The sequence below is a fragment of the Lissotriton vulgaris genome, chromosome 5 (genome assembly GCF_964263255.1).
Source record: "Lissotriton vulgaris chromosome 5, aLisVul1.2, whole genome shotgun sequence".
Classification (NCBI taxonomy): domain Eukaryota; kingdom Metazoa; phylum Chordata; class Amphibia; order Caudata; family Salamandridae; genus Lissotriton; species Lissotriton vulgaris.
The window spans coordinates 1617811543-1618070122 of NC_141693.1; the positions used below are offsets into that span (position 1 = coordinate 1617811543).

The 258580-nt window shown below is 45.9% G+C and overlaps 1 protein-coding gene and 1 non-coding gene across 5 annotated transcripts; both read left to right on the forward strand.

Annotated features, from left to right (window-relative positions):
• Nucleotides 1-27167: 27167 nt before the first annotated feature.
• METTL17 (methyltransferase like 17) lies at nt 27168-219966 on the forward strand. 4 transcript variants are annotated; one of them, XR_015296048.1, is made up of 15 exons: nt 27168-27360; nt 68601-68754; nt 87456-87608; nt 130583-130682; nt 146491-146572; nt 147785-147858; nt 164413-164507; nt 174731-174801; nt 175824-175931; nt 192751-192819; nt 193549-193602; nt 196835-196927; nt 199831-200015; nt 218716-219124; nt 219372-219966. XR_015296048.1 is itself a non-coding variant. In XM_086923766.1 (14 exons), the coding sequence occupies exons 1-14, from the start codon at nt 27286-27288 to the stop codon at nt 218870-218872; spliced, it is 1470 nt and encodes a 489-aa protein (XP_086779892.1). In that variant the 5' UTR covers nt 27168-27285; the 3' UTR covers nt 218873-219966. The 4 variants fall into 4 exon arrangements, 2 of the variants coding, with proteins under 2 accessions (XP_086779892.1, XP_086779893.1); XR_015296049.1 differs by lacking the exon at nt 27168-27360 and adding an exon at nt 28082-28340; XM_086923766.1 differs by having other exon boundaries at nt 218716-219966.
• LOC147716837 (Nuclear RNase P) lies at nt 28084-28389 on the forward strand. Its single transcript, XR_015296303.1, has one exon.
• Nucleotides 219967-258580: the final 38614 nt, after the last annotated feature.

The window sequence follows — 258580 nt, forward strand, 5'->3', positions numbered from 1 at the left end:
AAATGAGAGCAGAAGAAAAGACTTTCCTGAACATGGTTGAGGAGAGAAGGGCTGTTTACAAAAGAAATGAGATGTTAAAGCATGCCAAGTCTAAGTATTGGCAAATGGAGGATGCTAAATTAAATGGTGTTAACACAAATGCTGCTATACACATAGATGAACCGGTTAGTGGTAAATTTTGCATTAGAAGAGATAACACATTATATGATAATTATTTTGTGGGTGCTAGTCAATGTGAAGATACTTATCGTATTGTAGGGGGATGGGGATTTAAGGGTGGTAAGGATCCAATTTTTCCTGGGATTTATTTTATTTGTGGTAATAAAGCATATTTTAGCCCCCCAGACCATTGGTATGGGACATGCTATCATGGCTTAGTTTTTCCAAAACTTTTTCATGTTGACAGAAATGAAAAGGGTACCTTTGAATTTGGTGAACACCTGAATAGGTACAAAAGAGAAAGTTTTACAGAAATTCTGGGAGACCTCTTTGGTGCTGTCATTCCTATGGTGGGAATTACTATGAATTCAATCAAAATCAGAAAAGTTTCTACAATTGTAGATAGATTGTCAACGGATACTGCAAGTGGTTTCCAATTAGTTAGCACAGAACTTGTTGCTACCAGGAGTATGGTTATGCAGAATCGTCTTGCATTAGACATTCTGCTTGCAAAAGAGGGAGGAGTCTGTGGGGTCTTACATGTCCAGCATTGCTGTACTTATATACCTGACAAAAGTCGGGATATAGAGTTGCTTGTTAAAAACATTACACATTTTCATGAAGAGATAGAACCCCTGGAAGAAGAAAGTTTTACGGAACGAATAGGCAAAAGAATGGAGGCAATAAAAGAATGGTTTTCAGAAGTTGGAAGCTCCATCATTGGCAAAGTGCTCTATCCAGTAATTGTCATCATTATAGTGATAATGCTGCTAAAAATTAGTTGTATGATTCATAGGAGGAAAAAGCATCAGAAGGAAAAGAGGAGAATTTTCAAACTCAGAAAGGAACAGGAGAAGGAATATGAGTTAGAGGAAATGCGCAGGGCTCAGTTTGAAAGAGATGATCAGACAGCAGAAACAGGGGTTTATGGAAACTAATACAGAGAGAATTCATGATGTGATGTCTCTAAATTGGGTTTAAAATTTCCTGAAATTTTTGGGTGTTGTTTGGTGATTTTTAAATCACCAGATGAGGGAGTTGATGGAGCGAGTTTCAGAAATTATTTTATTCTGACTCGTGAAGTTTATTCCCTGTAACATGAATTAATCTATTAATGGATTATTGCATGATCTGTTTAACTAATCCAACTTAGAATAAGATTGCACCACACACTCGAACACGCGGGACTAATGACATGTGCTCTTGTTGCATTTGCGAGTTTGTCATGTAACACATGATTAATATTGTTTTGTTTGTCTTGTTTGTCCTATTGTCTTTGTCACTATTAATATGCGGCTGATCATTTTTATGGCATGTGCTTTTATTATATGTGCTTATATGTTTGTCCTATGTTGTGAGTGTCTGTCTGTGTATTATTTTATTATCTTTTTACTCTTTCAGAAACATAAAGACTTCAGCTGGACTATATGAAGAATGGTAGATATTTAATGTGCTGCTTTATTTGTTTGCTTCTGCTAGATGTCATTTATTAATGGGTTAATTATTAGCAATGGTTGGGTGGGTAACAGAAGGGTTTATTTTACTTGAATTAATCATTCTTTTGTGTTTGTTTAAATACTAGCCCGAGAGAAAGGCTTGATGCCTAGTACTGGAGAATGTTGGTTAGCCTGTACGTGAGCAGAGCCAAGCACAGTCGTATTGGAACTTTTCATGGAAAGTTATTCTTTTGAATGAACTCTGGCTTAAACAAAAGAGACTTGTGCGCTAATGTGCTCTGGATGTTATTTCTACAAGGCCAAGGAAGTGACAGAGATGATTTTGCCGAGCTCTGGAGGAAATCAGTAAAACAACTTTTAAAATTGTAACGAATCTTCGGAAGCCGGTGTCGCCTCATGTCAATGAACAATGATATTATGACGTTGTCACTCTGGAAGAGGTGGTTTTGGTGGTCTGACAGACAGCAACCATTCAGGGTGCTGCAGTGTATTAAAACATATCATTTAGTTAGATTAGCGAGCAAGAAAGGTATAAAAATTGGGCCTCTTGAGGGGAGCGGGGCTGACTGTTTCCTGAGGGCGAAGTGCTGTCCGTTTTCCTATGGACAGGTAAGGCATGCTTGTTTGATAATATTTGTTTTCTTTTTCAGGTCAGAAAGCTAACTTAGGGATTAGGGTTTGATGTTTTCCTAATTCATTATTCTATGCAATTGAAGTGTTGGACCTTTGAGCCAATTATTAAATGAATAAAACTGAATTAATAAATGAAATGCTTGGAATTAATAAATGAACTAATAAAGTTTATAAAATTTGAGAATTTTAAAATAAAAGACTTAAAACGTCGAGCTGGTCTTGATTTTTGAGTTGTTACCATTAGTTTAAATCCGTTGGCCTCAGTGGTCTAAATAAATGTTTCTTTGATAATTCATGAATAAAAATGTTATACTGCAGTTGTAAATATGTACACATGTGTTTAATAGTGTAGTGAATTAGGCCACATGATTCAGCTTCATGATTTTCTGTCATAGTACATGGGCCTGGTTATTGATTAGTTTAGTGAGTATTAGGTAGTGAATGGTGACGCATATGAGACAGAATTTTTATAGTGACGCTGGATCAATTCTTTTGGTAGCAGATTCCGGTTACTATGGTAACATACATGTTACATGTAAATTACATAGGATACATGTCTAATAAAAAATGCTGTTAGGTTTGTTCACTTGTTGTATGTAGTTGTAAGGATTTTTTCCAGCAGTGTGAAAAATTCCTGGTTATTTGCCGGCAAAGAGTAGTGTGACACATTTCTAAAAGGGATAACTGAACAAAACTCCAGCGTTTGAATTGTTAATTTTGTTTAGAGTTGACAGTTTTACAGAATAATTGTGACCAACATTCTCATTTCCCCCTCCATGGTTTTTGTGTGAAAACTTAAGCACAGCTGTCTGGTTTGCTAAGAACATCTTGGGGGACATTCTGAAAGCTTCCCTAGGAATGCATGCAGTCCATTGCTTACCATTGGCTCAGTGTTTTGTAACTCACATTTGCTTGATTTCTATTTGCTGCTTTATTTGTTTTAGGCTGTCTAGATTGAGTTTGTTCTGCCTGTGTAGCATAACCTATTTACTACATTCTCCTTCCACTGGTGCTTGCTTTCTGTAAACAGGCCTTAAACCTTGTCACATTTGCTGTGCATTCATGGACAGAGGTCAAATGTTTCTAAGCGCCCTGGCTTCAGAGAGAGGTTGTTGTTTACTTCTTTCCCTGACTTCAAAGTGAGAGGATTTATGTGACAATCTTGCTGTGAAAGCAAAGGCTTTTTTATAGCACACAACAAAACGTAAATGTCTGTAAATGACCTGTACACAAATTTCGGACTTCATCAGAATTAGGAAAGCTCAAACTAAGCACTTATTTGTAACCCTGAAGTGTGAAACAAAATTGTTTAATACAATCAAAACAATACACTAGGTGATGACATTTCCACATATTGTTTGTGGGTTGTATACTTTTATCAGTAAAACTGTATGTCTCTGCAAACATAACAGTCATTTCAATTGAAAAGGTGTTGTCTGTAATGGCAGTGTCAGGGGTGTGCAATTTAATAAAATATCTACTTATCCATGGGGCAGGTTGCTTCCTAAATCTACTTGACCTGTAACAAAATCCACGTGTCCCTTTGGTGCCATGTAGTGGGGCGACAAATTATGGCAGCAATGTATAAGAGTGCTGATATAGCCTCTCTGATTATGCCAGGGCTCATACCATAGTAGTTTGAACAGTTGTAATCCCCTTATGTTGCCATGTTTCCGCTGATCTACATACTGGGGCTGAAGGTAGTAGTAAGCAATAGTTCCAGGGTTAGAATGCCTTTTTGAGTCTGTACAAACCTACTAACATGCATGTTTTAAGGGTTTTCAACAACTCTTCTATAATATTTTGCCATACTGAGAAATGCTGGAAATTTTCTCCTAACTATGGTAGACATAAATCTTCGTCCAGAGTTGGGAAAAAGTGGTTGGAGGGAAAGTGAATTGCAAATACTCAGATTTTTGCATTAGCAAATCTACATATGCATATTTGCTCATCCTAAAATGCAGTTAACAAATATTTTCTAGGAGAACTATTTCTTCTCCTACTTCTGTAAATTCTTGGGAATTCACGAAAGCCATATAGCTGCACTTAATGCAAGGACATAAACCAAGGGTGCACTTTTAAGACTTTCTTTAATAATTGGGCCCCTAATTTGGTCTGGCGTGGACCATGACCTTTTTTGTGTTTATTAAAATTCTGTCTCTCTGTCTGTATCGGCTGGCCTTACTGTGGGTGACAGCATTCTGCTCTTTCACACGGACCATATCGACACACAAAGTAGTTTTGTTCAGTGCCAGTAACTACTGTGGCAGTGTGCGCTTTTTGAGACCAAAAACAATTTTTACTTTTATCAATGTTTGTTATAAGGGTGAGGGTGTGCCAAAACAATTCAGACATTGATAAAACTAAAAAGCTGACCACGAATGTCAGACCTACTGGCTTTGCCAATGCTTGTTTATTTTTGTTTCCCATAATCTTATTGAAACTAGTTACACTGATTTTCCATTATGAATATTTTTGGGAAATACTACCATGCATCAACACATGTTACTAAATGATGCTGCAAAGAAATGGTACCTGAAATTTTACAGTAGTTTAGCAAACTTTTTTTACCTGCTTTCATTTTTTTATTGAACACTAGCTTACCCGTCGCGCATTGCTGTGATCTCAGAAGAAAGGAAATTCAAGGAAACTCGTTATGATAACATTAAATTTACATTGTGTCATTGTTATTGAAACATATTCATTTTATTTTTGAAATATTTCTAAGTGTGGCTTGAGCAGTGCGTCCCCGATTGGCTTCCAATCTTGATTCTGGTTGCTTGTTCGTTTGAGAAGAACGGGCTTGAGCAGTGCATACTCGATCGGCTTCCAATCTTGATTCTCGTTGCTCGTTCGTTTGAGAATTACGGGCTTGAGCAGATTGTATTTGAACAGCTTCTAATCTTGCTTCCCGTTGCTAGTCTGTTTCTGAAGCTCGTAATGCCTTTTTCTTTCGTGTTTCTGATGTAGATTGACCAATCGATTTCCGTTTGGGGGGTCATAACTGTCGACGATGCTCGCAAATTTGCTGTCTATTTCAGTATTTGAAAGATTATGAAAGCCCTGGGGGCCGATTTTTTAAAACTTTTTTTGACAGAAACCTTTCTGGGAGTGTACTCAACAACTTCCCAAAGTTTCATGGCGATCGGATGAATGGTGTAGTAATGCATAAAGGACAAACAGACAGACAGACATACTTTCGTTTTTATATATACAGATTTTATTTTGAAAGTAAAGAATCATCAATCTTGCTATCAAGCTTCTGCAAAAATCTGCATCAGATCAGAAAGCATTCTGGGAGCATTAAACATAACCTCATATTGCTAAACTTTGGAAACTTTTGTACACATTTGTATACTGAAAACACTGTCAGTAGTGCAGTTAGCGCTTACAACATTTTACTAAGAGCGCTCACCCTAATAATAAAGGCTTTCAATTAATGAACCATAAATACAAGTTTGAACAGCAGTAACATATTTACAAAAATATTACCTTAACTGCAGACAGTGCTCTTCCCTGATCCATAATGTGGTACTGCAAACTGGCAGCCAAAGGGTTTGTGCTGCAGGGGGTTGGGCCTACTTGTCCCAAGGACAAAATACACATGAAAACGTGTTGCCCTTGACCCAAAACAATGTGTCCTGGGCGTTCGTTGGTCTATAGGAATTCTACATCCCTGCAGTGTACTGCTACCCCATGCATACTCGACTCAACAACAATCTATGCCCCTCCACTCTATTCTAAGACACTCCACTCTGCGCTGAAAGTCTATGTCACTCTTCTCTGACATTCAGCTACACTCTACAACAGGGGTACTCATGATACGGCCCGCGGGCCAGGGGTGGCCCGGCAAGCCTTCCCTGGCGGCCCGCAGACTTTGCAGACATCCTACCAATGTATTTTTTTTTCTTTTAAAGATTGTCTGCTGCATCGCGACTCTGAGAGTCTCTGCTGCTCTGTGGGGGCCAGGGGCAGGCGATTCTCACTTAGCCAGAGTGGAGCTGCAGGGCCCTAAGAAGAGGTGGAATACAACAAAGCCTCATTAGCATGCAAATGGCCTTTAACGACCTGTGAAGTGCTTGGGTGCGGCAGTGTGTGTCAGGAAGCTGTCTCACCCGGGGCCGATACACAGGCAGGGTGAGATGACAGAGGGTGACAGAGGGAGGTCGAGGGACAGACAGAGGGAGGGATGGAAAGAGAGGGAGACAGAGGGAGAGATGGAAAGGGAGGGAGAGAGAAGGGAGAGGGAAAGGGAGGGAGAGGGACACAGAGAAAGGGAGACATAAAGGGAGACAGAGGGAGGGCGGCGACAGAGGAGGACGATGGAGGGAGTGAGGGTAACGGAGGGAGTGAGGGTGACGGAGGGAGTGAGGGTGACGGAGGGAGTGAGGGTGGGTGAGGGAGTGTGGGTGAGGGAGTGTGGGTGAGGGAGGGAGTGTGGGTGAGGGAGGGAGTGTGGGTGAGGGCCAGGGAGTGTGGGTGAGGGCCAGGGAGTGTGGGTGAGGGCCAGGCAGTGTGGGTGAGGGCCAGGGAGTGTGGGTGTGGGCGGAGTGTGGGTGAGGGCCAGGGAGTGTGGGTGTGGGGCAGGGAGTGTGGGCCAGGGAGGTAGTGTGGGTGTGGGCCAGGGAGTGTGGGCCAGGGAGTGTGGGCCGGAGTGAGAGGGGAGGGAGTGTAGGGCGGGAGTGAGAGGGGGAGGGAGTGTAGGGTGGGAGTGAGAGGGGAAGGGAGTGTAGGGCGGGAGTGAGAGGGGGAGGGAGTGTAGGGCGGGAGTGAGAGGGGGAGGGAGTGTAGGGCGGGAGTGAGAGGGGGAGGGAGTGTAGGGCAGGAGTGAGTGTAGGGCGGGAGTGAGACGGGGAGGGAGTGTAGGGCGGGAGTGAGTGGGAGAGGGAGGGATACAGAGAGAGGGAGGGAGACAGATGTGATGGAGCAGATTTAATCTGCAGTCAGGCATTGTTTTATTTTTTGTGCTTCAGACAGACTGCATTTAAATTGCCACACACCTTTTGGTGCAAGTTAAAACCATGGCACATGAAAAACACGAAAGTGAGGCCATTTCAGTCTGTAATTCTTTTGCTGAATTAACATGTGTTTTTGCAATGTAGAGAAAAGTGGCCTTTTTAGCTTTGAAGATTTACATGAAATTAATATTATCTTTGTGTTTGTTTTATTTTGGGGCCTACCATTAAATGGCTGCCTGTGAAACCAGCAAGGCTATGGCTTGCTTTGAAAGAGAAGAGAGCATGCGCAGACTGTGGCAGCTTGACTCAAACTGCGGAAGGAGTCAAGGACAGCTTGAACTGTACATTCTTGTGACTGTGCCAATGTACCAGTTAGTTAAAAGTATCCATCTGACTGCTCTGTGGCAGGCAGGAAGGAAAACTATAGAAACATTTTCCCTAGTAAATGTTGCAAATGTTTATAAATGTATTATTCATGTATGCTTCTTTTGTTAAAACTGGTAAAGTCAGGTTTTTTAGAATGAGTCAGGGTTGTGAGAACTCATGCCATCATGACTGACCAATCACGTACAGGTTTTCCTGAAGTTGAAACATTTTGTGTAGTCTGCCAAAATTTTGTGTATAAATTCTGACCTCTCCGGAGGAGGGGCTGGCTTTCTTAGCTCAGCTGGCTTCTTGCTCATTTTGGCTTAGGCTTTGCTTCATTCTATGGGTTAGGTACGAGAAACGTCCCGGGAGATTGCTGAAGGGAGGAGTGGCGTCCGAGGAGTGTCAGGGGGAGGTTTCTTGCTTCCACGTCATATTTTTGCACTGCAGGCCACATTCCTTTGAGGTCTGGTGAAGGGCGGGCTGACTCCCTCCCTGCTTGCTCTTTAGACACAGACAGACAGAGAGTGCAGCTGATTAAATTGAATTAGATGCTAAACTTCAAGTTTATGCTTTGACTAATTAATTAGGTCTGAAAAGATGTATTTGTCTTATGCATTTATTTCTATTTATGAGAGATGTTTGCAAACTATTTGATTTTTGATTAGCCTTGCAAGACTATATTTTTCTTAGAAACTCTTTAAGAGTTTTGAATGACATTTTGCGCCACATTCCTATATTTAATGCTTATATGCAGACTGTAATATGTTCTGTATTAATGCTATTTTTCCTGTTTTCCAAATTCTGTAACCTGATTGATATTTTACTAATGAATAAACTGTCAGAGAAAAATTAACTTTTGACTAGAAAATAAAAACCTTTAAATACTCACCAACTCTCTTTATTGGCTTAAAATAATAATTGCATTTATGACTGTTCATGATTATTTAAAGTCTCTTGAAGGCAATACATGGTGTGAAGGGCCCAACACCTTTTGAGCGGTAAATTAGAGGTAGCATGAGGGTTTTGCATTGAGAAATTACCAGAAGAAATTACCGCTCCATCAGATGTGTGTATGCCGGGTGTGGTGGCGCAGTCGAAGAAGGCATCCGCTGCAGGGACCTGTGATAAACCTCATGGTCATAGTTTTTTTTGTTGATCTAGCCCCGCCCCCTCCCCCACTGACCCCGCCCCCATCGGTGCAGCTCTCGGAAACAAACCACACTGTAAATTTGGCCCCCGAGAGAAAGTTTGTGAGTACCCATGCTCTACAATATGGTTAAATCACATTGGCAAAGCGAATCGTTCTTGGATATGAGAGCTCTATTAGCTTTGCCAATGCTTGTTTTTTGGGGGGGGGTGAGCCCTGCAGGATGCTTTGTTTTTAATTCATGCGCCGCGACTCAAGCCCACGTCATTACGGCGGCGGCCGCCGGAGCCCAGAGCACACAGTGTGCCGCGCCCGCTGCTGAGTTGAGATTGCAGCCCGGGTGTTTGCTGAGGGGCCTTTCTTTGCAGCCAGGAGCACTCTAGGTGCTTCGAAGGGGCGCACAGAGAAGGTGAAGTAAAGTAGGCACCACGTGGGTGCTAGTGGGCAAGCGGGTAAGTAGCACGCTTTAAAGATGCATGTTTTTAATATGAGTGCATGGTAGAGGAAAAACGAGCCTTAGACTTAAACCTTCGCGGCCGAGGTTCGCCTTTATCTGTCTCTGATCACGAACTTTGAGGCATCTCTCTATAGGTATAATGATGTGTGTGTGCCGCTAGCACTTCATTGGGGACCAGTGCCCCGTCCTACGCCTGCGGAGCTGCTGAGGACAGGACCGTCAGTCACTGACAATGCTTAGACTCTTGGGTTCGTTTTCATGAAGGGGTGGCTGTCAGGCAGCTTTTCTAGGGGTCTGTTTTACTCTTGCTTTTTAATGTAGGGTTGAGGGGGGTTAGTCCTCCTACTCGCTTTCGAGGAGTGACTGGACCGGAGAAGATAACTTTTAGAGGAATGTGGAAAGGAGCAGCTCACTGCTGCTTTTCGAAATCAGTCTCTTCCTTTCTCATCTTACGGCATGAGGCCCTCCTGGGGGATACTACCTCCTATACCCCTCCACCAGGTACAAGATGCAAGAGTACCAACTCAAACTGGCCAGAGCAGGCCCTGCCTGCCCAGTAACACCTTCCCCCTCCCATGAGTTTGCACTTCAGTACTGACACACTAGGGCGTGCACGCTCTTCTGAGCGTCATATCCTGCTGATGGGACCGTCATAACACTTCCCTCCCCTCCACTTACTGGTGGATACAGCCCACCGTCGTCCTCAGACGAACCGCACATATACCCTCCCACCTGGACCTCGAGCAACATAATTCTATTTCAGGACAGGAGGCTCCGATTATGCTAGTCTCATTTCTTTATTTAGAAATGCCCAGCAGCCATGTAAAAAACCACATTACCCAGAAACACTTGGGTGATAACCATAGAGTCTGCACTATAAATAGATAAGTAGACAATCCCACTTCCTCTTTCTTTGCTGCTCCGCAGCCAGTTAAGTGCTCTCTTACATTACTATTTTTGTTATTGCTCTTGCATCTGTGCTTATATTGCTGCATTGTTTGTGCCTGGTATTGCGCTCTGCTTGCGCTTTTTGCCGCGTTTTGGTTTTATAGGCTCCGTTTTCCGTTAACGGCGTAACGCGGCTGGGAGCGAGTGTTCTCCTCCCAGGGGCCAGGCGCTTTTTGCCTGTGCTCTTAATAGCTTTTGTGGAGCGGAGTTGGGGGTCCCGACGGCCTCGCGCTGCTCGCGCAAGCTGTCCTGCTTCCTGGAAGGCAGCCGGTTACCGCGCATGCGCGTTCTTGTATTTCCGGCGCTCCGTGTTTTCCCTTCACCGGAGCTTCACAGAAGGACGTCCTTCGCGACGTTAACGCCCACAGCCTCCAGAATTGACCCCTTTGACGCTGGAGTCTAGCAAAAGTCTCCGGCTGTAATAATTTTGCATAGGCTTTGCCTAGAGTGATGTTTTTGTGTGGCAGCGAGTCCTCCCTCCACTCTTTACTGTCATTCACCAGTGGTTTATTCTACTGTTTTGGCTTGCTGTGAGGGTTTTTTCACTCCTCTGTGAATTTTGCCTTTGGCATTACTTGTTATTTTCCTTCCTCAATTTGTGGGCATATTTCACGATACTCGTGCATTATGAGTGAGTACTATCATGAGGAGGAAGGCGAGTTTGATGAAGAGGCTCCTGAATCCCTGGAGCAGGATCTTGTGGAGGCATTAGATAGAGGAGTCCAACACTCCATGAACAAAGCCCTGGTACGTGCTATTACGCCTCTGAAGCGGCACTTGACCAAATATGCCCAACAGCAGGGTTGGGTCCCTGCGGACAAAAAGTCCTCTTCTTCTTCTCCAAGTAATCCGCATGCTTCGGACTTCAGAAAGTTGGCGCAGTCTTTGTCTTCTGCCAAGCCTGCTCCTATTGTGGAGGATGAAGAGTGATGATCAGCAATCCTCTTCGTCTTCTGATCCCGCTCCTCCCCCTCCAAAGAAGAAAAAATGTAAGGAGCATTTTGTTGACGCACCATCTCACCCTCCAGTTCTCACTTTCGAGCCTGCCGACATTGTCCATCCCCAGTCCACTGCATGGCTACCGTCCCCGGCGGTGACGGAATACGTTCAACAACACATACGTCAGCCATTCGAGAAGGAGGTACGAGCCCGCCTCCGTTCTGAATGCCCCCGGCCCGACCTGGCAGATAACCTGGCTGAGACTCCTGAGGTGGATCCCACCATGATAACTTATTTACGCAAATTTGCGAAGGATCCAAAGAAGGGTCTCGACAGGTCCTGGCGTGCCTGCCAAGACAAGGTTCTAGATCTCTTGGGGCCACTCACCAAGATGTTAGATCTTGGCTTTCTGGCAAAGAGTACCTCCAGGATGGTTGACCCTGATGAACTCATTGAATGGGCTCAGCGCGCCATTTGCCAGTTGGGCAATGCCAACTGTGCGCTCTCTAGCGAGCGGCACCGTTCCATCCTGCTCAAGCTAGACCCTAAGCTAGCAGAACTGGCGACATCTGAGTCGGGCCCTGCTGCCCAGGGTCTGCTTTTCGGGCAACCCTTTTTAAAGCAATTGACCAATTTCGTCAACACTTTCAGTGGCCTGGATAAAGCCCAGGCATCTCTTCGCTGGACCTTTCGCCTGGTTTTCACCAGGGCCGGAAGAAATAGGGGACGTTCCTCCGGCCGTGGTCATCAGCAACCCTCCCAAAGGGGGGTATCAGTCCCAGCGAGGAATCCAACAGGATTCGGGCTACACCCAGCGTTCCAATTTCTATCCATCAAGGAAAGGCCGTGGCCAGTATAAAAAAGGACGTTCCGGTGGCTCCTCCGGAGGATATCACGATTCTATGTCAGGACCGGAGGCTTCTGATTATGCTTCTCAATCTTTACTAGAAGCTCACAGCAGCCAATGAAAATGCTTGCTTTTCATTCAAATATAACGTTAAACTACATATCCCATCATTTCTTACACATAGACACGCCCCCTTAGTCCATAAGAGGCCTCAGCCTGCCGCCATCTTCCTCTTTCTTTGCTGCTCACAGAGCTAAGTGCACCTTTGTTTACTCCCTCTGATGTTTATTTTCGCTAATATGTGCATGATTACTGTATGGTTGTTACCTTATTGAGCACTGTTTTCTGGATATTATATGCCTTAAGGTAGTTACCTGTTTAAGGGGAGTAGCGGTGCTTCTGCGGGCCGCTTCGGCGCCCGTTGTTCTGGTAATTCATTTTCCTCATTTGTGGCAGAGAGCGCGCCTCAGCGGCGCGAGGGTAGCGTCGGTCGCTGACCGGAGGCAGACGGACGCCTTTATTTTCTTTTTGAGCCAGTGTGTATTGGTCCCGGTGTTCCCCTTGACGAACGCGCGTCTAGCGCATGCGCAGCTGGCTTCCCTGATCGCCGCTGACGCGAGTACAGGCCGGGTGGCTCTCGGCCGCGACGGGCACCCAAAACGCGCTGAATTTGGGCTGCCTTTTGGTAGGATTCAGTCGCGTTTGGGCTGCACGTCGCGGCGCGACCCGCGAATTTAGTTTCACTTACGTTTTTACATCGGAGAAGTTAGGAAGGGTCCCTCTGCCTCGGATATCGCCTGGTGAGGTTGTAAAATACAAGAAAAGGCCGTTTTGGAGTGTGCACACGCTCAAGGAATTGCAGTGGCCTGGGTCCCTGGCCCATTTTGACTACAGCTTTGCTGAGGGGGTTGAAGGTGGTGTAAGGTTAAGTGTGCTGTGTGGGCTGACCCCCCCCCCCTGACCCTCCTTGTGCCCTACCCTGAGTGTCATCAGCCTATAGTGTGAATAGTTCCCAATTCATCAGGATGTCAGAAGAACAGTATAATGAGGGGTACAATGAGGAGGAGGACTTTGAGACTAGGCAGACGGCTGCCTTGGAGGACAACCTGGTTAGTGCCTTGGACGCATCGGTCCAGTCCTCAGTTAACAGGGCGATGGAGACTACAGTCCCACAGACGGTGCAACAGGCACTTGCTTCAGCCCTTCGTCCCATAAGACGACAACTAGAAGGTTTCGCCAAGAGACATGGCTTCATTAAACCTCAGAAAAAGAAAAGCGAGGCGACGGCCTCGGGTCAACCTTCAGGGGACACTGCCACTTGGCCTCACACACAGGCCTTAGCTACCTTGCCGGACATGGGGGACCGTCCATACGCAGGGGGCAAAGCCACAGCTAAGCGTAGGGTCTATGATACTGACACAGACACAGACACTGGTACCAACACGGATACGGACACGGACACCTCAGAGGATCTCAACCCTCCGAAGAAGGCAAAAGCGGCGCAGCCCAAGAGCCTTGCGCCGGCTCATACACCCTTCACATTTGACCCGTCAGAAATAGTACACCCCAGGTCACAGGACTGGGTGCCGCCTACGGCGGTGACGGCCTATATTCATGAGAACTTACGTAAGAGTTTCTCCAGGGAAGTAAGGAATCGTTTGCGGTCAGAATGCCCTAGACCCGACATCCCGAATCAGGTGGCGGAAACGCCAGAGATAGACCCCAACCTTCTCACCTTTTTAAAGAAGTTCACAAAGGATCCGAAGAGAGGCTTGGACAGGGCTTGGAAGGGGTGTCAGGACAAGATGCTGGATGCCATCGGCCCCTTGGCAAAAATCTTGGAGATTGCCTTAGTGGCCAAGGAAACCTCTGTCATTATAGATCCTGACGTGCTGGCTGGATGGACCCAAAGGGCCATCTGCTTTTTGGGCAACGCTAATTGTGCCGTCTCGGCGGAGAGGAGGAAATCTTTGCTCATGAAGATGGATTCCAATCTAACAGAGCTCGCTGACGCAGAGCCGGGCCCCTTGCAGAAGGCCTTCTGTTTGGTGACAAGTTCGTCAAGGACGTCTCCAAGTATGTAGGTACCTTTACGGCATTGGACAAAGCCAATCGGGCATCAAACGCGCACTGAACCAGGGTGTTTTTCACAGGGTCGGACGAGGCGGGGGTCGCTCGTCAGGCCGAGGAGGTCCTCCAGGCTCCCATAGAGGCGACTTCGGAAGGGGCAGAAATGACTTTGACTCCACCCGTGGAGGGACCTTCTACCTCTCCTGTAGGAGGTTCAGCAAGAACAGATACCAATCCGGAAATGGCAGGGGGAACTTCAAGCACCAGCAGAGTTCAGGTGAGACTTTCAGATATTTCCCTTCTTCCTTTGGGGGGTCAGACTCAGCACTGCCTGGGGCGGTGGAAAGAACTTACACAGGACGCCTGGGTCTTACAGACGGTTCAGGGTTTTCACTTGGAGTTTTATTCACGTCCTGTTCAGTCAAGCATACCCTCAGCTCTCCATTTTTCCCAACTAGAGGCCAGTTTTATAGACGAAGAGATTGCGACTTTGCTGCAGAAACACGCGATAGCACCGAGCCTTCAAGGCCCTCACGGTTTCTGCAGCAATATCTTTGTAATACAGAAAAAAGGGGGCGGAAACAGACTTGTGTTGAATCTCAGGTACTTCAATCAGTTTCTGACGTACAATCACTTCAAGATGGAGGGCATCCATCTCTTAACGGATCTTCTGCAGGTGGTGGATTGGATGGTCCGGCTGGACCTGAAAGACGCGTTTCTCTCTATTCCGATTTTTCCCCCGCATCGCAGGTTTCTGCAGTTCAGGTGGAGAGACCAATGGTACGAATATTTGGTTCTGCCTTTCGGGCTCTCCTCGGCTCCTTGGTGCTTCACCAAAGTGATGAAGCCGGTAGTGGCGTACCTCCGAGAGAGGGGTATTCGCCTTATCATATACCTCGACGATATACTGATAGTGGACCAGTGCCAGCAGACTCTTTTGCGGCACCTCCAGCTGACCACGACTATTTTGCAGGATCTGGGTTTTGTGATAAACGCCAAGAAGTCGGTCATGATTCCCTCGCAAGTTATAGATTTCCTAGGGTTCACGGTGAACTCGGTGATAGCCCAGTTGTGCCTTCCGAAGGACAAGCTAAGGGATCTAAAGAAAGAGATCAGGAAACTGCTAAGCAGCCAGAATGTCTCCCTAAGAGCGCTCGCAAGAATGGTAGGAATTCTAGCGTCTTCAGTCCAGGCGATATTCCCGGGCCCGCTACATTACAGGGCTCTGCAACAGTTGAAGATCAGACATCTTCAGAAGGGTCTCTCGTATTCAGACAGCATTCCCCTCACGCAGGAGGTGAGGACAGAGTTGCAATGGTGGTTGGGACACGTCGACGCTTGGAACGGCCGAGCGATCTTCGGTTCCCTCCCGGAAATCACGATAGAGTCCGACGCCAGCCGATGGGGCTGGGGCGCGCGTTGTGGAGACATCTCCACAGGAGGGAGATGGTCCCCGGAAGAGCTTTCTCTTCATATCAACTGTCTGGAGCTGCTTGCGGGGTCGTTCGCGGTGAGAACGTTGTCCCCGAAGCAGACATCATGTTGTATCCTCCTGAGACTAGACCATATTTCGGCAGTGGGGTACATCAACAAGTTGGGAGGCACGAGGTCGTCCATGCTTGTGCAGATAGCCAAGGATTTTTGGCATTACTGCCTTCGCAACCAGATATCGATCATTGCAGAATATCTCCCGGGTCAGTCCAATCAGGTAGCGGACTGGAACTCGAGGTACCTCAGGGACTTCAGCGACTGGAAGTAGCTCCCGAGGATGTTCGAGTGGTTGGAAGGGATTTGGGGTCCGTTCGAGACGGATTTATTTGCGTCGAGGCTGACCTTCCAAATCCCTCGCTTCTTCAGTTGGAGGCCGGATCCGATGGCTCAAGCGACGGACGCTTTTCTCCAAGACTGGTCGCAGGGGGTGCAGTATGCGTTTCCCCCCTTCTTGCTGATCTCCAGAGCGATGTCGCAGGTGATCAGGCAGAACGCGGAAGTGGTCATGGTGACCCCTTGGTGGACGTCGCAATCTTGGTTCCCCAAACTGATGCAGTGGAGCTGCGACCTACCCAGACTCCTCCCGGAGTCGACGATGCTGTTGCTGGGCCCTCATCAAGAGAGGCATCCTTTGATAACGGAGGGCAGACTTCGGCTGATGGCCTGGAGGCTTTCAGGCAACAGTGGCAAGTGCCAGGGATTTCGAGCAGGGCTGCAGATTTCATCAAGCAGGCATGGGCTCCTTCCACGAGGAAGCGATACTCCTCGGCCTGGAAAGGCTGAGTGGATTGGTGCTTGGAACGACGTTTGGATCCCGTGGGGGCCGACTTACCCCATGTGCTGAACTTCCTAACGGATAAGGCGTCACAGGGTTTGGCCTATCGGTCGGTCAACAACTTCAGATCTGCCATCTCAGCGGGCCATGTCCAGCTGGATGGTAGGCCAATTGGTATGCACCCTGTCGTGTGCAAATTGTTGAAGGGTATTAGAGTAGAAAATCCCCCTAAACCGAAGTATTCTGGTTTGTGGGACGTTACTCGGGTTTTGGACCTATTTGACAAATGGCCAGCGAACCCGCTCCTTTCCAGAAAGCAGTTGTCGGCCAAGCTGGCCATGTTACTTTTCCTGTCAGCTTGCAGGAGGTCGTCGGATGTGCGCGCGCTGGACATAACAGGTAGAGTATTTACTCCGGAAGGGGTTTCTTTTCAGATTGTTAGACGCACTAAAACATTATCTACACATGTTTCTTATAATGCATTTCAGGAGAATGAAAAATTATGTGTCGTACACTGTCTAAAGACTTATGAGGAATGTACAGCGGCTGTTAGGCCTCAGGGCTGTTCGCAGCTTTTGATAGCTCTACAAAAGCCGTTCAAAGCAGTGGCTGCAGCCACCATTGCCAGATGGCTTCGTTATGTTATGAAAGAAGCAGGCATTGACATCACCATGTTTGGTGAGCATTCTGTCAGGGGTGCTATGGCATCAAAATCGTTCATGTTGGGTTCCAGCATTCATGATATCATGCATTGTGCAGATTGGTCGTCAGAATCGACCTTCAAAATGTTTTATTATAAGCCGGTGGGGGATATTACCTCTGTTGTTTTCAATAAGCGTTAAACTAGCATAATCAGAAGCCTCCGGTCCTGACATAGAATCACAAATTTGCTAGCATTCGCGACAAGAATTTGCAATTTTATTAAGGACACGGAGGCGAGGATTATCCCACCCGGCATTGTATATGTATTTATAAATGCTTGCCCACCCAGATGGTTACGGTGGTTACGGTCTCTTATCCTTTCTTTCAGGTTCTGATAAAAAGAGCGACTGAGACTCAAAGAATGCCAGGATATTTCGCCTGAAGTTGTTATTCTTCCTGTTGGAAGTGTTATGAAGTTTTCCAAGTTTTTGTTGGAGCTGATCGCCGAAAGAAAGAGGAAGATGGCGGCAGGCTGAGGCCTCTTATGGACTAAGGGGGCGTGTCTATGTGTAAGACATGATGGGATATGTAGTTTAACGTTATATTTGAGTGAAAAGCAAGCATTTTCATTGGCTGCTGTGAGCTTCTAGTAAAGATTGAGGAGCATAATCCTCGCCTACGTGTCCTTAATAGAATTGCAAATTCTTGTCGCGAATGCTAGCAAATTTGTGATTCCGCCACTTCAGGTGAGGATTCTTCCTGCATGCAGTGTAGTTCTGGGGGGCAGGATTCGCCTTTTTCTAGACAATTGGCGATCAATCTCCAGCGATGCATGGGTGCTGGAGATGGTTCAGGGCTTCAAACTCGAGTTCTATCAGCCAGTCCATCAGTCCCATCCTCCTTTTCCCCTCTATTTCTCAAAGCAAAGTCAAGAGTTCATCACAGAGGAACTCAGGTCTCTGGAATTGAAGGGGGCAATTGTGCCGACAGTGCGCCACCCTCAGGGTTTTGCCAGCTCAGTCTTCCTGGTGGAGAAGAAGGGAGGGGGATCGAGGTTAGTTCTCAATCTGAAGGAGTTCAATGCGGGAGTAGTTTACTGTCACTTCAAGATGGAGGGCATCCATCTGTTGAGGGATCTCCTGCGGGAACGGGATTGGATGGTCCGACTGGACCTCAAAGATGCTTACCTCTCTGTTCCAATTTTCCCTCCCCACTGCCGCTTTCTGCAATTTCAGTGGCTAGGGACTTGGTACCAGTATCAGGTTCAACCCTTCGGCCTTTCGTCAGCACCATGGTGCTTCACGAAACTGTTACGTCCGGTTGTGGAGTCCCTCCGCAGTCGCGGAGTCCGCTTGATCATCTATTTGGACGACATCCTCCTTCTGGCGGATTGCCCTATCAAGCTGATGATTCATCTGGAGTGGACTGTCGATCTTCTTCAGTCTCTCTGGTTTTTGGTGAATGTTCCCAAATCTGTACTACATCCTACTCAAGTATTTCTTGGGGTTCCAGATCAACTCCCTCACTTGTCAACTTCTGTTGCCTCGTCAGAAGATTCAATACATCAAACGGGAATTGAATTCCGTTATCTCGAGTCCGACAGTGTCATTGAGATCGTTAGCACGAGTTGTCGGTCTTTTGGAGTCTTCCCTGCAGGCGATATTTCTTGCTCCACTGCACTACCGTGCTTTGCAGCATCTGAAGATTCAGCATCTTCAGCGGGGCCTTCGTTATTCCGACCACATTCCTCTCTCAGAGGAAGCGAAGTCGGAAATGCAGTGGTGGCTGGATCACATGGAGGCCTGGAACGGCAGGGCTCTTTTCGAATCCTCTACGGAGATTGTGATCGAGTCGGATGCCAGTCGTTGGGGCTGGGGGGCCCGCTGCGGCCCGACTCGACAGGGGGACGATGGTCTCCGCAGGAACTTTCACTCCACATAAATTGTTTGGAGTTACTGGCGGGATCGTTCGCGATCAAGTGTCTGTCTCCTCTTTAGTCCCGCTGCTGCATACTTCTCCAGATGGACAATGTATCAGCAGTCCGGTACAACAACAAGCTGGGAGGGACTCGGTCGAGGTTGTTGGCGGAGATTGCCAAGGAGTTTTGGCACTATTGTCTTCAAAACAAGATCACAGTTATTGCGGAATACCTTCCTGGTTGTCAAAATCTTGTGGCGGATTGGAACTCCAGGTATCTGAAGGACTTCAGCGACTGGAGACTCCATCCACATGTGTTCCGCCAGCTCCTCCGAGCTTGGGGCCCTTGTCTGATTGACCTCTTTGCGTCCCGTCTCAACACCCAACTTCCCCGGTTCTTCATTTGGAGACCGGATCCGGAGGCTCTGGCAACGGATGCTTTCCTTCAACCGTGGCCGTCCTCCCTATGTTATGTGCTTCCCCCGTTCATGATGATCCCCAGGGTTCTGGCCTATGCTACACGCTTTCGGGCGGAGTTAATTCTGATTGCTCCTCTGTGGAGGGCTCAACCGTGGTTCCCTGTTCTCCTGGAAATGGCATGCGCATTACCATTTCTTCTTCCTCGGAAGCGGAATCTCCTGTTAGATCCGCTTCAGAATCCGCATCCCCTGGTTCAGTCAGGCTCTCTCCTTCTCCTGGCGTGGCGGATTTCGGGGAACGTTGGGCGGTGTCAGGCCTTTCTGCGGACGCTACCAAATTCCTCAGCTACGCCTGGGCCCCAGGTACTCACAAACGTTACAGAGGTTCATGGAAACGTTGGAGTGATTGGTGTGCTCAACGGCAAGTTGATCTGACATCAGCTGATGTCTCTTTAATTGTCATTTTTTGGCTTCCCTGTCTTCTTCTTCTGGTTTAGTGTACCGTACAGTCAACAACTTCCGTTCCGCAATTTCGGCGGGCCATCTTCCTGTAGATGGGAAACCTGTGGGGGAACATCCTCTTGTGACTAAAGTCCTTAAAGGTATTCGAATGGCTACTCCTTCACGTCCCGAATATGTTTCTTTATGGGATGTCTTGGTTGTCTTACGTTTTTTGGAAGCTTGGCCGATCAATTCTTTGTTATCTCGAAAACAACTGTCGGCCAAACTTACTATGTTGCTGTGTTTGCTTTCCTGCAAACGGATTTCAGACGTTCGCGCGTTAGATCTTGCTGGACGCAGTTTCACACCTGAAGAGGTTACATTTCGCCTTTCCAGGCGCACTAAAACTAATACTGAGGTCATTTCTTACCCTTCTTTTCCTGCTCGACCTAACCTTTGTGTTGTTCAATGCCTTAAGGATTATGAGGGGAGTACTTCTCTTCTTCGCTCTGACATGCAAAGTCAATTGTTGATTGCATTGCAAAAGCCCTTCCGCCCCGTTACTCCTGCCACATTGGCTCGCTGGGTACGGTGGCTTATGGGGGAAGCGGGCATTGATGTTTCTGTGTTTGGTGCTCATTCTGCTCGTGGGGCCATGGCCTCTAAGGCTTTTTCATTGGGAGTCACTTTGTGGGACATTATGAAAGCTGCTGATTGGTCATCAGATTCTGTTTTTAAGACTTTTTACTTTAAGCCTATTGCTACTGTTGCTTCTGTGGTGTTGGATGAGCTTTGAACAAGCATAATCGGAGCCTCCTGTCCTGAAATAGAATTCAAAATTTGCAAACATTTGTGACAAGAATTTTTAATTCTATTAAGGACTAGGAGGCGAGGATTATCCCACCCGTTGTTTATACATTGTATTTACTGACAAATGTTTATGCATTATTCTGTTACAACAGTTTCTATTGCCTTGTCTTCTTTCCCACCCTTTTTTCAACATGTTCCTGTATATGCTGGACGTGCATTACGGCTTTGTGTCTCTTTTCAGGATCTATCCCAAATGACGTGCCTACAGTGCGACGTGGATGCTCCTGTTTTCTTCTTTGAAGATTGTTCCTGGTTTCTACCTTCAGCTGTTGCTGTTTTGGAACTTTCCGTCATTTTCCCTGGACTGGGGTTTGCTTTTGCATTGACTTTATTGAACTGTTTGCTGTTTCCTGGATTTACTCCTCACCAAAGAAAGAGGAAGTGGGATTGTCTACTTATCTATTTATAGTGCAGACTCTATGGTTATCACCCAAGTGTTTCTGGGTAATGTGTTTTTTTTACATGGTTGCTGGGCATTTCTAAATAAAGAAATGAGACTAGCATAATCCTCGCCTCCTAGTCCTTAATAGAATTGAAAATTCTTGTCACGAATGTTTGCAAATTTTGAACTCCTCCCTAGACCCCACTCTTGTTATTTGGAAAATGATTTTCTTTATTTTACATTTAGGTTCGATTACAATTATTTATCGTCCATCTGGGAGAGAAAACGAAATTAAAAAACACAGACACCAAGTGGTCCAACTGGCCTCTCTAAGGGGAACCCATTCAGTTAAACGATCTGAGTGGAGAAGGGGACTATAATGTTCCTCCTTTCGCCCCTACACACAGTACTCAGAGCCTCTGTATATGTGGAACTGGTTTATTCCGTAATTACAGCAACTGCAACAACTTAGAGCGCCGAGCATCTGTCTGGCAAGAGCTCCGGTCGCTAACTCCGACCGAGCGTTTCGCGCCCTTCTATTCCGCCTCCTGCGCATGCGCGCCAGTTCCCTCTCGCCTACAGCGTGACGCGTCATCGCGTTCACGCTCGTAGACTAGAGCGCAACTCCACATATCTCCCCCTTTTATATCAAAGAAGGATACACTTTTAGTCCATTAATTAATGTCCACTCATATCAAAGTCTCTATATCTTGAAGGCAAAGTGACTGTTCGGCCCATGCGGGTGCACCTTACCGGTATGCTCTCTTCTGCTTCTTTCTCTCCACGAAACCTCTCACTGTCTCTCTGGTCCACTCTCTGCCCCTCACTGGCAGGGGTATGGTCTCTGCTTGTTGATTCTGTGGTTTGTGTTTCTCCTTCTCCACCTTCTGCTCCATCTTCAAAGTGTGCACTCATGTTTTCCCTTTCGGGAGGCATGTCTTCTCCGGCCCCGATGGGCATCTCCTCCTCCTCTGACTTGGGCCACGTTACAATCTTGTTGACTCGAGCCATGCGGTCTTGGGACCACACCTTGCCGTCACTGAGGAGAGCAGCTCTGCCTCGCACTTCTTTGACCTGTAAGGGTTGGCTATACTTGCTCTCTCCTTTCTTTTGCAGTGTGGGCAGCCTGACCTTGACCCATTCCCCTTCTTCTAGCTCTGTGTCCTTAGTGTTGCGCCGTCGGTTGTAATGGGCTGCGTATATCCTTTGGGCCTTATCGAGGTTGTGCTGAACTACCGCCGGGGACCACTTGCTGGTTATGGTTTTTTCTCTCCATACAACGTTGTCCCGGGTGAACGGGAGTCGGCCTCTCAACACTTGGAAGGGGCTGTACCCCACCACCGTGGGGGTGATCCTATACGCCCATAGCATGCTTTGAACTTCGGTCTCCCAGTCTTTTCCCTGCGAGATTGCTGCCTGTATGGAGCCCATTAGCACACGGTTGAACCGCTCCACTTGGCCGTTACACGCCGGGTGGTAGATTGCCGTGTGTTTCGACTCAATCCCATTTCTCTTCATGAATCGTGCCCATTTGTCGGAGACAAACTGGGTACCGTTGTCACTAAGTATGGTTTTAGGAATTCCTTCCCTTAAGAACAACGATGTCAAGAATTTCAGCACCGTTTCCGTGTCCATCGATTCTTGTATGTCGACTTCCGGCCATTTCGAATATTTGTCCACGACTACACACAAGAATTTGTTTACTCCTCTATTATCAAGCACGGGTCCAAGTAGATCAATAGCTAGGTTTTCCCAAGGGTTTTGAGGGTTCTCGAACTTTCCTAACGCTGGTCTGAGAGGTCGGAGTATCTTGTCCGCTCCCTGGCATTGTTCACATTCTCTCACTTGCCTTTCTATTTGGACATCCATGCCGGGCCACCAATACATTAGTTTTACTCGCGCTTTGGTCTTTACAATGCCCAAATGTCCTTCATGCAGCTGTTTCAATAGCTTTGGTATCAGGGCTTCCGGTGGGACTACTCTTTCTCCTCTGTATAGAAAGACCCCTGAATCACTCAGGGACAGTTCTTCTCTTATTTCGTAGTACTTCCTCACTCCCACTGTGAGCCTCCTTTTGTCTGGCCATCCTGAAGTGAGGTGTTGTTTAACTTCCGATTTCTCCGCATCTTGTTCATAGGCAGCCGCCCATTCTTGTCTGCTAACGGTCATTTCATTGTCATCCATGCTTGCCACCATCTCCTCTTGGTCCTGGGCACTCTCCGGAGCCTCCTCCATGGCTGATGCCCTGCTGAGGTAATCGGCTACCCTGTTCTGAGTTCCTGGTAGGTATTCGACATCATACGTGTAGTCCAATAGCTTGAGTGTCATTTTTGCTATGCGTGGGGTCGCAGTGTCGTGACCCGACGACGTCAGGACTTTGACCAGGGGTCTGTGGTCAGTTTGGAGCTTGAACCTGGTGCCCCAGATGAACTGCCGGAACTTGCCCATTGCCCAGGTGACCGCCAACATTTCTTTTTCAATGACACTGTAACTTTGTTCTGTCGGGGAGAGAGCACGTGACGCGAAACTGATGGTTTCTACGGATCCATTCTCCCTCTCCTGTGCTAACACTGCACCTAAGCCTTTGTCGCTTGCGTCTGTCGTCAAGATGGTGATGCCTGAGGGGACATAACCTTGCAATGGGATCGCTTCGCTGATGCAGTTTTTTACTGTTTCAAATTCGCTTTGTGCTTCCTTGTCCCACTCAAACTTCGCCTTGTCTCTGATGAGCTGTCGCATCCTATATGTTTTGGTGGCAAAGTGTCTCACAAATTTACTGTAGTACTCGGCCATTCCAAGGAATGACCGTACCTCCTCCTTAGAACTCGGGGCCTTGGCTTCTTTGATAGCTCTCACGTTCTGTTCCTTTGGAGATATGCCATGTGTGCCGATCTCGTGTCCCAGGTACGTGACTGAGAACATCCCTATTTTGCATTTGCTCCATTCTGCCGTTAGACCTTTGTCTTGTAACACTTCGAGGACTCTGGTTAGCTTACTGTCATGGTCTCCCTTGGTGGAACCCATCACCAGTATGTCATCCTGGAAATACTGTACTCCTGGGATGTCCTTGAACAACCGATGCATCAACTTTTGAAAGACCGCCGCTGCTGATGCTAGACCAAAGGGCATGCAGCGGAATTGATAACACCCAAAGGGTGTGATGAAGGAAGTGTACTTTCTACTAGTCGGATGCAAATCGATTTGGTGGTACGCTGACGTGAGATCAATGGTGGAGAAATGACTGATACCTTTGGTTCTCGTAAGCATCTCCTCGATTCTAGGCAGGGGAAACTTCTCTACGATGAGGCATTTGTTGACTTCGCGGAGGTCCACGCAGAGACGAACCTTCCCGTTGGGTTTCTTGACTACAACTAGGGGGGACAACCACTCCGAGCTGTCCACCGGTTCTATGATGCCTTGTTTTTCCAATCTCTGAAGTTCCCGTTGCACTGCTTCGCTGGTGGATATCGGGATGTTCCTGACTTTGTGAGTCACTGGTATAGCCCCCTCCTTGAGTGCCATTTTGTGAACAAACTTGTCTAGTTTCCCTACTGTTCCTCCGAACACTTTGGGGTAGGCTGATTTCCATTCTTCACTGTTGGTAATGGGCCATTCGTCCGTTAACAGGATTTGTTCTTTACCCCCAGGATTTAGTACAATTCCTAGGTCTCCTGCGTCCCTCCATCCGAGTACCGAAGGACCTTTCTCTGCTACATACAATGTGCAGGTGGCTGATCTCCCTCTAAACTCGAACTTGAAGTCTCGACATCCCACCAAGGGAATGGCGTTCTCGGTGTATGAGACTGCCCGGATGTCCGGCGGCCGCAGATCAGGCCCTACCACGGGTGCGAAATCTTCGTCCCATATGGATCTTTGCACAATCGTCCAAGGGGAGCCTGAATCAACTGCTACATGTACTTTCACTCCTCCGATGAGCATGTCCGTGCGAGGCTTGTCCCTGCGTTTTCCTGCCACATCCAGTACTTGATCCTCAATACACAGTACCATTTCACCATCCTCCTGATCGTCTTCCTCGCTGAGTTCAGACGTGGCGGATTCCAAGCACTTGACCGTGGACTTCTTTCCCTTCTTGCGGCATACTTTTTCAAAATGGCCGACCAGGCCGCAGAACGCGCATCTGGCGCGAAACGCTGGGCATCGTTTGTCCTGAGCTGAGTGCGCTGCGCTGCCACATCTATAACATGAGAATTTGCTTTCCGCAGCGGGGCGCCCCGTTTGTTTACCTGTCCATTTAGTTTCCCGCCTCTGTTCTCCATATGAGCTTTTTTGTTTGTTGGCGGCTGAGGCCTCGTCGATCTTGCTAACCATTTGCTTCTGAGTGCTTTCTCGTTTGGCCGCATCTGCGCAGCGTTTCGACATCTCAGCCTTTTTTACCATGGCTATGACTTCCTTGAGTGATGTTTCATTTTGTGCCCATAGTTTGTCCTGGACCGATCTGTTGGTAGTGTGCATAACTATCTGGTCTTTTATGTACTCGTCCTGCAGTGCCCCATATTGACACGTGATGGCCAGGCGTCGCAGTGCGGCCACATAGTCGTCTATGGATTCACCCGTTTCCTGCTTCCTTTGCTGGAAATTGTAACGGTCAATGGAAACACACACTGCTGGGCGGTAGTGGTTGTCCAGGTCTTCTAATGCATTTTTGAAGACATCTGTCTCTGTTGCACCCCGTTCTTTGGGCACGATGTTTGCGAATACCCTCACCCCTTCAGGACCTAGATTGTGGAGCAACAATCTCTTTTTCCTTGCTGGGGTGTACTCTTCTCCATTTTCGTCCTCTAGAGCTTCTTTGTAGTTCCTGAAGTACTCCCTCCAATCCTCCCATTTCATCTGGGGTTCCCCTGGTCTGGGTAGGAATGGGATGGGGGCCATCAGGGCTGAGGACTGGTTTGCCATCTTGGCTTCGCCCCTGGGAGCTTCTGCTTGGGCTCTGGGGTTGTTGGACACACTGGACGCTCCTGCTCTCTCTGCCGTGTCTCCTTGACTTCTGGGACTCCCTGGAGTGTTATCCCCTATACCTTGTGTGGAGTTGGTGGATTGTATCCCCTCATCTGGCTGTGGGGTGGTGCCTTTGGTTGCCAGCGTGCTGGGTTTTAAGCTCCTTGTCCCTGGGACAGCACTGACCTGAGCTTTGCTTGAGGTGTGTCTCCTGCCGAGTGGTGAAGTTGCGCTGCTGCCACGCTCTAAGCTTCTGCTTCTTGCTGCTTGCTGCTCTGTTCTCAGGGCCTGTAGCCTTGCTGGTTCTAGGATCAGTGCCCGGTTCGACTGTGCCTGGACGATGGGTGCTTCCCAGCCTCGTCGCCAATATAATGTTCCTCCTTTCGCCCCTACACACAGTACTCAGAGCCTCTGTATATGTGGAACTGGTTTATTCCGTAATTACAGCAACTGCAACAACTTAGAGCGCCGAGCGTCTGTCTGGCAAGAGCTCCAGTCGCTAACTCCGACCGAGCGTTTCGCGCCCTTCTATTCCGCCTCCTGCGCATGCGCGCCAGTTCCCTCTCGCCTACAGCGTGACGCGTCATCGCGTTCACGCTCGTAGACTAGAGCGCAACTCCACAGGGACAAGTTTTTACTTTTGTACAAGCACTATGTAAGCACAGCCTGGTAGAGCCTTCGTGGTGCTTTATCAAGTGCAAGTATGGACGAGTGTATCAATTCGGAGCTGGAGAAGTGGACCAGTTGTAACACACATTTATCCCTCATCTTACCCAGAGATAATGTGTGCGATGACCAGAAACTGACAGGCTTTATGGCTGTTCTGAGTTCAGGCAGCTCTTAGCCACAAGTGCATACTCACCAGAAACCCACACTATCTTTTTTAACGGCATTACTGTAAGCAGATTATAGTGCAGAATGGAAAAATCAAAATAACCCTACACATGACCGGAGTCTGTGTGCCATGTCAGTTATACTAGTGCTCTTCCATTCCAGATGCTTTTCAGTCGTTTTAAAATATTATAGTTTCTTGTTGCTCAAATGGGTGTCATTTCTGATATTTATATATTTCCCTCGTCTTCATTCCTTTATTTTTGGTCACGAGAAAGTGTCACTCGTAGTCTTTGAAATGTCACTCAAATTACACTGAAGTTATGAAAATGACACACACAGCAATCTGAAAGCTTGGCAGCTATGACTGCCATCGTCAAGGTCTCGCAGGCATTCAAATATTAATATTCAGCGATCTACCCCCAGAATATAGCGCATGCTCAGTGCAACATACGTGAGTCACTACTATCCGCGATTCGCCACTACGCATGCGTCTGTGTATGCCGCTGGGGCTGGTGACATTGAAGTGCGCGTTCTCGGCAGAAGAACGGCCCCGTAGCTGGTGCTCGCAGTCATGTCACCACTGAGCGGCGGTGGAGCGCTGTTTTGCGCACTAAAATTGAGCTCCCGTAGCGCCTTCCTCAACCGGGTGAGTTATGTTCAGGCACAGCGTGTATAACTGACATAGAAGAAGGACTAGCGTGATACGACGCAGTGATAAAGCGACAGGCTCCAATAAGTTAAGGGAAAGAATAGGACGACCAATGATAGAATTTTTTTGTCAGCTATTGGCCATATAAATTCCTGCAAACGCCTGTTTTATAATGTCATCTGTAAACGGTGAATTAACACTTAAAGTCACATCTACAAAACGTGTAGTGTTGTATTCCTTGGAGGTAGGGAAAATTCTTGGTACGATCTTACCTTGGTAACTTACTGACTAACTGAGTGTGCATTTAAATCTGACTCTGCTCCGGTTCAGGGATTCATGTTTTTTTTTAAAGTTGAACTTTTGCTGTACAAAAGACACAGTGCTCTGGAAGCAATTGGCTCCTCTAAAATCCAACTTTTCTAAGATGGCCGTTCCATTGCGTGGTCCATGATTGGGTGTGAGGTTAGGCACAAGTGATAGGCCAAACGTCAGAGCATGATTTACATATTAGGAGTCCCGAGCTATTATCGTGTTTTGATTTTGAAACCTGGCTATTTACGAATTGGTATTGTGCATTGTATACATTGTATTTCACACCCATAGTGTTCTGTTTTTATATTTCCACTCAGTCACCTAAATTTAAAGTATGTAAACCACCCTCAGTTACCGAGTGCATGTGCTGGAGCGATATATAAAGCTGTGGGGGAGGCGTTATTGTGAAGCGGAGGAAGCTCATCACTGAGGTCACGTGCAGAGTGCGTCTGTCACTCAAGTACCTTGGGGAAGGTCTGAGACAAGAGCCGGTAATTGCCCCAGCAGGGCATCCCCTGAAAAGAGGAGCGAGCTCCCAGAGACCCGGGGCCCTAAAGGGGGCAGCAGGAGACGCGTGACCGTGTATCTGGTACTCGCTGATGCTTACCCCCTCCGGGCATTGGAAGTGGCTCGCGGCTGGCACTCCCCTGAGTGCAATGGCTGAGGTGAGGTAATGGCGCCTCATAACCCAATTCAGACTACTATCCTCCCGCTTTTTTTATTCATTTCACTTTTATTACATACTTCTCAAAGCGGAGTACGTGTCATATGTGAGGTTTGTTGATGATTTACATTCTAAATATTTTCCATATCGGATCATTCATAGCTGCCAAGGTTTCAGATTGCTATGTGTGAAAAAAGGCGTTCATGAAAGCAATCCTCACTGACAAGAGGCCACCATAACGGGCAGTCCGTGAAAATTATGGATGGTTGGTCACCTTAGCGTGCAGTGATGTAACATCACTCAATATCATGTTAAAATTATGGCCACTTTAGACATTTCCAAATAACAACTCTCACTTTTGCTCCTTCTCCTTCTAAGGGCCTCTCCTCCTTAGGGAGTGTTTGTTGTCATTTTGATGTTTTTCATTTATTCTGATGTGCACTATTGCATTTTAATACATCTGTAATTGGTGTGTGTAAAGTGGTTGGGGGCTCGCTGAACGAATGGCACAGCGAGAGTGTAGAATGGATCGGGTTGGCTTGTGAACTTGAAGGGCATCTCAGCTGGCAGTAATTTGAAGTCATATTGGCTGAAAGGCGTGACAGTCCGCGACGAGAGGGACTGAGTGCTAGGGAACATTCCACAATCAAGTGAGAATTGTCTCACTGGCATAGCAGGGATAAGGGAAGCTGAGCTGCCAGGCCTTTCAAACACCTTCCCTTTATTAAGAGATGCAATGCCAGGGGTGTGGAATTTAATAGAATATCTACTAGTCCATGGGACAGGTTACTTCATAAAACTACTTGTCCTGTAACAAAATCCACTTGTCCCCTTGGTGCCATGTAGTGCGGCAACAAATTAAGGCAGCAATCTCATTATATAAGAGCTCTCATAATAGCCTCTTGGATTAAGCCAGAGCTCATACCATCGTAAGGTTTAAATACTAGCAATTCCCTTATTTTGCCACCTTTCCTCAGATCCACATACTGGGGCTGAAGGTAGCGGTAAGCAATAATTCCCCATGGTCGGAATGCCCTTTTTGAGTCTGTGCGAACCTACTAAGTTGCATGTTTTATGGGTTTACATCACCTTGCCTCTAATATTTTCCCATATAGAGAAAGACTGGAACTTTGTACCTGACGAGTAAAAGTAAAACTTCTTCTGAGTTAGGAAAAAAAAATGCTTAGTGGGAAAGTGAACTTGTTGCAGTATAACAGATGTTCACGTGAGGAAATCTACACAATTATTTGCAAATGATAAAATGCAATTCTCAAATATTTTCTAGGAGTACAATTTCCTGACCTACTGCTGTAAATCCTTGTGAGTTCATGAAAACCGTAAATCTCCACTACTGCAAGGACATATACTATGGGTGCACTTTAGTGACTTTATTTAAGAATTGGGCCCCTATTTAGGTCTAGCATTATCTTTTATGAAAATGCTATCTCTCTATCTACTGTCTTGCTTCAATGTGAGATACAGCATTTTGCTCTTTCATAGGAGTATATTTGCACGTAAAGTAGTTTTGTTCAGTGCCAGGAACTACTGTGGCAATGTGTGGTTTTTGAGGCCAAAATATTTTTACTTTTGACAATGTTTGTTATAATAATGAGGACCCAACAGCTTCCACAACAATATCGTTTTACAAAACCCATGTAAAAATAAGACACGCATTGACATAACCAAAAGGCTCTTCACAAATGTCATCCCTATTGGCTTTGCCAATGCTTGTTTATTTTCATACTTTCTATAATTTAGTTGCAACTGGTTACACTGTTTTACCATAATGAACATTTTTTAGAACTACTAGCATGCATCAATAAGATTTTGCTAAACAAGCCTGCAAAGAAATAGACCTAAAACTTCACAGTAGTTTAGCAAAACGTTGTATCCTAGTTGCATTTTTTGATGAACATTTTATTTTGAAAGCATAGAATCATCAATCTTGCTTTCAAGCTTTTGCATCTATTTGCATCTAATCAGAGAAAATCCTGGAAGCATTATATCTAGCCTTATATTGTTCAACTTTGCAAATGAGTGTACACAATTTTATACTAGAACCAATGTCAGTAGTGCAGTCTGAACAACATTTCCTTAGAGTGCTCACCCTAATAGTAAAAGTTGTGCATTAATGAACCATAAATACAAGTTGTAACAGCATTAACCTTTAGACACAAATATTACCTTAACTGCAGACAATGCCCTTCCCTGATCTATAATTTGGTAGTGTAATGTGGCAGTCAAAGGATTTGTGTTTCAGGGTGTTGGGCCTACTGTCCCATGGACAAAATAAACATGAAAACTTCTAGTCCTTGACTCCAAACAACATCTAGTCCTTGACTCCAAACAACATGCCCTGGGCGTCGGGCTATAGGAATTCCAAGCACCTGCAATGCTCGAATTTACGAGAGTTTGAGCTACTGGCATTGGTAAATTCGAGGCCAATTGAATTGCAAAGAAGCGACTACGATTGACCGGCTACTTTAGAAGTGAAAGCGCGCATGGCACACTGAATGTTGCAGGGAAACATGTCATGCCTGCAGTACCAGAAACTCATTAAAGAAAATAGTGCTTACAGACTAAAATAAACATACCCTGTAACAACAGAAGTAAAAGGGCCAGTCCTTATGGGATGTTACAAATGAAGACAAGGTGATACTAGGGAGGGACTAACAAGCCCATTAATGAATCAGAAGCCAGCTTATAGGAAGGACAATGACACAAGCCAATGAAAAATATGTGCGGAGAGTAGGTTGTGCTTCAGGTACATACACTAATATAGCATGCCTCGCAGGGCAGCGCCTAGGTTCAACCGAAAAAGAAATAAGTGGGGGTACTCTGAAGTCCTTATGTAACATAACTAGTTCCCTTGTAAAGTTGTGGAAAAGGAGCCCAGATTACTATCGATGTCCAGGCCGCTGGCGCAAACCGCCTCTTAGTTCCCATGTTGAATAATTACCAAATAAAGAGACGGGCGCTGGAAGCAGGAATCAAGAACAGAGTTTAATACTCATGAGGAGAGCCAGTCATTTCGGACACAAAACACAGTGTCTTTCGGGAGGTGCTCTAACAAGTGAGCTGAGACTCTTGCTTTTATACCTTACAAAACACTTGATAGTACAATCAGGGCAGTATGACGCAAAAGAAAGACATCCCTATAATCCTCGTGTCAATCCTACCCCACATATGTTCACAATGGGGACCCTTGACCTGCTGATAAGAGGGGATGGCAATCACGCAGCTGAGTGTTCCGTGGGATGTGTACGCCTGATCATAGCCCCGGGGGTGGGGTGGCTAGGATCAATAGTGGATCCTTTGAAGAGGAGTGACTTCATACAATAAGGGCAGTAAATGGTATCTCCTGGCTTAGGCGATGGCCTCGGACATGTGTGGTCAGCCGGGCTCGGGGGAAGGGGTTATCAAAGAAGTGGTATTCATGCCGCGTGGACAATCGGGCGCGGAGGGAAGGCTCGTCAACAGAGGGGCATTCATGGAAGGAAAGGAGGTGTTGGTCAGGCGCGGCCGTGACTCTCAAGGACAGGGCCTTGCAGAAGAAGAAGGTTTATGACTTGCCCATGTGAGGAGAGGGGCGGGGTAGCCAGGGTGGACACAGGGACGGAGTCACACACAGAGAGAGAGAGAGAGATCTGATGACCCGTACATGAGAGAGCGGGGGCAGTCAGGTGCAGCTGGGGAGGGCTACGTCAGCCAGGGCGAAGGATGCCTCTTCAAGAGGGAGTGGGGGGGGGCGTTTTGTGCGAGTCAAGCAGGAGAGTTGCCTTTCACAGCAGGGTTGCGCAGAGGGAGGGGGGTTTAAGATACGCGCAGGAGGGAAGCCGGGGATTCCAATGAGTAAAAGGCCATGGTGCCTAGAATGGCTGTACATATGCATAGGGGTATGGGCTCTTACTGGCAGAGTGATACGGTCAATAGTTTACAGTGTTCATGGTGCTCACAGGGAGAGGAGTGGGGGAAGAAGGGAAATGAATGCTGTCTATGTACATCAATTTCTTCAACTTTCACAGTCGCCCCTTTTTACATAACAGCAGTCATTTTTGCAATTGATGGGTTTACAGGTAGACAGGCATCGTTGATGAATTAGCATTTTGTCGATACTAACATTTGGCGTACAATCATAGACAGTCGAGGTGATGGGCAGAATGCAGCACATAGAAAATTGCATTTTCGTTGTGTTCCTGACAATTAAACGCACTACATAGCAAAAATCTTTCTGACTTAAAATGTGACCAATGAACAGTTTTGACCAGGTAGTTGAGAGCGGAATTCAGTTCAATACACAAGATCTCTTCGCCACAGTGTCTTTTTATCATTGAGCCATCACTGGTAGGCTCTAGTCCGTGTACTCTCGTTGGCGCTGTTGAGCACCGGCGGGGGAGCTATAGGTCCAGCTCGGTTCTGTCCTTACACGTTGCAGGGTGCGGTCAGTCCTCCGCTGTTAGACCACAGTCCTGTTCCCTAAACAATCCGTTTGGCGGCGCCTTATGCTCGGCACCTATATTCCTGTGGCAACACCCTATTCCCATTTGAAGGCAGTTCTTCCCTTTGGCAAAAAGTCACGTGGAAAAGAGGGTGAGCATGGTTCAAATAGTCGATAGGAGAGAGAGCGGAGTTGGGTCAGAGTTCCTGGGACGCACAAAAGGGACCAAGGGAGCAAAGGATAACAAGCAGGCAGGCCCATCAATCGGGCCCAAAGAAGGGGGACGGAGACTCCAGGCACACGTGGGTCAGCAGACGGAGGGCTTCAAGGCGGTCCGTCATTTTTCATTTTCCACGTTGAAATTGCGGTCTCGTCCCGTATCTTGTTGCTCTGCGGCTCCACCTTTGGTCGAGGTCACACGTGTCCCAAGATCTGCAGTCAGGCTGTACGCCGCATCTGACCCATTTCCTTCGGTGATCGTGAATCTTTGAATAAGTACAAGACAAGGTTTTAGAGAAATGGCAAAAGAAGATATCTACGCATGTGAATTCCTCCTTCAATTCTACGCATTTGGGAGATACGCTCATTGGTCACAGTCAGAGGTCCATTACCAAGCAGTGCATGTGTCAGCATTCCTACTGAGTTTATGGCAGGTTTATTCATCGTCCTATTTATAACTCAAGTGAGGGTAAATGATATTCCCATCAACTGTGCATTTCATCATATTCAACATTACGGAGCATTTCACTTCAGTACTGGCTAATCCTTTCAAACAGGGCGGGGGTGCCATCATCGAGAGTCAGGCAGAACAAGGTGTTCTCGGGGGGTCAACAGTTACTCATGGTCATCATGTTTATATCCGGGACAGCAACTGGGGTCTATCAAAATGGGGCGGGGATGCTTCGGGTGCTCGCGCTTGGGTGCAAAAAAGGGGGGTGGGGCAATCTGGGCGTTGGGAGTCAATCTAGACGTTGGCGTTCGTCTCTGACCAACAGACATAAGATGCCATTGACGTACAGTTCCCCTATAAATGGCCAGATTTGGGGGACTTTAGTCGTCTTGCCTGTCCTTTCCTTTTCAGCCAATTCAAGTTCATTCATTTTGTAGAAAGGAGAGGCAGTAATATGGCGAGATACAGTTTAGTTTCGGTCAATTTCGTTGAACACCTTCGCGTTCAATATGTATCAAATCAGACTGGTGCCGGTGGGGCACAATTTTACCAAAAACAGGGAGAGAAAATAGGGAGACTCTCATAGAGAGTGAGAGTCGTCCGCAATCTAAACGAGCCATTCGGTACACGTATGACATGTAGAGAGAGAGAGAGAGAGAGAGAGAGATAAGAGGGTGGTGAGAGAGAGAGAGAGAGAGAGAGAGAGAGACGTGTACGAAAATAGGTCATTTAGTGCGCTCACAACACGGAACAGCAAAGGTCAGGTAACACGTAAACACAGGCAGAGGGAAGACATAAATCCGTACATTATATACACACAAAACTCGGACAGGGAAGACAACACATGTACTACACATATATAAGACATCCACGACAAACAGAAAACGACAGGTGGCCAACAAAATTCATATTATATCCTACGTATCTTTACTATCCTATTTATCTACGTGCTTAGCTCTTTCTACCCTTCCCTCCTTTTTCTTCTCGCTTGTTATCCCTGCGAGCGTTCTCAATTGCCAATACTTACACCTCGGTTAGTCGATCAGAAATTAACCTGGTCGCGCTATTTACCCATGGTTGGATCTTTAAACCATTTTTCAGTTCCTTCCTTTGGTGGGAAGTTCTCCAGGCTGAGGCAGCGGCAAGTATTGATCGGGAGAACAGTCGGACAGCTTGGCTATATCTATAAGAGTGTGAGAAAGGGGGCAGTGCATTTTGAACATCAGCAACATTTCTAACTTCCCAGACGGGTGGTGCCGTGGCAATCCTTACCCGTATATTTTTCTTTGTCCTTTCCCTACCTAGTCAAACGTCCAGTTACATTGTTTAACGCGTCATTTCTTAGTCAATTTTTCGTCATTCAGTACCTGTCCAGTTTCTATGTCAATCCATCCTCCCAGTCGCTATGTTCTAAGGAGGGACAGTCATGTTTAAGTCTACGTCTTTTAAAAACTTATCGTGATAACGACTACACACATATTCCCTCTTTCCCTTTTCGTCGGTGGTCCGACCATCGCTCTCCCACACTTCAGCCGACGTTCTGACGTGACCTGCAGAAGGGAGGAAAAAGAAGGGGTGGGGGGGGGCAGCATTCAAAGTACATCAGCATGCAGTAGTCTGAAAATGTGTTTACCTACCACATACTCGACCTATCTCCACGTACTGCATTTCGTTACCATTTCGGCGTTTAAGCCCAGAGGGACCAGCAATGTCAGATAGATAATCATTGACGATCTGCGTATCTACATGAGTTACCTTGGTCGTAACCCTCTTTGTCGGGTGCAAGGGTGACGGTCAGGTGGCATTTCGGTGGTGTCGTTTTAAGGGTGTCTAAAACGCTTTTCTGGCTGCCTGTGATACATAATGTAGCTGCTAAATATCTGATCCTTTTCAACCTTCAGTTTTCATCATACTTATTCTTTGCTCATAGTAGAAAAACATCCAAAATTCATTAATGCAACTGCTACAACCATGCTTTCTTTTTCAAAATACTTTTAATAAAAAGTGTTGAGGTACAAGTACAGGCCTACAACTCAGTGGGCCGGCTACGAAGCAGGTTGAAACTGTACATAAGAAGAACGAAGCTGGTGACAGTTCATTGCATAAAGTGCAGCAGTGCAATAAAATCGTATTAAAACTTCCCTACAGAGCAAGCATGATGCATGTCAGTAATTCATCTTTAATAAATTCATAACTTCATTATCCAATATTCATTCATTACCTAAATTACGCCAATTCATTTTCCAAATCATAATCAGTACCCACCCTAAGTCAGTTCATTGTCCAAGCACATACTCAATATCCTTCGTATCTACTTTCATTATCCAAGAAAACTACATACATATCTCGGGGCAAAAAGCTGCGTGGTCAGGGTGCAATAAAGTTTATTCAAAAGTCTCATTTTGTGCCGGCGCCATTTTGGGTGGGGCCAGGCGAGTTCCAGCGCAGTCAGAATATCTCTAGTCTCGCATGGTTGGCCCAGAACCTTCCGTTGGCAGTTCAAAAAGTTTTGTGCTATGTGGTTAACAGTCTAACAAATATGGACCATTAGTCAAAGAGTGGGGAGGGCGGCAACAATTTTCCTACCGGGTCATTCTGGTGTTCCACCGGAACTGAACAAGTCTGTGCCGTGGCTGCATTTTAGCCATTTCCTATCCGAGGCTGGCGCCGGCAGGAGTTGCACCGATGTCGTGGTTCCCAGTGAGGGGGCGGGGGCGCCCATGCGGAGGGATCGGGGTGCCCCCCGGCTCTTATAGAATCTTCAAGGTTGAGGAGAGAAGGCATGGAGCGTGTGCCCGTCCTGGGCAGAAGACCGCTTTTTGATGTTGACCCTCTTTAAGTAAGAGCATTGGGGTGTCGCTGGAAGCCTCCACCTGGAGGGAGGTGGGGGAGGCTCGTTCGCGCCGCCTCCCCCTTCCAGCGACCCCGCGCCGTTCCTCGGCTCCGTCGCTTCGACATTGGCCGTGCTGGCTATTGAAGATGGGGGGGTGGTCGGCGACTGAGGCAAGACAGCCCCCCCCCTTTTCTCTTGACATGTGGCGGGACTACCTGGAACTGTCCAGGCGTCGACATGTGGCGGGACTACCTGCAACTGTCAGGCGTTGGGTGTAGTTGCGGCCATTATTGCACAAAGAAATGCCGCCATCCTTGCCTTGGCTTCGCCCATCAACGAAAGCCGGATCGGGTGAGAGAGAGGGGTGGTCGGTGGCCGAGGCAAGACAGCCCCCTCTCTCCCCGCGGCCTGCTGGGCGGCAGAAGAGAAGAGATGGAGAGGTCCTTGCCATTCTTTGGACCGCCTGCCCAACATCATCTCCTCCCGACCGTGGCCAGGCGAGCCCCTCGTGCCTCGAGGCCTCGCCTTCCGGATGGGCGTAACCGTGGACCTGTTGCATTTCGGGAGCTTCCGGAATGGGGGTAGGTACCTATTGAATTGTTTCTATTTCATGTGACCGTTATTTGGGCGTGGCGGGCAATGAGGCAGACATGTTGGGAGCAGGAACAGGCAGTGGAGCCTAGCTACCTCGTGGCTATTTTTGTTGACAAACTTTTCGCCATTTTACATTTCTTATTACGAACTATTTTTAGTGAAGTCAAAAGCTCATCAGGGGTTTACTGACTTAGCCTGATTTCTTTTTATTTTTCTTTCTCTTCCTTAGCGTGTTTCGAGCTAAAGCTTTCTGTTTGTAGGGAACGGTGATCACTTCATATTTTTATGTGTCCTTTTCACTAGGGGGTACTTCTGGACGGACCAGACGAGTTCCCTCCAATAAAATGGTCCGGGGTGGAACGAGATTATCGATCAAAAAGGGGAACATATATTCCTTCATTAGGGTATCATCCTGGACAGACCGAGCGATGTACTTCCACTTACTAGGGTAGCCTCCTGGACGGACCAGATGGTCTACTTCCACTAAATGGCCCATGAGCGGGGAGCATATGTCCTCCATAAGGGTAGTCTCCTGGGCGGACCATGCGAGCTACCCCCCAAATAACCAAACAGTGGGGAGTGGGTAGGACTGACGAATTCACAAAGGGGCATAACCTACCCTTTACTACTTGCAAAGACTAGATAGAATATTTCTACTCCACGTTGTTTGCAGGCAGAAAATACCTCAAACGAAACAATTCCTGGAACAACAATGTCCAGGCAACCAACCAATCAGTGGGGAGAAAAACAGGCATGACGGATTACAACGGGGACAAACGTCTGCATTACCTGCCCTTCGCTATCCAGAAAGGAAGACAGAATATTTCTACTCGTCTCAGTTTGTAGACAGGGAAGATCTCAAAGAGCAACGATCGATTATTAATCGATTTCAAACAATCCAGTGGGGAGAAAAGTAGGCATGACGGATTACAACGGGGACAAAAGTCTGCATTACCTACCCTTCTCTATCTGCAAAGAGGGACGACGTTCCTATTCGCCGCTGTTTGCAAACAGAGAATGTCTCGTTCTCAAAAGAGAACCAATATGTCAAGTAGCATTCAAAGCTAAATGAACCAATACCAACAATATCAGTATACAAATACCGATTTCAATACAAACAATCAATCAATCAGGTGGATAGAACCACCCTACCAATCAGGCGTAAAAACACCCTATTTAATCTTACCCGGACCGGACCATACGGACAGTTCTTCATCTCCCTCCTCCAGCGCCCGATCGTTCTCTTACTCCATGTAGCATTCCTGTGGGATTCCAGTCAGGACAATAGGTCACTCAAGAGAGGTCCGTTCAGAATTGGTGAAGTTCTTTCGATCGGCAGCCGGGCGAGGGCCCTCTCAAGGCAGGCATACCCCGATCATTTAGATGTTCACTTCTTCGTCTGGATCTCTCTTACCGAACCTTATGTCACTGATGGGCCCCGCGTTGGGACGCCAATTGTGGAAAAGGAGCCCAGATTACTATCGATGTCCAGGCCGCTGGCACAAACCGCCTCTTAGTTCCCATGTTGAATAATTACCAAATAAAGAGACGGGCGCTGGAAGCAGGAATCAAGAACAGAGTTTAATACTCATGAGGAGAGCCAGTCATTTCGGACACAAAACACAGTGTCTTTCGGGAGGTGCTCTAACAAGTGAGCTGAGACTCTTGCTTTTATACCTTACAAAACACTTGATAGTACAATCAGGGCAGTATGACGCAAAAGAAAGACATCCCTATAATCCTCGTGTCAATCCTACCCCACATATGTTCACAATGGGGACCCTTGACCTGCTGATAAGAGGGGAGGGCAATCACGCAGCTGAGTGTTCCGTGGGATGTGTACGCCTGATCATAGCCCCGGGGGTGGGGTGGCTAGGATCAATAGTGGATCCTTTGAAGAGGAGTGACTTCATACAATAAGGGCAGTAAATGGTATCTCCTGGCTTAGGCGATGGCCTCGGACATGTGTGGTCAGCCGGGCTCGGGGGAAGGGGTTATCAAAGAAGTGGTATTCATGCCGCGTGGACAATCGGGCGCGGAGGGAAGGCTCGTCAACAGAGGGGCATTCATGGAAGGAAAGGAGGTGTTGGTCAGGCGCGGCCGTGACTCTCAAGGACAGGGCCTTGCAGAAGAAGAAGGTTTATGACTTGCCCATGTGAGGAGAGGGGAGGGGTAGCCAGGGTGGACACAGGGACGGAGTCACACAGAGAGAGAGAGAGAGAGATCTGATGACCCGTACATGAGAGAGCGGGGGCAGTCAGGTGCAGCTGGGGAGGGCTACGTCAGCCAGGGCGAAGGATGCCTCTTCAAGAGGGAGTGGGGGGGGGTTTTGTGCGAGTCAAGCAGGAGAGTTGCCTTTCACAGCAGGGTTGCGCAGAGGGAGGGGGGTTTAAGATACGCGCAGGAGGGAAGCCGGGGATTCCAATGGGTAAAAGGCCATGGTGCCTAGAATGGCTGTACATATGCATAGGGGTATGGGCTCTTACTGGCAGAGTGATACGGTCAATAGTTTACAGTGTTCATGGTGCTCACAGGGAGAGGAGTGGGGGAAGAAGGGAAATGAATGCTGTCTATGTACATCAATTTCTTCAACTTTCACAAAGTGCTCTGACACCTTCGGGTAATGTATGCACTGTATACAATTAATAAATAAATAAACCAAGTTAAGCTGTATGCCAGTGACAACATGGTGGTTGACATCACATTGTGGCATCACAAGAAGTGACATCACAACCCATGACCTCACAAGCAGAGACATCACAAAAAGTTACATCAGATCTTAGGGCTTCACACACGGTTTGCAGATCTATTATAAGTACATTTGAGTGCCTTATGAGATATCGCAAATGAGATTTTGCATCTGCGTTTTGCCCAAAAAGTTATGCAACCCAACGCAAAAGCTGGACCTCAATTTATGCATTAATTTCACATTAGGATCAATAAATTGTATGCAAATTTTGTCTGTTTCTCCTTCCCCTCTCCGGGTCAAGAGGTGCTGTTCCCAGGCGCGTTGCGTCTTCTGGTTAAACTATACTTGGCAGACTTTCAATGTCGCAACTCAAAGTTTGACAGTGTCCGACGCGCTTGCGCATAACCAGGCAAGATGAGATTTCAGTCACCCTCCAGGCCCAAATATGAACTAATAACAAAGTCAAAGAAGAACATGTTAGAATACGAAAATCAATGAATGCACTGTATAGCACTTATTCCTACTCTAATTCCCTTAATTTATTTTTTGCATTAGCAGTTTAGTAAGACATGCAAGGTTTAGTTTAAGTATAGCCATGTGCATTAGCATGTGAGGTTCAAAGCGGCCATCTTTAATACTACTGCGCAGCTGCAAAGATTTCCCACCAAAAGCAAAATATGTCATACTACATAAATGCAGTAGACTCATGTGCAGAATATTCCAGCGTTTTTGGCAGCCATATTAAGCCACACGTATTACTTGTTAGTAAAGCGCATTGATAAGCTTTCCCTAGATGAAATAAATGGTGTGTAGTGCAATTATTAGTATCCACAAAACATGTTGGTTACATTATCACATGTTATTCGAGAGGATTGAATCTGAGCAAGTTTCTTACGTACAAAACTTTGCTCCATCACTATCATGACCAAGCTTCCGTACCCTTCCTATCCCAACTCATCTTAAGTCTGCTCCATGTCCAGCTAATTAAGAGGTTAGCTTTCTTGCTATAGCTAATTAAAAAAAAAAGTGAATTATTTGGCTGGCGTGCAGTAGGGTGACCAACTGGCATAGGTGCAAATTTAGGAGAGTGAGTAAAAATTCAGGACAAAGGGTCAAAATTCAGGAGTGACATTTCAACGACTATGAGTGACACTTTCTTGCTAGCAAAATTAAGCAATGAAGACGAGGGAATCACATCAATATCAGAAGTTAAACCCATTTGAGTATAGCTGCTAATGTTTCAGATTGCTTATGTGTGACATTTTCATAGATTCAGTGGATTTAAGAGAGTCAGGCAACAACTAAATGTGTAACACTTAGAGTGGCACTTTCTTGCGACATGGAATTAAGTCAATAGAAATAGACAAATATCAGAAGTCACACATTTGAGCAACAAGGAAGTCAAGCTCTGCAGTAGGTGCTGTTGAAGCTATTATTTAATTTCAAAAAAAAAATCAGCACCCTTCACCCCAACCTCAGCTTCAGGTGCGGCCAATCCACATGTAACAAAGGGGTCTCTGTGACAAAAACAGCAACTCACTGAGATATCCACATACAATACAGTACAATAAAATATGTTGGTAGACTTTTTTTTAAGGCGGCACATTAACCCTCTACACTACTTAATGGTGAGAGTGAAAACAGCCACTAGAGAAAACTCTGACCTCTCTCCAGTGGGAACAATAATCACAGTACTTATCTCTGACTTAGCAAGTCTAACTGTGGTGAGAAAATAAAGGGTGCTGCTTCATAATGTCACTGGCAAGCAAGGATGTTAAACACTTTGCACTATTAATAAATCAGCAAAACTGCTAGTTTAGACCAAACTTAGCGCATTTTCAACACAGACAATACAAACCACACCTTCAATTTGACACTTGCTTTGAAAAGTTCTCACATGGCAACAAAAGCGGCACATGATCTGCACTTCAGTAAATGCAGCATCTAAGCTACTTCCTGGCTCTGGAGTTCAGTGGAACATGGTTTCAGCCTCAGGTTCCTCAAGTTTCCATGTTCATCACCACCTTGGTTGTGCAGTTGTTCTATATACTTTCCAAAGCTGCACCATCCACATTGCTCTATAAATAAGCATAGTGAAAAGATTTGTGCTGCACGCGAATAGACAAACCCATCAATGTCAAAATACAAGAGTGCCACTTCCTTAATTCGGAAGTTAGTCCTCACACAGCGTTTCACAAATTGAGTCTAAGAGCGGGCCACACAAAGCCTCCCCCTTCCCACCCCCCCATCGTAAAAACAAGATAGAAACAGCATGCCGTTTGAGAGACAGGATGTCGCTACCCTGCGTTGCTCGATATTGCTATCTATATCCTAAAGCTGCAGTATTGGATTTAGAATAGAAACACACACTGCCAGCACTTTACTCCTTTTCAGTGGTAACACGCCTGCTGGTAGCTGGTACACACGACTCGGAGTCTCCCAGGCGGCCCCGCCCACGGCAACACGCGCATCACCCATCGTAATTATAGGCAGCTGACAGTCTAGGTCACAGCCCGACAGGCTGTAGTATTTTAAATACACACTCATTGACAATTTTATCAAAATAAAAAACATTAATTATAACTTAGCGTCCGAGAGCCCTGTGCTCCAACTGCCCACCCGCTCGCTACCTCAGTTTAGTTGCACCACATATCGTCTTTCAATAACAGGAATTGCAGAAGTTTACTTTAAAACAGATTAATGCTGGCTCTATCTTTCTCAGGCACTTACTTCTTGAAGGCAAGCCGGAATCGATCATTCGGCCATCATGAGAGAGGCTGTGAGCACTCAGCAGCAGGCAGGCAGCCCGCACTTTCAGATCCCCCGCTGGTTTACTAACTTCCTGTTCCTGGGCGCGGACATGACGGCGGGCACTCTACCGCCGCACATCCGGATTAAAATCCCGGCCCCCCTGATGCAGTGCAGTCTGGCAGTGGTTAACTGTTTAGGGACACACGGAAATAGGCGCACCTCGGAGCAACAGAGAGCCACGGGTACAGTGACGGGGACGCCGCTGGTGGCTCGCCTGGCAGCAGGTGCAAAATGCGTGACATTGCATTTCAGTGCGGTGATGCGGATCACCGCACTGAAATGCGTGAGCGTCACACCCGTTGCGTGACGCTTGGCAGGACTGATCATTATTGGGCTCTTAGAGCCATAAGTACATTTTATTTCCTCCACATTTATCACGGGCTAACGCAGGTGCTGCCACAGGCTTGGTAAGTGGATTGCATTGCGACTGGCTTTGCTTTGGAAGTGTCTTGAGTTGTGACTAGCTTATGGTTTTGCCAGGGCACAACTCCAAAACAAGCCTTTGCATGCAAAAGGTCTCGCATTTACGCAAGTTTGAGCTTTTGGCATTGTAAATGACAATGCCTTTTATTTATATTTTGGTTTTTAAAACATAAATAAAAGGCATTTTTAATTAAATGCCAATAGCTCAAACTATTGTAAATGCGAGACCTATTGCATTCGGGTCCAGAGGTGGTTGTCTCAGTCATCTGCCGTTCCACTGCTTCACTAATATTTCTGCTCTGGCGACCATCTTAAGTTCTTTTGATGGCTTTCACTGCTATAACGTCATTGCGGTGCATTAACAAAGATTTAGATCCCTTATTCATGCTAATGGTGTTTAGTGGTAAACGTAAATTAAATAAATACCATATACTATTGATGCAGCGAGATTACCAGCTTGGGTTATTCTAAAACACCATACTCACCTAGGCCCTTAAACTCGCATACAATAAGCTGATAATCACCGCTGGTGGTCAGGACTTATATTTACCTTATAATGAATTATACCTGTACGCCATTTCTTACCAGAACCTTATCACCTTAGTTCTCAATTTCCTCTTGTCGATAGATCAGGTTGTTAGCATATTAGGCATAAATGACATTTATCTTTATTTCTTTGAACAACAACAGACTCCGAAAGAGTTAAAAAACTTTATGCAATAATTTTGTGAGTCAAATACCAACACATGTCAAGACACTAACTTTCCAAGGAGAAATAATGATCTAAGTAAAAACATAAAGACTTAGTAAAATCTCATGACGTTGGTACCTGGCAAGGGTGGAAAAGGAAAACGGTACAAGGACATACCAAACAGATTTATATTTACCTAGAATGGCATGGACCAACCCCTTGCCAAGGAGCTGGAAAAGGGACTCATGAATCCTCTACTTTTGAGGGACGATGGGATGGGGAGAGGTCATCACACCATACTAATGTAATGTAATTTTCTTAGGCTTATTGTTCCCTCCCCTTAATTACTTTCCCAAGCTTTATTTCCCACCTGCATTTCACATTAGGATCAATAAATTGTATGCAAATTTTGTCTGTTTCTCCTTCCCCTCTCCGGGGCAAGAGGTGCTGTTCCCAGGCGCGTTGCGTCTTCTGGTTAAACTATACTTCGCAGACTTTCAATGTCGCAACTCAAAGTTTGACAGTGTCAGACGCGCTTGCGCATAACCAGGCAAGATGAGATTTCAGTCACCCTCCAGGCCCAAATATGAACTAATAACAAAGTCAAAGAAGAACATGTTAGAATACGAAAATCAATGAATGCACTGTATAGCACTTATTCCTACTCTAATTCCCTTAATTTATTTTTTGCATTAGCAGTTTAGTAAGACATGCAAGGTTTAGTTTAAGTATAGCCATGTGCATTAGCATGTGAGGTTCAAAGCGGCCATCTTTAATACTACTGCGCAGCTGCAAAGATTTCCCACCAAAAGCAAAATATGTCCTACTACATAAATGCAGTAGACTGATGTGCAGAATATTCCAGCGTTTTTGGCAGCCATATTAAGCCACACGTATTACTTGTTAGTAAAGCACATTGATAAGCTTTCCCTAGATGAAATAAATGGTGTGTAGTGCAATTATTATTATCCACAAAACATGTTGGTTACATTATCACATGTTATTCGAGAGGATTGAATCTGAGCAAGTTTCTTACGTACAAAACTTTGCTCCATCACTATCATGACCAAGCTTCCGTACCCTTCCTATCCCAACTCATCTTAAGTCTGCTCCATGTCCAGCTAATTAAGAGGTTAGCTTTCTTGCTATAGCTAATTAAAAAAAAAAGTGAATTATTTGGCTCGCGTGCAGTAGGGTGACCAACTGGCATAGGTGCAAATTTAGGAGAGTGAGTAAAAATTCAGGACAAAGGGTCAAAATTCAGGAGTGACATTTCAACGACTATGAGTGACACTTTCTTGCTAGCAAAATTAAGCAATGAAGACGAGGGAATCACATCAATATCAGAAGTTAAACCCATTTGAGTATAGCTGCTAATGTTTCAGATTGCTTATGTGTGACATTTTCATAGATTCAGTGGATTTAAGAGAGTCAGGCAACAACTAAATGTGTAACACTTAGAGTGGCACTTTCTTGCGACATGGAATTAAGTCAATAGAAATAGACAAATATCAGAAGTCACACATTTGAGCAACAAGGAAGTCAAGCTCTGCAGTAGGTGCTGTTGAAGCTATTATTTAATTTAAAAAAAAAAATCGTTTATAGACACACCAGAGAAGGTCACACAATAGTAGGTAAGTAAATAGACAACTAACATAGGTACATATCAAAGTAAGTTTATATAAGGTTGAGACAATAGTGCGCTTGCCTTTCTGTCGCCGCTTTTGGCTACTCTGGCACCCTTTAGCCCCCTCTGTACAGCTGCATCACAGTAATTATTCTGCTGTGTTTATTCTGTCTTATGCTGTCCTGAGAGCCACAGATCAAAGTCGGAAAGGGCCAAGAAACACTTTTATCTGACCCTGTGACACCCCCACTTTAGCAGATCTAGCAGGTGCTTCACCTGGCCTTTGGCCCATTGTCATTCTTTATGTGATAATCATCCACAGTCAGAATGACAATGGGCCTGTCCACAAAGTGAGCGAGGTCAGGGAGGGGCTGCTGCACCCTCTAGAGTTCAAAGAGAAGTGCGATCTGGCTCCGACCATCGATCGTCGCAGGGGAACAGCACAGCTTGCTGCCATCCTCAAAATTATGGAAAAAAGGCGTCCATGAAAGCAATCCACATGGACAAGAGGCCCACATAACAGGCAGTCCGTGAAATTTATGGATGGTTGGTCACCTTAGCGTGCAGTGATGTAACATCACTCAATATCATGTTAAAATTATGGCCACTTTAGACATTTCCAAATAACAACTCTCCCTTTTGCTCCTTCTCCTTCTAAGGGCCTCTCCTCCTCAGGGAGTGTTTGTTGTCATTTTGATGTTTTTCATTTATTCTGATGTGCAGTATTGACTTTTAATACATCTGTAATTGGTGTGTGTAAAGTGGTTGGGGGCTCGCTGATCGAATGGCACAGCGAGAGTGTAGAATGGATCGGGTTGGCTTGTGAACTTGAAGGGCATCTCAGCTGGCAGTAATTTGAAGTCATATTGGTTGAAAGGCGTGACAGTCCGCGACGAGAGGGACTGAGTGCTAGGGAACATTCCACAATCAAGTGAGAATTGTCTCACTGGCATAGCAGGAATAAGGGAAGCTGAGCTGCCAGGCCTTTCAAACACCTTCCCTTTTTCAAGAGATGCAATGCCAGGGGTGTGGAATTTAATAGAATATTTACTAGTCCATGGGACAGGTTACTTCATAAAACTACTTGTCTTGTAACAAAATCCACTTGTCCCTTGGTGCCATGTAGTGCGGCAACAAATTAAGGCAGCGATCTCATTATATAAGAGCTCTCATAATAGCCTCTCGGATTATGCCAGAGCTCATACCATCGTAAGGTTTAAATACTAGCAATTCCCTTATTTTAACACCTTTCATCAGATCCACATACTGGGGCTGAAGGTAGCGGTAAGCAATAGTTCCCCATGGTCGGAATGCCCTTTTGAGTCTGTGCGAACCTACTAAGTTGCATGTTTTATGGGTTTACTTCACCTTGCCTCAAATATTTTCCCATATAGAGAAAGACTAGAACTTTGTACCTGACGAGTAAAAGTAAAACTTCTTCTGGGGTTAGGAAAAAAAAATGCTAAGTGGGAAAGTGAACTTGTTGCAGTATAACAGATGTTCACGTGAGGAAATCTACACAATTATTTGCAAATGATAAAATGCAATTCACAAATATTTTCTAGGAGTACAATTTCCTGACCTACTTCTGTAAATCCTTGTGAGTTCATGAAAACCGTAAATCTCACTACTCCAAGGACATATACTATGGGTGCACTTTAGTGACTTTCTTTAGGAATCGGGCCCCTATTTAGGTCTAGCATTATCTTTTATTAAAATGCTATCTCTCTATCTACTGGCTGGCTTCAATGTGAGATACAGCATTTTGCTCTTTCATAAGGAGTATATTTGCACGTAAAGTAGTTTTGTTCAGTGCCAGGAACTACTGTGGCAATGTGTGGTTTTTGAGGCCAAAATAGTTTTACTTTTGCCAATGTTTGTTATTATAATGAGGACCCAACAGCTTCCACAACAATAACGTTTTACAAAACCCATGTTAAAATAAGACACGCATTGACATAACCAAAATGCGCGTCACAAATGTCATACCTATTGGCTTTGCCAATGCTTGTTTATTTTCATACTTTCTATAATTTAGTTGCAACTGGTTACACTGTTTTTCCATAATGAATATTTTTTAGAACTACTAGCATGCATCAACCAGATTTTGCTAAATAATCCTGCAAAGAAATAGACCTAAAACTTCACAGTTTAGCAAAACGTTTTTTCCTAGTTGCATTTTTTTAATTGTTAAACAACAGGGAGGGACATGGAAGGGACAATATTTAGAGGGGTCCAGTGTGCACGTCCCATCAAACACTATCCGAAAAGATGCACAAAGTTCCCCTAGGGAGTAGTGTTAGTATAGTGGAGTGGTATCACTTCCTCTCTCCGAGTGTGGATGTATGTGAAAGTCAGGGACAGGTATCCCTTGTCGGAACTAGGGATGTCTCACACAACAGGCTGGTTTAACGGCTGCTGTCATATCACCAGCCAATTGTCTCGTGTCATCATCGGCTTCCTGCTGCAACGTCAAGCCGGCGCTGCAATGCCTGACGGGTAGCACGTAGTGCTACACTTTTGTGGAGATCTTTTGTTCCTGACCGTTGATTGAGTGAGTGTGAGGGGCCTAAGTGATTAAGTAGTGAGCGTGAGGTGAAGTGTGTTAAAAAAGGTTAGTGTAGTCTACTCTGGTCAGTTTATTCATGTAGCTAACTACCTTGTTAAAATAAGAGGGGTATAGGGACTCAACCAAGCTATGGGTGGGGGACCCGTTCAACCCTCGTCAGTGATCAGGTCAACATGTTTCATGCCATCACGGCAATTCGTCAGGACCTTAATAGTGCTCATAAACTAAAAAAGAGCCCAGAATGGGCTAAGGAGTGTAGCGGATACAACCTGAAGGGTCAAAGTCTGGAACAGGAAGAGTTCCTGTGTTGCAATCCGCCCTATAGGAAAATGAGAGAAAGACACATAATAATGACTGTTCTCCACAGAATTATCATGCAATCCTAGATCCCAAGTGAAGAGCGCTAATTAACGTCCACCCGGGATGTGTAATGACCGGTTGACTGGAGAGAGGTGGAAAAATACTAACGTCTTGAGTTTTTTTTAATTAGGTACAATTTACCGTGTTGGGTTACCAACAAACATATGATGACTCAGCAGTGCGGTCGAATATATTAGTTGGTACTGTGAGGAAAAATGGTGCCGAAGATGAGTCTCTTAAGGAGGAGAACTAGAGGATTAGAAAGGTCAATGTCTTTGGACTTACCCTCAATAGCTGCTGATGGTCCCCACAGACTGCTCTCGTGGGACCTGCGCTATCAAATAATTATCTGAAAAGATAAAGAAGGGAAAGGGGATTCTAAGTAAACGATGGGGGTAAATTTGAGGGGAGCAGTGGTCTCTCCTCAAGGACAGAGCGTTCCCTCAAGGACAGAGCGTTCAGTGCTGCAAAGGAACCCACCAGCTAGTCTCACTGTGGTGTCGCCTACCAACCGGTGGTGTCAGTAGGGACATACCACTCAAATGAAGCTGCAGCATAGCCGGGAACCCGGTAGTTTGATCCCGGGTCACCACAGCACCCACAGCGCACCCCCATGTAGTGACCGCTGCTTGACGTTGGAGCAGGAAGCCGATGATGACACGAGACAATTAGCTGGTGATATGACAGCAGCCGTTAAACCAGCCTGTTGTGTGAGGCATCCCTAGTTCCGACATTAGATACCTGTCCCTGACTTTCACATACATCCACACTCGGAGAGAGGAAGTGATACCACTCCACTATACTAACACTACTCCCTAGGGGAACTTTGTGCATCTTTTCGGATAGCATTTTTTTAATTAACATTTTATTTTGAAAGCATAGAATCATCAATCTTGCTTTCAAGCTTTTGCATCTATTTGCATCTAATCAGAGAGAATCCTGGAAGCATTATATCTAGCCTTATATTGTTAAACTTTGCAAATGAGTGTACACAATTTTATACTAGAACCACTGTCAGTAGTGCAGTCTGAACAACATTTCCTTAGAGTGCTCACCCTAATAGTAAAAGTTGTGTATTAATGAACCATAAATACAAGTTCTAACGCCATTAACCTTTAGACACAAATATTACCTTAACTGCAGACAATGCCCTTCCCTGATCTATAATTTGGTAGTGTAATGTGGCAGTCAAAGGGTTTGTGCTTCAGGGTGTTGGGCCTACTTGTCCCATGGACAAAATAAACATGAAAACTTCTAGTCCTTGACTCCAAACAACATCTAGTCCTTGACTCCAAACAACATACCCTGGGCGTCGGGCTATAGGAATTCCACGCACCTGCAATGCTCGCATTTACGAGAGTTTGAGCAACTGGCATTGGTAAATTCGAGGCCAATTATATTGCAAAGAAGCGACTACAATTGACCGGCTACTTTAGAAGTGAAAGCGCGCATGGCACACTGAATGTTGCAGGGAAACATGTCGTGCCTGCAGTTCCAGAAACTCATTAAAGAAAATAGTGCTTACAGACTAAAATAAACATACCATGTAACAACAGAAGTAAAAGGGCCAGTCCTTCTGGGATGTTACAAATGAAGACAAGGTGGTACTAGGGAGGAACTAACAAGCCCATTAATGAATCAGAAGCCAGCTTATAGGAAGGACAATGACACAAGCCAATGAAAAATATGTGCGGAGAGTAGGTTGTGCTTCGAGTACATACACTAATATAGCATGCCTCGCAGGGCAGCGCATGCGCTGCCTAGGTTCAACCTAAAAAGAAATAAGTGGGGGTACTCTGAAGTCCTTATGTAACATAACTGGTTCCCTTGTAAAGTGCTCTTACACCTTCGGGTAATGTATGCACTGTATAAAATTAATAAATAAATAAACCAAGTTAAGCTGTATGCAAGTGACAACATGGTGGTTGACATCACATTGTGGCATCACAAGAAGTGACATCAAAACCCATGACCTCACAAGCAGAGACATCACAAAAAGTTACATCAGATCTTAAGGCTTCACACACGTTTTGCAGATCTATCATAAGTACATTAGAGTGCATTATGAGATATCGCAAATGAGATTTTTCATCTGCGTTTTGCCCAAAAAGTTATGCAACCCGACGCAAAAGCTGGACCTCAATTTATGCTTTAATTTTTTTTAAACTCTGCCACACTGAAGTTGGCAACAAAGAGAAACAGAGCAGTAAATCTATTCTGCTTAATTGGTTGTAAAGTCTGCATTTAAAAATATCTTCTGGGGTTGAGGCACCTTGTGTGCCCAGCAAATCCCAGGGAACAATAATAATGGAAAGATAAATTTGGCGGGTAACCCATTTGCTAGAAATACCTATTTTCTCTGGTCCCTGTTCTGAATCAACATAGCGTGGTGGATTAATGTATCTCCTGCCAAGCACAACATCTAATATGCAGATGACAGATTTCTATTTATGTAGCTAGGTGACCCGTAAGGGTGATTAGTTTGCGCTTTACAAATAAGGATTTACATTGTTTACATTTACTGCTTTTAACACAGATCCTTGTGTTACTCGCAGTTCATAAATTGTAATCCTTCTAATATAACACAGCAAGCTATAAAGGACATGTGACTCCCACACCATGTAACCCTCACTGTCTTGTGTAAAACATCTTGTACATTGATTTACACATTTATAGGATTTGATGTCAATGTGTGATGTAAAGTGTTCGGACACCCTGCAATGGGATGAGCAGCGATTAATTTATATATAAGCCTGAGCCTGATTCTCTTCAACGCATGCATGCTCCCTCTAGCCATCATCCTCCGCTCTCTCGGTATCAGCGTTCTCTCATACGCCAATGACAAGCAACTCATTCTCTCCCTCACTGACAATACACCCATTACCCGGATCAAGTCCAATGCCTGAATGACTTAAATTGCCCACTGGATGAAGGCCATTCATCTAAAGCTGAACACCGACCTAACCGGAATCATGATCTGTGAGAACGGCACATGACTGTGGTACTCTACCTGGTGGGCAACAGAGCTAGGACCAACAGCCACCAACCGGACAAAGAACCTCAGGACCATTATCCACAGCAAACTTGACATGACTGCCCAAGTCATTGGTGTCATTGCTTCATGCTTTTGTACCCTTAAGATGCTGAGGAATATTTTCAAATGGCTCACAATTGGCACCAGGAAAACCGTCAAGCACACCCTGGTCACCAGCAAGCTGGACTACGGAAACTCACTCTATGAGGTCAATAAAAAATCTCACCAGTAGGCTGCAGACCTTTTTGAGCTCTGTGGCCAAAATCACTCTAGACCTCTCACGCTGCACTCACATTACACAACACCTGAAGGAGCTTCACTAACTCCCCATTCACAAATGAACAAAACTCAGAAGCCTCACCCACGCTTTCAAGGCTCTAGATAACACTGGCCCAGCACACTTCAACAATCACATCTGTTTTCACAAACCTTCCAGACACCTCTGCTCGTCCGTACTCCTACTTGCACAAATCCACACATTCAGAAAACCAGATCCGGCAGTGAACCTTTCTCCTCCCCTGTAGCAGCAGGTAATTCCTAAAGAGTGGAATGACCTGCCGCCACACATAAGAGCCTCCTCCTCAGTTCTTGAATTATGCTAGAAGCCAAAGATCTGGATTTTAGAGTAGTCCTTATAGGCCCTAGGTGTGCCTAAACTCACAATTGCTCAGGTCCAGAATGAACTCCGGGTGAAAATGCGCTTTACAAATCTGCATAACATAACTTGTATACATAAAACGTAAGATTAAAGCGTTCAGTTGATCTTAGTTTTCCACTCTAATACGCTTCTCCTAAATCAGAAACTAAAAAAAATTTTTTTTTTAGCTACAAGAGTGTGTACACATCTTAAATCTTCACCAGCAAGCTACATCTCTGAACTGCCAAAACTTTGCACAAGTGCACTTTGACACTGATTAATTAATTTCAACCCGTCAAATAAAAGTTACAACAATTTGCAAAGCTACATAAAGGCGTAATAAAGTACCAAACTGATTCAGGACAGCTGGCACAAAAATGTAAATTTTTAGTTTTCAAAGTCACTGCTCATCCAGGTTTGGTAGTCTAAATTAAAATCTTGGAGAATTGATCTTTAGCCTTAAATACATTGGGGTATCAATGTAAATTGTAAATTGATACTTGTATAGCGCACTACTCACCCGCAAGGGTCTCAAGGCGCTTGTATGAATACCGCTGTGGAACCCATCCTGGCTTTCCCTGTGAGGTGTCCACTCCTCGGCACCCCCAAGGTGGGGGCCAGGCATCCTTAGCGTTGTGGGGGCCGTTGTGGAGATTAAGCAAGCTATTGCCCAGAGTTGCAGAGTGCGACTCCATGATTGGAATAGGCACCGAGGAGAGAATTATCAGGTCCGTGGAATTTTGAGCCCAAGACCCGCCGAGGCGGGGAATTGAACCCTGGTCCCGGGCTAGACCTCTGCATCAGGGTCTGCCGCTCTAATCATTGATGAGAGGTGTTACCTCGAAACTGGTCCGGTCCTCGGATGCTTGATTCCGTTCTGGGAAGGACATGGCTTTTGTAGTTCGGACTGGACTGTTCCCATGGGGCACAGGGTCAGAGCTGATTTGCATATCGCCATTGTCTAACCTAGGGTGGTGTGGAGTGCAAAAAAACGATGGATTTGGGCCCAGATCTTTGGACTGGGGTGAGTGTGTGACATTGATCCACATTCTGTCCATCACCTGTTGTGTTTGCATATTCCGCTCTAATCATTGAGCCACACTTCTCCTCATTGAGCCACACTTAAGCACTGTGTCTGCGTGTTTCTTTACGGAAAAGCTTATAAAGACAATGTTAAATGATTTCCCTCCTAAAACCTTTTGAAAAACAACTGAAGGCATTTTAGGAAATTCCAGATTTCCTGTAGAGTCAATCTAGGTTGTAAAACAACCCAGACATGCTTCATTACCGCAGGTAATGGTAGGCATGATTTTAACATTGACTACTTTTAGCAGTTTTCATGCCATTTCCTTGAGTAAGTTCCACAACTCAAATTATAACAAATCTTATTTTGGTTTCAAAGATGCAAGATGGCATCTTATAACTATTCTAGTCGTAGAACTGCACAGCTATATATTTATATGATAATGGTCTCAGTCTCGTTTGACCATTAAATATAATTTTCTAGAACTTCTTACCAAAAAACAAAATAGTAGATTTTGCAGCTTTAACCTTCAAGGCATTGGTCTAGCAATATATCTTCTTCAACACCTTTAAAAGTTGTTTTAAGCTGACAGTAGGCTTATAAAATAGTGTTGTCAGCATATTGCAATATTATATTGGATAACCACTTAATTTAAGAGGCAAGATCTTAAGTTGTTTTCAGTTCTCCCTATTTTGGCAACATAGAGGCGAAAAATCCGGGATGCCAATAAACAGCAATGCTTTAATCAGCTATATGCGAATTACTAGAAATGGTGCTTCTGCCACCCAACTTTGCCTGTTGGGACGTTTAATAGCATCAGAGAAACACCCCAATGATAGCTTCCTCCAAAGTCTTCCTTGTCCCACAAAAGCAATCTTAAAATCTCTAAGCACTGCTCACATATCCTCCCACTAAGCTTTGCATGTTGCTGTGCTGCTCCGCTTTCTCGTATTGAAAAAAGAAGGGGAGTTGGGCCCAATGGGAAAGAGGGTAGGTCAGGCCACTAAATACTGTAGAACAATGGAATTTACCTAAGCCTCTGATGTTGAATTTAACAATAAATGCCTAAATAGGGATAAACAAAACTTTATTGGTTTACCCTGACATTGATTTATGTCATTTTTCCTTTGAATTAATTATCAAATTCTTTTTATATCAAGACAGAAAAAGACTGTCGTCAACTTCATGTATTGCCATACAATTTTCAACACAGTGAAGAAACAAATCAGAAACATTTACAATAAAACATAACAGTGAACGAGTGATGTAAAAACAATGTGCTCATAGTTTCCAAGAATAAATCAATTAGCAGTTGCCAAAAACCAGTAATCAAAAACTAAATCGTAAATACAAATCTTGTGGGGCGAAAAAAGAGCTTTTTAAATACCACCCCGGTTCCTGATACAGTATCACTCTATTCTTATTTTGATCAGGGAATAGATGCCGTATAACAAACAAATGTCGCTGGCATTGAATGTCGTAAATGGATAAATGCTGACGCGTTTCGAGTCCCGCTGTCTGATTCACAGGACTCTCATTAGGGCAGGATGAGTCAGATCCAAGGGAACTGTTTGCAAAAGAAAAGTGAGTCGGAAAGGGTTTTAAGAAAGAGGTCCCCAATCCACGTAATCTTAAAATGAGTTGCATCAATACGATGCGGCATACCTTTTTTTTTATTGTAACCAAGGATGCGCTTGCTTTTAAAATGTCGTCAATGCCGTGGAAATCACACTGCAATAGAGTAAAGTTTGGATCAGGGATAAAAAAATTCCCAATATGAGCCAAGTCGTGCTCGTACGGGTGGGACAAGGTTGTTGTTTACCTTAGACCTTCTTGCTCCGGCGGCGTGTCTGCCGTTGTGCGGGTGTATTTTAATTTCCAGATTGGTTTACATTTCTGAAAAAAATTCAGGGCAACACATAAGTATTTTGTGTAGGCGCGAGGAGGCTGGACCTCGTTTGTAAACAAAAAGACTTACTCATGAGAAGGGCGAGAAGGAGGCGGAAATTGATGCCGCTGCTACTTCAAGGAGCTTCAGTTCTGAGGGGAGTAAAAGGGCGGAAAAGAGTCACTGGGCTGGTCCTGCATTGAATGACATGAAACAACGCCAGATCTACTTCAATGGCTTACCGTTGAGGTACACTACTATCAGCGTTTGTCAGTATCACTCTGCCACGGGTTCACGCAGGTAGCAAGATCCGTGGATGTCGTCAAGTTCAAAATTCGAGTCTCGGTCATGTGATGTTGGTTAGACCAATCAGACCGTCTGAAACCATGCAGTCAGTTGCAGTGTCTTATGGGAATTGTAGTGAGGCCAGGCGAATATTATTTATGATGCATGTGGCTCTCACAACCTATTGACTTCACTCAAACAATTAAGTCCCTTATTGACACTGTCGAATTTCATAATGAGATATGCTTCTTTGCGCAATAGCGCAGTCTCAACGCTGGACTGACGCTTCGGGTCAATCCCGACAAGTACTGTCCATTTAAAATCATTTTCACTATGGTTGTGATTCAGAAAATGTTCACTAATAAACAAGAAGAAAGTAAGGGTATGACAAATCACTCTCTTACCCCAAAGGAATAATTACATAAACAACTGAAGAGTGATAGAACAAAACACCACATACAGGATAAAATTTTGACGTGGTGAGAAAACAAACAAAAAGTGAAGGAGAACCAAAAGTAGGTTGAGTAAGAACCCTCACTCACCACCTAGTGGTGACATGCTTCATCATTGGGTTCCCACTGGAAAGACCTAGCGTCTTTCTCGTGTGCTACGACGCCTGTTTTGCAGCGGAGCTGGTTGTTGTGAGTGTTGAGGGTGCAAACAGAAAAACCGAATTGTGCTAAGTGAGTGCAAATATTTAAAAAGTGCGTAGTTGTGACAGTCAACTATTTTATTCAAAGTCCAACCAGCACTGGTTAAAAACAATTTAAAGTGGAAACATAGGGTAGGTCTCAATAATTAAAGACACCTAGTCCACTGAGTGAAAAATTGGTCGACATGTTTCTGCTCAGTGAGCCCAAGTCGCTCAGCTTTCGTCAGGACCAAAGGACAGTGATCCTCCGGTGGTATGCACGCGCTAAGGTGCACCCAGCCGTGAGGAATATTATGTGAAAAAATTAAAATATGAGGAAAATTGTTCCAAAATATTTGCGGCTTAAAGCCGGTTAAGACCCAGGTAGCAAGTTGCTGGGGTCTGTACCTGTAAGAAAAAATGTTATGTTTAGTCAGCACAACTTCATTACAGTTTTTCATTAATAAATCATGGTAATCCTTCACCACAATGACCACCCAAGTGATGAAGTCAGAATCAACGGGCAGTGTCGTTAAATGTGCATAGTAGGGAGTCCTAGCAAGTTATGTTATCATTTAATTAATAGAAACATAATGAGGAGTCCGAACGATAAGTCAACAGGTATAATGATCAGATGAGTTAAATCTATTTTAATCCTCATTTACAAAAATCCTTCCCCATACTTTTATTCAAATTCAAAAGATACTTGGGTTTATAGGAATTAATGGCTATTTGGCCAAAGGTGCAATTGATTTTAAGAAGCATAGAGTGTCCAGATGCACTCCTACTTGAGGAGACGAAAAATGGTCTAAGGGATTTATGCCAAGCGGTGTGATTACATAGGAAGACTGGGAATCAGATTCTCACTCACTTTCAGAGGACGACAGTCTCTCCTCATTGGCAAACGCGGTGGAGGGAAAGCTTCATGTCGCGTATCTGAGGAGAAACATTCATGATGGTTTAACTGATTTACGCAGTAGTTGGCATCGTGTGGCCGGATGTCTAGTATTTGAGTGTGCTGCGCTAGTTATTTCCGATAGCAGTAAGACATCTATGACCGTTTGTGCAGTTTTAACGGTAATGAATAGCACGTAGTCGGATTTAAAATGTGTCCGTGCATCGCGCTAGTCATTCAAACAAAGGGAGAGACGTACTTACATTGACACTGACATCCATAATTATTATAGCGATTTTAGCGGTACCGGACAGGACATAGCCGGAAGTTAAATAAGCCCGTGTACCGCACTAGTCTTTGGAAAATAGTTGAAAGCACTTACAATCACGCTGACGACTCCCCGCCTGCGACCTATTTAGTCAACACCGCGGCCCGGAAGAACGGCGAGTCTGCGCGGTGTGGGGTTAACTCGTCTGTGTTGCGATCACGTGGTAAACACGTGACCTCGTGTTGGGTCTGCCAGACTCTGTCGGTTAAAGGGGCCCCGCCAATATTAACGGGCGCTCAAGAGGCTTAAAATGGTATTTGGGTCAATAAAGAGAAATAAACAGAGAATGGGATACGCCCATTTAATTGCAAAATAAACGCGAGCTGATCGAGTGAGCTCGGCAATGTAATTGTCATATCAAAGAAGTTGTTCCTATCCAGACGTGCTATATAAGAGCATCCCCTTCAAGTAAAATGGTGTGTTTATGCATTTTGGGCCAAAATAATCTCTGTGTGGAACCCAGGTTTGTCAATGAACCCTTCTGCCAATAATAAATGCAATCAAATTGATGGGCCTAGGGTTTCTACCTCAATTAAAGTGCAAGCAGTAGAGACCACTGTTAAAAGTGTGTCAGGCGAAGGAAAAATAAAGGCAGGCAATTCAGCTGATGTAGAAGGACAAATCAAGAATATGAAATGAATAGACAATCTCACTAAGCATTGGCTAACATGTGTTCATTCTCAATGTTAGATCACAGTCCTAATACGAGTGTGTACTAGGTCACTATAAAGATGTATCATATCATAGAGGTAAAAGGACGGAGCAGTATTGATATGCAGATTATTAACACATTTAGCGCCTCAATACAAAGCCCCACGGGATATCGTCATTTAACCACATGGCTGCTGGGCGTTTTTCCCCCCTGTGCTGGAAATTGCCATTTTAGTGGCACCATGACGAGCCTAGCTCGTCATCAGCACACGACACCCGTGGGTGATGACGAGCTGAGCTCGTCATCAGCATCGAAAGGGTTAATCCATGTTTGTGACTGGATACACGGTGAATCCACCGTTGCTCTTTTTCAAAAAGAAGTCTTTCGTCACCTTGAATTTGCTCCACCACAGTCCACCGCATATCATTCGGTGTATGATTACTAGCAATGAAATGGTTCGTAAGTTTCGTTGCATTACGTTTACACCGAATATTGCTGCGGTGCTCACAGATCCTTAACTTTACCCTTCTGGTGGTCATACCAACATACTTTAAACCACAGGTGCAGATGATCAAATATACCACATTACTGGTATTGCAGTTGGTATGACTGCGTTGTTCCCATTGTTTGCCTGGTTCAAGATTCAGAAATTTCGAATGGGTGGTAAGGTGACAAATACTGCAATCCCCGCAAGGGAAATGTCCCTTCACTGCTGGGAGCCCCCAGGTTGATAAAACAGTAGAGACAGGGTTACTTTGTTTTTTAGCAGGGCGTGTATGGACTAGTGCGTCCTTCAAACTGCTCGCTCTTCTATAAGAGAATAGAGGTTTTTCCCACTTCAATTTGTTACTTGTCAAAATTTTACAATTTTTCTGGATACATCGGCTCACCTTATTGGACATCGTGTTGTACGTTGTTACACACGTTAGTGGGATTTCTTGTACTTCATTTCTCGGGATGCTCTCCAGCAGAGCATCTCTGTTTTGATTCTGGGCTCTCTTCCGACTCCTGTTAAGTATCCTTTTAGGATAGTTTCGTGCCTCCAGTTTTTCTGTCAGTTCATCTGCTTGTTGTCTAAAATCAGACTGGTCACTACAGTTTCTTCTAATACGAAGGTATTGTCCATAGGGGAGGTTCTCCCGTAAGGGACGGGGATGAAAGCTATCAAACAACAACAAGTTGTTTTTCGTTGTTGGTTTATAGTACGTCTTCGTATGAAGCAGATGTTCTCTCTTATTGATGGTGATGTCGAGAAAGGTGACGTTATCCCTGGCATACTCGTGCGTAAATCTCAGATGGGGATCACAGATGTTAATCCAAGTGAAAAAAGGGATCAAGGAGGCCTCATCTCCCTTCCATAACAGCAGGACATCGTCAATATAACGTTGCCATAGAACCATATTGGAATTAAAAGGGTTCGTGTGATTCAAGATGAACTTCTTTTCAAAATTGTACACATACAAACCGGCCACCGAAGGAGCAAAAGTGCTGCCCATAGAGGTCCCCGTAGTTTGGAGATAGATCTGATTCTCGTACTCAAAATAATTTCTCTTGAGTGCTAAAGTGGCACAGTCTACCACAAAGCCTTTTGATACTGAGAAATTCCAATCAGTTTGTTCTAGAATCTCTGTCACTACCTTGATGGTATCGTCCTGTGGTATACAGGCATAGAGACTCTCGATGTCTAGAGTCACGAGAAAGGTAGGTTCTTCTGGTAATTCAATGGTCTTGAGCATAGCTAGCAGGCTTTTAGTGTCTTTGATATACGTCTCAGTCGACTGTATAATCGGTTTCAGAAAAGTGTCGCAATATTGCGAAAGAGGTTCCAAAAGCGAACCGATACCAGACACTATTGGGCGTCCAGGTGGCGGTAGGATGTTCTTATGGGTTTTTGGCAGCGTGTAGAAATATGGTATCCTGCTGGCCGATGATGTGAGGAAGTCTGTTTCTTGTTTTGACAACCATCCTTCGGATTCAGCTGTGGAAACCAGTTCCAAAATCTCATCCCGAAGATTCTCCGTGGGATCCACCATCAGGGTGGTGTAGTTGTCTGTGTTGTTCAATAATCGTCTGCACTCAGCATCATAAGCTGCTTTGTCCTGGATCACTATACCCCCGCCTTTGTCGGCACTTTTTATCACTATGTTGGTATTCTTTTTCAGTGATTGGATTGCTTGATGTTCAACAGTACTGAGATTGTTAAAGGTCGGGGGACTGTTAAATGCTTCAACTTCACAAAGAACAGCTTGTTCGAAAGTCACAATCTCAGGTGGAATGAGATGTATGGGAGGTGTGAAATTCGACTTAACTCTGAAAGGAGTGTCAGGTTTTATCAAATCTGTGTGCTCAGTGTCCTTGCTCTTCTCGAAAAAGCTTTTTAATCTAAGTTTTCTAAAGAACTCATTGAGTTCACAGAGTAACTTGAATTTGTCACATCGTGGGGTCGGAACGAAACCTAGGCCTTTTTCCAAGACAGATTTCTCAGCATCATTCAAGATGTGTGTCGACAGATTTGTTATTAAACTTATCTGTTGCTTGGGCCTGCTCTCTGCTCCCCGGTTTTGCTTCGGGTGTTGTCCCCTACAGTCTCTGTTGGTTCCCAATAGACCTAGTTGGATCCCTTGCAGTTCCCCCTGCTTCGTCGGCCCTGGTCTAAAAAAGGCTGCCAAACTGAATTAGTTTGAAATTGGGGTGGAGCAAAATGTGGATTCCAACCCATCATTGGCGGTGTGGGGGCTTGGAAGGGATTATTTGGATAGGGCATCATGCCTGGATGTTGAAAGAAATTGGGCCATCCCTGGTATGGAGGGGGGAAGGGTTGATAACCCCGTCCTCGTCCACGGCCTCTGCCTCTATTGCCTCTCCTTGTGTTGCCTCCGCTTGAGCCACTCATATTCGAATCAACCGAAGAATCGGAACTGTAATCAGTGTGGTTGGACATAGTCGGGACTCGAATATGGATTGACATGTGTGTATGACCACTTTTTGAGGTCCTTCTGTAATTTCTGCGCCTTTGATTGGGCTAAGTTTTCTTTGTATTCATTTTGTTCCTTATTGAGCTCTTCTAGCTTCTTCTTGAACCCCGTTAGTGTGGCTTTAAATTGGGATTCAGTGGTCTGAATTTCCAAAAGTAAAGTTTCAGAAATCCGCAAGGCTGTTTTTATGATTAATATGCCCCAATCTCTAGTGCAGTGCCATGCTATCTGCGCCCATTCTTTTCGAAACACGGCATCATCTAAAAAGATTCTGGGAGCATTGGTCACAAGTAGTCCCTTTGGTGCTGCATTATTGTTAAGGTACTCTTTTATCATTGTGCCATGAAGTATGGCTCTAATGCGACTTCTTTTAAGTTCTCCTAACTTGTCCCAATCCTCTGTTTGTGAGATAGTTTGGGCAAGTAAGGTGTCAGAAAAAAGGGAGTTATCCCCTAAAAGTGCATCAACCTCTTCTTTAGAGAAAGAGAGACCCAGATCTTCCATGTTCCCCGCTTGGCAAATGGACTTGTTTCTCCAAAATAGTGCGAACCTTTAAGAAATATAAACTCTCACAGCTGTGCGCTGTCGAAACCACTAATAAACAAGAAGAGAGTAAGGGTATGACAAATCACTCTCTTACCCCAAAGGAATAATTACATAAACAACTGAAGAGTGATAGAACAAAACACCACATACAGGATAAAATCTTGACGTGGTGAGAAAACAAACAAAAAGTGAAGGAGAACCAAAAGTAGGTTGAGTAAGAACCCTCACTCACCACCTAGTGGTGACATGCTTCATCATTGGGTTCCCACTGGAAAAACCTAGCGTCTTTCCAGTGTGCTACGACGTCTGTTTTGCAGCGGAGTTGGTTGTTGTGAGTGTTGAGGGTGCAAACAGAAAATCCGAATTGTGCTGAGTGCAAATAATTAAAAAGTGCGTAGTTGTGACAGTCAACTATTTTATTCAAAGTCCAACCAGCACTGTTTAAAAACAATTTAAAGTGGAAACATAGGGTAGGTCTCAATAATTAAAGACACCTAGTCCACTGAGTGAAAAATTGGTCGCCATCCTTAGTGAGATTGTCTATTCATTTCATATTCTTGATTTGTCCTTCTACATCAGCTGAATTGCCTGCCTTTGTTTTTCCTCCGCCTGACACACTTTTAACAGTGAAATCTACTGCTTGCACTTTAATTGAGGTAGAAATCCTCGGCCCATCAATTTGATTGCATTTATTATTGGCAGAAGGGTTCATTGACAAACCTGGGTTCCACACAGAGATTATTTTGGCCCAAAATGCATAAACACACCATTTTACTTGAAGGGGATGCTCTTATATAGCACGTCTGGATAGGAACAACTTCTTCGATATGACAATTACATTGCCGAGCTCACTCGATCAGCTCGCGTTTATTTTGCAATTAAATGGCCGTATCCCACTCTCTGTTTATTTCTCTTTATTGACCCAAATACCATTTTAAGCCTCTTGAGCGCCCGTTAATATTGGCGGGGCCCCTTTAACCGACAGAGTCTGGCAGACCCAACACGAGGTCACGTGTTTACCACGTGATCGCAACACAGACGAGTTAACCCCACACCGCGCAGACTCGGCATTCTTCCGGGCCGCGGTGTTGACTAAGTAGGTCGCAGGTGGGGAGTCGTCAGCGTGATTGTAAGTGCTTTCAACTATTTTCCAAAGACTAGTGCGGTACACGGGCTTATTTAACTTCCGGCTATGTCCTGTCCGGTACCGCTAAAATCGCTATAATAATTATGGATGTCAGTGTCCATGTAAGTACGTCTCTCCCTTTGTTTGAATGATTAGTGCGATGCACGGACACATTTTAAATCCGACTACGTGCTATTCATTACCGTTAAAAGTGCACAAACGGTCATAGATGTCTTACTGCTATCGGAAATAACTAGCGCAGCACACTCAAATACTAGACATCCGGCCACACGATGCCAACTACTGCGTAAATCAGTTAAACCATCATGAATGTCTCTCCTCAGATACGCGACGTGAAGCTTTCCCTCCACCGCGTTTGCCAATGAGGAGAGACTGTCGTCCTCTGAAAGTGAGTGAGAATCTGATTCCCAGTCTTCCTATGTAATCACACCGCTTGGCATAAATCCCTTAGCCCATTTTTCGTCTCCTCAAGTAGGAGTGCATCTGGACACTCTATGCTTCTTAAAATCAATTGCACCTTTGGCCAAATAGCCATTAATTCCTATAAACCCAAGTATCTTTTTGAATTTGAATAAAAGTATGGGGAAGGATTTTTGTAAATGAGGATTAAAATAGATTTAACTCATCTGATCATTATACCTGTTGACTTATCGTTCGGACTCCTCATTATGTTTCTATTAATTAAATGATAACATAACTTGCTAGGACTCCCTACTATGCACATTTAACAACACTGCCCCTTGATTCTGACTTCATCACTTGGGTGGTCATTGTGGTGAAGGATTACCATGATTTATTAATGAAACACTGTAATGAAGTTGTGCTGACTAAACATAACATTTTTTCTTACAGGTACAGACCCCAGCAACTTGCTACCTGGGTCTTAACCGGCTTTAAGCCCAAATATTTTGGAACAATTTTCCTCATATTTAAATTTTTTCACATATTATTCCTCACGGCTGGGTGCACCTTAGCGCGTGCATACCACTGGAGGATCACTGTCCTTTGGTCCTGACGAAAGCTGAGCGACTTGAGCTCACTGAGCAGAAACATGTAGACCAATTTTTCACTCAGTGGACTAGGTGTCTTTAATTATTGAGACCTACCCTATGTTTCCACTTTAAATTGTTTTTAACCAGTGCTGGTTGGACTTTGAATAAAATAGTTGACTGTCACAACTACGCACTTTTTAATTATTTGCACTCACTTAGCACAATTCGGTTTTTCTGTTTGCACCCTCAACACTCGCAACAACCAGCTCCGCTGCAAAACAGGCGTCGTAGCACACTGGAAAGACGCTAGGTCTTTCCAGTGGGAACCCAATGATGAAGCATGTCACCACTAGGTGGTGAGTGAGGGTTCTTACTCAACCTACTTTTGGTTCTCCTTCACTTTTTGTTTGTTTTCTCACCACGTCAAGATTTTATCCTGTATGTGGTGTTTTGTTCTATCACTCTTCAGAAAATGTTCAACCATCGTTGCGGATGAAACTTTTTTCTTTATTCGGGAACGGTGTTGTGTGATCCTTACGTTGATGGATTGGCAAGTCTTTCCAATGTATACTCTATTGCATGGACATACCACAGCATAGACCACATTCTTGGTCTTATAATTTGTGAACACATCGTGTTTCCATTTGATCCCGTCTTGGTCAAAAACATTACCTTCAAGTGTCGTAGAACAGGACACGCAATTGCCACATTTGTGATCCCCACATATGGGTCTTAAATTCCATTGTGCTATCAAGTCGCTTTTCTGTTTGGGAATATAACTATCCGCTCTTATTAGTTGTTGGCCTATGCTTGTGTTTTTACGCATGGCGAAAATCGGTTTTTGTAGAGGATGTTCTAATGTTTCCAATAAATGCCAGTTTTTTAAAATGATGTGTTTGAATTGATTTGTGTGCTGCCCAAAGGTCGTTACGCAAACCAATTTCTCTAGCTCACCTTTTTCTTTTACCTGGAGATTTTCTCTCGGGATAAATCTGGCCCTTTTTTTTGAATGTTTTAATAACTTTTTTTCGATAACCCCGTTTTGCCATTTCACTGCAAAAAGTTGTTGCATGTGACTCAAAATCTGACACATTTGTGCAGTTACGTCTTATCCTCAATAGTTGCCCATAAGGCAGGCTCTCTTTCAAGCACTGTCGATGTGAGCTTGTGTAATGAAGAATGGTATTTCTATCTGTTTCTTTTTTGTATATAGTGGTTGTCAGCATTTCTTCGCAAGAGCCTACTGTGACGTCAAGGAAAGTCATTTTGCGTTTACTGAATTCCAGCGAGAATTTAATATCATTGTGCCTGGAATTTAGCCATTCGTGGAAGTGATCGAGCTCGGTCTGGCTCCCCTGCCACAGGAGCCAGACGTCGTCGATGTACCTTAACCATTGATTTATGTTGCCAGAAAATGGGTTGTTATTATATATGAACCTTTCTTCATATTGTGCAATGTATAGCACTGCCATCTCCGGTGCATAAGGGCAGCCCATGGCAGTCCCTTTGATTTGGACAAAGAAATCGTTTTCAAATTTGAAATAATTGCTCCTTAGTTATTTCCGCCAATGCTAAAATGAATGAAGTGGGTACCCTGTGATGTCTGTCACGTTGATCTAGATATAATTCTATCACCTCTAGTGCCTCATCCTGAGGGATTTGAGTATAGAGTGAGGCGACATCAAGTGTCACCATCAGTTGTGTTTGTTCGTCAAATGACTGCCCTTCTATTTTAGTGATGAAATCAGTGGTATCCCTTAGGTATGATTTAACCTGCAATATGAAAGGTTTTAAGAAAAAATCAATATATTTAGAGACTGGCTCTAATGCAGAATCACAACCAGACACAATGGGTCTGCCTGGTGGTACCCGTTCATTTTTGTGTATTTTTGGCAGGAAATAAAGAACTGGCGTTCTTGGCGATTTCTTGTTTAGGTATTCAAATTCCTTTGGGGCTAAAAAACCTTCATCCAGTCCTGTCTTAGTAATTCTTGCAATTTTGTCTTGAATTGTGTGCACGGGGTCCTCTTTTGACGGCCTGTACCGCTCTCGATTGTTCACATGTGATTTACCTTCATCAAGGTACATGGATCGGGGCCATAGCACTACTGCCCCACCCTTGTCAGCCTGTTTTATTAAGATAGATTTATCTGCTTTAAGATCATGAATGGCTGCAGTTTGACCTTTACTGATGTTGTTCTTAACAAAGCCTTTTGTCTTTTCGAGTTTAGTGAGTGATGATAAGACCGCTTGCTCAAAGGCAACAATTAGCCTCGGAATGTTTTGTGTGGGAGTGAACCTCGATTTAACTCTAAGTCCAGTAGTTTCCTGACTTGACGTCATTTCGGCACCCGCGAAGAAGGCCTTCAACCTTATTTTGCGGCAAAAATCTAGTGCCTCTAACTTAAGTTTAGTGAAATCCGTTCTTTTGTTAGGGACAAACTTGAGGCCCAGGCTCAAAAGCATCTCTTCATCTTTCGTAAGTTGTTTATTTGAAAGGTTGACTATAGTAGACTTCTCTAGTTCTTGTAGTACTTGTTGCGAGTTCGCATCTCCCATGGCTGCTTGAAACGGACTCTTGATTGACCGCCTCTGGCTAAAAAAGAAGAAGATGCTGCCGGAGCCCCTCGTCTTTTGGAATTATTCTGCCTAGAGTCTGAGGAGGAATCAGATGAGGTTGTATCAGAGAATGTGTGGAACCTGTTCCTTGGTCTACCTTGAAATGATGTTAATGCCCCCCCTTGACTCCCCTGAGGTATAAAAGTCTTCTTTAAGGAAGGGATACACCTGTTCTAATTTGAATGATTTGGAGTCTGTCGAATTGGGCTGCTTTAACATTAAGGGTGTTATCTTTGAAAAGCGCAATTTCTTTCTCTATCTTGTCAAGGAGCACTTTTGCTTCAGTGGTGGTCTGATTATCAGTGATGGTTTTGATAAGCTCCTCTATTTCTCTCTCTTCTTGGCTACAAATACGTTGGGCTGTCTCTATAGTGTGCACCATTAAATCTCTGCTGCACTTGGTATTTATTTGACTGAAACCTTTCTTATATTCCGCATCTTCAATAAAGATGACTGGAATGTTTTTGACCTGAAGTCCCCAAAGAATAGTCCCTGCTTTTAGATGTTTAAATAAAAAGTGGCCATGCAGTTCAGTTCGGATGTGTTTTTTTTGGAGACGGGTTAGTTTATCTGCCTCATTTTGCTGTTTGGCTGAGGTACTAAGGGTTATGGTGGAAAATGGAGAGGACTCAATTAGACTCTGAATATGGCTTTCCGTGAAGGACAGCGTGTCTTTCTCTGCCATGCTATGCAGGAGAAAAGTCCCCTGCTTAGGAATTAATCTTTGTGAATAGTAGTAAGGAGGACACGTTGTGTTAATCCCTACCCACTCGGGTCACTACCCGCTCGTGAATTGAAAAAAGAAGGGGGGTTGGGCCCAATGGGAAAGAGGGTAGGTCGGGCCACTAAATACTGTAGAACAAGGGAATTTACCTAAGCCTCTGATGTTGAATTAAACAATAAATGCCTAAATAGGGATAAACAAAACTTTATTGGTTTACCCTGACATTGATTTATGTCATTTTTCTTTTGAATTAATTATCAAATTCTTTTTATATCAAGACAGAAAAAGACCGTTGTCAACTTCATGTATTGCCATACAATTTTCAACACAGTGAAGAAACAAATCATAAACATTTACAATAAAAACATAACAGTGAACGAGTGATGTAAAAACAATGTGCTCATAGTTTTCAAGAATAAATCAATTAACAGTTGCCAAAAACCAGTAATCAAAAACTGAATCGTAAATACAAATCTTGTGGGGCGAAATAAGAGCTTTTTAAATACCACCCCGGTTCCTGATACAGTATCACTCTATTCTTATTTTGATCAGGGAATAGATGCCGTATAACAAACAAATGTCGCTGGCATTGAATGTCGTAAATGGATAAATGCCGACGCGTTTTAAGTCCCGCTGTCTGATTCACAGGACTCTCATCAGGGCAGGATGAGTCAGATCCAAGGGAACTGTTTGCAAAAGAAAAGTGAGGGGGAAAGGGTTTTTAGAAAGAGGTCCTCAATCTATTTAATCTTAAAATGAGTTGCATCAATACGATGCGGCATACCTTTTTTTGTTGTAACCAAGGATGCGCTTGCTTTTAAAATGTCGTCAATGCCGTGGAAATCACACTGCAATAGAGTAAAGTTTGGATCAGGGATAAAAAATTCCCAATATGAGCCAAGTTGTGCTCCTACGGGTGGGACAAGGTTGTTGTTTACCTTAGACCTTCTTGCTCCGGCGGCGTGTCTGCCGTCATGCAGGTGTATTTTAATTTCCAGATTGGTTTACATTTCTGAAAAAAATTCAGGGCAACACATAAGTATTTTGTGTAGGCGCAAGGAGGCTGGACCTCGTTTGTAAACAAAAAGACTTACTCATGAGAAGGGCGAGAAGGAGGCGGAAATTGATGCCGCTGCTACTTCAAGGCGCTTCAGTTCTGAGGGGAGTAAAAGGGCGGAAAAGAGTCACTGGGCTGGTCCTGTATTGAATTACATGAAACAACGCCAGATCTACTTCAATGGCTTACCGTTGAGGTACACGACTATCAGCGTTTGTCAGTATCACTTTGCCACGGGTTCACGCAGGTAGCAAGATCCGTGGATGTGTCGTCAAGTTCAAAATTCGAGTCTCGGTCATGTGATGTTGGTTAGACCAATCAGACAGTCTGCCCTCTACGATTTCACAGCACGGGAGACTCCCTGCCTGAGACTGCAATTAAAGCATTTTAACTATCGGAATTAACTGTTCTGGGACAATTGTCTTGTCACAAAAAGTAGGGGAACTGGTTATCATAAATTAAAAAAGTTTGGACATGACTTGTCTCTCCCATCGTGCCCACTAGGACCTCTATTTATAATGCCACAAATATGGTAGGTTTAACTTTCAAAAATGCTTAAAAAATGTCTGGGCACACTTTGTATTGCTGAGGCAGGACTTTGGTATCTGCGGCTGGACCTCTTGTCATTATACCAAAGCTTGTTTTTCTTGGGCCAGTGCTGGGTTGATGTAGAAGAATTTGTGAGTGGTGATTCCTGTGTAGATCATGAAAACTATGCCTTCAAATCTGCCTGTCTCCACTTGTGAAAAGTTTCTGAGAAAGGCGGCTTATGTGCATTGTAGACCACGATTCTGCTCAGTTACAGTAATTCATATTCTGGCCTCATGAAGTCACACGTCGCCGGCACAACAAGGTTTCACCTCAGCAGATTGAGGTACACAAAGATGGCTACAGAACATGCTAAAAAGGAAGCATGTCTTCAATGGAACCTTCAAATGAAGGTGTGACGGTGGGGCACTGTACCGAGGAAACAATTAGGTCTTGAACTCCTCTTCACTTTAAGTTTATCAGTACCGATGTCTCCAACTCACTGCGCATGTTGTGTTATTGTGCGTTTTCCTTGCAGGTGGCCACGTTTAATAACTTGCTTCGTAATGATCATTTTCTCTTGCTTCAATGTAGGGCCTTGCAATGGCTCTTCCGGATGGTCCAGAGGTTGATAACACTTCACAGTTTCTACAGCGCGTCCCTCATCGGCAACATCCTGGAATACTCAAACTTAAAAGAGTAACCTTACCACCAGATGTAATGGATGGTGCCCAGCTTCTTGTGCAAAGTAAATATGACTTAATTATTTGCCCTGCTAATATTTGTCGAAACATTGAATTTTGTGCCTCCTTGATCTCGCTCATCTCTGTGCTCCTGTATAATTTTGTCTTGTGTTCTTCCATGCACTTCTCTCCCTCTTTTGCCTCTTTACACCTTTGTGCCTATTTCCTGTATTTCCATGCCCTTTCTGTCTCTCTATGCCTATTTTGTCTCTGCCCTTTCCTTCCATGCACCTAGAATATTGAAGGCTCTGAACCCTCATTTCATCTTTATGCATACATATTTTAATTCTTTGCTTTTTTTTATATGATTCGGAGTGCTTTCTGCCTCTGTGTCCCTACTACTTTTCTCTATAGACAGCCCCTGCACATGTTCTTCCTTGTTCCATGCCCAATGTACGCTTAAAGCAGGCATGTAAAATGCAGGCTGCAGGATTTCCTCCTCTGTGTTCCGACACATGGAGCCAAGACAAGGTTCACCGTCGCTTTCCCATCCTGCGATACTCTGAATGGATGCAGGAAGCGATTGCTTTGATGTGCCCCCTTATTTGAGTCCCAACATTTTACTCTACTCCGGAAGGGAGATTTGTGTGTATTATTCCCAATTACTTGAATTTCTCTGGTGTACAGAACAGTTACAACAGACGGGAAGCAGTACATTGCAGCGTCAAGCAGTGCTCGGCAGTTAACTCTCTTAAGACTTCAATCTTGTATCTAGATAAGCGGTATTGAGTGTATTTCTGTGTTTTCTACTTTGAAATTCATCCAATGGTCTTGAGAAATGTTCTTCTAAATTTTATTATGGGATGACAGTAGTCAAATTTATATACCAGCCTCTCCGCCCTCTTTGGACTTCATTCATAGTGACTGTAGTGCAGACGTGCAGCGAATGCGAGTTTGGTATGCCGAAGAAATACCAAAGGCAAGTCCATCTGTGCCTGGACTGCATCAAGCGACAGGAACCGTGGTACTCTTTCTACCCAACAATACTCTGCAGCACTCCTCTGTGCTCTCAACCCAGCCGTTGCTCGCCACACTGCTGCCACACCACACAAAACATGGACGGATTGTTCACATACTTTTCTTGCTAGTTCACGTGCACTCTCCACACTATGTGGAAATTGAAGAAATTGATGTACATAAACAGCATTCATTTCCCTTCTTCTCCCACCACTCCTCTCCCCGTGAGCACCATGAATACCGTAAATTATTGACCGTATCACTCTTCCAGTAAGAGCCCGTACCCATATGCATATGTACAGCCATTCTAGGCACCATGGCCTTTTACCCATTGGAATCCCCGGCTTCTCTCCTGCGCGTATCTTAAACCCTCTCCCTCTGCGCGACCCTGCTGTGAAAGGCAACCCTTCTGCTAGACCCGCACAAACCCCCCCTTCCCTCTTGAAGAGGCATCCTTCGCCTTAGCTGACATAGCCCTCCCCAGCTGCACCTGACTGCCCCCGCTCTCTCATGTACGGGTCATAAGATCTCTCTCTTTCTCTCTATGTGACTCTGTCCCCGTGTCCACCCTGGCCCCCCCCTCCCTTCTCCTCACATGGGCAAGTCATAAACCTTCTTCTGCAAGACCCTGTCCTTGAGAGTCACGGCCGCGCCTGACCAACACCTCCTTTCCTTCCATGAATGCCCCTCTGTTGACAAATTTTCCCTCTGCGCTCGATTATCCACGCGGCATGAATACCACTCCTTTGATGACCCCTTCCCCCGAGTCCGGCTGACCACACATGTCCGAGGCCATCGCCTGAGCCAGGAGATACCATTTACTGCCCTTATTGTATGAAGTCACTCCTCTTCAAAGGACCCACTATTGATCCTGGCCACCCCACCCCCTGGGTTATGATCAGGCGCACACATCCTAAACAGTTGACGGAACACTCAGCTGCGTGATTGCCCTCCCCTCTTATCAGCAGGTCAAGGGTCCCTATTGTGAACATATGTGGGGTAGGATTGACACGAGGATTATAGGGATGTCTTTTCTTTTGCGTCACACTGTCCTGATTGTACTATCAAGTGTTTTGTAAGGTATAAAAGAAGGAGTCTCAGCTCACTTGTTAGAGCACCTCCTGAAAGACACCGTGTTTCGTGTCCGAAATGACTGGCTCTCCTCATGAGAAATAAACTCTGTTCTTGATTCCTGCTTCCAGCGCCCGTCTCTTTATTTGGTAACTATTCAACATGGGAACTAAGCGGCGGTTTGCGCCAGCGGCCTGGGCATCGGTAGTAATCTGGGCTCCTGTTTCACAATTGGCGTCCCAACGCGGGGTCCATCAGTGACATAAGGTTCGGTAAGAGAGATCCAGACGAAGAAGTGAACATCTAAATGATCGGAGTATACCTGCCTTGAGAGGGCCCTCGCCCGGCTGCCGATCGAAAGAACTTCACCAATTCTGAACGGACCTCTCTTGAGTGACCTATTGTCCTGACTGGAATCCCACAGGAATGCTACATGGAGTAAGAGAACGATCGGGCGCTGGAGGAGGGAGATGAAGAACTGTCCGTATGGTCCGGTCCGGGTAAGATTAAGTAGGGTGTTTTTACGCCTGATTGGTAGGGTGGTTCTATCCACCTGATTGATTGATTGATTGTATTGGAATCGGTATTTGTATACTGATATTGTTGGTATTGGTTCATTTAGCTTTGAATGCTACTTGACATATTGGTTCTCTTCTTGAGAACGAGACATTCTCTGTTTGCAAACAGCGGCGAATAGGAACGTCGTCCCTCTTTACAGATAGAGAAGGGTAGGTAATGCAGACTTTTGTCCCCGTTGTAATCCGTCATGCCTACTTTTCTCCCCACTGATTGTTTGAAATCGATTAATAATCGATTGTTGCTCTTTGAGATCTTCCCTGTCTACAAACTGAGACGAGTAGAAATATTCTGTCTTCCTTTCTGGATAGCGAAGGGCAGGTAATGCAGACGTTTGTCCCCGTTGTAATCCGTCATGCCTGTTTTTCTCCCCACTGATTGGTTGGTTGCCTGGACATTGTTGTTCCAGGAATTGTTTCGTTTGAGGTATTTTCTGCCTGCAAACAACGTGGAATAGAAATATTCTATCTAGTCTTTGCAAGTAGTAAAGGGTAGGTTATGCCCCTTTGTGAATTCGTCAGTCCTACCCACTCCCCACTGTTTGGTTATTTGGGGGGTAGCTCGCATGGTCCGCCCAGGAGACTACCCTTATGGAGGACATATGCTCCCCGCTCATGGGCCATTTAGTGGAAGTAGACCATCTGGTCCGTCCAGGAGGCTACCCTAGTAAGTGGAAGTACATCGCTTGGTCTGTCCAGGATGATACCCTAATGAAGGAATATATGTTCCCCTTTTGATCGATAATCTCGTTCCACCCCGGACCATTTATTGGAGGGAACTCGTCTGGTCCGTCCAGAAGTACCCGCTAGTGAAAAGGACACATAAAAATATGAAGTGATCACCGTTCCCTACTAACAGAAAACTTTAGCTCGAAACACGCTAAGGAAGAGAAAGAAAAATAAAAAGAAATCAGGCTAAGTCAGTAACCCCCTGATGAGCTTTTGACTTCACTAAAAATAAGAAACATTAGAAATAGTTTGTAATAAGAAGTATAAAATGGCGAAAAGTTTGACAGCAAAAAATAGCCACGAGGTAGCTAGGCTCCACTGCCTATTCCTGCTCCCAACATGTCTGCCTCATTGCCCGCCACGCCCAAATAACGGTCACATGAAATAGAAACAATTCAATAGGTACCTACCCCCATTCCGGAAGCTCCCGAAGTGCAACAGGTCCGCGGTTACGCCCATCCGGAAGGCGAGGCCTCGAGGCATGAGGGGCTCGCCTGGCCGCGGTCAGTAGGAGATGCTGTTGGGCAGGCGGTCCAAAGAATGACAAGGACCTCTCCATCTCTCCTCTTCTGCCGCCCTGCAGGCCACGGGGAGAGAGGGGGCTGTCTTGCCTCGGCCACCGACCACCCCTCTCTCTCACCCGATCCGGCTTTCGTTGAAGGACGAAGCCAAAGCGAGGATGGCGGCATTTCTTTGTGCAATAATGGCCGCAACTACACCCAACGCCTGACAGTTGCAGGTAGTCCCGCCACATGCCAACGCCTGGATAGTTACAGGTAGTCCCGCCACATGTCAAAAAGGGGGGGGGTGTCTTGCCACAGCCACCGACCCCCCCCCCCATCTTCAATGGCTGGCACGGCCAATACCGAAGCGCTGGAGCCGAAGAACGGCGCGGGGTCGCTGGAAGGGGGAGGCGGCGCGAACAAGCCTCCCCCACCTCCCTCCAGGTGGAGGCTTCCAGCGACACCCCAATGCTCTTACTTAAAGAGGGTCAACATCAAAAAGCGGTCTTTTGCCCAGGACGGGCACACGCCCCATGCCTTCTCTCCTCAACCTTGAAGATTCTATAAGAGCCGGGGGGCACCCCGATCCCTCCGCATGGGCGCCCCCGCCCCCTCACTGGGAACCACGACATCGGTGCAACTCCTGCCGGCGCCAGCCTCGGATTGGAAATGGCTAAAATGCAGCCACGGCACAGACTTGTTCAGTTCCGGTGGAACACCAGAATGACCCGGTAGGAAAATTGTTGCCGCCCTCCCCACTCTTTGACTAATGGTCCATATTGTTAGACTGTTAACCACATAGCACAAAACTTTTTGAACTGCCAACGGAAGGTTCTGGTCCAACCATGCGTGACTGGAGACATTCTGACTATGCTGGAACCAGCCTGACCTCGCCCAAAATGGCGCCGACACGAAATGAGACTTTTTGAGTAAACTTTGCTGCACCCTGACCGCACAGCTTTTTGTCCCGAGATATGTATGCGGTTTCTTGGATAATGAAAGTAGATATGAAGGATATTGAGTATGTGCTTGGACAATGAACTGACTTAGGGTGGGTACTGATTATGATTTGGAAAATGAGTTGGTGTAATTTAGATAATGGATGAGCATTGGATAATGAATTTATGAATTAATTAAAACTGAATTACTGACATGCATCATGCTTGCTCTGTAGGGAAGTTTAATACGATTTTATTGCACTGCTGCACTTTATGCAATGAACTGCCACCAACTTCGTTCTTCTTATGTACAGTCTTGACCTGCTCCGTGGCCGGTCCACTGGGTTGTAGGCCTGTATTTATACATCAACACTTTTTATTAAAGGTATTTTGAAAAAGAAAGCATAGTTGTAGCGGTTGCATTAATGAGTTTTGGATGTTTTTCTACCATGAGCGAAGAATAAGTATGATGAAAGATGAAGGTTAAAAAAAAAAAAGGACCAGATATTTAGCAGCTACATTATGTGTCACAGGCAGCCGGAAAAGTGTTTTAGACGCCCTTAAAACAACACCACAGAAATGCCACCTGACCGCCACCCTTGCACCAACAGAAAGGGGTTGCGACCAAGTAACTCATGTAGATACGCAGATCGTCAATGATTATCCATCTGACATTACTGGTCCCTCTGGGCTTAAACGCCGAGATGGTAAAGAAATGCAGTGCGCGGAGATAGGTCGAGTAAGTGGTAGGTAAAAAACATTTTCGGACTACTGCATGCTGATGTGCTTTGAATGCTGCCCCCCCACCCCTTCTTTCTCCTCCCTTCTGCAGATCACGTCAGAACGTCGGCTGAAGTGTGGGAGAACGATGGTCGAACCACCGACGAAAAGGGAAGGAGGAAATATGTGCATAGTCCTTATAACGATAAGTTTTTTAAAAGACGTAGACTTAAACATGACTGTTCCTCCTTAGAACATAGCGACTGGGAGGATGGATTGACATAGAAACTGGACGGGTACTGAATGACGAAAAATTGACTAGAAATGACGCGTTAAATAATGTAACTAGACGTTTGACTAGGTAGGGAAAGGACAAAGAAAAATATATGGGTAAGGGTTACCACGGCACCACCCGTCTGGGAAGTTAGAAATGTTGCTGATGTTCAAAATGCACTGCCCCCTTTCTCACACTCTTATAGATATAGCCAAGCTGTCCGACTGTTCTCCCGATCAATACTTGCCGTTGCCTCAGCCTGGAGAACTTCCCACCAAAGGAAGGAACTGAAAAATGGTTTAAGATCCAACCATGGGTAAATAGCGCGACCAGGTTAATTTCTGATCAACCAACCGAGGTGTAAGTATTGGCAATTGAGAGCACTCACAGAGATAACGGGCGAGGAAGGAAAAGGAGGGAAGGGTAGAAAGAGCTAAGCACGTAGATAAATAGGATAGTAAAGATACGTAGGATATAATATGGATTTTGTTGGCCACCTGTTGTTTTCTGTTTTGTCGTGAATGTCTTATATATATGTAATGCATGTGCTGTCTTCCCTGTCTGAGTTTGTATGTATGTACGGATTTATGTCTTCCCTCTGTCTGTATTTGCGTGTTACCTGACCTTTGCTGTTCTGTGTTGTGAGCGCACTAAATGACCTATTTTCGTACACGTCTCTCTCTCTCACCACCCCCTTATCTCTCTCTCTTTCTCTCTCTCTCTCTCTCTCTCTCTCTCTCTCTACATGTCATACGTGTACCGAATGGCTCGTTTAGATTGCGGACGACTCTCGCTCTCTATGAGAGTCTCCCTATTTTCTCTCCCTCTTTTTGCTAAAAATTGTGCCCCACCGGCACCAGTCTGATTTGATACATATTGAACGCAAAGGTGTTCAGCGAAATTGACCGAAACTAAAATGATTGTATCTCGCCATATTACTGCCTCTCCTTTCTGCAAAATGAATGAACTTGAATTGGCTGAGAAGGAAAGGACAGGTAAGACGACTAAAGTCCCCCAAATCTGGCCATTTATAGGGGAACTGTATGTCAATGGCACCTTATGTCTGTTCTTCAGAGACGAACGCCAACGTCTAGATTGACCCCCAAATGCCCAGATTGCCCCAACCCCCTTTGCACCCAAGCGCGAGCGCCCGATGCATCCCCGCCCCATTTTGATTGACCCCCAGCTGCTGTCCCGGATATAAACATAATGACCATGCGCAACTGTCGTCCCTCGAGAAAAACCTGTTTTACCCTGACTCTCGATGATAGCACCCCCGCCTTGTTTGAAAAGGTTAGCCAGCCTTGAAGGGAAATGTTAGACTGTTAAAGCTCAGGTTAGAAAGACGAGTCTCCCTGGAGGCTCCGAAATGTCGAGTTTGATGAAATACACAGTTGACAAGAGTCTGACTTTCCTCCATATGTGACCTGTGTAGACAATGAATAAAACTTGGCATGAACTCAGTAGGAATGCTGACATATGCACTGTTTGGTAGATGAACATCTGACTGTGACCAATGAGCGTATCTCCCAAGTACGTTGGATTGAGGGAGGAATTCACATACGTAGATATCTTCTTCTGCCATTTCTCTAAAACCTTGTTTTGTACCTATTCAAAGATTCACGATCACCGAAGGAGAAGGGTCAGATGTGACGTACAGCCTGGCTGCAGATCTTGGGACACGTGTGACCTCGACCAAAGGTGGAGCTGCAGAGCAACAAGATACGGGACGAGACCGCAATTTCAACGTGGAAAATGAAAAATGATGGGCCGCCTTGAAGCCCTTCGTCTGCTAACCCACGTGTGCCTGGAGTCTCTGTCCCCCTTCTTTGGGCCCGATTGATGGGCCTGTCTGCTTGTTATCCTTTGCTCCCTTGGTCCCTTTTGTGTGTCCCAGGAACTCTGACCCAACTCCGCTCTCTCTCCTATCGACTATTTGAACCACACTCGCCCTCTTTTCCACGTGACTTTTTGCCAAAAGGAAGAACTGCATTCATATGGGAATAGGGTATTGCCACGGAAAATATAGGTGCCAAGCATAAGGCGCCACCAAACGGATTGTTTAGGGAACAGGACTGTGGTCTAACAGCAGAGGACTGACCGCACCCTGCAACGCGTAAGGATAGAACCGAGCTGGACCTATAGCTCCACCGCCGGTGCTCAACAGCGCCAACGAAAGTACACGGACTAGAGCCTACCAGTGATGGCTCACTGATAAAAAGACACTGTGACGAAGAGATCTTGTGTATTGAACTGAATTCCGCTCTCAACTGCTTGGTCAAAACTGTTCATTGGTCACATTTTTTAAGCCAGAAACATTTATGCTATGTAGTGCGCTTAATTGTTAGGAACTCAACGAAATGCAATTTCCTATGTGCTGCATTCCGCCCATCACCTCAACTGTCTATGATTGTATGCCAAATGTTAGTATCAACGAATGCTAATTCTTCAACGATGCCTGTCTATCTGTAACCCAACCAATTGCAAAAATGAACGCTGTAATGTAAAAAGGGGCGACTGTGGAAATTGAAGAAATTGATGTACATAAACAGCATTCATTTCCCTTCTTCTCCCACCACTCCTCTCCCCGTGAGCACCATGAATACCGTAAATTATTGACCGTATCACTCTTCCAGTAAGAGCCCGTACCCATATGCATATGTACAGCCATTCTAGGCACCATGGCCTTTTACCCATTGGAATCCCCGGCTTCTCTCCTGCGCGTATCTTAAACCCTCTCCCTCTGCGCGACCCTGCTGTGAAAGGCAACCCTTCTGCTAGACCCGCACAAACCCCCCTTCCCTCTTGAAGAGGCATCCTTCGCCTTAGCTGACATAGCCCTCCCCAGCTGCACCTGACTGCCCCCGCTCTCTCATGTACGGGTCATAAGATCTCTCTCTTTCTCTCTATGTGACTCTGTCCCCGTGTCCACCCTGGCCCCCCCTCCCTTCTCCTCACATGGGCAAGTCATAAACCTTCTTCTGCAAGACCCTGTCCTTGAGAGTCACGGCCGCGCCTGACCAACACCTCCTTTCCTTCCATGAATGCCCCTCTGTTGACAAATTTTCCCTCTGCGCTCGATTATCCACGCGGCATGAATACCACTCCTTTGATGACCCCTTCCCCCGAGTCCGGCTGACCACACATGTCCGAGGCCATCGCCTGAGCCAGGAGATACCATTTACTGCCCTTATTGTATGAAGTCACTCCTCTTCAAAGGACCCACTATTGATCCTGGCCACCCCACCCCCTGGGTTATGATCAGGCGCACACATCCTAAACAGTTGACGGAACACTCAGCTGCGTGATTGCCCTCCCCTCTTATCAGCAGGTCAAGGGTCCCTATTGTGAACATATGTGGGGTAGGATTGACACGAGGATTATAGGGATGTCTTTTCTTTTGCGTCACACTGTCCTGATTGTACTATCAAGTGTTTTGTAAGGTATAAAAGAAGGAGTCTCAGCTCACTTGTTAGAGCACCTCCTGAAAGACACCGTGTTTCGTGTCCGAAATGACTGGCTCTCCTCATGAGAAATAAACTCTGTTCTTGATTCCTGCTTCCAGCGCCCGTCTCTTTATTTGGTAACTATTCAACATGGGAACTAAGAGGCGGTTTGCGCCAGCGGCCTGGGCATCGGTAGTAATCTGGGCTCCTGTTTCACAACTATACACCCACCACTCCCTCACCAACAACACACAGTGCCTCACTCTCTGACACGAAATCAAACCAGTCACCCGCTCACACAGATCAAAAACCACCCACACAACCATACACACTCATATGCATGCTACTCAACACCTGTTCACTCACCAGACATGCCCCAGACATATGGGACCTGCTGACCAACCATGCCTTCTACCTGCTCTTCCTCATGTAAACATGGCTAAAACCTACTTCTGCAACAGACATCGCTCCAGCCATCTGGCTACAAGATCGCCAGGCAAGACCATCACCACAAGCCTGGGGGTGGAGTCGGCATAATTTTCAAAGCTACCATCAGCTGAATCCCCTACATGGACAAGCGCACCAACTATATGAAACACTTCACGTTCAAGATTTACGTCACAACCAAATTCTTCCTTGGCGAAATCCTTGTATACAGACAACCAGGAAATCGCACCAATTTTGCCAGCAGCGCCCATAACTTTCACCTAGAGGACCACGCCAACCCAAACTCAGGCTATTGTAGAAACCTTGGACTAACCCAGCACGTTACCGAACCCACCAACACTGCCAGACACTTATGAGACCTGATTTTCTCAATCAGCAAAATCACAGTCGAAAACCAGCAACTATGACTTGAATAGACCAAGCCCTTGTGAGTTTCAGCATACCCATACTGCACCACCACAGACATACCGGAACTGCCTTCTTCAGCTGGAAAAGCGCTGCGGCAACAAATGATGGACGGAATGCTGAATGAATCAAACATTCACCCCCAATCAAGATATCTGGGTTAAATCTATTGTTGTTTTTGCTCACTACACCATCCCGGTTTGGACCGAGCCTTATGCATATCAGTCTTGACCCTGCTCCTCATTAGAAGGGTCCAGCCAGAACTGCAGAGCAGGGACTTCCCTGGACCGGTAACAAGCATCCTGGGACCGGTTTCGGGCTAACACCCCTGTAGGAATCTGGCTCTGTATATACCATACCAAAGTGAGGTATAGTGTGCACAGAGTCCAGTGGAACCCCGGAGATAAAAGTAGATAGCACCTTACTCTCTATTTGTGGTAGTGTGGTTGAGCAGTAAGGCTGTTTCAGAGGGTAGTGTTAAGCATTTATTGTACACACTCCGGGCCAGATGTAGGTAAATTCAATTTAGCGAGTCCTTAATAGCGATTTGCACCGAATCGCTATTAAAAACTAGCTAAATTGAATGTAGGTAGGAATCTCTCAAAATATTAGCGATTCCTTAAAATTCCTTAATAAAGAATCGAAAATTGAGATTCGTTAATGAGGAATACCTACCCATTCATTCCTATGGGTTAGGAGGACCATAGGAATGAATGGGAAGATATTCACTATTTGCGATTCGGTATTAAAGAATCACAAATGATGGGAGCTATTTCAAGGGTGCCAGGGTGTCAAAAGGACAACCTGTTGCACCCCTGAAATGTGCATGTTTGCACATGTGGCGCACATACATGCCCTAAGGGCATGAATGTGTGCCACATGACACTTTAAAAAAAGCAAAAAAGTATTTTTTTACAAGAAATACCAAATACCGGTCGGTGACGCAGAAATTCTGCGAATTTCTGCGTTATCGCTCTGTATTTAGCCACCTACATCTGGCCCTCAGTCAGTAAATTATTTCACACACTCAAAGACTGAACTATAGACCAATTGTTTTTGTATAAACATATTCTTTTAGTTATTTTATTTTTCTAGAAGCAAGCAAGCTTGCCACAGTTAAGCAAAAAAACTGTACAGTAGTAATGCAGTTATAACACAGTTTGGATTGCAATTGTATATGCACTTAGTTATGGTTACAGTACTGTTACTGAATAAATGCAATGCTTTGGAATTACAGTACATATAATCTTTGTATAGGCTTTTTAGTAAAATGACCAGTAGATTACTTTACAGATTACTTTCCTTACACAGTATAGTATGCATGGATACTGTACTGGGACACTTCCTGTAAACAGTGAGTAAACTTCAAGGGCTTGATAGACTAGTGAAACCACTGCAGTTTCTTTACAGTGCATGTGAGGTCACGTGACCACAAAAGCGGGTCACGTGACCACACAAGCACGAGCATCTCCCTAATCCGCCTGCCTCCCCTCGCTCGCATTCACGCCCCCCCCACCAGGCTCTCCCGCCCCCATCAGGCTTCCCTCCTAATCCGCCTGCCTCCCCTCGCGCATTCACGCCCCCCACCAGGCTCTCCCGCCCCCATCCGGCTTCCCTCCTAATCCGCCTCCCCTCGCTCGCATTCCCACCCCAGGCTCTCCTGCCCCCATCCGGCTTCCCTCCGCATTTACATCTCGCGCGATGGCTGTAAAATGCTGAATTCAGCCTTACTACAGAGCTGCAGACGCATACAATAAAAGAAATAACTAGCCGTCATTCCGAACCAGGGTCAACCTCGCTACACCTCGCCCTCTAAATAACTTACTATAGCTGTCCCTCTCGCCTATATAGAACCACTAGCCGTTAGGACAAGAGAGATCATCACAACACAAAACCATCACCCCACCAGGTTCTCCCGCCCCCATCCGGCCATTTGCCACACTCCTTGCCTCTGTCTTGTTACCAGGAGCTTTCCCTCCCCTATCAGACTTTACCACTTCCATAGCAACGCCGACAGCGGTGATGCCTACCTCGCCTCTCCTGACCTCATTGTTAACATCGCCTGTGCTATCCGGGGCTCATGCAAGCCGAGAACCGAATACAATGAGCCAGATCAAAGGTGTTCTCAGCTTGTGAAACAAGCACCGCTGTCCGTGGGATCAGTCCCACGAGTGCTTCATTAGCCGCTGTCTCCATGACGGAGGTAAGTAAATGCAGTCAGCCAGTGCACCGCTCTGTGTGCTCCAGACACCGGCCGGTGCGTTGTTGTGGATTTCTGATCTATTTGTTATCATCGCAATGAATAGTGGTCTGTGAATATCGCCCTGGTGGCAGGCTCTCTTGTCTCGGAGGTTGCCACATGCCTTCATCTTGTTCCCAGTGACGGAAATGTGGGGGCTTATCACAGTAAGGTGACCCGCGGGAACAACGGGAGCCCATCGCTGAACGGGGAAACGTTTGTGACATATCTGGCTATTAGCGCGGCTTCTTTGAGAGATTTAAAGAAGCCGAATAATCCAAAACATTCAAAAATGAAATGCCTCCTAGCAGAGCCCGTCTCTGTTCATCCGAGTGCTATTCTTTGTATAGGCTGCACTGGCAGCTCCATGCAGAGACTGCACCAGTCGGCTTATTGTATTACTTGTTTTAAGTATATGGTGTGACACTGATGAACAAGGAAAAGGTGGAAGAGGCACATTCTGCAGTCCGGCACCTTATACTATATGCATATGCAACGCTGCAAACGTCTCAGCTACTTACAACCCCTCCCCCCTCCAAACAAACATTTTCACTTTTGTTTTTATGCTCCATCCTGCACCGCATACCTGACCTCACCAACCACATGCTGCAATAAAGCTAACAGGGTGCAATGAGTGCACAAGAAAACAGGGTGAGTCATAGCCGACTCGTTTGGAGCGTTATTTTAAGAATATTAACGTTCTCGCCCCCCGGAAAATTCCTCCCTTGTCTAACTACAGCCAAGTACGAACCGAACATTTCACAACATTGCATTCTTTTCCACAAAATCAATGTTTCCCTCTTTTGCAACAAGCACAGGGCCTTTAGAACTACCACAGCCACGGTTATTTACTAAGAAAACGCTGTAAAAAGAAAGTTTCAACACTGCGCATTGCCCTTTGGCCCTCATTAAAAAGTATTTGTGCAGCAAACACCTCAAAGCTGCCAGCTGTACCAGAGATACATGCTCGTTTCACCACATAAGTGTCCCGAAGGCCAGGGAAGGGGCCAAATTAGGATGACGGCGTACCATTAATACTCTTAAGAGTAAAGTGACAACTTTAATGTCTTGGCGCCATTATTTTAGGTGTGCTAAAACCGAATCAGGACGTCACAACGCCTGTTCCAACTAGTGCTACGGCAGCGTCCAATCAGGTGGCATTCTCACTTAACCTCAAGCAGACAACGTATTGTTGTTGCGTTTGCATAGCGCCTCAAACCCCTAACACAGCTCAGAAGCACTTTCGGGCGTCATCCGCAGGACGCCAATCAGTTCGTCAAGTGTCGCATATAGAGCGTGGGTTCATAGAGAGGAATGTGAGGAAAGGGTTTTGGGTTGTTGTAAGACGCCCAAAGGGATGCCCCAAAAGTGTTGGGGCACACTTTCTGCTTCGCTTATGAGTGGAGTAGAACAAAGAGGAATTCGACATTTGCATTTTGTACGTAGTGTGCACGCCTCGTGTCCAACAGTTCAACCCGGCATGCTACAACCAGCACGGGCTAGTAAAAGAGGCCCAAGCTGCAAGCCACAGAGCAAGTAGTTCATAAGGAGGTGAACGAGCACCACGGCCCCTGGGGCGACTGCCGACAGTTGCCCTTCCATCGAGCCCCGACGTTTGCAGGCCAAGACTTTCTGTAGGTCCCATCATTGAATTCCACATCTGAAAACACTCGATTCCAAATTTTGAAACAACTGACACTGGGTCTCAAATAAGCAAATTCCAGGCACTGCATAAAAATCTGGCACTGGATCCCAAATTAGGAAATATGTGCCCCTCTGTTCCAAATTAGCAATTGTTTTGAATAGGCTCTTAAATTCACAAATTCCAGGCACTGGATTCTAAATTAGCATAAACGCTGCCCTAGGCCGCAAAATAACAAATGACGGACACTGGATTGCAAACCTGTAAACATGGATTCCAAATTATAAAACGCTGGGGACTGTACACCAATTTTAGTTAATAGAGGGGGAGGGGATGTTAGTACATTTTGCAAATTTGATAGTGAAACACATTTGGTATCTGCAAAAAAAATATAGCCACAAATATATATTTTAAAAGAAAAGAAGTTGCTCCTGTGATCTTATGAGACCTTCAAAAACATCACAACATCAGATACACTTAAAGAAAAACAGGTCATTATATGCATGCCTTTTAATTGCAAATTATAGTGCACTAAATAAATAGTATGCAAAGTACTAATCTTGGAGTAGGTTTCAAATGTACAACACAAATTCACCACTGGTAATCAATTTTGGGGCGTTCTGTACCAGTGCAGATACTTAATTCGGAAGAAAAATACAAGTTTCCTTCATGGAAAAGAGAGAGAGCGAACGAGAGATTCTACATTTGAAGAATGTAAAATAGCTGCAAAAAATGAAAGTTGAAAGATGTTTTGGCATGTTCTGCTCAGGCGTTTCCCACTAGCCCTTTCTGTACATTAAGAACACTAAAGGCGGACTTAAGAAATTAAAACAGTGCTTTCTCCATCCACCTGGCTTACACAACACTCTTAAAAAACATATTTTCTGAGATTTTAGAGCGAAAATGTCCTTTCAAAGTTGTTGGCAAACTAAGTTTTCCAAAGATCTTGTGCATCATTTGGGGGCCTCTGAAGACTTAAAAACTATTCCAGGGGGCATTCATTATAGCATGCTTATGTTTCTGACATAACCAGAAGCAAACATGAGACAAAAGGAGGAGAGGTAGTGAGAAACTAAGGTGGTAGTAGGCAGAGGAAACAGAGCCAGATACATGAGAGGGAGTCAGGAAGAGCATACATGGAGGCCTATACTGTTAAGTAGTCCTTCATACAGTTCAAGCAGGCACTGCACTGGAAGTGAAAAGATACACCCCAACATGTGAGTGTGAAACACTCCTTGCGCTCAGACAAGATGTTATTGACAAAGTCTCAAACCAATGGCTGAAAAAGGCTGGTCTAAACAAGCACTGGCGTTGCCAATAGGTTTCGCATTTGGAAAGTTGGAGCTATTGGTTTTGTAAATGACATTTTATATTTATATATCGTTATTGGCATTGTCAATAACAATATATAAATATAAAATGTCGTTTACAAAACCAATAGCTCCAACTTTCCAAATGCGAAACCTATTGGCAACGCCAGTGCTTGTTGTTATTTAGTACAGTTTTAAAAGGATTTCTTAGATTTTCCAACTCCAAACTTGGAAACTTTTCACAGAAAAACAGTCAGTTAGCCTATGGAGGAAAATAGGATTATCGACTTAACACCTTGGCTGCTAGGGGGTTTTCCCATCCTGCGCTGCAGATCCATGATCCCCATTGTTCATGACAAGGTCAACTTGTCATAAGCACAGCTCAACCGTGTTTCATGACGAGCTGACCTTGTCATGAGCATCCAAGGGGTTTAAGGTAAGTAATTAGTTGTGGGAGTTGGGTTTATGAGGTTAGAATCAGTGGTCCCCCAGGGTCAAGGATGCACTCTTGTTACACCCTCAGCTGCACTATGGTGGCCGGGTGCACAGTGCTGAGGTCTAATGTTATCCAATAGGGGATAGGGGCCTCCGGTTGGTGGCTGCTGACGAGCAGGCCACTGGGTTGTGGGAGCAAAGCTCTGGGCAAATGGGGGTTCAAGACAGCACAAAAGGTGCACCCTCAGTGATACTGGGGCGGCCGGGTTCAGAGTTGGTTTTGGCACCGGGCGCCCTATAACTTTAAGTTACGCGGACGAAGAGCTTCTGGGTGCGACCACCACTTGGAGAGGTAAAAAGTATTAAAAAGCCATAATAAAACAATTTTTTTTCTGTTATTCCTTGGGAGGGATCTGAATCCAGTGCAACATCGGTTGGGCCACCCAAGGCCGTGGGGTATCGGGTGCAGGGGTGCCTTTTAGGGTCGGATCTTCTTACCAGCTCCTGGTCGCGGTTGGGGTGGACCTTCCAGTTTGATGCTGCAAGCATCGGCTGGAGGCTTGTAGCACGTCAGGGATCACCGGATTTCGGGTCAGGATCGCCAGGGGCACCTCCTCTTGGTGTTGGACCACTCGAACTTTGACCGTGGGCGTTGCGTGCAGAATGATGCAGTCTTGCGTATCCTAGTGGAGCTGGAGTCTGTTGGTGAACAAATCCGGTGTTCACAGGAGACAAAGTCATTGAGATTGAACGCAGGTAGGTCCTCTGGATTTCTCGAGGTTTATGGGAACAGTCCAGCCCGAACTGCCAAGTCGGGTCATCTCTGAACCGGAAACAAGCATCACAGAAAAGGGGTGCCCACACCCCAACTTGCAAAAAGCCGTAAAGAACATTTTAATTTATTTGGTCCGTCTGATTCCTCATTTTACGTTTTGAATGTTTTCAGCTTGTTTTATTTCAGAAGTTTACCTCACCTTCATAGGAGCTTCAAGCCAAGGCAGACATTTTGTTGAGCAGCTAGGTCAAGCCCCCACCACAAAGTAACTACATTTTGAACATGATTTTAAGGTAACACAAAAATTCCAGTCCAGACACTAAATCTATTTTCTAAGCTTCAGCATTTTTACATGATTCTGTACAACGCATTAATAATGAGAATGTATAGAGCTGATAAACTTTCTGTGTCTGATCACAAAATCTTATGTCCTCTTCAATGGTGAAATACCTTTGCCATGAGTTGCCCAGGCTGGAGGTAGGCCATGTGAATACTCATGTTTTTCAGTGCATTGACTGGTCAAAAGGCAAATCTCTTTCATCAATAGTGACCCATTGTAAAAGAGGGGGTCTGAATGTTTTGTAGACCGTAAAGGTAATAAGCAGTCATGCAATGTATTCATACTTGAACCATTTTTATTCATGTTCAATTAATTAAAATCATTACATGTCTAGAACTGTACATTGCAATTACACATAAAATAAAACAACAGATACTACAGCTGTTGTAGTATTGTTAAGAGATTTTAAAAGGATGCAGACTGTGGTGTTTCATAAGTAGACTTGTGGCACCTCCTAAAACTGGGTTAAAAAAAATGGTTAAAACATGATAAAGTCAGTTCAAATAATATATAGAGTTGAAGAAAATCCTTCACCTCACTGAACACTCTATCGCTAATTTCAAGCCCTCCCATAACTCATTCTTTCCACTGCTCACCATGCCTTCCCTCCAACCCATGCCGCTGGCCAACAGACACCTTCGCAAACATCCCAATTACCTCTCGGAAGATGAAACTCTAGCCCTCCTCTTATCCTACAAGACCTCTCCCGAAACCAGGAAAACCGTCACCCAGGCCCTCGTCACCAGCCGTCTGGACTACGGAAACGCCCTATACGCAGGAACCACAGCCAAACTTCTGACTCGACTCCATCGCATACAGAACGCCTCCGCATGACTCATCCTCAACATACCTCGCCACAGCCACATATCCGCCCACCTGAGAAACCTAAACTGGCTCCCCGTCGGCAAGAGGATCACGTTCAGGCTCCTCACCCAAGCACACAAAGCTCTACACAAAAAGGGCCCTGAATACCTCAACAACCGCCTCTCGTTCTACATCCCCACTCGCCAGCTCCGCTCCGCCAGCCTCGCCCTCGTCCCACGAATTCGCCGAACCACCACCGGAGGAAGATCCTTCTCCTACCTGGCAGCCACAACATGGAACTCCCTCCCCGCACACCGACGACTGACCCAGGACCATCTCGCCTTCAGAAAACACCTCAAGACCTACTCCCCCCACCCCCCCCCCCCCTCCCTTCAGCGCCTTGAGACCCTCACGGGTGAGTAGCGAGCTCTATAAATGCTCTGATTGATTGCTCATTTCCATGCCACTCTTGTGTTTGTGTGTAGGTGGTAGTGCATACTCCTTCTGGCAAGCAGTGCCTGGTTCTCTGTGCATTCAGTATCTGATACTCTGTGATTGACCTTCCACGTGTGCAGCACACTCCTCCTCCTTCAAGAGGGATGCCCATCACTTGTAACACTGTGACTTTTGTGTCCGCTAGAAATGTCTTTAGGTGCATGCAGCATCTTCTTCTCATTTGTAAGGCATCCAAGTCTGTATTCAGTGCTAGCTTGTATGTGTGTTTGTCCCACTCGTTTGTAAGCAATGTTCTTTTGTGTCCATTGTTTCCCCCTTCCCTTGCATATGCTGCGTCTCCCCCTGCCTCTTTTTAGAGTCCCTTACTCCACCATTTAGGTAGTGCCCGCCCCCTTAGTTGTGTTTGTGTGCAGAATCTGACTGACTGTGTGTGTGTGTGCTTTGCAGAGCCCCATGCCTCTTTATATAGAAGTTCAGAGTTCTGATCCCAATAACAAGCTGTTCTGCCCCCTCCCCCTCCGTTATATGCAGTGCTCCATTTCCCCCCCACCACCCTTGCTTCAATCACTTTCTTTAATTGCCCCATGCCAGCGGTCTGTTTATAACTCTTCCTCTGCTCTCTCAATCTCGTTCGCTACAGAATGCTCCATCACGCGGCTGCAGGAACGCTGTCAGTCTCTCACGCACTTCCTGTGGAGCCGCAAGCGTCCTGTTGAGGATCGGGAGCTCCAGAGGCGAGCCATCGAGCTGGAAAAGAGACTGCGGGTGAAGTTGGCACCGCAATCTAGCCCAGGTAATCTCGGATGGATGGTTTGTTGATTGATGCTGAGGCCACATCACCAATGTAGTAGCTTGTTTGGTGGCTACGTGTTCTATAAACGAATCTCCTAGTTTCACACATTGATACCCATGCCCTATGGGCTGTATTTGTTCAGTTCCACATCTTACACGGTATGTATGACATTCACAGAAGTGCAACCTTTATAGCTTGGACTAGATGCAAAGCCCACATCCTCCTCACGTGCTCCTTAGACACACCTGACCATTCCTTATGGGATATTTTTCGTATATTGACTCACACTCTCCACATGATGCAGTTCACATAAGCACGCATCCTTATTAGGTTGCACTCTGAGCAGACTCACATCTGCCATTTTGTGCACTAGGTTTATAGGACCACACCCTGCATGGTGTGCACTCTATGCACTGATGGACATAATCCCTGCCGGGACGTGGTGCACAAAGCCACATCTCTAAAAGACAGCTTTGTAGTTAACAGTCCACTATAATACTTCAGCACCAGGATTTAGTTGGGCATTGAATTTCAAACTCACCAAATCACATTGCAAAACAAAACGTGGAATAAAACAAATTGGAACCAACAACTATTACGTGTTAGTAGTAGGATGTAGTGTAAGGGAATACAAGGCAGTGGAAACAGTTTGTGGGTATTAGTGCAGCATATAAGCTTCTTAGAATCAATTGAACTGAGTAGTTTGTAGGTAGAGAGGTGAAAAAGGATTAGGCATATTTGACTAACACACATTGGGTTGTTGCCTTTGCACAGTGTTAAATATTTCGGATAGATCCCGTGGCTGGCTTTGGGTGCGGGGCAGCGTCTGTGGTGGGGACTTTTGTTTACCACTAGTTTCCATTGTATTGACACTGTATGTGCTTTGTACTCCTGATTCTCCAGAATTGGACGAGCCTTCAACGCTTGCTCTCAAAGGTGGTTATAAGGTTGGAGTTCAGATAAGGCAAACACATTAACCAAAACCGTAAGACAAATATCAAATTGGAAAGAATTGCTCTTTATTGATAGCAAGAAAAGACAGGGTCGTTTTTAAGAGAGAGACACCACCGAGCAGCAGAAGCTCATTTCTATTTTCGACATGTTGACAAATGAGGGATCCTTTCCGAAGTTTGACACACAGCACCTCCGCTCCAGAAGCAGTGGGACTTCTGCACTATGGATGCTGTTAAGGCTTGGATGCTGTGGAGGAGGTGGGTGTGGCTGATTTCTCTGCAGGGGAAGAGGCCTCTGCTTCTGAGGATAATGATGATGGGTTAATTGAACCTGAACTGCGTATGGCTCAAAAAAGCCCATGTTTCTATCTAGTTTGTACCGGAGGCTGCAGCTAGTTCAAAATCAGGCGGCCAGGCTGATCTGTGGGCTTCCTAAATGGCAGTCCATCAGGCCAGGCCTGGCAGATCTGCATTGGCTGCCGATAGCCCAGAGGGCGGCTTTTAAAACCGGCTGCATTATCTTCAGGGCACTACAGGGCAAGGGCCCCAAATTTATCATCAACTTGCTTGCCAGATATGTCCCCTCTCGCAACCTTCGTTCCAGTCACAAAAGCCTGCTCACGGTGCCTGTTGTTAGGAAACAACGTCAGGGCGGCAGCTCCTTTCACTTTCTTGCTGCCTCCCTCTGGAACTCCCTGCCAGCTTCTTTAAGGTCACACGAGGATATTCTGGCCTTTAGACAAGCCTTTAAGACCTGGCTCTTTAGGGAAGCCTATCCTTAGATGTTCCAAGCTGTCCTCCTGTTGTTGTGTTGTGCTTCTGAAAACTTCCTATAGCGCCATGAAGCCTACGGGCGTACGTGCGCTCTACAAGTCAAATTTAACATAACATAACATAAGATATTGTTGTAGCCGTGCCGTGCCAATTCTAGGAAACCTAGGAAAACCGTGGATAACTTGGCAATCTCCGTAACAACTATTTTCAGTTTTCAATGGAGACTCAAGACACTTCTGAAATTTCGGGCAATGCTGAGACACTTCTTTTTAGGTTTGTACTCTCAACTGTTATTAATGCTTGGGTGGCAGAGTGCAGTGCCATTCGATTTTTATTCACTGCAGAGGCATACATAGTAAAATGAATATAGCCATCCAGTAAATTGCCTCTTTATCCAAAATAAAACTAGGATAAATTGTACTTCTCTTGACTTACAGAGGGTAATTGCATATCGCAATGATGCAACAAACAATTGGGTGGTCGGGTGTTGCAACATGTGGCCAGAATGTAGTGTATGATCCGTGTGAGCACATTGGAAAGTTCTGCTATTTTTTCCAGTGTTTTTGTCTTCCTCCTTTGGTTACGAGCTTCATCATCGTTCAGTAGAGCTGTGGTCCTCTCCCGTTCTTGTCCGCGCCAGCTCGTCTGCAGCCTTTTGCAGGGTGTTGTGTGGTGGGTACTGGGTGGGCTTATTTCTCGATGTTCTCTGTCATTTGGAACGTGTTCACCTATTCCCCTCGGACACACAGGTAAGTACTGGCAATTGCAGCTGAGGGGAAAAAGGACAAATTTGCAACAGGGAAGTGTTGGGAGGACACACATGCCTTCTCTACATCTCATTGTCAGCTACATGGAGAATATAAGTACCCATGGCATGGTCAGGAAGTGGTTTGCTTCACAGACTCCTTTTTCTGTGGCACAACGTAAATAACTTCTTTCTTGCGGAGACACAAAGAGAATGGGGAGAGCCCAGCTCTCATCTGCGTTGTCCTTAGTTCGGTTTGATCAGGATCAGCAGCAAAACTTTCGTTTTGGAAAATTTCTCACCAAGTCAGCAGCCCTCCTGGCAGCCTACACAACAGCTGAGCCTTTGCTTCTGGTGCTAACAATTGCAGGTTCTCAGCATGCATGGCAAAAGGTTTTCTTATTCGTCAGTTCAGGGCAAAAGCGAGCCTCTGTCTGGTCCAAACTCTGTGGTAGTACATGCACGTTTTGTTCTCCTTTTGCAATCTTTTGTCTAGTCTGCGGCATACAGTTTAGACTAAGATTCAAGGATGATAAAAGTTTTAGTCAGAATCTATAGCAGTCTATGCGATAGGCTATATGTAATTTTCGTCCGCCATTTTTGGCATTTTCTGTGCGGTTTCGCGCACGGCAGTCCATTAATTTTAATTAGGAGCTGTCAGGGTGCTCCTCCAAATGCAATCCAGATGGTGGGAGCGCGTTCACCATTCAGCATTGCATTGCATGTATCAGGCGCGCGTTCGTCTGCAGCGTGTAATGTCTTTTTGTTAGGCGCGCCCAGGCCCGTGCACGGCACACTCACCCACACCCCGACTCTGTTACATTTTAGTAATGTGCATTAACGTTTCACTGTTGAAGCAGAGACACGCTGCTTTACTGCAGGGATACTAGAGTACAGGGTACGGTAACGGAAGCAGCTCTGAATAAAGCCAACTTAATACCCAATGTAATATCGGTCAAGTGGAACTAGATACTGGTTGGGGGATGTGAAAAAGCTGTTGTGCTGAAATAAGTAATAATAAAAGCGTGCAGCGGGTAAACAGCAAGTTATTTAAAATCCTTTTGATGCTGAAACTTTTGTTTGTTCCGGAGGCGCTCAGTGGGAAGGTTAACCGATAACATGATGGCAATTAGCAAAGCTAATTTCCGAGGTGGCAATGTGTGTATTTCTAAATTAGGTGCTCCAGGCACGGGACGTAGGGAGATTGTTCGTGCTGAAGTTTGCAAAAGGCAGAGGGCGAGTCACTGAAACCATAGGAAAACGTCATCGACTGCCCATTCACAGCAATGATTGTTGCGTGAAGGCAACGTGGAGGATAGGTATGTGTGACATTTTCATAATTTTTGAGTAATTTTGAGTGACATTTCAATGACCATGAGTGACACTTTCTCACCAGCAAAATAAATCAATGAAGAGGGAAACATAAAAATAACATAATTTAACCCACTTCAACAATGAGAAAAAGATGATTTTAAAGCTGCTTCAAAGCACCAGATATTGAAGGACAATAATCTAGTGCCCCTTGCAATCAGGTCGTACTGTTAAACTGGGCTGGACGCCCCGTGCTGGAGAGATCGTTGTTGTATTCGGCGCACAGCGACGCCCATGGCGCTATAATCCGGCAAATTGCATGTAGCGCTAGTCCACTAGCACGGCACACTCACCCACACCCCGATTCTGTTACATTTTAGTAATGTGCATTAACGTTTCACTGTTGAAGCAGAGACACGCTGCTTTACTGCAGGGATACTAGAGTACAGGGTACTATAACGGAAGCAGCTCTGAATAAAGCCAACTTAATACCCAATGTAATATCAGTCAAGTGGAACTAGATACTGGTTGGGGGATGTGAAAAAGCTGTTGTTCTGAAATAAGTAATAATAAAAGTGTGCAGCGGGTAAACAGCAAGTTATTTAAAATACTTTTGATGCTGAAACTTTTGTTTGTTCCGGAGGCGCTCAGTGGGAAGGTTAACCGATAACATGATGGCAATTAGCAAAGCTAATTTCCGAGGTGGCAATGTGTGTATTTCTAAATTAGGTGCTCCAGGCACGGGACGTAGGGAGATTGTTCGTGCTGAAGTTTGCAAAAGGCAGAGGGCGAGTCACTGAAACCCATAGGAAAACGTCATCGACTGCCCATTCACGGCAATGATTGTTGCGTGAAGGCAACGTGGAAGATAGGTATGTGTGAACTTTTCATAATTTTTGAGTAATTTTGAGTGACATGTCAATGACCATGAGTGACACTATCTCACCAGCAAAATAAATCAATGAAGAAGAGGGAAACATAAAAATACCATAATTTAACCCACTTCAACAATGAGAAAAAGATGATTTTAAAGCTGCTTCAAAGCACCAGATATTGAAGGACAATAATCTAGTGTCCCTTGCAATCAGGTCGTACTGTTAAACTGGGCTGGACGCCCCTTGCTGGAGAGATCGTTGTTGTATTCGGCGCACAGCGACGCCCATGGCGCTATAGTCCGGCAAATTGCATGTAGCGCTAGTCCACTAGCACGGCACACTCACCCACACCCCGTATCTGTTACATTTTAGTAATGTGCATTAACGTTTCACTGTTGAAGCAGAGACATGCTGCTTTACTGCAGGGATACTAGAGTACAGCGTACGGTAACGGAAGCAGCTCTGAATAAAGCCAACTTAATACCCAATGTAATATCGGTCAAGTGGAACTAGATACTGGTTGGGGGATGTGAAAAAGCTGTTGTGCTGAAATAAGTAATAATAAAAGCGTGCAGCGGGTAAACAGCAAGTTATTTAAAATCCTTTTGATGCTGAAACTTTTGTTTGTTCCGGAGGCGCTCAGTGGGAAGGTTAACCGATGACATGATGGCAATGTGTGTATTTCTAAATTAGGTGCTCCAGGCACGGGACGTAGGGAGATTGTTCATGCTGAAGTTTGCAAAAGGCAGAGGGTGAGTCAATGAAACCCATAGGAAAACGTCATCGACTGCCCATTCACGGCAATGATTGTTGCGTGAAGGCAACGTGGAGGATAATGTTAATGACGTCTTGCAGGGATTGACAGTTCAAACTTCTTGAAACTTTTTCTCCCCTGTCCCACGGTGTGAACCCCGACGGTCCCCCCAATAGTAGTCACTTACTGCGGCCCCGGCAAAGAGTGTAAAGGTAACGCGGGTCTTCTCAGTCAAGCCTGACTAACTACACGGTCGTCCAGCGGCCACAGCGGTGAGCAGCACAGGGTAACTGTGGTAACAGGGTAATGGCCCCACTGGCACACATGTCATGGCCCCGCCCCGGGTGTTTAATCGGTAGAGTCAGTGAGTGTGGTCGACAGCCTGGCGTGCGGCACCTCCGTCGGGCCGGGAATTAATTAATTAATTCAGCTAGGCTGGCGGGCGGCTGAGGCCGCAAAGGTAACATTGTAGCACTGCCGCCAGCACTCTCAGTGACTCACTTGGCCTGAGCTGGGGAGAACGAGAATTTAACTATTTATGAGCCACACTGCCAGAGCTGCTTGAGGCAAGTCGGGAACAGCAGAGGCAGCATGCTAGCACCAGTGCGGTAGCCTGGCTGTTTCAGTGGCATTTAAAATGCGTGACAAAGCATTTCAGTCCGATGATGCAGAACACCGCACCGAAATGCATTAGTGTCACACGTGATGTGTGATACTTGGCAGGACTGTGCGATGGCAAGTCAACGGCAGATTGTGCGCTACACAAATGGCAATTCAAAAAATACATAAGAGCAGAGCGCGAGGGCACCAGCTTTTCATGCAAGGTATCGGGTGGAGGCGGAGTTTTCACTGTACTTATCATCTGCACAGCTGTATCACTCACTGTAAAGCGTTTATAGCGTTTTCTATGTAAAGTGCCCATCCGCGATATAGGAAGCTGTCCCTATAGGCTTCGACTAGTAATTGTTTTTAAGATTGTAAATTGATGTTTTTGTTTCGTTTTCTGTCTTCTCCTGCGTAAAGTGCTCAAAAGTCACCCTTTGCTCCACGTAGCGCTGCGCTGAAGAGGGTAGCACAGTATAACACGTGCCAGGCGCTGCGATGCCAAGTCAATGGCCGATTGTGCGCTACACAAATGGCAATGCAAAAAATACATAAGAGCAGAGCGCGAGGGCACCAGCTTTTCATGCAAGGTGTCGGGTGGAGGCGGAGTTCTCACTGTACTTATCATCTGCACAGCTGTATCACTCACTGTAATGCGTTTATAGTGCAGAGTGACAGTGAGTGCAGCGTGACAGTGAGTGCAGAGTGACAGTGAGTGTAGAGTGAGTGCAGAGTGACAGTGAGTGCAGAGTGACAGTGAGTGTAGAGTGAGTGCAGAGTGACAGTGAGTGCAGAGTGACAGTGAGTGCAGAGTGACAGTGAGTGCAGAGTGACAGCGAGTGCAGCGTGACAGCGAGTGCAGCGTGACAGCGAGTGCAGCGTGACAGCGAGTGCAGCGTGACAGCGAGTGCAGCGTGACAGCGAGTGCAGAGTGACAGCGAGTGCAGAGTGAGAGTGAGTGCAGAGTGAGAGTGAGTGACAGTGAGTGCAGAGTGACAGTGAGTGCAGAGTGACAGTGAGTGCAGAGTGACAGTGAGTGCAGAGTGACAGTGAGTGCAGAGTGACAGTAAGTGCAGAGTGACAGTGAGTGCAGCGTGACAGTGAGTGCAGCGTGACAGTGAGTGCAGAGTGACATTGAGTGTAGAGTGAGTGCAGAGTGACAGTGAGTGCAGTGACAGTAAGTGCAGAGTGACATTGAGTGCAGAGTGACAGTGAGTGACAGTGCGTGCAGAGTGACAGTGCGTGCAGAGTGACAGTGCATGCAGAGTGACAGTGCGTGCAGAGTGACAGTGAGTGCAGAGTGACAGTGAGTGCAGAGTGACAGTGAGTTCAGAGCAGTGTTCTTCAATCTGTGGGGCGCGCCCCCCAAGGGGGGCGCGCCACCATCCCAGGGGTGGCGCGACCTCCAGCCAAAAATCTTACCTTGGTCTTCGTCTGTCCCACGTTGCAAGTACACATTTCCAAAAAGGAATTGTGATTGGCCTGCTGCTCCCTCTTTCCCCAATCAGCATGGAGGAACGTCACCAGTGACGTTCAACCAATGAGATTGGCTGCAGCTGCGATTGCAGGAAGTGCCGCGAAATTTGCGGCCATAAAGCCCCTTGCATTCGACATTTGCTGCCTGGTTTTTATTTTTGAACGTTTTTCCGTCGTGTCGTTGGGAGGGACTGCTGGAATCTGCCCATCATCTCCTCCTCGCTCGGGTCTGCGTGTGCCTCTCCTCTTTGGAATCTGTGTGTGCCCATCATTGCTCTAATCTGCCCCTCATCGCCTCTCCTCGCTGAAAAGGACTGCTGGTACGAGGGCTTTCTCGAAGTCAGGGGGGGCGGGTGGGGGTGTTGTACTGATCGGCCATATTTATGTATTCTTGTGTATTTTGTTTTATTACACAGACTTAAAAGGCTTTCTCTAAGTCGCAAGAGGGCCTGGGGGGAGGGGGGTGAGGTTGTACAGGGTGGTGCCCCTAAGAGTGCCACAGAGAGCTGTGGTGCATTTGAGTGCAATGTGAACACACGTCTTGTGCTTTCTCACTGACACCGCCATGATCTGCTCAGTCCTGATGCTCTTCGTACACATTTTCCCCGTGGGTGAGAAACAGATAGCCCTGCCAATCGCAAAGGGGCGTATGCTGCATGAATGATGGTAGACATAGGTGTGAGCACATTGAAAAAATAATGTTAGCTTCAGGAGTGCCCTACATGCGTGCCAGCCAAAGATGCTTGGGGGTCTCGGTGCAAGAGCAATTCCATAAGAACGACCGGGCACCAGCGATTGATAGCTTCGCCTGCCGGAGCAGCTTAAGAAACAGTGACATCCATCATCTGCATGGCCCTGTCACATTGGGGCAAAGCTCTCCACGTGCAGGAAATGTCTTCTCGACCAGCCACTGACAGAGGAACGCATAATACAGGAGCAGTGCCAGCTATAGGTGGTAGCACATTTAGTAGTCTGAGCCAGAGTGGTCCATGCAGTGTATCAATAAGGACAGCCCTGCTGAGGCACGCACATCGGCTGCAGGAGTAGTGCCATCAAAAGAGGGGCAGGGATATAAATGTTGCCAGCACCCAAAGGAGCTCACCAAGTGAGTGTAATGCGAACTATTAGAGAGGGACACGCTGCAAGAGACATGAGACATGAGGGCCATAACGCAACGAAAGAATGGCGCGAGGTATCCCAAGGTCTGGCTTGGCTGTGGGAACCAAATCAAGAGCCGAGTTGTCATCAGCTGACATGCAAATTGTGCCACAATCGTCCTGCAAATGTATGATTAAGACCCTTCATATTTGCAAAAGTGCATTCCTGTGACAAGTTGAAACGTAATACTTTACTAGAATAGAATGTATCACTGCAGTTAATTCCATTTCTAAGAAGTGATTGTTTCGAAACATTAACCTACTGCCCCTCACACCCCGAGAAAGGCACCGTGAGTGATTCAAGAGACGAGTCAACTGTCTTGCGTTACCTAAGTTGTCACAACGTATGCTGCAAGGTTATAGTTCTACTAAAACGTTTGATAAATGGGTTTTTGCACAGTGCACTTCCTAAAATAAAATATTTGTTGGTACTCTTAAATACGGTTATCAAGGAAAGTGATTTCCTGGGCAAACTGAATTCGGTTCGGAACTCGGGTTTGAACACAGGTGCATTACAGTGCACAGCTTGGAGCCCTGTGGTGCATGCTTAGCAGTTCCTTTTGTGCACAACTGCGCATACAAGTCAGCAGGGCCGGACTGAGAACAAGTGTGAAGCACTGTTGCTTTTGTTACTGAGGGGTGTTGTACTGATCAGCCGTATTTATGTATTCTCGTGTATTTTCTTATATAGCGCAGACTTTACAGGCTTTCTCAAAGTCAGGGGGGCCAGGGGGTGTGTTGTACTGATCGGCCGTATTTATGTATTAATGTGTATTTTCTTATATAGCGCAGACTTTACAGGCTTTCTCAAAGTCAGGGGGGCCAGGGGGTGTGTTGTACTGATCGGCCGTATTTATGAATTAATGTGTATTTTGTTATATAGCGCGGACTTTACAGGCTTTCTCGAAGTCAGAGGGGGGGTGTTGTACTGATGTTCGGCTTAGTAAAAACAATTTACGCACATTTTATCTTAGAAAATTTTGTTTTGAGCTGTGTAATATGCCTCTGATTTAACCACACCCACTCACAAACCTAGAGTTAACTAAACTCTTATTGCGTTGAACATTATTTACCGGATATGGCCCGGGACACGCGGGTAGCGGTCAATTATGTAGTGTACCAGATTCCAAAAATTTCTGTCAGGTGGTGGGGGGGCCCGACATTTCAAAAAATTCAGCAGGGGGGGCTCAACCTACAAAAGTTTGAAGACCTCTGGTTCAGAGTGCAGAGTGACAGTGAGTGCAGAGTGACAGTGAGTGCAGAGTGACAGTGAGTGCAGAGTGACAGTTAGTGTAGAGTGACAGTGAGTGCAGCGTGACAGTGAGTGCAGAGTGACAGTGAGTGACAGTGAGTGTAGAGTGACAGTGAGTGCAGAGTGACAGTGAGTGACAGTGAGTCACACACCACCAGCCATCAGTGCACGCATCAATTGTTAACGCATCCACAATTAACTATTGTAGCAATCGCAGTATGGTACACTTTACTTTTAAACATATTCATCTAAAGCACAGCATGCCACCATTGGTAAAATTACAATCCAACCCACATAATTCCACTACACACCACATGCACACACTCCATAACACATGGCGAAAAGACATTGCCATTTACAATGCCGTTAGCTCAAACTCAAATAAATTCGAGCCCGATTGCATTTCTAATGCTTGTTATTAATTTCGAGGTAGTTCTAAAAATAACTGTTTTTTTTCTTCTTTTTGTTGTTTTATATTTTTTTTATGTTTTTGAACATTTTGTACTTTTTTTGGCTTTATGAACTATTTTATATTTTTTTTGTTATTTTTATGGGGAGAAACAAAAAACAGGAAATTAAAAATGGCTCAACTGGAGCAAAAAAATTAGGGTTTTTTGGGGCAATTGTGGTTGTCACCAGCAAGGAGGATGAGCTTTATGCTCTGTTCACCATAGGAGATGGTCTTACCACAAAAAATACATGTAATTCTGAATTCCCCAAACCGTGGTTGTATGCAAGGGATCGTCTCCCTTGTCTCTGGTCCCGATGGAGTGGGTTGCTTTCTTTTGGAGGTGGTGGTTGAAGATTGGGGAGGGTTACTGGCCAGTTCTCTCATCTCTGCAGCAAAATAGTTGTTCGGATGCTTGCGCTGCATGTGTCTAATCATGGTATTATTACCAAAAGAATATTTTTTGTTAAGGTTCCACCTTGAAAGTTCCATGCCACAGATTAGGCAAGTCACCTTGGGCGCAGTGACTTTCTTCTTGCCCTCTGGTATAGAAAAAAACTCCCATACAATGTGCTGCCTTGGCTTGTATGGGGTATTGTCTTCTTGCAGCCACCTTCTCCCCTCCTCCTCCTCCTCTTCCTCCTCCTCCTCTTCTTGACCACCAATGTAATGTTGTGGTGGTCCTCTTGGTGGTGGTGGTGGTGGTGGTGGTGGTGGTGCAGCAGATGCTCTAGCTGCTGCTGCTACTGTAGCCTTTTGTGAGCTGTGAGGAGCGGACCCTTGCCTGAGGGGAGCGTGTGGACTGTTGTGCCCAGTTACTGCAGAGGAGAAAGGCAGCGCCTCGCCGGACCCGCTTCGCGGGTCCCGCAGCACGTGTGTCAGCGGATTGTGCTAGTTGGACTCTGGACTCTGGCTGAGGAAACGCGGGTCAGGTAAGCGAGCCGGCGGGGCTGCGAGCATCTTGGCAGGGACTCCAGCGTCCAGGAGTCCCTGCGCGCCCAATTGGTCACACCTGGGCTGCTCTCCCCGCTGGCCACGCCCCCCGCCAACGAAGTAAAACCGGACCTGCCCTGACCGTACCTGGGATCCTTTTGTGAGCTGTGAGGAGCGGACCCTTGCCTGAGGGAAGCGTGTGGACTGTTGTGCCCAGTTACTGCAGAGGAGAAAGGCAGCGCCTCGCCGGACCCGCTTCGCGGGTCCCGCAGCGCGTGTGTCAGCGGATTGTGCTAGTTGGACTCTGGACTCTGGCTGAGGAAACGCGGGTCAGGTAAGCGAGCCGGCGGGGCTGCAAGCATCTTGGCAGGGACTCCAGCGTCCAGGAGTCCCTGCGCGCCCAATTGGTCACACCTGGGCTGCTCTCTCCGCTGGCCACGCCCCCCGCCAACGAAGTAAAGCCGGACCTGCCCTGACCGTACCTGGCCACGCCCCCACCCGCCTATCAACATATCACGAGGTAGCAGTGTGTATAATAGTGTACAGGGCTTCCGCATCGCGGGAGGGCGCCGGGAGAAGCCCGGGACAAGGGCGGGACCGTCTGTGGCCGTCCGGGGCCGAAGGAGGCCGGGCTGGGCCTATTCTCTTGGACCGCCGCCTACCCCCAGGTATTGAAGCCGTTAAACAACCTTATTGCTTGTATCACACCCCAAGAAACTATGCCGTCCCCGGCAAGGGAAAGCACCCCCTTAAGACAGGCAGGAACAAAAAACATGACCCTAGAGAACTACTTCCCACGGGCAGGGGTAGAAGGGGATAAGGAAAACATGTTAAGTCGACTTAGGGCCGAGCGGAGACGCTCCATTGACAACTTGAAAGGCCGACCCCTAGGAGACCATCCCCCTACACCTACTCCAGATTTAACATTATTGGAAGACGTCCCTATCCTGCTTAGGGATGTCACGAAAACGCCCCCTGAAACACCAAGGACCTCAACTCCAGTGAGGAGCGAAAGCCCAACCAGGGAGACGATTGATCTAATCTCCCAACCCCCCGCACAATCAAAGTCTAGAAAAGCTAAACCAAAACAAATTGCTGCGCAGGGTGTATTTGGACCCCCCCCAAATAAACGTAGGAGGAAGTCGAAGGGTGCCCAGGTTAAAAATAAACCCAAGATCTCCCACTCCGACTTTGGGAAGCCGCCTAAACACACGACACCAACTGTGACTGTGGCGGGTGATTTACACCCCATACCCACGGCTCAGGAGGGTGGGGCCCCCATTGTGTCTAACGAGGTGGCTAGTAACACCACCAATGCCCCTCTTTCTGTTGTCCCGCTGGGCAACCTGGAATTCCTGCTTAGGTCACTTTTACTACCTATTAGTGAAAGTATTAAGAAAGTGGAAATAAGATTAACCATCCTTGAGGCCACGCTAAGTAGCATTAAAAACCCGCCCAATTCCCATGAAATGGCCCCTAAATCCACTGTCAGTTCAAAAGCCCCGAATAGCGCACTACATTTGGCTCCCCCACAGGCGCCCATTACGACCATCCCACCACAAACTCAGAGGAACAATCTTGCTTTAAATAAACCATCCAACTGTACAGGATCTAGCCCCCCTGCAAAGGTAAACAGCGTCCCCATAGTACAGCCGAAAGAAAGTGTAGCACCTACCCCATTAATGAAGCCCCCCCCTAGGCCACGCAGACCCAATTTACCACCAGAGGCGAATGACTTCACAGTAGTTATGGCGGGCGTCCCACCATTAAAGGAGGGTGAAGCTGAGGATTTCTGCACTTTAAAAACTAAGGTGATTAAGTGGCTAAATCAGAATAGACCATTACCTGTACACCTAAGTAATGAGATAATAATGGTCAGAAGGGTACCCTGGATAGGGAGAACACGTAAATCCATCATAGGGGACTGCATATTGGTGAGCTTCAGGGATACTGGAACAGTTGCTCACATATGCCAGGGAAGGAATAGATCACTAGTGACAACAATCCAAACACTTCAGGTGTCCTTTTTCTTTCCTCCTGTCCCGGTTCACACACATGGCACCCGTTCTTATGACAACTGGGAAAGGGTGGGCCGAAGGGGCGCCCAGCACCATGAGTTCAATCCCAGGCCACCACCTAACAGGCCACTACCACCTTTCCAAACTTTTAATCGGTTCCATTGTTTGGATGGACTCGAGGGGGTGGACTGACAAACAGAACACTGCAGGGGGGATAGCGGGGACAGAGGTGCCCAAAACGTAGAGCAGGAGATTCCCACCCACCTATCAACAAGTAGTGCCCGGAACCAGATGTTGGATGAACCGAGGGCCGTAGAAAATGCACACTTTGGTGATGGACAAGGGCCAGTCCCGGGGGAAGAAGGGCGAGAACATCTAGATGGGATGCAACGAAGTGGGGTCCAGGTGGGGGATGCACTAAAAATTATTTCATGGAATATAGCCGGTTTGGCTGGGAAGGTCAACAACAAGGAGTGGCTTGAATATATCAGGAATTTCCACATAATATGCCTGCAGGAGACCTGGGCCCTGGAGAACAATTTTCATCTAGAAGGGTATAAGTCCTTTGTTGTACCTGCGCAAAAATCAAGATCAGGGAGAGCCATGGGAGGTTTGGCTATTTATACAGATCTGAGCCTACCGGGAAAATATGCTTGCCTTGAGTGCAACTCCCACAGGATTCAGGCTGTTAGGTTCACGGGGAAAGGACTTAGATTCGTCGCTGTAAACCTCTATAATAATGAGACTGCGGGATCTAACTCCCCTTTTGCCCTCGAACTGGATAATAGGTTGAGCCAGGTACTAACAGGTCAAAATAACGGGCTTCCATATGGGCTAGTGGTTATGGGAGATTTTAACTGCCATTTGTGCCCAGCACTTGTCCAAACAAACATAGATTGGTCCCGATGTCCTTTGGAGAAGGGACCACATTTCTCTCACACGCCGTTGGGCTTAGCCCTTAGGATGTCACGGCTTAAATATGATCTTGGGCATACCATTAATATGGTAGGGATACAGGAGGGTGGCACACTCCCCCCCACATTTAAGGGTAGAGGATGCTCCTCCTTTATAGATTATATCTTGGTCTCTAGGGCACTAATGAACAAGATAATCAGTGTAGGGATTGAGTGGAGTGGTTTTAGCGACCACAACCCTCTTGTCCTGGAACTGCTGTATTTGGCTGGCCCAAGAATCAGAGCCCACCCTACCATTACTGAGAGAGCATCAGACCAGGGCAGGAGATTAAAATGGGCTAAAATTGATGGGGAAAAGTTTTATAAGGGCTTAGTGGACGCAGGGAAACTAGCCATTAATGATTGCCTGGACACCGAAGTCCATGGACCGAGGGTAATGGAAGCCTTCGACCAGATTGCTAAGCTGGTCGATGGTTTATTAAAAACCAATGTGCCTCTCAAGACCGACGGGAATCCACTTTGGTTTGATAAAGCCTGCTCTAAAGCTCTGAGGGAGCTGAAAAGCACCCTTAAAGCCAAACCAAGGGTCCCCCACAAAGTAAAAGAGTGTAGAGACGTTTACAAAAGAGAAATCAAGAGGAGGAAGTTTGCCTTGCAGGCGGAAGCATGGGCAGATTTACGAGAAGCGGGGGAAAAAAAGGACCTAGCGGGTTTCTGGAAAATAATTAATAACCCAACTTTCCAGGAAAAAGACTCCCCGGGTATAGGGGCTAATATTCTCCCAGAGCAGTGGATTAACCACTTTAGGGGCCTCTATAATCACGAGCCAGGTTCCTTTGTAAAATCCCCGGCCAGTTCTATCGAGGCCACACTGGTGGAATTTTCCCTTAAGAAAATAATTGCAGGGATTGAGGGTCTGACTAAAAACAAAGCACCGGGGCCTGACGGAATCCCTCCCGATCTCTTCTTGAGTAACATCGAACTGTGGGCCCCCCTTATGACAAGGGTAATAAACACCGCTATTATTTATGGCCTGCCCCGATCCTGGTCCACGGCAGTAATTGTGCCAATTTTCAAAAAGGGCAACAGGGATGACCCAAAGTGCTACCGCCCGATCTCCCTGATTGATGTGTCAGCAAAGCTTTTGGGGAGGGCAATCCTTAATAGATTGTCCGAGTGGACCGAGGAAAGGAACATCTTCTCGGACACCCAATACGGCTTTAGGGCAGGGAGGTCCACTAGTGATCAGTGTTTGAATCTATATATGCTGACTGCCAAGTATACCATAGCTAGTGATGAACCCATTTATATGGGTTTTATGGACTTGGCAGCAGCATTTGATCACGTGAACAGGGAAAAACTGTGGGGCATGATGCTAAGCATGGGGATAGAGAGCGGCCTAATTAACATCTTGAGAGAACTGCATAGTGATACCACTGCCAAGGTCCGCTTTAATAGGGAGGGGGGGCTGACTAGTTCCTTTCCTTGTAAGAGCGGAGTGCGTCAAGGCTGCATTCTCGCTCCCTTTTTGTTCTCCCTCTATATCAACAACCTAGAGCAGTTTTTACTAGGATTGAAGGCAGACTGCCCAAGGGTGGGGTCGCGTCACATCCCCGTTCTGCTTTATGCAGATGACGCGGTTTTGATCGCACGCACACCGAGGAGCCTTCAAACCCTGATTGACGGATTCGTTAGCTTTATGTGTGCCCTGGACCTTTCTGCAAATCTCAGTAAATGTTATGTCCTCCTGGCAGGGAAAAAAAACGCCTCTAAATTCACCTACAAAATAGGGAGCCACATTTTGGAAGAGGTTAAAACATTCCCATACCTTGGTGTTACATTTGATGGTGCCTTGCGGTTTGATACCTTGGTAGAGGAACGCTGTGGTAAAATGGTGTCTTCTAATGGGGCAATTGCTAGTTATGGTAGGAGGCTAGGAAGATGGTCCCCGGAACAGGTGTTAAACCTGTATAGCTCTGTATCCTGCTCCAAGGTAATCTATGGGGCAGAGGTATGGGGCTTTGTTAATACCACTAGCATACAAAGAGAAGAAAACAAATACCTGAAATCAGTTCTGAGGGCTCCACAATGTACTGCTGGTTTGATTGTCCACAGTGAGTTAGGGAGACCATACATAGAAGATCTGATAAAACTGAGGCCAATCATAGCATGGTTAAAAATTTGGGTGAACCCGGAGGCGGCACTAAGTAGAGAAATTTTATCAGATTGTCTGAAGAGGGACAAATGTATGCGCATCCCTTGGCTCCTTTATGTAAAGAATATCTTAGAGGAGCTAGGCCTTGGGAACCTCTTCTTTCACCCTGCATCGATTGTAGCCCAGGACAAACAGCAAGTGGGGAGAATATTCCTGGAACAGAAAACTATGTGCAGAGAGGAGGCTGAAGGATGTAAAAAGACTGTGAGGGCCCATTGCCAAGTAAAAAGCGTTCAAGGTATGGAGCCATACTTGTTTCTCATGCACAATGCCCAGGATAGGTTCCTGATGTGCCGATTTAGACTAAACTTACTCCCATTCATGTTGGCATCACCAGCGGGGTTCGTCACAACAATAGACCAGAAGGGGCCCTGCGGCTGCGACAATAGGTCTCCGCAGGATTCCCTTCATCTGGTCTTACTTTGCCCCCTCTACTCTATGCCCCGGCGTAAATACCTTGTGAATATCTTGAAAAAAGCTAATCTGGTCCACGCTAGGGAGGCATTAGTTTTCTTACAGAAAGCCGAGGACCCTTTGACACTGTGTAGCATCATGAATTTTATTAAAGTTGCCCTAAGACTAAGGCTCACTAGAGATGTAGGTTGAAACTTTTCTATTCTCTCTTTTTAATGTTAAATATGGTCATACTGCTGCAGCTATGTCTTTTAATATATTGTACAAAGAATTCTGAAATGTTTAATGCTTTTTTTATTGTGTAAATATAAATGTGCTTTTATGGTGTTTTTTAATCACCGAATAAAGATTCTTTGAATTGAATTGAAGTACAAAATAGCTCTCAAAGATGTTCAAACAGGTCTTCCTCAGTCAAAGGACAAAGTCAGAATAAGGAAAAAAGGTGGGGTCTTTCATCATTTGGAAAAAAAACCTGTCCTGAACCAATGAAAAGTGTTATTTTCAGGTCACATGACCCGGGCTTTCATCATTTGGAAACCAAAACTGTTCTGCACCAATAAAAAGTGTTATTTTCAGGTCACATGACCCGACGCGCTTACGCGGCGCGCCCCAGGGCGCGCCCCAGGTCGCGTCGCGTAAGCGCGTCGGATGTTTACGTTGCGCGATCATATTCGCTCGAGTGCTTCCGGGTGCGCTTACGCCGTGCGTATCACGCGGACACGGCTACGTGATATGTCACGATGATGTTTTCGTTCGGGGCAATAGCGCTAACGGGACGCTAACCGGGGCGCGCCAAAAAACTGCGCTTTCCGGTGCGCACCAAGGCAAAAAATATATATATATATTATTATATAAGTATACAATATAGGATTCATTATAAAAAGTATTACATTTCAGAGGTTTGAGGCCCTATATATAGTTAGGAGTTAGCATTTAAAAAACCTATGATATTCACTGAAAAAACCATAGGTTTCACACCAGTTATATTTGGGAATTAGCTTTTTAAAAGTCTATTAAATTTACTGAAAAAACCATAGGTTTCAGACCAGTTTTAGGTAGGAATCAGCATTTAAAAAACCTATGAAATTCACTGAAAAAACCATAGGTTTCACACCAGTTATAGTTTGGAATTAGCATTTAAAAAACCTATTAAATTCACTGAAAAAATCATAGGTTTCACAGCAGTTATAGTTAGCATGAAGTTTTACTCGCATAAAACCATTGAAATTCCCACGTTATAGTTAGTTGGACTCACTATAACCTGCGCGTGCAATGCACTGCTGATGACGTCACATATTACATCACTCATGACATGGTCAGTGACATCACTCATGACATCACTGATGACACCATCCTTGTGACAGACTGACAGACCTCCTTTCAGTGTAATGTAACCCTTGAAACACATATTCAAAAATAGAAACTGCCATTTTCAAAAAAATGGAAATACTCATACCAGTTACAACAACCAATTCAGTAATTCCACCATCTATATACACACCCTCTCATTCAGCAACAGTTCTATATAGTCACTCATACATATACTCACTCATCATATGTAGTGATACACATATACATCCTGTTACACACCGATAGTCATCCAAAAGTTACTCACACACATACTCACACATGCAAATAAACTGTTGAACATCGATGTATTTGCATATACAGCTATACACACACTAGCACATTACTTCTAAGGAAACTTACACATACTTACTCTCTTAAACAATCACTTATAGAAACACATACTTATTTAAACAGGAACTCTTTCAATCTCTCACTCTCACAAATACTCACTTATATACATCAATACTCACATATACTAGATTAAAACTTATGTAGTTACTCATAAAGACACTAGTGAGGCAGGCATTCACTTACTAACACACACATATACGCACTCATCCACCCATACAGTCCTACAAATATGCTGTCTTCAAAACACATACAAACAGTGAGTCAGTCACCAACCCATGCAGCCACTTATACACAAAGTGAAACACTGATACGTATATTTAAATATTTAAAAATGACTCGCTAATATATGTATTCACTAAGATACACTTTATAAGCCAGTTAAACAATCAATATTTTATTAAAAAAACATCCATTTACACACTTATTTAAACATTTATTCTTCCATCGACCTTTACAAATATAAAACATATTTATTTTTCAGAAAGACACACATTCACTGGATGGTGTCATCAGTGATGTCATGAGTGATGTCACTGACCATGTCATGAGTGATGTAATATGTTACGTCATCAACAGTGCATTGCACGCGCAAGTTATAGTGAGTCCAACTAACTATAACGTGGGAATTTCAATGGTTTTATGCGAGTAAAACTTCATGCTAACTATAACTGCTGTGAAACCTATGGTTTTTTCAGTGAATATATATATATATATATATATCAGCACATTTCTTTTCTGGGACATGCAGTCCGGTCACCTGGTGGAGACTGCACGTTGGGCAGCCCACTCCGGCCGGAGTGGGAGGAATGGAGAGAACAGCCAATCAGGACTGGGCCGGACATTCATAATAGTCCAAGGGGAGGAGGCGTGTTCATTTCAGCAACTGTGGGCATTGAGAAAGGCCTCGCGGCCGAAATGCATTTGCCTGTTGCAGCGAGAATAAAAGCTGCTCCCTCGAACTTCCTCATGGTGGCTTCTGTGTTCTTTTCCACAAAAGAAATGTGCTGATATCCATTACCGTGTGGGCCAGTGACACGGTCTAGAAGCAACCCGCAGCGCAAGTTTCACCGGAACCATTGGCAGCGGCAGCTCCGGCTGGTGTGGGTGTGTTTTCTGCGGTAGCAGATTTTCCGGTGGACACCTGGTGACCCCAGAAGGCAGGGACGCGATGTAGAGGCAATTCCGCCTCTCTGTGGACCGGATGCCGAGTAATTCGAAGCCTTGCAAAGAACGCAACCTGGGCATTTAAGGTAGCTTCGGTTTGGGGACTCGAGGGAGCACGATTAACTCAATAATCATTGGAATGGAGGCACGCTCTTCCTTTGGACTTACCTGCCAGTCACGCATTTGTATGGGATGTCATCTCTAACCTGTAGACCCCTTCGCTGGAACATGGCATTCTGGAACATGCAGTCCGGTCACCTGGTGGAGACTGCACGTTGGGCAGCCCACTCCGGCCGGAGTGGGAGGAATGGAGAGAACAGCCAATCAGGAATGGGCTGGACATTCATAATAGTCCAAGGGGAGGAGGCGTGTTCATTTCAGCAACTGTGGGCATTGAGAAAGGCCTTGCGGCCGAAATGCATTTGCCTGTTGCAGCGAGAATAAAAGCTGCTCCCTCGAACTTCCTCATGGTGGCTTCTGTGTTCTTTTCCACAAAAGAAATGTGCTGATATATATATATATATATATACATATATATATATATATATATATATATATTCACAGAAAAAACCATAGGTTATAGTGGATATATAGTTAGGAATTTGCATTTACAAAACCTTGAAAATTCAATGAAAAAACCATAGGTTATAGGCCATATATAGTTAGGAATTAGCATTTACAAAACCTTATTTTACTCGCATAAAACCATTGAAATTCCATATATAGTTAGCTAACTATAAGCGCTAACTATATATCGCGCACCCGCAATCCACTGCTGATGATGTCACATATTACATCATTCATGACATGGTCAGTGACATCACTGATGACATCACTGATCACAACATCCAGTGATTGTATGTGTCTGTAAAGTTTAAATATGTTTCACATATTGAAGAATGAGTGGATGTATAAGTGTCTGGATGAAGAATTTAGTAGGTGCATGACTGACTGTATGAGTGAGTGATTAAATGTGTCTCACTGAGTACATGGGTTAGTGACTAAACTGTCTTAATTCGTGCATCAGTATGTTTGATGTTGTGTAAGCTGCTGCATGTGTTGATCAGTAGCTATAAGAGTGGCCATATGGGTTATTGATTGGTTGCCCAAATATTTGAATGGGAGGCTGAGTGTGTGTGTGGGTGGCTGGGAGGTGCGTGACTCTGTGCATAGATGTGTAAGCAGTTGATTCACTAGGAGTATGAGTTCAAGAGTGCATGTGGAAACAGCTATATGGGCGGTTGACTGTGCATGGGTGTGTTGGTGAGTGAATGGATTTCTCATTGCTACATGTGCAAGTAAGTACGTATGTAAAACACAATACATGTGAGAGTTGAGATATATAAATAACTGAACATAAGAGCCAGTGAATGTGTGAGTGGCTGTATCGATCACTGTGAGCTTGTATCAGGGATTATATAAGAGAGTAAATATGTGTTATTATATGTTTGAATAAGTAAGATGTGTATAACTGTATAGTTGAGGTAATGGAGGTGTGATTGATTCTTTGCATGACTGACTAGGTGTGTGAGTAACTCCATGGATGAGTGATAGTCTGTGAGTGTCTGTTTATACTGAGTGTATGTAAGGTTATATTAGAGTCTGAAGAGATTCATTGTATTATCACATGAGTGATGTGATCAGTGATGACAAATGAGATGTCATCAGTGATGTCATTTGAGTTGTCATCAGTGATGTCATTTGAGATGTCATCATTGATATCATTTGAGTTGTCATCAGTGATGTCATTTGAGATGTCATCAGTGATGTCATCAGTGATGTCACTGACCATGTCATGAATGATGTAATATGTGACATCATCAGCAGTGGATTGCGGGTGCGCGATATATAGTTAGCGCTTATAGTTAGCTAACTATATATGGAATTTCAATGGTTTTATGCGAGTAAAATAAGGTTTTGTAAATGCTAATTCCTAACTATATATGGCCTATAACCTATGGTTTTTTCATTGAATTTTCAAGGTTTTGTAAATGCAAATTCCTAACTATATATCCACTATAACCTATGGTTTTTTCTGTGAATTTCATTGGTTTTTTAATAGCAAATATGAAAAGCTTTAAAATGTCAAGTACGTGATAGATAAAAACATTTTCGTATTTATGCACGCTGATGTGCTTTGAACGCTGCCCCCCCCCTCCCCTCTTTTGCCTTAGTAGTACTCTCTCTTTGCAGATACAGAAGGGTAGTTAACGCAGGCCTTTACCCCCGTTGTAATCCGTCGTACCTCCTTGTCTCTCCATTTGATTGATTGTTGTCCAAGCATTTACTGTTTTAGAATTGGTTCTCTTTGGATCATTCTCTATTTACAAACAAGCACAAAGTCGCAATACTCTGTTTAGTCTTTGCAGATAGTGAAAAATCGTGTAAAAAAATAAAAGTAATCGAGCAAAATCAGTAGGCCACTAATTGGATCTCTTTTTGACCTCGCTAAAATAGAAATATTAGGAACAACCCTTCTTGAGAAATACGAAAATAGTGTGATGAACTGAGCTCCACACCATGAGGGCTGCAAGACAGCTCGGCTCCATCACCCATCCCGCACAAAATAATGACAAACCCTATGCAAATATTAAAAATATAAACAACACACCAGCAAAGAAACAGGGTAAAACATTTTATTAAAAAACTATTTACATAACGTTGGTTTATAAGATGATGTCAGTAGTGGACCGATGTGTGAATAGATCGAAAACAGCACAAGGCTCCAAGATCCAGATAGCAAGCTCCTGGATGTTGGGTGCCATAGTTTAGAGTTCTGAATTTCAGCCTTTATCAATGCCTGTGCTTTGTTGAATCAAAATGGCGGCTTGACACAAAGCTGACTCAAGCGTTGCTACTGATGCTATGCAGACCAAAACTGGTTTTCAGTTTGTACATTTTTCTAGATTTTTCAATCCAAGTTTGGTTGACTTTGTAGAACGATGGCTTCAGATTTTCAACATACGGTGTGGTGGCGCTGACTGGGAGGGGGCGCTTCGCTCCTGCTCCCTCCCCAAGTAAGATTTTCATACGTGAAAGTACGTTAATGGTTTTGGTCCCTGAGATGCTTCGATGTCACTACCATTCTCAAATAGCATAAGTTCTAGATATTGGGTGCCATAGTTAAGAGTTCGGAGCAGCGCTTGTAACACTGTCTGAAGCTTATTTCCACCTACTGCAGCTTCACTATTCTCAAAGTAAGTGAGTGTCGTTTGTGGACCTGACTGCATTAGAAAACAATGTGATATGTTACCTTCCTAAACAGCTTGACGGAGGCCCCTGAGGGGCGCTGTGATGGCCATGGACTCGGAGAAGACGCTTGGCTCCGACACCCTCCCCAAGTCTTATAGCACTGGTGTAGCCTGAGATCGCCCCCGACATAGGCGGCCGGCTCCCGGGGTCCGGCGGTACTTTTTGCCTTTTGTTGACTCTTCAATTCTGGACCTTGTCCCACAATCCGTTTGACCTGAAGACAAGCTGTAGTGGGGCGCCCCTTTATCGTTTTAGTTGCCATTCCGCCCGCTTTTGCTACACTGTGCCTCTTCCGCCATTCAGCTGTTTTCCGCCCGCTCTTGCGACTACAGCGTCTCGCTCACCATGTAGTTGAGATGCGCCCGCTCTTGCGGTGCAGCGATAGGCGGCTGCCACAGGACTCTCAAAATGGCGGCCGTCTCTTCGGTTTTGGGCCTGGTCCACTAAAATGGCCCTGGGACACCTTGGAACTCGGACGCTTGTCTGCTAGGGCTTGGGTCCCATTCTCGAAAAGCGTCCCCTCAGCCGTGAAGATTCTACAAAAGTCTTGGGGGCCTCCGACTCCCGCAGGCTTCTGGTGGGGAGCGGCTGCCATGATTGCTCGTGGAATGGCCACGACGGAGCTACGAGATGGTAGTGGTCTCATGCTGACGCCAGCTTTAGTCTGAAACATCCAGAAACACTGTAGACTACCAATTCGATCAGTTCCGGTAGCGCCCCAACATGACCCGGAAGAGAAGAACTTGCCCTCCCCTCTTTGACTGATGGTTCTTGTTGCCTGTCCCCTCTGTTGTCATTTAACAGAACTTTTTGGACTGCTGAAAGGGGTTGTGTTCTGAACGCTGGTTGGTGGAGACATTTAGACTATATTCTTGACCTACGTTGTCGCGTAATGCGTTTTATGACACGCCGCGTTAGCGCACCCGGAAGTGATCCGAGGCGCGGCGCGTAACGTAAGCATAACAGGTCATGTGACTTGTTAATAAAACTTTTCATTGGTTCATTTTACTTTTGTTAATTTAATGATGAAAAGCTTGGTCATATGACCTAAAAATTACGCTTTTTATTATTTTCGAACAATATTTTTTTTTCAAACATATGTTATAATATTCCAAGCTAATGTACTTTCCCGGAAAATTTACAACTGTCTTGCAAGTAAAATATATTCCTTTTTCGAGAAAAAGGGCGTTTCTTCCTTCCATGACGGAGCCGTTGAGTAAAAGAGATTCGGCCTGCTGTCTTAGTCGCCGATACGCCTGATTATCAGATTCTTATCGATCACTTTATGTTGCAGACATGAAAAACACAACTGCCCTTGACCATTTATCTTTACTGCGTTCCTACATATTATACCTTTTATCCGTCATGTAATTGGACTGCTTTATTTCACTTGCCTTTTACTGATTCGAAAACAGTCACTAAAAGTAAAAACTTTACAAATGAAAATACTACTACCGTGTTTTGTTTTAAAAACCTTTATTGTGAAAATGTCAGTATACAAATACGGGCCTATAACCACGTGGGCCGGCCACGGAGCAAACTCAAATCGTATATGATGAGGAGACATTTACACTGTAGAAGAACGTAACGAGCGGGCCATTAGGTGACAAGAACAAAGGTGTCTAACAGTTGCGGAATCGGTGGACGTACATTTTGTAATTAAAATACGACAGGGCCACTTACAATAACATTTTCTAGATATACATTTGCGGGCAAAGAGTTACGAGTCCCATTTATACCGGCGCCATTTTGGGCGAGGCCGGGCAGGTCCAAGATATAGTCAAAATGTCTCCACCAACCATCGGCCAGACCAGAACCCCTTTCGGCCCTTTATGTTACAAGATGGTGTCTTCCATTCAGAAAATATTGTTGGCAGCATTTTGAAAGGAAAGATAAACAGCCGTTCTCCTAGTGAGTCTCACATTGTTACATTTAGGAAGAATGTTGAAGAGTAGTATGTGGAAAATCTGAAGCCATTTTTCTACAAACTCTCAATCAGACTTGGATGGAAAAAAAAACCTGAAGAATGTACAAACTGAAAACCAATTTTTGTCTGTATAGCACCAACAGTAACGCTTGAGTCAGCTTTGTGTCAAGCCGCCATTTTCATTCAATCAATAGCGTCCCCCTGCACACATTCAGGGACCTGGTCGTGTCTTCAGATGAAACGCATTGTAGGAAAAGATGCAGAAAGGAAAAGGAAAAAAGTTCCGCCGGACCTAGTGAAGCTGCAGCAGGTGCAAATAAGCTTCAGACAGTCTTACAAGCACTGCTCAGGACTCTCAACTGAGGCACTCAACATCCAGGACTTGCCATTCGGATCTTGGCGCCTTGTATTTTTGTTTTGTTTTTGATGGAGGGGAAAGAACAAAAAACAGACATTGAAAAAGGCTCAACAGTGCAGGGCGCCTTGTGCTGGTTCCGACCTATTCACACATCGGTCCGCTACTGACATCACCTCATAAACCAACGGGGCACCCCACGCCGACTTTCGGCGCAGCATTGTAGGATGGCCACACCAGTGCGGCAATTTGCTGGACACCACCTCGGTGCCATCCAGATCTCGGCGCGTTCATTCATTCAATAGCGTCCCCCTGCACACATTCAGGGACCTGGTCGTGTCTTCAGAAGAAACGCATTGTAGGAAAAGAAGCACAAAGGAAAAGGCAACAAGTTCCGCCGGACCTAGTGAAGCTGCAGCAGGTGCAAATAAGCTTCAGACAGTTCTACAAGCACTTCTCAGAAATCTCAACTGAGGCACTCAACATCCAGGACTTGCCATTCGGATCTTGGCGCCTTGTGCTGGTTCCGACCTATTCACACATCAGTCCACTACTGACATCACCTCATAAGCCAACGGGGCACCCCACGCCATCTTTCGGCGCAGCATTGTAGGATGGCCACACCAGTGCAGCCACTTGCTGGACACCACCTCGGTGCCATCCGGATCTCAGCGCGTTCGAGTCACTGTGCCGGAAGAGTAACCGGAACTCAGCTGAACACGCCGTCTTTCGGCGCAGCATTGTAGGATGGCCACACCAGTACGGCAATTTGCTGGACACCACCTCGGCGCCATCCGGATCTCGGCGCGTTCGAGTCACTGTACCGCAACAGTGACCGCAATTCAGCTGGACACGCCGTCTTTCGGCGCAGCATTGTAGGATGGCCACACCAGTGCGGCAATTTGCTGGACACCACCTCGGTGCCATCCGGATCTCGGCGCGTTGTGCTGCCTTCGGCCTATTCGCACATCGGTCCGCTACTGACGCCGCCTCACGTGCCAACGGATTTTCTACGCTTTTTGTAGCCCTATGTCGCATAACAGGTCATGTGACTTGTTTATAAAACTTTTCATTGGTTCATTTTACTTTTGGTTTCCTAAAGATGGAAGGCTTGGTCATATGACCTAAAAATAACACTTTTCATTGGTTTAGAACATTTTTTTTTCCCAAACGATGAAAGCCCCACCTTGTTTCTGGATCATTCAGACTGAAGCTGGCGTCAGCATGAGAGCACCACCATCTCGTGGCTCCGTCGTGGTCATTCCGCGAGCAATCATGGCAGCCGCTCCCCACCGGAAGCCTGCGGGAGTCGGGGGCCCCCAAGACTTTTATACAATCTTCACGGCTGAGGGGACGCTTTTCGAGAATGGAGCCCAAGCCCTAGCAGGCAAGCGTCCGACTTCCAAGGTGTCCCAGGGCCATTTCAGTGGACCAGGCCCAAAACCGAAGAGCCGTCCGCCATTTTGACAGCCATGTGGCAGCCGCCTATCACTGCACTGCAAGAGTGGGAGCAACTCAACAACATGGTGAGCGAGACGCTGTAGCCGCAAGAGCGGGCGCAACTCAGCTGGATGGCCGCCACCTGGGGAGGCCCGTTCACGCCGCCTCCCCCCCCCCCCCCCGGGCCGCCGCACGCCAATTTTCGGAGCAGCATTGTAGGATACCAAAACCAGTGCGGCAGTTTACTGGACATCACCTGGGTGCCTGTCGTACATGTTGTGTCAGCCATGTGACACTGGACACAGACCGCTACTGACGAGGCCTCCCCCCGCACCACCCGGGACGCCCCACGCTGTTTTTCTGTGCTGCATTGTAGGATCCCTAAACCAGTGCGGCACCCAGGCGACATCACCTGGGTGCCGTCCAGAACTCTGCACGTTGTGCTGCCTTGGGACTATTCGCACAGCAGACCGCTACTGACGAGGCCTCCCCCCGCCCCACCCGGGACGCCCCACGCCAATTTTCGGAGCAGCATTGTAGGATCCCTAAACCAGTGCGGCACCCAGGCGACATCACCTGGGTGCCGTCCAGAACTCTGCACGTTGTGCTGCCTTGGGACTATTCGCACAAAAGACAGCTTCTAACCATTGTTGCTTTTTGTGTTAATAAATGTTTAAATGTTTTTAGTTTTTGTTCTGTTCATTATCGTTAAAAGTTAATAAAGTTTTATAACCTTAATTTGTTGGAGTGTTATCTATTTTTTGAAAAACGGGTGAATGGGGCCTTGAATCGGGTTATTGTCATGTGTGGGCTTTGGAAGTGTGCTGCTGCAGGATCGGACATTTCAAACTCAAATGCACGTTCTTTTTCTTACCTTTCCGAAGCATGGAGCGCAATAGCAGGCAGAGAAAGGGTGATGCACGTGTTGAACACTACCTGACCTGGCAAGTTGCTGGCAGTGCCCCCCCCGCCCGCTCCTGAAAGAGGGCACACACACACCGCCGCCCCGAGTACTTCAGAAATCTTTAAAAGACCATGCGCTTGTTCATGAGGCTTAAATGGTTTATCACCTCTTCTAGAACCCCTACATCGACCCTCTGACGTTTCATGGAAAAATTACCATGTAACACAATACCAAGCCCTATCAGCTGAAACCCCCAAGGAATCGTGGGGCATATTAGCAAGGGGGTTTATCTCCCCTTTTTTGGCTTTAAAAACCATGAAAGCGGAGATAAAATTATTTCCCTATTATCAAGCTGTCGCTAACACCAGTTAGTGACACCTAAAAGGAGATAGCGACCATCTTGGGCCCGGCTTTGCATGTCAGTGATACTTATCACTAATGACATGCAAAGTGGCGTGCCAAGATGTTAGCGACTGGAAACAGTCCCTAACATCGCTACCTTCTATTACCAACTTTTGGAGATATTCGCACTAAGCGCGAATATCTCCAAAAGCTAACACCTGCCCTGAGCAGGTTTTAGCCATGTTATCCAATGGGAGGTGGATAACATGGCTAAGAGCATTAGGTCGATAATACATGAATATCGCTGACTTTTCTGCGATAATAGCAAGGTTTATCTGCGATAAAAATCGCCGATGTGCGGCGATAATTTTTGTCTCTAAACAAGTTATAGACAAAAATTATCGCTAGTTGTTCGTAATATGCCCCCGGGTTTTTGCTTGCAGAAATCGGGAGGCGGGAGACTAGCACTGAAATCAGTACTCACACGCCTGAATCAGGAGGATTGGCATGTCTGAATTCTCTACAGCTGGGGCCATAAACTACATCCGCAGGGGTAGGTGATAGCCTGGGACCAGCCTGGCATCTAAAATGGCTGCCGTGCACGACAAAATTGTGGCATTCGAAAAAAGGCAAGATGGCGCAGCCGCTGGAAGAGATGTACCGTGAAAAATCATTTTTTTTTTCTTTTCCCCACGGGACCCTTTAATAACCCCAACAACATTCCTAGGGGGTCAAGAGGGGGATACCTTGCCCCCTTTCATTAAATTCCCCCTTAGTTTTTCACCTTTTCTTCTCTCTCGATCCTACCGAGAGACAAGATGGCGGCCGCTCCGGACTGTCACGCAGCAAAAAAAAAAAAAAAGCTCACGCACAGCCGCTGGAAGAGATGTATCAACATATATCAGCCTCCTCACCCACCCTCAGGAAACATAGGGGATTAGGATACGTCTCCCGTACCCACTTATAACTAGTAATTTAATTTACGAAGCACAAAATGGCGAATTCCCGTTTCGCTACCAGTTTGCGGCCCAGTTCGCGGCCCGTGAAGCGCTTCTACCGTGAAAAATCATTTTTTTTTTCTTTTCCCCACGGGTCCCTTTAATAACCCCAACAGCATTCCTAGGGGGTCAAGAGGGGGATACCTTGCCCCCTTTCATTAAATTCACCCTTCGTTTTTCACCTCTTCTTCTCTCTCGATCCTACCGAGAGACAAGATGGCGGCCGCTCCGGACTGTTTAGAATGTTGACAGACACCGGAGAGCCAATCAGCTTTCTGCGCGCAAAGTTCCGATAAGCGAAAAGTAAGCGGACCGGATCGCTGCCCAGAGCGCTGTTACAGATATATATCTTGATTTAAACGTTAATTTCTCAAAAACTACTGGAGCACATATATTGAGACCTAGCAAAGGCACATCGGGCTAACAGTCCCTACAATTTTGCCAAGTTTCGTGCAAATCCATTCAGCCGTTCGAGCTAAAAGTGAGTCCAACCGCCCTATGGAAAAATGAATGGGAAAAACACGTTTTGGGACCCCCCTTTTTTCTCAGCCCCCCCTTGACGAAACCCCACCAAATTTTCAGGAGCTGCTCAGAAACAAAATGTGCCATTTTCCTGAAAATTTCAGCCGATTCCATCCACAAACGCCAAAGTTATTAGACATAGAATTTTCAAAAGTCCCATAGGGAATTAATCCTAACTATATATACCTACTGGCGATAGCCAGTAGGTAATATATATATATATATATATATATATATATATATATATATATAATCTGCATATCTATATAAATGCAAATATAAATGCATGCATACATATACATATATGCATGTTATTTACATGAAAGTTTGAAAAACACTAATAAAAGCAAAGCTAAAAAGCCACCTCATTACAAGCAGAATGGCTTTAACTTAAACAAGGGCGAGATCTATTGCATTTTCAATGCTTGTATACTTTGGTTCCATCAAGAAGGCATTCAGATGTGTCACACATTTGCCATAAATTCCGATTGTTAGCACTCTAGTTGCTCATTAGATCACTGTAGTAAAGCTACTGCTCACCAGGGAAGTCTGCTGCTGGTATTGAAAGTGCGTGTTTCAGTCTGCATGTCAGAATATTTTAATGAAATAGAAGAGGATATGAGAAGTCACTCAAAATGTGCCCTAATTTTTCTTTCTGAAGCACTAATCCTACTTTCTATGGCAAAATGAACCCCCTCATTTGGTTCCTTTTTAAATTACATTTTTTCAGACTTACCACTTCATTCCAATCAAGATGGCTTCTGGTGTGCCATACTTTTGTCATAAGTAAGACTGTTAGCGCTCTAGTTGTTCTTTAGAACACTCTGGGACATTCTGTCATTGGGCTACATCTGGGTGATATTTGGCTACATTTGGGCTCTTTTGATCTGGTGGCCATCTTGGGAGACTGGATGTCAGATTTTTTTAATGAAATAGAAGAGGATTTGAGAAGTCACTCAAAATGTGCCCTGTTTTTTCTTTCTGCAGCACTAATCCTACTTTCTATGGCAAAATATACCCCCTCATTTGTTCCTTTTTAATTAAATGTTTTAAGAGTTACCACTTTATTCCAATCAAGATGGCTTCAGGTGTGCCATACCTTTGTAATAAGTAGGACTGTTAGCGCGCTAGTTGTTCTTTACAACACTCTGGGAAGCTGCAGTAGAACACAAAGGAATTAACTGTCAGACTCTGTCTTTGTTGGATGCACATTTTTTACTGAGAATGTCAGACTTCATTCTCACATGACTGAGAAAGATAATGTGAATTTACAGAAAATATGCTTTCAGTTTAGCTTATAGATCCCCTTCCAAACCACCGTGAGAAAAGCATGAGATAATAGTTTTCTTTCAAACATGATTCATGATATCCCAGCAGAAGGCTTTTTCACATGGTAAAATCACCTTAGAACACACCACAATTCCTAAAATGAGTATGGTACCATCAACAAATGATTTATAATGTAACTAAAGTCCTAAAACCTTCTATTAACTGCAATGCTTTTTAATGAGATGCTATCATGTATATTGGTCCCAAGATGGCTGCCAACACTTCTTGGATGAAGTACTGACAGCCATTCAGATCTCACGATGAGATGTGTGGTTAGGCTCCGCCCAGATATATATATTTTTTTCTTTTGATTTTTTCAGGAACTACTGAAGGGATTTACACCATTTAACCAAAAGCGTGATCTGCGTACCAGACCCTACCATTTTGCCAAATTTGGTGTAAGTCTGTTCAGCGGTTCGGGCTGTAGCCGTGTCTAATCGTCCTATGGAAATAACCATGGGGAAAACACGTTTTTGGACCCCCCTTTTTTCTCGGCCCCCCGCTTGACGAATCTTCCCGAGACTTTCAGGGAAGGAGCGGAACGGAGCGGGCCATCTTCGCTGAGAAATTCGCGAAGATTCAACAACCGGCGCCAAAGTTATTCCCAATAGAATGTTGCGGATTTCCTATGGAAACTAGGTCCTAACTATAACTACCTACTGGTGACCGCCAGTAGGTAATATATGTGTGTGTATATGTGTATGTGTGTATATATATATATATATTCAATCACCTCCTGGCAGTCTTCGCATTCGTAAAGAACCAGAGTCGAAGCCCAAATGTTGTGCAGAAGGGTTTATTTAGGCACAAGGAATACTACCCAACGCGTTTCGAAGTCAGCCGACTTCTTGCTCACGGGTCCAGGTCTGTTCCAAAACCATTCCTTTTAAAGTGATACAAACACTTATTTTTTACGTGCATGTGACCAAACAACATAAACAAAATACTTCCGCTGTTACAATGTTGCTAGTATTAACACAAATGAATGTTAAATTATTGCAAGGGTGCCTATTGTTGACACATTGTATTCACATGTTCAAACCACATGTTATGCATCAAATACAATTCATAATCCGTTTTTGGGTAAATAACAAATCGGTGTTTAGTTTCCAAAATTATTTTTCGAAAAAGTTCACAGAATACTGCCCAAGTGGGCATGATGCTGTTGTTGTGGGAGTGAAAATTTATGCTTGAGTTATTTTGCCCAAGTGGGCATAAATCTTCATGTTTTCCCAAGTTAGTGTCTTCACCCTGCAAAGTAAAGAAAACAACATTGATATTCTTCCTTATGTAGATCTAAATTTAGTTTGATCACAGTTATTTTAAAAATTATTAAAATCCATCGGAATGGAGAAAATATAGGAGCGGCTGTCATAGTTCAACATATCAAAGTAAACATTTTTAGCTGTATAGATGAATTGCCAACTCATCACCCACATTGTGGCCTTTGGGCTGTAAAGTGTCATACTGGATGATGTATTTTGACTCCAGTTTACGGAGCTCCAGCCATCTGTTCCCTCCCCTTTCTCTTTTCTCAATGCAGTCAATTACTATAAATTCAAGAAGATCTGGGTTTTGTTTGTGTTCTGCAGAAAAATGCCTTGCCATGGGGTACTGCTGATTTAAATTCTTAATTGCCCTGAGATGTTCTAGTATTCTCATCTTTGCTGGTTTGATCGTACATCCAATGTAAAATTTGTTGCAAGGGCAACGTAATGCATATATATATATATATTTTTTTTTTTTATATGTTATTTTTTATAAATTTGTGTGGATCTCCGTATTGAGTCGTGCGCATCATTTATTGACTATGGTGGGTATTTGCAGATGTCTAACACTTCTCTCGGATAAGCCTATGGCTCCTCTTCCACACTACCCCCTAGAAGAGCACCTTGGGATTGTTAGAGCAAGCCCCTGTTCATTCATAAGGGAACCCCTGGACTCTTTGCACGATATACCTAATTTTGGTATACAGTATAAAGAGCCATCTTCCTACAGGGAACAACGAGGCAGCACCAAGATGGCGAGCACGACCTCCCAGGGGCGTTAGTGTGACTGGTGAGGTGGCCAGCAGGGTGTTGCGTCTTGGAGCCTGCGTTTTTGGCCCATGCCCCCTACCCCACTTGCTGCCTGCTCCTAGGGACTCAGTGGAGAGATGCCTTCGCCCTGCCTCGTGGCCTGGCTCAGCTGGAATTCTTGGACCCAGATGTGATCGCAGATTTTAAGGGACTCCACACACCATTCTTGACCTGCCACCCACAGACTCTAGTAGAAATCAGACAGCCTATAGTGGTGTCAGCCTGCGGGTGGTTGCCATTAGCTCTTCCTCGGGGGGGACTTGTACGGTCCCTCTGGTATTCTAGCATGGACCACTGTATCTCCTTGGATGGTGTCTCTGATGTAGTCTTCAGCTACACATGCTCTCCTCGCCTCAGAGACCCGTGGTGCAAGCTGGCTGTGGACCAGCAGATGTGGCCACCCACTGTTTTCAGACCTGGCCGCCCTGTCACTATCTCATGTAGGCTCCTAGCTCCTCCCCCACTCCTATTAACTATTGTGGGAGGCAAGCACTGACAACCTGAGTTTGACATATGTTCCAACCTGTTGCACTCTAAATTCACCGGCCACTGTGATTGCCTTTGCTGTTGTTGCACCTCTGGACGGGAGCCCGAAACCATGGAATGGGAAAAACCCACCATTTCCCAAGCGCAAAGCAAAATTGATAATTCAACCCTTAATTTAGAGGCCCCGTAAGTTGCTAGAAAGCAGTGATCGGTCCACAGAAGATGTTGCGACTATTTTTCAGACCAATTAGGCGTCTGGCTCGGCGCTTCAATCTAAGATCAGGGAGGTTAGAATCAAGGTCTCTTTTTTACATCAGGACCACTGTGGCTTCTCTGAGAGGATCTCCTAGGCAGAGGGTTGTATTTCGGAGCTAGAGGAAACAGTGCGGAGCTCAACCTTTGTATTACATTCCTGAACCGGTCGCAATGGGAGACTCTAGTATGACTCACACCTAGATCTTGTTGGGCTGGGGGCGGCGACAGATGTTTCTGGGGTGGAAGTGTGGAGTAAGGTGTTTTGGGGAGTAAGGGGGATTGTTTCTGGGTTTTGTTTCGTCTTTTTGGACCATCAATTCACATATGATGTTTGTTGTATTACATTCTTTCATGAGACGATACCTGCTATTTACATGCATTCCACAGCTGAGCTACCCTCTTGAGAACCCCAGCTGTTGTCCCACAGGTCAACACATGACACTTGAGGTTAACCCCCAATGCCGTGTATGCGATATATATCTTTACACTTACGACATGAAATTAAATGGTTGTATCAAGCGTAGAAGGATCCCACGATTTGCACTAACTTTCATAACATACTCAGTAAACCAGTATTGGATAAGTTATCATGGGGATGGAGGAAAATATGAGCGTATCACACTTCCAAACATGGGGATGGAGGAAAATGAGATAGTATCACACTTCCACGCAGGTCTAAGTGTAAAGGTTAGCACCATAGTGTATGTTTTACACTTTCTGTTAAACAAATGGGAAACCATTGCTGTTGAAAGCGGTCACTTCTATGTGGCTTGTGTGGATTTGTGGACCGCCTTTGTCCTTATCCCTAGGACTAAACTCTGTTAGATTCTCAAAAATATGGGAGTGCCATCAGATGTACTCTACATTATAATTCAGTTTTACGCAGATAATAGTGCTCTGGTGTGGTTGGGACCAAATTGTGAATTGATCAATGTGAGCAATTGGGTTGTTCGTTGAATGGGGTGTCTGCCCTGATCAAACAACAGGCACAATCTCTTGCAGGGTGAACAACAAACTGTCACTAAATGAACCTGTGCTTAATCCTGAGTAGCTTGTATATTACAATAGGGTTTAGCCCTACTAATCCCACTTGGACTGGGCAGGAACTCAATGAAACAGAAAAATTGGCTTCATGTGGGACTCAATAGAAGTCTATCTTTCCCAGTTAGCTGATTAATCGATTACTGGTCTGGTAAAGACTTTCAAAGTATTATTTATTAACATTTTTTCTAAAAGCAAATCCCCAAACACCTAAACTGGGGTACAAAAAACAATGTATCTACATGTAACAATAACACAACAATCGCGTGTTTGCTCCCCATGGCATTCCATGTGTATCAAAGATATCAGGGAACAGAAACAACACGTAGAAGATCAAGAGGAGCCCAAGGGGACCCTAATTTAGACTGCATACGGAGGGGACAAAAAAGGCACATAAGGGCAACCACTTTGGTCTGGCTCACTGGGAAAGAAGAGAAGCGAACTGCCAATGAGACCTTGGTACCGATCAGACCAAGCCTCTAGAAGAGTTGTCAGCCATAGCAAATGCTGCAGATAGGTCTAGCAAGATGAGCCCAGCAGAACTGCCCTGGTTATCATCTTTGGTTTATTAAGTACAAGAGCTAGTGCGGTTTTGGTGCTGTATGCAAGGCAGAGTTGTTGTTTTCTAAATTGTTAGTGACCACACTTATTGCGTGTTTACCCAGATAATGCAGCAAAGTAATGGGTCTGTAATTCGTTAGAATGTTGCAGCCCGGGGGCGTGGCTTGGACGTCGGAGAAATGGCGACGTAACTTCGGTCTTCCTCCAGGCAGCAAACGACTTCTGAATAAAAAGAGCGGCTGGACGAGCTTGATTAAGTCCAAAACGCATGAATGGGCGTCGGAAGCCGTAGTCAAGCAGCGATGTGAGTTTGAAGCGATTCCGCTCGGAAGGAGCTGCAGGAATCGCCTTTCTTTTTTCACCGCCGGCAGACGCTCTTGACGACGGAGCCTTAAGCCGCCTGCAGCCACGAGGCTTCCCGGTCCACCTACGGAGCTCTGACGAGGAGGCTTCGCGCACACGGCCAAACAATGCACCGTGAGTAAGAGCGAAACGAGTGACGCCTACTCGAAGCTCGACTGTACAAGCTCCATGAAATGTAATTGCAGTGCAAATATGTAAAAACGGGACGGGAAGGTAGCGATCACCTAAAATGGCGGACTTTGATGATATGTATATCCCTAGCCACACGGTCTGCACACACAGTGTCTCCTGACCTGACTCTTGAAAATCTCAACTGCCTCCTAATATACACTGTCACTATTGCTGATGGCATACTTTAGAGCCCCGATTGTAGTGTCTGCAATGTGTTAAGAAGGTGAAAATCAGCCACATTTTTCATGCATTGACTTTTAACCAAGCCATGTGATTGGGATAAATAAGCATCTGCTCTAAATATAAGTGGTCTAGCAGCAAATACAACAAATACAAACAAATACAAGCATAAACAAACAGCAATAAAGCAAACAAAGGCAAATATTAACAGGCACCACAACTATGTTATTGTATGCTGTGTGCATTGGAGATTCACTGGTTTGACGGTTGAGCGCACAGCAAGCTCCTATGCTGGATTACAAAATAAGGCTCCGTACCGGTGCGTGCATACACTGAACTGCTATCGAAATGCCATTCATCCATACTGTCTTACCACGCTACTTTTATTAACCACTTAGTGGTGATACAAGGCTAGCATCTAGGGTTATTGGTGTCATTGCTCTATCTACCTCCAATACAAATACTGAAGTGGACTAAAAATGAGTGACGAAAAGAATGGCAAGACCCCTAAACGCCTAAAAGCTGATCCGCCGACGCCGATCAAAGGGAAAAAAGATATGGCAGACGCAATAGACACTATCCTGAATAGGCTAGAGGAAGTCAGAGATCTGGCTAGATCTACCAAAGAGGAGGTTGCTGCTATAAGACAAGACATAAAGGATATTAATTCAAGAATGACAGAATCTGAAAGTAGAATAAGTAAACTAGAAGATACGGAGAATAAAACCTGTGGAGCTATTAAAAATCTCACCTTATGCTCGGACCATCTGGTAAAGAAGATTGCGGAGTTGGAAGACAGAAATAGGAGAGGGAACCTGAGAATTTTCGGAATTCCAGAAAAATCAGAAGAAACCTATGGATCGTGTGTTCCATTCCTTGAGAACTGGTTTACACAAGCAACAAACTTAACCTTCACTCAACCATTGGAATTTGATAGAGCACATAGAGTCCCGGGACGAATGACCAAAGATCAGAAGGGACCGAGAGCGATAGTTTGCAAGCCACTGAGATACCAACACACAGAACAGATCCTCTCCTTCGTTCGCAAACACAATCATGTCTTATGGAAAGGTCATAAGATTTACATCTCACAAGACTATAGTAAGGAAACGATGGATGTTAGGAAAGGTTTTCTTGCACTGAGACCACAATTGAAGTCACTCGGTTTCATGTATGGATTCATTGGTCCGACAAAGTTCAAAGTGACGATAAGAGGTGTGACTCATATACTCTCTGATCCACAAAAGCTGCGCCATCTACTTTCTACACAGGAAGAGGCCAATATGGAGGTTGCTCTCTCGAGCCAGGGAGATGCTGGAGACGCAGGAGCCTCTGGATTTGGTTGACCTGTGAAACTTTCCCTTTCATAGAGATGACAAGTTTATAATGCTCCAATATGTACCTTATTTGATCTCCAATGTTCTTTGATGTGCCCCGCAACTGCACTCTTGTTGTTCATAATGTTTACGCCATGCGGAAGTCAATGGCTTACTCAACTGTGTTATGGGGATGGAATGACATGTTCCTCTAAATGGTTATTGAATGCTTATTGAAATAGTATCTGAAATATCTAGCTGACGTCATTTACTGAACTGTTCAATAGGATGGTCTCCAGCTGGTGGACATGGTGTTGTTTACTCACACGACTTATACTTAAAGACCAAGATACAAATAGTTTTCTCTAAATCTAGTCATAATGGTTCTTTGTCCTTAAGACATTGCGTTTGTAAGTGAAGCTGGCTATTGTTATACCCTGTTGATGGTTATTGGAAGCTGTCTGGCTCTCTTGTTTGTGATTGCTCCAGCAGCTCAGACGTTAAATTCTGTTGACTAAGCCTGCTTGGAGGCGGCCTCGTGGTCGTTCCCGAGTCGCCATGTTCCTATTCTTCCATGGGGGAGGGAGGGGTGGGCCTAGGGGAGGGGCGGAGGGAGGAGGGTGGTGCGGGGGTTTGTGGGGGGAGTTTATTTTCTCACTTTTTCTACTTTTTCTACTTTATCTTCTTTTGTTATTCCACACACTGTGCACACTGTACCATTTTGCATTCCGAAGCTTCCGTTCCGTATTTCAGAATACTGCTAGCCCTGTGATTAATGCGATTTATGTCATTGCCTGTAGCGTCAAATGTATGGTGCTCTCTATCAGATCTGATTCCCATGCATATACATGTATTATGATACGATATCAGTCATTGCATAACTGATGGCTCCTGTTATAGATACTCCCATAGGGACAACAACCATAGCTAATCTTAAAATATTAACGCTGAATGTGAAAGGCCTAAATCAGCCGGTTAAACGTCAGAAGATACTTGATTATCTACGCAGGCAACGCGGGGACATAGCCCTGCTACAGGAAACAAAACTAGAAGCGAAGCACTTTCACACACTGCGGAACAAGTACTACACTGAGGTAATAGGCTCTGAGGCAATCTCTAAAAAGAATGGGGTGGTAATGCTTGTAGCAAAGACTGCGAATGTGCAGATACTCTCCTCTACCATGGATACGAAAGGGAGATGGGTATCGGCGAAACTACTTAAAGATGATACTGAATTTTTTATTACGTCAGTATATGCCCCTAATGCCCATGATCCGTCTTTCTGGCTAGGCCTCACGAAACAGATCGACTCCATCCCAGATACGGCAGTCCATATTTTGGCGGGTGATTTCAATCTTCCGTATGACCCGGTATTAGATAGAGATTCCAAATGCGCCTTTCGCCCAGGTAAAGCTCACAAGGCGTTCATGAAATTATGCAATAGGTTCCATTTGGTAGATACATGGCGCTTACTACATCCTGATGATAGAGATTACTCTTTTTACTCCCCACCACATGACTCGTTCTCGAGAATTGACTACATACTCGTTTCTAAAAACGCGTTGGCCAGAGTTGAAAACTCGGACATTGCCCCCAGATTAGTCTCTGATCACTCTTGCGTTTCTCTCACACTCTCTAATGTCACGCCAACCACTCGTCAATCAATGTGGAGATTTAATGACGCTATTCTTAATGACACTAAACACAAAGAAACCATTGACAACGCCATCAAAGACTTCTTAATGACAAACAAAAAAGGGGACACTTCAAACACCATTAGATGGGAGGCGCTAAAATCCACCATTAGAGGGCTTATCATAAAAATATCCTCTGCAATTAACAAGAACCGAGGCGCGACCTTGTTGAAATTAGAAGAGGAGATCTCTACACTCCAGCGCAAATACCTGAATAATAGAAACCCTGAAGACCTGATTGAATTGTCCAACCAAAAATACACATATAATAGACTTATTAGTGAAAAGGCGGGAATCTGGCTCGATAAAAGGAAGCGTTTTAAAATCTGTGACTCTAATAAGGCAGGGAAAGGACTAGCTGCATATCTCAAATTTAAAATTCAAAAAAACGCTATAACTTCTCTTCTAGACGGAGGTGGCGCTCCTAGCTCTGACCCCAATAAAATTGCGAACATTTTCAAAGAATTCTATGAGAAACTATATGCTAGGAACGTACATGTCGACAGGGAAAAAATGGAGAAATATCTCTCAAACTGTGCACTCCCAAAACTCACTGCCGCAGAAAGGGAGTCTTTGAATGAGCCGGTCTCTGAATCAGAGGTCATTACCGCGATCAAATCCCTTAAAAAGGGTAAAGCCCCTGGTCCGGATGGCTACACGGCACCATTTTATAAGACCTTCGCCCATGTTCTAGCTACTCCGCTCTTTGAAGTATTCCAAGAAATTAGTATCACAGGAGAGGTGAAAGGAACAATGGCTGAAGCTGTAATTGCAGTGATACCCAAGGAAGGCAAAGATTCTAAACAGCCTAAAAATTACAGACCTATCTCGCTGATAAACTTAGATTGCAAGCTCTTGGCCTCGATTCTTGCAAAACGCATCCAGAAGGTTTTACCGTCCTTAATACATCCATCACAGGCGGGATTCCTGAAAAATAGGCTCTCAAGCGATAATACTAGGATTCTGGCTCACGTTATTGAAAAAGCAAAGCTTTTATCCACACCAGCTGTGGCGATAACACTAGACGCAGAAAAAGCGTTTGACAAGGTGGATTGGACGTATTTGAATGCGGTGCTTCACAAATTTGACCTGGGTCCTCTATTCACTAAATTAGTCATGTCCCTATATGCCTGTCCCTCCGCTAGAGTGAGAGCTGGTGGTGCTTTTTCCTCCCCTTTTAACCTAGAACAAGGTACAAGACAGGGTTGCCCTCTGTCCCCGTCCCTGTTCCTACTAGCAATTGAACCCTTCCTGTATTACATAAGGGAAAACCCCGAAATTCAAGGAATTCGATTCACAGGATGCACAATTAAACTGACGGCCTATGCCGACGATGTGCTGGTCTTGAGTGAAAAAGCTGATAAAGCTATTCCTGCATTACTATCCACAATTGAGGAATTCTCGTGTGTCTCCGGATACTCCCTGAATAAGGACAAGACAGAAGTGAAATTACTAAATAACCTGTGTGACAAAAATATACTGGGTGACTCCGGGCTTACCTGGCAGCCGAAGAGTTTTAAGTACTTAGGTATGGAATTCGAGAAAGATCTGATAACCACCCTAAAAATCAATGAAGATATACTCTATAAAAAAATACAAAAACTACTAGATGGATGGTCGCCGAAGTTCCTCTCATGGTGGGGTAGAGCAGAGACGTTAAAGATGATGATCAGCCCCTTAGTAAATTATATGGCGAGTATGCTCCCCATGACCTTCACGGAGGATTTTTTACATAAAATAGATAAATCATTCACGGACTTCCTATGGAAAGGGAAAAAGCCCAGAATTGCCATGAAAAAATTACAACTCCCCAAGCTTAAAGGAGGTATAGGTCTACCAAATTTTAAAAACTACCAAACCGCCTTTCTCTGCAAGCAAGGGGCATCCTGGTTTGCCGAGGACCCCAACTATACGCCTCTGTGGATTGATATTGAGAAATCCATCATAGGCAAGGCCCCGCTTTCTGCTGTACTCACAATGGACCTCTCACACCTTCCACACTCTAAATACATCATGCTTAATACTAAGAGAGCCCTCTTACGATTAGATCAAGTTCATAAGACTGGTCTGCAGATTCACAAATCTGCTTCTGCATCCTTATGGCGCAATCCATTGATCAAAATTGGCGGTTCGCCCCCCATATGGGACCATTGGTCAGACAGGGGTATCAATGTGGTTTCAGATCTCAGTGAGAATAATATGCCATTACCCTTCTCGACTCTACAGACTAGGCACTCCCTACTACCAATTGACTTCTATGCCTTCCTGAAACTCAAATCAGCTCTATCTACACGCACATTCAGATTAGCGACACCCTGGCTAAAATCTATGCTACCGCACTTCCAATCCTTGGGGCACTTTGTTTCAAAAATCTATAAACTACTTGCACCAACGCCCAACAAAACAATGAGACGTAATGAAATCAAATGGGAGGCAGAACCGAATAACACCGGTATAGACATAGACTGGATCAGGATACACGCATCGGCACTCACACATAAAGTGTCACCGATACTCTCACAGACTAAGTATATGATACTTAACAGAACATTTTGGACCCCGCAGAGATTATTTAAGGCTGGCCTACGAGACACACCAACATGCTGGAACTGCTCAATGGGTACTGGTGACCTACCACACATGCTATTCAATTGTCCCATGCTCCACACATACTGGGGAAAATTTTTCGATTATATCGAACACATATTTGCCATAAAACCCAAAAGAGAATTCATTTATATTATCCTGGGAGCTATAGACCCAATAGTGAGGGGAGACCATGACCGCCAGCTTCTGGACCTCTTACTAACACTGGCATGTAAGGTTGTATTATGCAATTGGAAGACCGCGGCTGAGGTCTCTTTTAATGCTTGGAGGGAATGGCTGTCCTGCATTAGAGGCACTGACAATCCCGCCTTACACTCGTCACCGTGGCAGGTCTCCAACAAAAAATTATGGTTATCCTTAGATGAAGCCTCCTTCACCTTCGATCCACCATGAGATGCTTATATGACTAAATCAGCACTTAATGAATAGGGAAACTAATTGGAGAGTTACTGTACGAGACTAACAAGGTATAACATGATATTACATTAGCTATTTCTGGATGGAATGCTTTACGGAATTGTTAGATGAAGGAATAATATGATGATGATTTGCTATTGTTTGGTTACTGGCGATCAACTCTTGATAGATCCGGAACGATGTTTTCTGTATTGTTTTTATTTTCTTCTTTCTTCTTCTTTTATTTCATGTATCATTTCCTATGTATTGACCCATCTTTGTTTCGGCACTGTACCAATATGCCCATATGGACTCTGATGATGTATTGCCGATCTCATTTCAGTTATTTTTCAATAAAAAAGATTTGAACAAAAAAAAAAGAATGTTGCAGCCCATTTTTTCTTTTTTTTAACAAAAGGGTAACATTTCCCATTCTAAGAGAACTGTTCTGGATGAAAGAGAGAGGTTGATAATCATAGTAATTCAACGACCTGCAACTGTAAGACACATTTCCTTTGTGTTCCAGATGTACCACAACTGAATGATTTATTTACATTCCCTAGAAAACACAAGTCTAAGAGTATTGAGGTGGATAATTCCCCTATAGGGGAACAGATGTACTGATCTGCACAAGATCGGCACGAAGAAAGGGAAAAGATAGTCTTTTAGGTATGGGCTAGAGATCCTGACTCAAGACCCCTGAGAATACAGTGCTTGAGAAGGTATTTAAGAGCAAAGTGAAATGATGGGGTATCTGTCCCTCTATTCTGTGACAGGATTTTCAGTCTCTTCATTCAGGTCACCACACCTAAGCTATTTCTACCCATTTCTCTCCTCCATTTCTTTGTGTGAAGTGCATGGGACAGATGATGATCTAGACACCGGCCAGTGCTGACATGATGTTTGTCACTGTTGTCCTGGAAGTGACATGCAGACCCAGGTCCTCAAGACAAACCATGACCTTGGAGTCTAGCCCTGTTGCTCATGAGCTTAGATAATACATGTATTTACCATAATCTCTTTCATTTGTCAATTCTGTTATCAATTTAGTGTTGCAGGCTGATGAGAGTGAAGAGGCACTGGAAGAGGCGCTGAAGCAAAGGGTGATGACCACTCTGCGGAAGAACATATATCACTGGCAGCAGCTTAGGTAAGCATGCCAATGAGGTAATATCCTGAAATATCTTACAGCCATACCTAGGGGGTAGGAGATGTTAAAATGAGCTGCAAGACAGGAAAACATTTCCATCCCTTGTATCGGTCTCCACGCCCTTGCATTCCCCCACCACCTGTTATCTGATGACGACTAATTTACCTTCATGAACATAACTCTGTGAATAGCGCAGTCTAAAGAGGGAAAGGGCAAAAGAGAGAGGAGATGGTTACTGAGAGGGAAGGCACACAGGAGGCAGGGAGGCACATCTACTAATGAAGGCTGCACCTACGTACGTTGACATTGGAATCTTAAATGAAGTAAACCAAGTCAAGTGAAGTCAAAATTTGTATTGCGCACTACTCACCCAGAGGGTCTCAAGGCGCTTGAGGGAGGGGGTTCGCTATTTATCAAACAGCCATGTTTTGAGTTGTTTTCTGAAGGAGAGGTGGTTCTGTGTAAGGCGGAGGTGGGTGGGAAGAGGATTCCAGGTTTTGGCTGCTAAGTAGGAGAATGATCTTCCTCCCATGGTGGCTCTTCGGATGCGAGGGATCGCGACGAGGGCTTGATTGGACGATCGTAGATGGTGGGTGGGGGTGTAGAAGGTCAGGCGCGAGTTGAGGTAACTGGGTCCTAGGTCGTAGAGGGCCTTGTGTGCGTGGGTGAGGAGACGGAACTTGATTCTCTTATGGACGGGGAGCCAGTGAAGGTCTCTCAGGTGACCGGAAATGTGGTTGTGGCGTGGTATGTCTAGGATGAGTCGGGCGGAGGCGTTCTGAATGCGTTGGAGTTTTTTCTGTAATTTGGCTGTGGTTCCGGCGTAGAGGGTGTTTCCGTAGTCCAGTCGCCTTGTGACAAGTGCTTGGGTGACCGTCTTTCTTGTTTCGGTGGGGATCCATCGGAAGATCTTTCGGAGCATGCGTAAGATGTTAAAGCAAGATGACGAGACAGCGTTGACTTGTCTGGTCATTGAGAGGGAGGAGTCTAGAATGAATCCTAGGTTGCGAGCATGGTCCGTAGGTTTGGGCGCGCTGCCTAGGGCCGGAGGCCACCATGAGTCGTCCCATGCGGAGGGGGATGATCCAAGGATGAGGCCTTCCGTCTTGTTTGAATTCAGTTTTAGGTGGCTGTTCTTCATCCACTCGGCTACGTCTTTCATACCTTCGTGTAGGTTGGTTTTGGCGGTGTTTAGATCTTTGGTGAGGGAGAGGATCAGCTGTGTGTCGTCAGCGTAGGAGATGATGTTAAGGTTGTGCTGGCGTGCGATGGATGCGAGGGGGCTCATGTAGACGTTGAAGAGGGTGGGGCTGAGGGAGGATATTTGTGGTACTTCACAGATGACTTCGGAGGCCTCTGACCTGAAAGGGGGGAGGCGGACTCTTTGGGTTTTTCCGGCGAGGAACGAGATGATCCAGTCCAATGCTTTTTCTTGTATCCCGACGTTGCTGAGGCGTTGTACGAGGGTGCTATGGCAGACCGTGTCAAACGCTGCTGAGAGGTCCAGGAGGATGAGGGCAGCTGTTTCCCCGTTGTCGAGTAGTGTTCGGATGTCGTCTGTGGCTGCGATAAGGGCGGTCTCGGTGCTGTGTTTTGCTCAGAAGCCGGATTGTGTGGGGTCGAGGGAGCCGTTAGACTCGAGGAAGGCGGCGAGCTGGTTGTTGACAGTCTTCTCTATGACTTTGGCAGGGAATGGGAGGAGCGAGATGGGGCTGTAGTTCTTAAGTTCGGTGGGGTCTGCTGAAGGTTTCTTCAGGAGGGCACTGAGTTTGGCATGTTTCCAGCTTTCCGGGAAGGTAGCGGTGTTGAAGGAGCAGTTGATGATGTCCCGGAGTTCGGGTGCGATGACGGAGACGGCCTTGTTAAAGATGTGGTGCGGGCATGGATCGGTTGGTGATCCGGAGTGGATGGAATTCTTCAAGCGGATGGTGTCTTCGGTGCTGATTGGGGTCCAGGCGCAAAGGGTGGTGGTGGGGGTTTCAGTTCGGTGGTGAGGGGAGTGGATTGTTCGCCGAAGCTGTTATGTATGTCAGCGATCTTGCTGTGGAAGAACGAGGCAGAGAGTCGCAGAGTTCTTGAGAGGGGGTGATGTCGTTGGTGCCGGTGCTGGGGTTGGTAAGCTCTTTGACGATGCTGAAGAGTTCCTTGCTGTTTTGGGCGTTGTCAAGTTGATCCTTGAATGCTGATTTCTTGGTGGATCGGATCAGCTGGTGGTGTTTGCGGGTGGCATCCTTGAGGGCGGTCATGTTGCCTGTGGTTGGGTTTTTTCGCCAGGCTTTCTCGAGGGTGCGGCAGTTTCTTTTGGTGTTTTTGAGTTCGTCATTGAACCAGGTGGCTTTTTTGTTTCCTGGCTTGTTGTGGTGGTTTTTCACGGGCGCTAATTTGTCAGCGCAGCGGGTGATCCATTGTGCGTGATTGATGGCTGCATGGTTTGAGTCCGATGATCTGGTGGGAGGGATTTGGTTTAGCGCTGTGGTGAGCTGGTCGGTGGTAATTTTGTTCCAGTTTCTGCAGGGGACATGTTGTGGGTGGTGGTGTGTCGTGGTTTTTCTGAAGTTGAAGTGGACGCAGCTGTGGTCCGTCCAGTGTAGTCCTGTGGCGTGATTGAAAGAGATGTGCTTGCTGGAGGAGAAGATTGCGTCGAGCGTGTGTCCGGCGTAATGGATGGAGGTGTTTACCAGTTGTTTGAGTCCGAGATTGGCGAGGTTGTCCAGAAGGGTGGTGGTGTTGATATCATTGTTCTTTTCCATGTGGAAGTTGAGGTCCCCTAGGAGAATGTAGTCCTCGGAGGAGAGGGCGTGTGGGCTGAAAAAGTCTGTGATGTCTTCGCTGAATTGTGTGCGGGGTCCTGGGGGTCTGTAGATGAGGGTGCCTCTAAGTGTAGTCTTGGGGTCAGTGTGAATCTGGAAGTGGAGATGTTCGGCGGCTGTGAGGGTGTCGTCAGCGCTGGTCGTGATGCGGATGGAGTTCTTGTGGACAATGGCGATGCCTCCTCCTGTTTGGTTGATGCGGTCCCTTCGGATGATCTTGTAACCGTCCGGGATGGTATGGGGATGTCGGGCGCTGATGAGGGGTTCGTCCAGGTTTCCGTGAGAAAGGCAACGTCCGGAGTCGTGGTGTCAAGTAGGTTCCATAGTTCAATGGTGTGTCTGTGGATCGAGCGGGTGTTGAGCAGGATGCACTTCAGGTGGTTGTTGTTTGCGCTCTGTTTGGCGTTAATGGTTGTAGTATGGGACTGGATGCAGCTGAACTTGCAGGATTGGCAGGTGAAGGGTCCATGGGCGCGTCCTGGGGTGGCTTGGTGGCAGTCTGGGAGTCGGCCGGTGTTGAATGCAGTGAGGGTTGCGGCGTCGTATGTAAGGCGGGTGGAGTGGTTTTTGCGGGGGTCTGGCTCTGGGCGTGGGCCAGGCGCGGACGGGCGTAGACGGGCTTACCTTTGGCGTGCCTTCGGCGCGCATAGGGCGCGCACACTGCGCGTGAACGCTGCGCGCAAGTGCATCTGTCATAAGTGGAGAGTGGAAGGGAGCGGAGCGAGGGAGGAGCAGCTGGGAGGCGGGAGCGGGGTGGCGAGTGGGGAATGGATCGATTGTAGGGAGCGGGGGTGGGGCCGCGGGGGAGCAGCGGCTGTGAGCGGGGAGGAGAGACGGGCTGGGACAAAAAGGGCACCAAACAACAACAAGGTGATGCAGGGCGAGATCGGAGCACAGAAACTAATTCAGGCAGCAAATACCATCAGCAGCAGAAACGTGGAGCACAGTCTGGCACACAGATTAATTTTAGCAGCAAATACGATCAACAGCAAATACGCGATGCACAGGCTGGCACACAAATTCATTTTAGCAGCAAATGCGATCAGCAGCATATACGTGATGCACAGGCTGGCACACAAATTAATTTTAGCAGCAAATACGATCAGCAGCAAATACGATACCACAGGCGAGATCGGGGGCACAGTCGGGCACAGAGTGTGGAAGCGCTACAAGGATGGCCAGGAGCGGGTGGAGCGACCGTGTCTGACAAGGTCAGGGCGGTCACAGCTCTTCACCGTTCCGGTCTCCCCTTATGTTCCAGTGGGAGGGAGGAGCAGCTGGGAGGCGGGAGCGGGGTGGCAAGTGGGGAGGGGATCGATTGTAGGTGCTGTAGGGAGCGGGGGTGGGGCCGCGGGGGAGCAGCAGCTGGGAGCGGGGAGGAGAGACGGGCTGGGGCAACAAAATGGCACCAAACAACAACAAGGTGATGCAGGGCGAGATCGGGGCACAGAAACTAATTCCGGCCGCAAATACGATCAGCTGCAAATACGCAATGCACAGGCTGGCACACAAATTAATTTTAGCAGCAAATGCGATCAGCAGCAAATACGCGATGCACAGGCTGGCACACAAATTAATTTTAGCAGCAAATACGATACCACAGGCGAGATCGGGGGCACAGTCAGGCACAGAGTGTGGAAGCGCTACAAGGATGGCTATCATAACATATGGCTATCATAACAAGGATATATTTAATCTCTAAACGAAAACTTTCAACGGGCCCCAGAATGTCAAGAGTCAGTTTTACCCTGGGTTTACTGGGGAAAGTCATTTGGACTCTGTGATGGCTCATGAATCACTTTATCACTGTTGGTGCAGCTGGTTCAGTTTTTCACTTGTTGCTCAAGTATGAAGTCTTGCCCAGGCCACCAGTACTGGGTGTGAATTCTACTCTTGATTACATTTTTCTGACCAAGTGCCCTTTAAGGCCTGTATCCATTAGTTTGCCCCACAGAATGCAAAGAGGAACCATTTTATCTAATCTCATCAGTTTGTCATGAACCACACTCCGCTTATTCCTCACCTCCCAGTATCTCCTAATGTCACCCTGAAGGTTAAATTATACTCTAACTTTGAGTTGAGTCGAATCATTTTGTACTCCCTCCTTCCATTACCTCTTATCTTCTCCACAATTGTATATATATTGGGGATTACGTAACTTAAGTTGTTATTCCATCACAGTCTTGAGTTTTATTGAGGGGCAACTTTCCGAGGCAATGCGCAGCAAAATAATTGGGGCCAGAATTATGCTCTAGGTTAAAATTGTATCCTTCTAACTATCACCTGGAAATATGTGGTAAGGCTCACTCAACCTCTTTGATGTAAAAAGTTGAGATTAAAGGTTTGTGCTCAGTGTGTATTTTTAAAGGCATGCCCCATAAGAAGAAACTGAAGTGTTTAACGGCCCAGAAACTGGCCAATGCCCTTTCTGCAATCAAATAGTTGCATTTCAGACCCCTTAATGACCTGTAGGCAAAATCAATAGCCTGTTCTTCTCCATCCACAATTTGAGACAGTGTGGCTCTTAGATCCTTTAAACTGGCATAGGCCGAATTTGCGCTACTTCCAGAGTCAACACCTCTCTTCTGGGCCCACCAAGGAGTGGCCATTCTGATTTGCTGCTCTATAGAGTGGAGGGTGGCTGAAATTCTGGGTAGATTATTAGCATCCTACATACAAATAGGCAGACACACCTTTACCATTGCATCCATATATGCCCTGAACGACAATCAGTAGCCATTTCTGAAGTGGGCTCTATTGGAGACACTAGACTACCCCAAACAGGCAGCCTTGACAGGAGCCAACCTGAACACTGTACTGAATAATGAATGGAACAGGTCTGCCAAGCGTCATGGCCAGACCGAGGCCCTCTCCCGTGATGTAGTCCTCTGACTATGGGAGGTGGGTTTGTGCGACCTGTGAAGGCCCACCCACAAACACGCAACTACACCTTCTGCTCTGCAGTACACAAAATCTATGCCAGAATAGACTATTTTCTAGGATCATCGACCCTGCATTCTTGGGTCGCGGGAGTCGATATTACCCCTCGGTCTCTAAAAGACCATGCAGCACATGAACTCACACTACGGATCAACACACGCAGTGACTAACAGCTCCTTGGTGGCTGCATTACAATTTGCCCCTCAGACCAGACAGTCCAAAAACTCACTCGCACTATCACTAACTTCCTTGACACCAACAACACTTCGGACACGTCCATAGCTACGCTCTGGGAAATGTTAAAGGCAATGGTACGTGGGGAGAGGATTGCCACCTCTGCAAGAGAAAACAAGCTGCATCAAGAGAAGCAGCAGGACCTGGAAGGACAGGTGGGGGTACTTTAGGTCATCCACGCCCATACATAAGCACCAAGGGTCTAGTGGAGACTTGAGGCGGGGCGGGCCAAGTTGTGCGATATCAACGTGGATAGAGCCAATACACCATGCATAACATTTACAGTGGAGGTGACAAATGTAGTAGGTTATTTGCCCATAAACTCCAGGCTAAGCGTCGGGCTGAAAGGGTTCAAGTATTATGGACTTGAAATGGGTCTAAGTCACAGACGAATAACATCATCATTTCACACCTTCTACTTCTCTCTGTACACTGCCGGAAAGTCTTAAAGGGGATGGATGCCTATGAGCACCTTCATGGAGCTGCCCGCCCCCAACCCGCCGGTTAACTAAACAACAGACTCACTCCCTTGACGCTCTCATCTGAATCGAGGAGGTCATGTTAACTATCTCCCAGTGAAAACCGTTAAACTCTCTTGTCCCAAATGGCTTCTCAGCTGTGCTTTACAAACCTTCTTTGTAGGTACTGAACCAACTCTTTAATTTCTTCACTGATGCGGGGACACTTCTCGCACCATGCTGAAGACCTCGATTGCAGTCATTCTCAAACCCAGCAAAGATCCAGTGCTGCTGTGGCTCCTTCCGGCCCATCTTGCCTATCAACATAGATGCCAAGCTATTCACGGGCATACTAGCAGCTTGCCTCAACCCGTCCTTGCCGCGCCTGGTGGATCTGGACTAGTCTGGATTCATTCCACTTCAGCAATTTGGGGATAACGCCAAGAGAATACTACGCCTAGTATTCAAGGGAGGAAAGTGGTGGTCTTCACTATAGATGCTGAGAAAGGGGTTTAAACAGTTCATTGGCCGTACGAAAAAGCAACTGTGACTTTGGCTTGGGCACCCTGTTTCGCAGATGGCTTCCTAGTTGTTACAGCAGCCCCACCACAGCAATATGGGTCAACGGGCAGCTAGCAGCCCCCTTTCCGATCTGCTGAGGGAAACATCAGGGCTGCCCACTACCCCCCTGTTATTTTCTCACTCTATGCAACCAATGGCACAGACAGTCAGAGATATCCCCCAGATATTCAGAATGGAAACTCCGAGGTGACACGCATACCATAAGTTTATACACAGACAATGTTAGAATTGCACTTGATGATCTGCTGCACTCCCTGCCGTCCCTTTTGGAGTAACTACAGTTTCAGCGAGGAGGTAGGCTTCAGTATAAACCTATAGAAATCTCAGGCCCTCAGCCTCTCTGTGCCATTCCCCTGCAGGAACAGTGAGAAACTAATTGATGTGGACAGCGCCATCAAGCTTGTATTTGGAGCTCCAGATCACTGCTGCTTTTTGGATTACAGTCTGTCTTAACTGTAGCGCTCTGCTCCCAAAGATCTGAGCAGACCTCGCCCAATACAGAGACTGTGGCCTCTCATCGCTTTGATGCATAGCCACCTTAACCATGGCAGTTCTTCCTAAAGTGCTGTTATTGTCCCAAACCCTCTCAGTAGCGCCACCTGTGGGACTGCTCAAATCTATGCAGATGGAGCTAAATTGCTTTGTCTGGGGAATCAACCACCCACATATGTGCCGTGATTTGAACAACCACCCTACGGGGGAGGGAGGCCTGGGGGTCCCTAGTCTTACACACTACTATAAAGCGGCACGGCTTCGCTTCCTGGTGGAGTGGAGCCCCCCCGGAAACCGAGAAGCATTGGTGCTTCCTGGACATAGCGATGGTAGGGGACCGCTTACAGAAGATACCTTGGTTACAAAGCAATGCAGGGCATAGGAGCTTTAATCTTCACAAATCACCAGGGAAACCCTTGTGGTATGGATTGTATGGCTACGCAATGAAGCGTCGTCTCCTCTCCCTCACGGCTATTATGGGTAACTCAGACTTTACCTCTGGTCTCCACCGCACTGCATTCCAGGATGGCAATGAGCTGGTTGTAGATCCATTAAGCACTTCTTTGATGTGAACGGTCCCATTCCCTTCAACTTATTGAAAATCATGTATGTCATCCTGAGTCGGAGAGCCTTCATTATCTGCAAATCTGAGTTTGTGTCACTCGACCCTGGATACAGGAGGGATTTGGGAGACCACTCACCACGTTTGAGAAATGGCTCCATCTCAAATCGACAAAGACTTATTTACTGAAATTTACACCCTCCTTACCCACCTCCAGCACAGGGGAAATTGGCAGGACCGAAACTCTGAGAACTGGAGCCCGGATGCTCACTCATGCACAAAGAGTGGGAAGACCTACATCGCAGTGTCCGCAGTAACACCTCAAGCGTGGAAACTGCCACTAAGATTGCAACATATTGTATCTCACACTGGCCAGACTACAGAGAGGCAACCCAACCCATAGCGAAGACTGATAGAGGAGGCACTGTTCTTCACTACCTTTGGGCATGCTGGAAGCTGAAAACCTATTGGGACGCGGTATTGGCAGATATAGACTTGTACTTTGATACGCAATTACCTCACTTCCCAGCCTACACTATATTGGGTTCCCAAACACTGTAAATGTAAATTGTAAATTGATACTTGTATAGCGCACTACTCACCCGCAAGGGTGTCGATACCGCTATGGAACCCATCCTGGCTTTCCCTGTGAGGCGTCCACTCCTGGGCACCCCCAAGGTGGAGGCCAGGCATCCTTAGCGTTGTGGGGGCCGTTGTGGAGATTAAGCAAGCTATTGCCCAGAGTTGCAGAGTGGGACTCCATGATTGGAATAGGCACCGAGGCGAGAATTATCAGGTCCGTGAAATTTTGAGCCCAAGACCCGCCGAGGCGGGGAATTGAACCCTGGTCCCGGGCTAGATCTCTGCATCAGGGTCTGCCGCTCTAATCATTGAGCCACACTTCACTCTGACCTTTCTCTTTAGATTGTGCTGAGGTAAGCATATCTGACTGGATAGACTATGACACATATTAGGTATAGTATAATAATTGCTAAAAAGTAAATATTTGCTACATGTAATCTGTGAAGGCAGTATTTTTGTTTTCATGTCACTTTTGCTGTACTATGTTATTAAATGTGAATGTTATCTTTGCACTATAATAATAAATGTGTGAATGCATGTTTATTAGTTGCATTACTCTAAATACCATGCGAAGAGGGATCGAAAAAGATTGGTGAGAAAACAAGATACAGCCACAGAATGAGGACCTCTCCTCTGAGTGAGTCATATGCCGCAGGGGTTGAGCTGCATGGCACATGTAAAGTATGATGCAAATAGAGATGAGCATGGCACAGACCACAGACAAGACTGGGCAGAGATATGAGAATAGTTGATTTCCGTCTGAACTAGTAGAGATTTACCATATATCTGCAACGAGTAATGATATGAAGGTTCTGTGAAAACTTGTTTATCTTATTTTGAAGACCACATCATTCCGGAAGTTGGTCATATGAAAAAAGCTCCCATCTTGGCTAAATGTACATAGACTTTTTGCTGTGCTTAGTTTATACATTAAAAGTGGAACAACTGGACTGATCGTCACTACGGATTTTGCTGTATGACCTGTATTGCTTTGTCTTGGACACATCATGCCAAATAATCATAAAGTGTGAGTTTAGGAGAGCTTCAGAAATTTGACTTACAACTTCCTGTTATGGTGAGGCACTGTTAGACATGGCATCTTTTGACATGTTTCCCCTGTCATTTTGCTTTCTTACCTCCTGTTTTAATGGTTTTTGCTAGTTTGTTGTCTCTGCTCACTTTACTACTGCTGATCTGTGCTAAAGTGCAAGTGCTCCTTCTGTAAATTGTGTTATTGATTAGTTTTCCTTGGTTGGCTTATTTGATTTACTAGTAAGTCCTAGTATTGGGCGTAGGTGTGCCCAAAGCCTGTAAATCAAATGCTACTCTTGGGCCTGCAGCACTGAATGTGCCACCCACAGAAGTAGCCTTTCAAATGTGACTCAGACCTGCCACTGCAGTGTCTGTGCGTGTAGTTTTAAACTGCCATGTCGACCTGGCAAGTGTACCCACTTGCCAGGCCTCACCCATACTTTTTAATACCTATATGTCATCCCTAAGGTAGGTCCAAGGCAGCCCCATGAGCAGGGGGAAGTGTACTTAAAAGGTAGGACATGTAGTGATATTTTCACTTGTCCCGGTAGTGAAAACTGTGCATTTCGTGTTTCACTATTGAAAGGCTATCTCTTCCATCGGTTAGCATTTGGTCTGGCTGGAAACCCCTTTGCTGTGCATATTCCCATGCGAAGATGATAGAAAGTTGGAGTGAGGGATGTCTGAACAATTTAAAAATACACCTTTTAGTAAAGATGGTTTTTAAATTGCGTTTTTGAAAGTACCACATTTAGAAAGTGGCCAATTTGTTGCTTAACCATACTCTGCCTGCCTGTGGAATCCACTTCTGGTTTAGACTGACAGTGGCTGTTTGTGCATTCACTCCAGACACTCACACAAAGGGCGCTGAGGTTTGCCTTGCGTATCCTGATGGGTCTTCCTGAGCTAGTGTGGTGGGAGGAGTTCGTACTGACACCTTTCTCAATGCTGTCTCCGCTGCCTGTAGTGTGGCTGGACTAGAGAGGACAGAACTGGTTCTAGTAAGGCAAGAAATACTTTTCTTTGAAGATTGTCAACTTTAAAGATTAAAACTGGTATAAGTACTGGGGCTCTGACTCCACAACTGTAGAACTCTTTTGGACTAGACAGACCTGTGCTCTTGAGGCGGAAGCAGAGAGCGATTTTAGCTTTTTAAAAACTTTCTCATTGTTTAAAAGTTGTCAGTTTATTCTGTGTGCACTCGCCTTCAGTCATCCCTGTTGGTACCGCGCAGGGGATTTAGCGCTGCTGTGGCCCCCACCACCTACAATCTCTCCCCGCCGCCATCTCGGCGAGGACGGAGGCCACGCCCCCCGCCGCCGCCCTATAAAAGCGCTGAATACAAGCGCCGCGCACCTAGACAGACCTGTGCTCTTGAGGTGGAAGCCGAGAGCGATTTTAGCTTTTTAAAAACGTTATCATTGTTTAAAAATTGTCACTTTATTCTGTGTGCACCCGCCTTCAGTCATCCCTGTTGGTCCCGCGCAGTGGATTTAGCGCTGCTGCGGCCCCCACCACCTACAATCTCTCCCCGCCGCCATCTCGGCGAGGACGGAGGCCACGCCCCTTTGTGAGGCCACGCCCCCGACGCCGCCCTATAAAAGCGCTGAATACAAGCGCCGCGCACCTAGACAGACCTGTGCTCTTGAGGCGGAAGCCGAGAGCGATTTTAGCTTTTTCAAAACTTTCTCATTGTTAAAAAATTGTCACTTTATTCTGTGTGCACTCGCCTTCCTTCATCCTTGTTGGTCCAGCGTAGTGGATTTAGCGCTGCTGCGGCCCCCACCACCTACAATCTCTCCCCACCGCCATCTCGGTGGGCGGAGGCCACGCCCCTTTGTGAGGCCACGCCACCGACGCCGCCCTCCACGCCTACAAATTATGTGCATCTTTCGGACGCGCAGCAGACGAGCGCAGCGGGCGCGCCGTCAGCGTGCCGAGGGCGCGTCAAGGGCAAGCCCGTCTGCGCCCGTCCGCGCCTGGCCGGCCCTAGGGCACGCCTCGCTGACCATCTCATCTCCTACTCTTCTCAATCCCTCAGAGAACTCCAGCACTCTGACCCCCCGCTGTCACCTACAGCCACTCGCCGTATACACACAGGCGGCCTCAAGCGCCCTGCCAAACACCACCAATGCAGACGCGCTCCCTCAGCCACACTGATCAGGAAAGCTACGTCCATCAGGGTGTCATATCTGAACACTCGATCTTTAGTGAAACACTCTGAGGACATCTTCATCTTGCTGTCTAATAACAATCCTGACATACTCCTGCTTACGGAAACTTGGTTAACATCAGAGTCCCTCCCAGATATTTTGGCTGCCCTCCCCCCTGATTATTACATTCTTCACGCCGGTCGCCCTGGTGGCCGGCCCGGGGGCGGGGTGGCAGCCATCATATCTATGCGCCTGAATTCCATCTCCTCCCACTCCCTCCCCATCCCTGAGGTGGATAACTTACTTATCCTATGAGCGAACAGCTGCCCAATCTGCTAACGCTGCACTCCAGCTTCGCCCTTTTCGGTGATCTAAACTATTGGTACAATGACTCCAACGCTGGCCCCCATGCCATTAAGCTCTTTGAGGTTCTTAACAGTCTGAATCTTACCCAACCGGTCACCCAACCCACCCATAACAAGGGCCACATCCTGGACCAGATCTGGACCTATCATCTCACCTTGTCCTTGCCAGATATATCCCCCTGTGTCTGGTCCGACCACCATCTAGTTGACACCACCATCACTGTCGCCGGCCAGATTCCTGCTCCTCTGATGGCTCTTCACGAAAATGGAGCTTCCTCACGGCCCTGGCCGACACTCGCCCAGTCCATAACTCCTCTGATAACATCGACGGAATCAAACACAATATCGGATCCTGGCTGAGGTCGGCCAGCGACCTCTTTGCCCCCCTGATCAAATTCCCCCGTACTAGGCATCATAACTCCCATAGGTGGTTCTCTGACGACCTTAAGCATCTTTAATTAAAAACACGTCAGTTAGAACGTATCTGGAGACGCGACTACTCCAACCCAGCCAGACAGTCCTACTTGGCCGCACGTAAAAAATACAAAGCTGCCATTGGCCTAGCCAAAATGGAACATTTCTCCAACAGGATCTCGTCAGCAGTCGACAAATCTAAGGAGGTGTTCAGAGTCATGAACAAACTCACAACAGATGACAGAACCCTCCCAGCTCTGACCCCCACTCAAGAGGCATGCAACACTCTCAACTCCTTTTTTTGTGGAAAAAATCATCAAAATTAAAAACTCTATCCCTCCCCCTCCCCAGCCATATCCATCGGACACTTCCTCTAACAATCCCCTGACTCTCACCACCTTCCCTGCCCTAAACCCCATCTCACTAGCGGAACTCGCCACTCGTGTGAAATCTGGCTCCCCTAACGACTGCTGCCCGCCATCTGTTCTGCAGAGTATCTGCCTCAACTTACCTGACTGTATTCTTCCCCTACTGAATGGGTCACTCAGCAGCGGCATTGTCCCTAGATCTTTTAAGGAGGCCATTTTAGCGCCCCTCCTTAAGAAACCCGGAGCCGATCCCTTGGAGCCTTCGAATTATCGCCCCATCTCCCTCCTCCCGTATCTCTCAAAATTAATGGAGGCCCATGTCACCCGATGTCTGTCAAACTTCATCGAATCCTCCTGTCACCTTGAGCCTAATCAAGTCGGCTTCAGACCTGCCCACTCTACAGAGGCAGTTATCCTGGCAGTTCTGGACACACTCAGGAGCAACGCAGACGCGGGGTCCCCCCAAGCCCTCGTACTCCTGGACCTGTCGGCCGCATTCGACACGGTGGACCATAACATCCTTCTCCACCGTGTCGAGCAGGCAGGCATCCAGGGCACCGCTCCTGAGTGGGTCAAGTCCTTCCTGACTGGAAGAACTCAGGCGGTCCATCTAGGACCCTATACTGCAACTAAAACCCCCACGTCCTGCGGAGTCCCTCAGGGCTCCTCCCTTTCACCGCTCCTGTTCAATCTATACCTCCGGCCGCTGATCCACTCTCTTCAGAAATGGGACATTATTGTCTATAACTATGCTGACGACTTACAGCTCATCCTCCCGCTCAATTCACCTCATGCCATCAACACGTTCCACGCAGTCATGATCCACATCCAATTATGGATGAACCAGAACCAATTGAAGCTTAACCCCAGGAAAACCGGGCTCCTCCTCCCTGGACTCAGTCATGCCCACTGGGTCCCTCAGTTCTGGCCCTCGGAGCTAAGTTCCCCCCCAGCCCCGGTAAAATCAGTAAAGAGCCTGGGAGTGATCATTGACGCTGAACTCTCCCTCAGAGCCCAAGTGGGCGCGGTAATTTCATCCTGTATGTACCAGCTCCGGAAGATCCGTAAAGTCCGTCACTTACTCCCTCCCGCCGCACTTACCCAAGTGGTCATCTCACTCGTGCTCTCCCTCCTGGATTTTTCTAACTCCATCTACTACGGTCTCCCACAATCCTTGGTACACCGCCTCCAAGTTGTCCAGAACCAAGCGGCCCGTCTAATTCACATAACCCCCAGATGGCAATCGGCCAAACCTCTACTCCACAGTCTGCACTGGCTCCCAATAGATCAGAGGGCAGCTTTTAAGGTGGCCTGTCTTACATTCAAAGCCCTGCACTGCTCCGGCCCCGTGTTTCTGAAATTCCGTATCTGTCCTCACCGTCCAACGCGAAACCTCCGATCAGCCCACCGCCATCTGTTAGTCACTCCCAAAACTAAGAAATTCGGCGGTCACCGTTTTTCTCATCTGGCTCACGGGCTTTGGAATCTCCTTCCTCTCTCCATCAAATCCTCCCCTTTCCTTCTGAACTTTAGGAAATCGCTTAAAATACACCTTTTCCCTTCCCTGGGCTAAATTTCCGCCACTCACGCTTCCTCCCTCACTCACTCTGTCTTATAGCGCCAGGAAGCCTACGGTGTCAGTGCGCTCTATAAATTGCACCTAAGATAAGATAAGATAAGGAGCCTGTCAAGAAGAAGAGCTGGATATTGAGTACCAGCGTCATACACATGATTGACATTTTGGATATTAACTATTCCATTGTTTGGCTCAGGGATTTGAATCCAATTCACTATTGTATTGTAAATTTGAAATATATTGTGTTTGCACTACTATTTATCTTGCACATCCCCTTTCCTTCTCACTATATCACGCTACTATTTCCCTGCTCTCCCTGGGGCACTATGACGAGCATGTTGTTATTATTGTTTTCAATGTATAGTGAAGCCAGCTCATTGTGATTAAATAGCAGTGTGCTTTGACAAATAATGTGTATATTGGTATTGTGAGTAATTTTGATAAACGTATAACGGTTCACTGGGACCCCCCTTTTAGCAAATGAATGAGCCAGTCTAAGAAGTACAGAAAACTGCGGCCTTATATATGCTTAGGTTTACATAGTCAGCATAAGAACAAAGGGAGGTCCTGGCACATGTAAGCATGCAAAATGACAAATATGGGCATAAAAGATCTGCTTGCTCAACAAAGTGGGAGGAGCTAACAGTTGCTAATTCTGGTGAACACATCCTGACATTTACAGACTAGAAATCAATCAATCAATCAAAGCATTTATATAGCGCACTACTCACCCAGAGGGTCTCGGCGCTTGCAAGGACAGCTGCAAGCTCATCTGAGCATGTGCGAAGGTGGAAGATGCTGAATATAGTTTGTTTCGAGGCAGATTACAAGAGCAGTCAACACTGAGGGAGGACAGAGCACATGGCGAGCACGTGGCAGCACATGGCAAACAAGATGGCCGCCAGAAATACATAATGGCTTTCAGCTCATGCTAACAAATCCCTCCAACTTTTAACAACATGAGCGCAAAATTGCTAGGGGAAAGGGAACATCTAATAACAAAATGCAATTTGGTTATATAGATGTCTATATGTAATAGAATGTCCTGTACTTTGGAGCAGTCAACGTTCTTGTGTGTTTTGGGTCAGTCAGCTCGCTTTTCTGCCTTTGGTAGTTTTATACTAAGCTATGCCATAGTCTTTTTCTATGCTAGGTTTTCTCAGCCTTTTGATTCTCATGCATTTGGCTTTTAGACCAATGTCTCTGACTTGTATTTTAATTGCTCATGGTTTGTTGACAGGTACGACAAGGAGCTGAGCGTGCTATACCTGGCAGCACGGTTTGGAGGAGTTCATGCTGCTGTTTCAAGAGCGTTCCATGAGGTGAGTGAGATCAAGTTGTTCTGTTCTATCCAGTGGTATTATATTCCAGGATGTCATTATTTGCCGGGTTTGGGGGTGGCGCCTTCCAAAACAGGAAATCATATAGCCCGCAGGCTACTCTTTGCCCTTCAAATGACTTCTAAGTTTTAACCTTTGGTTCGTTTTCTGTACCTGAAAGGAACAGCTTCAGCAACATCACACTGAATGGAAAGGTGAACTGAAAGTGTCCTGTCACTTTCAACCTTGAAAAACATTGAATATTAGTGGTCAGTTTCTACATTAACCCCATATTAGACTACTCTAATGCCCTATACTCCAAACTCAACTGTCCATGTGGTGTCTGCTTAAAGAGACCATAGCAACCCTCTGAGCTACTACTGGCCTCAGTAAGAGACCATGTGTCCTACACTTGTGAATGGGTTGCCTCTTCTTTGCCGAATGCCTAAATCCTTGTACCCTGGTTTACGTAAAACTAACAGTTACAGGTTTTCCTTCTTTGTCCTAATCTTTTTTGTACAGAGTAGGCCTTGTTATCTTTACCCAAGTACCACCTCTGTTCACATGGTGGGTGCTTCTTCTCTATAGAAGATTGTCTAGACTGCTGCTTATGTAAACATGTTTGGCTCTATATCTCACTCTTTACCTTCTTTGAGTACTTGATGGCTGGTTAGTTTAGAAGACCACCACCATGAAACCCATTTGGATGTGTTGCACTTTACCAATGCTGTCAATTAGTCTGTCTCGTTCATTTGCCCTCTCCCTGCCTGACTTCTGGTCTCCCTCGCTATGGTCTCTCATTGCTACATAATTTGTCTGTGAGCTAGGTGAAGTCTTTGATGGGTTGCTACTCAGAGTAAGCACACAAGGACTTTGATACATACAGCAGCGGACTGAGCCTGTTGCTCATGGAAAAGATTGTTGCCCTTTGAGGAATGAGCAACAAGGTTACTGCACAGGAGTCGAACAAGACTATTGCATGACATTGTGTAATATAGGATTTCTAATTCCTTAGGTATTTTGATTTTATGGTCTAGTTCTATACTTTAGTGCACTAATTATGGTTTATTCTATGACATTTTCACATGCAGCAGGAACTCAGATTAGGGACCGTGCATGTTGCAGATGTACACTAGCTGGCCTGATAATTGTAATCAAGTCATTATAATCAGGTAATAAAAGTATGTCTCACTGCTGTGCTTGTTTACTGTGCAGATTAAAAAGCGGTTGCCAGATTTTGTACCACAGACACTGCTGGACTTTGGCTCTGGAACTGGCTCAGTAACTTGGTAAGGGTTCCTTTAAGATTGTTGTTAAAGAATTGATAGGATCTCTATTTTCACAAAATAAAAAGTGGGAGGCAAATCACACTATTTACATTTGTCTAGAAACGTACTGGCAAATCAAAGATTTTTTTAATATATATTTGTTGGCTTGTGTGTGCTTTCAAAAGCACCACAAGCAGTCAGGAATGTATAGATCTTGCAGGACACTTTGAGAAAGTCCTGATAGCATTTAAGGCATGTGTGTTCTAGTTCCTTCATCATCCCCTTTTTCTTTCGTATGCTGCAGGCATCTTTCCCCACCTAGGAAGGGTTGATGAAGTGCTAGCTATTGTTTTCTATTATCTTTTGTGGACAATAGAAACAGCCGGATCTAATTGAGATGTGATGAGGATGCTGCTGCCCTCTGAGAATTTCTTGAAGAATGTGTACGTTTTCATTTCTAACTATTGCTCTGTACCAGGTCTACAGTAGATAACTTTAATGTTCACGGCATGTGTAGCTGTAAGTACACATGTTGTGCATTCTTCCACCATATAGTGACGAGCTCGGACGTGTACAACTTGTTTCTTTCTTCGCCTGTTTATATCTGTCATGTTTTGTTTGACTCCATCGCAATAAAATACTTCTAGACTACCACCATCTGGGTTGACAATGTGATGCAATGGACTCTATTTAGATTCTGTTCTACTTGCTACGCCAAGTACCCGAAGTCCTACCTTCATGAAGCTTGCAATCTCTGTTTGACTCCCGCCCACCCAGAAGACTCCTTTTTGGTATGTCTTGTGTTCCGTAACACAAAAACTACGCAACCGACGCGCTTGTATCCTTGCCTCAGCAACCATGGCACACAGACAAGAAGCAGAAGACACGCCAGCTGTCTTTGGATAGCATAAGGAGTATGGTATAGAAGAAATCAGGTGCTCCAGGTCTTGCATTGGAACCAGCCTTCTCACTGGAAAGAGCAGACTCCGATACGGATATAGAGGCTTAACAACCTCTGCCCAACCAGCAGCAACCAACGATAGTTGTGAGTACTGATGCTCCACCTAATCACCACCAATAGGTGTCAGCTTTGAGCTTCCATGCCTATGAGGTATCTGGTGTGCCACTGCCAATAGTCGACACCTGCATTCCGAGATGGAGCGGATACCAATTCCACATTCAGCCTCCTATAATACAGTCTTGTCTGCTATCTCGGCGCTGGATCCAGAGGTGCACCATTGACCAACCAACCAAGGCACTGGAATATTTGGAGTCGAGTTTGACAAAAGGCCGGGTGATCTGAAGCAATTGGTGCCAAGATCGTGCTTGGCGCACACTGATAGGTGACCATCCATCCCATTGAGGCCCTCCTCTACTGCTCCCTCCGCTTCAGCTTCCAAGGACTTTTGGCAGCCGATCATAGAGTGGCTTTCTGAACATCTGAATGCTCGACAACAGAGAATATATATTCATCTATATATTCAGACTGACCCTCCTCCTCACAAGGGTAAATTGACTTGTAAGGAGGGCATCAACCCACCAATGCCGGTCCTCCCAAGAAAATAATCAAAAATAATAGGAAACCCAATCTGCCCTTGAGGGCCTGGGCGAAATCAAATGATCGGGTAAACGTGCCTTCAAGGGGTTTATTTGCAGTAATTAGTTATATTATTTAAGTACTGTAACGGGGTGGAAAGGGAGGGAGTGACTGAGTCAGAGACTTTGAGTAGTGATTTAAGAGATGGCTTTATTTTTGTGTAAGACCTCCTTCTTCGGCTTGTTATCCTCTCTCGGGCAAAAGGGCCCGTGGCTGGTTTCTTGAGAGGATCCTGGGTGGGCCAGGGGTGGTAGGTAGATCCTCCGTCCAGTTCGGCAGCCGAAAGAGAAAGGAAAGACAGAGGGGGTTGGGGGGGGGGGGGTTAGATAATCGTTTGGGCTCTGGGGAGACAGGGACCGGGAGTGAGGGAAACTAAGTGGTCACCTGATATTTACAGAAACGAAAGGAGTGCTTCGACAGTGCTCGTGAGGAGGGGAGGGGTTCTGGAGACTTTACACGGGCTTTACAAGTATTTACATGCAGGTTATTAGTCAGTAGGTTGGACACGCCGTCCCACCCAACCCGCTACTTTGCCCCGTACCTGTTGGAGCCACGCTCCTCCAGCGGGAGCGTGGCGGGGCGACTCTTGAAGACGGTGGCCTCCTGGCTTCTCGGGGTCCCCTCTGGTCTTCTGAATTGGGTCCGTCTCGTCCTCTTCCTCCTCGCTCTTTGGTCTCGTCCACTTCCTTAGTTCACCTTCTCGTTCTCCAACCTCCTGGGAAACGTCGTCCTTCGCTTCCTGGGGTCCTCCCCCTTATGACGGGGCCGACGCCGTGACGTTCAACCGGGGAGGGGTCTCGTCGGATCGATCCTCCCAGTTAAAGAGACCATACTTCTCAAACTCCTTGCAATTCCAAAGGGGATCGGTGTCCTTTATGTGCCAATCCTCCTGGGAGTATGGAGCAGGAGCAGGGTGCTGTAGAGAGAGGACAGAAGCAGGTGTAAGGGGGGCGACTGACCACCAGTCGGGTATATGATTCTGTCCCTCGGATGGGCGCCCCACCCCATCACAAGTACATTATTCAGTGCAAGAGTTTTACATCAGCTTGCTAATTAATTTCTTTTTTTATATAACTCATATGCAGCATATAATTCTAGAATTGTCAGTACTTTATAAAATAAGAACCCATGATTAAAGCACAACAGGTAAAGATATACAAGAACACAGGTGTACATAAAAACAGTTTTATCTTCCAAAGTTAATAAAGGGTACTAAACATTTAAACACACAATGCAACAAGAGGATAACGCAAACACTTGGTAGGTCCTTCAATGCCACAATTGTATACACTTTTCCTCTCATAAACTATTTTCCGGGAAAAAAGTGTTAAAGTCGACGTTTCGGTCTCTAAGCATTCGTCCATGAGACCATCTAAAGGACTATTGTGTAAAATACAGTTGACCCCTGAGTTTTACTTCAAATGAACATTCTAGCTCGCTATATGTAATGGATGTAATACCCTCTAAATTGTACATGATTTTATTGTTTTAAAAAAATTCTACCAATATTAATTATTAACAGCACCTGGTATTTATTATTATCAATATTTATTAGTATTTATTGTCCCAAACTTTTTAATATTGCATTCTTTCTTGCTTGCACTATATAAATTAGGATGGACCAACTGTAATAGTGCGCTTGTAACTGAAAATGTCTGGCACTACCCTCTCTTTTTAGAGAAACTATTGTATTGATGTCCATGGCTTTCTATGATCTGTTTTTATTTGGAAATTTATATTGTTTGAACTTGGTGGTTGTTTTTAAGAGATTGTATTGCTTTTATGCTTATGACTCTTTTATGGTTTGTTTTAACCGAAATAAAGATTTTGAATTGATCCAAAAATCCAGTACAGTTGTTGTTGTCAACTTCTATATATAGGTGAGGGCAATCGTTATTCAGTGCCTTTTGTTTTAATATCCAAATGGTCCCCAGAGAAATAGTAAAGTTATCTGGATCTTCGATAATCTTTAAATGGAGTCTCTCAGTTACTTCTCCAAAGAGGGTTTATTCAGTCTGGTATTTCGTTCACTAAGCGCAGGATTGACAGTCTTTCATCTGATACTTAGTAACTGAGAGACTCCAGTGGTCTCATGGACGAATGCTTAGAGACTGAAACGTCGAATTCAAAACTTTTTTATGGAAAATAATTTATGAGAGTAAAAGTGTATACAATTGTGACATTGAAGGACCTACCAAGTGTTTACGTTATCCTCTCGTTGCATTGTATGTTTAAATGTGTAGCACCCTTTGTGAACTTTGAAAGATACAGTTATTTATTATATACACCTGTGTTCTTGTATATCTTTTTATGTTTAGTCATGAGTTCTTATTTTATAAAAAACTGAGAATTCGAGAACTATATGCTGCATAGGATTTATATAAAACAAGAAATTAATTAGCAAGTTGATGTAAAACTCTTGCACTGAATAATAATGTACTGAAATAATATAACTAATTACTACAAATAAACCCCTTAAAGGCACTTTTACCCGATCATTCGGTCCTCTCAAGAGGCGTAACAAGTATTGGCGTAGCCAATAGGTCTCGCCTTTGGGATGTTGTAAGTTTTTAGTTATGTTTTATATTATTGTATGTGCCTTGTGAGATGGGCAACTGCAGTGTATTTCTGTGCATTGAGTGCGAACATGCAGCCTACTTTGTGCCTGCAGAGCAGCTAGGGGTGGGGGCCGAGGAAGGACTCCAAGAGCCGCTTAAAAGCTCTTGTCTGCAAGAAGGGGGCGGTGTGTTTAAGCAGAGGCCTCTCTACCTCTGCCACCACTGTCAAAATACGATTCTGCTGCCTTCCTTCTCCTACAAGTGAACAGCAATGGGCCTAGCATGACAGCGAATGGGCTAAAAATATGAACTGCATCAGAAAAGCGCCACCGAGACAGTTGTATAAGATGTACAACTGATAATTTAGCTATTGCAACTCAACTTGTACGTTTTTACTTTTTTCAAATTCGTAATAATGCTGCCATGTTGGAACGCAGTGCACGCCAAGAGTGCTTTCAGTCCCAGGGCACAAGATGGGGGAGAGAAAGAGTAATGTTGAGGAGCATGGGGTGGAGGGGGGGAACATCCTTTACGACGCGGATGTTACCCCGCAGTTCCGTTACAACGCGTATTTTAGAACGCAAGTCGTAACCACGACTTAAGCTGGAGGGCGCTAAAGGACAAGGAATAGTAGATTTACTATTCCAACACCTTCCCTACTGTACGTAGGCTAGTGTTGGAATAGTAAATTAAACTATTCGTAAGTCCGCACCCCTACAGCGCAAGTCGTGGTAACGACTTGCGTTGTAAAATACGCGTTGTAACGGTACGCGTGGTAATACCACGCGTCGTAACAACGTACATCCGTTGAAGGGGGTCCATAGTGGCCTGGAGTGGGCAAGAAGAAAAGGGGGGTGACATTTGGAGAAGGGGGGGGGCGAGGTGAGGATACAGAGCACAACAGATCGAGGTCAAGGGTCAGATAAATGCAGAACTGAGTAAGGGAGACCAGCAATGTTCCCTCTAATTTTTTTCCTCTCTGTGCGGCAGTGTAAGGTCTATGTGCGCTGCAACCTAAGCTATGTGCGCCAGTAACCAGGTGCACGTGTGGGTGCAGTGCCAAACATCACTCCAAACTTTTGCATTAAAAAGTGAAAAGATGGTGGATTCCCTCACATGCAGATCCACGTGAACAGTGTTAAAGGCAGGTTTGAAACCATCCCACATAGCAATCGAAACCTTAGGAGCTATGTTGCTGCATTTCCTTTCTTAATAGAGCTGGGCTGTGGGGTGATTGTGTGCATTTGTTCAAGTTTTCATGTTAATTTCAGCTCACAATGGGCGCTGCGATTAGCATGAAAACTTTAACAAATGCTCTCCTTGAACAGGAAAAATACAATTATAATAACGTTATTAAAATTGTACTTTTTGCAGTTTCAGGGCTGGGTTTGGGTAGGGCAGCATCAGGCTTTGGACTAACACATTTTAATGCTAGTGTCTGCATCACTGCATTAAAATGCATTAGTTACATATTCTAGCGCCCCTCTGACAATACTGCAATTGAGGCACGCTGCCAATGAGGCAGCACCAGCATGCTAAAATTGTCTAACATATGAGAGCATGCAACTGTGCCTTCAAATTTAAAATGCTATGCGTCAGAGATATAATATTCATGAACAGCGCTGAGCAGGCATGCCAGAAATTAACAGATCAATTAGCTGTGCCCCAACCAGCCTTCCTGTGCGTCTACTCTGGGGGTAACAGCCATCACGAGGGCGATCCATGAAGCGGGTCTTGCCTGCTGTTTTCCCACAATCACACCATCCTTTTGGTGACCAGAAGCACACACATGCTTTGAACATTGGACACACCAGTGGGTGGTAGCTTTGCTTTTCCTTTTCGCACCGCCCAGCTGAGAAGTCACATTACCTGAGCCTCTTGCGCAGGATGTTATAGTTTTACAGCCTGCTGGGCCCATTCCTTCCTAAGCCCCCGCATCAGCCTGGACAGAGATTGTTGACAAAACAGTCAACTTCTCAACCCCTGCCGTGCCCTCTGAACATGTGTACTTACCTGAACCGGAGGCACAGTTTGGTCTTATCACTTGATCCCTGGACTTGATTGTCGACAGAGCGGCACACAAGTATTTAAGTGTGACCGGCAGAGGTTGGAGGCGTTTTTAAAAACAAGCTTATAATCCATATTTTCAGACATTCTGTTTGTATGACCTGGGTTTAAAGCAATAATCATTTATATACTTCAAAACACTTTGTTTTGGAAATAATCTGCTTTGCCACACTTTTCGAATCATCGTTGTTTAACTAGTCTCACCATCAATTAACCTTGCTTTACCTCTCAAAAAGAAAAAAAATTCTTGGAAAATGGATTTTGAGAGATTCAGGTCATTACCCAACCCTTACCTCAGCTACCACCTTCTCCACAAGGATGGGGAGCCGCAGTCTTACTGCTTTGTCACACGGTAACTGCTGCTGAGGGTACATCATTTCAGGGGTCAAAAATTAGGTTTTCAGGGAAAGGGAATGGTATTGGTAATTCCAAGTGCATGTGATTCAGGACCCCAAGAGATAAAAGTAGAGCTTTCATTAGAATATTCTGCATGCTACATGGAGAAGGGAATTAAAAATCTTTCAGCAATAGAATGAAAATGCACCTCTGCCGGGGTTTTTCCTCTCACTGCCAAACAAACTATGTCCAACAGATTCCCTTTCTTTTCGGACTCCAAGCTCAAACATTTTTTTGTAGTGACTCTGTCTAATCATGTTGATTCACCTCATGAACTCTAGCTCAGCCATTCTAGTAGCAAGACAATGATTAACCCTCGAAGTTGTCTGCTTTCTTCCTAAAAGCACCACAAATGCAGCGGTCGAAGTGGGCGGGATCGGCAAGGCATGGCGTGCCCCTGCTTCTTTAATTTGATAGAATCCGTTCCCCTGCTTTTTTATTTAGAACATGCATCCCAGGATGGCAGAAATAGCCAAGGCCCACGGATAAGGCTCGGCGTTCGTGGCAGGGCGGGTAGAGAAGGAAAAGGACTCTGTCTCTTCCTTCTTGCCCAGAGAAGATGGACAGTGTCCACTTCTGCTCTGCCGCTGGCAAAAGCACTCACTGATATCTGAATAATTCATGTAAAAGCGTCAAGGTAACCATGTTGTTCCTGCTTACATTTTACATGCTTTACTTAAACTTTCATTTCCTACGAGTGTTTGCTTTTTCCATGATTTGGTAACTTTTTTTTTTAGGCAGGATATTACTCTTGTTTAATGCGTAATTTGAATTGTGTCGCATCCAGGAGTTTATAGCGGGCCACAATTGGGTTGTAGCTGAAGGCAGTGCAAGTTTCGATCAATGGGGCTGTGTGGTGCTCAGTGGAGGAGAGGATGTGACACTATGGTCAGAGCTGCCGAATTTGGAACTGGGGAACCAGGTTCAGCCTTCAAGACTGGTCCACCAGACCACTCTCCTGAGGGGGCACATTCCCTTGCTAGACCTTAGGAGCCCTTCTTGCTTTTTCAAATTTGTTGGAAAGTGCACCATTTTTCATCTCTTTTTCAAAATTTTCTTTGGAGGGCAACCCCACCAAACTCTCCGTATCACGGTCAAGCTCGCTCGCCATTGTGCACTCATCAGGAAATGTTACGCCTCACCACTTTCAAATGTCACCAGCCACCACTGACCTGCACTGCTTAACACATTGTGTGGGAGAGTACCGTCACTTTTCAGGAGCAATCCGGTATTCTGGAAAGTGCGTGCCAGCACTTCTATACTGCTATTTTAAGGACTGATTGCACAAGAGGGTACTGTAAAGACACCTGGTTGCAATAGGATGGTGTCCTTTTTATTTGCATTAACCTAAAAGTATGAAAACGGCAATTAGATGCACACAGAATGCAACTGGTTAATATGCTTTATTTTTTGCGTCATATCACATTTGTCTCACGTCATCAACATCCACTCAATCATATTTAAGGAACTATCATCCACCTACGTGCTTACGTATCATTTTATATTCATCCTAATGCAAAACTTTTCTTGGCAAGGATACAACAAATAAAAATGTTAATAAAAATCAACAAAGTAAAATATTACATTTTCTAATAAAACTGTGAAATCGCTGCACAGAAGTTGCCTACACGACAGTCCTGTGGTATAACGCCCACTAGAGACACAAAGATCTGAAGCCGAAATTTTGGCCTCAGCATTTCCTTCAGTGGTAGATGAAAATTACGACCACTGACTACCGTCACCATATGTTCATGCTCCTGGAGATAGTTAATCTTCTAAGTATAGCTTATAACGACGTATTACCATTTAAGTTACTTTGCAATTTGGTAAACAAAATCGGAATTGTAAAATCCTTAACTGAGGGGACCGACAAACCCTGCCATGTACTTTGAAATTAATGCATAGTTCATGTGACTTTAAATTGTTCCCATCCCCTTGGAATAGACTCGAGGGTGCTCTATCAGCTGTGTTAGGATCAGGCAGCATAAAATATAAAAGTTTAGCTATTGTGGGTGTAATGCGAGCCTGTGGTAACCATCACACAAAGCAGGATAAAAACCTACGAAGGGGGATTGGTAAACAATTAATAGTTCAATTAAGACCCGCACAAGCTCATCTGCTGATCAGAAACGTGTCAAACTTAAAATTTTCCAGCAACTGACAATGTTATATTTGGAAACTGTAACGTTGGTTACATTGTAGGTGGGTTTAGTGATGGAGTAAGAAAAGTGTTAGAAACCAATAATTAACTTTGGGCAGAGGCATGGTTATCGAAATTGCCGGTATTTTTGATTAAAGGTCGCAAAAAGAAATAGGGCAATCCGATATAGCCAGTGTTGCTCGCTTGTAATAACTGCCCCAAAAAAGCCAACAGAAAGGAAAAAATCACTTTAATGGCGATTAGAATAATCTAAACTACTGCTGTATTTTTATTAAGGCAGCAGCATAACTCCTAAATTAAAAAAAAATAATACACAGGACATTTTTCTAAGTCACATTTACTTGGTACAGGCCCCTGATTCTACAAAACAGGAGCACATGTGCGGTATTTCTCTCCGAGGAAGACGGCAGCCGCTAGTGAAGGACAGGAATACACTTCCACCTACAGCCATCTCCACGGCTAGGAGCACCAGCCCGCTTTGAGCTCCTTCTTGGGGACAAGTTTGTGTGCACTACCTAACCGCTCTCTATGCATGCCCTGACGATTGTGGTGTAAGCTTACAAACACAGCGTGTGCTTTTAAGTGATTCTAAAAGCACACGCTGTGTTTGGTGCTGCATTTCTTTTGTTTTCTAAAGTGTGGCTGCGGGCAGATTTGGGCTTCCCACAGCCGCACTCTAGAAAACAAAAGACATTTAGCAAGAGGGAGCACTTGCTAAATACAGCGGCGGCGCGAATGCTCTTGGTGATGTGTGCGCGCCACAGACACAGCACTGCGCGCTCCAGGGCACAGAGGTGCGTGGGCGCGCAGGCGCGTGGCTTCGTGGGAACACAGGAGACCAGTATCGGTAGTGGGTAGGCATTGATGGCAGTGTTTCTGTGGTTCATCCGCACAACGCTATGTGACTGGCCTTCCACACTCTAATTGCATTGACGGCCCGTGCTAGGCTGGGAGTGCTCAAGCACAGAGGCTCAGCTGCTGCAGTGAGGCCTTAGAGGTTTATAGTTTATGGCTAAGGAGCCAGGAGCTCGCACAGGAATATTTCTGTTATAGCTGTTTTCTGATACTGGCACAAAACGAGAAGTAAAATACTCGCACATGATAGTTCCCAGTGAGGTCACTGTTATGTAAGGCCAAAACATAAGATAATGTATAACGAAACCCCCAGAGAAACAGCATAACAGCATTGGCAGGGCTGTGCGTGTGCATGGCTCAAGAGAGAATGGCGCGCGAGAGAGAAGGGGGGGCGAGTGAGCACGGCAGCGTGGTGAACGCACGAATTAAAAACAGATGGTGACATGATCCTGAACAGATGGTGACCCTGCACGTAACTGCAAGCCGTGGGCGGATACATTTCCTTGGAAAGGTGGTAAATGCACCCGCCTTTGCCCAATTGCATGCTGTCTTTTGAATGAATGATAAGAAAAACAATGGTTTTGGGTGGCCTCAAAAGGTCCTCGTAAGGTGGAGTATAACTATAGTACTAGAATTAATCCTGGGAGAAAGTTTTGTAAGGTAGCATACATATAGAATACTTTATTTATGTTTTTACAATTATGTTTTTCAGGTGCTCACACATGTGACAAGGTGCTTAAAGTGACTGAGTGAAATTTATTAAAAAAACTATATACAAGGTGTCACAAAGAAGGGTATTCCCCAAAGAATTATATACAGTAAGGTAGGGGAGTTTCCTCGAATGGGTCGACGGCGTTTCGATCTAAACAATTCTAGATCATCATCAGGACGTGAGCTTTCCTGAAAAAATGATGAAGTAAAGAAGATTTAATACTATGGCCTTACAAAGATTTTCTAAACAAAGTGATATGGTGCTCCCAGTGGCATGTAATTCATGCACATTTTTATAAAATTATTAGAGATAGTCAACCGTGAATTAAACGCGCTTTTTTGGGCGGGAGGATTCCTTAAAAAGTAGGGTTATTTACGCGCATTTTTAAGGGGTGACTGCACGCTTACTTTGCAAGGATGGTTGGATTCTTTTCCATCAGGTATTGGAGATAAAAGTTCTTAGGCTGTTGTGACTAAATCCAACTGCCTGAAAAAAGGGAGGGGGAGGAGAGGAGGAGGGGGTTAGGCATATGGTTGTCCCCGCGAAGATTTGGGTTATATCACAATATGGTGGGAAACTTACTCTGCGTGTTCTTGTCAAAGCTAGAGAAATTAATTCAGGGTGAGGTTTGGTCTAATTATAAAGTTTTCAACATTTCCTGTGAGCAAGATAAACCAAAAGTTAGAACTTAATCGAAATTATTTGGAAAAGAAACAATAGGTAGTGGGGTATTTACCGATAATATTCAGTTATTGGTCGCAGGAGTTAAATAATAAATATGAGCCGGATTGGATCTAAAATAGCATAAGGGAAGTGATTTTAAAGCAAGGTTAAATGTGGGACATGCTTATAAGTAATAGCCAGTGCAGGAACATTACCCGATGATAATGGCTGTCTAAACGTCCCGGCGGGAACAGAGGACAAAGAACGAAGGTAGCATTAGGGAATAGATACTACCGCATAACTGTAGAATTGTGCCTGGAGTAGGAGCATTCTCGAAAACGGCGCGGGTACTCACTTAATCTCCGTGGTACGCGGCTCCGCTATCTCTGCCTCGCTGCTTCGGCGTTCGGTCGCGCAACACTGTTTACTTCCTGGTTGTTTAGTTGGCGCATGCGCGAGCAGGTTTAAGTTGCGCGCATGTGCCTGGGGATGTCACTACGCGCATGCCTGGCAGGGAAGTGTACTGATTGCGCAAAATTAGGTATAAACTTTGGGTGGAAATATTAAGCGTCTGCAATTCTTATTACAATACATTTCACAATAACATTTCAATGATGCAACAAGCAAAAATCATGTTTTTGTCTTTGAACTGCAAAGACAATTCCAAACATTATACTGCATGAAAGTCACTGGTGGCAATAGTTCTAAAAATTATAAGCATGAGTTAGCCACAGCTGTTCCATTCATCAAGAGTATTGAGTCCTTTCTCAATACTTTTACACAGGAAAATCCATTTGCACTCAAGGCGATTCAAGGTTGTCTGTTGATTGCCCCCTCTTGCATTGGGCAAAAGCTGGTCAACAACCTGCCAGCGTAAATCGTTTTCTGAGTGTCCCTTTTCCACATAATGTTCCACTAGGGGTGCAGATAACACCTTACAGCGAATTCTGCTCCTATGTTGCGAAATCCTGGTCTTTATCTGTTGCGTGGTTTGGCCGATGTACAGTTGTTGGCATGGGCATTGAATACAGTATATAACGATTTTTTGAGTTACAGTTAGTGAAAGATTTCAGCTTATGTTTACAATTTTCATATTCAAACACTTTAGTATTGGTCGTAAAATCACATGCAGTGCAATTGTTACATTTGTAATGTCCTACAATAGGTGGAAGATTCAGACATGTCTCTATGGTGGTGTTTTTATTGGTTATAGTAGCAGCTCGCACTAAATGATATTTGAGATTACGGCCCCTATTGAAGGAGAATAGGGGCGTCCCTGTATGAAGTTCTAAGGGGGACAGTACAGGCCAATGTTTTTTAATTACTTTACAAAGTTTGTTACTAACTGTACTGAATGTTGTCACACAGGTTATTCTCTTTAGGGGTTCTTTCTTTTTTGGTTGTAAAAGATGATCTCTATGGGCATACCAAGCACTTTTCATGGCTCTTCTTACCAGCTTTCTGGGGTAGCCTCTACTCATCAATTTTGAACATAAGGTTTCAGCTTCTAAAAAGAAATCCTGTTTAAACTTACAGTTGCGCCTAATTCTGAGGAATTGGCCGTAGGGAAGGCCACTCGCAATACTCTCTTAGTGTGCCTTCATCCCCTTTCCAGATCATGAGCACGTCGTCTATGTATCTACGCCAACTAAGGATGTTATCACGATATGGATTGCCAGAGGTCAGAATGATGTTAGATTCTCGATCGTCTACAAAAAGTATGGCAAATTTGGGGCAAAAATAGCCCCCATAGAGGTACCTTTGCATTGTCTGTAGTAGGTATCTTTAAAAATGAAATAATTTCTGGTAAGAGCGATCTCAAGTAGGTTCATTATGAAGTCCGTCGGGACTTGGTGAGGAGCCGGTCGGTTATTGAGGTGTTTTCGAATTACATCCATCCCCTTCTGTTGGGGAATATTAGTATATAATGACTCTATGTCTAGAGTGACAAGGAGTTCTGAGTCAGGATGGTATGGATGTGATTCAATAAGATTTATTAGATGTGTTGTATCTTTGATATAAGTAGCTGTGTCTTTTACCAAATCTTTTATAAAAAAAGTCAATATACTTCCCTAACGGTTCTACAATTGAACCACATCCTGAAAGGATAGGTCTCCCTGGTGGATCACTCAGGTTCTTGTGTAATTTGGGAAGTGTATACAGTACTGGGGTCCGGGGTTCCTTATTGTTAAGGAACAGATATTCATTTTTACTAATGTAACCGTCCTCTAGGGCGTCTTTAGTGATCTGCTGGATTGTTTCACTGATATCTTTTGTAGGATTATGTCTTAGTTTCTCGTAATGTGTTGTATTGTTAATTTGACGCTGAATTTCAGCTTCATAGGAGGCGCGGTCTTGAATTGCGATCCCTCCCCCTTTGTCGCACGTTTTATCACGATGTTATCATTCTGTCTGAGTTCTGTGAGGCTGTTTCTTTCCTCTCTACTGATATTGTATGGTGTAAACCTATAGTCTTTTTTCATGTTATCCAGTTCTCTAAGGATTAGATGTTCAAAAGTAATCACCTCAGGTGGCATAGTGCCACTTGGTGGGTTGAAAGTAGAGTTAGGACGCAGTCCTGTAGTGTCATGTTTTTGGACGGCTTCTCTGTCTTTAAAGAAAGCTTGCAGTCTTATTTTTCTAAAGAAGTGAAAAATCTCTGACTGAATGTTGAACCAATTGGGTTTTTCTGAAGGGACAAAGGATAGTCCTCTACTCAGAAGGGAGATGTCTGTAGAATTTAGTTGGTGACTGGTGAGGTTGAATATGGGTATAGTTTCCATATTGGATTGAGGGGGTAACTCCGTATTTAGTATTGGTAGCCCCATTGGTAGAAGCGATTCCTGGTTTGGCGCTCCCCTGGAGTGAAGTTGTACCTCGGTCTGGTTCTGCCTCTCCCTCTCCCTCTGCCTCTGGGGGGATCTGTGTTTCTCTGCTGACCCCTGCCTAAAAAAGGGGGTTACTGTGGGCTGAAGTGCTTGGACCTTCTGTTGTGTCTGAGCCGTCAGATTCGGCTGAAGAGACTGAGAAAGTAACAGGGGCTCTGTTTTTGAAGCGGCCCCAGGTACCTGTTGGAAATCTTTGTTGTTCCTGGGGGCCTACAGTGAAGAAATCTTCCTGGAGGTAGGGGTAAGTTTTTTCTTTGTTATAGTTCTTAATATCTTTAGTTACTTTGGTTGTTTTCTTGTGAACTTCAAAAGCTTCGAAGTCCTGAATAGTTCGGTCAATTTTTTCAAGACAGGCTTTGGCATCCGCCAAAGTATCTAGTTCTCTTATGGCCTGTTCTAATGCCTTAATCTCCTCCAGTTCTTGTTTGCTATGTTCTATCGCTGTATCGATACCAAGCACCATCCAATGGCGTGAACAGGTAGTGCCGATATGGGCAAAACCTGTTTTGAATTTTGGGTCCTGGATAAAGATAGCGGGAACGTTTCGCACTTGAAGGCCCACTGGTATAATTTTTTTTTTTTTGAATGAAGACGCACGCAAAGAGAAAAAATGCTAAAAAAAAAAACACGCACAAACATGTGAAAAGTTCAGAGTGATTCAGAAAGGTCGTTTTCCTAGAGCAGCGCATGTGCGCTGGGCTAGGCTCGACCTAAAAAGCACAACAGTGCTATCTCTCCACTACTTCCTGCTCCTCCTTTACCTTCCCTTCCTCCTCCTCCTCTGTCTCCTCCTCCTATATCTCCGGTGTTGCCTGTGGCGTCAACACAACACTCACCTAGAGGTTCTTTGCACTCAGGGAACGGGGACAGTCCTAGACTCCCTTATGACCCGCATGGCTCAGACTCTTGGAATGATTGTGATATTGAACCCCCTGCAGAGGCAGACCCAGATTTGTATCCTGCTAAACCTTCCCCACTAGATAATGTCACTGCATATCATGAGGTATTACCCACTGCTGCCACGTTTCACAATGTCAAGCTACACATGCAGCAGGAAAAAGATGATTTCCTTGTTGAAAAGCCTTTCCCCCACTCAACACACACCCAAATATCTTCTAGTGCTAAAAGGGGTCCTCAAACGAGCCGCCAAGATTTTAAGGAGCCAGTCAAGAATGATCACACTTAAAGAAAATAGGAAATATAAAGCATCCCCTAGTGATCGTTTATATATTTGTGGCTAGTTACCTTCTGACACCCTGGTCATACATCCTGCTAGAAAGCGTTCCAGCACCCAGAGCACTGGTGATGCACCCCCCTGATTGGGAGAGCAAGAAAATAGGTGCTGGAAGAAAAAGTGCGGTAGCACACTCCTCTACTCATCAGTGAATAGCCAACTCAATTGGATTGCACTTCTAATATGACGGCAGATTTGGTAGAACGTTTTCCAGAACAGTACCCCAAGAAAGGTCGTCCGCAATAAGAGGCATAGTGAAAGGTTATCTCGAATACTAATATTCTATGTGTTTTCGACACCGCAGATAAAGCCGCCTGCTACATGAATTCCAGTGTTCTTTTGTGGCGCCATGCATGGCTGAGGGTTTCTGGGTTTAAACCAGAGGAGCAACATCACTTACTAAATGTGTCTTTTGATGGTGAGCATCTCTTTGGCTCTCAGGTTGAAAAGATGCTCGAAAAAACAAAAAAAAAACACAGATACGGTAAAAGGAACAGGCGCCCTCCAAACACTGCCCACTCGAGGCTCCATTTAGCACTCACAGTTTCGTGGCAAATCGAAGATGCTCTCTCAGAATCCTCTGCCACATTCACCAGAACACTGCACCAATTCCCCTCTCAGGGTTAATACAAGGGTGGCTACCAGGGCAATAGTAAGAGTAGAGGTGAAAGGGTGGGGTCGTGACTAGCTGGCCAAGATGGCGGTCCTGTAATCTGGCGACCCAAAAATAATCCTGTAAATTCCTCCAAATCGGGTGTCCTTTATCCTGAGAACAGCAAAAGAAACAAATGAGGGACTGAATGCTGAACAATGCAAACGTTCACCCCCAGTCACAAAGATCTCTGTCCAGCCCGAACTGCCAAACCAATTCCTCAATGGTCCGGAAACAAGCATCCTGGGACGGGTTTAGGGGCATCAACCCATATCAGCCGGGCTAGCTTAAATCGAGTGGTTCATTGAGGACGGGAACCACGTCTGGGCATACCCTACCCACTTAGGGCGACAAAAGCAAAAGAAACAAATGCTCACTGTGCCACTGGATTCAAGCTAGCACACCTTGAATCCAGTAAAGAATGTGCCCATTTCAGTGTTACTCTAGTATTATTTTATGCTTTAGATTGTCAGACTGCTCATCAACCTTCTCACTGCTCTCTGCTTCCACCTAAACTAGTGCATGTTTCAGGAAAACCTTCTTAATCCTGATTCCAGATTAAGTGTAATGGGAACAGTAATACGTGGTCAGGAATACAGCTCTCTGTGTGGGACTCCATTCCTTCAACAACCTGGTAGTATTTTTACTTGTTGTTCGATCAGGTTGGTACACCAAAATAGGCATTGATAAAAAGCGTTAATGACGTTTTTAAATGTGAGTCCTGTCTCCCTGTTTAGCACATTGATGGGGTTACCCCTTTCCTATTGGGTAAAGTGATTTTCTCTCTTGCAGGGCAGCACATACAGCCTGGGGGAGTAGCGTTCGGGAGTACATGTGTGTGGACAGCTCGGCTGAAATGAATGAGCTAGCAGAGTTCCTTTTGAAAGGTGAGCACGTACCCCTTTGCTACCAAAGCTGGTTACTAGAAACGCTGTACTGCGTCAGATCTTTACACCAGTTTAGTGGTGTCCATTTTCACAGCTCATAGTCGGGTCACATTTGGGAAGAAGTACTGGGTCTCTGACCCCCTAAAATCAGACACTACTGGACTTGTGACTGAATTCCGCCAGAAGAACTGCTGTGCTGGAAGGGCTGCTTTTCTGTTTGTTGTCCTGCTCCTCTGTTTGTTGCCCTGCTGTTGTCTGACTCTGCTAAAGGAGAGCTGGACTCTATCTTCACTCCAAGTGATCTCCAATGGCTTGTTGGCGTGCCTCCTGTTGCTTGAGACTCCGGGATATTTATGACTCTACCCCTGCTCCTGTGTCTGGTTCACTGGAAGTGGCCCATATACTTGCAACATGAATTTCAGAGATTGCAGCGATCAATGCATCAGACATCGTATTGCCGCTGCAGCTTGGTTTGATCATCACATCTCCTCGAATGTGGGCAGAAACGGGCTCATCGCTCGAGGCCTCTCAAATCCGGCACCCCTCTTCAGAACTGACACCTCACCTTCACTGCATAGAGAAGATAGATGCATCCTGCGGTCCTCGACGTTGACACATCTTGCTGCATGCAACCAGGAAAGGTACTTTGTTCACTGGTGCTTGCATGAGTCCTGTAGCCAGCTGGTGCTCCATCGTGGTCAGCCCAAACTTTGACTTTGCCCCGGTACATCACAACCTAAAGTAACCTTTCCAGCAATACTTGCTTCTTATTGCTAAAAATCATTTTATTCTTTAAAAATTAATTTCTCATCTTATGCATGTTGGATTTTGTTGTTGTTTTGGTCTTATGATTTATTTCTAAAGTCATAGTTTATTTTTCTAAAATGTTGTGAAGTCCTTTTGTGGTTTTTTTACTGTGTTACTGTGCAAGTTATTGCACAAATACTTTACTAATTGCCTTCTAAGTTAAACTTACTTGCTCAGTGCCAAGTTACCAGAGGGTGATCGCAGGATAATTTAGGTTGTGTCGTGACTTAACCTGACTGGGATTGTTGTCCCTACTTGGACAGGGTGCATACCTCTGCCAACTAGAGACATAATTTCTAACCGATACCTACAAAATAAATTACAATGTCCTCAATTGCTCCAATCCTCAAGGTTATGAATATCAAATTTACACCTACGTTAACCTGTGGGCCAGAACTACATTGAGAAAGAAACCCATGAATGCTAGATAAAGCACAATCAAACCTATGTAAGCATCTATCTGAAAGAGACACGTTAGTGATAGATTCCTTAACTTAAAATATCCCCAGGCGTCAGACTGGATCCGGAAACTTTTGCGTAGCAGTACCCTTGCGCATCAGTAGGCGTCGTCTGCGGCTCCGCGTCAGTCGTCGGCGTCGTGGGCGCCGTGATGACGTCGTCGGAGTACTTAGACGCCGCCTCCGCGTGCTGACGTCAGTTCTTCTTTTTTCCGAGCCAGCCAGCGCAGATCTGGAAAGAGCAGTTACCCAAAGTCACTTTTTGACTAACTTTTAGATCTCTTTTGATCATTTTTCGAAGTCTAACGACTCCAATCGGTGCCGCAGGGATGCCCGGTTTTAAACACTGTGAGGAGTGCGACCGCACGATGTCGGTCGTGGACCCCCACCACCTGTGTTTGACCTGTTTAAGCGTCGACCACGACGACAAGGCCTGCTCCGACTGCCGGGCCCTATCTTCGAAAGCCAGGCGGGAGCGGTCCCGCAGGCGACTCGAACTCCTGCAGTCGGCCCCGCGCCGCGTGAGGTCCAGGTCCAGGTCCCGGTCCCACGGGAGGTCGAGGGAAAGGTCGCGGGGACGGAGCCACCACAGCTCCGGGAGTCGGCACCACTCCTCCAGGTCGAAGTCGTCGTCAGGTAAGAAGCACAAGAAGTCAAAGAGACGTCATCGCTCTTCTGACTCCCCCCGAAGCTCGCGCGATGCGGCCGGGGGTTAGGGTGACACCGCCCACGCGGCTCCTTAGTCGCGGGCGTCTCGTCCTGCCCCACACCCTCCGGTGTGGGCAGGACGCGACGCCGGAGGAGATTGAGCGCTTCCTCATGGCCATGAGGTCCCTTTCTCCTCCGACGGGCTCCGCGGCGCCTTCGGGCCCAGCGGACCCATCTAGGGGCCCTAGCGGGTCGGGGGCTTCGACCCCGACGCTGTCGGGTGCTTCGGGCCCAGCGCCGCAGGGCCCCACGATCCCGACACCGCCGGTGCCTTCGGGCCCGGTGCCCCAAGGAACAGCGGCTCCGGCGCCTTTGGGCCCGGTGCCGCGGGACGCCGCTGGCCCTTCCTCGGGCTCTGGATCGTCACCGGTGGACCTTACCCCCGGCGTCGGTCCTTGAGGTGTCACCTCCGGCGCCGTCCTCGGGCGGCGCCGCCCCCGATACCTCCTTTGCTTCGGGTCCGATGTCGGAGCGGCGCCGCTGGGCGCCGCACCCGTCGCCGTTTGGAGATATCCACTTCTACGAATCGAACCCATTCAATTACAACCCTGAGTCTCAGGAGATGGGTGAAGAGGAGGATTGGGAGGGGTCTGAGGACCCTCTGACCAGGGAGTGTCAGTCTCATGAGGACTGGGCAGGAGACCATGGGGAGGCCAGTGGCCTGGACACCTCTCCAGACACTGGTTTTGTCTCTCCTCCTACCGTGGCTTCGGAGGAGGGGGCTACCTATGGTGTGGTGTTGACTAGGGCTGCCAAGGCCTTGGGCCTTGCGCTCCCCGTCGCGGCCGTGAGGACTAACCTCCTCACAGAGGTCCTTAAACCGCAGTCATGCTCGGCTGAGCCTCTGCTGCCCTTTAATGAGGCCTTGACCGATGTTCTTTTGGGCACTTGGTCCAGGCCCGCTACGGGTTCGCCCGTAGATAGGAACGTGGCCAGACGCCACCGCCCGGCTCCGGGCGACCCATGTTTCCTGTCCTCCCACCCCACCCCTGAGAGTCTGGTCATCCAGGCCTCTAATTCCCAGACCGCATTCCCGACGGCTCCGTCGGACAGGGAATCCAAGAGGTATGAGAATTATGGTAAAAAGATATTCTCCTCCTTTAGTTTTGGACTGCGGTCTTCCAACACCGCATGCCTCTTGGGACGCTACACCCACTCTCTGTGGGCGACGGTAGCGGAGGTGCTGCCAGAGTGCCCGTTGGAGGTACGGGCCAGACTCGGCCAAGCCCTTGTGGAGGGCCGAGATGCAGCAAAGTATTCAATCAGGTGTGGGCTGGATACCACCGATTCGCTAGGCAGAGCGATGGCTACGACAGTGGCGGTGAGACGCCACGCCTGGCTGAGATCCGCCAATTTTTCGGCAGATGTCCAGAACACTCTGATGGACATGCCGTTTGATGGCCGTCACCTCTTTGGCGACAAGGCAGACCACGCGCTTGAGCGCTTTAAGGACTCCAGGGCTACGGCCAAGTCCTTGGGCCTCTCGGCCCCAAGCCACCAAATGGGTGCCTTTTGCTCCTTTCGTGGCCAAGGAAGGGGCGTCCCCACACGTGCCGCCAGCCACTCGCCGCAGACTGCCATCCAGCGCGGCGGCGGCCGTGGAAACCTCCGTGGAGGCGGTCGGGGAAACCGGCGAGGTCAGTCCACACCTTCCCCCGCAGCATCCGCCTCTAAACCCTCCTAGTCCGTGCTTTTCGGCCCATGTGACGCCAGTGAGAGGCAGGGTTCGCCATCACCACTCTCACTGGCGCACTGTCACTTCGGACAGGTGGGTGCTGCAGATCGTCCGGAGGGGCTACTCCCTCCCCTTCGAGACGACTCCTCAAGCCATGCCACCGCAACACCACCGCGTGTCGGGGGATCACTTGCGGCTCCTACAGGAGGAAGTTTCGGCCCTCTTGGCCAAGGGGGCCATCGAGCGCGTTCCTGGGCCAGAAGTAGGACGTGGTTGCTACACCCACTACTTTCTGGTACCCAAGAAGGGCAAAGGGGGCCTACGCCCTATCTTGGATCTGAGGAACGTCAACGGCTTCCTCCGGAAGGAGAAGTTCAAAATTCTGACCCTGGCTCAGGTCTTAGCTGCCCTAGACCCAGGAGACTGGATGGTAACGTTGTTCACGGTAGGCCACGAGCACTTTCAGTTTACCATGCTCCCCTTCGGCCTTACCAGGGCCCCACGGGTGTTCACGAATGTGATGGCGGTGGTCGCAGCTCATCTGCGCAGGTTGGGGGTCTCAGTCTTCCCCTACCTCGACGACTGGTTGTTGAAGGTGGGCTCACCCCAGACAGTCGTCAGCCACCTCCAGACTACGGCGGATCTCCTGCACTAGCTGGGGTTCTCCATCAATGTGCCGAAGTCACACCTGTGTCCCTCTCAGAAGCTCCTTTTCATCGGAGCGGTTCTGGACTCGGCGCAGTTTCGGGTTTACCCGCCCGAACAGCGGGTTCGGGATATACAAGCTCTGATTCCAATCTTACGGCCTTATCCCGGGTTTCGGTCAGGTTGACGCTGCGGCTTCTGGGGCTGATGGCCTCCTGCATCCTTCTGGTGCATCATGCCAGGTGGCGGATGCGGGCTCTGCAGTGGGACCTAAAGTTTCAGTGGGCCCAGCATCAGGGCAACCTGTCCGACCATGTCCTGATCTCGGAGGGCACTGCGAGACAGCTGCAGTGGTGGCTCATGGACCGCGATTGGGTCAACGGCAGATCCCTCTCCATTCCCCAACCGGAGCACGTAGTTGTGACGGACGCGTCCCTCCAGGGCTGGGGAGGCCACATGGGAGAGGCGGAGATCAGAGGCTTCTGGTCTCCGGCGGAGTCCCGGCTCCATATCAACCTTTTGGAGCTGTGGGCGATTCGTCTGGCACTGAAGGCATTCCTCCCGTCTGTCCGAGGGAGTGTAGTGCAGGTGTTCACGGACAACACCACCGCCATGTGGTACTGCAACAAACAAGGCGGGGTGGGGTCGTGGACCCTTTGCCAGGAGGCTCTGCGCCTCTGGCAATGGCTGGAACATCAGGGCGTGACTCTGATGGTTCAACACCTGGCAGGTTCTCTGAACGCCAGGGCGGACGAACTCAGCCGCCGGTGCATGATGGATCACGAATGGCGTCTGAACTCGGACGTGGCGCAAGGTCACTTTCTGCAGTGGGGAGAGCCTTGGTTAGATCTATTCGCCACCGAAGAGAATGTCATCAGTTTTGCGCGTTGGAATTTCCAAGGCGGCACTCGCTCGGAGACGTTTTTTGTCGCGAGTGAAGTTGCGGTCTGTTGTACGCCTTTCCGCCTATACCACTTCTGCCCAGAGTGCTGAAGAAGATCAAGCGCGACCGGGCACAAGTCATCCTTGTGGCTCCGGACTGGGCACGAAGGTACTGGTATCCCGAGCTACTCAGTATGTCAGTCGATCCCCCGGTTCGTCTGCCTCTTCAGGAGGACCTTCTGTCGCAGCAGCAGGGGACGGTCCTCCACCCGAACCTGTCCAGTCTCCACCTCCATGCTTGGAGATTGACCAGCGACAGTTGAGGCCATTTGACTTGCCTCCTGAAGTCTGTGACATCATTCTGGCAGCCAGGCGTCCCTCCACAAAGTCGGTATACACCTGCAGGTGGAACAGATTTGTGGCATGGTGCACAGCAAAGGCTGTGGATCCCCTTAATGCCCCTTTTTCTGAGGTTCTCCTCTTGCTTCTTTCTCTTGCCCAGCAGGGCTCTGCTCTGGGCACTATCAAGGGCTATCTTTCAGCTCTTTCAGCCTTTCTGAGGCTGCCTGATCAACCTTCTTTGTTCAAGTCCCCTATCGTTAATCGATTCCTGAAGGGCATCACACACACGTTCCCTCCTGTTCCCTTCGTGATGCCTCAGTGGGACTTGAACCTGGTTCTTACATTTCTGATGTGCGCTCCCTTTGAGCCACTTCACAACTGTCCTCTTCGCCTTCTCTCCTTGAAGACTGCCTTCCTGGTAGCCATCACCTCTGCCAGGAGAGTGAGTGAGCTCCAGGCTCTATCTTGTAAGCCTCCTTTCCTTTCAGTCCATCCGGACAAGGTTGTGTTACGGACAAGGCCCTCCTTCCTACCCAAGGTAGTCACGGCCTTCCACATTGGGCAATCTATCACCTTGCCCACCTTCTTTCCGCCTCCGCATCCCTCGGGAGAGGAAGAGAGGCTCCACCGTCCGGACCCAAAACGTGCGCTCTCATTTTATTTGAATCGCACACAACGGTTCCGGGTGGATGACCAACTCTATGTTGGGTACGTGGGGGCTAAGAAAGGGAAAGCGGTGCACAAGCGGACCATCTCGCGGTGGATCATCTTGTGCATCCAGGCGTGTTACTCCAATCAATCAATCAATCAACGACATTTATAGAGCGCACTACCTACCTGTAGGGTCTCAAGGCGCTTGGGGGGGGGGGGGGGTGCCGTTACTGCTCGAACAGCCAGGTCTTGAGCTTCTGAGAGGTGGTCTTGGGTCAGGCGCAGGTCGCCGGGAGGGAGTTCCAGGTCTTGGCGGCCAGGTAGGAGAAGGACCTTCCTCCTGTAGTGGCTCTACGGATGCGTGGGACGGCGGCGAGGGCGTGGCTGGCAGATCGGAGGTGGCGCTTGGGAGCGTAGAAGTTGATTCGGCTGTTGAGGTAGCTCGGGCCTTGATCGTGTAGGGCTTTGTGTGCGTGGGTGAGGAGCCGGAAGGTGATTCTTTTGTTGACGGGGAGCCAGTGCAGGTCTCTCAGGTGTCCGAGATGTGGCTGTTCCGTGGGATGTCGAGGATAAGTCTGGCTGAGGCGTTCTGGATCCGCTGGAGTCTCTTCCGGATCTTGGCGGTGGTTCCGGCGTAGAGTGCGTTGCCGTAGTCCAGTCGGCTGGTGACGAGGGCCTGGGTGACGGTCTTCCTGGTCTCCGTGGGGATCCACCAGAAGATCTTCCGAAGCATGCGCAGGATGTTGAAGCATGACGAGGAGACGGCGTTGACTTGCCTGGTCATGGAGAGGGAGGAGTCCAGGATGAAGCCCAGGTTGCGTGCGTGGTTCGTCGGTTTGGGTGCGGTGCCCAGGGCGGGGGGCCACCAGGAGTCGTCCCAGGCGGAGGGCGAGGAGCCCAGGATGAGGACTTCCGTCTTGTCTGAGTTCAGTTTCAGGCGGCTCGTCGTCATCCATTCGGCTACCTCTTTCATCCCTTCGTGCAGGTTGGCTCTGGCGGCGGCGGGGTCGTTGGTCAGGGAGAGGATCAGCTGGGTGTCGTCGGCGTAGGAGATTATGTTGAGGTTGTGTTGGCGTGCGATGGCCGCGAGGTGGCTCATGTAGACGTTGAAGAGTGTAGGGCTCAGCGAGGATCCTTGAGGGACGCCGCAGATGACTTCGGTGGCCTCTGACTTGTACGGTGGTAGGCGGACTCTCTGTGTTCCTCCGTCGAGGAAGGAGGCGATCCATTCCAGTGCCTTCTCCTGGATTCCGACGTTACTGAGGCGCTGCACTAGGGTGCGGTGGCAGACCGTGTCGAAAGCCGCGGAGAGGTCTAGGAGGATGAGGGCCGCTGTTTCTCCGTTGTCCATCAGGGCTCGGATGTCGTCGGTGGCGGCGATGAGGGCGGTCTCGGTGCTGTGGTTGGCGCGGAATCCGGACTGCGATGGGTCGAGGGATCCATTCGTCTCGAGGAAGGCGGCCAGCTGTTTGTTGACGGTCTTCTCGGTGACTTTGGCTGGAAACAGGAGTAGAGAGATGGGGCGGTAATTCTTGAGTTCGGTGGGGTCTGCTGTAGGTTTCTTGAGTAGAGCGCTGAGTTCGGCGTGCTTCCGGCTCTCGGGGAAGGTGGCGGTGTTGAATGAGGTGTTGATAATGTCCCGCAGGTGGGGTGCGATGACAGCGTCGGCTTTGTTGAAGACGTGGTGAGGGCAGGGGTCGGTCGGAGATCCGGAGGGGACAGAGTTCATCATGCGGATGGTGTCTTCGGTGTTGACCGGAGTCCAGGCGCGGAGGGTGTTGGTGGGCGGCGTTGCTGCGGTCGTGGCGTGCGTCGGCTGAGTGCTGAAGCTGTTGTGTATGTCCGCGATCTTGTTGTGGAAGTAGGAGGCGAGGGAGTTGCAGAGGTCTTGTGATGGGGTGATGTCATTGTTTCCGGCGTTGGGGTTGGAGAGCTCTTTCACGATGTTGAAGAGTTCCTTGCAGTTGTGTGCGTTGTTGTCCAGGGGGTTCTTGAAAGCCGTTTTCTTGGCGGTGCGGATCAGTTGGTGGTGTTTCCGGGTGGCGAGCTTGAGGGTGGTCCTGTTGTCCGGTGTGGGTTCCTTTCTCCAGGCTTTCTCGAGGGCTCGGCAGTTCTTCTTGGAGCTCTTTAGTTCGTCGGTGAACCAGGGGGCTCTCTTACTGCCGGGTCTGCTGGGCGGGATCCTCAGAGGGGCGAGTTCGTCTGCGCATTTGCTGATCCACTTCGAGAGGTTGTCGGCGGCCTGGCTGGGGTTCGCTGAGCTTGCCGGAGGGTGCTGGCTCAGAAGGAACCCCCTGTGGGGCTGAGGGCTCATTCCACTCGAGCCACAGCAACTACAACTGCCTTGGGCCGAGGTGTGCCCTTGCAGGACATTTGGCAGGCGGCTACGTGGGCCTCGCTGCACACGTTCGCATGACATTATTGCCTGGACAGTCAAGTCCGGAGGGATGGCTACTTTGGCCGTTCCGTCCTCCAGGACTTTCTGGTGTGATTATTGGTCCCGCAGACCCACCACCGGGGTTGGTATTGCTGGGGTATCTATTCTAAGGTAAGGAATCTATCACTAACGTGTCTCTTTCAGATGCACAAGTTACTACTTGTGTAACGATATATCTGTAAGAGACATTAGTTAGTGATAGATTCCTTACCGACTCACCTATCCTCCCCGTTCTGCGAACCGATATCTAGGGTTAAGGTCATCCCCTTTCAGGGCCCTAGTTTCATGGCACCAGTGTTGATTTTTGGCATAGCTCTGCGTTTATGGCACGGAAAAGCTGTGTCTAAGAACTGACGTCAGCACGCGGAGCCGCAGACGACGCCTACCGACGCGCAAGGGTACTGCTACGCAAAAGTTTCCGGATCCAGTCTGACGCCTGGGGATATTCTAAGCTAAGGAATCTATCACTAACTAATGTCTTTTACAGATATATCGTTACACAAGTAGTAACTTGTGCGTCTAGGCTCCAGAACAACACCTCTCATGCCCATGTTTTTCTGCAGTTTGCATTTCTATGACAAGGTCTTGCAAAGCAGGGAACCTTTATTAAATTTTGCAATAATCTGAGAGAGCCCCTAAAATACATTTCAGTAATTTTATTTGTGCAGAGATTGAGAATCCTAAATTGCACAATCCTGTGCTGACATATTGGAAATCAGTCTTTATTACAATTGACCTCTAAATCTGTGGGATATGACTATCGGCAAGGCGGCATTCAGGAAACTTGTGTAAATAACTTCTTTGAAAAAAGACACGGATAACGAAAAAATCTTCTGCTTAGTTCGTAATAACATCTTACAAACAAAGCCACAACAATATTTGAAAAAAGGTAATTCTTTGCACTTGACACTAAAAGTTATCTCCTACAGAATGCGCTCCTTTCCCACCAAAGGCCTAATACCAAAATGGAAAGAAGCCTGGCCTACGCAAGGTAGCAGATTATGTGTCTAGGAGAAGCAGTCCATTATAAATATAATATGTATATGGTCGGCATCGAAAGGTCTCCTGAGGAAAAATCTTTGACTACATTTTAATCCGCTAATCACTATAACTTTCAGGCAAGCTCTAATTCAAGTTTTGAACCACTAATGAACACAGCTGATTTGCAAATATGTGGAATTTATGGATTTGGTTATGCAAGTGTTATCATAGAATCGCAGTATATTATCACCATGCAAAATTACGAAGTAATTTGAATAGTGTGTTGTGATGTTTTTGATTATTTTGCCTCGTAAACGGTTTAATTAGCCATACAATTAAATATAAATGTATTGTTTTCCATTTGGCTCTATGTACCACTTTTCAATGACTGATGGGCTGTGCTTGCACTATAGAAATACCCCTACAGAGAAATGGTGATGTCTAAATCATAAAGTGACCAGAAAGGCTTCTGCACAATTTACTCCTGAAGTACTCACCTATTCCACTGTACATTGCTAAACATGTTTAGCCATACTCTGTGTGTGTAATTATAAAGACCATGTCTAAGTTCTGCACAGTGAGTATATTTTGCAGTATATGGCTAACCTGCACCTAATATATCTACCTATTCTTTCAGGCGGTTCAATGTCACACGGTGCACGAATGCCAGGAGTATATTTCAGGCAGTTTCTTCCTGTCTCTCCCAAGGTACTGTGTATTTTATGAAGTTATTTATACGTACATGGATGTGCTTCATAGTAATCGGTATATCTAACAATGAAGTTGCGGTAGCAAAAAATATTAATGGGCACTTAGAGGGCATACTAAAAAGTGACTCTTAGAATCCCAACAGGGACTTCCTGTAAGCACTTGTCCGCAGAAGAGATGGTGGATTGGTTCCATACACAAAGTTCTCAGTTTATCAAATAAGAATTATCTTTTTGTAAACTAGTCCAGCAGTATTCAACAATCCTGTTTCCTTCCTAAGCTTTTAACGGTCTTGTGCTTGTGCAATTCCTGTGGAGTCTCCTGAAGCTACCTCTGCTTGATTTCATCAAGTCAGCTCCTCTTTAAAAGTGCCTGCTTTTGTTAATACATTATTTTTGTGATTGGTCATCCAATTCCATGGCTGTATTGCTCTTTAACTTTGAATAGTGCTCAGTTTATCATCACTCCTACCTGCCTTAGAAGATAAGCCTTGTGCTCTGCTTCAAGAGTGGTCACTTTGGGTGTCTTGAAGTCTGATGTAGATATTTCCTTTGGTACTGAATTTAATGTACACAGCCATTAGGTTTAAGGATAAGGAGGTTAGACAACCTCGCTTCTTGGCTATTGCTAGCTAAGTACATTTTTATGTGCATCAAACCGACTTTTTCTCAGATTTACCATGCTTTGAGCACACCAGTCAGTCAGGAATGACTCCTTTATTCTGTCTGTAAACTGAGTTCTTACTATGATAGACAAGGATGGTCTCCTCATGTGAAATAATCCTTCTAAGCTCAGGGAGTTCATAAAAATCTAAGATTTGATCTAAGATTTGTTTTCACTATGAGGGCCTGTTTCCAGTCTTCGTTGGAGGCTTAGAATTACAAAATAAGAGAATGTGATCTTCTGTATTCCTTGTCACTTGAATGTCCAAGCGCTTACTGTAATTTGTTATTTTTTGTTTCTTTTGTGAAAACTGTCTTTTTGGCAACTAGTGAAATAGACGATACTTCCATCTCCTTTAGGTTGGGTATGACCTGGTTACGTCCGCATTCTCACTAAATGAATTGCCAAGTCAACATGACCGCATAGAGACGATCCTATCGCTCTGGAGGAAAACAAATGGTTTCTTGGTGAGTACCTAATCCCGCTGTGTTTCGAACTTTTATTGCAGGATTTATCACAGTGTTTCAAATGCAGATAAACACTGTGTGTGGAGAAGTGTGGCTCAATGGTTAGAGCGGCAGACCCTGATGCAGAGGTCTGGCCCGGGACCAGGGTTTAATTCCCGCCTCGGCGGGTCTTGGGCTCAATTTCTTTGGACCTGATAATTCTCGCCTCGGTGCCTAATCTAATCGTGGGTCTCGCGCTGCAACTCTGGGCAATAGCTTGCTTAATCTCCACAACGACCCCAACAGCGCTAGGATGCCTGGCTTTCACCCTGGGGGTACCCAGGAGTGGGCAATTCACAGGGAGAGGCCAGGAAGGGTTCCTCAGCAGTATGCTTACAGCGCCTTGATGCCACGTCTGGGGTGGTACGTGCGCTATACAAGCAACACTACAGATAGCGAGTAATTCAATTGGGCGGGAGAAGCAACATGATTCCAATCCAGCTATCCAGCCACTATAAAAGCCTGACAATTAGAAAGTGAGTCCTTTAGATTGTCATTCATTATCAGTCCAGGCTTCTTCGTTAAAGAAACCAATTATGTTACATATATGAGCTTTTCCATAAAAGAGAATTGGCATAGGAATTAAGGCTACCTGTCTTTTTTTAGTTGCTTCCATTAGACCAATGAGTTTAGCTAGTTTAAGATATGGTGTATCCTCTCCTTTCACATTTTACGAACCGTTAAATGCATGTGTTGAATGTTTTGTGTTTGCTTCAGCCTCTGAATATATTGACAAGCTTTAATCGTGTTCATAATTCAGTTAATTTATTGTGCTGCATTGCTTTTCCTTTTTCAGTGAGGGACTGGATGTGCATTCATGAAAAACACAAATTTGCCATTCAACCTTACACTGGCTGAAGAGCATGCTCCAAGTGTATGGCAGTAATGATGTGTTCCTAAGGAAACAGAAAACAGTTGTGAATCCATAGACCAATGCTATGTCTTGTAAGAAAGCAGCCTCAAACTTTAGGATGTATGCCAAAGATCTAAGGAACATGAAGTGAAGTATACATTTCACTGAATCCACATTTCAAACAGTGAAATTCTTGGTCAAAAGGGTCTCAAAAATGTCCACCTTGAAGGAAGGACTGTCCTCTTACAAAGACTGTCCTAATCTATGTGCAATACGGTCTTCTTTGCATCTGGGCTCAATGGTAACTTGAGTATCAATCAGTCTTCATGCAGGTTTCACATGAAAACTGAGTCAGTGATTGTGAGAAAACAGGACCTCTGCAGTATCCCCCTACTTGTTGCCCCTATTTTGACTACTAGATGCTGGTTTTCTGACTCTGATTGTGCCCTGAGCTCTGCTAACCATACCTCGGGCCAGTGGTCTGATTAAAAATACATGGTAATTAGGTATAGTCGCAATTGGTACTACCCTACCCAAGTATGTGTTAGGGCACATAGGATTAGAGGCCCAGTAGATTTAATGCACCCGAGTGTTCACTGCTTCCGTGCCTACTTCCTTTTTAAAAGCCAGCCCTGCCTTAAAGGCTGCTTTTAAAATAGAATTATATGCAAATTCGACTCTGGAATTAAAGATACTCAAAAAGTTATAAATTACCTTATATTTACATATGTCACCCCTAAAGTCTCCCCTAGGTGCCTCAGAGGTAGGGTGCCTTGTAACTATAAGCTGAGACATTATATAATAATTTGTATATGTCCTGGTTAGAGTAAAACTGTCAACCCCCCCCCCCCCCCCCTCCATTGTAATGCATTCACTTCATAGGCTAACTATTGATAGGAGTGAGCTAAAAATATAATCCAAGGACTTAAAGAATCGTTATGATAAATCCAACAACTTGCCATTGTTCGGATTGTCATAACTATTACAGAAAAAAGTTTTATAGAACTTTCTTCTCTGTAAGCCAAAATCCAGCCTTCCAGCAACCCTGCTCTGATTGGTGAACCTCTGCCAGGCTGATCCAAGCTTCTTAATCAGGTGTGACATGGCCTGCCTTGAGACAAAGGATTTCCTGTCCAAGGAGAACTGCAAGAGCACAAGGCAAGGCAGGAAGAGGGTGGAGGGACCAAACTGGTCTTCAAAGAGGGAATGACAATTTGGACAGGACACAGCCTCAGCCCCACATTCCGAATCCTCAGCCAAAGAGGAGCCCCAGTAATTAGATATGTGAGGGCGTAGTAAGGGGAGTATTAGGGAACTTGGCCACACAAGTGGGTTGGCTTACCTAGATCTAACCCCCCAGAAGAAAGATTCTCCATTTTATTCTGGCACAAGAATATGCCACACTTTTGAGGAAATGGTCATACGCTTGGGTGTCTTCCTGAATTCCATTGGTCAGGGGTGCCTTCCCCCATGCTTGACACCCAGGAGCTGTTAATAAATATGGGAGTGTTGTCCAGCAACTCATATCTGCTGCCTGAAACAAGAAGGAGAAGGACTACCCTGTTGGAACCCTGATTTGCACCCAAAGGATTGCACTGTGAAGGACTGCACCTGCTGAACAATTTGGTACTACAGCCCTAAGGACTTTGCCTGACCTCGCAAGGATTAGGGAGAGGACTCTATGCAAGCTACAGGTTAACAAAGCCTACCTGCATCATCTCCACCAATAAGTCTCCATCCTGGAGTGCATCCAGTGGACATTTAAGGATTTGGACAGGTGCATTGGAGGAATTGTAGTCCTGACATCCCAAGGACCATCTCGGAGGTTCTACACTCTTGGATTGGTGTTTTGGACTCTTTGAACCCACAACAGGATCTTCAGAAAGAAGTTCCAGAAGTTTGGAGCAACTTTAGGAAAAAGCTAGATACGTTTCTTACCCGACAGTGAGAGTCAAGCCGACTGTGTCGAACCACGACCAGGCCTTAATTTCAAGATCATCCTCCTGAAAGCTCTGGAGCTCAAGACTTTTGGGAGTTAACCATGTTCTCTTCCAGGGGATCCTCATCAATAGTCATAAGCATTAGAATATTCCCGCCTATGTGCGGGACCCCGGAAACACTATATTATATGTGCCCCACATATAAATACACATATATATATATAAATAATATATATATAAAAAACAAGCAATAGCAGCCAAATCACATTAGAGCTGAAATATGCTGTGAAGAATTTCCACCATACACGAATAAAAAGCATTAGAAACAGGAGAAAACAACACCAAAGTTTGTTTAGGAATTGTTTTAATGCTCAGAAAGCAGTAGAAATTCTCAGAACTCACTGGAAGCATAGGAAGCTCCCAGGCTGCATTGCAAACACAAAGTCTAACCAGACTGAAAAGCTAACCTGTAGCTAAATAACAAAAAACTGACACTGTGCCTTTAAGGCACTCATGACCCCCTGAATCCCATCATGCCTCAGGAGTGGCAGTTAGGTCAGTTGTTCTTTCCGGCTCCTTCAGTGAAGGACCCTGGTTTCACAGCTCCACTAATTTTCTGATTTTTTGCAGAATAATTGCTTCTTTTTGGCAACTTTTACTCTTACTTCGACGTCTTTTACCTGGTCAAGTAAGATACTGCTTGTTTTGAGCAGTTTTGGAGGGCATTTTACTTCGAAAATGCCTTCTCTATTTGTTAAATGTCCTTCTTGTAACAGCAAGATGGCCAAGACAGACAGCCACGAGGTCTGTATCGTTTGCCTGCCTGATGACCATGATCCAGACAACTGTCCACATTGTGAGAACCTGTCAGGAAGGACTCTCAAGGACAGGGAGAGAATTCGGATTTATGGCCTGGCCCACAGAGCTTCGAGGGGGAGATCTCCAGTGAAGAAGGGCTCCAAGAAGGCCCATTCGTCTTCAAAGAAGAAGTCTTCACACCCTTCTACCTCAGCGTCGGGCTCGGCGCTGAGAAAAGATCCACAAGAAGGGCTCTCCTCTGGGAAGCTGCCGTCGACGGCGGGCTCGCCGTCGGGAGGAAGGCCAGGTACGTCGACGACATCGAAGGCACCGGCTCCATCTTCGAAATCGCCTCCGCCGTCGTCAACCGGGCGGCGATCGGCGGCGAGGAAGGCTACTCCGCCGCCGTCAACCGGGCGACGGTCGGGGTCGAGATCCATTACCCCTCCGCCGTCGTCAACCAGGCGACGACCGGCGTCGAGGGACGTCACCTCGCCATCGTCAACCAGGCGACGATCGGCGTCGAGAAGGGTGACTCCTCCGCCGTCGACAGGTGCTCGTCGATCGGCGTCGAGGACGCGGTCTCCGTCGGTGCAGCAGCAGCGCTCGGCGTCGAGGGTGCCCAATACCCCTCCGCCGTCGTCGCACAGGCATCCGACGTCGAGGCATGGCTCTACGTCGGCGACTGACCATCGCCGTTCGACGTCGAGGAAAAAAGCTCCGTCGACGACAGGGCGAGACCGTTCGACGTCGAGAGAGAAGCCTCCGTCGGCGACAGGACATCGTCGTTCGACGTCGAGGCTGAGGTCCCCGTCGACGACCGGACACCACCGTTCGACGTCGAGGCAGAAGGCTCCGTCGGAGGTTGCTCATCGCCGCTCGACGTCGAGAGACTACAAACATTCTCATGGACATTCGAGGTCGAGATTGTTTGATCCCCCAACTCCTCGGAAGCGGTCGGCTGCGAGAAGTGAGCGCTCGACGTCGAGGCACTCAGATACGATCATGGTGACAGAGTCTGCTTCTCACCATTCATCTTATCGGTCCTCGGGCTCCTCTACTGCACATTCCAGATCCAGAAGCCCTGTGCACAGGACTCCTGAACGTCGTCCAGATCCTTCTGCGGGGCGCATCAGGCTGTCGCCGAGATGGTACAGGTCCTTGGACCATTGGAGGGACGATGGGCCTACCAGGCGTATGCAGGAATATGCCAGCCCACGCCACAGGTCAGCTCTCGAAGACCTGGTGGAGGAGATGGACGAGCATAGCCCTCCCAGGCGCTCAACGCCTGTGGATCTATCCACCAAAGCGCCAAGGAGGTCCCGTTCGCCTACAAGGGAAGTTAGACGGGATGGTCGGGGAAGATCTAGATCGCCTGCAAAAGATCCTAGACTGGATGGTCGGAAGACCTCTGTCCCTCCCCGGGGCAGACCTCCTGTGCGGTCGCCGACCAGATCTCCCAGGGCGTCCCGATCCCCTAGAAGAGACCATTGTCCAAGAGATCGGGTCAGGTCTCGCTCTCCTAGACGGGAGGAGCGTTCCAGGAAGTCGAGGGAGCGGGGACGCAGTTCTCACCATCGACGTAGACGTACCCAGTCTACCTCTTCCACTTCATCTACCAGATCGTCAAAGAGGGACTACTCTCCGACTTTGACGGAGAGTCCGACGTCCAGGTCCTCCCCTGTGGATGATATTGGCACGTACCTGGACGTTCTGCAAAGAGGTGCGCTTAAACTGAACATCGAAATGTCTGTCCCTCAAGTGACGACGACGGTCATTTTCGAAACCTTGCACAAAAGGGCCATCTCCAGACCGCTGCTGCCCTTGGTTCCGGGGATTATGGACCCCGTCAAGGAAGTTTTCCTAACCCCAGCGTCAATCAGAGCAGTGCCAGCACGCATTACAAAGAAGTACAAACCGGCGGCTTCTGACCCGGTGTTTGTGAAGTCTGACCCTCCGGCGGACTCTGTCATCGTGGCAGCGGCGAGAAAGACCCATGCGGTTGCTGGGTCATCTTCAGTCCTGCCAGATAAGGACAGCAAGACCCAAGACTCCTGGGGTCGGAAGGTTTGCAACTCTGCTGCTTCCACTCTTAAAGTCGCCAGTGCAGCTGCGCTCCTGGGTCGGTATGACAGAGCCTTATGGGACTCGATGGAGAGATTCAAAGCTAAGCTGCCTAAAGAAGACCAGCAGGACTTTGAGGAAACTGTTACGGAGGGGTGTCTGGTGGCTAACCCGATGATCAGCACGGCCGCGGATGGGGCGGTGCTTTCGGCTCATTCCTATTCCCATGGAGTTTGTGCCAGAAGATCGGCCTGGTTGCGCCTTACGGGGCTGAAGCCGGATGCCCAGCACCGGATTCTGAATCTCCCCTTTTCGGGTTCCGCCCTCTTCGGGGAACACGCGGACGAGGAGATGACCCGAATGAAGACTGAGCTGGACACGGTGAAAGCGGTGGGCTTGGAGAAAAAGAAGGAGTTCAAGCGCCGCTTCAAGTCCAACAAGGGGAGAGGGGCCCAACAGAGGGTTCAAACCCCTCAGTGGTCGCAGAACAAAGCTCAGGGGAAACCCCAGTTTCGTGGTAAGCCCAGCAGGGGCAGAGGGGGCCACCAGCAGTCCTCCAACACCCAGAGAGGAGGAAAGGCCTGAACAGTGGCTTCCTCTGACACCGTTGCCCACTCCAGTGGGAGGAAGTGCATCACAACACCTGGAAGAGTGGGTCAGCATCACAAGAGATCAGTGGGTGCTGAATATACTGCGAAATGGTTACAAGATACGTTTCCGTGCTCTTCCAAAGAGCATCCCTCCGAAGAGCTCTTGCCCTCACCAACTGAGCTTGCTCCGACGGGAGGTGACGATCCTGCTGCAGAAAAGAGCGATAGAAGAAGTTCCTCGCACTCTAAGAGGCAAAGGAGTTTACTCCAGATATTTCCTTGTCCCCAAAAAAGATCAGGAGGACAAGTTCAGACCTATACTCGACCTACGACTCCTAAACAAGGTTATCGTCAAGAAAAAATGTTCCGCATGTTGGCGCTTCACCAAATATGTCCTCATCTACAAGCCGGAGATTGGATGTGTTCGGTGGATCTACAAGATGCGTACTTTCACATCCCGATTGCGCAGCAACATCGAAAGTACCTGAGGTTTGTCGTGGGGCACAAGCACTACCAGTACAAGGTGTTACCCTTCGGTCTCAAGTCCGCACCACGAGTCTTCACCAAATGCATGGCGGTGGTGGCGGCTTTTCTTCACAAGAAGGGTCTCTTCGTTTACCCATATCTGGACGTCTGGCTCCTGAAGGGTCCATCCCCGGTACGGGTAACACAAGATCTGCATCTGTGTCTGCAACAGCTTCACAGGCTCGGCCTCCATGTGAACCTGGAGAAGTCGGTCCTGCGGCCTACGCAATCCATCCACTACCTAGGCTCCGTTCTGGACACAAGCGTGGGAAGAGCGTTTCCTTCGGTGGAGAGACTTTCTTCCATGAACCTGAAGTGCGGGATTCTGCTGGAGTCTCGTCCTCCGACAGCGCGACAGGTGGCGTCTCTGCTGGGTTCCATGGCGTCCTGCATTTTTCTCATCCCACATGCCAGGCTGAGAATGCGGCCTCTGCAACAGGCCCTGGAGGATCAATGGGACCAGGCAACAGGTCGTTGGGAGGACCATATCCATCTTTCCCAGGCGACAAAAGAGTCCGTCAGATGGTGGACTCGGAGACACAATGTGATGGTGGGAGTGCCGTTTCATCAACCCATTCCGTCCCTATCTATAGTGACAGATGCCTCCCTGCACGGCTGGGGAGCACACATGGGCCCGCTTCAGATTCAAGGCCGGTGGTCTGCGCAGGAGCAGACCTACCACATCAATATGCTGGAACTCAGAGCGGTATTCCTGGCTCTCAAAGCTTTCCTACCAGCGATCACATCCAACTCAGTCCTGGTTCAGACAGACAATACGACAACCATGTTCTATCTGAACAAACAAGGAGGCACAAAATCTCGCCCGCTGTCTCGAGAGGCTCAGACAATATGGCATTGGCTTCTCGCTCGAGGTCTCACAGTGGTAGCGGTGCAACTTCCGGGCGAGTTGAACGTCAAAGCAGACGCACTCAGCAGGCACTTCGAAGATCAGCCAGACTGGGTGCTAAACGACGAAGTAGTAGAAGAGCTTTTTCGTTGCTGGGGACGTCCGTCCATAGACTTGTTTGCAGACGACGAAAACACCAAGTGCCACGCCTTCGCGTCCAGGTTCCACAGACCTGGGACGCTGGGGAACGCTCTTCTGTTGGATTGGGCAGGGATGTTCGTGTACGCGTTTCCTCCCCTGGCTCTGATCCTGAGAGTGGTGTCCAAGCTTCTCAGGACGAACATGGAGATGATCCTGATTGCTCCAGACTGGCCTCGGCAGTGGTGGTATCCGGACCTTCTACATCTGTCTGTGGGCCACACAAACGACTCCCTTGCAGACCGGAACTGTTGAGCAAAATGAACGGGAGGATAATGCATCCCAACCTCCCATCATTGAACCTAACAGCATGGCTCCTGAGGTCCTGCAATACGGACATTTGAACCTGCCTCCAGACTGCATGAGCATTTTGAGGGAGGCTAAGAGGCCGTCCACGAGGGCATCCTATGCCTTCAAGTGGAAAAGGTTTTACTTGTGGTGTATGGATCATCATTTGGATCCTGTTAAAGGGCAGGAGGACGTCATCTTGCCATACCTCCTTTCCCTCACAACGGCTGGTTTGAAGTACGCTTCCATTAGAGTACATTTGTCAGCTATTGTGGCCTATAGGAAGTCCCCTGACCAGGTGTCTTTCTTTCAAGTTCCGGTGGTCAAGGATTTCCTTCAGGGTTTGAAGAAAGTGTATCCCCCTGTGCGCAATCCTTCTCCTCCGTGGGAATTAAACCTGGTTCTGTCTCGGTTAATGCGCGGAGATAACCCTTTCGGGCTGGATTCTTGCGCTATACAAGCATATAAATAAATAAATAAAATAAACATCCACAAGGCTTCCTTACAACATCTCTCTTGGAAGGCAGCCTTTTTGGTGGCGATTACCTCTGCACGCAGGGTCAGTGAGATACAGGCGCTCTGTGCAAAGGAACCTTATACGGTGTTCCACCATAACAGGGTGGTTCTGAGGGCTCACCCTTCTTTCTTGCCTAAGGTCATCTCTGATTTTCATATAAATCAGTCCATTTCCCTCCCTTCTTTTTTTCCAAATCCGACGACCCCGGCTGAGCGGTCGCTCCACTCCTTAGATCTTAAAAGAGTGCTGAAGTTTTATTTGGAAAAGACTAAAGGGATTAGAAAAACGGACCAACTGTTTGTGAACTATGGTGCAATGAGAACTGGCTTTCCAGCGGCAAAGAGGTCCATTTCCAGGTGGATTGTCTCTTGCATTAAGTTGGCCTATCAACTGGCAGGAAAACCTTTGTTGGTGCCTCCAAAGGCGCATTCCACTAGAGGGAAGGCGGCCACAGTGGCTTTCTTGCATGACGTTCCCATGTCAGAAATATGCAGGGCCGCGACCTGGAGATCAGTGCATACCTTTACGAGGCATTACTGCCTCGACTCTGATTCCAGGACTGACACTCAAGTTGGGCAAGCCTCCTTGAGGAATCTGTTTGGGTAGTCTGTTTTTGGTCTACTCAAGCTTATTGATGAGATTTCTGTCTTGTCTTTCCTTTGCCCGCAGGGATGAGGAGAGGCTCGCTATTCTATTCTAATGCTTATGACTATTGATGAGGATCCCCTGGAAGAGAAGGATTAGTTACTTACCTGTAATCCTAGTTCTCTTCCAGGGGTATCCTCATCAAAGTCATAAGCAACCCTCCCGCCTCCCCGGGCAAAGGATTCTCGTTCATAAGGAGATATTGTTGACCTATGTGTTATTGGGTTTGGTTTTCAGTCTCCGAAAAGAACAACTGACCTAACTGCCACTCCTGAGGCATGATGGGATTCAGGGGGTCATGAGTGCCTTAAAGGCACAGTGTCAGTTTTTTGTTATTTACCTACAGGTTAGCTTTTCAGTCTGGTTAGACTGTGTGTTTGCAATGCAGCCTGGGAGCTTCCTATGCTTCCAGTGAGTTCTGAGAATTTCTACTGCTTTCTGAGCATTAAAACAATTCCTAAACAAACTTTGGTGTTGTTTTCTCCTGTTTCTAATGCTTTTTATTCGTGTATGGTGGAAATTCTTCACAGCATATTTCAGCTCTAATGTGATTTGGCTGCTATTGCTTGTTTTTTATATATATATTATTTATATATATATATGTGTATTTATATGTGGGGCACATATAATATAGTGTTTCCGGGGTCCCGCACATAGGCGGGAATATTCTAATGCTTATGACTTTGATGAGGATACCCCTGGAAGAGAACTAGGATTACAGGTAAGTAACTAATCCTTCTCGTTCTGAACCAAGATGTGAAGAGGAGCCTCCCTCGACATTGAGAGAAAAAGCTCTGTAAAAGTTTCTAAGTGCAAAGGTAACATTTTGACCAAGGTCTCCCGCTTAGGTTATCTGACCAGGGCTTCATCGTGATCAGCTTCAAACTTTGACTTTGTCCCAGACAAGCGCAACCAGGTGTCCCAAGTTGGCGCTGTTGGATTTTAAGCACTAGACACAGTTGAGTCTTGAAAAATTCATATCTCAGGTTCCCTACAGTGAATTTGAGTCATGTTTATGCCTATTTGTTCATATAAATATAACCCATGTTTGTACATTGGTGTTGGATTTGTATTGTATTTTACTTATTTAACGTATTGATGTTTTTAAATGTTTACACACATGTCTCATAGGTTTAGTCTGCCTGCTTGCAGCCAGCTACCAAGGGATGAACAAAGAAATCATTTATTGAGAACTTGACTATACATTTTATTCTGTTTTTGGCCTTATTACTAGTGGTAGATCCCTACTTATCACTATTAGTAAAACTCTTTCTAACAGTGGTGCTACCATAGAATTGGGATACAAGCTAGTAACGGGAGTGCCCTTTCAGAAACTGGTCCCCTCCAGATAAGTAGTGATGGGCTTTTGTTTTGGGATGCTTAGCTCATATTGATGGTCTAGCCAGTAAAGAAAGTAGTTGACAATGAGCAATCGAACCACATTAATATTCTGGAGGTGACATATGTCCATCTGGTTCTCATGTTGTTCAAGTCAATTCTATTCCAATCAGGAAGTATTGTGTAATGATGAAACATACACCAGGTAGGGTTCAATGCTTTATTCTGCTTAAGTTCCTTCGTTGATGTCCATAACCCAGAAAAGGCAGTTGGGCTCCGGGGATGCACATTGGAACCCTGACAAACATTCTGAGGAAAGGGTAAGAAAAATGAAAGAGAAAAGGGTGGGTCCAGTGGATGAGAGAAGACGGGGAAAATAAATGAGCGAGAATACAACACATCTCCTTCCCTAAGGCAATACAATAACCAAGCACTGAAATAAAAAGGGATACATTATGGCATAGCTGTGGAGGAAAACAAAAAATAAATAAGTAGAAAAGGTTAGTACATTTTGTAATCCTTGGGCCACGAAGGTTTCTTATGTTGGTTCCTTAGAAACTCTTTTCCTTGTTGAGAGCCAGGTTTATTGTTTATTAGTGCTCTGTATTCCATGGGAGTTTAGATAAGTCCTCACTGTTATCTTTGACAATCTTGTCAGAGTGTAGTATTGTGTAATTGTTATTGTAGGTTTCCCTTTAAGCAGGTTGTATCCTTTTGAACTGCATGTTCCACATTCTATATGACTCGTGATGTTTCCACAAGTGAGTTTCTGTTGTCAGCTGATATGGAATAAATCCTGTTCGAGGCATATGGGCTGCAGATGGTACATTTATGAATAGATCGCCATCTGGTGTTGGGCTTGGATGATTGCACTTGTTTTTCTCTTGGAGAAGTCTTTTGTCGTCACAAGACTTGTGACTCCTCCTTTGGGTGCTAGTGCGCATGGGCATCGGCTCCATCCTTAGATTGTTTTTTTCCGCCATCGGGTTCGGATGAGGATCGAAGCGCTCCGGATCGACTTCGAGAAAAAGTAGTATTTCGGCGCGTATTCCTTTCCAATTCGACGGTATTGTTATCGAACGCGATTTCATTTCCATTCCGACGCCTTTCTCGACGTAGTCCAGGCCGGAGTCCATGGAAAGGACTCCATTTAAGAGATGTCCAACGTGTAGTGCTAAGTTCCCACACAAGGACCCACACGAGGTGTGCAATCTCTGCCTATCGCCTGAACACGAATCCAGGGACTGCGAAACCTGCGCAGCATTCTCCTCCAAGTCGACGATTAGAAACCGTTGAGCACGAAGACACGAGGTATCGAGAATGCAGTCGGAGGCAATCCCGGAGCTGTTCGAGGCCCAGCACCCCGAAGAAGAAGAGGAACATGAGGACGAGTCGGGGTCGGAAGTGGACGAGTCTGATGTCCAAGAAATCGACGCTCAACAAACCGTGAGTGACGACGTCCCCTTACCAAAAAACCGACCCCGTGTGGTACCGACCCCGCCTTCGAGCCTGGTCAGACTACCGAAGAAAGTTTCCGACGCCCCACCTTCGGGCCCGGCAACGAAACCGAAACAGAAACCGAAACTCTCGGCCTCCCATCATGTGGGATCCGAGAAACGGTCGGCATCGACATCGACACCAAAGCTCCATAGAAAGGAAAGCTCGCCGTCTAAACATTCCATGTCGAAACCGAAACATGCTTCGACGTCGAAGACTTACTCGACACCGAAAAAATCGAAATCAAGCAAATTCTCGGTGCCGAAAACACAGAACATTGCCGGTCAGAAGCAAAGGCACCTTTCAGGACCAAAAACTTTGGTACCGACACAGGAGCAGCAGACAGATCCAAAACAAAAGACTTTGTTTATCGATCCGCAAACTGGCAAAGTGGTGACAAAATTTCCTAAAAAGAGGAAGAATGAACAGCTAGATGACAAAGCTCTTCCTCCTAAAAAGATAACAATGGGGACAAATACAACGCCTCCCCTTTCTCCTCAACCTAGAGACACACCCTCTTCTCATCTTCCTCACACTATGCCAGCTATTCCTCCACCTTCTACACCAAGACCATCTACACCTCAAACAGATGTAGACAGTGATACAGGGGAGGGAGAACTTCATGGGGATGACGACACTGTCCCAGATGAAGCAGACCCATGGGAGAATTATAATGCAGGGTCAGATGATGATAACGACCCAGAATTATACCCCTCAAAACCTTCACCACCTGATGATAATACAGGTTTTGCACAGCTGATTAATAGGGCAGCAAAATACCATAAGGTAGATTTGCACGCAGAACCTCAAATAGAGGATTTCCTTTTAGAAACGCTACCTGCTGCACAAAGAACATCAGGAACACTCCCTATGCTAAAGGGTCTTCTCAATCACACAGCAGACATATTCAAAGACCCTGTGAGGGCTAGGGTATTAAACCCAAGAATTGATAAAAAATATAAGGCAGCCCCAAAGGACCCAATATTTATCAAGGGACAGGCACCTCTGGACTCGCTTGTAGTCACAAACGCTCGTAAAAGAGCAAACTCATTATCTACAGGAGAAGCTCCTCCTCCTGATAAGGAGTCCAAGTTAATAGATGCATCGGGCAAAAGAGTAGCATCCCAAGCAGCAAACAGCTGGCGCATAGCTAATACACAAGCGCTACTTGCACGCTATGATAGAGCGCATTATGATGAGTTAGAAAAACTCATTACACATCTCCCTAAGGAACATCAAAAGAGGGCAGACCAGCTGATACAAGAAGGGAAGATAATAACCAACACTTCCATTAAGTGCGACTTAGACGCGGCAGACACTGCAGCAAGATCCATCAACACTAGTATTATGTTAAGAAGACATGCATGGCTTAGGGTTTCAGGGTTCAAACAAGAAGTACAAACATCTTTATTGAACCAACCTTTTGATCAAAAAATACTTTTTGGCTCAGGTACAGATGAGACTTTAGAAAAGATGAAAAAAGACACAGAAACGTCTAAATCAATGGGAGCATTACAACAGCCAACTCAAAGGGGTTCCTTTTGTAGGTCCACCTATAGAGGCGGGTCAAAGAATACAGGCACAAGCCAGCAATCTACCTCTTTTACACCAACATCACCCAGAGGTAATTCAAGAGGCAGTTACAGAGGTAACAACAACAAGGGTAGAGGTCGCGGAAATAATAACAACCGCAACTCCCCAACCCCAAAACAGTGACTTAATACAACTCCCCCCAGACCATATAACACCGGTTGGGGGACATCTATCACAGTTCCTACCTGTCTGGGAAAACATCACATCAGACAAGTGGGTGAGACAAATTATCCAACATGGTTATTGCCTAGAACTCACAGCTACCCCACCAAACATCCCCCCCAGACAGCATCCAATGAGTCAAGATCATCTAACATTGTTAAAACAGGAAGTACTATCACTGCTACAAAAGCATGCTATAGAGAAGGTTCCAAAACATCAGCAAGGGACAGAAGTATACTCTCTATACTTCCTAATTCCCCAAAAAGACGGGTCTCTAAGACCAATTTTAGACCTCAGACCTCTCAATGCATACATAAATTCGGAACATTTCCACATGGTCACGCTCCAACAAGTACTTCCTTTACTGAAGAAAGGGGACTTTCTTTCTACACTGGATCTAAAAGACGCTTACTGTCACATCCCAATTCACAAAGCCCACAGAAAATACCTCAGGTTTGTAGTAGAAGGACAACATTATCAGTTCAAAGTCCTTCCGTTTGGGGTCACAACAGCACCAAGGGTGTTCACAAAATGCCTAGCAGTAGTTTCAGCACACCTAAGAAGACAACAAATACATGTCTTCCCTTACTTGGACGATTGGCTAATAAAAGCCAAGTCACAAGAAGAATGTCTTCAAAACACACAAAAGACCATTCAATTGCTGCACCAGCTAGGGTTTACGGTGAACTACACAAAATCCCACCTACAACCAAACAAAGTTCAACAATATCTAGGGGCTACTATAGACACAGAAAGAGCCAAAGTATACCCCAGTCCAATCAGGATCCAAACAATGATCACGTTGATCCAAAGATTTCAACCACAACACTCACTAACAGCTCGAGTGTTCATGCAGCTGTTAGGGATGATGTCCTCCTGCATACTGCTAATACCATATGCCAGACTACAAATGCGCCCACTGCAAGAATGTCTAGCAACACAGTGGAATCAGGCTCAAGGTCAGATTACAGATCTGGTGTTGGTAGACCACCGCACACATCGCTCTCTGAAGTTGTGGAACACAACAAACATTTCCAAGGGGCGGTCGTTCCTAGAACCGATTCCACAAGTGAAACTAACAGCGGATGCATCGCTCACCGGATGGGGAGCGCATATGGAGAAATATACAGTGCAGGGAAAATGGAGTGTACAGCAAAAAAGACTGCACATCAATTATCTGGAACTACTAGCAGTGTTTCTAGCATTAAAAGCTTTTCAAATGCAAATCCTCAACAAAGCAGTCCTGATCAGAACAGACAACATGACTGCAATGTATTATATTCAAAAACAGGGGGGGAAACACTCTCTCCAACTATCCAGACTAGCGCAGGACATTTGGAGATGGGCCATTCCTCAAAAGATCTATCTGTTAGCCGAACACCTACCAGGAGTTCAAAATCAGATAGCAGACATCCTAAGCAGAGAGTCAGAACAAATACACGAATAGGAACTGCACAACCAAATACTGCAGCCATTCTTCCAAAGATGGGGACAACCAGAGATAGATCTCTTTGCCACTCATCAGAACGCAAAATGCCAAAACTTCGAATCCAGGTACCCACACCACCTGTCCCAGGGCAATGCGCTATGGATAAATTGGTCCAACAAATTTGCTTACGCTTTTCCCCCTCTCCCACTAATTCCATTTGTGGTTCGGAAACTGCAACAACATTCAATGACAATGAAGCTAGTAGCACCCACGTGGGCAAGACAGCCGTGGTTCACCACGCTACTGCAACTCTCACAGGTGCCACATCAAAAGTTAAAATTATTACCCATGCACCTTACACAGAACCATGGAGAAATAATGCACACTTGGGAGAGAATACAACATACTTCATTAATGTACTCTCCATCCAGCTAGAATGGCACAAAACATAGACTGCTTCCAAAGATCACTCGGTTTGTTGGGCACTTTCTTATGGGGCAATACCAGTGGTGAGGTTCCTTACAGTATGCAAAAAATTGATGTAAGGGTTCCAGTGACCACTTTCTCTCATACCTTCACCAGTTTTATATATTCCTTTAATACACTATATTGACATTTGTTTGAAGAATTACAAGCATCACAGAAATCAACGAGGGAATAAAAAGTCAGCAAATTTTGTATTGGGTATGTTGTATGATCAAAGACAGTTTGACGGTACAGATGAAAATATGCCCAAATACCAAAATGGGGCCTAGTACAGGGATTGGTAAAAATAGGCTTCTATAGCATACTATCGAAATCCTATACTGTGCTTCCATCTAGAGGAATGTATATAAGTGTCAAAAAATATTGCCATACTAATCCTTTTGATTGCAGTATTTAGGTTTGCGGATGATTGATGTTTATACAACGAACTGCAGTAGGTAAGCTGGGTTGTCAACAGTTTTTAAGAATTATAATATGTTGCAATCTTCATTGAAAAAGCAAATGCAGTAATGACGTGAACTTTTCATTGGAATATCGCTAATATACTTTCTTCACAGTAGTAGAAAAACAGAACCTTTCGTTCACATATAAACAAATTACAGACAAGTATAGATTGAATCTACAGTAAACACAGAGCAATTGTTTCTAAAATATATCTACTACTATTTGCGTATTTTAGTGTCTCAAAGTGAGGGTTTGTATGTGTACATCCCCAACAAAATATGGTCAAAGCCACATTTCGTCCTAAGCATTACATGAATTAGGCTATCATTTTGGCTACCAAGAATTTTAATATGTTTACAGATATTGGAAAATGAAATGTTTTTTTTCTGCCATTTTGTTTTTAATACACCTCCGGTATATCACTCAGTATTTTACAGGATTAGGATTATGCTTTTCTCAGAATTTACAGCTCCGTGTAAATGAACACATTCTTTTAGGCACATCAATGTCTACAAAATGATACATATGTTCCTAAAAAGTAACTTATAGTGTTTATTATTATCCAGGTTTTAATTGAAAATGGAACAAAGGAAGGTCATCAGATACTGATGGAGGCCAGAGATGCTATCCTGAAAGTAAGTCAAAATTCAGGAAAGTAGACTTTCCTTCTGGAGTTTATCAGGATTAAAGCTGTTCTTAGCCAGAGACATGCCATAGGTTTTAGTTAAGCCTCATTTCGAGTTGCTTGGAGCTTCAATAGTGGTTAACACTCTCTGCATAGGAGACTACTCAGTATTAATATCTCACCCCTAATGTTTGGGCCTGAATCGAATCGTGGGTAGCTAATGAGGGAAAATTCAACTGGTGTTAACACCTCGAGGCATGTGAGCAGTAGCACTATGAGCTTCAGTTCCTCTAATGTTGCACAGAATAAGCAGAAAAAACAGGCATCTGTCCCTGTCTGCTCTGTGCCCCTGATGCACACTCCCTTAACTTATAATGCATCATGCGAACATCAGTAGATAAAGTGAGCAATACAATTAATTGAACAATTAAAGCCTTCCATGCAAGGTTACCTGAGTGTGTTTTGTTGAGCACATTTTCGCCCCTTATTCAAGTTGTAACAGAAGGTGTGGTCAAGTGAATGCTGTGTGCTTTGATGTTGGTGGTTTGAACCAGAGGAGGAGTTTGTAAAGATGTGTTTATCTAGTTGTGAGTGTATTGGCCAAGGGTTGTCAGCCTTCGGACCCGAAGGCTCGGGATCTATTCTTATTTTCTGATCTTATTTTCGGTTGTCAAAAACTAACATTCATTATGTACATGGAGCCGATGAGGTCTCTTATTCTGGCCTTTTCTCTGTACAGCTGGACGAGGAGCAAGAGAGTAAGGTGCACAGACGAGGGCATATTTTCGCTCCGGTGAGTACTACATCCTCTTCTTCTATGCTCATTAATCCATTCCACATCTCTGTACATTAATACTGCAGATATGTAGTCTTTGTTTAAAATATTACTTTTTTTCCTTCATAATATTTAAGACCCGTGCAGTATATGCATATTATCTTGTAGCAATTCTTCTCTTTAGTGAGTTTTGCAGATGTGATGCACCCCTCAATGGACGGCAGATGCACTGGTTCATGAATATGCTTTTGATGGGCAAGGTTAATAATAATACTGTAATACTGTAATAAGCCTGCTTGAGACTCCTCCAGAATGTTGTTTTGTAGCATCCACTCATTTAGTCTATATATAGAGGGGGTGTTACGCTCACCTTTTTTGTAAATCGGTATGATCAGAGCACCTTGCCATGACGGGGATATTATTAATTTTTATAATGTTATTTGTTAAGGCGTTCAAATTTGGGGCTCAGATGTCTGGTTCAGATGGGCAAGGTTTTCCAAGCTCAGTTTTCATTTTTTTCATAGTGGAGGGGGTTTGGTTTTGACAAGCATGAGTTTGAATATGATTATTGAGAAGTGTAATCTGACCAAATCTTGTTGAAGAGTGAGTGCCATCAAATTAGAACTTCCATTTTCCTAGATTAATCTAACAAGTATAGGTCAAAATTCCAATTTTCCATATGCCGTTAATCATGTATTTCGAACCATCTTTCCGTAGCGGATTATTTAGCTTTGAGGAAGTTGCTAAAGATCTATGATTTGAAATTCCAATTTGGTGGAGTTAAGCCAGAGAACACCACCGTAAACCTGTAACTTTTTTAAAAGCAAACTATAGATTTTCTATTTCTATATTTGAGGTTTAACAAATTTCGTTGTTAAATGTTTTGTGCACACATAGCTACAGTAACATGCTAAAGGCCTTTGTATTTTTCACATTTTCCAAATTTCAATTGATTCTAGGTAAGGTAGACCTGCATTTTGAAAAGGGCACATGTTAGTTGATTACCTTCCTTGTGAAATGTGGACCGTTATGTTAGTTGTCGACAACTTGAAGCTGCATTTAAGATGCCTAATGTTTGAGTCCGAACAGCCCGTATGTCTTATCTGCTGAGCTTGAAGGTCGCATGCGGAGCCTGCTTGTGTAAAGTTGTGTATATATTAATGAGATTGCGAGCTGTTTTCACTTGCTTGGTTGGCTGTTCTGAAAGTTTACTTGTTACTGATAATGCTAGAAGCCTGTCGTGTTTAAGAATGTGTTTGCAGCATTTAAGTTCAGTTCCATTTACATCTTCTTTTAGACAGAGATGCCGTTCCAAATTAGAGCAGATATGTTTTCCATGTCCGATGGAGTTCAACTGACTTATGTGCAAATGTCTTCCCCGCTTACTAGCCGAAGCTTTAGTTGATCTATAGACTTAGCCTTTTAGGGGCTTTACATTCTGATACCTTCTCTCTGACCTCTCCCAAACTTCACAATTTTTTTTCTCGTTTAGCCGAACAGGGATTTCCCATTAAGGGAAATCAGCGTGCTTTGTGCTATCTTGAGGCAACATTTATTAGTTTGTCTTTGCAATTATGGTTTTGATTTCCTTTGATTATGTTGATAAATGCATTCATGCATTGGCTATTGGCTCCTAACAAATTTGACGATTTGACTTTGTAACTGTTAAAATCTTTTACTAAAACCTTCATGGTTTGCAATCCAATACTCTATCATCTTTGTTGGTCCAAATGTGCTTCATGTTATGCAGTTGGATTGATTGGTGTGAAAGCTCAATCAGAACTATAGGTCTACCCTCTTATGTGCAGCCTGTACTCGAGTTTGCACCAGAAATTCACACTGTGAAAAGTTCTGCACTAATGGCAAACCAGTTCCCTTGAGGAATTTCATAGATTTTGATTTTATTTCTTTAAAAGTAGATTGATATTTCAGCATCGAACTTCACAGCACTGGTCCTTTTTTCTGTTATCGTTCTTAAGCAATGAATGGATGTCCTAGTTGGCATGTGTAAGGTTTAATGTAATGTAATGTAAAATACATTTCTATAGCGCTACTACCACTCCAAGGAGCATCTTGGCGCTTAATACCAGCCCAGTTGGAATAGGTTGGTTAGCTGAGGCAATTCGAAGGACCTTACACCCTTTACACTAGAGCTTTACAAGCAGCATCGGTAAGCGAGAAAACCCAGGTCTTCAGGGCTTTCCTGAATGTTACAGTTAACGTTGAAGATGTTAGCACAGACAAAATGGATTTGGGTTTCTATACTCACCTTGTAAAAGATTTTATAAGACAGTTATAAATACCTCAGTAAGTAAACTGCATATGACCTGCTTGTTAGACATTTTTTGGTTAGGATTAATATGATGGGATATTTATTTTGCATTCTGTAACATTACCTATTTATTATTAACTTGTAAAGATATTCAATCACCTCAGAAATGGAAATAACTCATTTGTCCTGTAATTATGGCAAATCCCAAAACTTGAGGCTCCCTGTTACTTTCTATTTGTCACGGAGAAAGCATAATTCCCTCTGTCCTTGAAAGATGAGCTCTCCCACTCGCTATGATCAGTCAGATTTTATCAGGGTGAGCTACTTTTTGGATTGACTTGCCCTGTCTGGTGAGGAAGTTTGAGCTGGAAATGAAAGGTGTTCTCTTCATTCAGTTAATGAGTAGCACAGATGCCTTCAAGTCTTGTTTTTATCTTGTCACATGTGCTGTACGTTTGACAGCCTATGTCTTCTTACAAAATGCTGCGTATTTTATCATGGAGATTGATGTATACATTTCTTTCTCTGATTAAAAAGTTACAAGATTTTGTGAAGTGAACTGCCTGGCACTCGTGTGGGGCACACAGCATTTAAATAGCTTGTCAATGAACTGTACAAATATTTAAAAACATGTTTAAGTAATTGGGAAAGCAGTCTTTTTGTAGTTCTGAAGGGAGATGGAAATATAATTTTTTAATAGTATCAAACTAAATCAGAAAGCTTTACTTGGTGATTGTTAAAAATAATTCTGTATGATGCTTGCTTCCTTTTGCATAATACGTCCTTGCTGTAACCAAACTTCTTGCTTCATGTGCCAGAATTCATCTATCTGTATATTTCTATCAATGTCGTCCAATCGCTTTATAAGGCAATGTAAATGTGTTAAGTCAGAGACATTACATTCATGTTTCACTGTACAGAGCCATGCAGATACTTCATGGTGATATCCATCAAATTTGTATTTCCTTTTTTCATCAGTGCCCGCACACACTGCCGTGCCCTCTACTGGCTAAGACTCATATTGTGCCCTGCAATTTCATTCAAGCGTACCAGCCCCTGCCCTTTTCTTGGGTAAGTATTAGAGCAGCACGCATTAATCTCTCGACTCTGATGTAATATGGAAAGTAGGGTGTGTTGACAAATGACAGCTTAGGGCAAATTTGCATGCTCTTGTTGTATGAAAGCAAGTTGCATAACCATGTTATCTTCTTTGTTAGGAAACATAGACACAGAATAGTCTATTTGTGATCAAAATGTAAAATTAGCAGCTTTTTTTCCCCGTACTTTCCCAAGGATTAAAAACTTGATGCGTTCAACTTTATAAACTCCCTTGCCCAGTTCTTGATTTCTTCAGGAATTAGTTCACATTATTAGAAACATCTGACTATGTTGGCCTCTCTGAGATCCACATCTTAAAAATTAACCTATCCCCTCTTTTCTGCTTAAGAAAATGCAGATGTGTAGTGCACCTCAGGATGCTGGTCTGTTTTGTGTCAGGCTGGCCAAGGTCTGTCTCAGACGTGTGTGCCTCCACATACACAATCATTCTTCTCCCTTCTGGCATTTTCTCAGTGGATGAGAGTGGTGTACCACCAGCCCTCTGAAATTACCTCAAGCTCCCTGCCAGCAAGAATCCTTCCTCTCTCCGCGCCGCAGATTTCATTTTGTAATGCATGGTTTCCTGACCGAGCCTAATACCAAGTTCACGGAAGCCAGTTTAGTCCCGCTTAAAAGTAACAGCAGTGTTACATGACCTCGAGATGAGGTGGTTACATCTAGGATATATGCCTCTTCATGATTTGAGGGGCCCCAAAATAGTGGAAGTTTCAGGCTGCCTTAGGGCGAGCTTGGCCATCTGGGAGGAAAAGTATTCGATCCTCCGACCATTCATTCATTCAGTGTTTAATTCTGCATCCACGCAAGAGCCTTACTGAAGTATAGAGGAAAGAACGTTGGATGATCCAGGAGCTGAACCTTAGCAGGTTACCACTCATAACTAGGTTAGAAGCAGGTCTGGATTAAACTGTGAAGCTACAACTGGTAAGACATATTTTCTTGTGGTAGAAACTGGACTGGCAAGTAGGAGGATGACTCAACGAGGCGAAGACAGACCCCAGCTACCTGAGGCAGACCTCTGAGGGTCACTCCGAAACGCTAGGCCTCCTTAGCCAGCTGCCTACCACTGGAATTATCATCTATCCCATTCACTTCCAGTTTGTTATAGAACTTACGTGTGGTTACTGGACAAAGGAACTCCACTAATTTCGTCCAGTCTTCTTGATTGCTGAAATGGAATTTCTTTGCATCCACATGCATACAAACCTACTCTCTACTCACTTCAACTTAGAGATAACAAAATCAAAATGTGAATTGTCTGCTCTAAATTAAGATCCCAGACAGAGCATTCTCAATCTCTTACAAGAAATGCTAGAGCCTCTCGGGGTCTGTCTTCAATGTTGTTCTAGTATGTTTCAAGAAATGTCTTGACCTACAGTGCTTCTACCATACTTATGGATGCCACCAGTGCCCCAATTACTTACTGGTAATCTTCATTACTTTTAGTCCTTGACCCAGTCATTATACCCTGTATGCCCTCCCTACTGTCCCGGTCTTTGACAGAACTTTCGATTACAGAAAATGCTGGGAGAATGCTATTCTATCATAACACCCATCGGACGGTGTGTGGGGCTTTTGAAAGCATTCCTATTTTGTTCTCAGTATTGTGCTCAACGACAATCCTCACTGTGGAGAACAAGGGAAAAAAAGTTAATGTAAATTCCTATATAGCGAAGGCAAATCACCAACACACTTTCTTCGTGATCGTCAATAGTGAACGTGTGTATCTGTGTTGAATATAGCTCCTTACAATGTGGTAGTTACAACAACTGCGTTGTTAGTACGCAATACCATTACATTGCAAGTCATTACAACTACTTGCATTAGGGGGCTCGCTGGACTTAGGAATAGTAATATTTACTATTCCTACTCCAGTTTGAGCAACAGCAGGGAAGGTGTTGTATTTTAAATCCAATACCAGTGTGCCCCCTACAGCAAGTAGTTGTAATGACTTGCGATGTAATGGTATTGCGTACTGACAACGCAGTCGTTGTAATGACCGCATTGTAATGGCATTGCGCTGTGGAGACAGCATTGTAAACGCTGTTTCCCATCTGGGTGGGGCTTCTTTAAGCAAAGAACCACTCAAGATGGTCACCTCACTAATGCACCTGAGACTTATAGTCCCTTAAACGCTTCAACTCTTCATAGGCATCTGGTGAAGCACAGGCTATAACTACGCCACCAGCACTTACCAGAAGTTTATACTTGCCTTGACTGAGGCCACCTATGCCTCTCGTTGTGGCCTGGGGGTCTTTGGAATTGCATTTAAGAGGGTGCAAGTCTGGAACAGTGGGACAAGAACCCTTGTTTTGTTTGTCCCTGACAGATCAGAGCAGTACTATTGGGGTGTGCCTTTGAGGGTTATATCTGTAGCACATGATTGTAATAGCAGTTAAAGCGTTAGCATCATGTTTGAGGTTGAAGATGGTGGTGTTTTAGAAAGCGTCATGTGCAGCATTATCTATGAGGGTTCAGTATTTAGTGCTAACAGTTTGAAAGACATACTAGATACCCTCACCACTCATACGCACCTTCTAGCCCTCCCACCTTGAAGTGATCCTCTATATGTCTTCTTGTTGCAGCTAATATTCTAACTGGAGTTACCCACAAGGGTCAGAAGGATGCGGCGAGGGGTCTCTAGACTAGAAAAGGATGGTAGAGGTTTTGCACATTGTTGTTGTACCTGCACTCTAAAAACTAACCTTTACGTATCCCTCGCTTTATTGGAGCATATTGAACACCAGTGTGTTATTGCAGATCCACTTACAGTAGAGCCTTTGCAGCAAGCTGTATCGCAAATAGATATTCTGAAGAAGCTCTTAATTCAGGCTAATAAGCTGATCTTTTGTCAACAGAATCCTAGTACATTATGGGAAAGATTCTCCTTCCTAATAATGCGCCGGGGACCAGGAGACGGTGTAGAGCAATGGCCACGCATCACTCAGCCCGTCCTTCGCAGACCTCGGCATGTGCACTGTCGCATGTGCTGCCCTGATGGAATGATTCAGCATATGGTCGTCACTGCACACAGACATGGCAGGTAAAGTTCTCCGACATTCTACAACATGAGCATGGGAACACGCAAGGCGAGTCTGTGCAAAACACAAGCCCTTACTGAGGCTTCCATCAAACAGAAAACACATGCATTCCAGTAGAATTATCACCTCTCCTGAAAGACCTTTCCCCCTCTAGAACCCTTATTTTATGTAGCACCACCATTCTGGCTTGTGTATTACTTTCTGCAAAGCAGGAGGTTTTTGTGGACATAAAACATATTTGAAGACTGTCAGTGCTTATAGCACGATTTTCTGGTCGACTTGAAACATGGTGTTTGAGGCATGTGTGCTGTAGATCACATGCTTTGCATACTCCTGCCATCTAGTGTTGGGTCCGGATGTTTGCAAGTTGTTTTTCTTCGCAGACGTCCTTCCAGTCACAAGGTAAGGTGACTCCTCCTTTTGGTAACAACGCGCATGGGCATCGACTCTTTTGTTAGAATGTTTTTTCCGGCCATCGGGTTTGGATGTGAATTGCTGCTCTACAGTTCGAAGCCATTCTTCGGATGCCCTCGTTGCGCAATCCACTCGACCCTTGATTGTGTTGTTTTTGTACGCATATCCCACTTCTCCGCATATCGTATCGGTCGAAGAAAGACTTCAATTTCGAATGGGTAACTCATGGAAGGCCGTCAGGCCTGACCGCGTCGGTCCACTTCGCAGTCGATGGTAGGGACTCCATTCTAATTCTGTCCTCGGTGCCACGAGCAGTACCCATGCACCGACTCGCATGAATGCTTGTCCCTCGAGTACATCGAACAGGACTGCGACGCGTGCAGATCTTTTAGATCTAAAAAGACTTTCTGTGAATTGCAGAACCAGAACGTCAAATATGTAAATGTGTGGCGTATTTGTATAGCGCGAACAGTGACCCGGAGGCATCCCGGCGCTTGTACTCCTACCACAAGGGAACCCCTCCTGGCTTTTCCTTGTGGGGTGTCCACTCCTGGGCATCCCATGGTGAAACTAGGCATCCCTTGTGTATCAGGGGGCCTTTGTGGAGACTAAGCAAGCTATTGCCCAGAGTTGCAGCGTGGGACCCATGCTTAGAACCGGCACTGAGGCGAGAATATCCGGTCAGAGGAATTTAAGCCCGAAACCCGCCGAGGCGGGAATCGAACCCTGGTCCCTGGCCAGCGTTCTGCATCAAGGTCTGACGCTCTAAGCATTGAGCCACACTTCTCCATATATGGCGGACATCTTCGGCGAAGGTTCTGAGCAGGAGGAGTTTGACACACAAGGTGCCAAAGAGGAGATGGAGGAGCAGTCCATCTCGGTGCATAAAACTGACTCTGAGATAGAAGAGGACTTACCATTGGGTCAAGGTTGCGTGATTACAGAACACCCCTTGCCCTGAAATCAAACATAAGGCTTCGGTGTCACCCCTTCCTTTGTGTCACAGTCGGCACCGAGAAGATGTTTCTAATGCCCGCCTTCGGGTCCGGCACCAGAACAAGTAATCAAGTCTTCCCGCTGGGGCACCGAGTCGACCTAAAATGGGGTCAGAGCCGAAACTAGGGAGCTCAAAGCCAAAACACTCTTCAGAGCCAAAACATTCGCCATACAAATCCAAATTTTCTTCGGAGCCGAAACCTTCTGCACTGAACGGGCAATATATTCCGGTACCGAAGTCGTCGGTGCCGAAATTGAAAGTAGTTCCTCCTAGAACACGGGATCAGATTTTTCCTTTCCACCTCCCAAAACATCCTAGACAAAAAGAACTGTACGTTAATCCAGTTACAGGACATCTGATGAATAAACTGCCTCAAAATCATTAAACCAGAGTCCGAGGACATTCCATATACAATTCCACTACAGAAGAGGAATACTAGGTTTAATCCTTCTCGTCCTAATCTTCAAATAGGATATAGAGGAAACAACAGTAATGGCAGATGTTCCGCTCCACGTAGCTCTCCCTCCCCCAGTAAACCGTGACTTACCCATCCCCCCCGATCATTTAACACCTGTCGGGGGATGTCTTCAACAGTTTCTTCCCATTTGCCAGTCAAGCTACAGGCAATAACCATTTTGGATAATTCCTAACACCCCATTTGTCTGTTGTTATTATCAACAATCCTCCAAACATTCCACCTCGTGTTAACAAAATGTCCCCAGAACATATACACCTACTCAAACATGAAGTAGAGTCTCTACTGCTCAAAGAAGCCAAAGAACCAGTCCCTTTAAAATATTAAGGGTCTTGGGTTTACTCCCTATATGTTCGAATTCCCAAGAAGGGCGCCTCTTTGAGGCCTATTCCAGACCTCAGAGAACTCAATCAGTACATACTGTCACATAATTTCCACATGGTGACACTTCCGCAAATGCTCCCAGTTCTACAACAAGGCGATTTTATGGCTACTCTAGACTTAAAGGACGCATATTTCCATATTCCAATTTACCTCGCTCATCGCAAGTATCTCAGGATTGTGATAGTGAGACATTTCTACCAAGTCAAAGTACTACCGTTTGGAGTCACCACTGCTCCCAGAATGTTTACCAAATGCCTGGCAGTAACTGCAGACCATCTGAGAAGACCGCAGATCCATGTCTTTCCCTATCTGGACGATTGGCACATCAAATCCAGCAGTTACCAGAAGTGTCTCTCAACACAGTCAAGCTTCAATTTGTCTGCTCTATCAACTGGGATTTACGGTGAATGTGGTGAAATCTCATCTTTAACCTTCAAAAACACAATCCAATCTGGGAGGTACTATAGATACTCAAAAAGCTCTAGCATCACCCAGAACAGCCAGAATTCGCAACATTCAGTCTCTTCTCAATTACTTTCAGGCCAATCACTCATTACCAGCGAAAGTTTTCATGCAACTGCTGGGAATGATGGCGTCTTGCATAACAATTGTACCTCATGCAAGGCTTCGCATGCGTCCCCTTCAACAATGTTTAGCTAGTCAGTGCAACCAATCACAGGGTTGTCTAACTGATCCAGTGTTGGTGGACGGCCGCACCCATCACTCTGCAGTGGTGAAACGCACAAAATCTGTCCAAAGGGCGGTCCTTTGTTGACCCGGTTACACAGACAATGCTACGACAGACCCATCAATGACTAGTTAGGGTGCTCACCTACAATATCACACAATACAAGGATTGTGGAGTCAACAGCCGAACGATCTCCACATAAACCAATTCGAGCTACTAGCAGTCTTGCTAGTGCTCAAAGTCTTACAAATTCACCTAATAGGCAAAGCTGTCCTAGTTTGCACAGACAACATGACCGCAATGTATTACATACAAAAACAGCAGAGACACATTCTCTCCAACTGTCGCGCCTAGCACAAAACATTTGGAAATGGGCAATACACCACAGAATTTATCTCCTAGCCGAACACCTTTCAGGTGTAAACAACAGATTGTCGATCTCCTAAGCAGACAGAGACACCAAATCCACGAGTGGGAACTTTATCCCCAGGTTCTCCTACAGTACTTTCAATAATGGGGATTCCCTCACATAGAGCTATTTACATCTGCAGAAAATGCAAAATATTAAATCCTCTGCCCCAAAGAGTTCAACCTGGCGATATGGCTCCAGAAGTCATAGAGTTTGGTTATTTAAATCTTCCAATGTCAAAACAGAGATTCCCTTTGGACAAGTTAATCACAGCCACAAATGACAAAACATACAGCAACAATATAAGCAAACTCAGAGCAATACACTAGTAAACCAGTTTCTGAAACAACAAATGGATTCTATCATACATCACGGAGCACAAACGCGGGAATCTATTCGGTCCGTTTTTAAAGAATCAGCATTTTAACGACTGGGAAGACGAACGCATCCCTAATGATAATTGAGCTGGCTCGCATAAGAAGCCACTAATTGGAACCCTTGCTCGAAATATTTTTAGAAATACGGAACCTAGTTACCGCGTGCAAGCAAGACATTCTCATGTTTTTTGATGGAAGTAATATGAAAAGATTAATATATCTATTCGTCGAAGAGGTCTGACAAAATATCCATTGATATGACCGTAGAGAGTATACATAAGAATCTTCAACATTATCTATCCGAAATTGCTTAGCAACAGGAACTACATCCTGGTGAAAGTTGGGATATAACCATCCATTTTAGGATACCACGCTTTCTTTTAAGTTATTTGGGAAAACAGCTAATATTTCTCCTGAGGAAGACGGCTATATGACACTAGGCCCGTCGAAACGCGTTGAGGATTGGGGGAGAGAATCAACTGTAGAATCAAAGGATTATTCTGATTGATGCTGAATAACACCCTTTAGAGTATCTCCCTTGGTAGAGTTTTAGGAATTTATGTGATGAACTTTAGAAAATTTGTGTTTTGATATATTGTCTGTTTTCCCTTGATTGATATCTTTTTAAACTTGGTTTTTAACTTCATTTTTTAATTTAATAAAACTGTACATTTGGAATCCATTTGTTGTTTCAGAAACTGGTTTACTAGTGTATTGCTCTGAGTTTGCTGATATTGTTGCTGTATGTTTTGTCATTTGTGGCTGTGATTACTTGTCCAAAGGGAATCTCTGTTTTGACATTGTCAATAGTTGGTACCCCATCCCTTTGGAAGTGGGTCCCTCTCTCTTTTGTTAGATATTTAAATCTTCCACCAGACTTTATGAATATTCTGAAAAAGGCCAGAAGACCGACTACAAGAGCATTTTATGCAGCTAAATGGAAAAGATTTGTTATATATTGTAATAATAACAATATCAATCCATTACATGCTTCCATACAGAACATCATCTGTTACTTGTTACACTTACAGTAATCTGGACTAGCCTAAACATCCATCCGCTTACATCTATCTGCAATAGATACGTACTTACAAAATTGACAACTCTTATTCAGAGTACCAGTTATTAAAGCCTTTATAGAAGGAATAAAAAGGGAAATACAACCAAGATTTCCACCAGTTTGGAATCTCAACATAGTACTTACACGGTTAATGGGTCCACCCTTCGAGCCAATGCATAGGTGTCAACTGCATTAACCTTAAAGAACCCTTTTTTCAGCTTCACAGAGACCAAGTGGTTCTTCATACTAACCCTAAGTTTTTACCTAAAGTGGTGTCTTCCTTTCACATCAATCAATGAGTTGAGTTGCCTGTGTTCTTTCCTGAACCTGATTCAGTGGCAGAACGAGCTCTACACACCCTTGATGTTAGAAGAGCTTTACTTTATTATATAGAAAGAACAAAAGACTTTTGCAAAACAAAGCAAATTTGTTGCTTTTGCTCCACCACACAAGGGCAATCCCATTTCTAAATCAAGCATTTCTAGATGGACTGTCAAATGTATACAAACATGGTATGCGAAAGCAAAGAGTACTTTAACAGTGCAACCTAGAGCACATTCCACTTGCAAAATAGGGGCTACTATGAACTTCTTGAGGAATATTCCCCTAGCCGACATCTCTCAGGCAGCAACATGGTCTACATCGCACACATTGACCAAACACTATTGTGTAGATGTGTTCGCAAGGCAGCAAGCTAATATAGGCCAGGCCGTACTCCAAACACTGTTTAAAACAACTACAGCAGCTACTAGTTAGCCACTGCTTTGGGAGCATACTGCTTTTCTGTCCTATGCAAATCATGTGATCTACAGCACACATGCCTCAACAGATAATGTTACTTACCCAGTAAGCATCTGTTCTTGGCATGTAGAGCTGTAGATTCACATGCGCCCACCTGCCTCCCCGGTCACATCTAGCTATTGTAGTTCTCACTTTATATACATACCCATGGAAAGCTCTATTTGACACTCACTTACTCCATTATCACCCTCTGTGGCGAAACAATCTAACAATGGAGTCGATGCCCATGCTCGTTGTTACCAAAAGGAGGAGTCCCCTTACCTCGTGACTGTAAGGACTTCTTCAAGGAAAAACAACTTCCAAACATCCGGACTTAACACTAGATGGTAGGAGTATGCAAGGCATGTGAATCTACAGCTCTACATGCCAAGAACAGATGCTTACTGGGTAAGTAACATTATCCTTCCTACAAAGTAGAGGCTCAATTGCCGAAAAGTATGAGCTGTAACTGCAAAGTGCCACAAGTGTTAAAACAAACAATCTATCTATCTCTTTTTAGGAATAGTTTGGGAATAGCCGTAATTAATGGAAATTACATTCTAAAATTTGTATTAAAATAAAAAAGATTAGTCTTATGTCTTTTTCTCCAGGTTAATTTAGTACTAAAAGGTAAATTAAGGCATCCAAGTTCAAAAAGCTTAGTTTAGTTATGCTTGTTTAAATGGTTTTGTTTTAATGGTTTTAGTGGGTTATTGACATACTTTGCCGACTAGGAAATCTGGATTATATTTCTGGGTAATTCATTTTATCTCTATGTGCCTCTGGGTATTGAATCCCAAGGAACACACTTGGTACTCTTGGCGTACGATTTAATCTGGTAGACTTTACTTCATCCTTACTACTCGGCTTTAGGCATGAGAATCTCTGTAGCAGATAGTGAGAGGCCCCTCATAAAATCCAGTGAAACGCTCATGCCCCCTCAGTAGCCATATTAAGTTGTGAGACAAATATAATAGATTGTTTCAAAGCTAAAGATGGTAATGCGTTGATGGAGGGACCTCTTTTGATCTCAAGAGGATTCTCTGAGCTAAGCACTTGATGACATTACAGCAGTGGTGATTCAGCTCTTCCTCCTTCCGAAGTTGGTAAATTCAGTGCTGTTACACTGAGTTATAAGAACACCTGTTTCTTCAGTAATATTTGTCTGCAGCTATTGTGAGAGAAGTCTGTCACTTCAGGACCCTTAACCTGTGATACCTTTGAGTTCTTAATATCATAGAATGCAATCCCTAGATTTTATTAAAGTGAGTGCAAGTGTCTTAGGGCAGAAACTTTGTTTTGACGTCACAAAAACACATCACGTTAACTTGCATTAAATTCCCAGGTGGAGGGGCAAAGGGGGGTCTGGGGGGTGTGGGGTGGGGGTTTCGCCTGGTTGGCATTATGTTATACCTCATGTCTTTCCATCTTGCTGTTGGTTGGGAAGAGTTTGGACTACTATGCTCACTCTGCTGAGAATTCTCATAACCCTTCCCACGTTTCTGATTGATGAGGGCTATGTAATACTTGCATTGATTACCTTGTTTTCCAGGTGCAGATTTCAAATAAAAAGATTTAAACCTAAAAACGAGTACTCAATGAGTTCAGTATGATTATGAATCCGCTTGGTATCATGTTTTGTATGTAAACTGTAACTTGCCAAGTGGCTCGTTGCACGCCTGTGTGGCCTGTAATATGTTTAGTACGCACACCCATTTGACAAGTTTACATAAACATAACCCCTTCATTCCACTTTTCCCAGTAAACCTATTTTTAAAAAAAAGATGTGACAAACTACCATGATACAACAAATACGATGAAACAAAAAACTGACATAAGCTGTTTCTGTATTCATTCATTAGACGAAACTGCGGTTTTCCCACATGCAATTTCAGCATGAATGAAAATAAGTGTTGCTAATAATATCCGACTGAAAGGCACTTGTTTCAGAATTTTAGTTTACTTAGATTTATGCTACGATCCTCTTAGCTATATAAGTGATTCCCATTTGCAAAATGATTATATTTTGTTTGTGAAGCCTGCTTTGATATTCCGTTAACCTTTGCAATCCTTTGCCAGAAAGCTCTATATTTGCCAAATAATTATAGGCAAGAAGAGCACACCAGGATGTCTGATGTTGGGGAAGTTTGAACCAGGGGTTTAGAAATTAAAGGCAAATAATAGACCTCATGTCTGAGTGCTTTGCTTCCAATTCATAACTAACTAAAGGCCACCTTTCATTTAATCTTTTTGAGCATACAACTTCAGACTATTTTTTATTTGTTCAGGAAACTACCTCAAGAAGAACGAGGTGACAATGTTATTTTGTAATACGAAGCAATTGGTCAAACAGTAGGACAATTTGGGTATTGTCAGTATAAAATAACCTGATGAGCTTTACAGGCAGGGCAACGTAGACTTTAATAAGAGTAGGACTTAGGGCCAGATGTAGGAAGGCAAATACCGGTCGGTAACGGCCGATTTCGGCCGTTACCGACCGGTATTTGAAGATGGAGATGTAGGGGCATGTTAAAATACAGATTCGGTAATTTTTCCGATTCTGTAAAATACCGAATTCATAAAATTACCGATTCTGTATTTTGACATGTAGGTAGCACTGCAATCAGTGCTACAGGGGTTTAAGAATTCGTTATTTACCACCAACTAGAAGTTGGTGGTAAAAAATTAAAACCCTTTAAAAAGCATTTTTTTTTGCTTTTTAAACAGTGGCATGTTGCAGACATACATGCCCTAAGGGCATGTATGTCTGCAACATGTGCACCCATGTACAATTGAGGGGTGCAACAGGGTGTCAAAGTGACACCCTGCCACCCTTCAATGTTTTCCCCAATTACCGAATCGGTATTTACCGATTCGGTAAATGGCATTCATTCCTATGGGCCTAGGAATGAATGGAAATTACCGAATCATACCGATTCAGTAATGAAATCGGTAACATTTCCTAAACGCCGATTGGCAGCTCTTAAATACCGAATCGGTATGATTCGGTATTTAAGAATCGGTAATCTGGGATTACCTACATCGGGCCCTTAGTGAGGAGCTTTGTGGTGCCCCAAACTGTTACGTTTGCAGCCTAATGGCATACAAACTGCTTGATATCAATCCACAAGAAGTGATCTTGACCAGTCCATATTCATGAGGTAGGTCACAATTTGCGCCCCATTGGCAAAACTCTAATAAACACAGGGACGGTTGCCTGCTGGGGTCAGAAGATCATCCTGACTGTGTTTGGAGCGATATTGTCGACTACAGTCTGCAAGATTTGAGGCGGACAAGGATCATCCGGGGACCCTGATCTGCGGAGTGTGAACATCTCACTCACTTCCTCCATCATAGGGGGGAGAAAACGGGTCAGCTTAACTCTTGCTGAAGGTCCTGCCAGCACCTCAGGGCTTGGTAACATATTGATACGTCGGCTAGAATTCCCCTGCTTGACCTGGATTTTAATGATCTTTTCCTCCAAAAGATCACGGAGTCCATCACAAATGGCCTGATTTTTGTCCGGTGGTATGGTCAGCATTTTCCGATCAAGGAAGCTAAAAACAATCTTAAAGATCTCCTTTCCATTGTTATCACCCTTTATAATACTATAGCTATAAAAGATGTTTCAGGCTTGTTTTAGATTTTTATGGTAGACACTAATAGCCAGTTTACATTGTATTGTATCCACTTCCTGATGGTGTTCTCGCCAAACTCTTTCCAATCTTTTACAAGATGCTCTTTTCTGGACTAAGTCTGGGGTGAACCAGTGGGCTGAGCACACCTTCATTCCCATTTGAGTGGCCCTCATGCGTGGTACTGTATCCGCAGCCTTCCAGATCCAAATATCTATGGCTAAATCGTCTTTAGTGGCTCTGCCCGTGTGCATTGGTCTGGATTAATCGAGGGCTATCTTGAGCTCAGACTACGATACCTTATTCACAGGTCTTTTCTTGTGTGCCTGAATGGGTATTCTGCCCTCCTTGACGCCATCCATAGGCCAGGAAAAACGAAGTAGGAAATTATCTGTCCAGGACATTGGTTAAGGGGTTTCCCAATGTACAAGTATTTTGGATAGGATGCCATCAATTGCGTGGCCATCTCTGTGTGTAGGGCCAGTTTCAACTTTTGTGAGGTTAAGGGATGCTAAAGTTTCCAAAAAGCTCGTACATAAAGGGTCCAAATGTAGGTTGGGGTCGCCAAAGATAGTACAATTAGCATATTTCATGCATTTGGGGGCTAAAGCCTGATCTAAAGAGGCTATGAAGTCCCCCGCATAGCCTGTCGGGCGATAGACCAGCACCCCAGAGAAAGATAGATTGGCGCTGGGAGAGATATTGTAATCCAGGGCTTCTGCCTCTTTCAAATCCTACAACAGGAATGTCTAGCATTTAAAAGCCTTCCTATATATAATGGTGACTCTTCCTTTTTTTCAGTTCTATTCGCTTGTACACATGTATAGTCTTCAGGAATGTCCAACTGTAGATCAGGTCAGGAAGCCTCATTCAACAAATTTGTCCACTAATAGATATTAGATATACAGCGCGTGTTTATGCAGTGAATTGGCATTAATCAGGGCTGCCCTAAAGCTGTCCGTTATGTGATATGCCTGACAAGTATTTTTTTCCCCTCCTATTTTGAGGGTGAATCCTATGTTTGCAGCGAGTACACAAGAATGGGCCTGGGCTATCTAGGTAAAGAGGTGAACAAGATTTCATATTTCCCACACTCAAACCTCTCAGTTCTGAGGCAGTATATATAACTCTGGGATGGACATCTGAGGTAGGGCCGGCATAGTGACTGGCGTTGGCCGCGGTCGGGTTGCTGACTGGCTTGCCTTAGGTGCGAGCCCACTCTCTGCTGGAAGGAGTTCCGTTGCTACGACTGGTCTGGATGCTTTTTTCGCTGATCGCGACTTTTACATTGCGATCCTGGTTCTCTTGCCTTATCAGGCATTGGTTGAGAAGCTACATATTGATAGTCAAGTCAAGTCAAGTCAATAGATTTATATAGCGCGCTACATACCCAGAGGGTCTCAAGGCGCTTGAGGAAGGGTGGGGAGTTACTTGTCAAATATCCACGTTTTGAGTTGCTTTCTGAATGCTAGGTGGTTCTGAGTAAGGCGAAGGTGAGTGGGAAGTGAGTTTCAAGTTTTAGCTGCTAGGTAGGAGAAGGATCTACCTCCCATGGTGGTTTTGTTGATGCGAGGTACAATGGCAAGGGCTTGGTTGGAGGATCGTAGCTGGTGGGAGGGGGTGTAGAAGGATAGTCGTGTGTTGAGGCATTCGGGTCCGATTTCGTAGAGTGCTTTGTGTGCGTGGGTTAGGAGCCGGAAAGTAATCCTCTTATTGACGGGGAGCCAGTGGAGGTTTTTCAGGTGATCAGAGATGTGTTCTTTACGCGGGATGTCTAATATGAGCCTGGCTGAGGCGTTCTGGATGCGTTGTAGTTTTTTCTGGAGTTTTGCGGTGGTTCCGGCGTAGAGGGCGTTTCCGTAGTCCAGTCGGCTCGTGACCAGAGCATGGGTGACTGGTTTTCTAGTTTCGGTAGGGATCCAGCGAAATGTTTTTTTGAGCATGCGAAGAATGTTGAAGCAAGATGAAGAAACGGCGTTGACTTGTCTGTTCATCGAGAGTGAGCAATCCAGGATGACGCCCAGGTTCCGTGCGTGGTCCGTCGGGATGGGTGCTTTTCCAAGGGCCGCTGGCCACCAAGAGTTGTCCCAGGCGGAGGGGGAGGTACCTAAGATGAGGACTTCTGTTTTGTCTGAGTTCAGTTTCAGGCGGCTGTGCTTCATCCATTCGGCTACTTCTTTCATTCCTTCGTGTAGGTTGGTTTTGGCCGTGTTAGGGTCTCTGGTGAGTGATAGGATCAGTTGAGTGTCGTCGGCGTAGGAGATGATGTTGAGGTTATGTTGGCGTACGATGTCCGCGAGTGGGCTCATGTAAACGTTGAAGAGGGTGGGACTGAGTGAGGACCCTTGGGGTACGCTGCAGATGACTTCAGTGGCCTCTGACTTGAATGGTGGAAGGCGGACTCTCTGGGTTCTTCCGGAGAGGAACGAGGTGATCCATTCCAGTGCTTTTCCTTGGATTCCGACGTTTCTTAGTCGTTGTAGAAGGGTGCTATGACAGACCGTGTCGAAGGCTGCGGAGAGGTCGAGGAGGATGAGGGCGACTGTGTCTCCATTGTCCAGTAGAGTTCGAATGTCGTCTGTTGTTGCGATGAGGGCGGTTTCGGTACTGTGCTTGGCTCGGAAGCCGGATTGTGAGGATTCGAGGGATTTGTTGGTTTCGAGGAATGCGGCGAGCTGGTTGTTGACCGCTTTCTCGATGACTTTGGCCGGGAATGGAAGGAGTGAGATAGGGCGATAGTTTTTGAGTTCGGTGGGGTCAGCTGTGGGTTTCTTCAGGAGGGCGCTGAGTTCGGCATGTTTCCAGCTTTCCGGGAAGGTTGCGGAGTTGAAGGAGCAGTTGATGACGTCTCGGAGGTGCGGTGCAATAATGGAGTCTGCTTTGTTAAAGATGTGGTGAGGGCAAGGGTCTGTGGGGGATCCTGAGTGGATAGAGTTCATCAGACGGATGGTGTCCTCAGTGGAGATTGACTTCCAGTCATTGAGGATGTTCAGGGGAGGGTCTTGCAGGGGATTGGGTGGGCTGGTCTCCGGGTTGGTTGTCGAAGCTGTTGTGGATGTCTGCAATTTTGTTGTGGAAGAATGAGGCTAGGGAGTCGCAGAGGGCTTGAGAGGGGGTGATGTCGTTGGAGTTGGCTGAGGGGTTGGTAAATTCCTTGACGATGTTGAATAATTCCTTGCTGTTGTGGGCGTTGTTATCTAGACGGTCCTTGAAAGCTGCTTTCTTGGCATTTCGGATTAGTTGGTGGTGTATGCGGGTGGCGTTTTTGAAGGCGTCCTTGGTGCTGGTGGTTGGGTCTTTTTTCCAGGCCTTCTCGAGGGAGCGACAGAGTTTCTTGGATTTCTTAAGGTCATCGTTGAACCAGGAGGCCTTCTTGCTGCCTAGTGTGATTTGTCGTTTTTTCAGTGGTGCTAGGATGTCGGCGCTGTTGGATAACCATTGGGTGAGGTTGGTGGCTGCTTGGTCTGGGTTTGAGGAGTGGGCGGGGGGGTTTTGACGAAGCGATGAGGAGATCTGGTCGATGGTGATTTTCTTCCAGTTTCTTTGCAGAGTGGGTTGGGGGTGGTTGTTGGATGTGGGCTTATTGTAGGTGAAGTGAACGCAGCTGTGGTCCGTCCAAAGGAGAGCTGTGGTGTGGCTGAAGGAGACATGTTTGCTGGAGGTGAAGATAGGGTCGAGTGTGTGACCTGCGATGTGGGTGGAGGTAGTGACAAGTTGTTTAAGTCCGAGGTTTGCGAGGTTGTCTAAAAGGGTGGAGGTGTTGCGGTCGTTGTTCTTTTCAAGGTGAAAGTTGAGGTCTCCCAAAAGGATGTAGTCCTCGGAGGGGAGTGCGTGTGGAGTGATGAAGTCCGTGATGTCTTCACTAAATTGTCCGCGGGGTCCTGGTGGCCTGTAAAGGGAGGGTGCCTCTGAGTGTGGTCTTGGGGTCGATGTGGATATGGAAGTGAAGGTGTTCAGAGTTGGCGAGATTGACGTCTGAGCTGGTTGAGATGCGGATGGATTTCTTAAGGACGATAGCGATGCCTCCTCCTGTGTGGCCGGTACGGTCCTTGCGAATGATCTTATAGCCTTCCGGGATGGCAATGGTGATGTCTGGGGCTGAAGAGGCATTCATCCATGTTTCTGTTAGGAAGGCGACGTCCGGAGAGATGGTGTCGAGTAGATTCCAGAGGTCAATGGCGTGTCTGTGGACCGAGCGGGTGTTGAGCAGGATGCATTTTAGGTGGTTGGGATCGGATATCTGTTGTGTGTTCGTAGATGAGGTGTTGTTCTTGGTGCCGTCGAACTTGCAGGAGTTGCAGGAAAAGGTTCCATGGGTGTGTCCAGGAGCGGCTTGGACGCAGATGGGGGAGCGGCCAGGGTTAAGGGCTAGAAGGGTGGTGGCATCGTAAGTAATGCGGGAGGGGTGGACATTACGAGGACCAGGGGCTCTGGCGCTGGGCGCGGTCCAGGCGCGGACGGGCGTAGATGGGCTTACCTTTGGCGCACCTTCGGCGTGGCCGTAGCGCGTGGACGCTGCGCGTGGGACCATCTGTATTAAATGGAAGGTGGAGGGGCGGAGCGTGGGAGGGTCAGCTGGTAGTCGGGATCGTGGAGGCGGGCCAGGGGATATCCCAACAACAAAATGGAGGGCAGAAATGAAAGTGAAAACAGCACAATGCACGCCAGCAAGCAGTCTAAGGCTCCTAGATATAACAAAATAATTCCGTTTAAAGCGCTATTCACCAAATAACCAGCCTTAAAAGCGTAATACAATACTGATGCAAAGCAAAAGAGCACCCTAAGGTTTCCAAAGCGCTACAAGATGAACAGCTTCTAAGCGCAATTAAAGTGTAACAAGCTATTATAAACGATGTTGTTTTCCCAAGTCTTCAAGCACAAAGCGCGATGCAAATGAGTAAGGAACAAAGTATCCAATGCGTTACACGAGCAAAAGCTTCAAAGCGCGATGCAAATGAGTGAGAAACAAAGTATCCAATGCGTTACACGAGCAAAAGCTTTAAAGCGCGATTAATCTGTTTGGCGCTACAATACCAGGTGCAGTCTGGAGGTCGCGGGTGCAAGGGGCTTCAGCTGCGGTGTGGGTGCTGTAAGTAAATTGAGCAAGGGAGCATGGGGGAGCGGCCGTTCAGGATGGAATCCAGGCGGATTGGATTGTACCAATCATTTGAACAGTTTGTAGATTGGAATCGACCTTCCCGCAGCATGTAGATGATATCGCCGTTGGACCTCATATCTTTCGGTCAATTATTATACTATCTGGGATTAGCCGTGACTTATAAACTGGACGGCATCCTTTTCGTTCTTGACTTATTGGAACCTGTTTTCGCGTAGCATGTAGACTGAATCGCGACTTGACCTCATATCTGTGGGTTGAGTGTCATACCTTTTATGACTAGCCGTGACCTATATCTGGACGGCCTCCATATCGTTGTTGATTTATCTTGCTGGACGAATTTACTTCCTTTCGCGCAGCGCACTTGTCTTACCCTCCTCTACCCATGGAGGTACTTCGAATTCTTTATATATTGCCCTGAAGAAGTCCTGCATTGGGACAGAACGCGTCGGCTGTACTGTGTCTTTTACTACGTAATGAAATAAAGAGATCAAACTGAGGAACCTTCCCTTCGTTATTTACTGGAATTGGACCTCATAATCGTTCCTATTGAACTGTCTGTTGTGGTGTGGTGCACCCGTGCTTTTGGTTTTAAATTGTTGAGTTCCTGAGGGAACAAGCACTGTTACTGTGGGTGCTGTTCGGTGGCTCCCGGACGCCTATAAAGACGGAAGGGGCATTATTGTTGGATTAATAGTAGGTTATGTGCAAGCAGTGAGAATGTTCCACTGCTAATCCAAGATTTGTTTGTATTTGTTATACTATATAACCAGGGCCTGTAAATAAAATGTTATCAGTGGGCCTGCAGCTTTTATTTTGCCACCCACTTAAGTAGCCCTCTTAAACATGTCCCAGGTCTGCATTAAACAAAATACCGAAGCACACAGAAAGCAGTCCACTGTGATAGTTTTTAATCCAAGCTAGTAATCTTCTTGTTACAGACTCGAAGTATATATAATAGATGTTTTATTCTTTGCACAAACAATTGTACTTCTGTTGTTGATGTAGCCTTCAATGCAAGCAGGCAGGCGACAACATTTTCCGAATTCTTTTTACAGAAATGTTTCTAGGTACAGAGGTAGTTCTTACCGAGTCCAATCCACTTCTTAATCCAAACCGCGTTCCATTGCATTTGGCCATATTTTTTAGTTTGATCCGATCTCGCCGGACTAGATGTCCGTGGGTGGATCTTTTAGCTTTTACTACAAACTTTTAGAAATCATAGCTTTGATTCATTACAATTGACCATATGTAATACAAGATCAGGTTATTCTGTCAGGATATGCATCCTATATGTTCTAGAATTACATGTCTATGCTTTATACTCTACGCATTATGCTGTTCACCCAATTTCTGCATATTATTTGCTGAAGCATCATCTTATATACAGCCTACACCCCCCTCCCTATGATGTATCCATCCTTGCCGACTGTGTATTTATTGTGTTTACCACTGTCTAACTCTGTATTCAAAAGTGTAATAAAATACTTTGAACTAAAAGAAAGTAATATTTGTTCAGAATTGGTTTGGGACTTTTCTTGTATTGTGTTGTTTTCACTTTATTGCTGTTAGTTTGCTGCATAACTACTTCACAAATTGCCGCTAAGCTTGACTGCTTTTTGTGCAGCTCTACCCAGGGTTAAGCACAGGTTAATTTAGTGTCTTTTTGTGGTTCACCCTGCAACGATTGTGACTGTCACCCCAATCAACTAATAGCCAAGTTTCTCTCAAACCGCTTCTGTGTGCAAGACCTCTATGCCTCACAAACATATCCTGAATAATAATGGTTCTGTCGGACCGAAATACCCAGTGATTTAGTATTTCAATGTTATTTTTTGTGTAACTAGTCCCTAACCAGGGTACATAGATAACAATATTTAGATAAGTACAATCAAATACACTGACCACAAGATAAAAAAAAACTCAAACACTTTCATATTTCGAATTTGAAACACAAATTACTTCAGATGCTGTCCCTAAAACACAATTAAAACATAAATGACACATACGTTTGGAGCAAAAAATTTTACACACTTAAAACAACAAGTAAAATTGTTAATTCATATACTTATTGGCACAGATAACTATATATACAATAATCTGATAGGTACAACAATTTAATCTTGGTTCCTAAGAGATATCCAATAGTTGGTTCATATAAGAAGGGATTGCGTCGACGTTTCGACCCTGGGGATGGATGCAGTGATTTAGCTCATCAAGGACGGGTCTTCATCAGGACTGTATATATGTAGGACAGCCTCTTGTAGACCTATGCTCCACTTGGAGTCCTGGTCTCTTTCTGAAATATACTGCCGGTCCGCCGACTCAGACAGCGTAGATGTTCCTCTTACCTCTACAATGATTACTTATACAGGAGGTAGAGTGAAGCGATTATTTCTTGATTTATTTTTAGTTCACGCAGATCGTGTCTTTAACCTTCCGATTGTTGTAAGGTTCTGAGGGTTATAGGGTCACCCCATTACATGTAATGGTCACAAACATATCCAAAACTTACCTGACTTTCAACACCACCAAGACTCAATTTCTGTTATTTGCCAGAACATCAAGCAACACTAGTCCAAAACTAGGTCAATGGTGTGAATATGGATGTATTCAGATCGAACTTCCACTCAACACCAAGTCAATATGATTCACCATGGACACAAACAGGACCCTGAAGGAGCACATAGGAAAACAATCAAAGACAGTCTGGTACCAACTTTCTCCTAAAGAAAGTGAAGCTGTCCATCCCACTAAGTGACATCAGAGCTGCTTTACTCTTGCATTTGTATGCCTCGCCCTGCTTTATGGCCACTCAGACTTCACAGTAACCATATCACTTCTATTCTGATGGAGATCTCTGATTCCCCTTGCCAGCTTGAACATGGTGCATCATTTACAAAGCAATCAAGAGCAGCCCCCCTGCTAACTTGGCTGACAATCTCTGGTGCCTCTCAACTTATCAGCACCCAGAACGCAATTATACTTGAAGCATTGGTGAGCACAAAAGAAAAGACAAGGCAAAAGGCCTTGCTCCATTTATGTCATTAAGATATGTAACAAAATCTCTGTATTCATCAGAACTGCTACAACGCTCATCCAATTTACAAAAGAGTCGAAGAGGCTTCTTTATAAAGACCACTGCTTCATGATGCAGTAAAAGAGCATCCCCGCTCCCTGAACCCAGCTACCTCTCCAGTCACTGCTTGACTGTATCCTTGTCTTTGACGCTGTAAGGTTGCGCTCTGCGTTTTGACTTGCTTCATGCAAATACTCCAACCTGCCTTTTGTTGTATTCAGTTTTGAAAACGCTGGGAGTGGACGCCTAGTAACCCCCTTAAGTGCATAAACTTAACACCACAACACGTTTGCCTAATATGCAGTATAGAGGCATGATTTATTTTAATGGGTTCAACAACAATCTGTAGTGTTTGCTCTTTGGTGCAAATGCGTATATGAGTACAGGTGTTCAAACTGAACATTAGACACAAAACGGGGATTGCTAGTTCTTTATTCAATGGCCCACTGCATAATCCCAAATCACTTCATATTGGATATTGATGGGACAGGCTAAAGCGAAATTCGAAGCATCAGAATTTCCTGACCCCTTTTGTAAATGTAGGTAAGGAAGTCTGCGGGGCCTATCTAAATGTACCATGTAATCAACATGTCCTACAAATACATGTTGACAACATAAATTATTTTAACGTGTCTGTCTGTACTGTTAAGCTAGCCCTTGTGGTCTTGTTTATCGTTTGTTTCACGTGTACATCATTTAGTCTATCCACATCTGGAATGGTCAAGGGCTTTTAAATGTGTAGAGCAATTTCTTAAGATGTCCTTGTTTTGAGTGTTGATGCATCAATTAGAATCATATCAATGGAAAGTACCAGTCTTTCATTTATTTGTTGAGGTTTGCTTTACAACCTCAGCCTGCGATTTCATGACAGTAGTATGTATGCTGGTCTAATTTGGTGAAAGTTTGTATTAAAGCGTGCGATTGTGAAACCCTAAGCATGAACGTTTTATTAAATGCTGTAAATCACTGATGTGGGGGTTTTGAGTTTCGTGATTCTATTTCACTTGTGTCATTTTGGTTGCCTTCTGTGTTCACCTGTATTGTGCATACTAGGGCTCCATATCGGTCTGTTTGATTGTGTGCACGTAACCTTTGTAATACAACTGAAGCAGTGATAGCCTCATTGCTGCCCCGTTCTGTGGCTTGTAGTCTGTGACACATTTTCTATATCCATTGAAACGTGTCTTCCTTTGGATGAGCGTGTGTGGACTAAACAAGTGAATTTTCAAAGAAACGAAATCAAAACAATAAATTCATAATTGCAACTTTTCTTCTTTTCTGTGATTAGGGATCTGTACCGCTGTGCTCGAAACAGTGAGTGGGGAGACCGCCTGCCTATGATCATTCCGAGCAGAGACGGCGAGTCAGTCGAAGATGAGACTTCTCCAGGCGCCCTCCAACACGTGTGCCCTGACGAAATCCTGTCACCTAGCAGTCCGTCGTGAGCAGTGACTGCTGTGTGCACTAACAGTAACCACCTCTGCCTGCCCCAGACGTGACCTCCGCGGTGATGGCAGCAGCCTGAAGCAGTTTTATTGCACTGACTTTGGATAACTTGTACTCTCTGGCTCACTGTCAAAAAAACTTACGTCAATACATAACCCTACATTTCATGCCCCTTTTTTCTGGATGTGAAATCTGCATATTTGTATTTTTTTTTTTAAATAAATGTTGTCTAGCATAAGTAGAGGATATTCGTTACGGCAAAAACTATGTTTGTCTTCACACAGACATAAGCATGCTGGGTGTCTCCAGGTAACGCGATAGGACAATAGTTACTCATTTTGAGAAACACATCCATCAAGCCATGAAAACATCACATGATTAACGGGACTGATGATTATATGTGGCTTAGACGTTTTTTATCACTTAATGACAAGCCTTGAATGAACGTTTGAAATTCATTTAAATGATGTTCTGCAAGTAAGCCGACATAAGTACCAGGAGTTCAATGAACAAATCCCTGGGTAGACTACATGTTCGCTGATGGTTGAACAAGGGTCCTAAACGTTGACTTGGATCAAATGCTTTGTCATCAAATACACTGAGAGGTGAAAAATTACAACTTACACCTGTGCACTGTGTGAAATGGCATACCACTTCAACATATCATCCACTTAGTGGGTCTTTCCAAAAACCCAGCTTTGGCTTACCTAGGATACTGAAAACTAACTTACCTTGCTTTCTGAAGACCAGTGTGCACAAAATCTTTTGAAGACTCCTGCAGACGGTGTCAATCTGCTATGCAAAGATTATGACGCCGATTAAACAACATTTTAGGAAATACATGTATAGTTATAAAATCACTGGATCAGGCCCCATGAAATGATCCCTACCCCAAACCGCATATGGCTCTGCCTACATGCTTGAGAGCACGGCCAAACTCCCTACACTTCTGAAAAAACTTTAACTCGATCTGTTAAGTCGCTTGAATATTTAACGATTTCTATTAATACTTGAAACTATATTTGTTCTGTTTTTGTCTGTGTGCCGAGTTTTGTAATGGAGGAATATCATTAATAAAATGTTGTAAAATGACTGTAAAGTGGAGTCAAGAGAAGCAGCAGTGGAGAAGCAGCGCTAGACACACGATGCCATCATGTCATACCCTTGCTCTTTCCTTTATCTATGTATTTGTTTTTTTAGATTGGGAATGTGTCAACAGTTTGCAACATAAGTTGTAAAAAACAAAATTTGAGCGAGACCAAGAAACCCAAATAACTGGTCTTGTCACAATTGTAGCGTTTTTTTCTAAAACTTACCGGCTCAATAATTAATCCACCCCAGTGATCGTCCAGCTGTGAGGTTTGCCTTACAATTATTAAAACTTGGTTTTGCTAGACGTAGTATGGTTCCTGAAGGATCCCTAAAAAATATAAACCTAGCTCAATTTGTGGTAAGGCAGTTCTACATGTTATTTTAAATCTGTGAAACACCTCATGGGGAACTGCAGGACAACTAGTAAACATTTGGACCAAGTCGCCCGTGCTTCTCCACAGCAGAAACAGACAGATTGCAGACAAAACAAATGTAAGTGTGTATAATATTACCTAGAGTGTCTCTGACAAGACTGTTCATGGAGCGGACTGCATGCATCTAACCCAAGTACTAATAGCTTTAACCGCTTCACTCCTCGAAGGAGGAGAGACTCCATCGCTTGGACCCTTAAAGAGCACTGTGGAATTACATTGATCATACCAGAGAACACCAGGCGGTCAATCAGCTCTTTGTGGGGTGCGCTGCAGTGGAAAACAAGGCACGGCCTTACAGAAAAGGAACATCTCTTGCTAGATCATGCTCTGCATTTCAGATCTGCTACATATTGGCCAGAAAGCAGCCTCGGAATATGCTCCAAGCTCATTTCACCATGCCAAAGCTGATCTTACTGCATTGGCACCCGGGGTTCCTTTACTGGACATCTGCCAGCAGATGCGTGGCAATCACTCCATACATTCACAAGGCACCACTGTCTGTCTGTCTGTGACATGGACTCTTTCCATTAATAAGATTCGAAGTCTAGGATTCTGCATACTGGTCAAAGCCATTTTGCTGTTGGGGCTTTGCCTTTGCGGAGGGGGGCTGCAGAGAGCCTCAAAAGCAGCTGATGTCCGTGTGTGGGAGGGGGCCTATATTGGTTCCGCCTGTCATTTTCCACAGTGGAACGGCATCAGTGCGGAGCCTCACAGCGACTCCTTCCAGCATGCACAGCTACTGCTCAAAAGTTTCCGGATCCAATCGGATACCTGGGGAATATTTAAAATGCGAGGAATCTGTGGTTAGAATTTGTCACTGTTTGAAATTTGTCAATAAACCAAATGATATCAGAGGTTTGTTAAAAGGGAGGCAGACATATGATTATGATGGAAGCGTCCAGTGAATCTGAGAAGATGAAGGAAAGTATCAAGGAGACACGTGCTGCATTTGTTTTGTTTTAAGAGACACATTGATTACCACAGGTGCCACTGTGCACAAAATTAGTATCATATTTAAAATCAGAATGGCAAGGCAGTTACACTTTCTTTTACCTGTAAATAGTTCAAGGAAACTACCAATGCATGCTCTGGAATTGAACAAAAGGTATTGGTTGTGCTTGGCCAAACATTTAGAACGTATTTATGCGTACAGTATGATGATAAGCTTTTAGCCTCTCCTTTGTTACTTGTGTTTCTTGGAAGGCAATTCAAGGATCACATATTGCAACTCTAAAGAGAAGGAATATAATTTTGATGTTTAGAAATGCACTAAGAATAGACTATTGTTGGATAGATTGGTTGCTACGGGTGGGACGGTGCCAATTAGAAGAATAGGTAGACTGTGAGAATGAAGTTGAGGCTACCTTGATCTTGCACAATGTGAGAATTGTTCCTAAAAGGCGACAAAGAGCAGAAAAGCAAATGCAAGGTTTTGAAGTTGTAGCTATTCAATTAAGCATGGGGATTCAAAGTCTGATGAAATATGTGGAGGCACTTCTTTTCAGGGTTAATTAAATTGGTACCTGACGGGTGCCAAATTGAAAAAGACAGTTGTCTGTGGCTTGAAATGGATTCTGAGGTGCAATGTGTAGTAAAGAAAATAGAGAGGTGCATATAACAAGAGTGCTACCCGTTGTTCTATTTGGATTCCAGAAAACCCTTCCATCTAATTGGCATTAGATATTATAGGTCTATGGTAGATTTTGGTATTGTAAGACATTGGGTTATAAGTTGGGAAGTATTTGAGCTCTTCAAAAATAATAAGTCCACTATTGTCTCTTTACTGGGAAATAAGTATCACATCATAGTACTTAACTTTCTCGAGGTAGCAAACAGAGCAGTCCAAAGTCTACTCTAAGAAGGTGGTGTGAGCTAGCAGTCCTTGGCACACAACAACACTCAGGAAATTATCCTTGCCTTTTCTTATGAAAAAGGGAAAGTATATTTATTACACACATGCTACTAAATACTATGCATTAAATTACTAATATAGACATCCGGTAGAAAGAAATAATTTTGTTTGGCCCTTTTGTATAACATTGCACCCCTAATACCCAGCTCTGCATCTACACCAAATGCAATATCAGATTATAAGGCAGCAGGCCTACTGGCTTTGTCAGGGTGTCACCTCATCAAGATATATGAATTTAAAGGGGTCCCCTACATATTAAAAACCGTAATCGCATATTAGGATTCACCATTCAACCCAATGGACTCGATAATCACCCACCAATGCAAGCATTACAAATATAATCATTGCATAATTCATCACAGAACTATCAATAAAGCATTTATAGTCAAAATAACCAATAACGTGACCAAGTTTATTTTGTATGCAGTGTAGGACCAACCACCAGTGGAGGAGGTTTCCCAACACTTTGAGCTGAAAAATGGAAAATGCTTTAAAATGAGATAAGCTTCTCCCAGGGTCATTCTATCCCTGCCTGAGGAAACTTAGGTTGGAAGGAACACATTCCCTGAGGGGTCACTGCACATTGTACAGCACCCACAACACATTGGTGCAATGTTGGTGATGCCCCTGACCCTCCTTGGATCACTAAAAGCAACCAGTAGTGCAAAAGAACCTGGACAGGGCATTATAGGATGTGCCTCGGCTGGATAAATGCATAATGTTAGGCTTGGCATCCTTGGTGTGGTTTCCGCTAATATTTTGCTTCTACCACCCATATTTTTGATGCTGTGCTGGATTGTGTTATTTCTGGCATAAATGCTTTGGGCACTTTGCCACTGCTGATCAGTGTCAAAGGGCAAATGCTCTCTGTGTCAAGTGTTATTATAATTGATTATCCATGATTGGCATATTGAATTTACTGGTAAGCCCCTAGTAAAGTGCACTGAGTGTGCCCAGGGCTTGTAAATCAAATGCTACTAGTAGGCCTGCAGCACTGATTGTGCCACCCACACACATAGCCTTCCAAATGTAACTCAGACCTGCCACTGCACGCAGTTTGTAACTGCTATGTTTGCCTGGCAAGTGCACCCACTTGGCGGGCCCAACTTTCTACTTTCTTACATATAAGACACCCCTCAGGTAGGCCCCAAGCTACCCTCAAGGTAGGCTATGTACTTGTGTGTGTGACATGTCCTTGTAGTAAAATACTGTGTATTTCGTTTTTCGCTATTGATAGGCTATCTGTCCCATAGGCTAACACAGGAGTTACTTTGTAACGCCCTACAAGTATAACTTTCCATTGGGACACGATAGAGGGGTGGAGTTTAGACTCTCTGAACTTAAAAACCTATCTTTTTTGGAAAGATGTTTTTTTAAATTGTGTGTTTGAGAATGCCACTTTTAGAATAAAGGCATTTTCTTATGTAACCATTCTGTGTGCCTCTGCTGGTTTGTGTATTGACTGTCTGGTTTTGGTGTGTCAGAGGCTAGGGATGTGCATTCACTGTAGACCGCCACTAGGGGGGTTGAGGTGTGTCTTGTCTTTCCTATAGGACTCTTAACTGAGCTGAATATACCTTGGCTGCATTTCGAGGGGTGGGAGGAGTCTCACTTACACTTGAATAGGCAGTGTCTCCTCTGCACAATGCTGTCTTCACCTCCTGTCGTGATACTGCATCAGAGAGGACATAACTGGTTTGGACTGGGCTCAGAGACCCTTGCCACATAAAGAACAATGACAAAATGGGGTATAGGTATTGCACTTCAAACCCAAGAGGATTAGATCACTTCTGAACTCAAGAGGAACCTTTTGTCAAAGAGAAGAGCTGGAGAGCTGTAAGGAGGAGTATTGCCCATTTGCTGTGTGCTTTGATGGGTTGGCATGCAGTTGCTGCTTCTGCAAAGGACGAAGACAAAGGCTGGAACTTTGCTGAGAACATGCTTGAAGAAGAATCTCTAGGGCTTTTGTGTGCTGGCCTCCTGTTCTGAAGTCTCTGGGAGACAAATACTTCACCACCAGATCCCCTGAACTCCACTGCAGGGAGTTCTGACCAGCCAGGAGGTGGCTATTCCAGTTTTGGGCTGCTGGAGGTTGTTCCTCAGTTCATGAAGGCATCCAAGTTCAAAAAGCTCAGTTCAGTTAGGCATGTATAAATGGGTTCCTTTTAACGTTTTTCTAAAATATCTAAACTTTTGATATTTCTTTAGAGATTCTAGATTAGGGGAAGAGATTTGCTCTAGTGGATTATTTACATACTTTGCTGACTAGGATATCTGGATTATAATTCTGGGCAATTCATTTTATTTCTCTGTGCCTCTTGATATAGCAACCCCTCCGCACTCTTGACGTACAATTTAATCTGGTACACTTTACCCCATCCTTAAAACTCATCTATAGGGATGAGAATCTCTGTAGCAGATAGTGAGAGTTCTCTTATAAAATCCAGTTTGATTTGAATGCCGCATGGTTCCTTGTTAAGACCCACGCTCTTTCATCTTTATGTGGCTCTCCTTGCTGCCCTAATCCAGGCATTTGGGATGAAGGTATTGTCATACGCTAAGGATACACAGATCATTGTGTCAATCCCCAAGAATTTATGCTCCAGAGCAGAAAATGTCTTGCTATGTATGTTGGCAGTAGCAGACTGAATTGGTCAAAATTTTCAAAACTTTAATGGGGATAAAGCTGAGGGGCTGCTTCTTGGCACAGACTATTGAGCTGGAATTGCAGCTGGTGGCCAGACACACTGGGTAGAAAGCAAAAAATCTTGGACTTTTCCTAGACACGTAAATCAATCTTAATGCCCAGGCTAATCACACTGTGAAAACCTACATCTGGCTCATAAGGATGCTCAGGAAAATCTTCCGACTGTCAGCACGTAAACAAGTTACCCTAGCCATGTCCAGTCTGGATTTCTGTAACTCGCTATATCTAGACTCCAACACAAGCACCCTGCACAAACTCCAAGTGGTACAAAATGCTCTGGCCAGATTAATTGACATTCCTAGGCGCCAGTCAGCCGTCAGGGGAGTAGAGGCCTTACATTGGCTCCCTATCAGAAAGCGCTTATGTTTAAAACACTCTGCATAGTGCATAAAGCCCTTTTTCTCCCCAGTCCATCAAGAATGAAAAATATGTTTCGCTGGCATTCTCCAGGGAGAAACTTGCGATCAGCGCATCAAAATCGGCTCATGGTGCCTAGAACTAAAAGGAAGAAATGGGTTAATAGCGCATTCTCAATTGCGGCAAGCAGACTTTGAAATTCGCTCCAGCAAAGCCTGAGGGCTCTCTCTCAGTTGTTGCCCTTCAGGAAAGCACTTAAGACCTTGCTCAATGCACTATACACAATTCTTTACTGAATATAATCTGAGCATGATTCTCTGGACGGTCGGCTACAGCGCCTTCATGCCTTCGAATAATTGCCCTGGTTTATAACATTTTAAATCAAATTCCTGCTGTTGCAAGCTGGAAGAAACATAGAAAGGAAGAAAAACAACTTTGATGGCGCCAGCGATGCTATCAGTGAAGCCGCAACCTGCACCAAGGTAAGTGGCACCGTTTGTGAAGTGCACAATGCACCACCCAACCTGCACTGCAGCTTTGACGCCTGGCCACAACTTCAGTTATCGGTATCCCTGATGCCAGCGCTCGTGCCGGTATTGTCAGCACCTGCATCCCAGTATCGTGGACTCGATAACTGATGAGGGTGACTTCATGAACTCATCAACTTCCCATCGCCTCACCGGAACCAACGCCTTACCTCCAATGCTGCTGTCTTCCCTTGCCCTGGACACGGCGTGTCGCCTCCTCGGGGACACAACACCTCACCTCCCCTGTGGCAACCAGGGAACCGGCTTTGACCTCGGCACTGGCATCTCACCTTCACAACTCCATACAACGTCCATAGACTTCATTTTCCATGTTGCTGTTGTTTGAGGGTCCATGTGACTCTGTTCCCAATGCCGCGCACCTCACGGTCAGTGCTGTACTTTGGATTTATGTCTATCACAGCTTCATAATACCCCAGGTGGCGCTATTTTTTCTACACGTTCTATTTCTGCAAGTAACTTTTGAAATGCTATATTGATATATGTAAGGGGGATTTTTGTTGTTTTGGTCTTGTTTGGCTTAGATAACGATACTTGATTTTTTTAAACTGGTGTGGTGGCCAAGCTACCAAGGGGGTGAAGGGGTTATCTACAGTGTGTATCCCCTTACCCTGACAAGAAGCAGGGATCCTTACTTGGAGAAAGGTACCTACCTCTGTCAATTTGAGATCCCCATGTCAAACTCATAATTAATGAGTGAAAAGCTGCTTCGCTCTTTCTTCCAGTGTGGTCTTGCACCAAGTACTCTTGCTTTGTCCTGGGTGCTGCGGTCCCACCCTGGGGACCTACAGTCTTGCAGTTTGTTGAGTGCCACGTGGGAGCCCCAATGCCCCTTCAACCATAGCCAGCTCCCTGCCTGCAATCACAGCTGTCCTAGGCCACGCGCATGGGCTGGCATCTTTACTTCTACTTCTGCTCCTGAGCAGTAAGAACAAATCCTGCTTTAGCCCTCTGCAACGGCGTGCGCTGGGTGCTATCCCCAGTCCATTTTGAGCACAGGCAGGGGGCTGTGTGGTTGGGACAATCCTCCCCCCCGACATGGGCAACTTGCCCCATCAATGCTGACATTGGTCCAAGGCCGGGGGAAGGGGTCACTGATCCTGGAGAAACTGATCTAATCCCAAGGGTCAGCTGGAGACAAATTCTTGCAGCGTGGCTCAGGTGGCTCCTCTATCCAGCTGGCCATTTCTTCCACTGTTGTCCCCTCCCAGATCTCGGATCTTCTGTCTCCCCTTTGTAAAATGGCTTATAAATTCAGGTAGGGCGTTCTAGATGCCAGGCACCCCTGGCAAATCCTAGGATGCTGCATCATCCCTCCAACCCTGTCCTAAACTCATCCACAGCATTCTGGGATAATCCAGAATGATGCTGGCAACTTTTTCTGTGATGAGCTGCTATGATGGCCTTAGCTCTGACCTTTAATGAAATCACTGCCACATCTCGTCCCATCAAAACGTCAAAGGCAGGACCCTCATGTGTTGGCTCCAGATGTCTGGGGCTTCCTCCTTTGTTAACTGGTTGAGCTGTTCCAGCCCAGGTGCAATGTGGCACTAATATTCAGAAGCAGATTTATGTCATGCCCCGTTTTTCTCTCAGGAACAGGGTCAGCTACTGATGTTAGATCCGAGAACCTCGCTGTGGTATACCCCCACTCTTAGGAGTTTGTGCTCTTTACCACTGCTAACCTGTGCTAAAGTGCCTGTGCTCTCTCCTTCAAAAGAGAGACAAAAGGCATTTTAAATGTTGTATTTTCACCCACACTTCTCAGTGGTACACCCCTTCTCCCCCATTAACCTTTTAATGTGTAGGGTTCATGACACTCCTGTGTGGGTTCCCACTCCTCCTACAAAAGTCTTTTAATACCAATCTGTGCATTCAGACCAAAGAAACGTTTTATACTGCATGGTCACATGCTGCTGCTGAGCTCTCACACCGTCACTCCATTAACCCCTCTTCCCTACTTCTCACTCACAAACATGCATGCCTTATTGCAACAGATGCTTCCCCCACCCCACACATTCAAGCCTTTTTTGTGCAGTTGCTAACTAACTTTTTTGGCTTATCCACCCACCCCAAAATTAGTGTATCGATGCCATATTTCTGTGGCATGACCCACTGTGTTGTAATTGTATAGCTATTCGATCCCTGGCTGGACACAGCACCCAGAATAATGTGCTGTATGTCTAAACACTTATAAGGTTCCAAAGGTGCCAATGCCTGTTGTAACTTAGTGTGGAATCTTTTTGTGATGTTTTCACAGCTTTACTCTTTGAAGTGTTGCACAAATACTTTACACATTGCCTCTTAAGTAACGCCTGGCGGCTGTGTGCCAAGCTACCGAAAGGGTGAGCACAGCATAATTTAGTGTATGTTGGGACTGAACCTGACTAGTATTGTGGTTCCTGCTTGGACAGGGTGCATATCTCAGCCAACCAGAAACCCAACTTCTAACACGTGATTTCAGATTCCCTGGATATCTCATCAGACACTGGCCTTGTCTCTCCTTTCATGGTGGCTACGAAGGGAGGGGCTTCTTTTGCAATGGGGGCCCAGAGGGCAGCTGAGGTCCTGGATATGACGCTGCCTACAGAAGAGGTCAACACCTACGTCTTAACAGAGGTGCGTCAACCTGGAGTGTCCCCCTCAGAACACCTACTTCCTTTCAATCAATGGCCCAGCTTCCGGAGATCCAGTCTTCCTCGCTCAGTCCCCCACCCCTAAGAGGCAGGTAGTTCAGGCCTCGACCTCCAAAATTAAACCTGCCACTTTCCCTACCACACTACTGGAATCCAAGAGACTGTACACCTTAGGGAAGAGGAATTTCTTCTTCCAACAGTCTTGCCCTGCAGCCAGTGAACACTGTGTGCTTATTGTGCCGATATTGCTATTCAGCATGGAATTTCATTGTGCAAGTGCTGCACATGGTCCCTGAGAAGGCCCAAGCCAGTCTCTCCCAAGCTACTGCTGATGGTAGTGATGCAGTGAAGGTCACTATCAGATGCGTTTTTGATACAGCTGGCTCGCTGGGCACAGCCATTTCTTCCTCGGTGGCGCTTTGACATCATGCCTGATTGAGAATAACTGGCTTTTTAGGGGATGTCCAGGTATCCCTTATGGACATGCCCTTCGATGGTACTCACCTTTTTGACAATTAGACGGATTTGGCGCTTGAGTGTTGTAAAGATAAAAGGGCCACCAATAGGTCATTGGGGCTCACCACGGGCCGCCACACCCTCATTCTGCTCCTTCCGTTTCTCCAACAGAGGACTATCGGCTACCTCACAACCCCTAGTCACCATAGCCAATAGGCACCTCATTTCCTTTGAGGCCGAAGCTCCCACAAGCCTTGTGGGAACCAAGGCCATAGGTCAAACTGATAGGCTTCCCTCCCCTGGCAGCTGCAGCCACAATATCCCTCTAATATGCTCCTACACCTTCAGCGGCAACTGGTTGATGGCAGGATTCGGCATCACCTACCCCTATGGTGAGAGGGAGAATCAGACAAATGGGTGCTTCAGATTTTCCCTGCTGGGTTATGTCTTACCTTTCCAACAGGACCCGCCACCTTTGCCTCCATCCCCTGCTTGGCTGACAGAGGACCATCTTTCCCTTGTGCCACAGGATGCACTTGTTCTTCTGGCTAAAGAAGCCATTTAGATGGTGCCAGCTTCAGAAGTAGGTGCTACAGAAAACAAATGATGGACGGAATGCTGACAAAGCAAACATTCTCCCCCACTCAAAAGATCTGGGTACAATCCATTGTTCTTTTGGCCACTACGCCACCCCAGTTTGGACCCAGCCATATGCAAATCAGTCTTGACCCTGTGCCCCTTGAGAACAGTCTAGACCGAACTGCCAGGCCAGGTCCTCCCTGGACCGTAAACACGCATTCTGGGACCGGTTTCAGGGTATATCACCCTTCTTCAGCCAGGCTAGCTTGAATCCAGTGGCACAGTGAGCAAGGGACCCACGTCTGGGCACACCCATCCCACTTAGAGTGAAAAGTGTTACAGCAAACAAATGATGGACGGAATGCTGACAATGCAAACAGTCTCAGTCAAAAGACCTGTGTTAAATCCATTGTTCTTTTGCCCACTACCCCACCCCAGTTTGGCCCAGCCATATGCAAATCAGTCTTGACCCTGTGCCCCATGGGAACAGTCCAGACAGAACTGCCAGGCCAGGCCCTCCCTGGATGGGAAACGAGCATCCTGTGACCGGTTTCAGGGTATGTCTCCCTTTTCAGCCAGGCTAGCTTGAATCCAGTGGCACGGTGAGGAAGGGGCCCATGTCTGGGCATACCCATTCCACTTAGGGCTAAAAGTGTTACAGCAAGCAAATCATGGACGGAATGCTGACAATGCAAACATTCTCCCCCAGTCAAAAGACCTGTGTTAAATCCATTGTTCTTTTGCCCACTACGCCACCCCAGTTTGGACCCAGCCATATGCAAATCATTCTTGACCCTGTGCCCCATGGGAACAGTCTAAACCGAACTGCCAGGCCAGGTCCTCCCTGGACCAGAAACAAGCATTGTGGGACCAGTTTTAGGGTATGCCACCTTTCTTCAGCCAGGCTGGATTGAATCCAGTGGCACAGTGAGCAAGGGACCCACATCTGGGCATACCCGTCCCACTTAGGGCAAAAAGTGTTACAGAACACAAAGAAGAATGCGTGAAGTCTAAAGACGATCAGCACGTTCCAAAAAAAGAAACCGCAATTCACCAAGAAGAAGGTAGTAGGTCTAAAGATCAGACATGCCGAGGATCTTGAGGATACAACTCAAGAATGGGGAGAGGGCCCAGATAATGTTAGACAGCGCAGCAGAAGTCACCATAGCTCGCAAGATACTGAAGGATCAACTGGAGACAGTGGACTTGAATGAATGCATTGAAGTTGAAACTGCCGACACCAGGGTTAGTGCACCCCACTAATAAAGACCATTTCAGGATTTTCTGTGAGTTGGGGTTTTACTGGTTTCCCACCCAAACTATCTCTACCTAGTTTCCCACCCAAACTATCTCTACCTAGTTCTCCCTCTACTTTCTGATTCCAAAAAAAGATGGGGGCCTCTGCCCTATACTAGACCTACGCATTTCAACCACTTCCTGAGAAAAGAAAAGTTCATGATGCTCACTCTGGTGCAGGTTCTCTTTGTGCCCTCCTCCTTGGAAACTGGATGGTAACTTTGGACTTGACAGACTCCTATTCCCATATTACTATACTGCCCACTCAAAAGCTTTACATGTAGTTCAGAGTAAGCCATGATCGTTACCAGTTCAGTGTGCTCCCCTATGGCCTTACCAGCACCCCTCAGGTGTTCACCAACATCATTCAGGGAGCTGCTGCTGGCAAAGGGGGTGGATGGATGGAAGCAGTAAGCCAATAGGAAAACCTTGCAGGCCTATATGCCAAAAGCAGGACACTACTAGTAACTCCCAACACAAAGAAAGGCCACCAGCCACATGGCCAGGCCCAACAACATCAGAAAGCCCACCCCCCAAAAAACACTTCCCAACTCAATCCAGTGCCAAACATGCCCTAAATGATGTCTAAATTCAACAGACCACACACAAACACTTGATTAATAAAGCTGTGGCTACCTGCTCTGAGCCTACTGGATGGAAGCAGGCCTGTTGGCAGACAAGGCCAGATAAGCTTGCAGGACTAAGCTTCAAAATAGCCACCAGCCACATGGCCAGGCCCAACAACATCAGAAAACCCACCCCAAAAAACATACTTCCCAACTCAATCCAGTGCCATCCATGCCCTAAATGATGTCTAAATTCAACACACCACACACAGAAACACTTGATTAATAAAGCTGTGGCTACCTGTTCTAAGCCTACTGGATGGAAGCAGGCCTGCTGGCAGACAAGGCTTGCAGGCCTAGGCTTCAAAATGGCCACCAGCCACATGGCCAGGCCCAACAACATTAGAAAGCCCACCCCAGAAAAACACACTTCCCAACTCAATCCAGTGCCATCCATGCCCTAAATGATGTCTAAATTCAACAGACCACACACAGAAACACGTGATTAATAAAGCTGTGGTTACCTGCTCTGAGCCTACTGGATGGAAGCAGACCTGTTGTCAGACAGGCCAGACAAGCTTGCAGGCCTAGGCTTCAAAATGGCCACCAGCCACATGGCCAGGCCCAACAACATCAGAAAGCCCACCCAAAAAAACACACTTCACAACTCAATCCAATGCCATTCAGGCCCTAAATCATGTCTAAATTCAACAGACCACACACAGAAACACTTGCTTAATAAAGCTGTGGTTACCTGCTCTGAGCCTACTGGATGGAAGCAGGCCTGTTGTCAGACAGGCCAGACAAGCTTGCAGGCCTAGGCTTCAAAATGGCCACCAGCCACATGGCCAGGCCCAACAACATCAGAAATCCCACCCCAAAAAACCACACTTCCCAACTCAATCCAGTGCCATCCATGCCCTAAATGCTGTCTAAATTCAACAGACCACACACAGAAACAATTGGTTAATAAAGCTGTGGCTACCTGCTCTGAGCCTACTGGATGGAAGCAGGCCTGTTGGCAGACAAGGCCAGACAAGCTTGCAGGCCTAGGCATTAAAATGGCCACCAGCCACATGGCCAGGCCCAACATCAGAAAGCTCACCCCCAAAAAACACACTTCACAACTCAATCCAATGCCATCTGGGCCCTAAATCATGCTTGAAAATGAAATACATTCAAAAACCACCAAAGGAAAGTTGCTTTATCATGCACACATACACCTATGAGGTAAGCATGGGCGAATTTTGCGATTTCGCGAACTCGCAATTCGCAAAATTTGCGAATTTGCTGTTTTTGCCAGTTTGCAAGGGTTTTGTACAAGTTCAGGAACGCGAACTTACTTGTGTGGTCGCAACGGTCGCGACCATGTTGTTTCTACGTGTCCAGCCTGTTTGCGACCCTGTGGTTCATCGCGGCCACCCTCTGGTACATCACTGCCACCCTCTGGTTCACCAATGCCACCATCTGGATCATCACTGTCCCCCTCTGGTTTATCACAGCACCCTCTGGTTCATCACTGCCACCCTCTGGTTGATCACTGCTATCCTCTGGTTCATCCCTGCCACCCTCTGGTTCATCACTGCCACCCTCTGGTTTGCCACTGCCACCCTCTGGATCATCACTGTCCCCCTCTGGTTTATCACAGCACCCTCTGGTTCCTCACTGCCACCCTCTGGTTGATCACTGCCATACTCTAGTTCATCCCTGCCACCCTCTGGATCATCACTGCCACCCCCTGGATCATCACTGCCACCCCCTGCTTCACCAGTGCCACCCTCTGGTTCATCACTGCCACCCTCTGGTTCAAGGCTGTGGATTGGGGCAGGGAGGTCTGAATGAAACTAGACACTGCCTGGGGCACACAAGGTGTCCCATGCAAAGTCCAGTTCAAACCGGTGCTGGGGCTCTCCAGCCCCAGCTCTGGCGCGAAACTGGACAAAGGGAAAGGGGTGTAACCACCCCCTTCCTGGGTCCCACCCATAGGAGGGACCTAGCAGGAGATCCAGCCCCTAGATTTGCAATAAAGGTAGGAGCTGTGCCAATGCAAACCAGATCATCCTGACTGAAACTTTGAAATGAAACTCTGGACCCTTCGACATCCCACTCGACGTGGAAGACTGAAGAATCTCCTTTGTGGTCAAGGAGTGGCCACCCTGTGCAAGCAGGCACCATCAGCGCATCAAGACTTTCTTTGCCGTTGCTCCTGCCGGAGCTCGAACGACAGAGATCAAGAAGACCCAGACTCCCAGACATCCAACAGCCCGATCCACAGTCCTGGCAAAGCTGAGACCCGTGGAGGCGACGAGAGACGTGGGACCGGTCATCTTGAAGAGTCAATGAAGTGCTTCCTGTGCAGCTCCCGAGGCACCCTCAATGCTGTGCTTTGGGGATTCGAGAAGCCCCAGCCCCAAGCAGCCTGTGCTCCAAAGATCACCCCTCCACACTCACCGAGTGCTGCGTGGGGCCCTTTTGCACTTTTCCTGCTTGCCACGTTTTCTGGTCGCTTGCCCATTGGCTAGTGGCCTCTGTGACAACGATCCATCGAAACTACACTGCTGGTCTGGTTGCTCCAGACTGGCCCTAGCTCCCCTGAAAAGGAGCCATCGATCTGACCTTCCCGGTTCGATCCAGAAGACATCTTTGAGTCCTGCTTGGGTTGCATTTGCCAAGGTTTGGTGACTCCAATTCGAGAACCGACACCGCCTACAGCAAGAGCCTTTGTGGGACAGCTCGAGTCCACCAGCTGGTCATCTTCGATCCTTCCTGGTCCACGTGGCAGCGGAGACAAACTACTCGACAGCACCTGATCGCAAACCGACACTGCCTGGTTCCGTCCTGGTCATTGGCTAGTGACCTAGACTCTGTCCACTCTGCTTTCAGGTAGTCTACATCTTCGATCCACCCTTGGATCCAACCGGACTCTTCTCTCCTGGCTGCCTGCAGTATCTTTACCTCCAGGCTCCATAGAACTCCACGAAGAAACCCGACGCACTTTGGCACCTATGCACCCGCTTCCTGTGGGTGAGGTAACGAGATTACACCGGTGCTCCTATAGTGGTTTACACCTCTAGTGTCCTACTTTTTAGTGGCTAAGTTCTAGTCCAGTCGGAAGACTCCTAAACCTATAACTTTCTGATTTTTACGCACCATTGACTTGTATGGTAAACGCGGTTGCCTATAGACACTGCACCCGCATCCTGTGGGCCTCCTATGTCCTAACCTTCGTTAGTCCAGTGTAGGCCCAGTGATTCCCTAGGCCTGTTCATTGTTCATGACGTGGTACTTATACCACTTTCTTAATATATGGTTTGAGTGGCCACCCTGCCTATCCATAATTGTGCATCTTATTGTATTTTATACTGTGTTCTTTGTTTAACGCTTGTGCTCCTCTGCTCATGAAGAGTCAAGGGGATTATTCTAGAAATAGATACATATATTTTATAATATATAATTGGTGTGGTGTCCTTTCATTTGGTATTTAAAGGATTGCATATGGTAAAACAGCTGGCTTCACATGCCCTCTTGAGTTTAGCCTAAGACTGCTTTTGGCCATGCTACCACTAGGATAGCTGGTCTATAAGGTTGACTTACAACCAATCACCATAAGGGTCGTTTGGACTGGTGCAAGGTGCTCACTAGAATAGTGATCATCATATACCAGGCCAACTTCTCACACACAGCACCCTCTGGTTTGCCACTGCCACCCTCTGGATCATCACTACCACCCTCTGGTTCATCACTGCCACCATCGGCTTTGCCACTGCCACCCTCGGGTTTGCCACTGCCACCCTCTGGATCATCACTGTCCCCCTCTGGTTTATCACAGCACCCTCTGGTTCATCATTGCCACCCTCTGGTTCATTACTGCCACCCTCTGGTTCATTACTGCCACCCTCTGGTTCGCCACTGCCACCCTCTGGAGTGTGGGCGGAGCCCAAGAGTCCTGTAGTTAGCGTTTCCAAACAGCTACCTAAGAAATTCCTGCCTGCTTGTGAATTTTCGTCCTTTGTTATGCCAGCTGCATTCCGATTGGGCTTCTCGTGCGTGTCTTTTCGTAAGAGAGCATGCAATAGGCCATAGGCGGGAGAGTAGCTCCGCCTATTTCATATTCCGTGCGGACACGCGCTGCAGAAGGGCATATTTTTTCAATTATCGCGGCTGTCAGGGGGCGCGGTAATTGAAGACAGATGCTGGGCGCGCGCGCACCAGTCTCGAGTTTTTAGGGCTCGGGGCTACGGGCGCGCACCATTGCTCGTTATAATTCCTCACGTGAGCCTTCTTGACCTCTTCACATGTGGCTGCAGGCGAGGGAAAGGCAGCACTAACACCGTTATTTTAAGCTCTTCACAAACACGTCGGAGGGAGGAAATCTTGGCGGAAATCAGCGATCTGGCACAGAGAAAGAAGCTAATTATCTGATGTTTGCAAACAAAATGCCAGCTAGATTATATTTTGGAGAGCCTGTCACTTCATTTAATCTTTTTAATGATCGAGGCACAGTGAGTGCACAGGCTTCGCTGCCAAGTGAATCTAATGAACCAAGGACGGCAGCTCTCGCCTCTGTGCATTTCTGCCTATGCACTTTCAAGCGGTATTAAACATGCAGGCCAGTGGCTAATTCCTTTGACCCTGACCTGCAGGTTTTTCGGCTGTATGTGAGTACATATGATAGTTCACTGTCCTAAACCAACTACATTATTTGTGCATCATACATACATATTGTTTGCATAGGAACATGACATCGTTATAAAGGTAAACGTGTTTACTTCCAAAGCAGGAAAGCATTTAGGCTAATTTCGCTGTCACACCTGTGCTATAAAACACCAGTCTAGCAACAACGGTTCCTAAGGAAATGTATGAAAGACTGAACTTGTTTCAGTCAGAAATTGTCCAAAGATGTTGGTTGTTGAAAGAATAACGCATTTTGACGCTGGAACGCTCATCATACATTAACAGCAGTTTTCAGGCCTTTTTTTCTTACTATGCCGCACCGCCTACTTCTGTGCCTTAATATCCTGATTTTACCTCCTTTGATAAGAATGCAGCTGCTGGACGTGGTCTTAGCCAATCAGAATACAAAGAATCCTGGCACCCACTCCTGTTGTTTCCTTGCATTCAAGAGCTTGAAACAGAAGCCAGTGGGCGTGTTTAGCTGCCTCTGCTGGGTGAGGTTCGGGTGAAGGTTGCCCAATAGCCTTGCTGCGCACTTGCTGCTCTGCCTTCGACTTCGGCCCACTTTGACTGCGGGGCGGGGAAATAACAGCAATTAACAAATTCCCAGGAAGTCTTTAACCATTTGTAACGTTCTGATCAAAGAGCGATAATAAATCATTAATGGAACAAATGCAATCGAAAAAGAAAGGGGAGGGGCATCTAATTATCAGAGCCTTCGATTACTCAGAATTCTCTGGCATGAAACCCAATCTATCAAGCTGTTCTATTTAAAGACAAACTTTTCAGTTTCTACGGTGAGAAAGAAAAGTATGATAAAAAATGCACAAAGCGTGAGAGAGAGATTAGTTTTGGTAAAAGGTAATATTTAATAACACTCTCTGAGTTTTCGTGGGATCTGTAATCAATGACCTTTTACCATCAGTATCAGGCATCGTGTGCTAAAGAGCTGTAATTATGCAAACCATTCTTTTGATGTGGTCTTTGAGAAATTGATTTCAAGGCGAGCACAATACCAGAGCATTTTCTATGATACATCACATTTTAGAACAGGTGATTTAAAGTCCAAACACATCAGCAGAGTGTGAGTGAGTGCAGAGTGTGAGTGAGTGCAGAGTGTAAGTGCGTGCAGAGTGTGAGTGCGTGCAAAGTGTGAGTGCGTGCAGAGTGAGAGTGCGTGCAGAGTGTGAGTGAGTGCAGAGTGTGGGTGAGTGCAGAGTATGAGTGAAGAGTGAGTGCAGAGTGTGAGTGAAGAGTGAGTGCAGAGTGAAAGTGACTGTAGAGTGAGTGCAGAGTGAGTGAGTGCGCAGAGTGGGTGCGCAGAGTGAGTGCGCAGAACGAGTGCGCAGAATGAGTGCGCGTGCAGAGTGAGTGCAGAGAGAGTGCATGCAGAGTGAGAGTGCGTGCAGAGTGAGTGTGCGTGCAGAGTGCAGAGTGAGAGTGACTGCAGAGTGTGAGTGAGTGCAGAGTGTCAGTGAGTGCAGAGTGAGCAGTGTATGAGTATGCAGGGTAATCAGTATGTGAGTATGCAGGGTAATCAGTATGGGAGTATGCAGGGTAATCAGTATGGGGTATGCAGGGTGAATGCAGGGTAATCAGTATGTGAGTATGCAGGGTAATCAGTATGGGTGAATGCAGGGTAATCAGTATGTGAGTATGCAGGGTAATCCGCTTTTCACCAAGCTCACACACACCACCAGCCGTCACTGCATGCTTTCACCAGGCACACACACACCACCAACAATCAGTGCACACTTTCACCAGGCATAAGCACACCACCAGCCGTCAGTGCACGCTTTTACCAGGCACGCACCACCACCCGTCAGTGCAGACCAATAGCCATCACTACTAAGCATGGGCGGATTTCGCGGATCCACGATCCGCGGATTTGCGGATTCACGGATTTTGCGGATTTTTTTAATGGGGGGTCTTCTGTGCGAGTTCAAGTGCCTCTTTTGTGTATAAATGGTCAGAGACCGATCAGAGCAGCAGATGAAGAGAAAGAAGCTCCTGGTCACAGGAACAGCACGAGGATTGCGCTCGTGAAAGTCAAGGATACAAAGGCCTCTATCCAGCATCACAGCTGATTTTCGACTGTAGATTTGGGAAGATTTGGGCTGATGAATGAGTCACTGAATTTGAGCTTCAACTAGTTCCAGCGACCATGTGTGTGTTACTATGCAATCGCCCCGAAGGGCGCAGGGGTCCCTTGAGTGAGCTGTCCATCATAGTGGGTAAATGGCGGGAAGACGGTGCACAGCCACCGCGAGTGTGTGAGCGGGGCCAAACGGGCGGCGCTTCCATGCGAGTTCACATGCCTCTTGTGTGTTTAAAAGGTCAGAGACTGATCAGAGCAGCAGATCAAGAGAAAGAAGCTCCTGGTCACAGGAACAGCACGAGGATTGCGCTCGTGAAAGTCAAGGATACAAAGGCCTCTATCCAGCATCACAGCTGATTTTCAACGGAAGATTTGGGAAGAAGGGCGGCACACCTGCCCAGCCTCGATGACGCTCACGATTGTTTTTGGGCTGATGAATGAGTCACTGAATTTGAGCTTCAACTAGTTCAAGCGGCCATGTGTGTGTTACTATGCAATCGCCCCGAAGGGCGCAGGGGTCCCTTGAGTGAGCTGTCCATCCATCATCCTGGGCTGTAACTATTTTAGGATGGCGCCGGCAAGCTGCCAGCGCCATCCTAAAATAGTTACTAAATTAGCTTCATCAGGAAGCACTATTAGATAAAATAAAGCAGGTGCTCGAGTTACTACATACGCACTCACTGATTCCTAGATATACAAACAAATCCACTCATTCACCCATACAATCACTCATACATGCAGTCACGCATCAATACAACACTATCATATGCCCTCATAAACCTATACAGACACTCACACACCACCACTTACCCATAGAGTTACTCTCACACCTAGTCAGTCATGCAAAGAATCAATCACACTTCCATATACTGACCCATACAGTTATACACATACCACATCACTTATTCAAACAGCAACAAATGTATACTTACTCTCTTCTACAATCACTGATACAAGTACACACTCATCCATATAACCACTATCACAATCACTGACTATCACGTATAGTCATTTATATACTTCAACGTTCACATACACTGCCTTTTACATATGTAGTTACCTGGACATGTACCATTGAGACATCCATTCACTCACCAACACACCCATACACACACTCACCCACTCATACAGCTGTTCCCACATGCACTTTTGAACCCATACACACAGTGAATCAAGCACACAAACATCTATGCACAGACTCACAAACCTCCTACCCACCCACACACACACCTAGGCACCCATACAAATACTCAGGCAACTAATCGCCAGACCGCCGGGGATGCCTGGTCTCACCCTGGAGATACCCATTAAGGGACCATCTCTCAGGGAAGCCAGGAAGGGTTTCGCAGCGGTCGAAGCGCCTTGGGACCCTCCGGGTAAGTAGTGCGCTATATAAATGCCTATACATAATCAATAACCCATATAGACACTCATGTAGATACTGACCCACCCATGGAGTAGCTTATAAAACAACAGACAGACTGATACAGACATTCACACAGTTTAGTCACTAACCCAATGCATGGAGTAACACACGTTTAATCACTCACTTAAACAGGCAGTCACGCACCTACTAAATCCTCCATTTAGACACACGTATACACCCACTCGTTCTTCAATATACTCTGCAATATGTGCAATACATATTTAAACTTGAAACAAAAACACAGTCACTGGATGATGTCATCAGTGACGTCATTTGAGATGTCATCAGTGATGTCATCAGTGATGTCACTGACCATGTCATGAATGATGCAATATGTGACAACATCAGCAGTGCATTGCGGGGGCTCGAGTTATAGTTAGATGAACTAACTAAAACGCCGGAATTTCTCTGGTTGTGTACGAGTGGAATGTCCAACTAACTATAACATCCCTGAAACCTATGTTTTTTTCAGTGAAAATATATATGTAAATATTGTTAATATATACATGTATAAAGTTTTGTTGAAAATGTAAAAAGTACACTACATCTCCCATAATGCCACTTTAAGGCAGACATGGGAAGTATAACAGTGAAATCAAGAAAAGCCTCACTGACCGTGAAAAAATGCTAGTGTGGCTGAAACGCGTTGGTAAAGTGAACGCTTACCAATAAATTAAGCAAATAACTACTGTAGGAGAGTAGGGTCTGCTATCCTATGGTCACCCCAAATTTTTGCTTTTTGCTTCACTGGTTCATGACTTAATGTGGCTGTGGGCCTGCTAATCAGACCCACAGCCTGCTGTTCTCTCTCTAAATTACTGCCAATGCACTTTAGGTGCATTACGAATTGGAACTGGTTCACCTTATTGGCCCCTGTAACAGTGTACCCTAGGTACCCAGGGCATAGGTGTTTCCAAGGCCTACCAGGGGCTGCAGCATGTATTGTGCCACCCCTGGCCTGGCCTCCACATTTGACACAACTGGCTGATAACTCAGCTGGGGTAAGTTGGTGTAATCACCTCTTACTTAGATATAGTATCCCTATATCTACCCTTAAAATGGACACATATGTTCCTATCAGCCACTCCTATGGAAGGCCTCATCAATCCTGGAGGCAGAGTGCTTGGAAATATGTGAGATGGTGCTCTAGCATGAGCTGAGCCTGTCTGCAGCTGTCGGGAACCACTCCCTAAGCTGTTCCGGGATATTGCCATACCATATACTCTTAAGTGCATTATAATCCTCGCGGTTAAATGCTATCTTTGGTTTAGCTTTATCAAAACATGTCGAGTAAGGTGTCATACGAATTGGAATACTATCCCCTCGACAGTTCTGTCGACGGGGATAGCATTCCACCCTTCTAGAGGGACACGACATGTGTGTAGCCTTAACCCCGGTTAAAGTTAACCAGAGCCTCAGCATCACAAAATGGATGCTGCCACCACAGACACGAGTCTGGCCTCCTGCTGCTGACCGCAGATGGTGGCCTGGACTAAGGGTTTCCTGCCTTGGGAGGTGCGAGCACCACCCCAGACAGGGTTTTGTGTATTGGGTAGGACAGGGCTGAATAGAATCAGACATGCCCGGGGCACACAAGGTGTCCCCGTGCATAGGCCAGTCCAAACCGGTCCTGGGACTTTCCAGACCCAGGCCTGGCGAGGAGCTGGACAAAGGAAAGGGGGTGTAACCGCCCCCCTTCCTGGTTCCTCCCAGAGGAGGGACCTAGTAGGTGATCCACCCCTCAGATTGGGAATAAGAGTGGGAGCGGTGCCATTGCACGGCAGATCATCCTGAATCAACTTTAAACAAAGAAGAAGACTGGACTTCGACATTCTGCTGCTCAGAAGACTGAAGAGAATCTCCCTTGTGGCCTAGGAGTGGCCACCCTGTGAACACAGGCACCAACCAGCAACTCGACGTCTGCTTTGCCGCCACCTCCCGCCGGAGCCCGAGCCCAGAGCCCGACAAGACTCAGACTCCCAGACCTCTCAGAGCCCGATCCACAGTCCCTGCAAAGAAGGGACCCGTGGAGGCACCGAGTGACGTGGGACCGGACATCTTGGAAGACACTTGAAAAGCTGACTGCGCAGCATCTGAGGCATCCTCGACGTTGTGCTTTGGGGACTGAAAACCCCCACCACCGAGCAGCCCTTGCACCGAAGATCAGCCCCCCTGCATCTCCACGATCTGCGTGGGGCCCTTTTGCATTGTGCCACTCGATGCGCCATCCCGGCCACTAGCCACGTGGTCAGCGACCATCTTGGTGATGAAACCGATGAACTACACAGCAGGTCTGGTTGCTCCAGACCTACCCAAGCTCCTGTGAAAAGGAGCACTCGCTCTGACCTTGCTGGTCCGAGTGTTAAGCATCTTTCGATTCCTGCATGGCTTGCATTAGCCAAGGCCTGTTTGCTCCGATCAGGTCGCCGACACCGCCAACAGCGAGAAGCCTGCGTGGGACAGCTCGTGACCGACTCCTGGACGTCCTCGACCCCGGGTGTCCACGTGGCTGCAGAGAGAAGCTACCCGACAACGCCTGTTTGCACCCGACATCGCCTGGTTCCAATCTGGTTCCACGGTAGTCACTGGCTAGTGACTTTGAACATTGTCCCCTCTGCTTTCAGGTCTTCACAACTTCAGATCCACCCTTGGATCCACTGGAACTCTTCACATCGAGCCGCCTGCAGCATCTTCAGCTCCAAGCACCATCGACCAGCGTGACGAAACCCGACACTACTTCGACCCTGTGCACCCGCTTCCTGTGGGTGAGGTAACTCAGCTCCGCCAGTGTTCCTACACTGGTACACATCTCAAGGGCCTGTGTCGTAAGATTCAGCGTTCTAGGTCACTCGGAAGGTTCCTAACTATCTAACTTTGTACTTTTTACGCACCATAGACTTTACATTGGAAAGTGCGTGCACTTTGAACACTGCACCCGAGTCCCGCGGGCCTTTCCCGACTTAATTCTTGATAGTCTCGAATAGCTCCAGCGATTCCCAAGGCCCTAGGCCTGTTCCCATTCTAATTGGTATCTCTTATACCACTTTCTTAGTATATGGTTTAGGTGGCCCCTAGGGCTCATCCATATTGTGCAACTTTTGTGTATTTTACACTGTCTTGTGATTTAATGCTTGTGCTTCTGTGCTCATAAAGAGTCCAGGGGATTTTATAGTTAATAAATCAATATATATTTTCAATATATATCTGTGTGGTGTCCCTTTCATTTGGTATTCAAGGGGGTTGTGTATGGTAATACAGCTGGCTTCACATGCCTTTCAGAGTTTAGCCTAAGACTGCTTTGTCCACGTTACCACTAGGATAACTGGTCTACAAGGTTGAAGTACAACCAATCATCATAAGGGTTGCTTGGCATGGTACAAAGTGATCACTAGAATTAGTGAGCATTATATACCAGGCCAACTTCTCACAACTACTCAAGAGTGTCACATCCTTTGTTTAAAAAAATGAGCTGGGGGGGCGTGGCCAAGATGGCGTCGGAGTAGGACGCTTCTTCGAGCCTCTCCGACGCCTGACCAACAAAGCAACCGATAGCGGGGTCCCGGGGGTGCTGCCCGGAGTTTCATCGACGGCGGAGACCGCAGATGTCAGGCGGAATGCTCCGGTGCCGTTAGCGGAGAGCTCCGACGTCTGTGGAGGCCGGTACAGAGGAGCCGAGTCGCGGCCTGTGCAGCCGCGGATTTGCGTACCTGCGGAGCCCGTCTGAGGCGGGGCGGCCTCCGGTCCCGGTGGATACCGATAGTGCCTGGGTCCGTGCACTGCGCCCGGCGAAGGCAGGGGGCGGGCCTCATCGGAGCGCTCAGGAGGAGACATCGGCAGCGCTGGTCAGGGGGAATTGGGAACCCCCAGAATCGATCGGAGCAGAGCTGGGCAGGGCCTTGGTGGCGGGAGCCCTGATTGTTTGGAGCCGGGTCCGGATTACAGGACGATCGGCCAACGAGGGGTGACGACTGGAGCGTCTGGCCTGCGGAGAGCAGACAGCGGAGCGGACCAGAGGCAGGTGCCCGGCCGAGTCTGCTGGGGGTACCGGAGCGCACGCGGTCCGGACCTGGCAGGGCCACAGTGACTGGGAGCCCGTGGGGGCACAGTTCCCGAGCTGCCGGACGCAGAGGGTGCCAGAACAGTGGGGGAGAGAGTGAACCCTGCAGTGGCGGTAATGTGGGCCGCGGCCTGTGCTGGCCTGTCCTAGGGGCGGACCTGCCCTAGAGTTTGCTGCAGAGCTGGCCTGCGCCTCCCGGGGGACTTTGTGGGCTGCCCTGCCTCTCTGGACCCGGACATTGGCATCTGTGTGGAGGCGGATTGGCACAAGGGGGATACAGAGGCTGGGATACCTGGGCTGGACGCGGCCGCTGCCGGAGAGAGAGGCACGACCGCCAGTTACGTCTGTGGCGCCATTTTGGGGGAGACTTCTTCGTGGAGCTCTGCGGTCCGGCCCTACTTATTCCTGGAGTAAGCTGCTGGGGGTGGCCCTGGCCTGAGGCCCTCGAGCACATCCTGCGAGCTGGACACTGACTTTGTGGAGGAGCGTCGCCGGGGAGCTCTCTCGGCCTCTTCGCATTCAGCGACCGGGGTTGGTTCCCCGTGAGTGGCGCTGGAACTTCAGCGGGGGAGCGCATAGAACGGCCCAGGCGATCAAGACACTTGCCACCTGGCCACGGAGGGGCCGTTTCGGCGGTGAAAACAGCGGCGCCATTTTGAAGAATCCGTGGAGGGCGCTGGGGGGTTCGAACGGACGCTTACTCTGGAACTGATTGCTGATTGGGGGGCACCAAGCACAGCCTTAGCATACCATCAGTAAGCTGAGCATTGAGACCGTAGTGGTGGCTCTCCCGTCCCGAAGTGGTGGAGGGACTGCAACTGGAGAGCAAGGGGACCGGATTGGGGGCAATCACCCGCACGAGTGGCGAACTCCTCTGGATACGACGCACGAGATGCCGTCTTGAAGGGGCCTTACGATGCGGCCATTGGAGACCCAACCCTAATTGTCCCTGGACCTGGCGGGGGCGCTGGCTGCGGAGGGATCACGCCCGATTTGTGTCTGAGAGCCAACCCCGGGGTGTGGATCGCGCCACCAGCTATCTACCTCCTGGAGTGGAGGGGTCTCCGGGTGCTGGCGGCACTGGCAGATTTGCAGTCATTCTGGGGGCGGTGAGGCAGCACTGCTGAAGGGACGTCCCGGAAAGGAAGGTCATCGATTTGAGACTTGTCCTCCCAGCTGCGGATCACTGGAGCCTGGGGGTAGGAGTGCAGCGACCACTCACAGCCATGTCCAACTCGCAGCGCAGGGGGGGGAAAACGGTGAAGGAGGGGGCCTTCAAGTCGTCGCAGCAACCGGCGTCGCCGGGAGCCAGCGGGTCCTCCAACAATCAGACGACGAGGCGCCAGCGACTAAAGCGTTCATGAAGGAGCTCTTCGCCACCATTAAGGAGGACATCTCCGAACTCCGTACGCAGTTAGCCTCGGACCTCAGGGAGGTGCGGAGGGACGTGGATGGGATTGGCGAGAGGGTGGCAGTACTGGAGGACCATGACCTTAGCATGGCGAATGATGTGCACCAGCTCCAACAGGACATCATACGCCTCACGGAGCAGAATCTGGACTTGCAGACCCACGCAGAGGACTTGGAGAACCGCTCCAGGAGAAATAACATTCGTATCAAGGCGGTGCCATGGGACGGTGAAGCGGGGGACCTGCGTGGATACGTTCAAGCCTTGTTTCTCCAGATCCTAGGGGATGAAGAGGTGCGTGACATCCAGATGGACAGAGTGCATAGAGTGGGGCTGCCCAGGAGGGGCGGGGGCCCGCCGCCGGATATCCTCGTCTGTGTGCATGACTTTCAGGTGAAGGAACAGATATTGAGGAAAGCTAGGACCATCACGTCGTTGCAATTTAGGGGCCATCGCCCCCAGCTTTACCAGGACCTGGCGGCGACAACCTTGCAGAAGCGGAGGGACTTTCGACCTGTGACCGCCTTCCTCCGGGAACGCGGGGTTTCCTACTCATGGGGCCATCCTTTCGGGATTATCTTTCGATGGGAGAACAGGCTGAGGCAGATCAACTCCCTGCGCGAGGCGAAGGATCTACTAGGCATTGAGGAGACGGAACCATCTCAGGGGGCTCGTGGCTTGCCATTCCGGAGGCGGCGGCGCTCTTCCTCCTGGCACAGGGTGGGCTCATCCCCGGAGCGGCGACGACCGGACCCTGCGACTACTGTACAGGAGAGAGGGGCCGCGGTGGCTTCGGTGGCCTCCGCCACCATGGCGGATTCCCAGACGAGTTCTGGAGCAGCGTGACCCCGGCATCATGGAATGGCGTCGGAGGGGCTCTTGGCCTGAGGTCCCCGGGGTGTAATGGTACTTTTGGAGAAGACGCCCTGGACCTTGGACCTGGGGGTCACCGAGGTGACACCCCTACCCCGATCCCAGTCCAGTGGGGATCTTTCGAACCATGACCTGCTGGAACTGAAGACTACGAAGTTCAGGTTCAGTGCCTTGAGTTGCATTTTGTTGCTCTTTGTTCTTGGGGGGGTTGGGAGTTCAGTTGGGGGGGCAGGGGCTTGAAGGGGGGTTGGGGGGCCGGTGGTGGCGGCTGGTGGCTGCGTAAGAGGGGGGATGTGTATGGGGATGGATGTGTGTTTTACAATTCCTGTCTGTTCTTCGGATTTTGGGTGTCAACCTTGCTTTGCATTTCACAGTGGGGGGCGGGCTGGGGGAGGGGAGACGGGTGCGCGGGGTGGTTGGAGACAGACGAGGAGTTGGTAGAGGGATGGGGAAGGGTGTCATGGTTTTCCTCGTCTATTTGTGACATGGCGCAGGTGCGTCCCTTGACTCATTATGACTATTAGTATTGGCACTTGGAACGTGAAGGGACTCAACTCCCCGTAGAAGCGGCAGAAGGTGTGGAAGTCCCTGACAGACCACCACCTGGATGTGGTTGGCCTTCAAGAAACTCACTTAGCCAGGAAAGATGAGCTTAGGCTCCGCCATCGGCACTTCCCACTTATATACAGGGCATCTGCATCCACTAAACACAGGGGGGTAGCCCTAATGTTTCGAGCGTCCCTCCATTTCCAACCGGGGGGGGTGAGCGGGGACAAGGAGGGAAGGTGGCTGATGGTGAAGGGGTTGCTGTATGGACGTATGTGCACATTTGTGGTGATGTATGGGCCTAATGCCTCGCAGAATGGCTTTTTGCAGTCCTTGCTGGATAAAGTGGGGGAATTCGTGGAGGGTCAGTTGTTCTTCATGGGGGACTTCAATATGGTGTGGGATAGGGCCCTGGATAGCTCATGCACACAGAGGTCAGGGGCGGGAGTCTTTACCACTGAGACGCAGAGGCGGGTTGGTGACCTGGGGCTGGTTGATAGTTGGCGCTTCCTTTACCCCCAATCTAGGGACTACACCTATTTTTCACATGTACATTTGTCCTATTCTCGAATTGACCTCATCTTCATAAGCCAAGCATTAAGGGGGACGTCCAGATGTCCAGCATCTTCCCACTCTCAGTGTCGGACCACAGCTTAGTTGTGCTCGGGTTGCAGTGGTCAATGGGAGGGGATGGTTGGAGGAAATGGTATTTCCCTGAGGCATTGACTCGAGATGACGTTGCATGTAAGGAGCTGAGGGGAGCCATTCGAGATTTCCTGGAGCTTAACCCGCCTTCGGATACCTCAGTGTATACTACTTGGGATGCATGCAAGGCCTCTATAAGGGGCACCTGCCTTAGCCTCAATGCTACTCTTAATAGGCAAAGGAGGAAGGAGCGAGAGGCTCTTGAATCCGAATTAGTGGCTCTGGAACAAGCACATAAAGCCAGCCCATCCCGGGTGACCCTGCGGCCTTTGACTGCGGTTCGGGGGAAGCTCCGGGCTCACTATAATAACAGAGCGGAATTCACGCTCCTGCGGCTACGACGGACCTCCTATTCGATGGGGAACAAGGTGGGTAGGCACCTAGCGAGGCAGCTTCGAGACAAACGGGAGCGGGAATATGTAGGAGGGATTAAAGATGAGACTGGAAGGGACCAACACAGGGATGGGGACAAGGCTGCTATTTTTAGCCGTTTCTACGCGACTCTATACAGAGGGGAGGACCTAGATCGGACAGCTCAGTCCGCCTTCCTGGCCGGCCTCCCCATACCCCAAGTTTCCAGGGAATGGAATGAGCTCCTATCGGCCCCTATCTTGAGGGAAGAAGTGATGGACGCTATAAAAGCTCTTAAACTCCACAAGGCTCCTGGGCCTGACGGGTACACGGCCTCGTTTTATAAGACGTTCGCGGGTGAACTATGCGAGATTTTGGTTGCCCTCTTCAACTCCATGGCTACAGAGGGGCGGACCTCAAGATCAATGGCGGAGGCCTTAGTCACCATTATCCCCAAGCCTGGGAAAGACCCCACCCAATGCGCCTCCTACCGTCCGATAGCGCTTCTTAACCTGGACGCCAAACTATACTCCTGGATTCTTGCGAAGCGGCTTCAAGATCTGATGCCGGCCATTATCCATCCAGATCAATCTGGATTTATCAAAGGGCGACAAACCCATGACAATTTGCGGCGAGTGGCGCATTTGATCGAAAAGGCTGACAGATTTCGCTTACCTGCCGTGCTGGTGGGTCTAGACGCGGAAAAAGCATTTGACCGTGTTGACTGGGGATTTTTAAATTTAACGCTGGAAGCCTTTGGGTTCTCCCCCCACTTTGTGCGAATGATTCGAGCTAATTATGATCGGCCTGAATCTAGGGTTTTGGTTAATGGACATCGGTCTGCCTGCTTTCCCCATTCCCGCGGTACGCGGCAGGGATGCCCGCTCTCCCCGCTCCTCTTTGCGCTCAGTATAGAGCCACTGATTACAGGCATCCCCTTCACTGGTGAACAGCATAAGATTTCCCTGTTCGCGGATGATGTTCTCTTATCGTTAGGAGACCCTGTTCGCTCGCTGCCTCAGGTACATGAGGTTCTGTCTGAGTTTGAGAAGGTGGCGGGTTTTAAAGTTAACATGGGTAAATCGTACATCTTGAATTTGACACTGCCCCCTGACGTAGTAGAACAGGTGCGGACACTTACGCCTCTTTCGTGGTCATCCTCCTCCTTGCTCTACCTGGGTATTAACTTGACCCCCACCTTGGGTGGGTTGTTTGCCGCCAACTTTCCCCCAGCATTAGCGGCGACCCGTGGGGAACTGGAGAAGTGGAAGCCAAAGTTCATTTCGTGGCTTGGTCGCATTCATGCGATTAAGATGGTGCTACTGCCTAAATTCTTGTACCTTTTCCAGGCCCTCCCCATACCTATGGACTTGAACTTCTTCCGGCGCTTGAAAACCCTGATGTTGAAATTTGTGTGGCAGGGGGGCCGGGCTCGGCTTCCGTATGCAGTACTTCGTCGGCCACGGGGAGAGGGAGGGGTGGGGTTTCCCGACATGCATTTATACTATAAAGCGGCGCAATTACGAGTGCTGGTGGAATGGTCGCAACCCCTTTCAGAGAAGCATTGGCTACATATGGAGCGTAGTGTAGCTGGGAGATCCATATGGGATTTGGCCTGGAAACCCAAGGTGGACCGGCCCAAGAATGCCTATATATGCACTCCTACTGGTACTGTCCTGAAAGTGTGGGACACGGTCACTGGAGATGACCGATGGACCACCTTTCCGTCACCGTTTACCCCTATCCATAGGAATCCGTCCTTCCCGCCGGCGGAACGCGATGGTCCGTTTACACAGTGGAGTGAGGGGGGCTGCAGAGCGCTTACCCACCTGTTCCATGGGACGGAACCCCTTACCTTCCACAACTGCATGAGGGACTATGGGGTGCCGCCCACTGAAAGGTTCCATCACACCCAACTCCTACATTGGGCTACTTCACCCGCAGTGAGAGATGCTGCTACGAGACAGCTGACGTCCTTCGAGACGTTTATCATCCACACTTCTTGTAGGAAGGGTACGATTTCCTTCATATATAAACTGCTCTTGGACACGGTGATATTCCCGAGGCCTCGATATATGGAACACTGGGAGAACTGTCTTGAGCGGGACATTGCGACAGCCGAGTGGGAGGGGCTATGGAGAGACATCAAGGCCCACAACCATTCGCTTGGCCTTAGGGAGGCTCATTTGAAACTTATGTATGACTGGTACCTTTACCCATCCAAGCTGCACCGCATTTTCCCGTCGACCTCCGACAAGTGCTGGAGGGGGTGCGGTTTGCTGGGAGATTTCCGCCACATATGGTGGGATTGCCCAACCATCAAGCCTTTCTGGTCGGAGATACTGGCTCACATTAAAGAAGTGGTCGGATACCCGATCCCGGAATCCATGGACTATGTCCTATTGGGGCTCCGTGACCCGATGCTGACGCACCAGACTAGAGCTGACAAAAGGATTATATGGTTGTTCCTAGGTGCGGCTAAATTGACACTGGCGGCGGCATGGAAGAAGCCGACGGCGCCGGCGACCTCACTATGGCATGCGCGGTTGTGGCGACTACTGAGTTTGGAAAGAGTGTCCGATATCTTTCTGGGCAAGTTTAAGAACTTTATGTTTACATGGGGCCCCTTGGGCAGGTTTCTATCCCGGGGCCTTCCATCAGCAGTTTGCCCATCAGCACTGCGAGCACTCCACCTGTTTCAGATTTGATTTGGAAACGTATGTGTCTGAGTATGAATGAGTGATGAGCTGCCACCACGGGTGAGGGGGGGTAGGGGGGGGGGTGGGTTTGGGTTGGGGACTGTTGATTCTTTTGTTTAAGCAACTGCCAGCAATTGGTGCCGAACTATAGAGGACTCCGGCACTGAGATGTACCTAGATGAAGGCGGGGCTTATCGCTCACTGCAACTGATGGAGGTCTGATAAGAGCCACTATTGCGATTGGATACTGACTTGGAAGTGACTATGTGGATTATCCTCCTTGCATTTCAGTGCTTTGGCGGGTGGGCATTCCCGGAGTCCCCCCTGTGGGACCCGTTGATTTTTGTCGCTATGTTTGATTGGTTTTGTCTCTGTCTTTAAATCAGTAAAAATAACTTTGACAAAAAAAAAAAAATGAGCTGGGCCAGGATCCGGCACCTATGCAGAGCACCAGCTGTGGAGCGCTCTCAGGAACAAAGGGATCACTTTGTGGGAAAAAAGAAAAAAATATATATAATATCAGCAATTGGTGGAGTCAATGAAAATATTGCGAAATACATTGACTATTTTTTACAAGATCATGTTAGGAGTCTGCCTAGTTACATCAAGGACACAGGGGACTTCTTGTCTAAGCTAAAATCTGTAACATGGACTGAAGGAATGCCATTGATAACATTGGACATTGAGTCCCTGTATACTAGTATAGATCATGAGAAAGGACTAGCAGCTACTAAACACTTTCTTGATGTTAGTTTTTACCTTATATAGCTACATTCTGTCAGCTATATAAGTAGGGAGTTATTGTGATTTAGGCACTACATATCTTTCTAGGTTATTAATTTTGTATGCATTTTAAAATTATGTTCTCCTTTTTTTAAATTAATTTCACACATGTTTATCTTTGCTCATTTACTTATGTATTAAATATGTTTTTCAGATATTACTGTGGTTCCTGAAGAAGGCGTTCCCAACAACGCCGAAACGCGCGTCGAATAGAATATTATTGTTTGCCACTAGTAAAAGTTATTTTATATAGTTTATTATGATTTAGTAATTTGGTTGTTTGTATAACTGATTCATATTATGTGTTTTTATCAATTGTTTTTAATGTCAACATTATAAAATATTAAATGATATCTAGTTTTTTAATTACCTAGTTATGTGTCTTTCTTACAATTTCTCCCCTGACATGTGTTGATATTATGCTATTTTGTTTACACTGTTTATTTCCCTGTACCACAAATTGATTTTCCTAACAGGGGGTCCTTGTTACTTACATTAATAGGAGTCTGCCTAGTTACATCAAGGACACAGGGGACGTCTTGTCTAAGCTAAAATCTGTAACATGGATTGAAGGAATGCCATTGATAACATTGGACATTTAGTCCCTGTATACTAGTATAGATCATGAGAAAGGACTAGCAGCTACTAAACACTTTCTTGACACAAGATCTGTGATGTATTACAACCATAACATTATGTTGAAAAGTATGATAAGATGGTGTTCATTTAATATTTTCTTCCTCTTTGGGAAGGATTTATACAGGCAAAAACGCGGTATGGCTATGGGGGCCTGCTTCTCCCCCTGCTATGCATGTTTACATGTAGGCTGGTGGGAGGAGCAGGTACTCAGAATCACCCATGCTGAACAATACAATGCCCATGTATCTAACTGTTTTAGATTTATAGACGATATCTTAATAATTTGGAAAGGGGGTGAATGTAGTGCCATCAACTTCATCCAAGATATCAATGCTAATAATCTTAAACTTACTTTTACATCTAAGTTCAGTGACAAATCAATCAAATTCTTTGATGTGAAAGTATATATCTCTGAAATGGGAATTGAAACCACGTTACACAGAAAAAATACAGTGAGCATCACTACACTACATGCCCAAAGTTGGTGAGTTCCTAAGAGTAAAAAGAATCTGCAGTATCAAACAGGAACTTAACACCTTAGCAAAGTCGGCATTAAGATTCAAAGGTAGAAGATACAATAATAAAATGTTATAAGAGGCAAACAAGAAAGCTGGCATGAGGATTATGGAATCCCTCCTGTCACAATATCAAGAAAAATTTTCAACTAGTGGGGATTTTGCCCCCATACCTTCCTTGGAAAATAAGGAACCGAATGAGACCGCTAGGCTTATCACAAGATTCAGTAGCCAGCAAAGACAGTTCAAAGCTATTATTTAGAAAAACTGGCCAATTGTGATGACGGACGCGGTCTTGGCCCCGAGATTACCTACAACACCCTCTATTACCTTTAGGAGGGTGCCATCAATGAAAACTCAGTTGGGGAAAACAAGCCCTGAATTAAATTCTCTAACCTCATGGCTTAAACCTCGAAAAGGCTTTTTCAAGTGCTTGTCCTGTAGAGCGTGTAAATTTGGGATTAATAGTACCCATTATGAGACAGCTTTTGACACAAGGAGGAAAGAGATAAAGGGGAACTATAGTTGTAGAACTGATCATGCACTTTATATTCTCACGTGCACCTGTGGTTTGAAATATGTTGGGAGCACGTGAGAATTTTACAACATCTGAGCGCCATTGTGAACAGTGACGCCACATATCCAGTGGCCAGACATTTTAAAGCCATACATAATAAAAAGCTTGAATGTCTAAAATATTTTGTAGTGGATTAAGTACCCAGCCAGAGAAGAGGGGGAAATAGAGAAAAGATGTTACGACAGCTCGAAACATGTTGCATACTGGAGCTGGATAGCAAAACCCCCAATGAATTGAACAACAATGAGGACATGCATAACTATTTATAATATTATTAGCTTGGAGAAGCCTGTCACTTTACAACTTAGGTGTCTATGATTATTAGCTAATTCTCCAGTCCGCCGCAGATTTTAACGTAACCAAAAAAATCTATAAAATACTTTTAATATGAATTACAAGATTTTGGTTCTCTTGCCATTAGTTTATTTGTTATTTTACCTCTTCTACTTATTCAGAAACTTACTATAGTACCAGGCCATTTAGCACTTTAAATATTAGCACTTTTTTTCCGGTTGACACACATTAGCACTTTAATAATTAGTACCAACTTATTGACATTAAACTTCGCTGCTATCTGTACATAACATATTTTTTCTGCCATTTTACACTAGATTATTATGTATTTATACAGATATTTATTCAAGTGTTTAATAATATTTTAGTAAGATCATTTTTTACATCTGCCTTTTATCAATTTAATATGATGTAATTATACGGTTATTATTTATATAGTTATATATTTATGATCCATATTTATGTATTTAAGCATTTAATATGAACATTTAGGCAGAGATACGAGGCTTTAATTCAGGCAAAAAGAGTGGTTGTCGACAGCACAGGTCAGAGTTAGCATGTTAAATAAAAATGATGTATTGCTTTCAAAATGAATACTGAACTGATAAAAGGTCGTTTTTGTATGTTTGCACTAATAATTTGTATTAACATACCTCTGCTCAGCCAGAATATTTATCTATATTTTCAAATGGTCTATTACAAATATATAATCAGGCAGAGTGAAGTCCCCATTTTTTGGACTTAAAGATATAGCATATAGGGAAGTTAAGTCTGTTGGCTCTGTCTATAACATGATGTCACGAGTAGGTGGAGGTATTTATGTTATGGGGAAATGAAGGGTATCCATGTGATCAAGATAACGGCTGTTATCGAAACATGTAGTGACTGCAACTAAATGCTTCAATAAAGATTTCTATGTACCTTTAAGAGGAGTTTGTTGCCGTTTCTTTTCGTGGACAAGCGGAAGGAGAGGCTCTGCAATCTGTTTTGGAAATATATATATAATTATATATATATATATTCACTGAAAAAAACATTTGAAATTCCCACGTTATAGTTAGTTGTACTGACTATAACTCACGCGCCCGCAATCCACTGCTGATGATGTCACATATTATATCATTCATGACATGGTCAGTGACATCACTGATGACATCTCAAATGACATCACTGATGACATCACTGAATACATCATCCAGAGAATGCAGTTTGGTTTCTTATTTAAATATGCATTATATATATACCAATCTGCATTGAAGAATTAGTGGATGTATAAGTGTTTGGATGGAGGATTTAGTAGCACTGTGACTGATTGATTGTCTAAATGAGTAATTTAAAGTGTCTCACTAAATATATGGGATAGTGATTAAACTGTGTGAATACCTGTATCACTGTATCTCTTGTTGTGTAAACTACTACATAAGTTGGTTACTAGCTATGTGAAAGTCAATATTAGTTATTAATTACTTAACTTATTATTTGTATTGGATAGTGACTAAATGTGTGATGTATATAAATAAGTATACCTAAGACTCAGTGATTGTATGACTGACTGTATAGATAACTGTATAATTCTAATATTGATTTTAAAACACACTTAGTATGATTTTCTAACTTTATGAATAAATAAAGTGGTGTTTGTGTAAGTGAATATCTTAGTACATGCAAGTATGATCAATTAATTGCAAAAGTGATTAGGATGTCTGCATTAGTGAATTGGATGTGTGCAGGTGTGTAATGTTGATGTAGGTGTATAAGCATATTTAATAATATTCTATTGATCTTTGTTAGCATATATAACTGAATCTATATGTGTTTAGATGTGTGTGTAGATGTAGGAATTACTAAGTGAGTTTATAGAAAGTTGTATTACTGTCTCAATGGTTTCACACATGATACTCCATACTTTATAATGAGTGTTGAAATGTTATGCTACTGTATGAGTTATATCACTTTGTCACATTGATGATATCATCAGTGATGTCATTTGAGATGGCATCAGTGACACACTGACCATGTCATGAATGATGAAATATGTGACATCATCAGCAGTTGATTGCGGGCGTGTGAGTTATAGTTAGTACAACTAACTATAATGTGGGAATTCCAATGGTTTTGTACGAGTGAAATGTCTAGCTAACGATAACACCCCTGAAACCAATGGTTTTTTCAGTGAATTTCGAAGGTTTTTTAAATGCTAATTCCTAACTATAACACCCCTGAAATCTATGGTTTTTCAGTGAATTTCAAAGGTTTTTTAAATGCTAATTCCTAATTATAACATATCTCAAACCTATGTTTTTTTGTGAATTCCAAAGTTTTTTAAATATAAATTTTTAAATATATGTATTTTTTTTGTATATAGTTTCTAGCTGTATATATATATATATATTTAGATGTTATTTTTTAAATTACAATACAAATTAAATATTTTTTTTCATAAAAATATATATTCTCCATTATTTTACACTGTTTATAATATACTTAAATGATTTTTATTCTTTTTTTTCCTTTTTCTTGGAATCGTGCACCCTAAGCGCATCCTACTCGTTTAGTGTGTGAAACGTGTCTGCCATTTTAGGGTTGTTATATAGGATCCGCGTAGGGTCTGCAACGGGTATGACTTTTCCAACACGGTTGCTATGCGACTTGTGCACGACTTCCGGTGCATACGTGAGATGCACTTATTACACGACATGACGGACACGCAGTAGCGCATGACGTCATATGCAGATTGGACGCGGTGGCTGCAGGACTCCCGCGAATTCTTAAATGTCAAAAAAATTATTTATATATATTTAATATAAATATTAAGACAAGAGATTATCTGAGATTAATATAAAAATAATATTGTTTAACTTTCTTAAAAAGTATATCACTTTTTAATGCACGAAGTCGTGCTGGGTCCGAGCATGGAACAAGCAGGGTGCGTGCTGAGTACGCCCATTCTACGCACATCCTACGCGCACCCCATGTACCTTAAAAGAAGATATTTGATTAGTTCATTACACTTCCTATTGAAACTATTGAAGGACCCCATCCATTTCAATCACTCTTCTTAGAACTTTTCTTTGGGAAAGAGAATGGCTACAAATCCTGCTTTCATCAGATTCTGAAGAGTCTAATAGCCAGGAATTTGTTCCAGAACCTCCCCCTCCAGAGAGGTATTCATCTATAGTGTGGAAGTTTTTCACATTCTCACCTAGATTAAAAAAGGTCAATGCGACCAAAGTAACGTGCAGAAGCTGCAAAGCGGTCCTCTCTAGAGGAAATCCGAAAAAAAAATACTTATGTGGGACTGCGAGCATGAAAAAGCATTTGCAGACGCGCCATCCAGTTAACCTTGCATGAGAGGAGATGAAAAGACTACAACAAAATGCTCCTGAACCACCAGCTGTACCAAGCAAATCTGGGACAGTACCCTCAACTTCGAGTTCATCACCAGATATACGTCCCCACTTTGCACGACTCAGGATGAGTTGTGCAACATGCGGACGTCTCGTTTGTTATGGTGAACAATTGTTGGACCTTGTTTGTCGTGCTGTCGACAACCACCATTGTTAGTTTTTTTTTCTACTTATAGTTTTCGGTTCTGTTCGTACTGTTTCCCTGTTTAAAAAAAAAACAAAAAAATCAAAAAAATCATTCCAAAAACACAAAAAAAATACAAAACAACAAAAAGAAAAAAAGTTATTTTCAGAACTAACTACTCAGGTTAAAGAAAGAGCTAAACTAGTATACTACTGTATGAAAGTGGAGATGAATGTCTGTGTAGTGCATAATTGACAGCTGCTTAAACTCTGCAACCATGTGGTGACACAGGCACCCTTGCACAATGGTGCAAGGATGTTCGTGTCATGTGGAGATTGTTTTTGTACAGGACGGGACACCTTCTTGCACAAAAACAATCAGTAAAGGCATTTTTCTCCTGCAATATATGCTGTGCATTGTAGCATATATTGAAAGTGAAAAAATGAGAAGTGAAAACAATTCTCCTTGTTGTGCTTTGCTGCACCAATTGGAGGATGGTGCTGACTGAATGATTACAGTTCTGCTAGGAGAGTGCCTGACTGAATTTATAAGTGCTTGAGTTTTAACGCAGCGAATGGATTAGTACATACTGCTGAATGGATCAGTACAACAGTGCAAGGGCAGTGACAGAGTGTTTGGTGTAAGGATACAGACTGGGGAATTGAAGATGTGAAAGACAAGTGTGCAGGTGGATAGAAGACTGAATGCATAGTACATACGTGTTTTAAGCAGTCCATGTCCTAAGGACTACTTCGCTGCATGAGTACTTGGGTACTGACTGAATGGTTACAGTTGTGCAAGGAGACTGTCTGACTGAATTTATAAGTGCTTGAGTTTTAACACAGTGAATGGATTAGTACATACTGCTGAATTGGTCACTACAACAGTGCAAGAGCAGTGACAGAGGATTTGGTGGAAGTGTAAGGATACGGACTGGGGAAGTAAAAATGTGAAACACAAGTGTGCAGGTGGATAGAAGGCTGCATGCATAGTGCATGGGGGTTTGAAACAGTCCATGTCCTAAGGCCTACTTTGCTGCATGAGTACTGGTTACTGACTTAATGATTAGAGTACTGTAAGGAGAGTATCTGAGTAAATCTATAAGTGCTTCAGTTTTAGCACAGTAAATGGATTAGTACATACAGCTGAATGGCTCACTACAACAGTGACAGAGTATTTAGTCGAAGTGTAAAGATATAGACTGGGGAATTGAAGATGTGAAACACAAGTGTGCTGGTGGATAGACAACTGCATACATATTACATAGGGGTGTCAAGCAGGCCATCTGCTAAGGCATGGCTCACTGCATAAGTACTTGAGCACTGACTGAATGATTACAGTTCTGTAAGGAGAGTGCCTGACTGAATTTATAAGTGCTTGAGTTTTAACACAGTGAATGGATTAGTACATACTGCTGAATGGGTCACTACAACAGTGCAACAGCAGTGACAGAGTGTTTGTTGGAAGTGTAAAGATACAGACTGGTGAATTGAAAATGTGAAAGACAAGTGTGCAGGTGGATAGAAGACTGAATGCACAGTACATATGTGTTTGAAGCAGTCCATGTGCTAAGGCCTACTTTGCTGCATGAGTACTTGGGTACTGACTAAATGATTAGAGTACTTTAAGGAGAGTGTCCAAGTGAATATATAAGTGCTTGAGTTTTAGCGCAGTAAATGAATTAGTACATACTGCTGAATGGATCACTACAACAGTGCAACAGCAGTGACAGAGTGTTTGGTGGAAGTGTAAGGATACAGACTGGGGAATTGAAGATGTGAAAGACAAGTGTGCAGATGGATAGAAGGCTGCATGCATAGTGCATTGGGGTTTAAAGCAGTCCATGTCGTAAAGCTACTTCGCTGCATGAGTACTGGCTACTGACTGAATGAATAGAATACTGTAAAGAGAGTGTCTGAGTGAATCTATATGTGCTTGAGTTTTAGCACAG

Excerpts from the sequence above, each read along its gene's own strand:
- METTL17 (XM_086923766.1), top strand. The coding sequence starts at position 27,286 with ATGTCACCACTGAGCGGCGGTGGAGCGCTGTTTTGCGCACTAAAATTG. Across the intron at positions 164,508-174,730 it reads AGCAGAGTTCCTTTTGAAAG|GCGGTTCAATGTCACACGGT; the intron begins GTGAGCACGTAC and ends CTATTCTTTCAG. Across the intron at positions 193,603-196,834 it reads GAGGGCATATTTTCGCTCCG|TGCCCGCACACACTGCCGTG; the intron begins GTGAGTACTACA and ends TTTTTTCATCAG.